We start from the raw sequence: 287599 nt of genomic DNA, 5'->3' as shown, positions 1-287599 counted from the left end.
TGTTACAGAACTTGTGCTTGAAATATCTTTTTCTGAAACCTCTTGTGTTTTAGCTGAGCTCTCATTCCCTCCCCAATACGTGCTCCTGTGAATTCCCAAAAGCCACAATGACAAGAACTTCTAATGCTTGAACCTTGATGTTTGGTGTTTCTCAGATTTTGTGACTGTGCCTCATAAACAGCTTTGATGTGGGTTGGCATCTTCCCTGCTTTCCCAGATTGTCATCTTCTTCCTCAAAGTTTCTGCCTCTTTGCTGTGTTTTACTTTGCTTTGTAGTGCCATGAAGTTGGATGGGGATTCACAGGATCAGCAAACCCCCAGCTCCCATCCCTGCAAAGAAGGATGCTCAGTTCTGGCATCTGAAGGGGGCAGAGTTTACAGCCTGAGTAGTGTTTGTGAGCATCTAGAATAGAGAAAATCCATTTCCTAGAGGTTAGTGTGGTTAGTAGGAACCACATCATTAGGTCTTTTAAGGAGCTGTGTATTGTTGGATGTTATCATGAGGCTGTAACTCTGCTCTGCTCTGAGATCCCTGTCACTGCCTGGCCCCTGTACAAAATGTAGTATTAGACCTTTAATAAACATGATGTTATATAAAATATATGTGATTTGAATAGCATGCAGTCCTCACTACTGAAATTAATCAGACTCTAAATAAAATTAAACCTATTTTTTGGCTATCAAGGTTAGCCCACTTTAATGGAATAATGATAAATTACTTGCTGTAAATATGCTGTAGTACTGAGCATAGCTGAACAATTTTGATTTCCCTTAAAATCCTTTACAAAGCAGTACTGTCAGATATTTAATTTATTTTTATTACAAAATTTAACTAGTACATTTCCAGTGTCTCTTTCCATATAATAAAAAACCCAAAAAACCCCCAAATTTAAGACACTGATAGTTTTTCACAGATAGATAGTATTTTTTTTTTAAAAATCAAATCACAAGTCAAAAAATGACACTTCTCAGTGGATGTGAAGTAGAAAATTATTTCAAAGTTAAAACAAAATTATTCTTAGTGCAGAGTGTATTGCCAACAGTTAATGAACTATTTTTAAACAAGATTGTTAAAATAAAGGTTCTGACAGAGAATTTAGCAAAATCAATAACCCAGCTAGAAATGGTGTTAAGTTTCCTAAGTTATATTTTGATGCTAATGACATGGTAAAACCCCCCTTATCTCACCTAATTTAATCATCCCTTGTGTCAGATTGAGAGCTACATTGAGATTGAATACAGAGCAGTTTAACCTGGAGGATTAAAGCCTGTAAAATTACTCCAGGTTTGCACCAAAGTAAATCAGAGCAGAATCTTGCTCTTTTTTTTATTCTTCCAGAACCAAAACACAAACGTGAGTGCTCTGAAAACCTTCATGATACAGATTTGTTTTTCTGAGCAACTGTGAAATGAACTGACTTAGAGCTTGTGCCAAATTTGGCTAAACTTCTGCCAAGTCTAGTGTGCTGATTTGTGTGGCAACATTGGCAAGCAAAGTGAAGGTTTACGTTGCCTGGGAGGTTACACATGGATACAGGACTGGGAAGTGGTTCCAAATCCCTTACACATGGATATGGGACTGGGAAGTGGTTCCAAATCCCTTACACATGGATATGGGACTGGGAAGTGGTTCCAAATCCCTTACACAGGGATACAGGACTGGGAGGTGGTTCCAATTCCCTTACACAGGGATACAGGACTGGGAAGTGGTGCCAATTCCCTTACACAGGGATACAGGACTGGGAAGTTATTTTGTTCCAAATCCCTTACACAGGGATACAGCACTGGGAAGTTGTTTTGTTCCAATTCCCTTACACAGGGATACAGCACTGGGAAGTTGTTTTGTTCCAAATCCCTCCTGTTCTGCTCGGTGACCACAGCCAGGCTGAGGGAATGGCTGTTCTTTAATGAACTGGTAGTGAAAGGCTTGGGCTGAGATTTAAAAGCCATTTTCAGGGCATACAGGGTGGTGTGGCCTTTTATCAGCCCTGCTGTGCCGTGTCAGGACCCGGGGTGGTGTGGGAATGGGGCTGTTTGTTTTGGGGTAAGTACAGGCACGGCTATTTCCTGCGCATTCCAGGGATGAGGAGTCGCTTTGCCAATTCGCTCTTGACATATTTACAGGCAGAGAAGCCACCTTTGGACCAGTTTTTGCAAACATTGTGTTCCATTATGAAAATGTTCCCAAGGCTGAGGGTGAGGAGTCTGGCTCAGAATATCTCCTGGCCCAGACAGTGTGGGCCAGTGTCTGATCTCAGCTGTGCTGGGGAACGTCTGAAGGAATTCCATTAACTTTTCTGCATGTGCTTTGGATAGGCAGTGGAGCTGAGGTTAGAGCCTGATCTTCAGTCTTCAAGAGGTCCAGAGTGGACTAAATTGCTGAATTTTTATTTTCTCTGTTTTCTAAGCAGGAAATAGTCCCAAAACGCCCTTTTATGGGCCTTGCTTTCTCAACTGTGAGAGTCTGGAAACTGTAAGGACATCCACTGGTATCCAAATTCCACAATTAATAATGCATTCCCAGAGTGGAGGGGAATTGCTGTGGTTGCCAACAAGGGCTGGTGATTCTGCATGTCAAAAGCAGTATTGAAGAGCTCTCTGAAGGCAGCTCCAGCACCATCAGGGCCATGAATAATGAATAAAATGGATGTTCAGTTCTGATATCAGCCAAGCTTTTAAGTCCATTCTTAAATCCTGGCACCTAAAGCTTATGTACATATTGCTTTACTAAACAGAGCTGGCTATCTGAGCTTAGGCTTGACTTAGGTGAAATCATGCTGTACAAAAAAGCAAACAAATGCAAATGGAGCAGTGAGTGATGTTTTCATGATGCTCTGAAGGTGATGGGAAAATTCCCACTGCCCTTCAGTGACCCTTAAACAAAGCAGCATTGCTGCATGGGTCTAGAAGAGGAGATGAGAAGACAAAAACCTATTTGGGAAATGGTGACACTGGTGTCATGGTCTGGCCACCTCAGTGCTGAAATGGAGGTTTTTCACTTTGCTACCAAAACCTATTTGCACTTGAGCTGAGGGGTGTCTCTGCAAAATTCCACTCTGGAGTAAATTTTTATGACCAAATTCTAATCTCTTGGGAAAGGACAGTGTAAGAGGGTTGCTAAACTTCTCACATGGGCCTGAATACAGGCTCCATTGCTGTGCTGGAAAAGGCCAGCCTGTATTAAACATAGCTGGGAGTAGGCAGTGCAGATGCGACAATGATGGGATGTTTAGGTTGCATTTTGCAACAGGTAGATTTCCTGGCACTGGAGCTTGGCAGCCTAGTTTGCAAAATTACTGAGGTGGATTCTGCTTGCTCTTACACGTCCTTGGCCACTGTTGGAAAATGAGAGGTGTCACCACAGGGCAGCTGGCCTGTTCTCTTCTGTTTCATCAGGTGTAAATGCCTGTTCTCCAGTGACAAACCTTGTTAATAACAAGTAAGATACAGTAAAATGGTGAAACTATGGTGATTTAATAATAGAAAATATATCTGAAAGAGAGCCTGGTGGGTCAGCTAGTCCATGTGTGTGCCTGGTGTGCTGGGCAGGGAAGAGCTGCTGCTGAGCCCCTCAGAGCCTGCTGCCTCCCAACTGCAGCAGAACCACCAGCCAGGTGATTTTTGTGCTGGACAGGTAGGGATGTCTCGAGTCTTCCAGTTATCCCTGTTTGTGATAAATTTTTCCAAAACATACCTACTACTGAAATAATTGGATGTTTGCCACTGTCTTTGTGATGAACCAAAATGGGTCCAGAGAGGGGTTGTCCTGGAAAAGGAAGGGTTTTAAAGCAGACCTCAGCCAAAGCCTGTGGAAATGGTGGAGTTTGTTGTGGTTTGGCTGAAGCCTTCTCACAGGACAGCACTGGCAGGTCTGTCCTTGCTGTGCAAGGGTTAGGTGCCTTCTGTGGGCTTTGCTGTCAGTTGTGGTCAAGGCTGGGATTCAGGAGCGTCTTTCATCCCCGTTGGAAATGCACAAACAATGCAGGCCCTGCTGGGGGCAGAGGAGCTGCTGCTGAGACAGAGCCTGCCTGGCTCTCGGGGGAGGCACGGGCAGCCCAACCTGCCCTGTCACAGCATCCTGTCCTGTTACAGCATCCTGTCCTGTCACAGCAACCTGTCCTGTCACAACAGCCTGCCCTGTCACAGCAGCCTGTCCTGTCACAGCATCCTGCCCTGTCACAGCATCCTGCCCTGTCACACGGCATCCTACCCTGTCACAGCATCCTGCCCTGTCCCAACAACCTGCCCTGTCACAACAGCCTGCCCTGTCACAGCAACCTGTCCTGTCACAACAGCCTGCCCTGTCACAACAACCTGCCCTGTCACACGGCATCCTACCCTGTCACAGCATCCTGCCCTGTCCCAACAACCTGCCCTGTCACAACAGCCTGCCCTGTCACAGCAACCTGTCCTGTCACAGCATCCTGCCCTGTCACAGCATCCTGCCCTGTCACAGCAGCCTGTCCTGTCACACAGCATCCTGTCCTGTCACAGCAACCTGCCCTGTCACAACAACCTGCCCTGTCACAACAGCCTGTCCTGTCACAACAGCCTGCCCTGTCACAACAGCCTGCCCTGTCACAACAGCCTGCCCTGTCACAACAGCCTGCCCTGTCACAGCATCCTGCCCACAGCCACTCCTTTGAAGCCAGGAAGAAATGGGACATGGCAGCCATGGGAATGGTTTGTGCTGCCAGAATTGGCTTTCTTCTAACACCGAGTGTCAGGAGGGATCCTGTGGGTCAGGGGAGAGGAACAAATCTGGAACAAATGGAGTCTTCAAGGGGTGAATGCACCAGCCTGCCCTGAGGAGAGTTTTAGTTACAGACATCAGGAGCCCAACGGGTCTGTCCTGTCACCTGATGGAGCAAAATATGTCCTCACTGGGTAGGGAATATGGGAGTGGATTCATGGCATCTTGTGAATTCAATAAGTGGCAATCTGCCTGTCATTATCACATGGGTGTATTGCACAGGGATTCCTCAGATTTCCTGAGCCTCTTGTTCCTACAGCTTATGGATGACTTCCTCAGACCCTGGAGTATCATCCTGCTGACTTCTTGGAGTTTACAAGTGTTCATTTTATTTCAGTGCTGAAGATATAATGTATTTCAGTGTAAAATGTATAATATAAAATGTGTATAAAGTATAATATAAAGATACGGTATTTCAGTGTTAAAGGTATAAAAAGTGGCAAGGCTGAAGATGTGACTCAGGTAATGAGTCAAAGAAACAGTGGGATTTTTAATTAAGTTTGCTCATTTTCTTTAAGGCTGACAATACATCTGAGAATTTGACATTTATTTATGAATGCATTCCAGGTTCGCACGCTGCATATCAGAACCAAGGACAAGCCAGCAGGAGGGTGGGGCAGTGTGCTGAGATACTGTATCTGACTTGCCCTCCGGCCTGCAAGAGAAATTCTTTCCATCTGAGTCCTCCTGAGGTGGTGCTTTGGCAGAAGATTGTCTTGTCCCTGCTCCTGCCCTGAGTCAGCTGAGGTTTGCTTTGTTTTCATCCACTTCTGCCTCTCCTCTGGCATCCTGTCTGTCTGAGAGGATGGTGAGTCCCCTCTGCTGTGCTCACCAGGGTGGGAAACCTGTCACCTTTCCTGCCTGCTTCTTATTTCTGCTCTCTGTTGGAATGGGCCCTTGGGATAAAACAGGATCCCTGGCCTTTCCCAGGTGTCTTTCTCTGCTGCCTTGACCCACAGTGTGTCCTGACACCGCTGCTTTACTTCCAGAAGTGTCCATGTGGCATTCTTGGGGAGCAGGAGGGTGGGGAGCTGGTCTCTGCTCTCAGCCCTCCCTGGCTCCTGTACATGGTGCAGGTACAGCAGCTGCATCTCAGGGCAGAGCTCCAGAGGTGCTGCTGATGCACAAGCAGAGAGCACAAAGCAGGGATGGCTCTTCTCCTCAAGGCTGTGCTGAGTCTGCCAGCTGCCAGCAGTGCTGAGCAGCAAACACAGTGATTGAGTCCTCAGTGGCTCCTGAAGGCAGGCTGCAGCGTGAGCCCAGGTGGTGCTCAGCTCTGCTGGCTGAGTAGGCAGTGTTTGGGGCTGACAGTGCTTTGATGGCCTTATCTGCTCTTTGAAGCCAAGCAGCCTCTCCCTGCCCATACACAACTGATAAGCTCCATCAAATCCTGCATATCTTCCTGCAAAAGTAGGGGCTGAGTTGACTCAGCCAGGACAGGAGCCTGTGACTCTGAGTGTGGGTGTGCTGTGGTTTTCCCACATCCATCCTGAGTGCCTGGCGTGGGCACAGGGTGGCAGGGCTGGCATCTGCCTGAGGGGCTGCCCAGCACCAACAGGCTGGGCCTTGCTGATTTAAATGCCAGAAGAGGTGTCATTCCCACCTCCCAGGCCCTCCCTGGCACTGCACAAAGCAATGCCAGGTCCTCCGTATCTCCATTCAAACCCAAAGGTGGTCACTAACTCAAGAGGATGTTTCTTTAGGATGGTTCAGGTATCATTTGAGGCTTTCAGGAGCCCACACTGTGGTAGGGCTTTGCCCTCTAAATGTGGGGGTCACCAGAACTGGCTTGGGGTAACTCAGAATTGAGCCATTGCTCATGGGGCTCCTGTGGGTGGAACGTGGGGAAGTGATACAGAGCTGGAATGCAGCCAGAGAGCTAAAAATACCAGGAGCAGGGCAAAATTACTTACAAAGCAACTGAATATTTTTCCTCTCTTTCCCTCTCATTTTTTTAACAAGCTCCTTTTACCACTAAGAATTTAATCATAAAGAAAACTGGCAAATGTCTGAGAGGCAGAGGTACACCTCCACCACATTGTTTAATAACAATGAACTGAAATCCTAATGGCAGTAAATAGTGCTTTCTGACCCAAAGAATGCACATTCCACCTTGAGAGAAAAAAAAAGGAGATAGAAAGAAGATAATGAGAAAAAAATGGTTTGTTTTCATAAATGCTTGTTTGAAGCCAAAGGATTTAATGTCAAAAGTCTCTTAGATCCCTACAGTCACTGCAAGCACCACATAGAAGATTTGAGCTCAAATAACTGCAAGTGTTGAAATTCAGGCTATTTTGGGTCAAGAAGCCAGTGGGGAAATGCTGTCTTTGTGAAAATTCGGTTGAAGCTAGTTTAGAGCAGACACAGAAAATTACTTGAAGCTACAAAGTCAAGTTGTCAGAAGCGAGTTTCCCTTACCAGGCTAAAATGTGGCCTAATTCAGCTCTTACAAAAAGTTCTGGAGGTGCTTCCATTGATTTCTGTGAGTGCCGAGTCACCAGTGGCTGCTGAGTCACCAGCCCTGAGCACCCATCAGGACTGTCAGAGCCCTGGTGAGAAGGCAGCTCTGATTCAGCTGACAATATATCCTTATTTTTATGTACAATGTAATACCAGTTTGTGTTATTGCCTTGCCTGCAGCAGCACTGTGCAGAACAGAATTGCCTGACAACTGAAGAAGTGAACGTTTCTTTAAAATACCTTCCGAAATGACAACTGCTTTTTGTCCCTAAAATATGTAGGAATTTTGCATTCCCTCCTTGGCTTCCTCTCCCACCTTCTCTGACAACAACGGGAAAAGAAAGCAAAGGAAAAAAATCAGCTTCTTAAAAGAACTAGAATTGAACTTACTGCCAGTTGCTTTTTAACAGCCTATAATCAGGAAATTTCAGAAACTGGTTATCTTTTTGTGAATGTCTCCTCAGTGCTGTCACAGTTCAAAACAAAGGTGGATGTGCTCAGTGCCTATTTTGGAGTCACTGGGTGCTCTGGAAGGGCTGTTTGTGGGTCCATCAGCAGCACTTGCTGCCTCTGGAGAGGCTGATGCAAGGGGCATGCAAAGGACCGGGGGGTGCAGGTGGCAGCTGGCAGGCTGGGGACAGGGGACAGGCTCAGAGCCACCTGCAGGCTCTGGTGGGGAGCTCAGAACCACAGGGCTGCTCTGGAGGAGCCGTGCTCAGTGGGAAGTGCCAAGCAAAACAAACAGTACTTGAGGTTAAAGAGCTCTAAGGGTGTTGGTATCACAACCCCCAATCTCTGCATCTGCTTCTGCTGTTCCCAAAGCATGACAGAGAGCAGCCAGCGCTGGGAGGTCACCGAGATAACAGGACCCTGCTGATGCAATGCTGTGTCTGGTGAAGGAGCACTCACCCAGCTCCAAGGGATCTGCTTTCCTTTACTTCTCCTTGTGAGACAAAGTTGCTTGTCAGTCTAATGACAAAGAGTTCTAGTAACAAAAGCAATGGGCCAGGACCTGGAGTAGCCTCTGACACCCTATTATTGGATGTTGGTGCTAGATGGATGGGTGGAAGCACGTGCTGTGACTCACCATGGGGCAGACATGGGGAGAACCTCTGCTCAGAGACCTCTCTGTCTACAGTGGAAGACATTGTGAGGTACACAGGCAGGAGGAATGTAAAGCTGCCAATCACAAGATCAAGCAATTACTTGGGCTGATTGTAATCTCAGTTTGAATTGGAAAAATGTGTCTGATCCTCCCTTCAAGAGCATGAACTGCACGTGGCAGGGCTGGCCGGCAAGGGGCTGGGCCGAGCGGTAAATTGGGTCTCATTTGAAGAGATAAGAGGGGCAGAAAAACATGTTTACAGTCTCTGCTCTGGTACTTATGGGTAATTGATGGTATTTTTAGATGCTTTGGTACTTGTAGGTGCAAATAATGGGTTTTACATGAAATGCATGAAATTTGGGGCCTTTTCCAAATGATGTCATCAGTCCAGGTGCAAATTGTCAGTGCACAGCTGGGAGCAGGGAGCAGCTGGAAATAGCAGATTTTGATCTGTAAGTCCTCAATTCTGCTGCTTCCACCTGTAGCACTTCTGCAGCTCATCCCTGGCATGCCCTTGTGCTGGTATACACTGATCTCACCTGGAAATCTCACCTCAGTGTCTGATGTGTTTTATCTCCATTCAGCTGATGCCTATCTTATAATAAAATTTCCCATGGCTTATCAACGCTTGACAATTAGATGCTTAACATCCCACTTAATGCAAAACAGATTACATCCTGGGAATTAACAAAACAATCAAATACCTTAAGGGATAATGGAAGATTTTTTATAGACATGTATGTGTTTTTATATATATATATATATATATATATATATATGTTTACATGTACACACACACACACATCCATAGTTGTGCAATCTAGAGATGCTGATCAGCTTTAGCTGCTTGATTGGTTTGATGGCTCATTCCTGTCCTGTTTTTCCTTTCTGGCAGGAATTGTGTTCTGTGATGGCAATGCCATGTGCTGCCCTTCAGCGGTGTCAGGAGAGGCAGGGGCTGAGCACAGCCCGAGGGTCCCCGGGTGGTTCCGAGCGCTCCCTCCGTGCCCAGCCGGCAGCTTCAGAGCTTTGCTCCCTCTGGTGGCATCCGAGCCTGCTCTGCTGCCCAGCAGGGGTGGCCTCTCCCAGCGGCAGAGCAATGGACACGGCAGGGCTGGCAGCAGGGCTGTGCACGCCAGGGCCAGCCCCACTCGCTTTGGGAATCCCTCCCTGCCTCAGGGATGTGGGTCCAGTCCTGGTGCTGACCCCAGGACAGCCACAGCAGGGCCTCTACCTGCTGGATTTAAACATATCTGGTCATGTCCAGCTTTATCACAGAGCTGATCAGTTTAACCCCAGCTCTTGCACTTGCTGGGGCTGAAGCTGTCAGGAAAAGTTGCATTGCTGGAAAAAAACAGAATGGTTTCCTTTCTGCAGCCAGCATCCCCACAGAGCACAGCATTCTGCCTGTCTGTCCTGCTGTCAGCAGCACTCTGGGCACTCTGATTTGCAGAGGAGGTGGATGGTTCAGCTTCATGGACCTGGCCCCTGGGACTAGAGGAGGGGGTGAAGGGACTGAAGTGTCACAGTAGCTAGTGAAGATTTATAAAAACTACTCAGAAAGAAGTTTTTAATACTATCAAGAGAGGAAAAATTTATTCAGTTCACTGCTACAGTACCTGCACACGATGGGCTGAGATGTCCAACAGTGAGAGCTGGGGACCTGCTTGGTGCCTTCACCCACTTGTGGATGCCCTGGACACCCTCATGGGCAGTGGGGCCATATCCTGGGCTCAGCCCCTCAGGTCTGGCCTCTGTGATTCTGTGTGACCTGTCCCCCCTGCCCAGTGCTGTGCCCACCCCAGCACACACAGGCTGGAGCACAGCCCTGGGCTTCCTGTGAGGAGGGCTTGGGATGCCCAGGGTCTGTGTGTTATTGGGTAAATGGTGCTCCTTGGACTGCTGCCCTCAAAGAAGAAGAAATTCCTGTTGCTGTCTGATCATCCTTCCAATAGCTGACCAAATGCAGAAGTTCAGATCCTGACACACACAGTGTTGATTCATTGAACTGGTGATTTCTGGAGGCAGCAGCACCATGATGCAGTGCACCACACACACACACACACACAGAGAAAAAAACAGTTGTGCTTTAAAGCATGTATCTAAATACACAGATATCTCTATCTGATGGGCCTTTACAAAGGCCAATATGCTTAATCCCAATTTACAGAGTGGGAAATTGAGTTTTCATCCATAATCATCCAGCAGGCCAGAAATAAAAAACCTGGTCCTGTGCGTCCTGCCCTTGCTTATCCTATCCCAGTGACAAATCTCAGCTCAGTAACTTGTGCTGTCCTCCAGCACAGATGAAACTGTGGAGTCACTGAGCCTTCATGGATGTTCCCAAGGCTGCTGCAGGCTGGGCAGTGGCTTGGGGGGAGGTGAGGAGCCCAGACCCTTGCCTGGCCTCACCTCTGCCAGCCACAGGCACTGCTGGCACCAGCCACCATCCCACATCTCTGTGCTGCTGGACAAAGCTCAAGTGCTGGTGTGCTCCAGCTTCGTGCTGCATTTCATTTGCAGTTTTAAAGCAGCAAGTGACTCTTGGAGCCAAACAAATGCCTGGCATTTGGCTGTGCCTGTGTTTTCCTGTGGCCAGGCTGACCTTTATGAACACTGGAGTCACAGCTATGACAGGCAGCTCACTTGAACCCTCCCATCTGGGAGCTGGGGAAGTTTTGTAATTGCTGGAAAAGCCAAAAAGTCTGTCTTCAGACCCCGATTTTTCCTTAGCAACCAACTTTCCTCCTTGATTTCTCTTCACCTTTCCCTTCCATGTAACTCACAGCTGATCCTTGTTCTCATAACCACCCTTTATTGATGCAGATGCAATCAGCAAGAAAGATGAGCAGTTGCAGAGTTCAGCCCAACTCCATGAAATCACTCATAAATGTACTTCACTTCAGTAAAATTGTTCTTGTGCTCAGTTTTAAACATGTGCTTTAGTCTTTTGCAAGTCCTTGGCCCTCTCACAGCCCCAGCTGGGTCATTGATTACCCAAGGAATGGCATGATGAGGAAAAGGCTCTTGTTGGGATCTGTGTCAAAGTGTTTTTCTGAGCCCACAGTCAATGTCTGTTCTGATGGCAGATGAGTGCAATTTTGTTGTCCGGTGAAGGAATAGTGCATGAAATCCCCATTGAAGTCCTCTTAGATATGCCTGGAAAATGCTGAGGATGAGGGAAGTGCCTGTGGCATGGCTGCTGCATGTTGTGCTGTCCTCATCACTCCCAGCTGCTCACCAGTCTCTTGTTGCCTGCTTCTCTACTTGTTCTGGCCATTACCAAGTGTCCCTCTCACTCAAATGCTAAAAAATAAAAAGAAATAAAAATAAAAGCCAACTCCCCCAACCCAAAAATTGCATCATAAACTTATGGAACAGGTTTTAAAATTTAAATCTTCAGTTGGGTTTTCCTGTATTTGCTTCAGGGTGTCCTTGACATGTTCATACTTTGCCTTGAAACCATGAGCATTAGGCATCATGTTCTTTTCCAATGGATACAGGATGCTCCCCTAAGAGCTGGCTTGAGGAATGAAAAGAAATTATGTGCTCCATTACTGCTGTGTAGTGGTGTGGTTTAAGGTCTGACTTGCTAAGTGACTGTGAGGCACATCATTTAAGATGTTTTGAAGCTGAATTGACATTGCTCTCATTAGTTGTGTATCCTTTGTATCCTGCCTGTTCCTTGCTGTGCTCTATCACCACCCAGCACTCTGGGTGAAGTTCTCAGCACTCTGCAGTGAAGTTCTCAGCACCTGCTGAAGGCAAATAATTATAATAAGTTCTAATAGCTGTCCTGTTTCACACCTCTCCTAGCTTGCCAAGGTAGATCACTAGGAGATGTCACCAAAGCAAATAATCAGCCCTGTGCCAAATGGCTTAGCATGATTTCAGTGCATAGCACGAGGGTTTGCTTGCATGATCCATGACAGATGTGCTGAGGTTCTGCAGATTTGCCTGCCCAGTATTTCTGTTCCCAACTTATGATTTGCACTGGTTCTGAGTCTTGCTCGTGCTCAGGGCTCTGACATACAGGTGAGTTACCACAGTGTAACAGGTTCCTGCACGTCAGGTTCTTCACCACAATTGCCTTGTTCATGCTCTTGCCCAGCAGTGCAGTTATCCCCTTTTTTGGTGGCAGGGGAAAACTACTTTGGCTTACTTTGTATTTGCCAAGGAGGTAGAGAAAGCAAAGACAATTATTACAAAATAGCTGATACCTGTTCCCTTGTGATATTTTTCTTCTTCCCAAAGTTGCTTTGTGTGTTGGGGTCATGCTCATGATTTAGGGTATGAACTTGGTACCAAGCAGGCAAACGCTTTCATGGATCTCCTCCTTACCTTCAAACCATAAGGAACTGTCTCCATTGGATGTGTGTAATAGCTGTGCCTGGGGCTCTTCAAGCTGGGGCAAGATATCACAGGCAGAAAAGAATCAACACAGGAATATTAACAGTGTGTTCTTTTGCTGGTGCAGTTTTCCCATATGATTACAAGTGATGAGTGCTCTGTGGGAGTGAGGGAAAGGAAGATCAGCACTGTACCAATGGCTGTGCTCAGCTCTTCACAGCCACACACTCTCTTTACTGTTAGTTCATTTGTTTGCTCTGATGCCTCTCCATTCTGTCCTGAAGGCTAACCACATATCATATATATTTAAAAGAACAGTAGCATACAACTGGTATAGATCTTAGGGTTCCCTTCCCAAAACATGATATTCCTGCTGAGAATATGAAGATAAAGGCTTTAATCCTTGGGAACAAAAGGGCGTGAGTAATTCCATTTCACTGCATGACCTGGAGTCTCCACCCATATAAATACATCAAAGAGAAGGTATGATTTCACTCTCTGACACCCATGCATTGAGGTTCTCACCCTGGGAAGCAAGGAGCTGCTGTGGCTGGGCTGAACAGTGCCCATGAGGCTGGGTAACAGGGATATTTGCAGCATTCTTTGATCTTCCTACTGGACCAAAATTATTCACATCTCCCTAGTGTTGCTGAAAACTTATCCAAGCACTCAAGGCAATTATTTTTAAATGTATGTGTGTTTTGGGCCAAGTCCATGAATCCTGACTCATGACTGACTCAGCCCTTACTTAAGCAAAACTCCACTTGATTTCATTACAACTGGGGGCAGGACTCTGTGATTCCTGCCCCTGCCAACAGGAGCTGCAAGAGCCCAGCCCCAGCTCTCGGAGCCTTCTGCAGCTCCCAGCACATGGCAGTGCTCTGGAGCCTCCTGCATCTCTCTGGGTCTTGCAGACAGCAGTGCTGTCTACCTAAAAATACCCATCCTGCTTGGCTGCCCTGCTCAAGGCACCACATGGGTGATGGAGAACCACGCTGGTGCTGTGTTCACTAATAATGCTTGGAGCTAAACCTGCCAAGGGGCCACGGGAAATTCTGTGACCCATGTTAATGAGGAGCTCAGACTGGATGGTTGTGATAGCCTGACCATCTGGCTGAAAACTGTTGCACTGCAGATTGGCCTTAACTCACTGGAGTATTTTAATTTTGTTATAAATTAATTTCTAACACGCTCAGCTCTCCATTGCATGCTAGAGGCCAGCATGGTTTGGGTAAAGAGAGAAATTAGGTGATATGAGCACTGGGCAGAGTAACCTGAAATACCCAGGCAGGTCTGCATGGCAGAAGCTGGTGCTAATGACCTGGGCAGGATCTGAGCTCCTCTTTGTGCCTGTTTCCCAGCACTGCTGGCTGCAGGAGGGTACAGCACTGCTCTGACCTGGCTCCCTGCACTCATGACTGCAGGAGTCAGCTCAGGTCTCGCCAGCCTTATTAGCTCTGGCTCGGTGCCGGCAATTCCTATTCAAGCTGGCTCTGTGCAACGTGCCTGGCTGTCTGTGCCCTGCACATCCCGGCATGGGAGTGGTGTCCCAGTGTCAGGAATGTGGGACAGAGACGCTCTGGCTGCCTGCTGAGAGCAGCACGGTCACATTCACACAAAGGAAGAGGCTCTGCTGAAGCGAGCTGTCCTGCCTGGAGGCAGCCCAAGTGTCTCTGTCCTGGCATGGATAAGCCAGAAGTCACCCAAGGGAGACTGAGAGTGAGAAAATAGTAATAAACTGTCTTGAAGTGTCCCTGCTGTCCAGCAGTCCCAGGAGAGCTTATTAAAACCCAACCATTTTCTGCTTAGCAAGGATGACTGCCAGTTTGTGGCTAAAGCAAGCAAAACACTTCAATGGAAATGTTACTTATGTGTGTCATTTAAGATAAAGCCCCTGTGTTTTGCATGGCTGCACCTTGACAAATGGCCTGATTGGTTTTATTCCTAACTACAGCTAGAAATAACAGAGCTGCTGTGCATATTCCCATCATTTGTGTTATTTAGATTTTTGGCCTCAGAAGAGGAAGCATTTATGGGATTGGACTCAGTGTTTGGCCTGTCAGCTGTTGCTGCACCCTTTGGTGCCTTAGACTATTTCTTTCATCAAAGTAAACAGGTTTGATCTCCAGTTTGAGTAACCTACTGCTGTCTTTTGTAATGCTGCATTAGCAGGCTTGGAAGATGCATTTTCTGCCAACATAAACAGAAATGAGTCTTTGCTTGCATTAGTTTGCTGCAAACATTACAAAGGCTAGGAAATAATTGTAAGTAGATGTCCTTGTCTGAATCTCTTTTAGACTGCAAGGCTCCCACAATAATGACTAAATGAGGGTCTCCTCTCAGCAGGCAAAGGTTTGAAAGGTTTGTTCCTTTTCTCCCCCTCCTTTTTTTTTTTTCTTATTTTGTCTCTGTCTTCTTTTCAAAAGAGAAGAACTGGAAGTTACCTGGCCCAATGATATCCTTTATTGCTCTGTCTCCCCTTTGCACCCCAGACTTCCTGGGAGGACATATAAAAAGTGACTTGCCCTGTTCTGCACAGCACTTCACCTGTGTGATGTTTGCAAAGGAATTTTGTCTCAGGTATTCTTGAGAGGTCAGTGAGTTGCGCAACAGGATTTAGTCATTTGTCCCTGGCCATTTCTGACTGAAGTGTAAGACTCACTTTTACTGCCACAGTTCTTGCTTTGCTGTACAGATTTGAGATCAAAACCCCACCACAGTCAGAAATTATTCAAGGCTATGTAAGGCCCAAACAGCAGTTGTATCAAATAGAGACAACTCTTTGAAGAAATGTAAATTTCAGCACATTCACATCGAATATGGTTTTGACTCTGTAGTTGTGAAAAAATACAGAAATTACCAGTAGAGTCACCAAGATCTAAGTCAAGACTAGGGAAAACTAGTGAGTAAGGAAATTCTTCAACATTTGTTCTTTTGTGTTCACATTCTTATGACTTGAATTCAAATATCTGCCCCACAATGAAGAACCTGGAAACAAGATCTTCAGGTCTTTCCTAGTTGTAATGAGAACACACCCAGACAGAGTACAAGAAGAGAATTAAAGGAAGGAGATTTACAAAACCTCTTAAAACAGCAAGCTTCTTAATTTTCCTTTAGAATTCAAAGGAGCCATCAGACAAAATATTTAAGGACTAAAGCAGCTAAGCCCCAGCAGAGTGCGTGGCTGGCTTGGTTTCCTCAGGCTTATCTAAATTCAGTCCTGGAAAAGTGTGAATTATTGACTCTCCTCTTTTCTCTGCTTTACAGTCCTCAGGTACCTGGAGGGCATCCCAGAAAAACAGGAGGGTGAGCCAGCCTGCTCAGACATTGATGCTTTCTGAATCTCACTGGTAAGCCCAAGTTTCAATATTTAACAGTCTTCAAAACCCCCATGTAGCACCCCCTGGCCCAAGAGGAAAAGCAGCTAAGCACAGCTTCCCTGGAGAGCCAGACCATGGCCAGGGAGCTGCAAAGACACACCTTGGTCCAGAGCTGGGCTTTGGTTTTGTGGGTGAAATTCACAGTGTGTGTGGAGAGAACCAGCGAGGCTGCCAGTGCAGGGGGAGTGAATAATGCAGAGGCCTTTGCTCCTCCTGTTGCACAGGAATGATTCCCACGTCCTCCAGGCACCGTGGAGTGAATCAGTTTGGAAAAGCCTCTGCAGCGCTACTGCGGCAAAGCTGGAAAAATGTTGCAGAGTAGAAAAGACTTTTTGTCAAATGCTTTTTCTCTGGTTGGTCATCTGGCTACTTCATGCCTGAAACTGTGTTTTGTTCGTGCAGCTGTTGGAGTTAACATGCAGCACCTATGTATGGGTTCCCTGGGCAGCCACCTCCTTCCCTCAGCCACAGCAGCTCCAGTGATCCCAGCAGGATCCAGCCAGGCTGTGCTGTGCCTGCCAATCCTCCCTCCTGCCCATCCACAGGATGGGCACAAAGCTGAGCTTGGCCTCACATTGGACTTGCTGTGCTTTTCACAGGGTCCTCACACTGTTTGCTTCTTTGTGCAGGACAGGGCTTAACACCCTCCTTTGTCAAACCTTGAATTAAAAAGCAGTGTCTTAGCGGGTTTAGACAGGATTAAGCAGCACAAACCTCTTACACACAGAGCTTACACTAAGTAAGCTTTTCTGAGTTACCAATGTGTGGTGTATCTGTAGCTCTGCTATCACTTTCCCTCTCAGCTGGGTTGTTTCAGAGGGGATAATGGGAGCTGAGTTCATTGACTTCCCTTAGGACTTGGGTGTTTGGTGCCTTTCTGGTCTTCTGGTGCTCCAGCCAGAATTTCTAAAAGCAGTTGCCAAAGCCAGACCTGGTGTGGGCAGATGCAGTTTCAGTTGCCTCAGCAGATCTGTGCCAAAGTACAGCAACTGCAAATCTGAAGGCAGGCTGGGAAAAACAGGAGACTGTGGCTAATCCTAGCCATTCACTGACCTGCTGTGGGACTTTATAGCAGCTCAGCTATCTCCTCAGACCTGTATTTACATATTTAGAAGACATGACCTCTGGATAAGAGTTCCTTTCTTATTCTTTTATACAGAAGTTAATGTAAGGGGTTACAGTCATGCAACACTTAAATAATTGACCCAGAATATCCCTTCTATTGCACAATTCAGTGTGTGAAAAGTTTTCCTGTCCCAGGAAGAGGCAACCTGGAGAAGGGGGGAAAACACTTCTGTCTCTTTTTTTCTTGCCCTTCCTCACAGACTCCCATTTGGAAGATATTTATTAGGTGGGGAAAAGTACAGTAAGATGCTGCATGGCTCAGCAAAGCACCTTCTTTTCCAGACATAGGGCTCTCGTTACATCTTTAAAGAATCACAACAAAGAAAAGGAGCTGACACAATGAATTTTGATCTGGAAAATGAAATCTGACATAACCAGTAGTTACATTTTTCTTATTCCCTGGTAGTTTGCCTAAAGGCAGCTTTTAAATAATTCCTGCTTTTCACCTCCTGAGAAATAATCTATTTGCCTCTGAATTAATTAGGCAGCATCATAAAAACCCTTCAGAGACTTTGCAAGCTGCTGATCTAACTCTTAACATATATAATGGGCCTGATCCTTAGGCCAGACAATGGGAATTCTGCTTTTAATTTTGATGGGAACAGGAGCAGGCATTTTATGTGTGATGCTACTGAAAAAACAGGGTTCCCAGTAAATAGTACAGGGTGTTGTTTTTTATGACAGCTTTACTGGTATCTGTCTCTGTGTCTGAGATCTGTCTCTATAACATCTTGAGTCTCATAGTGATGAGGCAGAGTAGGTCCTTTCTTGTTTCATCTTCCCTTGGACAATCAGTGCCAGAATTTCTGTTGTGTGCTACCCTGATGAGCAGACATGTGCAGGGTAGGTAAGTGCTGTCTCTCCACTTGGAATGTCCAGAGTGTGATTGATCTGCCCAGGCTGGGCCATTGTGCAAGGCCAGGGAAATCAGTGGAGCTCTCACATGCAGAACTGATCATCTCAAGCTTGGCTTTGAGATGTCAGCTACCTCAATACTCACCTCAATACTCACCAGTTTAAATCAGCATCAACCCAGCAATAGCACAGTTTCCTGTTAATCTGGAAGATGAAAATAAGCAAAATAATTTTGATCTCATTGATACAATTTAAATTTTTTTTTACATAAAATACCACCCAAATGGAGTTTCACTGACCAAATTGAAATATCTGTACCAGTTTGTTTACAGGGTGATGTAAAAGCTTTTATTTGACAAAGTAAGAGATTCAGGTAAGTTTCAGGCTCATGAGTTTTTCATGACGTTGGGCTTTATGGCCTGGATGGTCTTTCTCTGTTCTGCCTTCCTTTGTTCTCACATTCCTGACTTTGCTTGTTGCCAGTGGCAATATCACCAACACAAGTCAGGACAAGGATTAGATCAAAAGATGCAGAGGAACCAAAGATGGCTCTGAGTGAGATTTGGAGCTCAGATTAGGAGATCTAAACACCTGTATGTCTTTCAGGTGTAGGTTTGTTCCTGCTGGCATTCTGCTGAGGGCTTTTCTCACACAGCTCCAGGAACATTCATGGTCAGCAGGACATCTGGTGACTTGTCCCATGGCACTGCACTGCTCTGCTGAGTGCCACAGGCTAGAGAAGCATGGATTTGCAATATAAACCAGAGAAAAACTGGTTTCAGGAATCATCATTTCAAACCTCATTATTCTGCAGGGGTTTTTGCTAGCTTTTAGAAGCGCCAAAATGGTGGCCAACTAACATTGTTTTTTAAAACTCAAAAGTAAATTCTTTCCTAAACTCAGGACCTGTTCCTCTCCTCCTTCTGTTGCCTGCCTTTTGAGTGCAGCTGTGACTTTTCCTGTCCCTTCTCAGGTAAGCACCCAGGGCTGCCCTGACAGTTCTGCTTTGGGGAATAGGACAAGAGAAGGATTTGACACAAGAAAAACCCAGATTGTCAGTGAGAGCAGGAGAGCAGACCTAGCTTTATGCCAGTCCTATTATCCTCAGTTCTCCCTTGCAAAGTAGGCAATTTGGTGCTTTCCCTGTAAAAGTTTTGGGTGTTTAAAAGGTTGATGCAGAACCCAGTAATCTGGGAAGTGTGGGCTCAGGAACCAACTCCTAAACCAAACCAACTTATCTCCAGCAAGATCTATATGGAGAGCAACTGAAAGCCCTAGGCCCAGAGGGCTGTCATCTGGCATGTTCTTTTTTCAGCTGATGTCAGACTTTGCTTGGGGTTTTTTGCTGGTTTTTATTTTTTCTTTTTTTTTTATTTTTTTTTTCCAGATCTGCTCATATACATTTTATGTGTTGGAGCTTTGCAGAGAAAGAATGATTTTTCTAAAATAGAGAGGTCAGTTACTTCTGTCCCTGGAATCAACTTGGTCTTCCATGTCAGTCTGCCCTGGGAGGTTTTCGAGTCAGTGTGTTCTCCCTGCTCTGTATGAAGCCTGAATTTCTAGTTAGGAAAAAACATTGTTGTGGGCTAAGTCCAAAGAGTTACAGCTTTATTTACAGTTTAGTTGCCACCTACAGCAATGTAGCTCATCCCTAGGATGCCTTGGGCATGTTTCCACTTTATAACTTAGTGAGGCTGTTTATAATATTATCAACAGAAGAAATAAAGGACCAGGGTAGAACTATGGCCCCAGTTACATCAGTGACAAAACTCCCATGGGCTTCAGTGGGCCAGCACTTCACTTAGTGAGGAGTGCATGTGAGGAGCACATATTTTATTGAGACCTCGATGTCTCCTTGTTCAGCTGCTTTTCTCAAAGCATTTTCAGTCCATGGGCAGCCTTGTGGGCCCTGGCAGTACCTGGGTACCTGTTCTGTACTGGGAAATTGCTGGGTGGATTTTAATGTCACATCCATCCTTTTCTGTCTTCAGAGCCCTACTCTTTCTCTCTGGATCTTGGAAATTCTTTTGCTTCCTTTTCTATAGAAGCTCTAGATCTGCATCCAGATAACATAGGGAGGAGAAAGAGGAAAGGATGGCTTTGGACTTTCCATGGCTCCCACAGGGATCAGGAGCTGAATTCATGGGTTGGGCAGGTACATCAGTGAGACTTCCCCAGACTAACAATTCATCCAGTTCACAGAAGAAATGGATGCATCCTTCTGTTCCCTGCCCACAGCTTTCTTTGCCCTCCCCCCAGTTAACTTAAATTGTGAAATCCTGGGCAGATTTTATGTACACACACCTACTCAGCCTACTCTGTAAAGATACACACTGGTGTACATAAACACCCTGCACAACCATGCACTGCACATGGTGTACAGGTTTGGTAATATTATTCCTAGCAATTAATCTGCCTGTTTCTGAGTTTCTATGGATTCCTGTTTAATCTGCAGGAAGATAATTTCTTTCTATATCCTGAGTGGCAGTGATATGTAGAGGCCAAACTGCACTGCACAGTGCCCTTTGGGAAGAGACTCCTGCTTAAAGCCTTCCAGATCTTGCCTGCCACAGAAGATTATATTTGGAAGGATGGGAAAGCAACACGAGAGGCACATGGAGCAAAAGCTGTGAGCATCAGCAGTTTACTACAAGGAAACAGTTTCACTTCTCAAGCTGTTGTGTTTGTCAGTCTAGTAAACAGGATCTGACTGCAGTGAGATAACAAAGCTGTAGGCCTAAACCTGTCCTCCTCCTCTGCACTTTGAATTATATACTGCCCACACTCCTGTCAGCCGCCCTGTTTCTTCCCTCTGTGATCCACCATTGCAATATTTAAGTCCACCATTGCAGGATTGAATTCCATTATTGCAATGCCCCTGCAGAGTCCTTGGTTTCGCTGGAAGCAAAAAATCACCAACCTGGCTTCCTACTCTTACAGGGATTTACAAAAGAAGGACTTAGTTAACTGTCTGGGATCAGCCAACATTCCAAATCACTCCCAAACTGCCCTCTTCTTGGAAGATAGGATATTGCTGTCCATCTTTTGTCCAGGTCACCAAGAGGCAATGCTGGGAGCTGTCTCTGCTGCCCTGCCCAGAGGAGCCAGTGGTACAGCCTTGTCTGATAGCATCTGCTTTCCCTGAATAATTGCAGACATTCCCCTCTCCACTCATCCCTCCAAGCACCTTGGAGTCATAAATTGCCATGCTAGAGCAAGTGGAGTCATGCTCAGGGAATGATCTTCCCATTCAAGGTGAATCTTGATACCTGATGTATGAGAAGGCCAGGCACATGTTAAAAATTCCTTGCTAATTTGGGTTGCCAGTTCATCAAAAACATCCTCCCAAACACGCACAGGATGTATTAAGTTATGGTATAGTAAGCGATCAGCTTGTCACACTGACATTTCTGCTCCTTGCCAGAAAGTCCTGGGCTTCATTATCTCTCTCAAGAAATCAGATCTCTGGGTGTCACCCTGCAATAAATGTGTGTAACTGGAAACCTCTCCCCAGGCATACAAAGATCTGAGGACAAGTGGGCATTGCTGTTCTCTGAAGACTGGTGTATAAATATACTGCACTGACATCCCTCCTGGGACAGCTCCAGTGCAGCCTCAGCATCCTCTGAGTCCTCATCCAGGGCACTTTGGCATGGGCAGGTGACATGTTGTGAGCTGGGGCATGGCTTTTGGGGCTACCAAATGAGGGGGTTCAATTGTGTCTAAGTTCCTCCATGGTGTTACATTCCCACTCTGTTCTACTTAGAAAAGCCTGGAAGTGCTGCCTGTCCTGCTGCAGGGGAGGTTGGCAGGACATGCTGTCACCTTGGTGACTTAAAGACCAGTAGGAACAGCACTTGTAAGTGAAATTTCCTCTGTGTGGTGATCCTGTTGGTGAGGTTGTAGATGGCCAAAAAATGTGGAATCTCCAAGCTCCTGTCCCTGTACATGATCTCTGACCTCTTTTGTGATCTCTGCCTCGGTTTCCTTTTTTGAGAGCTGGGGGTGGCTGCTGAGTGTGTCAGCGGAGCTCAGGGCAGCACAGCAGCTCAGTCCTCACCAGTGGCCACTCAGTGTGGGGAGTGAAGAGTTTCCCCACATGGTCTGGGAGCCACTTCAGCAGGGCTGCAGAGGAGCATCCAGGCTGATCTCTGCTGATATTATCGTGAGGCAATGATTTCTGGCTGATGATGAAACTCAAAGTAAGGACTCCTGTGGTGCAATAATTTTCCAGATTAGCTTGCAAATGCAATGCAGCACATAAGAGTTTGCCAGGCACTCCTTGACTTCCTTCTGAAGCTGATTTTTGGGATACTTTCTCAATTTCAACATTACTTATAGGTGTTCTTAAGGAATATCATATAAATATTCTGCTGTGTTTTGCAGAGTTCATGCCAATCCATATTCTGTTTTACCTCGTTCCATACCAAGCCATTAGCCCCACACAATTGTCTATTATTTGCAATCTTGGCTCATTTAGGTGATCATTTGATAAAGCAGGTTGTTGTCTTTACCTTGGGGGCTCTCTGCTGGGTTGATGCATTGCTATGTGGACAGCCCTGTCAGTGTGCTCCCCTGTGCTCCCTGTGCTCAGCGGGTGCCACGGCACGTCCCGCGCTGTGGTTTGTGATTTACGGTCCCACCGTGTGCAGGGCCAGCCCAGCGCACGTCCTGCTCCTGGCACAGCCACCCAGGGAGTGTCTTGGGAAAAACCTGCAGAGGGAGCGTGGGGGAAGGACTGGGGGAGGTTTCTGAGGAGACCTTCCATGGCTGTGTCTCTCCCTCAGTCCTCTTAGGGCAGACAGGACCTCATGGAGGAGTTTGTTCATCTCCTCAGAGGAAGAGCCTGGTTCTTCAGTAACTCAGATACTGCAATGGGCTGAGGAGGTGATAGAGATCTGTGAGAATGTCCTGAGTAACTTTGCCTTCAGAGAGTAGTCAATACAACATACGGAGAGTGGAGAGAGCTTGTTTCACCCCAGCAGCAGGGCAGGGGCTTGGCTGCTACCATCCTGCTGCTTTGAGGCTCAGTTTGTCACCCAGGGGCCTTGGAGAGACCCAAGGGGTGAAAACAACTTCATCTAGCAGGGTTTGTATCAGAGACATCCCAAAGGTAAAGCTGAGCCCTGGGCATGTGATGGTGACACAAAGTGGGGCTCGTTCAGGAGCACTGTGGGGCAGGGATCTGCAGGGCAGCTCCTGTCCCTCATGTTCTGCCTGTTTGAGAAACCTGCACATAGAAACCTGCTCAGCACCAAGAACAAATCATTCACATGCAGGGACAGTTTGGAGATTTATTAGTGGCAATCAGTGGATGTTATATATTGCTGGGAAAATGATTTTTGGAGACAGAGTGCTGATAAAAAAGTGTTTCTGGGAAGAGGAGCAGGCACTGGGCATTATTGCAGTGGACTGGAGCAGGTATGGAGCCTGGCCACCTGTGGGAGAAGGTAGAAATACCAAAGCAACCCTTTTCCTTTTACTGTCCAGAAACTTGGTGCCAAAATGTTGCCTGTTCCTCCCCAATGATAAAAGGACAAGTTAAATAATTAATAATAATCTGAGTCTCAATGTGACTGTTTAATAATTTTCTGTTAGACATTATGTAAATTTGAAGTATTTTTTTTACTGTTCATGCATAATAAAATAACTATGGTGATTAATTTTTCACCCTCAGAGTTTAATTAAGATTGTTCAGGAGGTTTGGACTCATACACCGGGCTGTAAATCACAGTCCAAGCCACTGAAATATCTGCCTAGCTTTCAGATTAGATAACAATGTTTTGAGGAGGAAATCTTGCTGACAGATAGTCACCTGAGTTGTCCAAATCAGGAGGCCATTTGGTCCTCTGAGCACCGAAATGATACATACTGGTTATTAATATATGCAATTCAATGTGTGCTTTTTCAGGTTTAATTTTAGGGATGGACTCATTCCATCATCTGTATTCCTGCACAACTCATTGTGGAATAAATAGAGCGTTGTTCTGTCTTACCCTAATCCTCTTTTAAAGCCAGTGCAACTGAACCCTCCAAGGGACTGAAGTGGGTAGTATCAAGTCACATTTTATTCCAGGATAAATGTGTCCAGGTGTGGTGTTTGTGGGAACAGCCGTGTGCTCTGTGTGCAGAACCTCAGCTGCAATCACTCCTCAGGCTTAGACAAGCCTGAGTTTCCCAGTTTCAGCAGAAGCTGAGAGATGCACAGGGGTGTTTATTGTGACTGCAGCCTCTCAGAGCTCTTCCGAACACCCTGAGCCCATCACCAAAGAGCTGCTTTCTGGCACCTCCACAGTTTTCACAGTGCAGAGCAAAGTGAGCAGCCAGCACACTGATATCTTGGGAGAAAATTCCTGGGGAACTGGGTCTCCTATGGCAGCTCCTGCATCCAGAACTTTCTCTCTGTTTTCTCTGGGTGTCTCCCTGTGCTGTGCACACCCATGGCTTTGCCCCACGAGTCAGAGCAAGTCTGCAGGATGTGTCAGTGCACAGGATGGACCCTGACTCATGGGGAAAGCATGTATGGAAAACGTTGCCATACTCCTACAAATGCTTGGTTTTCTTTGCTGTGTGATTTTTTTTTCCACTTTAAATAAAAGCAATAAAAGCTAATGCTGAAAGGAAGTGGTGCAGGTGAGCCCTGTAGAATTTCCCACTGCATTTATAAACAGAAAGGGAGAGGGAGTCAATGGGGTTTGAAAAAAATAAAGTGGAAGGGAATTTCTCTGATGACCAGAAGATGAAGCATAAAATTACCGTCTTGCTAAATCTTCACTGCTAAACTTGTTACTCCAGAGCTGCAAAATAGCACAATACTACTCTGGAACACTTATTCCTAAATTCTACTCTTTTATTTCAGAACGAAGAGTAACTTTGAAGAGCAATTCAGTCATAACTACAGTGCTTTAAATTCACACCTTGTATTCTTCCCAATTAATTATCAAAGATAGACAAAGTCTAACTTTTCATCTCATTGCTGTAAATCTAGAATTCCTTATTTCCTATTTAGCCATTAGTTTTCAGTCATGACTATGAAATGTGTCATGTCAAAGGAATTACTCTGGATTTTACCCCACAAATGTGGCCCACAGTGTGTGAAAACAGACAGTCTGGATTAATCACACCAACCCTGCCTTGGCTGAAGCATCTCAAGCAATGCTGCAGCAATGGAACAGAACAGGCAACAGTGGGACAGGCAGCAAGGGAACAGGCAGCAGTTCTAACTTTGAAAGTCAGAGAGAACAGAATATCAACACAATAATTAACATCTAATTTAGCAGTTAGACCAGGATTTAGGTGGATTCCTGCATTAAGTAATTGCTTCCAGAGGCAAGCAGTTCTGGGGCTGCTCACTCCACTCCCAGGCACCCACCTCCCTCCAGCTCCTTCACAGCCATGGAAAGCAGCTCCAGTAATGAGCTCTGGAGAGCTTTGCCTGAGTGCTGTGAGGAAACCTCTCTCTTGTGGCACTAAAGGAAATGCAGGGATAGAAGCACATCTTTACACTCAGAAGTAGGAAATATAAATGAATTTAGGCACATCCTAATTTTCTAGAAGATGAGAATCTCAGTATAATCATCCTTAAATATCTGCCAAAGGCTTGTGGTTTGTGTTGGAGAGAATGGCCACTTACAGATGGGTCTCTTCTGGAAAAATGTATTTTGCTGTGCCACATTCTTGATGACTAATTCCTTCTCTGCAGCTTTGGGTATCAAAGCACGATGGAGCACTGGGAATTTCCTGGTGAGTGTCCATCCTCAGTGCTCCCGTGACCGGCCTTTGCCTCAAGGTGACAACAAAGTCTCACCAGGGATTCAGGATTTCACATTCCCACCGTAGGTCTGCAGCCTTACGGCTGATTCAGACAGTTGAACCATAGGAAGAATAAAAGGTCTGATGTTTGGAAAAGCTCTGTGATGAAGCTGTGCAATCTTTCCAGCTTCCCAAGGCAGGGACAGGGCTCCGTGCTCCCTGCTGGGCTCACCGGGCCCTCCCTCCGGCTCCGACCCCGGCTCCTCCGTCTTTCCGCGGCGTTTGGCTCCTCCCCAAGGAGACTGCCCGGCTTCGGCGCTTCTCCTTTTTTCTCAATGCTACGTGCAGATTCTGGCTTTGATATTTAGTGCTGTGTGAAACATCTTTTAGATTCCTGGAGCCTGGTGCTGCCCCGGCAGGGCAGCCAGACCCCTCTGCCCGCTTGCAGGCAGCTGCTACTGAGATTTTAACGTCTGTCACTGACTTTGCAGCCCCTTTGTTCAGCCTTTTAAATTTTCCTTTATTGTTTTAGCCTGTCTGCAAATACATTAGTTTTCCTTCCAGAAAATCTTTGGCTTGCTCAATTAGCGAGACAGCTCTTTGTGGAGTGTGCTGTAGCTCACTTTCTGCTGTGGGCAAGTGCTCCTGGAGCATTTGGCTCCTCCACAGGGAGGGTTTGCTCCTGCCATCCTCACACCTGGTGCCACTGGACAACCTGCTGCCCAGACTGCTGGGTGCTGCCTGGAGAAAAGGAGATTTTGTGACACAGAGGTCTAAATATGTTGCTATGGTTCAGACCATGCTGTCCTAAGCTATGATTTTTAGCTGCAGATTTTGCTCCCTGCCCTATTGGGTCAATACCGTGTTTTCCACACACATAGGCTCTTTCACCATCCGGATTTTTTATTTGCTTTTGTCTTACTTAATGGCTTTGCCCCTTTGTTTAGAGCAGAGTTTACAAGGGTACAAGTCGAACATCTTGTCTCACTCACCCATTCAGATCTGAGCCCTAGCCTGAAGACACCCACCCTCAGTGGGGACCTGGGCTTGGCTCATGCAGCACGGGAGGAGTTTGTAGAAGCAAGTGTTGATCGGGAGGCACCCCCTGCCTGTCTCTGGGCAGATCTGGAGGATGTCCCCAGCCTGTCTGTGCCTGGCTCCCATGGAGAGCTGCCCTCCTATCTGGCACACCCAGGGGGAAACCTTGCAGAAGAGGCTGCAGAAACCTCTGCCATTACATCTGCACTGAGTGTTTGCCTGGACAGTGGATGAAGAATTTCTCCTCTCAGGGGATTTGTGGCACTCTGTGCTGCTATTTTCCCTGGTTTTGCAGCCTGTTTTAATTGTGGGTTTGCCCTTACAAGCTGAGGGCCAAAACCTAATAGAAAGCTGTTTACAGTGCTCCTTGCAAAGTCTTCACAGAGTTCAGGGGCTATTTCAGCAAGACATTCCTGAACAGTTCTTCACTTCATATTGACCCCAGTCTGTTTCCTTATCCACTCTCCATCCTGTGTGACAGCTCAGGCTGTGCCAGCAGACCCACAACCATCTCACGCTATTTTGCGACCGTGTACAAATTAATGTCGTGACTTTGTGAGTGCCTGTGAGCACAGGTAGATGTTAGGGCAACTCCTGGAGCCTCACAGCTCACCATGGACATGGGAGATGATTTGGCCTAAAAGCTGGGCAGAATTTGATTCATTTTTCAGGGCAGAAATCATTCTTGCACAGTTCCCTCAGTGCTGGGGGACGTGGCATTAGGATCACGTTCACGAGGCCCTGTTCTCACCAGTCCTGTGAGGACCCTGCCCTGTGTGGGTGTGAAGGTTTGTGGGCTTGCCACTGGCACAGGAGTGACATTTGCCCTTGCTGGATGTGGGCAGTTGTTGGAGAGGGTTATTTGCTCTGTGTGATTGATCACATCTGGGCACACACAACGCTGCCTTGCGAAACAGCCCTTGCATGTGTCACACTGACTCAGCGTGGCCTGAGGTAGATGGAAGGGGACATTTAAGGAACAATGGAATTTCACAGAGAACCATGCTAATTTTTTATTTCTTTTTTTCTCTTAGAGCAAAAGGTCTTTGTTGGCTGATGGGAACAGGGTACCATGTCCCATGGGACCAGGGGGTCACTTGTGATGCTGTGGACATGGGAGCTTGGCCACAAATGCTGCTACACTCCAACCCAGGGTCTCTCTCAGCAAGGTGAACAGGTCTGGCTCACACCTGTGCTCTTTGATGGAGAGGGTGACAGAGCAGGCCTGATTTTCCCTGCTTTGGTGCATCCTCTGTGTGATCTTGGGGAGGTCAGTGTGAGCCACTCCACAGCAGCACTGAGGCCCTGGGTTTGCAGTTCAATGTTCAAAGTATCCTCCAAACTCCAGGGGATTTGTCAGAAGGAACTGGGCATCTGAAATAGGTCTGACCCTGTATCTTTCCCCAACTGCTTTTTGTTTTTTAGCTTTCCCATAAGTTTGCCTTTTACCATAAGTATGCCAAGCACAGAGTGAGGTTTTTGCAATCCCACAGGCACTTGCTCAGTGTTAATGCTGGGGCTGTGGAGCAAATCAGTGCCTGGCTGGCTCAGGGCCTGCTGTGATTCCAGAGCTGAAGTTACTGGGAGGGTGGGCTTTATCCCTTCAACACCTCCCTATCACTGCTGAAGCGATGCTACCCTTGCATGTCAACACTGAGAACAGATCTGCAGCTCCAATCCTTCTGCTGGCAGCCAGCTCTGCAGTGAAAGATGCCCTCTAATTAATGTACTTCAGAACAAATCATCTGTAAATGGATCCATGGTGGAGCCAGGCACTCCTGCCTGAGCTGTGGGGCTGCTCATGTAAGGAAGGGCTCCTTGGGCACATCATTCCAGGACTGGCCCTTGAGCTTTTGGCCCTGGATGGTAAAATCAGTTCCCAGCTCCCCAGTCTGGGTTTTGGATGCTTTGGTTCACCAAGGGCACTCCTGAGCAGATCCATGGGTGTCTCAGGAATCAGGACAGCCTGGGCAGTGAGCAGTGGGCCCTGCTCTGCCCAGGACGTGGTGCTGGCCCCAGGCACAGGGCAGAGCCAAGGAGAGGTGCTTGGCACCTGAGTTGTTTCTGCAAGGCCCTCTGAGCCCTGCCTGAGGCTGGGCTGCAGAAGACAGATGACCTGTTATTTAATGCTTGTTTGTCTGGCCCTGCTGACTACAATGAAGTGCTTTTGTTCTACCAGGGAAGTCTGAGCAGGCCCATCCTGTGAACTCAAGGATCTGGGTGCAGGAGGAGGATGGGAGTGCAGCCCAAGCCATGGTTCTGCAGTGCCCTTGCACAGGGTATGGTGCTTCTTTTGCCCTTTAACAAACACAGTAACTAACAGGTGCCTGTAGAGGTGTGGGAGCTCTGGGTGATTATTTGTATAAAACCACAACAGCAACAGGAGCCCTTGTGCACCCCTGGGTGAGCCCCAGCCACAGGTGGGTTTGGCCAAGCTCTCAGTGATGCCAGACTTGCCTGTCCTGAAGGAAGGGCATGGATGTCTCTCCATGGAAGCTGAAGCAGCACAGAGCAGTGACAACAGCACCTTCTGACTCAGAATTATGCAGAACAACTGGGGGGAAGCAGTGCCTGATGTGGATTGATCAATAATGATGTCATTGCAGTGTTTCCTGGGGGAAAAATGTATTCAAAACTCTGCTAAAGGAAATTATATTTTAGGTTGAACTAAACTTTTCAAGTTATTTTGAAATACCCTTTCCAGCCTGGAATCCTGTTTGGTTTGGTAGCAGAAAACCTGTCCAATAGTAAGCTGAAAATTTTGAATTTTCAAAAGGAAGTAGAGACAAGCAACTGCTGCATGTTTAGGGCAGTCTCAGCTCCTGCTAAGCTCTCTGAGCATCCCAGAGAGGGTTAAAAGGGATGAGGGTGTGTCAGTTCTATGCCAGGTAGTGGATTTCAGCCTGCAGTGGCACCAACTTCTGCAGTTTCACGATAGATTTTGTTACAGTTGTTTTTCAGAGTTCTGGTCCTTCATATCCTGTAATTATGTGATAATTTCAGTATTTTTTAAAGCTGAAGGTAAATTGACAACTTTTGTGATTGTAGAGAATAGCTTAAAAACAACCAGAAAGTTTTAAAAGGAAGAAAAGGAAAATAGAGGAAACCCAAAATTATGTTTCGTTGAAATCTCAAGATTTGAAAGGCAAACTTGTGATTTTGTGGCCTAGGACAGGACTGCTAAGTGCTTGGTGTTGGCAATGCTCTGTTTATTTTCCGTGCTTGGATTTCTGCATGGCTTTATACATATTATGAAAAATGCAGTATTTTATGTTATTTTTTAAAAGGAAGCAGATTGCTTGGTTGGATGATCTCCAAACCAGACTGTAACATACTATAAAAATTCTAGAGTGCACTGTAACAAGCTACAATAGGCTTAGATGTTACTTTAGCAGCATAAAAACAGGCACATTAGGGAGGAAGAGAATTATAAGGTATATTGCTCGTGTTCATGGCCAAAAAGAGGAAGAAAAAATATACACTGTGTGTGTAAACAGCACATTGGAATTACAGAACAAAATTTAATTAGATCTTTATAAATAAAGTCCACATACACTGATTTATGATATATTTCTTTCTCAGCCTTTGAAATTATGGCTGCCTTTGCTTTGAAAACCAGTGATTTGCAGACAGCAGGTCTGTAATTCACAAACTGGCACGACCAAAAGTTTGTGGATTTGAGTTGGCAACTGGTAGTCCCAGCATATCTCCTTCAGAGGCACAGGCTGGGATTCCCAGTGCAGGAGGCAGGGAAACACACTGCAAAAGGCATCTGTAACACTTCTTTTTTTCAAATGTGTAATTACAAAGATTAAGTCACTTGTTTTGTTCATTAAAAACCAACATTAATGTAATACATAATTATAACCAAAGAGAAAAATTATGGTCTTTGTAGGCTCCATCTAAATGTCCTTTTCCCTAGAGGAAATGCTTAATGCTATATTTGCAAAAAAACATGTGATTACTACTCAAATCAAGAGTGAGAACTAAAAGCAGCTGGAGCTCAGGCCTTTCTCAGGGCTCAGGCCTGATCAAGCCCTAATTAAACAGGCACATGAAAGGCTGGATGGAGCTGCCTTTGCTCACACTAATGAAGCATCAGTTTTCCTCTATTGCACTGCTGTACCATGGACTTCCCTTCTTTGCCCTGCACTGACAGCAAGTCTGAGGTCTGAGCTCCAGTGCTAAAGACAGGTGGGTTTAAAACTCTTCTGGAATTTTATTTGTGTCTTACTGTGGAGTCTTCAAGTCACAGGGCCCAGCTTTCCTCTCTGGGTAAATGGGTAGAGGCTGAACCAGCCAGCTCTCCCAGAGTGGGACTGTCACTGGATGGTGGCTCTGTCTCTGTGATATTGAAAACAGAAATCAAGGCACTTTTCACTAACACATTCCATCAGTGCTAGAGACTTGTCACACAGGGAGCAAACACCCAGGGAAGCAAAGGAAGCATTTACAATTTGCTGCCATGAAAGGAGACAAGATAAATCAATAGGAACTAAATTAGCACAGCCAGTGGCCCTCACACCTACTTTGGAAACTCTATTAAAATCCATGGCCTAGAATTTGCAGGAGGGATTATGTGCATGAAGGGTGAGTCAAGATTTTAGAGTGAGCTAATGTAAGTGACACCCACTTCTCAAACTGCCTGAAAACACTTACTGCCAGCATGTGCTGCCAAAGACAAGAGTTCTAGTGAGTATTTGCTGGCTGTCATTGGCCTCAGATAAATCCGTTGGGAGGGGAATAGTGGAGGAGTCAATCAAAAGATAACACTGAGTAAAACTCAGTTGCATAACACAACAAGAAGTCAAATTTAACCAAAGCTGAACATATGTCTGAGTACTGGGGGCACAGGCAGAAGTGTGATGGCTCAGTCAGAATCTAAAGAGAGTCAGATTTGAGAAGAACACGCAGGAACAAGATCTGACAAATACCCCATGTGATTGAGTTGGTTGTGTTATTGTGCTGCTCTTGGGTGACCTTTTTGATTCAGCTGAAATTATATCTGTCCTGGGCGTTTGCAGGATTTGTGGATTGATGACAGCATCCCACTGACAGGCTGAGGTACAGGAAGACTTGCTAAAAGCCAAGTGGAGGTAAATATTTCCTTGCAGAAATCTGTCTGTTGGCACAATGAATGCAGCATTTGCAGGAAGCATCCTGTGTGTGTGTTCTGTGCAGTTGATCTGCACACAGAGGGTAATCTCAGACACTGGGGTTGTTGTGGATGCCCAGAGCAGGCTCAGATCTTCAGGCCACGTGTTTGTTGTGTACCTGATCCTTGTATGTGTGACAAAACCAGAAATGCCAAAAGTTCAGCAAGTGCTGCTCTCAAACTGGCAGCTGGATAGCCAGGGATCCTGGACAATAGAGTTGTTTATCTCTATTTCCCTTTGAAAATTCCACCTTTACAGCAGATATATAAAGTCTTCTAATTCTATTATGCATGATTTGTATGAGGAAAGAAAGAACTATCCAGGAGAACCTGAACACATGGCAGCTCTGTGCAAAGAAAAGAATTGTCAGCACACTTAGTCCTGGCTCCCAAACACCTTCAGGAGAATTTCCTTTTTTCCTGGTACTGACAGTAGCATGCTAGGAAAGCCCTCGGGACCTGCAGGGGAGGAAGAGCTGGATCAGGGCTGGCTGCACAGCAGTGCATTTTTCAGCTTTGCCCTTTTGCAGAGCTTCCCAAGGAAATGGGTACGTGCAGGCACTGGCTCTGCACTGTGGAAAGGGCAGAGAGCTCAGAGTCACTTACCCAGGGGAACTGCAGGGATAAACCAGTCTGGTCCTGCACCAGCTTGGCAGCAGTGTGCAGAGCTCAGGCTTCTTGCAGGAGCTGAAAGGCACCACTCAGCACTTTACCAGACAACTTGAAATTGTCAGAATAGTCACAGAGTGGGGAGTTCTGCCAGACTTTGCTGTGTTCTTCAGCTGCATTTACCTTTCTACACTGTTGAGTCCTTCACCTGGGAGATGCTATAGAAACACAAGGCATTAATGGCATGGAGCACACAATAAAAGCTGAACAATACAAACCACATGCAATATAAGCTGAAGATAATTCTGTGCGTGCTCTCTGCAATTGCTTGGGCCTTAACATGCAGTAAATTGCAGCAAGTAAAGGCTGTGGAGTACAGATCATAAACTTGAATTCCACTGCTACACTGTCAGGGCAGAGATGTGAGCAACATTATAAAATATGAGAAGTGATTTTAGGAGCCTCTGTTTTGATGAGAGGGATTTCAGAAGTGCTTCCCAAAGGTCGGCTGCACAGCGTTTGCAGAATCTCAGGCGCCAGGGCTGCTCTTCTCTTTTGTAAACCCCTGATGTTTCTTGTGCATTGGCACTGCACCTCGCTGGGGGAGACTTTGTTTCACAATGGGATATTTGGGCACTGCAGTAATGGCAACTAGGAAAACTCAGAAGGACTTTCCTGCTGAATCACAGCTTATCTACTGCACAGCAGAAGGGAGGATTCCCGATCTTTTCTTCTGCTTTTTACCTTTGGGAGATTTGTGACAAACACCTAAAATTATCTTGGGGAAAGAAATGTCCATCCCTCCTTTATTTTCTGTCTTGACTACAACAAACAGCTGGGAGGTGATTCACCTGTGGATGATCAGTCAGGCTGGCTGTGCTGACTCCACGTGCTGGAGGGGAGCTGGGGCTGGCAGTGCCCACTGGATCCTTGGATGCCATCCCAGTGTGCTGTGTGTTGCCCATATAGACCTGGATTTTGCAGAGCAAGAGCTAAAACCTAAAAGATGGGCTTGCAAAGTTTCTGTAGTGGGTTTTTGGTGGGAAAGCTTGTCCAGTGCTTATACACAGGGCAGCAGTTGCAACCAGACTGTTCTGATGTGCAAAGTGTCTCTGGTTCATTTTGGGGGACCTTGGGACTGCATGGGAGGTAAATATGAGAAGGGCTGCTCATGCAAAGCCTTTGTGGTTGTGCTTAAAAATGATTGTTAGATATCTTTAATGTGGAACAGATTTTCTCTTCTCCCTGTGTGGTTTGGTGGGGTTGGGAGAGCCTGTGGTGCTGGAATTCTGCCTTGGATGAGTGGAAAGGACCTTGCAGGGCTTCACTTGAGGCTTGGGGTCCTGTGGGCCTGGACCTTCCTCCTGCTCCAGCCCATTTCCACCTCACATCTGTTCCATGATAGTGCCTGCAAGTCAGCCATGGATCACTGTGGGGGCCTGAGTTAACTTATGTATTGTAAATATATGTATGGCAGTGAAAGATCTTTGTATTGTATTAGTGACCCTGCCCTGATTCTAGTTATTGTAAATGGGCTGCAGCTGTGATGTCCTTGATTGGGCAGCAGCTGTAGCCCATGGAGGTAACTGAGATAAAAGGGGGCGGGGTGGTCAGGGAGAGCCTGGGAGAGGAGCCCTGACCGAGAAGCAACAACACCACTGCTGTGAAGATCTGCCATGAGAAAACCACCAAGAAGGTATGAGGCTCAGGAAATATAATTATACAACAACATGAATACAACAGATCACACTCTAACCTGAGAGGGGCTGATTGCCCACCCCAGCAGGAAGGTGCTGTTGGAGGGGAGAGCTGGAGGGTGTAGGGGGCTGTACCTGTACTGTGGAGCACCACAGGGGAGTCCCTGGAGAGAGGGAGGGCAGAAGGGACAGGGGTGGCCAGGTGAGGGACAGGGGTGGCCAAATGAGGTACAGGGTTGGCCAGGTGAGGGACAGGGATGGTCAGGTGAAATGCTGGCAGCTACCATGAGAAGTGCCCAGGTGCCTGTCCCTGAGCCTGGCCTTGGTGCCAGGTGCCTGTGGGCTCCAGAGAGGAGGGTGGCAGGAGCTCCACTGGCTGTGCCAACAAAGGCTGTGCTCAGCCTCTGCCTGTGCCTCTGGGGTGTTGGGCTTTCCCAGAGATGGACAAGGACCCTAACATGTATTTAAACACATGCCTATGGTGCCCTTGCCAAGGGAAAGGTGAGGAACATCAGCCTTGTGCCTTGTTTCGTCCAAAACACGAACCAACAAAAGGGGAGGGGACTTCATTAGGGCAGAAACCACTGATTGAGGCAATTTTGGATTCCCAGGAATAGTTGCTGACTTTTCAAGTGGGTCCACCAGAGGCTTAGAGGCCTTCAGGCAGAGCTGGTGTGAGAGGGAGGTCTCAGAGCTCCAGTCCCCAGGGACTGCTCTGGAGCTGCTGTGCCTGTGCTCTGAGCATGGCACAGCTCCAGCCCTGGAGCTCCTCCTTGGCACTGCAGCTCCCCTGCATCCCAGCTGTTATTGATGGCACACCTGGTGCCAAGTAGGACCTTTTCCATTCTTAATCTGTGATTAACAAGGTTGTTAAAGTCATTCTCGGCTCTGCTGAAACCAGAGTTTTATGTGACATACTGGATAAAGGCTCTGTTTGAAGTAGTCTTTAATCTTAGTTCTAGGATTAAATCATATGTAAACAGTCACATTTTATCAGCTCGGCTGCAAAGTAATTTATTTGTTAGTCTAATTTTAGTAACTTGTAGGTAATTCAATACTGTTTGAAAGAGGTTATATAGGAGTGAACAGATCTAATTTTCCACCAGTAGAACAAGTAAAGCAGTGCCCTGGTCCTGCAAAAGGCCTTGCCTGTTATGGATAGCTGCATGGATTTCACAAAAGCTTTTCCAAATGTGTGAAAAAGCAGCGTGACTGCATGTGGGGCTTTGCAGGACCAAGGCCTGCCATTGTGTTTTTTTGGCAGAGCTGTTTGACATTGCAGTACATTTTTGTAAGTGCTCGTGTTGCATCTATTTTTACTGTGTTGTGCAATTAGACTTTTAGGACAGAGCTATAACTATTGAACACTGTGCTGGAAGTTACTGTATCTCAGTGGATGAGATAAGATTTCCTTAGAACTATAGGAGGGTATAGCTCTGGTGTCTCTGTGACAATTTCATGGACATTCAGAGATGTGAATATATTCCTTGAATATATATATATGTGAATATATTCCTTGTGAAATAATTATTAGATCAGCCTTTACTATAGGACTTGATTTTTCCTGTTGGAAAAATTATTCTAGGCTGGAAGTCTGAATGTTGTTCCCATGTGAAATCTGATGTGTAGGATGTGAAACTTCTCCCTTTGCATGAAGACATTTCAATGTGGTTTCTGAGTGAACATGGATTTGGTTTTATTGCTGCTTGGTGCTAACAGCTGAAGTGGGTTACAGGAGAGAAGGGGCTGAAAGTTGATTGGCAATGAGTGATGACAGTGAAACTTGAACTCTGGCCAGGAATGTTTTACAAATGGAGACTCTCCTCTCCTCTCCTTACAGCACCTGGGATTTCCAGGTGATTTTGATGGGAGTAGGGACCCTCAAAGGCTCTATTTCCTGTTCCTGCTTCTAGCTAGACTTTGTAGAGTCTAATTCCAAATGGCCAGACTGTGCCTGCCTTAGCTCCTCTTTGAAAGACAAACCTTACTCTGTCTGGGGGAATTTCACCCATAAGTGCCGAGCTTTTGTTTTTCTGTTGGGAAATTCAGGTTGAATAAATGCCAAGGAAAGCTTAAATTTTCCCCCTGCTTTTCTGCCCAGCCTCTTGCATGCTAGAGTATTGGTTGTATCCAGATCTGTATGAACTCACACTGGTAACTGGAATTCCTCCCTAAAGGATCAAAGCTGTGCAATGTAGAGTAGGAATGCCTTTATTTGGATAAAATTGATCTAGAAATTATAGCAGCTGGCTTGAGTTCTTGGCCATGCACATCCCAGTGCTTTAGAGGCAGTGTTTACAGGAAACATTCCCTCTTTTTTTCTGCAGCTCAGCTGGTTGAAGACATCTCATTATCTGCCTGGCTTGCATGTCTGCATTTGGTAAGGATTTGAGTTTAAAACACTTTAAAGAATGTTCTGAATTCATAACCTGCCTAGGCTCTCTCTTGGTTTGTGTGATTGGGAAATCTGGATACCAGGGCAGGAAAGGCCAATGTGAAAAGAATAATGTGACTCAATTGACTGTGAAATTCTTCTAGGAACAGGTGTAATAGTGATCATAAACATTTGTGAGATATTTTACTACCAGCTTTAATCCCTGCAGAGGGGAATATTTAGGAGCAGAGAATGAATGTGAAAGTAACTTCAAAGGCTGAGTTAAAAGATGAGGAGCTCGAACCTTGGGTCCAGCCAAGGAGCAGCTGAGCACTGAGGGGGCTGAGGCTCCCTTTGATCCATCATTCCCATCCAGATCAGTTCACCTGAGACCCCAAGAGGCCCTAATGGGGATCCTCAGGGTGGTGGTCACCCCAGCCACTGTCCTTTCCAGGACAACCCTGCATTTTCCCATTAGTCATGGTTTTTTAATGGGGTAACACAAACCGTGTAATGCATAGATCACAAAACCCAGGAGGGGGGAAAAAAATGAAGAGCAAAATTGTGCAGCTGTGGAACTGTCTGTGCTAGAGAAAGTGATGCTGGGCTGGAGTGGCTCTTGGAGAGGGGCACTGAGAAAGCAGGTGAAAAAGGTCAAATTTCCTCATGCCTCGTGGAGGGCACAGAGCTTTTCTGCAGAGAATGCACAGGAAATGTAAAAGCAGGCAAGGGTCTGAGAAATGCCCAAGGAAGTTTGATATAGGTTGAAAGTTCTTCCTGTGCTTAGGGCCAGCGTGAGGAGCAGAATGCCATTTGCATTCCTCAGGAGCTCAGGTTTGCATGGCTCCTTGCAAAGCCCTCTCTGACAGATGAATTTTTCCCACTGCCATTAAGGAAACCAACTCGGGGGTGATTTCAAAGAGGGAAAACAAGGAGCTATAAAGACAAACATGTAGGAAGTGCTACAGAGTGATAAGGAAGCCACAATGGTAAATCAAAGCCTGAGGAGGAAGGATATGAAGGGGCACACAAGTATAAATCTCTCTAAACTGATCAAGGAGCTGGTGGGGCCTTTGGAGGGATGTGAATGGAGAGTCAGTGGCTGGAGCTGCTGAGGACCTGAATGAATTCCTTGACTTGATAAGCAAGGAGAGCAGCTAGAGTTCACATACTCTGTGGAGGACAGGGAAACACAGTGGGTTTCTATGTGGGGAGAGAGAGAAGGCACATTATTTAAAAATGTTATGTGTGTCTAAAGCAAGCAGACAGTGGGAAATTAAAACTACTAAAACTGACAAGTCACCAATTTTAGATTAACTTCAACCTACAATAACTGAACTTGGTTTTTGAGAAGTCCCTGGGAAATCAGTGGTGTCTGAGGAAGGAGACACAGAAAGCATTGTCTCCTTATTAAAAAAGAAAGCATATAACAGCAATTAATAAAAAAGGAATCAGGCAAGTTGTAAAAAAACTTGCCTAAAGCAGCTATTACTGAAGGGCAAGCAGCAAGCAATGTTTGAGAGCCATTTGGTAGACAGTGAAGTAGCCCTCAGTACCCAGTCCTACATTTCTGCAATCTGTGCTTTAAAAGGGCTAAATGTTCATTAAAAGCAGCAGCAGCTGCCAAAAAGGTCTGGTTTTGGAGACAAAGATCTGGTTTTGGAGGGAGCTCTGAGGGGCTGCTGCAGTACAGACTGTCCCACAGAGCAACCTGCACTTCAGCACCTTCCTGATTCCCCAGTTCCAGTGCAAATGGAAAACACATTCCAGACTTAATATCATGGGATTTTAGACTGCCCTATGAGTCAAACCTACAGTGTTTTACATCCCCTCTGTGCTGCTTGTGGCCAGCTGGAGCAATGGCAGGTGAGCAACTTGGTCACACTTGTGCTTCCCACTGCCCTCATCTCTTGGGACTGATGGTTCAGCAGGATGCAGCACACAGGATGCAGCAGGAGGCAGGAGGTTGCAGGAGGATGCAGCAGGAGGCAGGAGGTTGTAGGTGGATGCAGCAGGATGCAGCTCTGCACTCAGATGTCTTCATTGTGGTCACAACTGTTGCACCAGGATTTAATTGAATGGCAGAGTCTGAGCTTCTGACACTTCCAGTGCAAGTGTGAGATTTCATCCTGTAGATGCTGTGCTGACAGCAGAGGACCTTTGTCAAGTTATTTCAGCTAAGCCATGGCTTTTCAACTTTACTTTTAATTTATGGAGCTCTAAACATTTGACACTGCAGATCTGAACCTTTTTACAGCAAACCTAAGCCTATTTACTGTCTCCTTGCTCATGTAAATTCTTAGGAGCTTTTCCCAGACTTACAGAAGGAGTCTCTGTGCCCAAAGGGACCATGGTTTAATGAAGTGACTGCTGCTGAGAGCCTTTTTCATTAGCTCTGTGAAGATGGAGAGAAGCAAAGGAAGAAGGATGCAATACCCCAAGCTCTTCTCACCTTCCAGAAACTAGGAATACTCTTTATTTAGAGGAGAATTTCAGCAGAGTTCCTAAGACTCATGTCCCACTAAAGAGCAGAGGCACAAGGCTCCTCTTGTGAGGTGTCAAGTTACCCAGGAGACAGACTGAGCGACTGAGAAATGTTGCAAGTTTTTGGAAAAGAGATTTATATATAAATGTGTTACGGGAAAAAATACCACTGGTCATACACATGGTAATTCTTCTGTCTGACTTTGTTTGCTATCTTTCTTTCTTTATTGTTTTCAAATATTTAAAGGAATTTAATTAAAAAGGCAGTTTAACTACCCTCTTCTTTCCAGATAACAAACACTAAAATAAAATGAAGTGAAAGAGTGGAGAGCCTGCTTTATACCCCTTTTAAAACTGAACACAAAAGCCAAATGAGATCATTGGGTTTATCAGGCAAGCTGTTTCCAGAAAAGATGAGGAACTGCTCCTGCCACTGTACAAGGAACAGCTGAACTTTCATCTGAAAAGCCATGGACAGTTCTCATCGTCCATCTTTGGGAAGAATAAATCCAGAGTGGATTTAAAAGGTGACTAGGACAGTGAGTGGTGCTTGCAAGGAGAAGCCAAAGGGGTGTGGGCTCTGCTTTCTGTAGCTGCTGCAGAAGAAAAATATTATATAAAAGGAAGGAAAGTTTTGGCTGATAGAATAAACTACCATGCAATACACTTAAGATGAAAACAGGGAGGGCTCTGAGTCTTGGAACAATGGGTTCTGCAAGACCTTGGATTGGGGCAGCAGAGCCAGGTCCCATTTTGTAACCTGTACACAAAAGAGATTGAATGTGGAGCTGTGAAAGTGGGGTCTGGCTGCAGTGATCATCTCCAAGCCCACATGCTCCCAGAATAACATTAATTTCTTCTATCAGCCTGGTACTCCATAGGAATTGTCTAGCTGTGGTCTCTCAGAGAGCCCAAAGTAGCTTTATCCTGTGGTGGAGCTCTCTCTTAGAGCTGGCTTGATGATGGAGCTGGGACACAAGTGCCACCAGTGACAGGTTACAGGCCAACAGGACATCCACTGCCTCCTCTGGAGGTGGCAGCCTGGCTTTTCCCCTCATGGCTGCTGTGACAGTGACCAGGTCTGCATCTCTCTCCAGGGTGTGCTGTCATGCCTTCTGCTGCCAGTGGCTGACTCTGGAAGCTCTCCCCTCACTGTGGGGACACTTCCAGCTCCTGGTGGCTGCACATCATCCCACTGAGTACCAACAGCTGCAGGGGGAGCCTGGAAATGGGGATGCAGGAAGAGAAGAGACGTGTAGGGCTGCTTCCATCCTGCCCCAGAGCTGAGAGCAGGCCTGGTGTCTCTGCTGGTCCCTGCCAGGGCAGGAGGCAGGAGCAGAACCTGGTGTCAGGTGTCTGTCTCAGCCTCTGACCAGCAAGAAAGTCTCCATCGAAATCAACAGGAGCTCTCCAGACTTCGAAACATGGCAGGTGGGTATTTTTAGAAGCCAATCAATCAGTGGTGACTGTTCAAGTTCAGACAAGTCAAACACAGGCTGCAAAGTTACACAGAAGTGCTGTGTGTTGTGGAAGGTTGGTGAGCCTGCTTGTTCGACAAGCTGTGCCAAATCTGTGAGTAGCAGAGCCCAGCTCTTTTTAGAGACATAGCTGTAAGAGGTGTAAGCAGATTGTGGATTGTAAAACACACACTTTTTAATTGAAGCAATAAACTGCAGACTGGGCTTCTAGGGAAGCCTTCTTTCAAGGTGCTAGAATTGTTTTCAAAACCTTAACAGACCCCTAGGTTGAGGGGTTTCTGTCTTGGTGTTACTTGCAGGTGAGGAAGTGGAGGCACAGTAGCATGAGCTGGAGTTCACCAATATTAAGCTCAAGGAAGGATCCTCCAAGGAGCTTGCAGGGTCCTCTAGATGCTCTTCTAGTGTGTGGGGATGAAATAAAATAATAATAATAATGAATCGTCTCCATGAAAAATGCTGGTGCAGCCTGGACTCAGACTGAACCTCTAAAACCAGAGACCAACAAGTCAACACCCAGATTAAAAAATAATGTTATGACTTCCAAACCCTCAGTTTATCCAGATTGAAATTTGTCCTGGTGTTTTCTGTTGTCATTGACCATAGAGAAGAGAACCTGTGGCTCTTCTGTCTGCTTCTATGCTGCTTCTTGTCCTTCCCTCCATCACTGCAAGGCATTGGCTCCAGAGCTCCACACCAGAGTCCTTGCACAGCTGCACAAAATGTAGTGCACGATCTGATTCTGAATCTGGGCTGAACTCGTGTGTTCATTGCCAGCTAGATTTATGCTGATGCATTGGAAATACATTTTTAGGAAGGATCCTCTATAATTATTACATTATAGCTACTGTTGGGTTGCTCAGAGTACAGTAAACAATTGCTATGCTTGTCAGAGGCCATGGATACAGAAGAACATTCCTCCCTGTGAGGTCTGCTGTTAAATAATAACTTGTCATTTCATGGCACAGGGGAGTGAATGCCCTCGAAGGGACATTGCTCAAGCAGTGATCCAGTTCTGTAACTTCCACCATGTTCTCAGAGCTGCCCCTGGCAGGAGCAATGGATGTGCTGAGGGGCAGCACTGCAGTTCCAGCATTTTGCACCTGGATCCTGTCCCTGCTGCCTCTGCTTTTGCAGGAGCACTCAGGGACCCCCTTCCCCTGGAATCTGGGCTGCAGGATGAAGGGCAGGTGAGTGGGGAAAGCTGTGAATGTAACAACTGTGCAGGGTCCAGCTCCCATAGGAGTGGCAAGAGAAGGTGTTCAGGCACACTGAGGATATTAAGGAGTAATTTCCTGATCAGCAGCTTTCAGCCATGTGCTGTCTCCTGTCTGCTGTGAAGGGAGCACTCACCACTGCCTTTTCCTCAGGGAATACTAATGGTGTCTGTATCCTCCAGCTGTCCTCTCCAGTCACCTCCGGGAGCTTCAGAGCTTTGAGAGATCCTTTCCTCTGTTGTGTTGAAATTGTTTCATGCTGTTCTAGAACTACTCAGACACACAGACACACACAGAGTCAATACCTGTAATGCTTTGTTTCCTTTGATTCCTTAGGCATCCCAGGCTTAACAACAATCACCTCACCATTGTCCCAGATGTAGCATGCAGTTGTGGTTTTCGTGGTGCAGCAGAAATGTGGGGACACAGCTGTGGCTCAGATCAGTTAGTAAAATGCAATTAAAAATCTCAAGGCTGAAGCAGAACCCAAGAAATCTGATGGAGCTGCAAAAGCAGTGAGCACCAGCCAGGACAGGGGCTGTGTCCCTCTGACATCTCCAGTCCCTCTCTGTGGTGGGGGGACCTGCCCCTTGTTATATGGTCACAAGAAAACAGTGGAAAAACGTGGCAAGTGTAAGAACTGAATCTGGAAGCAGCTCAGCAGCGATGTGTGGAGAGGAGGAACACTTTAGGTGCACTTTAATGATGGTTTATGTGTACTGGAGAGAGATTTGGCTGAGGATGGACACCAGTTGCCTCTGGGGAGATTGCACTGAAGCAAAACTCTGGCAGAAGGTACAGTTTTGGGAGCTCAGTGCTTTTGAATTCTTATCCTGCATCAGAGTGAAATATCTGCCCCCACTGGTGACCTCAGTAGCCACCATGGCACTGGGGGAAGGAGCCAGACTTGGATCTGACCATTTCCCAGATGAATGGTGACCCCTGGGCCCTCCACCCCTCCACCATAACACTCTCCATATTTAGGGAGAAGAAGAGGATGATTGAAGGAGGGAATGGCTGTCTCCATACTCAGCCCTCCTGCTTTTTTTGGTTTGCATTGCAAACTCCATGTTGTTTTAATGTAGCTCCTTGTATTTAATGTGTTTTTATTGCTTTCTCTAATAACACTGACCGAGCACTAACAGCCAAACGAAACAAGCTGTGCCAATAAGCCAAACATTTCACTTCAAGCAGCAAAGGGGATGCCTCTTACCCCTACTCAAGCTTAGACATGTAAATGAAGGACTTCACTGCTCCTGGGGACAAATGGCAGCTGTGGTGCAGGGCAGGGCTGGGCAGTGGCCCTGCCCTGGGCTCCCTCCCTGCCTGTGCTGGTCCTCATCACCCTGGGTCTGCAGGTGGGAGCTGGACAAGGTAAAGGCTGGTTGTTCTCAGGGTTGTCATGTAGCTTCCCATCTCCTGGGCTTTATCAGGCTGGGTCTGGTGTTCTTGTGGCTGTAAGCAGCTCTGAACCACTCTGACTTCAGTGGGAGCTGAAGTTCATGTTCTGCATCACTGAAAGCCTTTCCATGAAATTAAAAATCAGCCCCAAACCTCCTCCCCTGGTGCTGATCTGTGGTGTGATGTTGACGTAAGTGTACAGGAGTTTCAGCAGCTGGGTTGCTGGCATTTTCATAGGACTTTTTTCTAATTCTCTCTGTCTTTTGCATAATATTCCTGAAGTTTTTTTCACTCTTTGCTTTTCCCCAACATGTCCCAGCCTTCTTCTCTGTCGTCTTAGTGCTGTTTCCTGTTGTTCTCTGTGATCTCCCTTGTTCCATCTTTTTTCTCTTCTCTGGTTTCCTCCCTTTCATATTAGCCCTGGTTTGTTCCCACTGGCTCAGCCCACCATCCCAAAGGGGAAGCATTTCTGTTTCATTCCCTGTCTCCATTTCCCTCCCAGCCCCACAGCTGTTCCTTCTCTTTCCCATTCCTTCAGGCCTCTCTTCTGTTCCCAGAGCCATCCACTGCCTTCTCCTTTTCATCTCCCTGTCCAACCCCTTTCTTCCATCACTGGAGGTCAACAACAGAGAAAACAGAACATGAACCAGGAGGGGGATGCTACAGCCAAGAATGATGTGCCTGGGAGATGCCAAGTATTGTCTCACCAGCGTTAGTCCAGACTGCTTTCATCTGGCTGGGCGAGCTGAACCCACCAGCTCAAGCACTGACAGTTTCTGATGGTTTGTGCCACACAATCTGTCGTTACACCTGAGAAATCCCAGCCTTTTGCTCTGCACAAGTTGAAGGCCAAAAGCTCTGCAGTGGGGATGAGGTGGAATGTACACATCATTTCCAACTTTTCTCCACCATGTGCTGCACTTTCCCAGCTAAGCACCAGCATCTGTAGCTGCCCATGCCTGTGCCTTGGCCTGTGTAATTATGTGTTTTTTAGTTCTGTTCAATCACAAGCAATCACAGAGCTGCAATTTCAGCTGGGACAGAAAATGATCTAACAAGTTGGCTCGTGTACGATTGCAGAAGATGCATTCTGCCACAAATTTGTTCTGTCACTGCTTTGTGCTCCTGAGTGGAGGCCCCAGGGGGACAGGTGAGCACGAGGGTGGCTGGTGTGTGACTCAGGTCTGTCTGTCTGTCTGTTGGCTGGGGGGAATTCAACCTACAGCTTAGACGTGCAAAGAGCTTTTCACTCTGGAGGGAAGTGGGCTGCACTGTGGGTATCTGCCTCAGAAACAATCTGACCTGCCTCAGGCATCTCTTCATGGATTTAGGGAATGATCAAATCTGGAAGGAGAACCTGATCTATCAGCAGGTCAGCCAAAACCCCCCACAGCACCCCCTGTGCAGCCCAGAAAGTGCATGGGGACCCCAGAGCTGCTGTTTCACTCCCTCTACAGCTGTGGTTGCATCTCCTGCCCCTTCCCCCTCACCTTTCCTGTAATCCCTGACTCAGGCTTTGCCTTCTGCAGCAACAAAGCAAATGTCATCACGCAGCTCCTTGGCCGCAGTCACGGCTGGGACAGCCGAGCTCTCTGTGCCATTATTGTTCTGTGCTCCAAGCTGGAAGCAGCGAGAGAAGGACTCAGTCTGTCCCTCTGGAATCATCCCCCAGGACCTGAGGGAACCTTCTGTGTTGTGGGGTGTGCACCAAAGCCAGGAATGGCAATATTTTGCAGGAAAATAAGGACAGAATCCTCCACCTGAATTAGAGTAAATATCCAGTTCTTTCACAGTGATTGACATTTCAACTGTGTTCAAAAGGACAAGTAAAGAAATACAGGGGGGGAGTAGGAGAATTTCCAGGGCCGGTGCAGGATGTGCTGAAGGAGAAAACAATGCAGTGACTGCCCCCCTGGTCAGACCCTCATGGGGACAATTAAACTTCTTAGAGGGCTCTTGTCAGGGCTTGGGACAGTCAGAGGATGTTTCCTCTGGGAGCAGTGATCTGCTCTCACAGGTTCCTCTCCAAACCTGATTCAGAGCAGTCTGGTACCTCAGTGTGTAGCAAATGCCACAGGTGATGACTTTGAAATGCCCATCAGCAATTTTAGTGGTGAGTACATATGGAAGTGAGATGAAGGAAAAGTCAGAAAACGCTCTTAGCTTGCCTATCCACTTCCTAATGAAGATTATAGAATTTAAAAGTTACGCTATGCAAACTGTCCATTTCTGATCATACCATAATGTCTCCCTGCCAAGCTCCATGGCCCATGAAAATGCCCACTCTGCTCATAGTATTTAATTGTTTTAGCTTTTGGCAAATCATCTGTTATAGCTTGTTGAGCATTTTAAAGCATTTCTTGCTAATGGGTTTTCACAATGTGGTTTAAGGGATGTTGTTATTAATAAATGTAACTGCATTGAATAGTAATTTGATAAAGATGAAAGAGGCATTTATAGATTCCACTTCTCTTTCAGCTGTTGCTAGGAATTTTCACTCCTTCAGAATATATTGAATTTAATCTTGATTTTCTTTTTTTTTGTTAAAACCAGGCTATTATGCTGTTATTCTATAAAGAGAATATGAGTAGGGTTGAGCCAGTTGTGAAGTCCCCAGTTCTTCTCAGCATATCAGAGAGGTTTCCTTGATGTGAGAGAAAACAAAACTGGCACAGGTATCCCATCCAGCATTGGTGGAAAAGTGTAAAGGCAGTTTGGTATTGGGGGAGGGGTTTTTTGCAAGATGATGAATCAATCTTAATATTGATGGAAACATGAAAAGGAAATAATTTCTCCATGCTTGATAGCCAATTTTTGCTAATGGTCTGCTCTCCGTTACGCTTTCATTGCAATGACTGAAGTGCTTTGTTGTGTATAAATTAATTAGGGACTTGCATCTCAGTAGTGAACAGTGAGTGATTGGCTCCAGCGAAACAGGAAATGTGGAATGTCTAAAGGCTGGTGTCTGCCACAAAAATGGCTCTGTAAACACTTGTGGCACACAATAAGGAGAAGTACTGTGAGTTATGTTGGGAGTGCATCATAAAATTATCATAGGGCTAAATAAGAGAAATTGTGAGGACGAATACTTGCAGAAGAAAAATGAGAAATGTTCTTTTCTGAGAAGAGAGTTTTGCTTCATTAAGATTTGATCCATGCAGAGACTGATGTCTTCAGCACAGGAGACAGGTATTAATCATGGGAAAGAATTTGTTTGCACAACCAGAACTGCAGAAAGGCAGTTTTCTTAGCAAATAAGAAAAAAATTACTTTCTTTTTCTGAATTAAACTTCCAGTTAAAAATGCATCATATCCAAATGCAGAATCAAAAATGAGCAAAGGCAGCATGAAGCTGGAGGGGGCTGAGACAGGGACTTTGCTCCTGCTTTTCTCAGTTGCTGGCAATGTGACATTGTTCAGCTCCTTCTCTTTTCTATGGCTCTTCCATACCTCCCACCCTCTGTGTATTTTCTTTGTTAGCTCTTTTTGAGAGCAGAGGATTTCTCATAGCCCATGTTAGTGCTGTGTGTAACTGCTCCAGATGCTATGGTGATATGGAGAGTAATAGCTCATCTGCCACCCAGCTCATTCCCTCAGCTCATTCTTTTGCCAGGCTGCACATTCTTGTGAATAGGCAGCTAAGAGATTGCTCTATAAAGCAGTAATATGGATCTGCCTCTTATAACAGGAATAAGTTCAATGAAATTCAGCAGGAATAAAATGAGTACTTGTTATAGAGGAACTGAGACATTCTCTGCAAAATACACAAACAGTACTTACAATAAAGTTTAAAATTCAAGACAAGAAAATGGTGTGAGATGTCGGCTGCAACTTGCACCAGACTTCTCCCTGGGGATGAGTGCATTACATTATAATCATTCTGTTTTTCTGGATTGCTTTCCTTGCAGAGCAGGCTATAAATAATCATTATTGGTACTGCAAGGAGGCAGTGGGTTTCTGAACAACCATGACTGAATTCTTAATTTGTCAGTTACTGATACAATGCATCTGTTTTCCTAATTATTTTAATGATGTTTTATAGGCAAAGGAAAGGATACAAAATTACTGAGGGGTTTGGTAGGGCTTGTTTTCTTTTTTTTTTTAGATTGCCAGACTAATTGGAGGACAGCCTACCTGACTGTCTGTGTGTTTGTAAATCTTGGGTCTGGACTGATGACATTCAGAGGTGGTTTGTGTGTACGGTTTAGCAATGTCAGCCCCGAGCCCCCAGCTACTCTGCAGACAATACCAATGTGCTGCCAGCATCCCATGGGGGACATCTTATTACTGGAGGAGGATTCTCAGGAATGAAAATGCAGTTTTATCCTTCTCAAAGTGCCCCTTGCCAAGGTCAGGCAGGAGCACTTGCTCCGAGTGATGTGTTGTTAATATTCCCCTAACTCGCTAAGTGTGAGGCAGACACGGATTGCAGCTTCTGTTCTCCATCTCTTTGGGCCCAGCCATGCCCTCATGGACATCCATGGCCTGACAGCTCCAATCACGGAAGTCTGTGGATGTAAAAGATAAGGTATTGATGTAGGAGGGAGAGGAATCAGGACTGTGGCCAGAGTCCCCTTGATTTCAGGGAGCAGGGCTGTGGTCACTGTCCTGTGGAGCTTGAGAGCAGAGTGCTTTAGGGACTGTCCTGGGGCCCAGCTCAGTCACTGTGCTATGGGCAGGGATCACAGCTCCCTGACCTGGGATGCTGAATGATGATGGGTGGCCCAAAACATAGTTTGTGGCCAAAATGAGCTTATTTCCTCTTGCAGATCCCATCAGGAGAGCTCCTGAGGCAGTCCTGCTCTCCTCTGCCTCTCCCCCAAGGAATGCAGGTCCTGACCACACACACTCTCCATACAGAACCTCTGCCTTGAACTTTGTGCCTCAGGCTTCAGCTTTGTGAGCCCTTAGCCCTTCTGCAGCTGCCTCAGGCCACACACAGTCATGAGACTCTGCTGGAGGTGACAAGGCTGGCACTGGGTCTGGGAATCCCTCTCCTGTATGGAGTTAAACAGGTGAGCATAATCCACTGGAAAGCCCGAGCACTTTGCCTTAGCACTTACCTGGAACAGGGTGGACATGTGGCTCAGGAGACAGTGGTGATCTGCAGCCCCTCCTCAGCTCCTCACACATGGGCAGCCTTGTCCTGAGGGGCTGGAAGGGCTCTGGGCACTGAGGGGCAGCATGAAAGGGTGTGTTTCTGCTTTGGTATCATTTATAGGTGGTGTGCTGAAGTCTGGCACTGCCAGACTTAGACCCACCACAAACTCAAGACAACAACGTGGAACGTTGGTGTCTCCCTGCTCTGAGCTATCTCATCTGGAAAGGCTTTTGGAAATGAAAACAAGTGGAAATGTAGCCTCTGGACTTGTTATTACTGTTACTAAAAAGCCTCAGGCATCCAGGCTCTGGCCTGTTTGGCCAGTTGCTCTGTGCTGCTGAGGGTGCTCTGCTCCTTTTCACTAGAAAGCAAAAGCAGTTTTGTGCCCAACAGCCGATAGACTTTCCTCTTGTTTCTTGTTGGTCTCCTCCACTGCCTTCCCCTGCAAGGGGGGAGCAAAGGGTGGTGCAGCCTGTGGGTTTAACTGGACACCATCCCTTTAATGTGGAGTTGTGTTTTTCTCTCAAGGCCAAAAATAAATGCTACTGAAGGACTAAACAGACATGAAAAGAAGGCTTGGACACTTGGAAGACAAGACTGCTTTGTGTTTCCCAAAGCAAAGAGCCTGTTCACAAGGAGGTTACTTTTTTAGACAAACCCTAGTCCTGTGACACTGGCCAAGGTCAGTAGGTGCCCAGCAGAGCACTGTGAATTCGAGGCAGACATGCTCTGGGAGAGGGGCACAGCTTTTCTCCCCCTCAAGAGTATTTACAGTATATTAATGGAGAGGAGAGAAATTTGCTTTGCTCTGCCATTCCATCTCTTCTATGGGGATGGAACATGCATCAGTTTGCCAATGGATCTTCCATCTTTTTGGGACAGCAGCATGGCCTCAGTGCTGTGGTAGGTCTCTCATGCTGTTTTGGGAAGCGAGGGCTGTGCTGCTGCCAGGGAAAGCAAGGACAAGTCACAGGCAGGATCCTGGAGTGATTCTCATGGCAGTGGGGAAGTCAGTGAGTGGTTGGGTGACCCTCTGCTGAGATTCAAGTCCCACTTTGAGTACACAAGCCCTACATGACAGTGATTTTTAAAGGGGTTTGGATGACCAGTACATTTTTATGATATGTTTTGAGTGTTGGTTTCCTCTTTTCTGGAATAGGCCCTGTACAGCCAGTTTAAGGTGAGCCTCTGCTGCTTGTCCTGGCTGCATGTCTGGAACAGGTCAATCCAGGGTCTGGGTGAGCTTTGCTTTCTTCAAGAACCAGACAGAATTCAAAGTGAATAGCTTGGCACAGGCACCTCATTTTCAGGTGAGCAAGGTCTGGCTGCTGCAGCAATCTCAGGGGGGTTAGGAGGCTTTGAACTTCACCTCAGGCACTTAACTAATTCCTCAGAGATTGCAGTATGTTCTGAAGTGTGATCTTTATGTCTCAGTTGTCTATGAAATGAAAATGCTGGTTCATCCTGAGAAAGGTTACAGTGTCTCACACACACACAAGAAAGGCAAGTGAAGCTCTTTGACTGTCTCTAAAGCACTGAGCTCTTGAGTCATCCAGAGCTTGTGAAGACTCTGGTTGAGAGTTTTTAAGGGTACCTCATTAGGGCTGAATCCAGCACTGTCTGTAGTCACACACAGTCACTCAGTATTCATCTCTCAAAGGACAAACGTTGAGAAATTAAGGGAACAAAGGAGTGGAATGAACTGCACTGAAGACCTGAGGAGTTGAATGTGATGGGAACTGGATTCCAAAACTAGCTAGAACATGCAAGAGGACAAACCCTGAAGGGAAACACTCCAAAACCAGCCCCAAACACATGCAGGAGTTTGGTGAGAGCAGACAAGGGATGGGCAGAAGGTCTGGGCAGCAACGGGGTGCTCGGTTCAGGTGCAGCCAGGGACTGAAATCAGAGTCTGTAGGGAATGAGCACCTGCCTCTGCAGCCCATCACCAAGGGCATGTTCAGCCCAGCAGTTCTGGACCTGCTTTATGAGCTACTCTGTCACCTTTGCCAGGAGTGTGGCATCAGAGAAGAGTGTTGGGGCAAGACTGGAGGAACTATTTGCTTCAGTCTTCCTGTTTTAATTTGCTGAGTTCAGAAGATATAAGGGTAGAATGAGAAATGTCAAAAGTAAAGTTGTGAATCAGATTTTGAAAAGGAAATGAAGCAGATGGTAGAAGGTTTCAGTTAGATAAATACAGAAGGGGAGAAAAGGAAAAACATGGTCATTATATAGTGAGAGTGGGATTGAGATTAGACTAGTCTACATATCGTCCAAAATCCATTAAGACCACTTTACCTACATTTTCAGTAGATATTATCATATTGGACAATGGGGCAAAGATGGGATTTCTGGTAGGAACATACTTAAGGGAATGAAAATTATCACATGTAAGACGGAAGGAAAAGCTTAAAGAATTCCATGTGCTCAGATCAAGGTGCCCTGGCAGATTTCCACCTCAGGATTTGGAAAGAATGGCACATTAAAGGAGCTCAGCGTAACCTCATATTTCTCTTTGATGACTGATTTTTTTTTCCAAGACTAATGAAATACAGGTGATATACTCTATCCAGACATGAGTCAAGAATCTGATATTACACCACATGGGAAATTAGTAGTTGAAGTTGAGAAGATGGGGATTAGTGTGGATGGCAAATGCAGAGCTGCTAAAGCCAAGGACAGGGAGCTATGTGGGGAGCAGAAATGCTGGACAGAGAGTGGAACTCCTCAAGGGTCACTCTTGAGCCAGTCCTACTTATTTTGTTGGCACAGCTGTAAGAATGTCATAAAGAAATGTGCTGAGGACACGGGCTTTGCTAATCCAGAGAAGGATCAGAACATCAATCAGCAATAACTTAATGACAGAATTTGAGATAGAATAGACAAAGTATAAAGACAGGCAGTTAAAAATTAATCACTAGAATATCACATTACTCACTTGAAAAGGACAAAAGCAGGGTGGTTTAAAAAAACACATAGAGAGAATTACTTGCTCTGAAGGATAACTGTGAGCCACCAATCTGATATGGAAAGGCAAACCCAGTCCTAGAAGATACAGGTTCACTCATGTTCAAGGAAGATTAGCAGGTACAGAGAAGGGCATTAAGGATGATCAGAGGGTTTAGAACAAGAGGAGACTAGAAGAGCTTCATTTGTTTAGTTTCTCAAAACAAAGACTAGAGCAGATAGGATTGTTTTTGGTAAATACATCTGATAGGTAAAGATCAGAGAAAAAAAGAGAATTGTTTAAACTAAATTATGATGCTGGCACAAGAACAAATGATATGAGGGTTGGAAATTTAAGATGAAGTGTTGGAATAGGCTGCCAAAAAGCATGATATGATGTAATTGATTGTGATAGTGGGAGACTGGCTCAGTAATGCTGAGCCCTGTGTTCCTAGAAACGTGCAGCAGATGGGATTTTGGCAAAGTGGGCACTGGCCTCTTACAGGGAGGAGGAGTCCTGTGCTGCCTGTGTGAGCAGGAGAAAGCATAACTGGCCAGTCACCAGCTTTGGAAATGGGGGAAAAAACGAAGCTCTGATTTCAACAGCTAAAGTGAGGTCCTTCCCTCCTCCTCCCCTATGGGAACTGGCAAACTCAGCTCTTTAATGGTTCAAGCTCATCTCAGCCTTGCCTATAAATAGATAAATGAGATTCCTCCTGTCCCAGTGAGTAATTCTGACATCCTCCCGCTGCCTCAGAGAGCTGAGTCACAGGCACTCTGCACTCCAGTCCCTGCATTACTTACATGGTCTCAAAGGAAATTTTAACACATCCAGTGAATCATCAGGGATTGGATCATGTTTAAAGTTATTCCATTGGCATTTCCCTTCCATTGTAGCAAGTCTGCCAATACCTAAAACTCTGGCTAATCTGGACTCGAAACGCATTGAGGAAATAGCATGTTGACATATACAGCTACTAATAAAAATAATAATAAAAAGTCTTTTTAAATTTGCACCAAAAAAAACAAGTCATCCTTAGTGGATTCCTCTAGTGCTTTTGGACCTGCTAATTTTGTCAGACTTCTCCTTTTTCTGTAGCTGCTTATTTAAAGGAACTCAAAACTTGAAATATTTAATATTCAGTCATTAGGCCCCTAATTTAATCTCCTGTAGATTTCCTGCTAAAATATTATTTGCTCTGAGATGAAGCTTGTAGCCCCATGCTCATTCTCTCTCAGAGACACACATTCCTGGTCTTACCCATGATAAAGATAAAATGCCTGCAAAGCAAAGACAAAGGCAGAGCAGTGTTAAGTACAGAACACAGGGCAGTGATACATCACTGCATGAGCCTCATGGGGCACTGCCACTTGTCACCTTGCCTTCTCCCAGGTGGTACAGAGTGGTCTCATTGGCTTAGAAGCAACACAGCATTTGAAATCAGAACATCTCTCTCTCTCTCCCTCCCTTAGAAAACATCTGGAAGAGTGGAAAATTCTCCAGCAGAATTTGGGGGCTGTGAAACAAATACAGAAATATTTCTCCCTGTTGGTTTTCTGGCTTGCCTTTCGTATCTTAGAACTGGTTGGGACATTTCACTCATTATTACCAGACTTGGTTTCAGTGAGAAATGCAAACATTTGCTGGTTTGCTGCTGTGGTTTGGTATTCTTAGACCTAAAACCTGGTTTGTTCTTTTGATAACCCTAGGAAATCTGTGTTGTATTTAAATAACATTTTTCTAGTACCTTTTCATCAGGCAGTTCTCTGCCTGTGCACAGATTGTTAACAAGCGTTTACTCCACACATTCCAGCCAGAGCTGCAATCTCTCCATGAGCCACTTCTGTTGTGAGGCTGGTTGGGTTATTTATCAGCCCAACACAGCCCTCACTGCCAGTTTGCTGCCAGCTGTTAACTCTACAATAGCATTGGGAACAAAATCAGGTCTGGCTCTGCCAGCGGACTTGGACATAATTCAGCTACCTGTTGACAAATGATGATTTGTTTAACAGCATAAACTATAATATTTGTGTAACCAAAAGTTTTCACCCTCCTCTGCAGCTGGTAAAAAAACCCGAGGAATTCCCAGAAGTTCCTCACTTGTGTCTTTTTCAAGTTTTCTTACAGCACCGCCTTGTATTGTTGTCTCTATGCAGGAAAAGACGTCCTTAATGGGCAAAGCAGTGGTGTGTGCATGCTGCTGGAGCAGGGCAGCTGCATTCCTTGGTGCCACTGGGCTGCTTGGTACTGGACAGTTGGGCTGTGGGATGCTCCAGGACAAGCCAGAGGCCTGAAAACAAGCCAGGCTTTCTGTGAGGCATTAATCACCCCGTGCAGGCCCGGGCACTGGGAACGGGGTGAGAGTGCTCTCGCTGCACACACATGGTTTCTATCTAAGCTTTGTTTCAGCTGGATCTTTCCCACTAACTCATCCTTCTTTAACACCTTGTACTCATTTACTGCAGGGCTGTTTAGCAGCACAAATCAATTAAGGGCTGCAGAAACCCACTGAGACAGGGAGAGTTCCCTGTGTCTGGCCCAGCCGGGTGGGAGGCACGCAGAGGTTAAGCCTGTGCTTTTTGCCACACAGGGAGTGAGGGGGGAGCGTGGAGCAGCCCCCAGCTCATCTCCTGTGTGTGCTTCAGCCCTCCCCAGCACCCTCAGAGAGACTCACAGCTGCTCCAGGAGACCTGAGGGCCTTGGGGAGCTTCTTATCTGGCATCAAATAATGAGAGAACTGGAGAGTGCCAGCCCTGCTGCCAGGGAGCCTCACTGAGCAGGGCTGAGCAATCCTGAGGTACCCAGCTGTGTCCTGTGACAGGGACAGGGCCTCCAAGCTCACCTTCATGTGTCTCACAGGTTTGTCCCTCATGAAATTGTCTATAACCACTGGGGAAGTCACTGCTCAGTGGTTTGGCTACAACTGGCCAGAGGGACATGCAGGGGTTCAGGCAGTAGCAAAGTCACAAAATGTGAAGGAAAACGGAGTCAGGAAAAATAAGTGGCTTTAAAATAATCATTTGCTTGGTCATGTTCCAAGTGTAGCACCAGCTCAGCTGTGCCAGGCAGAGCTCAGGAAGTGCCTTCCATGCTGGCCCCATGGGAATGGGATGCAGGGATGTGCCTCTGCTTCAGGCTGGGGTTGGAGCTGCTCACACACAGCACAGGCTCCAGAAACAGGAGAGAGTAATTCAAGCCACATGATAAAGCTGATCCACACAATGAAGGGAGATAAGGCCTAACCAAGCAGTTCCTGCTCCTCATGGGTGTCTCTCAGCAGGGCCTGAGGCTGTGGGACATGCCCTCAGCTCACAGGGACCATTAATCATGAGTGTGCCTTGGTCCCTGGCTATTTTAATCACTGTTGAAATACACACTCCTAAAAATGGTATTTGATTCCAATGCACATGATTTCCTTTGGCTTCCTTTCCCCCAATTAAGTGCAAGCTGTAACTGCTTGGAACTCCACACACTGGGATCCATAGATTTGCTTCTCACCTGTCACGGAGCAAAACCCACTTGATACTACACACAGCATAAGATCCATGGCACCAGACATAAATATCAGAATATACTGTAATGGGGCTGTGGTCTGAGTGTGGTACCAACCTGTCCTGTGCAATGGCACACTGGAAATGTCCCTGGCTCCTACTGGATCATCAGTCCTTCCCTGTTCCACTTCCTTCTGTAATGATTGAAAATGCCTCTTGTACATGCAGGCACTACTCAGGATGTCAGTCTGTTGGTGGAGAATGAATGAATCATCAGAAGTGGATGAACTGGGGGTATATTTGTACAGGGTGGGCTGTAGAAACCAGTAAGTCTTTAATTTTTCCTTTAAAAATGAGCAAATTGTTGAGCAAACAAATTGTTTTTCCACAGGTTCAGAGGAGCAGCAGAGAGTCCTTGTGCTGCTCAGCTTCTCTCATGAGGCAGATGAGCAGCCTGAGGGGTCTGGGGGTGCCTTCCTTGGAGTGCAGGCTAAATGCATCCTGCCCAGCTCCATGGGCTTACTGGCACCCTCATTTACTAACTGGGTTGCTACAACTCTGAGTTTCTCTGCATTTTTTATCTATGAGGGTGTTGCTAACGAGCTTAAAGAACCACTCTGAGTTTACAGACAGAAAGAAAAAGTGAAGTTTACAGGAATATCAACTTAAAAATATAAGGAACATTTTGCAGGTACACTAATCACCAGGGACCCCTTCAGTGTTTGTCACACTGAGCCAGGTGATGGGCCCATGACACCAGAACAAATCGCCAAGAGGACTCCTCACAATTATAATGTGGGATTTAAGTCATTAGACCTGACAGTTCTCACCTGGGACACTACAACTCTTTTTCTGGTATCCTTAGTATTAAGGAAACAGCACATACTTTTTGTTTTTCTTTCATTTTTTATCTAAAAGCTGCATATAAAGCAGCATCAAGCTCAGTAACAAGAGGACTTTCTGTCTGTTGGGCTTCCAGGTTAAGAAGACAAATCCTGCTCCAATGCCATAACAAATTTTTCAAACTTGACGCGGCAGAGAAAGGCACAGTCACACTGTTCTAGATCAGGTGAAAAGTTTGTGCTCTGAAATTGGGACCCAGGCATGTCAGCTCACTTTGCTGGGGTATTGTTTTGGCTTTTCTCTTAAAAAAGTACCAAGTACCAGCCTTTGAAGCCCAGGCAATACAAACTGGGCACAGGGTCCTGTTTGTGTGAAGGTTGGCCCAGCCATCCCACTGGAGAAGTTGTAGTTTCTTTCCCACCAACACCAACAAATGTTCTCTTGGTGAAACGTGGCCAATTCTGGTACAATTGAAAAGACAAAGCCCAATAACCACCTGCTAAAGCTAAAGGTTCCTTGAAAGCTTGGATTTATTCAGTCTTGCTGAAAATCAAATGTTTAAACTATGACAAAAGTTTGCCTAAATAACTGTATTTCCTCTGTGAAGCAGCTATTTATTCATCAGAAACTACAGCAAAGTACCACAGGGCTTCAATAAAAGAAAGCAATAAATTTGCCTGCAAAATGTATTTCCTGCTCTGCTTTTACTCCATGTATGTGTCTGACATACAATTTCTGTTTGATTGAAGGTACCACATTAAACTGTTCTGGACAGGAGCTGTGCACTGAGAGCAGCTGATAACAGTGCAAGGCATTTCAGCAACATCCCCTGCAGTGAGAGACTCCTTGCAGGCATTAACAGAATTACCTGTACCTGAAGAGAAATTTCTTTTTTCTTCTCCCTTTTCCCTGTTGGGATCTCACCCTGCACCCTTTGCTCTGTGCTGCCTCGGGTCAGTTCTTTGTGGGCAGTCACCAGTCCAGATGCTCTGCACCTTCCAAGGATGGGCAAAGCAGCATCAGTGGTGGCTCAGGGTCAGTTCATCTCCTATTACCTGATTTTCAGAGAAAAAATTGTGTGCCTGTGAGGACCAGGGTGTTTTATTTCAACAGGATCTATTTTCATGTTCATGATGCTTGGCACAGACTGGGGCAGTGCTTAACAGCAGTAGAAGCTGAGGGTATCACCCAAGACTGAGTCTGAAAAAAACCCATAATTGCCTGCATGTACTGTTCAAAACACATTTATTTTAGGTATTTCTGCTTTTTCAAAGCTAAGTTGGAGGTGTTAAGTGGCACTGAACTTTAAAAAGAAAGAAAATTCAATCTAGTCAGATTTGTTCTTGAAGTCTCAGTGACTTGGTGTGGGCACTAAGAAATGCACTTTGGTCTGCTGACAATGTCCTCAAGTGCTGAAGAGGACACAAGGGATGCAGGATGTGCACAAGGGATCCTGCATGTGAGCCTCTGACAGGCACCTGGGGGAGCTGCTTTGGAACAGATCTGACAAACCAGCACCAAACCACAGTGCTCTCCTATTTCCCTCTGCAGTCACACACGTGGAGGGTTTTGTCCACAGAGGCCAGGATAAGCAGGCAACTTGCAGCTTGCCACAAGGAACAAGATACAAGGTTATAAAGCCCTGGAACAGCTCCTCAGACATTTCTATAGGCAGAATTCCCACAGCACATAAGAAAAAGATCCATTCATTAGGGTCTGGGCTGCAGGATGAACTACAGGATTTGTTCTGTGCACATCCTCTCTTAGAAGTTCTGACTTGTCCTTCTGACCTTAAAATCCATGGGTGGCTTCTCTTCAGTGGCAGAACTGAGGTCGGAAGAGGCTGGGGAGGTGTATTCCAGTATTTCAGGGCAAAAAATGTGTTTATTTTAACATATAAATATCCTTATTTAAAGTGTTGATACTAAAGATAAAAATTGTAACAGAAACTCATCCAAAAAAGTTACAAACCCCCATTCCTGATCCTCCTGCTTTCATCACAAAGAATATTCCACAGTAGTGTTGCTTTGCAACAGAAGAGGTGATTGGGTCAGTGGACTTGTAGGTGTCAGAATCAGAACAGATTAAACCAATTCCATCCACCCATCTTGCCAAGGAAACATTCAAGCCCTTTCATCTCGTTTCAGTATCCAAAGAAGACACGAGAGTTGCTGGATACAGAAGTCCTTGTGGAGAGGAGCAGCAGATCTGGGGTTTCCTATGATGAGGCAGTCTCAGAAATCACAGGTGTCTAAGCAGGAAGTCCTGACACAAACAGTTCCAAAAGTGTCACATTCCTGGAATCAGCTGGCACAAAGGACACTCCTGGACAGGTCTGTGGGGCCTTGAGCAGCCCAGGTTTCTTTGTTCCCTGTGGGTTGAACAGAATCCATCCTTCATCCTTGTGCCCATTGTCTGTCTTCTCTGTCACACTGTCACTGGGACAGGGCTTGTCCTTTAGGACTTGCTTACACAGCAGCTGCAGTAGCTCCAGAGGATGACTCCATGTGAACACTCATTCCACAGGCACGGGATCAGCTCCTGGTTCATACCATACCTTAAGTGGAGCAGCCTCAGTGTGTCAGTGTGCCTTACAAAGTTAAGCCAGACCTCAGCTCAGGGTTTCTAGTCACTTCTCCTTTATAAAGAATTCAGCTTTAAGAAAAGCAGTTGAAATGCTCCTGAGAATGACAAATAACAAATGAGTAAATCTTGCTCCAGAGCCATAAAACCCAGTTAAAAAAAAAAAAAAAAAAAAAAAAAAAAAAAAAAAAAAAAAGCATGCACTCCTAATCTATTGGCATGGGCATATTAAGCATAATTAATTGATAATCATATCAATTAATTGATAAAAATGCTAAATGCTAAAAGCCATAAACAAGAAAGGTAATGAATAAGTAATCCACAGAGACAGTGTGAAAGGACTGCTGCTGCTGTGGAGCCAGGGAGCCATTAATTTGTGTATCCATACCCCTAGAGTTATTAAAGGATAAAAGCTTTGAACATTGCTGCAGAGTTCAATGAAAATAAAAACTTTTACTCAGCATACAGAAACTCTCAGAAGTGCAAATAAAGTATTAGATGCATAAAGATGGCAAATAATTGAATATTATGGTTCTGTTTAACAGATTGCTTCTTTCCACACAATTACTTCATCATGGTCTGATCTGAGATATGACAGCAGGAATAAAGCTCAGAGAAGATGCTGTGGATGACCAGAGACCTGCAATGAGTTTGCTGAAAGAAGAGTAAAACAGATTTGGGAGGGGAGGAGTGGTTTGGGTAAGGGCTGGATCTTGGGTAAGGGCTCTTTGGGTAAGGGCTCTTTCTGTGGGCTTGGGGTGCATCTCTCTATTTATTTCTGGTTGGGGGGGGAAATGTCAGACAGACACAATAGGGAGGGAAAGCACTCAGCTTATTTAATTTCTCCATCTTTGTGCTCCAGTTCTCATGCCCTGAGCATCATAAGAAGCAGATGCTCCACACCACAGGTCACAACTCCACGTCCTTGTAGTTCTGCTCCAACAGAAACCCTGTCCCCAGCCTGACACCCTGCTCCAGCCTGCCCGCCCTCCTTCCTGCCTCGAGCTCTCCTTCCAGGCCTCCCCGTGCCACAGTTGACTATTGCAAGAACAATAAGGATTTTTAGGGGCATTATGACTGGGTTAGTAAAACACAGCTGCCCCTGAAAGTCCCTCATTTTTCTTGCTGCCGCTCAGTCGGTCCCCAGGAGGGCAGGGTGTGACAGGGTCCGTTCTCTCCAGCGTGGCACACACAGCTCTGCTGATGTGCCCACAAGTGCCCCAGCCCCAGCCCCTGGCAGGGGAAGGAGTGCAACTGCTTTGCCATCCCTGTGGGCTCCTCCTAAGAACGCCAGGCTGAGTTCCAGCAGAATGCCAGATGGTTCGTCTGTCACTCGCAGGGATGCCACCGAACAGAGCCTGGCACAGCTCGCTGCAGGCAGCCCTGGCACACCCCAGGCAGAGGGCAAAAGGCAGGATTACCTCATCCTGTGGGTGCCCTTGTTCTGGCACCCATGTGAGTGGTGCTCTTTGGCCAGGGGAAGTGGAGACCCCAGGGCTGACTGGCCCCACACATCCCACACTGGGGCATACCCTGCAACCCAGGGGCACTCGGAGCTCCCCTGGGGATTTGCAGCACTCAGATCCCAACAGGAAAGTTCACATCCATCTGCAGTAGCAGTTGCCTTTAATTTATTTAAAAAGCTGAGAATTTTAGAGAATTATTTCTGATTTCTTAACAACTTTCAGCTAGAGTAATATCTGAAGATCTATACATTTCCAACTAAAAAGGAGCTAAGTATTTGCCTGGGAATTTTCAACCCTCATTCAAAAGTCCTTCTGGAAATCCCAGCCCAGCCCTGCATGTTCTTAGGGCAAGGAGTAACACTTTCATTTCAATTGATCAGTATTTTGATGGCAATGGACTCAACAGCAACTACAGGCAGATTCCCACAGTTCTGCTCTGTTCTTTGCCCATGAATTCTGCCTGTAGAGAGCTGGGGTGGGCCCCATCCCATAATGGGCTTGCAAGCATTCCTGCAAGCTGCTGCCCTTGAGAAGGACTGTGACATGCTCAAGGACTTCCAGGAGAGTTTGTGTCAAAGCAGGGAACCCCTCAGCACTCTCAGGGCTTTTCTTCTTTCCCTGGTAGCAAAAGCATCACATTGGTGCCTCGGTGAGGGAGCCTTTGCCAGTATCATGTTTGCAGGTGCTGCCAGTCTCACAAGCCATCTCACAGCTGGTGTGACCAGGGATGCTTGGGGAGTCACAAAGGTCCCAGCCCTGTGCAACACAAGAAAAATATCCTCAGCCATCCCACATGGGATGACATCCATGGTAACAGACAACCTGGCATCCAAAAACCCTGGAGACCCTCTCAGAACTACACAGAGCCACACCTTATTTTCATTTACAATTTCTTCTGTAAGTCAGCTGAAAGCAAACTCTATGCCCTGATTTGGTAATAAAACATGAGCCATGATTGGATCCAAATATTATTTGCATCTTTGAGAAACTTACAACAGCAGTGTGACAATAATAATAAAAAAAAGGCAGCAGCCCTCTAAATGCTAATGATGGTGGTGTCCTAAATGAAGCATAAAAGAGCCCACGAGAAGCAGAGCATGAGTCAGAGCATCAGCAGTCCCACACTGAAAGCAGCACTCCTGGCTGCTGCTTCATTCATTTTTGGAATGAGCATCAAGTAGTTTTTAGGACTAAAATGAAAATGAGATGCATGTTGTTATTTTCAAAAGTTTTTTGGTTTTATTTTCTTCTCATTGGATTGACAATAAACAATTCTCTCTAGCTGAGGGGAGCCCCAGGCAGGACCAAGTCCCTGCAGCACTGGCTGCTGTACCACTATGGAGGAAAATCTGATGAGCCCCTGGCCCAGGGAGAGCACAAGCTCCCCAGGACCCCACCACGAGCAGGCAGAGCAGACCAGGGCACAGAAATGCAGTAACTGGAGTTGCTGCAGCCTGGGCAGGCTGTCTCACCCCAGTTTTATTTCACTGGCATTGGGTCATTGGCAGAATTGAGTGAGGATGGATATGTGCTCAAGGGGAACACCCTCCACAGAGGTTTTGCATGTTCCTTCTTGGATTGCAAAGCCAGCACCAGGCTGTGCACTACAAGAAGAGTGAATATTGCCTAAGCTGCTCTTGGCTCCCTGCTGCTCCCGTCCCACTTCCAGATAAAGCACAATCAGATTCTGGTGATCAAAGCACACATCTCTAGGTTACACTGATGTTAACTCAAATTATTTTTGTTGTGCTGTATCTGAAACTTAGAAAATGCAAGAGCAGAATAAAACCAAAGTGAAGGTAGAAAATTACTGCAGTTTCTAGAATTCTTCCAGCTTTAGTCATGGAAGGGGATTGTTAGAAATGGACAAAAGGCTGTTTCCCTTAATTTTTTTAAGTGTGAATTTTGTCTTGACAGTTTCCTTTCAGAAACAAAAATTGAAAACAAATTGTCCCATACACAAAACAAAGGGACAGATCCTCAGCTGGAATGGACTGGTATTACCAAGTGAGTAACACCCACTCACAGGAGAGAGCTGAGCCTTTTAACCAGCAGCTGCTGATCCTGCTGTGCCCGGACAAGAGCTTCAGCCTCCGGGTTTAGATGGCAGCAGTGCTGGATCTGTGGAGCTTGGGAAAGACGAAGGGCTGCCTTCAGAGCAGCTGCAAGGACACCAAGGCTCTGAGGACTCTGGGACTGTGCCCTTCCCAAACCTGGAGCTGACTCGAGGTGCATGAGCCAGTGGACACCACACCAAGAGAGCAGCCCATATCAGCACGGCCCTGGAATTAATGAGCTGCTTTGGAGAAACGCTGGCAAAACTTCCAGAAACCATTACATGTGGGGTTTGCTTTCTGCAGCAAGGGGTGGCTCTGATTTTTCTCTCAAAACCAAGATCAGGCTGATCACCATCTTGAAAATTACAGGAGCAGTCCCCAAGAAATTTTTAACTGTACAGCACAAAAGAAATGCACAGTGAGAGCTGTGATCCATCCTGGCCAGTTCTGCCCCTGTCCCTCACCCACAAAAAATTAAAAATACACACATTAGGAGAATTGAGGAAGTGTCTCACTTTGCCAAGGAACAGACCATGTCCCCATTGTCACTGTCTCCAGCAGAGCTGCCCAGCTGAGCTCCTGGCGGGGAGAGTGCCCAGGGAAGCTGCCTGGGACCTGAAAGGACAGGAACATGAGCACAACTGGAAGAGCAGCCATCCTCCAGGGTGCTCCCCCAGGGCTGACAAGAGGTGGGTTTGACCACGTGCATTTGACATCTCCTCTCTTTACAATCCCCATTTTGGAGCATCACTTTTTTTTCTCCCACTCCCAACACCAGCAGAGGAGCTGGAAAACCAGAGTTATTTTTAGGAGATGGTACATCCAGGCTCTGTTCATCTTGACTGGGTCCCTTTGAAAATGGCAAGGTTGGATAATCAAACACATTACACAGACTTTCCATAGAGACTGCTTTGCAAACGAGCCTCCCACCATTCAGATACCCAGGCACCAATATTTCAAAGAGGAGCTTTTGATGCTGCCCTGGTTTGCCTCAGCATGGTGACCTCACTAGCATTTGTACACAGAGCCTTGGAGAACAAGCAGATTAAAGCAGCTGACTTTAAGTATAAAAAATAAAACAATTAGTCATCAACAAGCTACTAGAGGCTGCCACATTACACTCAGGGGGCAAGAGACCATGACCTGGCTCAGGCTGGCAAAGAAGATGGCAGAGCTGCCTGCTCACATCACCCACCCAGAGCAGCCCAGGTGGGAGCTGTGATGGGTGACACATCAAACTGGCTGGCACCAGGACAGGGACAGGAAGGGACAACAGTAGAGCAGTAGGAGACAAATGCCAGGGGAGGAGCTGTGGCTGGAAGAGGCTCCAGCAAATTAACCAGGGCATGGCCAGCCAGCCCAGTCTGGCCACTGCTGTCTTGTTAAAGTCTCCAAAAGAAGGGGGAAAAGGGGACACATTGGAACAGCCTCCTGATAATGTCCATGGCTCATGCTGAGTCTCAGATAATGCCCAGGACGGGCTGGAGCAGTCCCAGGTCACAGCTGTGCCCAGGACCACGCTCAGCACCATCGCTGGTGGGTTCAGCAGTGCTGCTGTAACCCAGGGCTCTGGAGCTGCTGGAGAGGGCTGTGGGGCCATGGACAATGAGCAGCAGTGCCTGCTGGCTCCAGAGCAGTGTGTTCCCACAGAGCCCTGCCCAGACTGGCCAATGACAGGAAAAGCAGCCACACTCTGGCCCCCAGTGCTCAACCCACCTAAACCCTGAGCAGTGAGCTAACAGAGAAGCTGCCAGCAAGAGGCTGCCCCACCTGGGCTCTGCCCAGCACTGAGGGAAGCAAAGAGTTATAGGAGAGCAGCAGGGAATTACCAAGCAAAAGGGTTTTTAAAATCATTTCACTTTAAGCAAAACTGAGGCATTACCATAAAGTAAATGGCCACACCTTGCTGCTTTACTGGGCTTTGCTGACAAGACCAGCTTTTCCATAGCTATTCAAATCTAACAAGTTCTGGGTGCCTAACTCACTCTTTTAAGTTCATTTTCAAACTCCAGCCAAAAATCACTTTCTGATTCACCACTTTCTCAGGCACAGTATTATTCAGAGAACGCCTGCAGGCAGGTACTGTGCTGTACAAAGTACATAAGCACAACTTTAATTACTCTGTGGACAAGGGATGTGATTAATTGTATGCTTTAAGTTAAGCATGTGCTTAAGCATGCTACTGACCTGGAGCTTTAAGTACATCTATCAGGTGTTCTGGTGCTCTCTATTTACCAGTTCTTTGAGGTCAAATAAGTGGAAAGAATGTAAGGATATTCCTGTGCTCATACACTCCAAAGAATTCACACAAAGTCCAGTCTCTGACTTTTTAAAAAATTACAAATTTGGACTTATTCTCCCCATTTTTGAACCAATTATGAGCATTACAATACTACATATATGATCAGAATGTATTAGCATTAAAACATGAGCTAATTATTGTCATTTTCAAGCTTCTAAAAAACATTTGGTTTAGTTTTTTACTTTGGATACATTTCAGCATTACTTCTTATGGGTAACTCTGAAATGTTTTTTTTCAAAGGGAGGACGTTGCCAGGCACAGGTTCATAACCACTGGTTACTGTGGAGAATGCCCACTGGTTTTGGGGTCCAACTCTATATATACAGAAGCTCCTCACAGCAGCAAGTCACAGGAAAACCCCCCTCATTTGAAATACTGGATACTGCTTCAGGTAAGAACTTAGATTAATTTCATTTGCACACTTTGTGGATTAGTTCCCTTATGTCTGGGCAGTGTACAAAGCCCTAAAAAAAAATATGGAGCATATAATTGAAACTATTGCCCCTGCTAGCAGTGGACTCATCGCATGGAAGAAGTCAAGCAGAAAATGTGCATCAGCTATGGGTGGTCACGTAAATCCACATTTCATTAGCCACAGCTTACATGATCCTGGGAATTTTTTTCACTGCGCTTTTCCACCTTTCCAGCAAAGGTTTATTCCTAGTTCAAAATAATACAGGAGGTCAAATTGTGTCCATTCCCTGGGGAGGAGCAAGTAGAGAAGACTGGGACCTGAAAGCTGCACACTTTTTTTATTTTTAAAGACACAAGTGCCCTTTTAGTGGCGCTGGATGGGCTGGACAGAGCCACCCCTCGAGGCAGGCGTGTGACCCGCGGGCAGTGCCAGCGTCCCCAGGGCAGGAACACCCACGCCCAGCTACCCCCACCACAGTGACATCTCACAGGCACAAGCCAAGGGACTTCCACCAGGGCAAAGCATGTGCAAATCAATTTTCAACAAGCGAGGGAGAGCACAGAGGGTTTGGTTACAAGCGAGGGGGCACGTGCCTCTGAAGGGAGCCTTCTTTGAGGAAGTAAACAGATACAATAATTGATAAGTGTTTTGGCTTCGCCTCATCACTAATCCCATCACATGCTGTTCCTTGCCAGCACATTCATGAAAAGTGTCTATTTTGGATACTGGGCCACAACACAGAAGAGAAAAAAAACCCCAGCTCCCAGAGAGACAGCTGGTCAAGCCCAGGTGCACTCACTCTTCTTGAAGCACTGATACATTGACCTCGAGCTTTTAAACTATACTGCTCTCTGCTTAAGATGTTGCTTTTTGTTGTTAGCTTAAGCTCTTTTTTTTTTTTCTTTTTTTTTTTTGGCACTATACACAGTAAAATCTTGCACAGAAAATGAAGTTTACATTCCTAGGGATCACAGACTTAGTGCAGCATGTGTGGGGAAATTTACATGACTTTTCCCTCTCATTTCAGCATTACTTCTTATGGGTAACTCTGAAATGTTTTTTTTCAAAGGGAGGACGTTGCCAGGCACAGGTTCATAACCACTGGTTACTGTGGAGAATGCCCACTGGTTTTGGGGTCCAACTCTATATATACAGAAGCTCCTCACAGCAGCAAGTCACAGGAAAACCCCCCTCATTTGCTGAATGACATTAATTAAACTCGACAGGATTTGGCAACACGAAGCTGAGCTAGGTGTCCTTAAAACTGCTATTAGTTCAGAGCCATGAGAATAGGTTAAAGAAACCAAATTCACTGAAAGAAAGTCACAGCAACATTGAGAACAGCTGGGTGCTGCAGGCACACCCTGGTGCTGGAGCCTGCGGGTGTTCAGTGCCCAACCACCAGTCCCTGTGAGCCTCTCATCTCCAAGTTTTAGATCTCTCATACCAAAGCCATCAAGCAAATCTAAGAGTTAACTGAAATATGTGGTTAAAAACCTTTCCATTTGCATCAGGGGCTGGGGAGCCTTCACATCTGTGACTCAAAACTGATTGTACAAACTTCCTGATTAGTGAGGTAAGAGCTGTCTCCCAGCCCCAAATATTAACTCACTGAGTGAGACACCCTGACCCTGGAGCCATCTCCCCCTTTCCTCTGCCTTGAGGGGAAGTCCAGACCAAGGACCCACTGTTTAGACTGGTGAAGCCAACTGAACTCCATATTGGGTGAATGAGGACTCATTTTGCCAGATACTTCCAATGAGATACTTCAGTGAGAATGAGATGTTACCAGTTAATGCTCTGTGAGTGTCCAGGCTCATGACTGCCCTTCAGTACTGCAGGGGGCACAAGAAATGCTTGGCAAAAGGGGAAATTCTATCCCTTTAAAAATACTTTTAATGAACAAGAGGCTTCTGGCTGTCAGGTAATAGCTCAGCAGCGCTGCTTACATTCAAAGCTGTGCCTGGAATAGTGAAGTAATAGCAAATTCCATTAAAAGTAAAATCTTTGGTTGCTGTGGAAATCATTCAGGTGGGAGACTATTTCTGGAGGCTGTATTGGGATGTTCTACATTTCTTGCACTGAAGTGTTTCCTTCCGGGTGTGAATTCACTCAGGGGGACAGGAGGCAGGGGAGGAAGAGCTCAGCCTGAGGCTGATTCCTTTCACCTCCTGGGCACTGCACAGGCCACAGGCAGGAGAGGCACAGGTAACACAAGGTCCTGACCACAGCGTTTAAAGAAACCCTCGTGTTTGCAGCCCACCAGGTCAGAGCTTCAGGGATTATAATCCCATCCACACCACCCTACAGCACAGCTCATACTGTGCTTTGCAACAGCCTCTTTAGATGTATTTTTAAGCACTGAAACCCTGATTGCTGCCTGCAAACAACTGACTGTAATTTGGCATTGATGTAATACTGATAGCTGACCAGTTATAAAATAGTTCTGTTTGGAAAACATACTTCAAAGTTGTAGAAGGTTTGAAAGTATCAGAATTTCCCAACAGCTCTGAGCATAGTGCTATAAAATGATAGTGTGCTCGTGACTGTTTGTCTGAAAACATCCCCCGTCACCAAAATTAGAGCACGGGATAAATCCTGGGCTGGTGCAGATCAGGAGATCTCTGCTGGCTTACAGGAGATGTTTTATTTAGTACTGGGCACACCTGCTGTTTCTTTGGAGAGCTGTAAATTCATTCTGTGATGTAGCCACATCTACAAGCCAAATTTATGTATTTTAAGACAAAACTACTATCAAATGGTTAGAAATTAAATTGCAGTTTGTGTTCTTTTTGAAGGCAATAATACCATAAAAGTAAAAAGACATCCAAAACTTTATGTAACTAGTATTACATAACACCTTAAACTGGCTCATAAGCATTTTTCTTACTCTGGATTTACTGCATTTTTATTTGGGGCATGTGAAACAACTCGCTACACGAGTGCAGTTAAGTGGGGCTGGGCTGTTGGGGGGAGAAAGAGCTCCCTCTGATAGAAATTCTTAAGTGAGAAACTTATTGCTGTGTTTGCAAAGAAACACTGTCAGAAGAAAAAATGTTTCATTGTTTCTCACTGCCCTTGATGGCCATTGATACAAAAATTAAATGGAAGGGGGCTAGAGGCAGCATTAGTTTTAAAGGCTGCCTGCACACAGCCCCTCCGACTGCACAGAGCATTAATGCCATAAATACGTGTGAATGTTCTCATTCAGGCTGTAATTTATTCCCCAAGGAGATGCAAAACTAGCTCAAATATGCTGCAAGAAAACCAAACTCTTCCAATGAAGCGAGTGCACTATGTGAATCCTGGAGCTAAATTTAGGCTGGGACTTGGAGTAAAGTAATTCTAATCTCAAAGTAGCACTTTGAGTTGCAGTAACAAACACTGTGCAAAGATTCGGGGAAGTTCTGCTCCTTTGTTACCATCTATTGTGCATGACATTTTGGGAGCTCTTTACTGACTCAGATTTAAGAAATTCGGCTTAAGTTACTCAGTTGAATTTTATTGTTCAGTGAAATTGTTTAAAACCTCCCTTCACTTAGGTTGTTTCCAAAATGTGGATTCAGGCTGGTTTTGGGGTGTGTACAGCAGCACACATTCTTAATGTACTGAAAGCTTGATGTAAACCATTAACTGCAGTGCTGAATAATCCACAAGATGGAAAAAATGGATACTGTAAATACCTGATTAGGGGTTTTTTTTCCAAATGACTTTTTTTTTTGGTGCTATGGTCCAAGGTAAATTAAAATGGGTGAGCTCACTTGTGATTAAGCACCTTTCTGTTTCTTGTTCTCTACAACTGCTATTTGCATGGAAATGTTTTTCTTCTCCAGAAATATTTCCTTCCAAACTAACAGATGAAGTCACAATCATACAAAATATCTCTGTAGTCAAAGCAGATTTTTTAATATAAAGTACTTTAATATGCAACTGAGACTTCAAGTCTTTTATAGTATCCTTCAAGAGTAAACTACACCCCATAAGGCAGGAATTGAGGAAACTTTATCTTTCTTTAAAAAATCAAAATATAATTTACAGTTTTAAATCCAGCATATTTTAACTGAACTAGATTCAAATTCTTTACGAAACAATCTCTCATTTCATACAAGATTTTTCATGTATATTCTGGCTCCAAAGCTCCAAATCAGTTTGCCACAACTTGTTTCACTGGAATTCATCAAAAGACTAAAAAGCCCAGTGCCAAGTTGCCGAGTTCTGGCTGTGGCAGAAACTGCCCAACCAATCCCCACAGCTTGGAAAGCCCCAGTTCTCAGAATTAGCTGATGCTTTCAACAAGAGATCCTAATCAAAATCATGATTCCTGACAAAGTCTCAATATTTCACTCTATAAATTCTTAATTCATTTTCCAGCCATTTGTAGGTTACTTCTGGCTCCACCCTCTCATATATCAGCAATTGCTGCTGCTCTTAAAGAAAATTCCACTTTGGGGAAATGTGATATTATTCCAGATGTTTCAGTCCGTGGCAGTTCTGCCTAACCCAACCTGATCATTGCTCTGTAATGCAGCTGAGCCTTGAACAGCTTCTGGAATTTATTCCTCAAACTACTGCACTTGCATATTTGAATTTAACCCTACCAACAGTCATATACTCAAAAGTCCTGTTCTTTGTAACAACAGAGCCACCCCTAAAGAGTTTTTTTTTCCAAAAACATAAAACCGTGACTAATTTTAGCAGGCCTTTGGGCCACTGTAAATTAGTTCCTACAGGCTGCTGATTGAATTAAAGTGTTTTAAATTGAGTTCCTCACCATACTTCAAAAGTTATCATGCAGAGAGATTTTGTTGAATCAAATCTGCTTTCAAATTTTATGGTTTGAGGAAATTCCATACTTGGAATGGGAAAAGAAAAAAAAAAAGTGAAGTTCACTTATAGAGATTCAAACCAGTTGCAAGAACTGGAATGCCACTGTTTTCTTTCATGGGATTTCACCAGCAAAAGGATGGGAAAAGATCTTGCCCTGCCTCCAGCCAGCCAGGACTGGCCCTTTGAGCAGACTGGACAGTTCAGGTGATGTTTGCTCTCAGAGTCCCACCTGGAGCAGTGGGCATTACTCCATGGGCTGACATCTGAGTCCTGCACAGAAACTGCCTGAGCAGGACTCCAAAGCCTTGGTCAGGTGGGATGCTTTGTATTTAAAATAATAACAACAACAAATGACAGCTCTATCAGGCATGATCTAGGAGTCACAACTCCTGCCCTGGACCTATAAATGGTGTCACTAACAAATCTGTTGGGAAAAAATTGGGAAAATACTGAAATCCTCCAAACGTGGGCACAACATCCACCCATGTGGACATCAGGGACATCATGGAGGACTTTCCCCCAAAAGACACAAAGAACAAAGGCCTATTGCCTGCTGCCATAGAAGGGAAAACCCAACAGCCCAAGCCTCATAAACTGACAGGCCACCGAGATCCAAATAAAATTCAGCAAGTTTATCCAAAATCAAATCTACTGAGCAATGTCTTGGAAATATTTTCATTCTTCAGTGCTAAAGAAATATGCCGTGAATCCAAAGCCCATGAGTTGGGAAGGGGAAGCTGTCCCCAGACCAGCATCACCCTGGCTCATTTTCTTCAGTCTGCAGCCTCATGATTTCTTTTCCACACTGCTGCTGGCTCACACCAAGGTTCACACAAACGCCCAGGCTGGCAGTGGGACCTGACAGAGGCATTCTGGCTTCAGCAAGGAAGGGTTTCCCTACCCCAGCCATCAGACACTCCCCTCTTTGGGATCTGAGCAGTTGTAACCCTCCTGGCAGTACCATCACACAGACCCTCCTTCTTCTCACTTGCTCCCCCAGAGCAATCAAGGCCAAGAGAAACCCCTCTACCAAGCAAGGATCACACTGGCCAAAGGAAACAGCAAAGTGCTTTGGGAAAGTCATGGAGGTGCCACCAATTCACCTTTGACAGGGCTGTCACTCGGACTGTGGCAGGGAGCCAAAGCCTCAGAGGTGTTTCCCCACCTGTGGGCCAGCACCAGCCATCCTGCAGCCTCCTCAGGCTCTCCTCCCCTCTTCCCCTCCCCTCTGGGACCTGGCACTTTTGGGTCCTCAGGAAGGGAAGTGATGAAATCAGCAGGAGCTGGAAGGATTTTCTCAAGTAGGCCAGCAGTGGGAAGGAGCAGAACATTCCCCTCCCTGTCAGTTTGCCTCTGAGTGCTGAAGAGCTGGCCTGGAGCAGGAGCTGGCCTGGAGCACAGCCCAAGCTTGGCATTTGCCATCTGCAGATGGAGCCAAGAGCAGAGGGAGAAGTGCCTGCAAGCTGGGCACACACTCACTGCTCACTTCTGGGGGCTCAGCCCTCTGCAGGGGTGCAAGGCTCCAACACAGAGTGTCCAGCATTCTGGGAAAGGTCTGTACTGGACAGCAGAGCAGATCCCAGGCACGATCTGACTCCAGCCTGTCCCTGATTACACGTACCTGTAACCCAGACATCACAGGCTTGCTCTGCTCTGTGCCCTCCTGCAGCAATTTAAAATACAGCCCTGGCTCGAAGGTCTCTATTTGCAAACATAGAGGAACAGTGGTTCTTAAATTGCAGGCAAACATTTGACTTCACTCAGGGCAATTCAAAGAATATCCTGCACGAACCCCACCCTTCTGCCTGACAACTCAAACCTTAATGCCTAGATAGTTTTCTTTCAGCCCTTATCACAGATAAAATATGGCCCCTTTTTTTTTGCTGAAGGAGTAAAACCTGCCAAATATTTACCAACTCTTTCAGAAGGCTGGAAATGTCACCCCTACAGTGTAATAAACTTCCCCGGAAAGGCCCTGATAAATAGAAAGCCTTGCTGTACTGCCCAGAACTAGTTTAGTGTGGCCCAAGTATTGCCAAGTCCGACTGACAAAGGAAGCATATTTGTACACACAGAAAGATTAGCAAGAGAGGCATAAAGTTTATAAGTGAAAATAAAACAAAGCCCCATTATTAACCGGGGAGGGGGGAATAATTGAATCTGCATCCCAGAGAGCACAGAACATTATGAAAGCCTCAGAGCTAAAACAATAATTTAAGAGCTTGTCCACAACTTGCAGCAGAAGCTTGAACCATCTTCTTTAGCATTTGGAAAGTGCTAAACCATGGTCTACCCCCAACCCAGCCTTCAGAGCAATATTATTTAAAAATAAAATATTTTTACTTGGTAATTTGACCCACAAAAAGTCACTTGGGGCATGAGGGAATGTTCCCTTCCAGCCTGAACATTAATTCAGAGAGAATGTTTAAACTCCACAGTGTAAACCAGATGCTGAGAAGTACATCTGCATTGTACTGTATGTTCTTTGGGGCACAGACAGAAGTTGGAAAGTGCCTGTCAATGCAGCGTGTGTGGCTACGATCTAAATAACCCTAATAATGCAGATGAATGGAGAAAAACCCACATTCCCAGTACCAGCCAGTCTGTCAACAGAGTTCTCACAGCTATAGACAACTATATCCACACTAGTGCAAACAGATGAATATTGTTTAAAAAATGTGTCCTTTCACCTTGGCAAATGCCATTAAGAAAAAAACACTCTACAAGTGACTAGGGAGTTGGAAGCTCAAAGGTACACATTTGGCAAGCCTTGGTGACCGTAAAATGCTGAGCACTCACTTTCTACAGAAGCCAGGCTTCCAGTGAATCTTGACTGGTGCGCTCAAATGAAAAGGTAGTAATTCAAATTATGCTGTGTAGTGCTCCAAAATAGGTTTCAGGCATACAAAACTTCCTAGAGCTACTTAAAGGCAGGAAGAAACTAATTGTTGCTGGGAAAAAAAAGAATCCAGATTATGATAAACCTGACAAAAGCTAAACTCAGCTGTTTACCCTTCTTAACAAAGAACAGCACAGTTAAAAAACTCTGGGACGAAAGGGAAAACTTCACTTTAGCCCACCAGCAAGTCCAGGAGCCCAACTAGCAACACAACCAACCTCCACAAAAATCCCTGCTTGCCAGAGATGCCTAACAAGTTGCACAAGCTGGAAGGAGTGGGCTGAGGAGGCTCAGGAATCTGCACCCGTCCCCCTTTCACACCATCAGGTTTTAATGTTAATGATCCGGCCCCGCGTGCCTCGAGTATTTTTACACTATGCTCGTCCTCTTGTAGCGCCGGCTTGTTCCAGGCGGATGATTAGAATCAGATTTCTGTGATTTCACTGCAGATTCATTTCGTTAAGGGCCACAGATCTGCAGGGGGAACAGGGCTGCAAACGGGCCGGCAGAGCGGGCTCCAAGGGGTTCTCTCCTAAATGGGTAACAGAATCTTTGCTTTTACTACTCCTTACTTTCAGGTATTTTTCCTTTTTGTGGCCACTAGACTGGATTCTTTGGAAAAACAGGCATATGGGGGAAAGAAACGTGCAAAAAGTTTTCCTTGAAATTTTGGTTTCAAAGAAAGCTCCCAACCAGAATAGGTTCATGAAGGGAACAGGCCCAAGTAAGACCTGACTGCATCCAGTGTCCCCCAAGTCAAAAGAAGCACCTGAGGGACCACACAGAGGAGATAATTCTGATCTGTCAAGGTCTGTATGTCCTGACTGTGTCAGGAGCTGTGTCAGAGCAATAGCTATTAATACACATTAGTGTGCTGCACACAAGTGTTTGGATATAAAGGGCTGAAGGAGAAAACATATGCAGAGGTCTAGAACAGCATTTGTAAGTTTCTCCCAAATGCAAAAGAAACAACGCTTATTTTTCATGGGCAATGGCTACAAAAAATTGTGCTGAAAACCGAGTTTGTTCGTAAAAATTTCATGGAAAAAGAGCATAAAGGTTGTGTGAGTCTGTGTACACACATACAGAATGTAGACTCCTACAATGCGGCATCAGAGAGAAAATGAAATTCTAAGTGGCTCAAAAAAACACAGGAAGATTTTAATTTTCCATTTGGTTTTATAGACCTTAGCCATGAGAATTCTGTTGCCACTTGGCCTTTTTCTTTAACGGAGGTCAATATCATTGACTTTTTACAAGAGAGAAGTAAAAAACATCTCTACATAAATCAAAAATTATGAGGACCCTGAAAATAGTTCTAAGAACTTAAAATGTAATGTAACATAACACAGAAGGGCATAGAAGTTATAAATACGACGCTATACAAGCCAAGAGTAATATACACACCCGGAGTTGTATATACACCGTGCCCAAAGAAGGAGCACAAACCAGTGTCTGCAGACGTGCAGTGTGTCGAATCGAAATCCGACAAATAATAAGGAACTCTGGAATGCTGGGTGGTAAAAACGCTTAGGTGAGTAAGAGAAATTCCGGTAGCCCGGCTGCTCCGTATGGATGTGACTAGATTTACTAAAAAAAAAAAAAAAACTAAAAAAAACGAAAAAAAAAAAAAAAGAAAACAGATGTGTTTTTAGAAAGCGAAAGCGGAGGGAAGGATGCACATGGTCCTGCGGGAGCGAAACCGAGCGCTCGCTCCGCCAAGGCAGGGCCGGGCACAGCCGGTCCGGACCGCCGCGAAGCCGCGGGGATGGCCGCCAGCACCGGTAGGACGCGCACGTTTGAGGCCCTTTCCGAGGCAGAAGAATACGAAATGCACTTACGGTTCGCGGAGAACCAGCTCCGTCCTCTCCCCGCGGCGAGCCGGGCACCCGCCGGCACCAGCGCCGGGCGAGCCGCGGTCCCCGAGGGCCGCCCGAGCAGCGCCCGCCGAGCCCCGGAGCGACGCGCCCGGGCCGGGCCCCGCTCCCGCCCGAGCGGCCCCGGGCAGCGCCAGCGGCGCCGCCGCGCTCCGTCTTCGCCCGCTGCGCGCCCGGCAGGTCCCGGGAGCCGAGAACTGGGACTTTGTAGGCCAGTTGAAGACACGAACCTCTCATCTCGCCCGCAAAGACCCAGCCCTCAGCTCGCCCATCAGGCGCAGGCGACCACTACTCACCGCTATCTTTAACTGAACCCCTTTTTCTGGCCGGTGCTCGCCGCCAGCGCAGAGCCCCCGCCCCGAGGCCACCGGGGACCGCGCCGGAGCGGGATCATCCCCCGGCCGAGGAAGGCAGCGATCCGCGCCGCCCCTCCCCGAACTCGAGAGCAGTCCCGGTCCCGGCTGCCGGAGCCGGTCCCGCACCTCGGGCCGGGCCCCGACGCCCATCGTGACTCGGCACCGCTGATCCCGCTCCCGCTCCTGCGGGAACTTCGTGCGCGGAGAGGTGGGAGCGAAAACACCAAACGGACAGAAAATCCCGAGCGCCCTCCGTTACCTGCTCTGAGTAGGGGGGGCACGGGAAAGGGGCTCGTGGGCCCCCGCCGCCGCCTCCCCGCCCAGAGCCGCAGGTCCTCGGGAATCCGCACGGGAAGGGCTCGGGCTGAGCTACAGCCGAGCGGGGAGCGGCGGCGGCCGCGCTCCCCGCTCCTGCCTCCCGCAGCCCAGGGGCTCGCAGATGGGTATTTAAGCCACTACTGATCACGGTGGGTTTTCTCCTACCCTTCCTCTTTGCCCTTGCAAAAGGCGAAAAATAAAATAAAAATGCCACAAGGGACGTTGCAACATTTCTCTTGGCTTTTCAAACGCGGCGTTTGCCCCAGCGAGATTGAAGTGTCCCGACACAAGAGCACCAGAGAAGTAGGGGAAAGAGGGGAAAAACACCAAAACCACCCAAAAGCAGAAGAAAAAAAAAAAAAAAAAGCCAAAATCCAACACCCAAAGCCATCAAACCGGAGAGAGACGAGCTGCTCCGTGCAGCGTTGCGGTCCCGGTCGGCGGGGCTCCCGTCCGGCGCAGACACGCGTCCCTCAAAAGTTCGCTCCACGTGTTGCGGCCGCGTCCCGGGAGGGTCGGCGCGGCCCGGCGCACCGGGGCGGTGCGGGCTCGCCCCGCCGGTCCCGCGCCGTTTAAGGAAGCGGCCAGTCCCCACCCCTGCGCCGGGCAGCTCCCGCCGCAGCCCGGCCCGGCGGCTTCGGCAGCTCTCCCGGGCTGCCCTCCCCACCCGCTGCCCTCCGCGACACCGCGCCGGCACGGCCGGCCCCGCACGGGACAGGCGGCGGCTCCGCGGTCCGGAGCGGCCGCCGCGCCCCGCGCAGCCCCGGCCGCGCCCGCCCTTCCCCGCGCTCCTCCCGCCGGGGCAGCCCCGCGGCCCCGCGCACCGAGGGGGCGGCGCGCCCCCTGCCGGCCGCTCCCGGCGCTGCGCCGAGCGGGGCCAGGGTCGAGCCGGGCCCGGGGGGACAAACCCTGCGGACAGACCCTGCGGACAGACCCCGCTGACAGATCCCACGGACAAACCCCGCGGACAGATCCCTGCGGACAAACCCTGCGGACAGACCCTGCGGACAGACCCCGCTGACAGACCCTGCGGACAGACCCTGCGGACAGATCCCACGGACAAACCCTGCGGACAGACCTGCGGACAGATCCCACGGACAGATCCCACGGACAAACCCTGCGGACAGACGCGAGGACAGACCTTGCGGACAAACCTTGTAAATGGACCCTGCGGACAGACCCCACAAACAGAGCTTGTAGACAAACCCTGCGGCCACCCCGGCATCGCCCGGCGGCGTCACCCGCTCCGCACCCCTCACGCACCGAGGCCGCTCGCAGCCAGCATCTCCCTACACTGCTCCCTGCATATCTCCCCGTACATCTCCCTGCAGTGCTCTATGGGTATCTCCCCACACGTCTCCCTGCACTGTTGCCCATATGTCCAGCCTTCCCCTGCACATCTTGAGGTGGGCATGGACACCTTGTGTGTATCACAGGTATGTCAGAGGACATCCTCTGCCCTTCCATGTGTGCCAAGTCTTTTCATTTACATCTCCAGTAAAACTGGGTGAGTACACCTCTACGACTGAGAAAATCTGGCCACAAAGCATAGCTGTAGCCTGATAAATTGTGTAGTTTCTTTACACTACACTCAGTTGTAAATATGTTTTAAGAAAATGCCACATGGACCTGAAAAGGTTTTGGCTTCTTTTGGGTGACTTGTGTGCTCATGAATTATGTAATTGTGTGCTCATGTGTGACGTAATTGTGCGTTACATGTGACGTAATTGTGTGCTCATGCATGAGCTAATTGTGTGTTCATGCACTAAATAATTGTGTGCTCATGCATTAAATACTTGTGTGCCCATGCATGACATTATTCTGCTTTCATGCATGTGGTGATTTTGTGTTCATGCATTAAATAATTGTGTGTTCATGCGTGAAAAAATCAAAGCTAACAGCCAGAGGCCTCATCTTTTAAATCTTTGGGTTCAGCACCCAATGCACCTCTCTGTCATCTACACCACATTTTTTCCTGTATCTATACTGGAGACAAGGCAGCCCTGTGTATGCATCGTTATGGATGTGACAAGTGACTCTACCTGGCCTGTGTGGATAGAATGGCAGAGAGAGAACTTGAACTGATCTGCCACAGAACTGCTCTCGGTCAACACTGTGAAACCATCTTCTACACAGAAGAACTTGTTCCTTGGCTAGAGGCCTGATGAATATGTAGAGCCAAGGAACATGTTGTTTAAAACTGATAGTAGAATGCAAAGTGAATCATGGGCCATGGGTGAAAAGGTTGGAAGAGGGACAGAGCTCTATGAGCCTTTTGAAAATGAGACATTCTGGCAGAAGGTAGAAAAAGAAAGAATTTCTTGACCATCTGGAAGGGTTCTGCAGAGATGATGCCTAGAGAGTACAGTAGAAATTAAGACTTCCCAAAAAGGTGTAAAAGACACTAACCTTTTCTCTGGTGAAGGGAATAGATGCTGTAGAAATCCCTTGGGTGGAACAAGAAAAGGCCTCATCAGCTTTTAGGAAATAAGAGATTGCTGCTCTTACAGGATGCAAGTTACATCTGCCCACTTCACTCTCGTTTTTAATTTTTTTTAAATTTTTTTTCTTGGTCTCAATCATGTAGCTGCTTGAAACGCCACAGAATAATTCTGAAAACAACAAATTCACTGCAAAAAAAATGTACCTATGCATATGGAAGGAAGAGCATGAGCCAGGGAATGGAGTTCCTCCCTAATAGACCTGATGGCACATTGTTTCTCTGATGTCCTGACCAACTCCTTAATTTGCTATTTTCAGCAGCCTCAAAACGTGCTGCCTCTTGTCTTGACCTGGCCCCACTAGTACTGATGTGAAGCACCACTTAATCTTCATGAGAGCAGAGCGAGACTTTCACACAACACTTTTGCCCAGCAGGAGCTGCTTTGCAGGGAGCCTGATCCCATGGGACGTGCTCAGCTGCTGGCAGCCCATTCCCACTTCCCCCGGTGCCCCTGGCAGCCCTGTGGCAGCCACAGGAAAAGGCACATTTCAGGCAAGTCTCCACTTGGCAGGAGGTACTTCCATATCTGAGAAGGTTGGGTCTTAGGACTTCATCCCCTCTCACAAGTTCCTGCTGGCTGCCCTTCATGGTGTGCAGAATCCATGCACAGGGAATGCATGAGCACACCCCTGCCTGGATGGGAGCTGGGAAGAGGATTAGGTCTGCATAGAGTTCAGATGTAATCAGAAGCATATCGAGTTATAAAGCAACACAACTTACACAATTCTAAAAATAAAAATAACCAGTTTCTTTCAAGCTGTTTGGCAGGCAAAAGGTTAATATATTCATAAGGTTTGACCAGCAATAGCCCAGAACAATAACTATAGAACAATATATTCTGTCACTTCTGAAAATAGCCCTCTTTGGAAAAAAAGAAAAAACATTTTCACAAGAGCCACAAACCAGATGGAGTAGCTTCTTTAAAGGTGTTCACAAAGTGGAAGCCAGGTGTGAAACTTCCAAAGTCAGGAGGGATCTTCTGTGGATGGGAGAGTGCCCTGCCTGCTGCTGAATGGGACATGGACCCTGTGCATGGTGCTTGGTCCAGTTGAATGAATACATGATGCATTAATCTGAGTCTGTCTTTCTCAATCCTGCCTGTGCCTATGCAGTACCTTTCTCTGCCAGGAGATCCACTGATTTAACTTCTGAGTGTGGTACTAAGCAGCATGTGAGCAAGAACGGCTTGTAGCCAACAGCTTGGTATTTTGGCATCTGACCTTGTTGAGAAAGAGAGTGGATTGTCAAACATGTTAAACTTGAGCACAGTGTAACAATAGGAACAGTTGAAATCCACTGATGGCACAGGATGAAATTCTGGTCTTCACCCACGGATACGAATCCATGCCAGAGGCAAGGGTCAGATCTCTCTCTCTCTTCCCCCATCTTGTTTGTTTGTTTGTTTGTTTTAGCCAGAACAGTAGGAATAGCAAGTTTGTGATTAAAAGTTCAGAAAAGTGCAAATATGATGTACTGCAAGGAGCTGGCCCGATCCCATGTACCTGTGCAGGAACACCGAGCAGCCAGGCCCATTCAGGATGCACAGGAAACTGCAGTCCCTCCTCTGTGATCCTTCCTAGAACCTGGTGGTTCCCTCAGAGCACCCCTGTAACACCAGTGAGCTGCAGCCCCCAGTCAGTGCCTAGACATGCTCTGGTTCTCTACTCACTGGCCAAGGCTCTGCCTGTCCAAAGAGCCTCTGGCAAATCATCCATACAAGAGGAATGTCCTACCAAAAACTGGGCCTTCATATTTAAAGCATGTGTGCGTATATTGGAGAACGGAGAAAATCACAGAACTAATGAGCTCTGATTAAGCTCAGAAATAATGGTTTCCTGTTCAAACACAGAGCTCTGTCTCTTCTTAGGACAACTACCTCATCCCCAATTGTGTCTATTAAAGACAATTACTGGGGGAGACAGATATGTGTAACCAGATGTGGAAATAACGGTCAGCACCATATGCAGTTTAAATTCTTTGGGCCTGAACAAGTTACATAAAAAAAAAAAATTGGGTATGTGTGTGTTTGTGCACTGTGGAGCAGCTGTCAATGGGGAAATCCCCTTAGCCCACTTTAATCCTACGTTCCACAATCCCCAGGGATTAAACAAATGCACTAACATTATTTACTGTAATGCTCCCTCCCTGGGGGGCTTCAGTCCATGAAATCCACTCCAGCATTTGCAAGTTCCAGTTGTGAAATAGGCTGTGCACTTTCTATATTTGGTAGCTCACAAGTACTCTTTCAGTTGGGCCCAGAGTGATGAAAGGACAGGAGTCAGGAATTCAGCCCAAGCAAGTCTCAAAGGGACCAGGCTCAGGCTTGGAGCTCATTTGTCACTGTGCAGGTCTTGCACAGGCACTGAGGCACTGCAGTGACTGCTGAGAGGGGACAGTGATCACGGGACTCTACAAGATGCTTCCCTAAAATTAAAGATGCTGCCACAGTATGAGTCCTCCTGTCTATACTCTGGACATATGAAATGAGGCTTCAAACCCAGATTCACCAGTAAAGCATCACACACCTCCCACTTTTCCTGTGATGAAATCTGTGCTCAAACTTTCACAGGGTACAATCCCTGTGAAATTAGTAACAGGGATTCCTCCAATCCAGATGCATCATCCTCACAGTGCCAGTAAGGCTGTGACAGTGCAAACTGCACACCACTGAACTCTTGTCACCATCTGGGTTCAGTTGATGGCCACAATGCCCAGCAATGACACAGACAAGATTCAGGCTCCCAAGGACCCTCTGACATACTTGCAAGGCCAGCTGATTGCTCCATCTCTTGCTTAAGCTTCCCATCCAAGTTTATTACAGCTTCTTCAAAGACAGTAAACATTACATTCTAAATTAGGCTGTCCTTGCCTTGAATTCATATACAGTTTAAATTCGTTAACTTGGGTGATTGTACCTACTCAGCACGAGTTTGGAGCACCACTGCCACAAATGAGCTGGCAAGGCAGAGCCCCAGGGAGCACCTCTGAGGCAGCCACTGCTGCCAGTGCAGGGGATGGTTTGGGCCCATGTCCTCCAGACACAGCCAACAGTAAAACTTTAGAGGCAAAGGAGTTTTATAGAATAGCTGAGGCTGAACCTCTGAGGTCACCTGGTCCCACCTCCTATTCAAGCAGGGTCACCTGGAGAAGGCTGCCCAGGGCTGTGTCTGGATGGCTTTTGAATTTCTCCAAGGATGGAGACTGCACAACCCATTCCAACATCAATCCTGCTCACCTGGAAAAGTCTTTCCTTAATTTTGAATGGAACCTCCTGTGCTTCAGTGTGTGCCCTTTGTCTCATCCTGTTTGTTGCTGAAGCTTTTGCACTGACCTGATATCCCAGGCTGGCCTCTGAGCCTGGCTTTGTCACTGTGATCACCAGGCCTGTGCAGCTGCACTGGGCAGAGTGCAAAGGCAATTCCTCTCCATGAGATTCAGAGAATTGCTTAGGTTGGAAAAGACCTTTCAGAGTCCAACACTGACCCAGCACTGTTAAGTCCCCCACTAAGCCATGTCCCTAAGCAACACATCTTTTAAATCCCTTCAGGGAGGGTGACTCAACCATTTCCCGGGGCAGCTCTTACCAAGGCTTGGCATCCTTTGGGTGAAGAAATTTTTCCTACTATCCAACCTAAGCCCTCCCTGGTGCAACTTGAGGCCATTTCCTCTTGTCCTATTGCTATATTAATCCAACACCTGACTCTGCTCCCATGGCACTGCATTTACAAACATATCATTTCATCAGCTCAAATAGATTTTTTTTCCCAATTAACAGAAAGATCATCACAATAAAAGCTAGGCTCATGTTACTGCTCTTCATCCTGCAACAGCTTGCTCACTGCAGTGAACTTCATTCATTGGTAAAGGCAAAAGTGTACACAGATAAAGAGAACCCTGCACACAAACCTTGCAGGCCTAGGCTCTGATACTCTTTCTAATTTTTTTTTTTCATGTATTTTACAGCCAGGAACATAAGAAAGTACCTGAGAGGGAGTCAGGGAGAAGAGCAGGGCTTCTGTGAGCAGCAGGCCCTGAGCTGCTGAGGTTAAACAGGCTGCAAAGAAGGGATTAGTAATCTCCCATCCATCCATCTTGCTCCTCCTTCCCTGCATAATTGCAGGTCATTTGAGACACACTGCTCAGCTGGCATTTTCTGGGTTCCCCAGAAGCAGTAGCTGCCATTCAGCACCACTTTCTTAATCTAAAATCTGTTGCACAGGTTCTCTGGGGAAGCTGAGTGCTGCTCTGCCCTCCACCAGCACGGCAGTGAGGATTCCCACTCCCTCTCGTGGGTGCCCTCGGAGCTCATTCACCAAATCCTGCAGCTTCACTGCCACTGGCACCCCTGGCTCTCAGAGGAGCAGCAGCATTGCTGTGCTGGGCCCTCCAACCTTCCTGCTCAGGTAGGAACACCCTGACCTGGCCATTAATATCTAATTACAGATGGCAATAGCAAGGTCCTTGGGGACCTGTGTAAGAGTTGTTACTCCTGTAGTAAAGCAAAAGTACAACTGGGTTCCTCACAGGGCAGCTTCCCAACTGCTCACACTTCTGGAGAAGAGGACACCAGCAGCTCTGTCCCTTGAACACAGAATAAGGATTCTCACTCTGTCTTTCCTACAGTGACATAAACAGAGTTTTCAAGGGGAAAAAATAATTCTTATTTCCTATCTCACTGTCATTTTTAAAATTACTGAATTCTGCAGCATTCAAAGGATTACTATTCACATACACGTACCTGCTCCTCTGGCAGAACAAATCGAGTAATTTCTGTTTCTGCTGGAGCTTTCAGCATGCAGACAAAAACATTTTTTATTCATCAGTGGTAAAAGGCTACAGCCATTTGACTTTAAACACAGACATGCTTCTGGGCTCTCTTCCAGGAAGTCTGTGTCACCCAGGCTTTAGATCGATATGTTTGTCTGCAAAGTCACCCTTTTGATCTGTAATTTTTCATTTTGACACAAGAAATGCCTTTTGGTCAAACTTCAGCAGTCCATTAAATTCCAGGCATAATAGAAATGAGAATCACATTCCTTTGGCCATGTGAGGATTTCCACAGTTTGGGGTTTATTTACTCATGGGTTAATTTACTCTGCCATATATTTGGGACTCAGACAATGCTGCAAATACTGTTCTGTGCCTCATCTGAGCTCACTGCCTCCTGCCCAGTTTGGGGTGTCTCACTGGCACTGGCAGCTTTATAAAACCCTTTGTATGTTTAGTTGTCCAACCTGCAGGAAATGCTGTTGAGGTTTTGGACAGAGCACATGGAGCATCCTCCCAGCCTGGCTGTGCTGTTCTCCTTACAAAGAGGGGTCTGGGCTGCAGGGACAAACCCCACAATGGGAGAGCAAACTGTGCCAGGCCCATGGCCCAGCTGGCTCAGCCTGCTCACCCCTGGCACACCACGCTCTGTTTGCACAACCCAGCACTGCCCTTTTCTTTCCAAGGTCAAGGTTTCAGGCCTTGGGTGCCTGGGCTTTTTTCCTTCTCTCTTCTCCCTCCCCCCTGTTTTATTTTTTTAAGGTGCCAGCCATTCCATGGAAGGATAACCCAAAAAGCAGAGAGGTGGGAAATCAATCCAACACATCATTAATGGGAGAGGCAGGTCTGCCCAGCTTTTGGGCCAATCCCCCAGCCTGGCTCCATCAGCAAGGTCCGAGCAAGGCTTTCCAATGATCTCAGTGCTATTTCTGACCCAGACACAGCTCCTGCCGTGTTCCCAACACTCTGCTCTTTGCTTGCTGAAGTTTGACCCAAGGGAGGATGCAACAGACACTCAGGAGAGTTGCAAAGCGCTGAAAATGTTCATATAATCCAAACAAACCCCATTATTTTCAGTGCCCATTCACATCTTACCTTTAAAAAGCAAACATTTTCTGTCAGCCTCTTAAACACACATAACTCAGAAATACTGCTAAAATTGAAAGTTTACAAGAAATACTGTTAAAATTGATTAATTTTTATACTTATTTTAAAGCAGTCAGGAAAATGTCTGGATTCTGAATAACTGGTTTGTCAAGCAAGAGAGGACAGGGATTTCTGTTTTTAAATGTGGCCAAGATTTCCAGCAGTAACACATCTTTTAAGTACTTTAATTGTAATATGGTTTTATTAGGTAATTAAGAGGGGCCTCATTTTAATCCTCATTTAATAGCTCCTCATTTCATAGAGGTGTTATATTCAGAGAAAGGCAGCTCAGTATTTTCTGGGGAAAAAAAAATCAAAGATCTTAAAGCAACTCAAAAGGGCCACCTAAAAAATTTTATGTTTTCAGTCAGGACTTGTGTCCAAAATAAACAACTCTTTCCTCAACCCACCAAAAAACCCTAAGCCAAACTCATCCCCAGCACAGCTATGATCAGATCATAAATGCCTTGATTAAAGTTCATTGGCTGGCACTTCAGGACTTTAGCTACTAATTAAAGCCAAAATCAAATTTATTGCCTGAGTGAGCAAGAAGAGGGGGTGGGAATTTGGGAGGTGAGCAAACACTTGACCTGCCCAGCACAACCCTGCCCTGGAGACAACAAGGGCAGGATGGCCCACACAGAGCTGCCTGTCCCTGAACAGAAAGGATCCCCTCGTGGTGCTGTTCCAGAAGTGAAGATGACAACAGCAATCCTGGGCCAAGGCTTTCCCATGGGCCTCTCCCTGGGAATTCAGCAGGAGCCTGTGCAGGACGCTCCCCACAGACACCTGGAGCTAGAAAGGAATATTCCAGTTCTGCAGAGACTGAAGTTAAGCAACTGGTGAGCTGCCTGGATGTGTTATGGCCACAGAGAACAGCGATGCCAGAGCTTTATTAAAATAACTGGTTCACAGTCCTGGGTTCTTGGCACACGTTTGGGCAGGACCTGGCTGCTCGAGTTTACAGGATGGGAAACCTGCTCCAGGGAGAACCTCAGTTTCACAACTGGTTTCGACCAGAAACAAACCCACAGAATTCTGAAAATCCCTGCAAAAGCAGCAAGATGGCTTTTGAACCAGTAGAAACATTTTGGTTTGACATTCCGCTGTGAAATGATGTAGGGGAAAAAAATAAATCAAAAGAGGGTGTTTCAAAGCTGGAACTTCATCCTCAAAAGCCTCCAAAAGAGGTGATGGGATTTGACAGCGCTCTATTTTGCAAGTAAAATAGTGTCTGCATTTTTCTAAACAAGTTCTAAACTGTATTTCCTGCTTTTATATCAAAACATACTACAGCTTGTTTTGTGGCTTGCTAATAACATCCTGCACAACCATTTTGTACAGACCTCCCCAAACACCTCGTGCACACACACTTCCAGTCCCTGCTGAGAAAGGCAGACAGCCTTTCAGGTGCCTGTCAGGTCCTGGCCAAGTGTGGCACAGAAAACAGCAAAATCAGCTTTTTCTTAAGCATCAAAGGAAGATTTGAAGAGGCTCCTCTGCTCTGCCCAGATATCTGGCTATTGCTGATTTTGCAATATGATGACTCTACTCTTGACATATTTCAAGCTCTCTGAAAGCAGCAATAACCAAAGTGATGTTATACAGAGGCAGCAGAAATGCTCTTGCATGTATCATGGTTTGCACAGACTGATCAGGAACCAAGCAATTAGGGTAAATTCTGGTATAAATGGTACAATCTCATGGAAAGGGTGGTCACACATTAGAACAGGCTGAGAAGTGGTGAAATCGCCATCTCTGAAAGGGTTAAAAGATGTGGTGGATGTGGCAGTTGAGGACACGGTTTAGGGGTGAACGGGGCAGTGCTGGGTTAATGGCTGGACTCGATGATCTTACAGAGCTTGTCCAGCCTTACCACTCGCATGATTTTAACTGCACTAAGCACTTGCTTATTCCAAGATTCGGCCTGTCTATCTGTGAGAGGTACATCAAATCCAGCACGTACAGAGAAAGCACCAGCAGGAGGATTCCTCACACTGAGCGCACCTAACACCTGCCCTGCAGCATCACAGCGCAAACATCTGCTTTGTTTTAACTGTGATTCACCCAGTTCAGGACATAGATCCTGAGGAAAACGCCGAGAAGTGTGTGCAAGGATCTGGGGGTGACACCGGGGCTCCGGTACAACCCACGGACCCCTGACCTGTTTTGCGGCACAGACACGCGGGGCTCGGGGACACCCGGCCGGCCGCACGGTGGAACTTCCCCCGTGATCCGCAGCTGCCTCGCGGGGCTCCGGGGCCCGATCACCGACACTGACAGCAAAAATGAGCCGCAAACGAGGCGGCGTCCGCGGCCTCCCCGCGGCGGGGCTGCCAGCGCACCGCGCTGCCTCGGCAGGCACGGACGGGGTTCGAACCCGCGATCTTCGGTTTACGAGACCGACGCCTTACCACTTGGCCACCGCGCCCGACGGGCTGGCTGCACCCGCGCGCCGCCAGTGGAAGGCAGCGAGCGGCGCGGCCGGGCCGGGCCAGGCCGGGAGGGGACGGGACGGGCCGGGCCAGGCCGGGAGGGCGGCCCGGGGCGGCGGGACCGGGGCGGGGCGGCCGCGCCGTACGGGGGCTCCCGCGGGCACGTGAGGCCGCGGGGCGGAGCGCCGGGAGCGGGAGCGCGGGCGGGCCCTGCCCCGCCCGCAGAGCTCGGCATCCCCTGCCCCGTGTCGCTGCGGCCGCGCTCCTCGGAAAGCCCTTCCCGCTGCCGCCACCCCCGCCGTGTCCCCGAGTGCCGCTGCTCCGACACCGCGGAATCCCCGGTGATGCTTTGCTTTCCTTCCTGCCGGTGTTTCTCACGGCAGAGGAACGCGGAGCATCGCTGCGAAATCACCGAGCAGCCTCGGGAAACAAACAGCCGCTGTTCGGAACGAGGAGAGCCCTGCCAAGCTCGCACACGGCTCCGGCGCCTGCTCCCGGTTCGGGGCCGGGAGGGTCCCCCGGGGCAGGAGCCAGCGCTGCGGTGGGACACAGCTGCCCGGGCACGGCGGGGACTGTCCCGGCACGGCGCGGCTCCGTTCCGGCACTGCCGCCGCCTCCCCAGAGCCAAACAGCGGCGTTTCCACCCCTTCCCTTGGGACACTATCAGGCGGTCTATGTTTCCTGATATTCAAACTGAATTTTCACATTTTACTTCAAACCCATTATGTTCTGTTTACATAGTCAAATCATAATAGCATAAATCATAAATACAATACTGGATTATTAGTATTTCCTCCTTTGGGTTTCCAGCTACCAAATATTTAGTCTTATGGCTAACCCTTGGTTAAAACCCAAGAAATGAATCAGCTCTCATTTTTATCACCACTAGCTGTAGGGCAGGAGGGAAGAATTTGAAAGTTGTGGTTTTGAACTATTATTTAGCATTGAATTGAAATTTTTCATCCTGTTTTCTAGTTTTGAACCAATGTTGGGCAGCAGAAAGTAATCTGGTATTTTTTTGGCTTACATGCTCCTCCTGAAAACTACACGCCAAAGCAAACGAACAAAAAGCAAAAAAACCCAGGCACAGTTAGAACCAATCTGACATAGTAGAATCACTTTTTCACTTTATGAATTTGTAACCAGGCCCCACTCTCTGCTGAATCAGATCTGAGTTACACAACCTTTATTACAGGCATGCAACCTGCATTCACAATGTGCTCCTTGCTTGAATAAACCAAACCCATGAGGCTTGATCAACTCATTCCAAAGAGAAACAGTTGCTTTCCTGAGGGTCCCATTTTTAGGTCTTCAAATAAATACTGCAACAAGCCTATCCCAAAAAAGTAAGGTTTACTTTTTGAAGGTACAGTCATTTGGGAAGTCAGGATCCCAGCGATATTCAGATCCTGAAAACAGCAGGATGGCAGGAGCCGCTGGAGTTGCAGATGTTTTGCACCCTCTGGCCCTGGACTTTGCATTTCAGGGCAGTGAAACGTCCGTGAGCACAGGGCAGCCCTGGCAAGGCTCCTGCTCCCTCCCGTGCTCTGGCAGGGTGATGGGAAGAGCCCCGCTGTTTTCTGCTGCAGGGAAGCTCTGCTGTGCCCATGGCCCGGCCCTGCTGCTCCCTGGGGCCACTGAGAAGGGGCTGCACCTTTAATCCAGATTTACACAGAATTTCCTAGAATGAAAGCAAGCCCCTCTGCTGCTGCTGCTGTTCTTCAGGGCATCGCCCATTCCATGCTGTGCACAGCCAGAGCTCAGGGACAGGCCTGGGCAGGGTTATTGCTCTCTCAGGTGGGACAAGTGCTCAGGCTGACCAGAGGGTTCCTAAAGGGCTGACAGCAGCTCTGCCCTGTGACTGCTCAGGTCTCAAATAAAGGCCTGAGCACGTTAAGAGAAGCCACAGGGTGGCCAAGAGAGACTGTGCTTCACAAAACACAGCCAGCAATTTTCTCCAGGACAGCAGGGAGGGACAAGCACAGCCTTTCAGCAGCTGAGTTCCATTACCTCTGTTGGTGCCACAGCCCAACTCCTCTGTCTTTTCAGCAATGGTTTGTACTTGAGTTATAGCCCCTGTTGCACACTATCACATCAAAATACAAACTGCATCCTCGTCTGCTCAGGCACAAAGATCCCAGTGTGATGGAAATTCTGATTTAAGCACCATGCCAGAGGACATGCTGACATATGATCATTGCAAAGTCATTTAAAAATCACCAATAACCCAAATAGTTATAGTTATACATCTGGGACAGTCTTCAATTTACTGGTCATATGCAACCAAAAAACATTGGCTCTCAGGACAAATTTCACCCTGAGTTATGCAAGCCACGAGAGTCCCTCCTGCACTGCACGTGTCAAAAGGCATTTAGGGTGGAGTGACACACCCCAGATCCCAGGCTGCCATCGGAGATTCAGGACAACATTGAAACATGGGCCATCAGGAACAGTGAACAGAGCAAGGGAAAACATCAAAGTCAGGGCCTTGAGACTGCTGTGCTGAAGAAGATATGTCAGCCAAGACAACCTGAGCAGATCAGAGCCTGCTGCCAGACTACAGGAGCTGCCTGATGCACTCCCTTCTTGCTCTCATGAGATGTATTTCATCTGTCTAACAGTCCTCCTTGTCACTCCCCAATTCTCTTACAATCTCTTTCCTACTCTGCTAACCCCAGTTAGCCTCTGTCTGCCTCCAAACCCACTTTTCCCCCCCAGATGATCAGAGCAAGGCAACAATCACCTCCCAGGAGTTCTGAGCTTTAATTCCTGATTGTAAAATGACCGAAGGGTCCTGTGTCCCACCAGCCCAGTGAGAACAGCACAACTTGCTAGAAACTATTACAGACTTTGTGCTATGTGGTGGGGATGATTCCTGCCCCCAGAGTAACACGTGATTTGTTTTCCCACTGTGTCTTTCTCATGTACCAGCAAGTAACTGCTGTGCAAGTAGGTCAGTAGTACAGCACATTAGAATGAGCTGCTGAGATTTGGGAACAAAACTGCTCCCTATCTCTCTGGTGAAGTGGTTTTTCTTTGAGCCTGTTATAAATCTGAATATCCAACATCTCATTGCTGGGAGGAATCTGGGAACAGGGAAGATAACACATGGGTACATTGCTCCATGGATTATTCATACAGTGTCTTTGCTCTCATTCCCCAAATATCTGTGCCCACTGTGAGAAAAGCTACCTCACAGCCTCATGGGATGATACTCTAAAAGACACATACCACATTTAGAGACTATTGTCAGTCAAATGGAAGCTGTTTGATATAGTATAACCACTTGAAGACCATCAAAATATTTTTGAAAGGAACAAATTTGCCCTGAAAGGCTTGAACTGACTAGTGAAGTCTTTTCAAAATTCCATTTCCTCTTCTGCCTTGCTCCAAGCCCAACTGGAGGCAGAGATCTTACCACCCTAAACTCTGCTTTGTATTTTAAATAACATGCCATAGGCTTGGTTCCCTTCACTATCTTTCACACAGGTGCAAAGTGGTCACATTTTGTTAGCCCGAGGACACGAGGTGACACTGGACGTGCAGGCTGGGGGTGGGAGCAGCAGCTTCTCAGGAGTTAAACTTCAAGCCCATGAAACCCCTGTGGAAACACATCCCTACCACCTGCAGCCCGTGGCTGTGTCAGGGTGGGCTTTGCTGACATTCCCAGGCCAACCCTGGTGGTGTCACCTGAGATGCTGCTGGGCAGCTGGGACAGGGCAGGGGACTGCACTGGGCTGCTTGAGGGGACACCTCACCCTGGGATGTTCCCAACACATAACAAAAGGCTCCATTTTTCCCAAGTAAGGAGCATCCAGCATTTCTCTGGGCTGACAATGTCTGCCCCTCTGTCAGCAGCATTTTCCCAGAGCACTGAACCCCTCTGTTGGGCAATGTGCCCACTGACACCAGCTCAGGACTGGCTGCCCACAGGGACCGGCCCATGGCGCACTCCCTCCCTCCACACAGATCTTGCAAAAAGCCGCCTGGAACCTAAGCTGCTCCTCAGTTGTCATTCTTTTGACTCCAGCAGTTAAAACAAAACCCAGAGAAGAAGCCAGCAGGTCTGGTGGCTCAAACTGGAGATTAAAAGAAAAAATTACCTCAGAGTGTGGGTCCAGCAGGCCTGGGTGTGTCCTCCACCATCGCACCTCACGCAGAGCCTGTTCCGCCAGCTCGGGACGTGGGGAGTCCTGGCCTGATCCAGGCTGAGGGTCCCCCCTGGTCTGCACAGCTGGCACCTGGGACAGGTCCTGGCTCCCAGTCACGGCCAGAGGTGTCCCAGCACTGTCCTGGTCCCTCACAAAGGGACAAAGCCTGCGGTGCTGCTGCCAGGATGGCCCTCCCAGGAGCCTCGGCCTTGCCAGGGGCCGCCCATGGCAGAGTTTTCCCTCAGGACTCCCCTGACCATGGCAGAGTTTTCCCTCAGGACTCTCCGGGGAAGCTGCTGCCTTCGGCTGAGGCGTGAAAGTCCCCTCAGCACGTGCCCTGGGGTGGGCACTGCTGGCCATGTCAGGTCACACTGCCCCAGCCCTGGATCCCCCAGGACACAGCTCCAGGCTGTGCCCTCCCCACAAACAGCTCACAGCTCCTCAGGGAATGAGCCACAGCATGTGCTCATTTGCTACGTGGGCCAGTAAATAATTGTACTTAAGTTACATAAAAAAGCTGGAGCCAAAAAGCTGCAAACAGCTCCCAGCTGGAGTTCCATCAATAGAGAAGGGCGGGGCTGTTGGTGGAGACATTAATGGGCTGGTCCTGTGAAGCTTGGGCTTGGAAATTTAACACAACTGTGGATGTCAGGTAAGGCACGTACTGAGCAAACATCTTCCCTGGTGCCATCTGTGTAACTTATGCAAAGTGAATGAAGCTGGTGTTTGGGCAGGTGGGAACAGAACTGGGCAGTCCTTCTTTAAATGAAGCACAGAAATAAAGGTGGACCAGTGAGGAAGGTAAGGAGGGACATTGAATCAGTCACCCACCACAGACAATGCTTTAGTCATGCAGGGAAAGCAAATAATTTATTTACATTTCTGATTGTACATTACAGCTACCTGAAGGATCCACATCAGCAAGGACAGCTTTATTGTCCCCAAAAAGTATTTCAAGAAAATACAGAGAAAATAGTGTAATGGCACATTGCAACAGTACTGACATCACTTCACTGATGTTATAAATTATAGAATGAGATTAAAAATAGTCATTTGCCACTTTAGCTGGCTGCTTTTTTTCAGTAACAATGGAGCAAGTGAACTTTGCTCATTTTCATACCAAGCAGCCTTTAAAATAAAAAATAAAACCACCTCCTTGCTTCTAAGGCAGCTTTCTTTCTATGAAATGGGTGTCCAATTCAGAAAAAAAAATTCTGCTCTGTGAGAATGGAACATATTCTTTCATAGATAAAAACTTGGTTTTTTGAAAGATTTAGGGGATATTGATGATTTTTTCCTCGAGACTTACCACAGTTTATTGTCTCACTGTCTGGGGGCTGGTGAGTGGGGTATTGATAAACAACAAGGTGTGAGAGGGGGAACAATTTGAGGATCTCATCAGACGAGCAGGGTCAACACTCCAGAAACAAAACCACCAGCTCGAGAAGAGGTTGGAGGGAGGGAAGGGCACTTCTAGGACCAGGGCCCTTGCTGCCAGTTACAGATGTCCAGGCTCACAATGCATCTACACAGCTTCCCAAATGCTGTGCTACAAACCCCAAGGGAAGGAGTTTGTTCAGCATCTGCCAAAATGTGAAGAGCAAGACACCCAACCTCTCACATCTGCAAGAGGAATGCAGACCCAGGGTCTGTCCTTAGGAAACGCTGCCACAGAAGCCAGGTAGGGAAGACAAGGAAACGAAAAGATTTTAGGCACTCTAAGATGGAGAGTCTATCAATTGGTAATGCTATTTCTTTTTCCATTACAATGGTCAAAGTAAATCACTTGCCTGATCCCACAAAAATAATCCCAGAATGGAAGTTAACCTGAAATGGGCAATGTGTTCAAATGAGGTTTTGGTCTGGTGCCCATTTCAAGTATAAAAGGAAGCAAATTTGCTTTAATGGAAATAAAAACTATAATCACCAAGTCAGGACTGTAACATTTAATTAAGTGTTTTATTATTTTGAATTAACTTAAGCCAACGAGTGGATAGAATTGGTCTCAAAACAATACTAAAACAATAAATCTGCAGTGTGTGTGACATTGCCTTACAAGAGACCAACCATCTGACACAACATTCCTAAAAGAAGACAAAGAACTGCTAATTATGTTAAATTTCATTTGCTACGTATTTTAGACCATGACCTAGTGCTTCTAAAAAAACCTGTACAAAATGAATATTTTTTACATCTCAGAGGCACATGAATACAAATCTGATCTATTTTATATATACACATGTACATTACAAGAAACCAGATGATTAAAGAAGTGTATATAAAAAGTGTCCAAAACCAGATGATAAAATGTGAAAATAAAATGTACCCTCACAACAGAGAAGTAAAAGGCACAAGTACTAAAATATGTAACCATGCAAAAAAAGTGACTAGTCTGTGCAACAGAGAAAAACAAATGGCTCTCACAACTGATTTTACAGTAATTCTGAAAATGTCTCAGCATTTAAATATATATCAGTGCAACATTTACTGCCCTGTAGTGTACTGAAGTGTTCACAGGATACTAAATTCTTGGTTCTCCTTCTGATGTCCTTTCTCCAAAGCCAGAGTAATTTAGCTATGGATAAGGTGGTAAATAAATCAGGGCTGATGCTGGGCAGTGTGAGTTCATCACTGGGAGGAGGAGTGCCTGCAGCCCCCTGACCCCTGCACAGATGTGTCCCCCAGAACTGTCACCTGCCACCCCTCACTGGGGCACAGCAGCTCTGAGGGGTGTGCAGGGTGTCACTGTGCCCAGAGCAGTGACAGCAAAGCTGACAGCTCAGGTGTCACTCACAGCACCTCCATTCCAGGGCTAGGTGTCCAAATTACACTGCAGAAGCCCAAGTTTGTTAATGCTTTCATTAGGTTTAAAGTCAAGTAAAACCAAATCTCTGTATCAGTACTAGTTTTGCAGTTGAACAGAAGCTGCAGACTGGAGCCAGCAGGCTGAGGGCCGGGTGCAGAGAGCAGCAGAGCACTGGCAGCTGGCTCCACACTGTGGCAAACTCGGGTACTGTGGCCCTGTTGCAGATTCTGCCTGAGATCCTCAGGGGCTGCTGCTGTCACTCTGTGATGTGCTGGCCACGCTGAGCTGCAGGCCTGAGCCTCCAGAGGGTGCAGTGGGACACCTGCACAGAACCTGGCACATCCCAGGGATCCCTCACCTGCATCACCTTCAGCTTTACTCACCCCACCTGCCTGTATACCGTGAGAACCAGCTACAGTTTTGTCATGTACATGGGACACAACCAGTTTTCACAACCACAAAAAAAGGCAAGGACAGGACTGGTCTGGTATCAAAACAGGACTGAAATTCTTGCCTTGGTAGCTTAAGTCACACTAAAGCCAAGAATATTGAATTTGTCCCTCCCATCTGCTCAAAGCGCTGCCCCAAGGCACACAGACACCTGATGGTGGCTGGGGACAAGACCAAGAATGTAAATTCAACAGAACGCTGAGGAAGAGTCCCACAAAGAAACAACTCTTGCACTTCAGACCAACTCCCAGTGCATTATGCAGAATGACAGGATTCAAACCCAGCACTGACCGCAACCTTCATCAAACTCTAAAGCTACATGCAGAGTCTCATTAACTAGAAACCCATGCATGATTTAACAGCAAACTGCTCCTAGGATCGATGTTTTGAATGAATTCAAAAATACTGAGATGCAAAGGAACAAAACGTCAGAACTGTGGTGCTATGTCTTTTAAAACCAACCAGTTGTGACTTCTTGACAATGTTTCTTGAGTAACAAATGACTTGACAAGAATATAAGCATTGCTGCTTACACCAGGAGCTGCTCAGTTAAAGTCTGAGTCAAGTTTTCACTTAAATCAGTATAAGCCAAGCCACTGATCTGGCAAGTGTTTGATCAGCTGCTACTTCCTTCCTTCCTTGGAAAAAAATCCCTCAGACCACACCATACAGTATTTGTTTTAAGAGAAAACCACTGCATATTCACTGCCATTAAAGAATGTAAAAAAAGCATTCTTTTATTTGTAAATTCTAGTTCTTAGACTCGTCACATGTCATGGGCACTGTGATGCACAGACCAGTGAGCAGTGCCTCGTGTAGCAGCCCACAATGTGTGTTTATAGATCAGCTTCCAAGCCCTCATTTACAAACCAGATTAGGGAGCCTAAATACTGCCCTAGATCCTCTCTGGAGAGCAATGCAGTTCCACCACAGTAAATGGAGCATTGCTGCACTCAGACAGCAAAATATTTGTTGATACACATCTTTGAGAATTAATAATGCTGTGTTCAACTCCCTACAGAGCTGGCTGAGAAATATCTGAATTTTTCCCAAAGACCGTGAAAGGAAAGTTGGCAACAAAAGTTCTTTGGATGCTGGGTTTCTTTGAAACTTCCTACATATTTGCATATTTAAAATTCCTTAAACATAGATGGGATAGTTACAATTCATCAATGTTGCACTTCAATATAAATTCTTTACAGCTTCAGTCTTAAATAGAAGCTATTCAAAAAGCTGAAAAATCTTCTTTTGATGTCAAAGCAGTTTTGAATCAGCATCATTCTGAAATCAGAACTAGGCAGCAGCTGAAGACTGAAGTCTGGAGGGAAGCAGCCAATACCAGAAAAATCTTGAGAGACTGCATTTCTGGTACTCCTTGAGTGCAAGTTTTGAAAGAGGCAATTTTTCTGCAGTACCTTGTGTGGGATTAGCTTGACCAAGGGCAGCTTCTAGCCAAAAGCCAGACTGTCCAGAAATACCTGTAGTGGTTTGCAACAGGTTTGACCAGAATATAATTTAGCTTTTCAGAATCTAAGGTCAAGGTACAGTACCTGGGATTGTGTTTGCACCCCCAAGGGTTAAAGAGAACCATGGGTTTGACACAGGAGTGTTTACTGCATCTGTGTATTGCTAGAGACATGATACCACATTTCTGTGTCTGAAGTGATTTACCCAGGGAATGGAGGCCCTTGTTCCACCAACAGTAACACTGACAGAGGCAGGCTGTACTCGCCTGGCCAGCCTGAGAATACAAAGGATGTCCACAGCAAAGAAGTAAGAAATTTATCAGAGAACAGACCGTGAAGTTAGTGTCTCCCCATTTGCAACATCTCCTGTCTGTTCTGCCAGTGTCTGTCTGCCACTTGATCACAATATGCACTCTCTGCAACACTGCTACCAGATCACTCCCCTCCCTGCCCCAGTGAGCCACCAAGTGATCCTTTGTTACCAAATTACCTGCCTGTCATAAAACACAATGACTTCTTTTCTGGGATAAAAGGGTTCTCCAGGGCTTGAGCTGCAAGATGAGTTGCTCTAATATCTGTAGTTACTCAGTCTAAGAATGCAGTTGCTAATTAGTATTTTTAGAGGTGGATACCTTAGAGGAAAATATATCTGCCAGTGAAATGCCTCTCCCACCTCCAACTCACATTATTTGTCAAACATAGTAAGTATCTGGATATGATTTCCACAGTAACAGATGGCAGTACCACATCAAGGGCCCCACAGGAGCAGAAGGATACCTCCTTTACACAATAAAACACAGCTACAAACATCACCAACATGGTGGTAAGACATCTCTTCAAATGCAAATACTGGAGCAAGGAAGAGTTTCTAAATACTTACACAGCTGGGTACAGAGCTGAACAAGAAGTCCTGCAAGATTTAAGAAATTTCCATTGCTGAGTACCCTTGGCTAGAGCATTCCTTTTGGGATATCAGCCAGATTTGGTGACTACATGTCACTACCAGTGACTGTTCACCTCCTACATATAATAATCTGCACAAAAACTTGGCTCTCACTATAATAATGTCTTCTGTTCAAGTCCACAGGCTTTGCTTTCAGTGCAACAGTCCTCAACACTTCCACCCTAATGGGACTGGGCTTTAGACCACTGAAATTTTGAAGCCGAGTCCAGATTACCTAAAAATAATTAGGGGGAAACATTCAGTCACCAGCCTAAGCTGCAAAAGCTTCACTCTAACTGAAATGCTCTGCATGAGAGCAGCACAGCAGTGCAACACAGCTCCAGAAGCAGGGCTGCTGGTTCACCCAGCCCTGCTGGTCACAGCAGGTTTGCAACAGCCCCCTGACACTGTGCAAGAGTTCTCTGTGGCCTACAAAGAGTGAAGTCTCTGGCACTACCCACAAACAGCACCAGGCAGAGGGAAATGCCATCACCAAAGTGCAGGTGAGGAGTTCTGCAGGCAGGAAGCACCGAGCTGGCTGAACTGCTTCTCTCCCACCTTCTGGGCAGCACATCCAGAAGAAGCAGCAGGTGGGAAAGGTGGATCTGTGGGGTTTCCATGGGGTTCCACCTACTTCTAAACAAACAGAAGCTGCTGCAGTGTTACATCTTACACCATTCCCAGGTGGCAAAGGAGTGGTCTTTAAATCCTTTCCTCCAGATTACCCCAGAGCCTCAGGAACCCAGCCCTGTGACATGACAGACTGAAGCAGACTGTTCCATTTCTCCCAGAGCACTGCAGACCTGTGTGCACTGGGGTGTTGTGTCTCAGTCATTCCTCTGGCTCCTCTCTCTTTCCATTACTTTACACCTGCCTATGCAGATACATAGAAACAAACTGTTTTTATTTTCTTGCCTTCAAGAAAGCCTGATTTCAGCACGTCCTCTGCTTCCCATCACTCCAGTAACACATCACTGAAGGCAAGAGCACAGAGATTGCAGAAAAAAATTATATATATTTACATCCCTAACTGAATACAGTTTTATATATTCAAATTCAGGAAAAATGCATCACATATACACACCAAGATACATCAAGAGAATACTAGGGGCAAGACACTGCCAACAGCAAGAAATACACAGAAAAGCACAGTCATTGCTACTGTAACATTCTCCTGGAGAGTGTATTTAATAGAAGAAACATCTCTATGCACTGGGGAAAGCCAAATACTCTGGCTGATTTTTCTGTGCCAGTTGGTGTGAATCAAAAGTGTGAAACTTTTACTTTAAAAAAAAAGTGCATGGAATAAAATTTGTTTTTAGCATTCAACTACCCAAACAATTCCATAAGCTCCTTATATAAGCTACATTATTAATTAAAAATGTCCTAGCCCTACAGTATAGATCCAGCTCTAGAGAACACAGGCACATGTTGAAGTCATCCCTATTTAAGGCAGCATTTAAGCAAACACTCAACTTTAAAGCTTAATGTTCTGTCCCACTGACGTCCATGAGCAGATGCAGCACACACCTAAAGTTCAGCACCTGCACAACTGCTCATCTAAACTGGGATGTGCTCCCTACTCAGAGCTTTAGATATGCACATGTCAGCTCAGTCTGGACTGGCAGCTCCTGCAAGATGAAGCTCTTTTCCTTTTGCCTGTCCCATAGGCAGAAGCCACTCTGTCCCAGACTGTCCTCCACTGCTGTGCCAGGAACCAGCCGTTCTCTGCACAGCCTGCCCAGAAAATGCCATTCCCAGAGGAGTGCAGCTGTCTGGGGTGGGAAAGCAACTCAGCACATCATGTGCAGGGCCGGTCCTCCTCCTCCCCCTAAGGTGAGATATTTCATGCAAATATTTTGTTGTTCTGTTTCTTTTTTTTTTTTTTTTGTAAGAACTGGAATGTGTTCCTTCAGTGAAATCTTTAAAATCAGGGTGAGGGGAAGGGGCAGAATCCCAGAATTCATTTTAATGGCCCATAATATACCCCTGAAAATAGGGGAACAGATTTGAAACCTCTTTGCCTCAATGCTACAGGGACCCTGACATAAAAAACACACATGCACACACACTAGAGAGCAGGCTCAGAGCATCTGAAAGCAGGCTCCAAAGTGATCTTATATGAAAAACACTTTGTGCTGACAGTGGCAAACAAATGGATGGTGATTTTTCATAACTAGCAAAAATTCTGCAGTATCTTCCCTTCCTTCCCATTTACTTTGTGTATTTTCCCAAATTTTGTGTGGTTTTGGTGGTTTTTTTGTTTTTGTTTTTGTTTTTTTTTTTTTAATCTGATGTGTGGTTTAAGTATTAAAACTAAATCAAATAGGAAACTACAGTCAGCACCAGTCAGGAACTGAACCTGGGTATGTCAATTGGTTTGTGGTACCCAAATTCCTGGAAGAACAAAGAAAAAAATTCTTGCTCCTAAAGTTAGGGCCACATCCATGTTTCCATTGTCTATTTTTACCTTTACAACTAGAGGTAGAGTCATTTTGTCCAGTATCTAAAACAACATGATCCAGTTATATTGTTATTACATTAATATACAGTATCCATCTCATCACAGGTATTGAAAGTGCATGGAAAAAGTCTAACCAAGCCAATTCAATGACAAATAACAGTGTACCAAACATCATAGAAACACACCCGCGCACCCACACTCACACCTAGTGTGTATTATATCATTTATAGGTTCATTTACAGTATCAGAGTGCTGCTGAGATCCAGTGGCATGTGCAGAAATATCAGGCAGTTGCTGCTTTTCTTTCTCATATTCTCTTCAATTCTTTATTTCCAAGATAGATGGATTGTGGTCCAGGATTGCCAAAATTATCTTGTCCATATACTGTCGCAATCTGTAATTTATCTCCTCCTGTTCTTTGAGGGCTTCCATGAGCTAAAACACAACATTTCCAAGTTACTCCTGAAATATTCTCAGTAGGTTATGTAACAGCCTGAAATTGAGACAGGTGAGAGACCAGTGCCTGCTCAAGATCACCAATTCCTTTTGTGACAGGTTTTCTAACTCCAGCTCCTCCCTGTATCTGTACTAGAAACAAATCTGTAGGCTACAGATCTTTGCTATCAAAGGAAGTGGTGAACAGTCATCTCAGGGATCTTCTGGCAGGTCATTTGAAACAAGTTCCCCATCTAACAAGCTAATCCATCCTGCATCCATACCATGGATCAACTGCTTCATCTCAGAGCAAGAGCTTCATGATACTCAATTTTTTCATTACTACAGAAATCTAAACGTGTTTGCATGAAAGGCTGCTGAACCAAACAAATATGTCAGTGTTTTGCACCAGGAAAAACATGTCCTTCCTCGAGAATTCCTCTGGATTTTTTTGAGAGATGTGCATACTCTCTCTCAAAAAAATCCCCAAAACAACCACTACATACTCCACAAGAACAATCCACTTGCTACTCAATGTTCTGTATTACATACATGTGTTTCACCAGATTTTTGGCTGTAAAAGGCCCCTCAACCTCTCTAAAGATGAAGACTGCTTTGCTTTTCATCTCTGAATGTTTAATGCCAAACTGAAAAAGCTGCCAAGGCATGTCAGAGCCCCAGATCCTCCTAAAGCTCATGTTATTTGCCTGTCCATTTTCATAAGACTTCACAGAAGTCCCACCCTGAATCTGCAGATTGTTACCTTTGTTCTGCTCATACAGGAAAATGGCACAATGGGAACAGTTTGTGCAGGTCTGTGAGGTTTTGCTGAGTCTGGGCCACTGCTTTCAGGCCTTTCTTCCTTTAAAGGGGGAGTGCTGGATACTCCTCACATGAGCCAGAGCCACGAGATTGAAAGGGACAAAGTCAGATTTTTCTTGACAATAGCAAAAGCCAGTTTGCTTTTACCTAATTAGAGCTTTACAAGCAAACAGCCTTTCTTCACAGTGCTCTGGTTCAACAAGAAATTAAGTTCTCAAATACATAATTCAAGAGCCTTCACTTCAAGGGCCTGCCCAGGGGCTAAGGCTGACAGGTCAGTCCAGTACAGACTGGGTAAAAAGGACTTTTCTGTCTCACAACTTTTCTTGATGAAGAAATGGGAAATTCTGTCTGGAAGAGATAGAGCATCAAGGACAACAATTCCTTTAATCTCCTTCACCACTAACCTGTCTTCTTCCCTGGGAGCTCTCATGTATCCATTGGCCTGATCTCACAATCTGTCCTGGAGCTCAGAGGAAGCTACATCAGCTGGACTCAGCCCACATACAAAGGAGTTCCCCAGAATATCTTTCAAAGCATTACCAAGTTATTATTTGCACAGTGGTTACTTTCTCCAAGAATTCAGCTCTGCTACAGGGAATATATAGCTCAAATATATAAGTAAGAGCTTGTTAGTGAAGTAACATGAACTAAACTTAGAACAGAAAGTAAAAATTAAAGTAACTAGCAATGGCCATTTTTGTATGAAATTAATGTCATGCTCTCACATTACTCTGCAAGATACAAAATGTTAGAACTGCAAAACAGTTCATTGAGATCCTAATAATTCAATTTTTTTTGAGAGAAAAATGGGAGAGTTATAATATAAGGATACCAAAACAGTGTTAGATTTAAGGCAATCTTCGAACACCCTTGAACTCCTAGCAAAGCAGAATTTTCTGTCGTTCATTTGTCAGCTTCAGAGAGTTCAACCTTGACAGTTGATTACATTGAAAATTGCATATTCTTGGATGTAGTACCTGATTAGAAAAGCACATTACCTCATCTCTCGATGCAGAATCAATTTCAGCAGCCAGTGACTGGGCCTTGGTTTGCGTTGCAAAGAGGTTTTTAGCTTCATAAAGACTGAGGCTTAGAATCTGTCCATTCAGATCATCATTTTGGTCACGAAGTTTCTGATTCTCCTATTTAAGGATGAAAAGACTGTTTTTTAAGTTCTTCTTACAAGGTTTCTTAAAAAAAATATTCTAACATCACAGGTAGCTTGGATGACATACAGTGAGGCTGCAGCTGACAGCAACTCCTACCTCCAGTGATAAGGCCTCCCTGCCTGAGTTTTCCTGGGGCATAACTTACATCACCAGTGCAAGAAGTCCTGCACAGATGCAACAAGCGTCTTTGTGCTTGTGTGAGAAAGGAGGGGACAAAATCTGAAGGCAGAGTGTTTGGGCTTGCATTTTTCAAGGTATTCCTGTACGTTTGATGTGGATTGAGAGGCCCTTCCCTGCTCACCTGCTTCAGCCGTTTTATTTCATGCTCCATTTCCACCTCTCTGGTTTTGGCATTGAATTCACTCAGGCTGGAGGAAGAGCTTCTGCCACGTCCAGGACGTTCACATTCCAGCTTGTACAGCTGCAGGTGCTCCAGCTCCTTCCGCAGGTCTTCGATGAGCTGTGGGCAGCAAACAGGCCCTGTCTGTGCAGCCCTCCCTGCAAACAGCCCCCTCTGTACTCCAGCAAAAGCACTCCTGAGCCTGGCTGAGGCCAGTCCTACAATACAGCCTCTTCCTCTTCCTTTGCAAGCACAGGTCCCCTAAATGGCCCCAGAGCTGGCAATAGCTGTGATTCCTAAGCTTCATGCATAATTTCCCTTGCAAACAGAGGGAAATGTTAGGGCACACAGTTCTCCAAGAGCTGTAAGCCCTTTGGGTCAGGGATTGGCACTTCTTAAGTATTCTTGCAGCATTCATTGCTCTGTGGGCACCCTTCCCACAGAAACACAATCCAGCAATAGCTTCACTGGATATGGTGCTCTCAGTGCCCATCCTGCCCATTCCTTTTCCCCAGGGCTTCCATGCAGGTGATACGAGACTGCCTGGTCTGACATCCCTCTTCACACTTACCTCCTGTGTGGCTTCCCTCTCCTTGTTGAATTCCAGCCTGTTCTGCCTCAGCTTGTCCATCATCCTCTTGTACAAATCCATCTCATCCTTCAGCCGCAGACTCGTGTCCTCCAGCCTGTCTGACATGCGCTGCCTCTCCTGGAACCAACAGGGAACTTCAGAACAGGGGGCAAGAGCAGGACACAGCTCAGCTTCACAACAGGAACCTACAGACACAGCTGGCCATAAACTGCCTTGTGTCTCAGGACATTCCTGCCCCTAAAGGTGACCAGTGTTCCAATTCCATCAATAATCTGGTTTATGGGAGGAAAATTTAAGAAGCTGGGCCAAGCACTCTAAGAGTTTGCTCTTACATAAACTGCTGTTAAGTTGCTCAAGGACTCAGGAGTTTTGTTACCTCATCCAATCTCTCCGTTTGGGATTTCAGCCGTGTGACAGTGCTTTTCAGATCACCATTTTCTTCTTCCAGTTGCTGAACCCTGCATTAATTAAAAAAGTCTTACAGCAAATACCTCTTTTCAAGAACACAGACATGCACAATAGTGTGCTCTAAAAAGCCATCTCACTTGAACTTGATAGAAAGACCAAATAGGGAAAATCTTTCTAACCACAGCACTTTTTAACATGCATTTTTGCTTGTTCAGTTCTAAGGCCCAAAATGCTACCCCAACCCTCAGGTTCTTGTGCTCCTAACAACAGGTAGCTGAAAAAACGTAAGTTGGAAAAAAACAAACACAGGCACAAACATTTGCTAGAACTGGTCACAATTCCCTCCTTGAATGTGTGCCAAATATCCAGTTAAGCTGTCTACATGGGCCACGTGGATTAAAGCATTAATGTAAAGCATCCTCCAAGCTTTTGGGCATTAGACATGTGACTGCAGAGCTACTCTACAGAGCTGCCAACCTGCCACCATCTGTGCAGTGTTGCTGGTGAACAGCCTACATTTACAAGCAAAGTAAAAACGAAGAAAAGAGGCCCTTTCTCCCTGTTCAAGGCAGTACCAAGATGTTTGTTACCTTGTATTTAGTAGTTCAATTTCAGTGCCCTTCTCTTTTTCATACTTGCTGTAAGCTTCTCTGTGTCTCTTTATCTCTTCTTCCAGAGTCTGTTCTGCTGATGTTTCTTGATCTTTCAATAACTCCTCTAGTTCATGAACTCTAAGGAAATCAGATCTCATTTCAGTAACAGCTTCAGAAGCAAATTCATTGCCTTTCTCTTTTCTGCCTACTCCTTTGTTTCATTCTAATTCACCATCTATTTTGGCATTTAACATCTCCCAGTATCTCTATTTACTAATAAACACAGAATTAAGTAGTATCAGTTCATCTAGTATTCTTTCAGTCTCATGAAGCTGGGACTAAGACCCAGCCTTCTGCTCTTGCTACAAGCAAGGAAAAAACCCCAACCACCAGGGGTAACCTCTCTTACAGCAGAAGCATTTTCTCTGTACAAGTCAGTAACATCTCTGTCAAAAACACTTGCCTGCAGGCCTCTTCTTGCTGAAAATTCAGCAAGGCAGCCCCTATTCCAGATGAAGCCTTATTTCATCTATCAGCATTAAGGAAGAAGACTTGGTCATACTCTAGAGGTAGAAATATTCCTTCCCCACAGCTGTGGTGGTGAGGAGACCTGGTTCTGTGCTTTGTTACCTGTGAACCAGCTGGGTGTTCTCTTGTTTCAGTTTGCTCTTCAGGTCACCATTTGTCAGGCTATCGTTCTCCAGTTCTGTCACCTTCTTCTCTAGGTAGGTGACCTGGAAGGACAAGCAAAACAGACTCAGTTTGAGTCCCTCTTCAAACACTCCCTCACTATTCTAACTGGCATTTAGCTACTCTACCATTTTAAAAGGGGGCACATTTCTCTGCAAAGCCAGCAGCAAAATTAAGCCCCACAATTCTGAGTTCTCCAGACCCTGCATGTTCCTTGAGGGTGATCACTGCAAATACACCATAAAGAAGTCCTAACACAATGCCTAGAGCTGTGCTTGCTCAGTTCTTGCATTAAGCCTGAAAAGTTGTAATAGTAATGGAACATCAAGGACATTTTGAAATAAGCTACTTCAGATCATGGGTAATTCTGAGCAAGATCTTGATCCCCTGACGCTGGGCTCCAGCAGGATTTGGCTGGGTACATTACTCACAGGGCACAGATTCTCACCTTTTCAGTGATATCATTATCACAGGAGTCTATACTGTCTCTGAACAAGTCTTCTGTGCTGCCATTACTGCTGCTGAAGTTACTGTTGTGGAAGAGTTGTCTGAAAGATCAGAAGGATCATTACTTTGCTTGATGAGGAGGGAGGACAAAGAGTCTGGCTTCAGACTTTGAACATCCATGGTAAAATCTGTGCAATCATTTCAGTTACAATTACAACTGTTTAAGCCCAAGCCTTACAAGAGACTGGGAGCTAAATGAAGTCATACTGAGCACAGTCAATGACATTAGTTCTATGGAGTGAGCTCTTTGTTGCTTTTGATAGGATCTGCCACTAGCATTAACATAGTTTTAAAAATACTTAAGTCTTATTCATACTATGCACTGAATTGTATTTGCCTTATTACAAATTTAAAATAAGGTCACCACTGCACATTGGTTGGTACAGTTAAGCTAGAAAATTTCATACTGTAAGAACTTAAAAAAAAAAACAAAAAAAAAAAAAACAGAAAAAAAGAAATATCAAGCAGTTCCCACTGCAGAATAGTGTCAGAACATGTAACACTGGAGATTATCTAAAATGTCCTTGAACCTTACAGCCTTCTCCAGACCAGGGCTGGTTCACTCAGTCAAAGGAAGATGACAATTCTGTATGTCCTTTTTAAAGGGGTGCTCTTGCTTTCCTTCACATTTTGGCAACAGCAGCAAGGCTCACATTATGAGGGTTAAATAAGCAGTAGCTGGACTGATAAAATAGCAGTACAAAGGAATATATTTGGCAGACAAGGAAGCAAAAATTATCTATATTTTTAACAGAGCTGTTTCCAGTTCAGGGGCCTGCTCCAAGAGGAACAGGGGCAACATTCATACCCAAACACAGGCCCCTTCCCTCAAAAACCTATTTTGGTACATTTTTATTTTTCTAAAATTATTCCTACTTCTGTCTTCCACTCCCACTTATGGAATTGTTATGGCTGATTCCATAAATATTCATACAAAACTTGAAGACTCTTACCTTCCAAAAGCTGTGCTTGATATTTTCCTGTTAGGGCTACATGGATACAGAAGGAATGATATAGAAATTAAACAGTTATTTGCTTCAATTTCAATTGCACAATGAAATATAATGGACATTTTTAGCCTACTCAAAAGATGATTCTGTGAACAATATTCTTTAACAACTGAATCAAAAGCTGCAATTACTAAGAACACAAAGATGAGTGAAGCCACAAATTACTGTGATCATTAATAAGTCAATTTGCAGATACTGTTACATGTAGCAGAGATTTGTCAGTGTAAATCTGAGCGAAACTAACATTAGAAACACCACAAAGGGACGCCAAGTTAGTGATGGACATTTATTCTGGATTTCCAGTTTTTAGATGATTTTATGAACAGTTAGTTTATCCTTCCCCATAATGCTTCCCAGTTCAGCACAGGAACTGAGGTCTTTCCATTGTTACAGTTCCCTTGTGCAGCCAGAGACTGGTGCTATCTAAATGAAGACCCTTTGCTGCAGACAGCACTGGAACCAGATCAAAAATATCCTGCTGCATCTCCTGGTAAGAGGATGTCACATCTCTGTGTGCACAGACACAGCTCTTGGTCAGGCATATCCAGCCTCCCTCAGAAAATTCCCAAAGCCCTGGCTGCTCGTGGTCTGGATGTTGGCAGAGCCTTGCTAGGGCAGAACATTGTTCATGGCAGGTTCCACACTGCTGTGCACAGGGAGGAGCAGCAGGGCAGCGCTGCGTCCCAGGGATTACGCTCAGAGGCAGGATTCACATCCAGTTTCTAGGGGGAGCTAAAATCCCACCAAATAATTCCCTTCAAAAACTCTAGGTGATTGTTAGAAGCACTTTCTAAGTGCTCAGCACAGCTTAGGAGTGATCGAGTGGCGAGTGGCAGAGAGAGAAACATAAGGAAAAGGCTGAAATGGCAAAGAACTCCAAAAGTAACTTCTGCCACAGGATTTATCATTTTTTCAAGTATTGTTGACATCATTAAAAAAATCCCAGAGAAGCCAAGTACCTCTGCTGACCAGTAGCTTTAGGAGAGGTGTATGTAAGGTTATGTGCATTAGCCAAGTATCTGGAGATCCCTCCTTCCCACCTGGAGAAAGCAGGAGCTAACTGTAGATCTGCACTAAGCAGCACAGCAGATCCCACTTCCTGGGAAAAATTCCTTGAAATATCACTCTCACTCTGCAATCAAAGAGCTCATTGGTTAAAATATTTGAGTTTAGCAATGATATCTGCACCTTAAATCAGAAAAAATATTTAAGAGCTGATGAAGAACAGCATTTTGGTTTGGGCTATATATCCAAGTCTAAATTTCTTACTGTTTTGTAAGAACAACATGTGTAAGAAGGAATGGGATACAGAAGGGAGAGGCTTGCTCTCCCTCTCCTCCTGCTATTAGCCAGTCCCATGTCAAGGGGGCATTGCAAAAAGCAGTGCAATAGGCTGCTTACCTGTTTGCTTTCAAGTTTTTCAGCCTGGCTTCCAAATCGTTGAGGAGATTTATCTTTTTGCAGCACTGTGAGCAGTAAACATCCAGTAACTCGCTGTTATAAACATGCCTCATTTTTCGGGGGGTTTGGCCAGCACTGTTTGCAGGAAAGGAGAGATGTTACTGGCTGTAGTAACCAACCCACAACAGGTTTTCCTCGTGACTGTGTGTCAGAATCACAGATGAGGGACTTGAAGAACCATCTCTAACCACAGCTCATCTATGTCAGAGCTGATGATGGCCTGTGCTACTCTTAGGGCAAGTCCACCTGTCTGAGCTGAGGCCTTCCAGAGGATGTGGATATTTCTGAGTGGCAGTGGAAAGAATCAGTTTGGGTGACCAAAAGAACAGCAAAAGGTACATGTGGTCCACTGTGATGCACATAGCAAAGGCAGCTACATGAGTATATTCAACCTCAGCAATGTCCCCCTATCATCTTGCCCATCTTCCCACTAGAGCCTGGCATGCAACCTGAAGAGACTTCTCTCCAAGAGAAAGGCAGGAATATGAAGAAAAGAGTGGTCTGGTAGGAAGTCACATGAACCCCCTCAGATGGTAGGATGATAGGAACCCTGGAATGAGGAGGAGGGGAGAAGTGGACCCAGGTCTATAGAGGAGATAACAGTACCTCTTGGCATGATAAAGAGAAAATAAACTCAAATAAAAGACAGCAATCATGGCATGATGTGCACTGAGCCCCAGGAATGAGAATGGAAAGTGCTGCATAAACCTGAGGAAAGAGGGGATGGAAGACACAAGCCATCACCATGAAGGGGCAGTGGGGAGGGGTCTGGCTCTGCATGCATGAGAGACGTGGCCAGGCAGGATTGCAGAAATGCTGCAAACACAGGGAGCACGGGGGGAGCTGCATGCAGAACGGAAGCATGCAGTGAGCTTGTCCTGTGTCAGCAATGAAGACAAGACCTCTGTGTGCTATTGATCCAAGCAGACAAATCCTAGAGAATCTTCCTGCTCAACTCTTCCCAACCCTGCTCACCCATTCCTTGCCTGGGGGAAGGACTGTACAGTCTGGACCTGCCTTGGCCACAAGAGGTAAGAGCTGCAGAGACTGAGGATACATGCAGGAGGCAAGGGCACTGCTGTGGATTTGTAGCTCCTAACAGACAGCAGCTCCTTGCTTATGTTTCCCAAGACATTCCAAGTCAGTAGGATGCTTGTTTCAAATAACCCCCTGAACATATTGCAGCAGTTCCCCTCACAGATTAGTGCTAAGGATTTGTAGTATCAGAATGCTAAACAGAAACAGCTCTCTTGTAAGTCTTCACTATACCAGGGTGGGTACCTAATGTGAAGTTGGTTTCCTTTGCAGCAAATCCCTTTCAGTACTAGCCCTGAACTGTGGAATTATTGTCTGCAATAGAAAGAAATCTCTACAAGTGAAATAGCCCAGTTATTTCAACAGAACCCAACAGAGGTTATCAGAAACAACATATTTGCTATAGCTCTTATTATTACATGCAGTCTGTCAATTAAAAGGCAGGAAATGAACTCATAATATTCTGCTTTTAAGGTGAGTCTACCTAACCAGTGTAAACTCTGCTATGGTCAGAGAAGAATAAAAATGAAAAATTGTTTGTTAATGAATAAGGAGCAACCTGGAAGAGACAGATGAGCCAAGGTCAGAGTAGGCGTTGGTTCTGGTCTCATCATCAGGACATGGGCTACTGGGAGTAAAATCCACATCATCTCCTTCCCCATAGTCTTCAAACTGCTCTTCATTACTGATCAGGGAGGCGGTGGAATAAGTGGAGAGGTCAGATGCTGCAGAAGGGTTGTGAGGACTTGACCTGAAACAAGAGGTCAAAACATCTCGAAGGCCGACTTTGATAGCGCCTCACCTCATATGGAACCTCCACCTTCACAGGCTGTCCCCTCTTTGAGGCTGCAACCCACCTTCGTGCTAAAGCCCTGAAGTGCTCAATGTACCTGATGTGCAGCTGACACAGTGCCTTGAGAGACAAGAGCATGAGAATCTATGAACAAGGTACCTGTGTGACAAGTTTGGATCAGCACAAACCATTTTGCTTTAAAGAGCACACTTTGATGATCCTCAGCCACCATTTCCATGTGAAGACCACATGGGGATTTCTGCTCTGAATGCAGGAACCATGCAGACAGCTCTGAAATGCATGGGATAGTGAGAGGAACATGTATAAGGCAGAGGCTGTCACTCTATTCCACAGAGAGTTTCCCAGTAATCCAGACACACCCTCTCCCACACCCCAGGAATTCCAGCCACTCTCCTCTGTGTCAGAAAGAAACCTCTGCTCACCCCTTACCAGAGTCACTAAAGCTCCTGATGTGACTCATGGAGGCTGGGTTCCTCCCCTCCTTCCATCAGGACAAATTCTGTCCTGCAGAGGATATATGGACCACAAGAAAAGGCTGTCTAACTACCAGAAAAGTACCTGAAATGATGTTAAATGGGCAGGGAGTGGCAGGACCCTGTGACTTCAGAGAAAGAGGGCACATAGGTAAACAGATCAGCAGAGTCAGGCACCACAGGAAAGCAGCTGGCAGAGCAGTTTTGAGCACATCAAATCTAATAAAACAGAGCAAGGTGGCTGCAGAGGGTGCACAGGGTTCACCTGCCCAGACTCCAGACTGCCCTGTGCAGTGCACCTGCAGAGTGCAGGTGTTTTACACAGGTTTACTCAGCTCCCACCTTGGTGAGGCAATCAAACAGACAAGCCAGTAAATTCACAAAAAAGTTCTTAAAAACAAACTTCTCCCTACAGAAAATACACCTGGAAGACCTGAAATAGATGCTTCAATTGTGAGGCCCTGGAACAGCCCAACTGTTCCCTCTCTGCAGTACAGACCAAGCACCAATGGAATTTGTTGGCACTTTATGCAGATCAGGTTAAGATTTTCTCTCCCTCTGCTTCAGTGCACAGTGCTTGTATCTCCAGCTCCATCAGCTGAGCCCTGGGACAGAAACTCCCAGCTGACATTATTCTCCAGCAGCTCAACAATATTTCCTCCAAAATTTCTTCTGAGTCTACCTTGAGCCTCTCAACCTCTCTACAGGGAGAGTCCTCTTCCTGTAAAACTCCACTTGTGAGCTGTAAACAAGAGATGCACCAGTGTTCCTTTGGTGGATGCTGTAAGCATCATTTGCATATCCCTTCCCTCCAAAAGCAATTAGTAGAAGAGGAAGCCTGCCAACATTTCAGATGTATGCTCTTTTGTTTCCCCTGTTTTGATGAGATCCATTTATAACCTGCAACTCATTTATCTAACTCACATTAACAGAAATTAGGGCAAGTCAAGCCAGGCACACTACTGAAGGATAAAGATAGGAATACTCATACAAGAAATAGATGGAACTTATCTAACAAGGCTCCTTGGCTGAGGGATTAGTAAGAAGCTCAACATATCACACTAACATTTATTCATAAAGTGTGCCACAGACATACTGTGTGTTGGTAAGTTTTTGGGAGATCCTACAATCCTACTGCTGCCTGCATCTCAACTGCAGTTACACCCAGTGAGTTTGGGAAGAAGCTCCTTGTAACACTTCCACCAAGATCAGAGGCCTAGGAATTACACAGTCATTTGCAAAGGAACTGGCTAATAGTGACAGATTTTCCTCATTCTAACACTTTCTGAAGGGAACTTTCAAGTGTTTTGTGCTTTTTTGGTTTGTTTTCAAAGGTAATCTCCTGTTCTTAAGAGCAAGATTTCAGAGGCCTGATACACCTGATAACAACCCACCTGCTCCTTCAGCAAGCAACAAAGTAAATCTCTCTATTGCCCAAAGTAAATAGCTCTATTGCCTCTTTTAACACAAAAGCATGAAGCTTCTCATGCTTTTTTCTCCCCAACAGATTTGCCAAAGCTGAGGAGGTCTCAGAGGATAAATCAAGGTCTATCAGAGCACAGCAGCTCTTGGTAGCTCCTGCCTGGCCTAGAAGGAGGGTACAGGAGGCACAATGCCTGGCCCACCCCCTTCACAAGAGCCTGACTGGCACAGCTGGGAAGAAAAACATTTCAAATACAGCATGGGAAAAAGCCAGTCACCACAAGGATGGGGCTTTGGAGAACTGGGAATGGCAAGCAGAGGAGACAAGCTTGATAAAGAGCTGATGGAAACTGTAATTATCTTGATAAAGTCTCTGAGGTTGCTTGGGCAGATGGGAGAAGCCAAAACTCAGCTAGCTGAGAAATTCAGAAGGAGGGCAGGAATGAGGCAGCACAGGGAGCACCCGAGGAGGCCCAGGAGAGAGAAGAAAGGCTGCCTTAGCAACAAACAAAGCTCAAGAGGCACAAATCAAGATGACAGGCCAAAAATAGGGAAGACAAGGCAGAGGCTTACAAAGCAAGCCCAGCTGAGCTCTGTCTGGTAGTGACTGCATTAATTCAGTTCAAAGCAGCATTAAGCCAAATTAGGGTCTTTTCCCCCACAACCATCTTCAACCAGCACTCCCAGGTGCACACCTGGGAAGAGTCAAGTTAGGGTTACAGAGACACTGGTGTTAACAGCAAACTATGGCAACACACACACATGCCAGGACACCCCGTGTTAAACACAATTTACTGTTACACAAGAAAGGTTATGGAAAATTAGAAACACAAAGAATTAACTCGCTACACGAAATTGCAAAGCAAATCAGCAGAGGCCACAACACCAGGCACACAACTAGATGTACAAAAGACTGCAGCAGTATTCCCCATACTGAACTGCTTTGCAGGAAGAAGTATTGTTTTAATTCCAGCATATAAAGCTTATGGCAGCAGAGAATAATCTGTGTTTTGGGGGATGTTATTGCAGTGATCTGTTCTGGAGAGACCCAATGCTTTCACTTCAACACACAACATGCAAGTCCTGTGAGTGCTCACAGAACGTGCCAGAAGGAGCCAGGACTGAGACTAAGCCACTTAGAGGACCTGGACCTCCATCCCCCTTTTGTCGTAAAGGGATGTTAAGTTTGTAAATCCATCAGCCATCCTCAGCCTCCCCCAGGAGGGATTAGCCACACGGAGGCGCCTTGCTCCCTGGCACCACTCACTTGTCCCCGGGCAGGAAGAGGCCACCGAGCACGCTGTCCTTGTCCTCGCTGCGACACACGTCCGAGGCCTCGGAGCTCTGGGCGCTCTCGATGGCGCTGTCCATGTCAGACTCATGGTGCACCTCCTGCTGCGCCAGAGTCATCCCCTCCTCATCAGCAAACAGCTCCGGCTCGCTGGACGTGCTCTCGCTGTCCAGGTAGGCACAGTCCTGGATTTCAGTGCCCTGGCACAAGGAAAATGGGCAGTCAGTGCAGATCAACCCTGAAGGCAGTGCAGCACACACAGGAGAAGCAACAAGGCACTCTCTGGTACCCTGGTAGGCAAGAGCGACACTGAATAAAAGCCATGACACAAAAAGCTGACCTGCTTTACAAAGCCATCTCCTGAAAGCCAATAAAGTAGCCTGTACCTTCCAGAGGGGCTCATGTACTGCCTCTGACTTCACAGGAGAGAAGGACACAACACCCAGTCAATTTTACCCTAATTCACTACATTAAATAACATGTAATAAAATGTTCTTGAAGTAATAAATATCCTCAAAGTTTTATAACAAAGTTAGGCATCTTTTGAGAGATGGTAATATATTAGTCCCCAAGAGTTAGTCCTCTGATTAATATTACAGATTAAACAAAAGCAAAGCAGATAAGCCCAACAGTTTACCCTGTCTTTCAGGATGGACAAAAATTTGTAAGATGAAAAAAGAATTGGCAGGCATTAAATTGTTTAGGGTAAGTCTGGGGATAATCAAAGATATATGAGAGCAGGAAAAAAAGGGCAAAATCATCTCATCCTGCTTCCTGGAGTCACACGTCTTGATTAAGCATCAACTAAAATAAGACATCATTCTCATTACTGCAGCTCCTTGCTCTTGCTGTTTGCCCTCTCCCTCCCCTTCCTGCCCCACGAATACTAAGAATAGCCAAGACAAGCTGGGTTCTATTTGCTTGTCCCTGAGGCAGAAATAAAAATTCTTAATTGAAAAAATAAAGGCTAAGGTTTTACTCTATCCTTTGATAAGCAGCCACACAATTCAGCTTTGACAATTCCCATCCAGCATGACACAAATAACTCAGAGCTGCAGAGCAAGTCCTGACTCAGAGCTCTACTCCAAAGCTCATCTGGAAGCTCCACAGGCAGCCTGACCATTGAGCTACTGCTAGCAAGGGAAGCTTTCAGAGCTGAGTTCGTTGGCACAAGGAATGGAGCATTTCACTCATGGATGTACCTCGTGTTTAGGCACAACTGTCCTCCCACGCAGGAACCCCAAGGCACTGGCACTACCACCAGCACTCCCTGCCCTGCTGGTGAGCACGTCTGACACCGGCCCAGTGGCACCACCCAGCTCCAAGCCCACCCCCTCAGCCTCTGGACACTCTTCTGCTGGAGCCAAGGAGGCTCAAATCCACTTTTGCAGAACAGTGATGCTCTGTGCTGATGACACCAATTGTCTTTTCTACTTCAATAGGAAAAGAGTCAGGCAGCAGCTGCAGCTTTTCAAGATTTGCAGAAACTCCTGTTAGAAATGTAGGTCTTACCATCCACCTTTTTCCTGAAATACCAATTTATATAACTCTGAAATCTCCTAGCATATGGAGGCTGAAGAAATTCCAAACAACCCCACCTGCTCAAATCTCATTAACTAATGAATACCCCAGCAGGGAAAAGGACAGCACTGCCTGCTGTGTTTGAAACTCCAGGTACACACTCAGAGCAGACACCTGGATGCTTTTCTAGCTGAGCTTTCAACAAGCCTTCCAGACTAAAAAGCAATGTCAGTGAAACAGCTGGCACTATTCAAAAAGCCTTCTCCCACTTTTCTGTGTCAGCTTTATTGTGCCTGAAACTTTCCTGAGGTATTGCTTCAAGAGGTGTCCCAAAGATTTATCCTGGTCTATACCACGCAGTACTCACTGAAGCCACACTCCTCGTGCAATCAGATTTACAGCTCTGAGCCCCAGCCCCTCATCCCCAGCCAGTCTGGGTCTGCCAGGTCAGACACCAGCCCTGGAACCTGCCCTGCCTTAGCCCCGGCTTCTCCAGCACACCTGACCTGCACCCTCCCAAAGCCAGCAGGGACAACGCCACTGCTGCTCTTTGCAAATTACCTTGGGAGCTCCAAACAGCACAAGCAGTAAGTCCTTTTAGTAGGTGTTGAAAAAGCAAAGATTGCAAAGAGCAAGTACAATGTTTCAGAAGTACTCAGAAGGGTTTATTTATCTTACATTTTCCCAAAGTTTCCTCCCCCACGCTGAGCCCCACAGGCACAGACATTATTTTCTTAGCAAGTTTAATGCAATAAAGCCTGACTGCAATTATGGAATTGCACCAGCTGTTAAAAGTCTGATCCAGGAGGGAAAGAGAGGGGCAAACAGTACACAGTGGATCCCCGAAGCTCCGAATAAGCATGTCATTTTCAGAGATCTTGGAGAAGTCTCTGCTTAAGCAAGTTTTTACAGCAGGAAAATCTCCCCGGTATTAAACAAATTAACACAAGAAAGTAAAGGTCAAGAGGATCACAAAGACTCCCTTTTTGCTCCCTGTAGGTAACACCACACATTTGCTTGTTCTAATAATAGCAGCTGAGGTGCTCTCTGAAGAGTCCATTAGCAATTAAACGTGCAGTCATCTCTATGGGCTGAGGGCTCACTTCTCCTCTCTGTCCCATTCTGGCAACCTTCACAGCTTTACCTGTACGGGAGAGCTGATCTACACCTACAGCACACACTCACTGTCCCCAGCCTGCTCAGTGCCACGGATTCTTTTCCAAAGTGTAATTCCTCTATTCCTGCACTTTAAAGCCTCCTGGGAAAGGAAAACAGAATTATATATATGTATGTATATGTATATATATATAAGAGAAAAAAAAAGGAAGAATAAAAGAAATGAGTTTTTGGAGGCGATGGTCCATCATAAGCCTCGACACCTGCTTTACAGCCTCTGAAATGCCTCACTGCCAGACATGGAACCCCTTCTGAGGCAGGTCCTCCCTTCTGCTGACCCCACCCTCGAGCAGTGGGAGCTCAGGGACTGACGGGGACTGGATAAATGGAGAACAGGCCCAGCCCAGCTCCTTCGAGGAGCTTCCCCTCAGAGGGAGAGTGGATGTCACATCCCAGGTTACCACAGCCTCTCTTCACAAACCTGGCCCGACCCCAGTGCCCGATGCAAACAAAGTGGATGTTCAGGAAGCACATCTCAGCTGCTCCCTGAGCACCTGGCAGCAAAATCACTCACTGAAGACCTCAGCCCTTCCAAAGCCAGCAGCACCACGAATGACCCTGCCAGGAGCAGGGCTCAGCTCCAGTAGCTGCCAGTTCTCTCTTTTAGGTGCTCAAGGTCCACCTCCAATAGGTGCTATCACAATTCCAGGCGATGCACAGCAGCCAGGATCAGCCCACCGTGCCTCAGTCTGCTCCCTGTGGGCAGAACCACAGGCTGTACCACTGAGCTTTGAGAACTCAGGGGTGTGGAATCCCTGCCCCCTGGAAATACAACACTCCTGGCACATGGGGACCCCTCGTGCAGATCCTGTAAAGCACAGAAACAGGTAACACCACTCTGTGTCCCCTCAGCTCCCTGGGTGAAACCAGCCTGCAGTGCAACTGTCACAGTCACACACTGAATTAAAACTTTTCCTTCTGCGGCATAATCAGTAGGAGAACACAGACAAAGCATCTTTGAAAGTACTTACACAGGTTTAAGTAAGCTATTACAAGACAACAGAATCAGGCCGTGTTGCTGGTAAACAAATACAGGCATCCACACCTTACTGAGTAAAGCTGTGAGTTATTTGAAGCTGTAATTGTTCAGTGATCATGGTTTCTCACAGAACTATACTTCCAATGATGACATCTAGCACAAGCTGCTAACAAACCACACCTAAGGAAATTAAAGTGAAAAAAAGGGCTGATTGCACACATTAGCCTCTCAGATTATTCCTTCATAGTTTAGATATCTACAGTATTTCATGTGCCAAATTAGAGGATGGCAAGAACAAGTGTTATTCAGGTAGCCTCAAGAGAGCTAACTTGAGATTAAGGAGAGTTTAAGAAGTTTAAAGATGAATAGACACTTCTAGCCTGAGTCATTTGTTTCCAGCGCACATGTCATTAGCAGAAACCAGCCAAGAGAATGAGGTTCTGACGACTTGAATATGAATCACCGGCTGTCATTCTCCTAGGCAGCTCCCTTCTTTGTTGGCTGAGTCAAAAGAGATAAAGCTGCTGCTTATGATCTTGGAAGATTCTCATAAAAAGAAAACCCAACCCCGAAAGTTAAAACACCACCAAGACAACATAGCTGCGGGTATCTTTAAAGCCCTAAGTGGTTTGCACTTTATCCAATCGGATGCTCAGGATAACTCCAAGTGCTTCACAGGCAGCCGGCCAGACGCTTGTACGGCAACTGTTGAATATTCAGCAACAGTTTGCTCTATAGGAGCACCTGCTGCCCACAGATCCCAGGCCACTTCACAGAAACTAATGAATTCCCTTCCTCGAAAGAGGCTTTGTGTGGCTGCATTGAAGGCAGATGAGTAAGCCCAGCCTGCCTTTGCAAGAGCCACCCCAAACAGAAGCAGGAGCCAGAAGACAGCGATTCCCATGGATTCCTTCTGATCCTCGTGGGGCAGGAAAGCAGTGTCAGCATTAGGTGGGTATGGGAATACAGCTCTGCCTTGCCCTGCAGTGACCTGACTGGGCTTTCCCAGGTTGGAAGCAATCTCCAAAATAGGCATACAAAGCAGCTGAAAGCTAGAAACTTGGCTGACAGACAGGCTACATGACATGCCTACATCAAGACATTCATGCTGAAGAGCAAGCCTCGTTAAAATTCACTCCCATCACAGCCAAATCACCAGCACCCCTGACATTTAGACAGCCTCACAGTATGCCAGAGGAGACAGAGAAGAAGAGAGGATCCAAGTATCCCACCACTCTGCAATCTGATTAGGAAGAGCTGGACCCATCACACACGACCAGAAACAAGAAATACCACATGCAGATGGGCCATGGCCCTCCTTCACCAGGATCAGGCCTCTGACAGGCTGAATCTGCTGTGGGATACAAGCCTGAGCCCCTGCACCTTCCCCAGCCACTTTCTTCCCAACAAAAGCACAGGAAAAGTCACCTCACCACAACTGGAAGAGGTGCCATGTGGAGGTGTGCCAGGCTTGGTTTCAGATGAAAGTTACTTACTGTTGCACTCCATCATAAGAGAAAATCCATGCTCTCTCATCTTTATTTAAGCAGCCACTGCATTGGAAGGCAAGTATTCTCTTAATTACTGACTGACAAAGAAGGGTGTGAAGCATTTCTCCCTAATGTGTTGTAGAAACAGCCACTCCTCTACAAACATTTGCATATTTACACCAAGAGGGCTACACTTTTTAAAGCACAGGTTTTCCCCAGCGTATTTTCTTTCCTTTTCAGTTGTCAGGCAGAGGTGGGGAGGTGCTGATCTCCCCTTTGATCTGATGGGAACAGGAGAGACAGAAGAGGAAAATGTAGGAGCACTAAGGGAGGCCACCCGTGTGTCTCCGTGTCCGTGACGTGAGTGAGCTCTCACCCACGGCTGGCTCCCTCCTGCCCACATCTGGCTCTCACCCACATCTGGCTCTCTCTCACCCAGACTGCCTGTGCACAGGGGAGGGCAGGCTGCTCACAGGTAGGCTGATGGGGAGGGAGGAAGTCACACAAACCACTTCCATCTCCTGCTGCAGAACACGGAAGAACAGCCAGTCTCCCCATATAACTGGGAATATAAAATCTCTCCGAGTTCAAGATCAGCGTGCAGAGCACCAATATCCTACTAAGCTGTTCAAATATGAAGTTATTCAGGGCCAAAAGTTAGTTTGGTCAACACAACAGCTTCCTGTGATTGTTTACTTACTCAAATCTAATATTTGAAGCTCTGTTTAAGGCAAAGCTTCACACATTGTGGTGAGTATTGGAAGGAACTTCTAGGGGCAAGATTATTGCTAAAATCCAGATCTTGGACTGAGTGCTGGACAGCATCCTGGAAAGGCAGTGAAGAGTCCCCAGAGAGAAGGCAAGCCCGTGCTGCAGTGCACTGCCAGCCTCCCTCCCCTGCAGGATAACCTCTGTGTCTCCTACAATTGTGCAATTCAAAGACAGCAGGTTCTGCCTGGAAGACCAAGCTTCAGCTTCTGGGCTGCTCCTGCTGAACCACCCGAGGAAAGGGCACAGAGGTTCTGAAAGGCTGCTCTGTGCCCTGGCTGGGAAGTTCAAAGTGACATCGTGCCTCTTCCAAGCAGAAGAGAAAGGCCATGTGCAGCCAGGAGAAGGAGTCAGGAGTGTTTACACTCTGCTGTCACTTTAATTGGCCATAATGGAGATGCCAGACTTCATCATATGCAGGGTCCAGAACCAAGCACTCCTTTTCACAGGTCATTGTTTATGCTCTGGAAGTTTTAGCATTAAAAGGCTTTAGCAGACTGCTAATTTGATCCTCTGAACAAAGTAAAAAAAAAAAATAAAAAGCTCTTCCTTTTACTTTGAAGTTGTGTCCCATCACTCCCTGGGCTGCTCCCCACTACTGGACTATCATACACTCATCAGCCATCACTGGAGGGTCATCAAAGCAAGGAGAATCCCTTTGCAGATGAAAAAACATCCTCATTTGCAGCGTTAAGAACAAGAGTGCATTACCTTCAGCATGGACGGGGCCAGCACATCAACCGGAATTCAGATCTAAACCCACCACATCGTTTGGCACTTTGTTCCATCACTGCCTAAGGCACTTTTACCTCTGAACTGCAACAGTTTCCTTTTCTTTCACATATCTAGAAAAGGTGTGAAGTGGCAACAAGCTGACACACCACAAACACGACACAGGAAACTTCCAAGTTTCCACTGCCCACTCCAGTAAGAGCAGAAACGAGATCTAACTATCTGAAAAGTCTCTGGTAACATTTCTAGAATTAAATGCTCGTGAGTGTGCAAGCTGCCAGAGCTCCTCAGAGAGGTAACACGGCCCTTCCCACCGAGTGAACTGCTGGGACAGCCCACAGCGGGTACTCCCTGCCACCCCTCCTCCTGGACAGGGCACCCTGCTCAGCTGTATGTAAAATGAGCTGTGGGCAGCGCAGCATCACCTTCCTGCTGCGTGTGGGAGTGCTGCAGACATTGGTTTATAAAAGCTGGTGTACAACTTATAAAAAAACCAACTCATATTTGCCTAAAAAGATCTGCAGAGCAGATAATACATGTGACATAATGAACCCTCTTGAGAAGCCTTTGCCTTGAGATGAGACAATCTCATTCTATTTTTAAAGTCAGAGCGGCAGTATCAGGGAGGGAGGACAGAAAATGTCAAACTCTCAGCAGGGTTTGCTGCCTGGCTCTGTGGCTCAGCCCCTGCTGAACCTGCCAGCAGGGCACGAGGGCAGCTCTGGCACACCGGGGGCAGCAATTCACCATTCCTTTGGCAGCAACGCTTGGTGGCAAAACCGTGCCCTGGCCAGATGTCACAGCATTGCTCGCACAGCAAACACAGAGCTGCAGCTCATGGTCAAAGGCACCCCAAAGACCCCCCAGTACAGACCAGTCTTAGGAATGGTCAGGTTATGTTACTTTGAAGCAATGGTACCAGAGAACACCTATGCTGACAAAGAGCTGGAGGCTGCTTTCAAAAACATGTCCACGCGCCTGAGGCACAGCTCAGCACTCACGGCTCAGCTCACACCCCCAGTTAACCAGCTCCGAGTTACAAGATGCTCTGGGCCAGTGGTGGCGGCTGCTCGGGGACAGCTCAGCTCACACCCAACGCGTTTTCCTTAAGCAGCCTCAAGGTCACCCTGCGGGGCCTCGATAAATGACAAACCCCTTGCATCACACCTGCCCGCGGGCGCTGCAGGCACACGGGCTAGAGCTCCCTGAGCTGCCTTCGTGCTGCCCCGGCCCCTGGGTGAGGAGGAGGAGGAGGAAGCACCTCCTGGCACCTCCACAGCACCATTAGGCACAAACAGCGTGAAGAACAGGGAGAAGCTGTCCCAGGCAGGAACAGTTCTGCTTGTGTCTAAGCTAATTATTCACAGGAACACTGGTCAATCTCCCTTCCCCCGAGGAATTTGGAAACTATAATTTTTGCATTTATTTTCTATACTACTGCAAGTCTGGTCTGCAGCAAACACAAGGAAATGAAGCCATTTAAACAAAAACAATGAAAAAAAAAATTTTTGTCCCACAACTCATACTTGTGTGTTGCCACCCAGCCGGGTTAGATTACACTGCAGCCTCCAGCAGGGAGGGATGCTCGGGGAATGGGAGCAATTTCAGACCCCAAGAGGTAGAGAAACATCTCGAGTTTCTCCACCACAGTAAGAAGTCCAGCCATGCCTGATGAGGAGCAGTTTATGTTGGCAAGCAGAGGGAAAGCATTAAGGATGTGGCTTTGCTGTAGTTTATACAGAAACACTTCCCAGAGCTCATTGGTCACTCTGAATGTAGACAAGCCTAAAAGGTAATTTACTTCATGTTTAAGAAATACTGAAGTAGCTCTGAAGAGCTCCTCATTAGGAGAAGAAAGGAGCTGCCGGACTTTGGCGGCTCTTCAGCTGGTGGCTGGGCAAACCACAGGTTAAGGCATTTCTGCTGCAGGAATAACTGGAATTGCAGCCTTTACCCAGCAAAGATTGCAAGTGCTGAATTAAAAAAAAAAATTAGTCTCCCTATGTATTTATAAAAGACATTTTATTTCTTTTTAAACAAAGTCTCTCACATACCTGCCCTTTTTTCAGTGAAAAAGTGCTTGTTTTCCAGGGTATTTCCCCTTTTTTTTTCAGTTTCTACAGTGAAGTTAAAGCACTTCATTGCAGAAGGGCTGCCACACACATCATCGAGCTGCACACGTGGAAAGCACAAACTAAGAACCCACTGATCATAGACCCTGGCTTGGTCAATAAGCTGTTTTGTTTTTTTTTTTTTGATTTACACAGTAAATACACATAGGCAGGAGATACCTTTGAACCTGCACAGACACAGCAGATGGGAACCAAGAAGAAATCCTTTATAAGATTAGGCTGCACACTGAAAACACAATTCAAAGCAGAGTCATATGCAGAGAACCCCCTACTACTAACCAGCAGTATTGAGTATTGGCTGCCACACAGTGCCCAAAGCACTGCTCTGTGCTGTCAGGAAGCACTTACAGAGCCTGTCCTGTGTTTGGTGCAGCAATCAACCTAAATGACTGAAGAAAGTACAAAAGGAGTGACATTATTATACTGCATTTCAGAATTTTAAGGGTCAGCTACATAAACATGGTGAGCATTTGAAGATATTAATATTTGGATAATGGTTCATTCAGAAACAACCTATGATTAGTTTAATAACCTAGTTATTAAATATTTAATAAATTCATAAACTATTAACATTAATAAACTATTTATAGTTTGTTAATAGTTATTATCGTTTTATAAATTATTAAAATTAATAAACTATTAAATAGTTTAACTTAAAGTGTTTCACTAGGACACTATTTTAAATAAAAAGTTAAGATCAAGCTATGCTTGACAAATGTAGCAGTACTGGTTAATCAATAACTGGAGCAAAGCATTTCCATTACCCCTGCTATTCTGGCATGGGAAGTGTTTTGTTTTGCACATGGCAAAGATTCCCCAACTACCCTGGTGGTAAGAGCCCTGTCAGGACAATCACAGCTGAGAAACATCTGCACATCAGGTGGCTTCTGGGAGACTTGCTGCTGTGTGCAGTAATTCTTCAAATAACAAACTTAAAAGAAACCCATTACAAATGGTTTTGAAACTGCTTGGAGGCTGCCACATCTTGTGTAGGGTACAGCTCACACTCCCCTCAGTTTGGGCAAACAAACAGCCAATAGAAATTCCACCCTCCTTCTGTGCCCACTTGTAAGAATATTCCACACTACTGCACATATTTGGTGGTGACACCAAGTCATTCCCCACCTCCCCCAAAAATTGGAGGGATCACAGGCAGGAAAATAACTTATGTTGGGAAAGGGCAATCCAGTCCCATCACTGGAGCAATCCCCCCATTCACATGCAATTTGAATGGAATAAAACTATTTTCAACAGAAGTAGTTATGATAACATAGCAAAAGGGATCAAAATAATCACAAATTATACTGGTATATAGGTAATAATATAATATACTGGATACAGGTACCACTGAGTTCACATTTAGGGAGTCTATTCTGAACGCATTTCAGAAGTTTTCTCCCATCTGTGCCTCCTCCTTACCCACAGTAGATAAATCAGCTGAATACCATGAGAATAAATAATTCACTCTGGCCCCAAAGCCACCAACCTTAAAAATCTGCCACAAGCAATGAAAATATTGCTACTACCAAAGCTGCAACAATAAAATTCCACCTCAAAATCAGTACAGCACCCAGCAATGAGGGCGCCTGCCTGCCCTGGGATCTCTAACCACACGTCACTTCTGCCTAACAGAAAAGCACAATTGCCCTTCTCCATTTCAGGGACACGACGAACTCCAGGCCAGGAACTGCTCACATCTACAAGATCTCTGCTCTGAGCTGCTTTCAAACGCTGCCAAACACATCTCACACGGCCATGGGGGGCAGAACCGCCTCACCCACCGCACCAGGGCACGGCCGGTCCCACACCGGGGCCACAACAGGCAGCATCTGTAGCTCCAGCACAGGCTGTCGTGACAGCCACACACCAACCACAAATCATATTTTTGTGCCTATGTCACCAGCATCCCGGAGCCAGCAAATGCATTCAGAACCACATTTGGGTATTAAAAACATTCAACAATAAGTAATGGCAATCCAAGCACATTGCCAGCGCCACAGAAAATAATTACAGAGCAAGCCCCCTGCTTGCATTCATCCTTAAAAAGTACTCGGTTTTCCTCCTCTTCCCCTTTTAAAGGTTTAAATCCCAGGTATTGGGCACCTCCAGGTTACAGAGCTGGGAGCTGTAAGAGGCTCAGCTATGAGGGAGATATCTGCCTCTTCCCCTACACCCCCATTTCACCCCACACAGCTGCTGACAGACACAGACGCTTTTAGATTTTCCCGTGTAGCAACATCCCCAGGACCCGCTCACTTCCATAGCGAGCCCATCCTTCCAGCACACACAACTCCGGAGCGAAAATCCCCTCCTTCGGCAAACAGGAAAAAACCCCAGCAGGTTTCGCTCCACCTGCAATTTCATGCATTTCACGAAAACGCCGATACCGCACCAAAAACCCCAGCGATGCTTTCCCCCCTCGCTTGTGGATCCCCACAGGAGCAGAGCGGCCTCACGGATCCCCCTGGCCTCACGGATCCCCCTTCCCTCACGGATCCCCCTTCCCTCACGCCGCAGCCCCGGCGCCGGTTCCCCGCAGGGACAGAGCGAGAGCCCGCGCCGGAGCTGCGGCTGGAAAACCCCCAGAACCCCGGCGCAAACTTCCTCCTCACCCCGCAGGAGCCACGGCCGCTTCCCGCCTTCTCCTCCTCCTCCTCCTGCCGGGCTGCCCGTACCTGGCTCGGCGCCGGGAGGTCGCCGCCGTCCCCACGCCCCGTCCCCGCCCGCAGAGAGGGCGGGCGGCACTCGGTGCCTCCCCGCCCCGCCGTTGCCGGGCGACGCGGAGGGGCCGGGCCGGGCCTCGGGGACCCGGGAGCGCCGCCGCCACCGCGGGTCCGGCCGTGGGCGGGCGGGCAGCGGCGGGAAGGGCTCCGCCACACGGACGGTGCTGCGCTCCGGTGGGTGTGAGTGACGCGCGCCCGGCCCCGCTCCTGGGTTCAGTCGTAGTCACTCGGTTTTGCTCAAAAATAATGCGGTATTGCTCAAAATGATCTGTAATTAAAATTATGCGCAATTGCTGGTGAGAGGGGAAGATGCGGAGGGTTCCTGAGGAATGAAATGTGGCTTAAAACCCGATTAGAACCCGATTAATTCTCTCTATATTATATAATGATATATTATATAACTTTGTATAACATATATAATAAAATTGATGTAATTACATGTTTATTATTTCTATATTTACATATTTATATGTAATTTATATGTTTTTATATAATTATATGTGTGTGCAAATGGCACAGCTTGCCCAGAGAAGCTGTGGATGCCCCATCCACAAGTGTTCAAGGCCAGAGTGGACAGAGCCTCCCCAGCCCAGCGTTATTGACAATCTTCCTGCAGGTGGTGAGTGTGCAGGAACACATCTGAGGTGGAACAGAAGAATTTTTACAGACTGATTTTGGGTTTCTGACACTTCATACGTGAAGGGGTTGCAGTAGCAGACGCTGAGGGCTGTCAGCTCCCCAGGCAGGGACCATCTTTGGGGACATCAGGGTTCACAGGGGACAGCCTCACCTGCCCCATGTACCCCCATTCCTACAACAGTCACAGCTGAGCACATGTACGGCCTCCCTGCGATGGGCACAGCTAAAGCACCCTCAGTGTGCTCAAAGCAAAGCAGATCCTGTTAGGAAGTGATGTCTGTTTTGTCCTTGATTTTAATCCCTTTAGTTACAAGATAATGAGAAGCAAAACAAAAAGGCTGAGAACAGTCACACTGACTTTGTTATTTTATATTCACTTTACTTCTTGGAAGTTGTGTAACTTCCTTTCCTTTTTCGCAACACCTCATAAGAGCTGTTTACTGTGCTGTCCGCGCTAATAAAGGAAGAAAAAAGAAAAAAGAAAAGAAAAGAAAAGAAAAGAAAAGAAAAGAAAAGAAAAGAAAAGAAAAGAAAAGAAAAGAAAAGAAAAGAAAAGAAAAGAAAAGAAAAGAAAAGAAAAGAAAAGAAAAGAAAAGAAGAGAAAAAAGAAAAAAAAAGAAAAAAAGAAAAAAGAATAAAGAAAATCTGTTTCCATGGCTTTGCAGCATTAGACTACAAGGCAGAAAGGGGAATACAAAAAAAAAACATTTTTCCATAAAATTTCTATCTGGGAGCCAAACCCTGCCCTTATTGACTGTCACAGTTGTCACTGCTGTGTCACACAGACGGAAACACCATCCTGCAGATTCAGCCAGCAAACACCTCCCTCCCAACTGTAATGGCACTGAAAGTCTCAGAAAAGGAAAATAAAAGAATCCCCAGCCACTACTCTGCCATTTGACCTGGCCATATTCCAAAGCCTGTCTTTAATGTCACCTCCAGGTATTTCAGAAGGGGCAAAGCTCTTTGGGGTGTACTTCTGAAACAGTGCTTGTACATGGAGTTACAAAGATGCTGTAAGTGTAAATCACTGAAAGATCACTTAAGTACTTTATACTTCTAAAATATTTTGGACTTTATTGTGTCCAAAGACATTTTCCAGAGAGGTCCAAACGTTACTTGAAGCAAGGGATAAGGAAATTGTCAGAAAACAGAGCAAAGCAGGCAGACACAAACCCATCTACCAGTGTAACATCTCATGGCCCATGTATTCCCTGAACCTGCCCTCATTTTCATCACAGCCAGTGACTCCAAGTGTAAAACACTGCTGTTCAAAAAGGAAAAGAGAAAGAAATTAATCAGCCCTAATTCTTATATATATATGCAATGCTTAAAGCAATTCACTGAACCTGACCCTTTTTGCAGTTCATTGAAAGAAAATGAAAAGAATTCCATCTCTGCTGAGCACAGAAGTTTTGGAAGGGCAGGGGATGCCTGAGGTTTAGTGAGACAAAGTGTTACAGCAACAGATGAAAGCCAAGTGCAGCTTCAGCCGGCACAGAATGCCATCCCCACGTGTGCCAGGAGGGCACGGGGACTCGCAGGGCACGGGGACTCGGGCAGGTCCCTGCACATGGGGACCCTGCAGACCTTGGGGTCCCTGAGGGGGCAGAGGGACCCCAGACCCTTCCTGTTCGAGGGCTCTCCTGGGGAGCTGAGAAGCTGATCATGAACGGTGCAACAGGAATCAAAACCTCTCCCCAGCATCCTCCTATTCATTGATCTGAATGAATGGGCAAAGCAATTTCTGCAAGACAGATTTAGGGACAGACAACTTCACTGCTTTTTAAATAGGACACTTCTAAAATCTGCTTTTGCTTTCAGTATTCAGTTTGAGAGAGAGAGTTGTACGTCAAGGGCTCACTGCAGAATAAACAACAATCACACATGAAATTATTACCTGCATGGTACATTTTGTAATTGTTTCCTGAAAGATGCAAGTCAGAAGTGTTTGTATTATTACACAGATCAGGCACTACTATGGACATTATGAAACCTGACAATTACAGAACCATTACCCAACACAGATCTACTTTCAACAGCTTGTGATGAGAAAAACATAAAATAAGCATTAAACAGATAAAGCAGCAATACTTAAAATGAATATTGTAACAGAAATGTTAAGAACATATGCACAGCTGTGTGGTACACCTGCTGAACACCCTACTCAGTTTGCTACCCAGGGCTTTGATATTTATTGCACAGTAATAATTGAGAAGGCACAAATCTCTCATTGATAGATGCATTTCTCATAATGTATGGACTTTAGACAATCAATCCTCATTAAGGAGCGACTGTATAAAATCTTTATTAAGTAATAACCCTAGCTATAATGCAGGTTCATTTCTCACTTCATTAAAGCTAAGCCTGATTAAGTAGAGATTGTTATAAGCTCCTTTGATCTCCATTGAGACAAAAACCTTATTTTTACACATTTCATGGTAAAGTGATAATTTTCTGTTTAATATGATTTAAGATTTGTTTCCTACAAAGGGAAAAGCAGAGCACGCTGTCATGGCTGAGGTTGGGCAGGTGACCATCACTGGCTTCTCGTGAAGGAATGAGGATTAATTTTGGCAGTGACACAGGCCTTTAGGTGCTCCATGCCTAAGAGCAGCAGGGGTGCAGGGAAGGGTGTCTGGGACAGCAGCTTCCGCTCGGTGCAGCTGCAGCTCAACTGAGTCAGCGCCGCGGAAGGAGAGCTCGCGTGATGCATTTCTCCCATCTGAGACTGGAGCCTATTCTCCTGTCATGATTTCAGGCAGCTGAGGAATTTGTGCAGGTTAGTGACTGCTCAGATGACCACAGACACTGAAATATGCTCCAAGCTCTGTGTGTGGTGTCACGAGCAGGCTCTGCACACTGAGACCCTCCTGAGCACAGGATTTGTGCCCTCATCAGCAGCAGATCTGCTGCCTTTTGAGGAAAGCCCTTCAATGCCTACACTCTGCCATAACTGCTGCACCCAGGGCGTCCCTTCACATTCAGGTTCCACCTTAATTCATCTTTTTTCCTAAGTCCCACCCTCCATATGCCACTTGTATTAAGGGTACCTGCAAAGTACTTGTGCTGAGTCCTGGCCAGGGTTTGAGCACAGTGGCAAGTAGCTCTCAATGGAGAGTAAATTTTATCCTCATTACCACAGGAAAGGAAAGAGATTGGCAAAAGGATGCTTGGCACAGCCAGATCCCACAGATCTCCCAAACCAACACTATGCATCCTGAAAATGGGGCTTGCAGAAGCAGGCCAGAGAAAATCTGAGGAAAGTATTAATTATTTTGGTGATTAGAAGAAGATTGCTGAATATATCACTGAGAGCCTAAATCAAAACTACTGCTGTCCCCTTCCCTTTGCAGGTGGTGAGGCATGGCAGGGAGCTGGAATGAGATGATATTTAAGGTCCCTTCCACCCCAAACCATTCTATGATTCCCTGATTCTATGATTTCCCAGAGTGCCTGGTGAAACCAGGGGCTCCTGGCCAGGAAACACCGAGCAGGGCACATCACTGAAAGGGCTGATGGCAGGGAAACCTGCTGATCTGGTACAAAGCACTGCAGTTCCTCTGGAGCAGTTCTGAACAAAGGCTGGCACCTCCTCTGCTGTTCCAGAGGCAGAATCCTTCCTCTGCATCTCACTAAGGCATCGCTCACAGGCGAGTCACCCTAATGACAAGAAACTGGAGCTGAAATGTGAAGAACAGAGACTAATTAATAATGAAGGTAATGAGATCACCAGAATATATATACACCAAACCTGCATCTTAATTATCTCATGAAAACTGGCAACTCCAATCATGTTTCAAAAGCCTTTAATCATGCTCTCTCTGATGAATATTGGTGGCTATTTTACAGAGACTTATGTAAAAATACCTTTTGTGTAGGTTTTTCCCCTACAATAAGAGCTGGCCAAGTTACTACTGTGTGTAACTGCTCTGCTCCAAAATGAGATATCTCAGACTTGTAATTACAGCTGGTCTGATCTTCATCTCATCCACTCTCATCTTATTTTGGAGTGCTTCCTTTGAAGGAAATGCAGTAAGACTGGCATGAGTTACTGCAGTATTATTACAAGTCCCTTTTATTATGACAGAACAAACCAAGAACAGTCCCTAATTAAGGCAGTTTCTGCCAAAACAGAGGGAGCATACAGTCCCTGCCCCAAAGACCTTGCAATCACAACAGGCAAAGGCATTTGAGGTAGGGAAAAGAGGACAGAATGAACTTGCTCCCAACTACAACTTGTTCCCATGATTTAGGGGGAAGTCAGGAGGAGGTTGAGGTAGGATGAACACAGGACAAGTGCAGAGTAGGGGAGCTGAAGACTGCAGAGGAGGCAGAAACAGGCTGCATTTACAGCTGGCAGAGCCTTTCCAGAACTTTCTGCAGTTTCTTTCCTGCCCTCCCCATCCCTTCATCCCTGAACAGGATAAGGAGGTCAGCTCCAAACTACAGCTGCAGGGGAACACTGCTCTGGGTGCAGCAGGCATAGCTCAACCCCTGCTCCCACTCCCAAAAAACCAAAACCCAAGTGCCTGCAGAGAGGCTTATTTTAGTAATTAAGGAAGCAGCAACTGAGACCCTACACCACAGGGGTCTGCTCTCCCCTGACCCTCGGAGCAGAGATCTTGCTCATGTCCTGCCCCCAGGAAGAGGCAGGGACATCAAACAGCTCTGCCTGAGCATGGGGCTCCTCTCTGTGCAGGGGGAGAGCACCAAAGGCAGGACAGGCTGAGGGCCACGAGCATCCATTCCTTGGGCCTGGAATGAACTTGGGCCCGACTCTGGGACATGCAATTACAGCATGAGGACATTTCAGGAGACTCACCCTCTGCTCTCTCCAGAGATGAGCTACTTGTAACCTCTCTGCCCTCAGTAGGTTACACTTTGGCTGCTTAATGAGGCGTTCAGAGGGATTTCCTGTGTTCCTCTCCAAAACCCCTCATGAGGGACAAATAGTCAAGAGCTGTGAGTGCAAAGGCCAGATGATAGCTCAGGATACACATCCCCCTCATCACTGCAACTGTACCATTAGGTTTTTCATGTCAAGCTCTGAAGGCATCTCAGAATTGTAGCTGTGAATCCATGATTAAAGCACCTTTGTCAAAAGCATTACAAAAATATGCCAGACACAAAATCTATTCTATTTAACCTTTGTCAAAATGATCAGTAATAAAAAAACCAAAACAAAACAGGCTACATGAGCAAATTCAAGTGAAAAATACGTAGCCTGTCCTTTAGAAATGGGCTGGGAGGACTCTGTGAGGCATGGACACATTCACTGTGCTGCCAAGAGCATAGAAAGGAAAGGGAAGTGTGAGCATCCCTCAACCACCTCAGAGCTTAAACCAAGGTGGAGGCAAGCAGCTCCATATTGCACCAGAAAGATGGAATCACATTAACTCTCCTGTCTCCACTGTGGCTGAAGGGAGAGGAGGCTACAGTGCTTTTTTCCTAGCCAAGGAAGCAACTGGCCAGGGCTCAGGTGAGCCTGGGGCTGCAGATGGAGCAGGGGGCTCTGACAGCCCTTCACACACATGAATCTGCTGGATTATGCTTTGCATGGTCTGTAGAAGACAGGCTGCTGCCAGAAGAACTTTCTGAGCGTTTCAGCTCTGAGCATGTTTTTCACAACATGTTTTTAAGCTTTTAGCCCCTTCTCTGTGTAACACAACTGGTTAGCAGAGGAAAGGAAAAGAAAAAGAATCATCTGGCCAGGATAAGAATAATTCATGCTCACCAGGGGCTAGTATTTCTCTCATGACACACAGCAAGGCTGCAGAACAGAACATCCAAAAGCAAGAACAAACCTGCACTGAGCTCATGGGTGCAACTTCACTTTGGTCCTATTGCTCCTTTGCATTACCACATCTCTTTAATCACACAATTACACACCACTTCCCACTGGTCTGGACGTGTTCAGGACCCTGACTGGCTGGTGCTTGGCTTATCAGCAACTATTCAATATCTGCTTTAGTCTCTTGATCAAAGTGCAGCTTCATGTCTTATTTATGGCTACTACTAACAGCCTGCTCTGCAGACAGAACTATTTATTTCCCCCTAAGCTTTTCTGTGGTGTTCATCACTCTGACATCTGAGTGCTCTGCAACGATTAATTCATCTTCATAAAGTCTCTTCAAAATGAGAGAAGATGGTATTCCCATTTTACAGATCAGGAGCTGCTGCACAGACAGATTGAGGTCAAACATTTCCACTCATGATAGGTCCTAGTATGAAATGTCTCAGATCTAAATTTTTTTAGATACCTTCAAATATAATGCCAAAAAAATGAAAACAAACAAGGTTTGTGTGTTCAAATAAAACTCTGACTGGCTTCTTAGAAAGTCAGGTACAAGAACAGGAGAGGATTAGGGACTCTAAATGTTGGTTACTAGGAAGGATGAAAACTTTCTGACCACTCTCAGGAATATTGAAAACCAGTACAGATAACCCATGTGAGTGTAAAATGCATTATGAGCCTTTGATGAAGCAGCAGAGTATATTTAAGAACTAAACACATAGGGATGTCCTCAGCAGCTTAGAACACAGGACCAGATCCTTTGAGCACAGTTTAAGATAGGAGGAATTGCAGGTTCTCTCCACTTCTTGGCCCATTGAGCATGGAAAAACCAGAAAGCTTTGTAGGGTAGAAGACCACCCTGGGAAGGAAAGGTTTTGTTTTATCACTGCGTTAAAAGCATCTGTGGATCAAATGTGCCAGTATCACTTTACAGCATGAAAATGCCACCCAGGGGACTCTCAAGACTCATCTTTTTAAATGCTGATACCTCTTTGTCAGTTTTAATAAAAGACAGCTACAAAAACAAAGTGGGCCATGTGGTCTCAATGAAGCAGAGACCGTGGCAATCAATAACAGAAACAATCTGCACTTACTCTCTGGGAGAATTTGCTTTTAGCAGCAACATTTCTATAATAAGACATCATTCAAGAGCTCCCTTCAATTTTTCTTGGGACAATGAGCCCACTGTGCCCAAAGCACATCTGTGCTTATGGAGATTTGCAAACCAAGACAGTGTTTAGACTGATAACTTGACCATGCACCATATGATGATACACCACAGCTTGCAGGATGTTTGATCCTTCCTTTTCTGCCCTCAAATGGACAGTTTTCTATATCAAAAGAAAACTTCTCTGTCAAAATGTTGACTTTTAATGCAATATAGACATTAGTTTCTGCTTCACCTCATGATCTCTTTCACAGAAGGCCTCACAAGTGCTCACAGGTCAGCCCAATACAAGCTCCTGTCTCCAGCCCTGTTTTTTAGCAGATGAATAAGGTTAGGAAAGACAACAAAACCTGGGGAGAAGAGGGACATGGAAGTTACAAGAAAACATTTTTCATTTGCTATGCCTGAAAGACACCAAACTGTGCCAAAGGAAATGCTTTTTAGTTGAGAATCCTGATACATCTCAGGCCCCAGACTTTGTTGGATTTAGATAATCTAAATTACATTGCAGATCAAAGTTTATTTGTTTGGAAAATTTAATCTGAGACCATTCATCTTTTCTGTCTTATCAATCCAGTGCCATCTTCATGTAGCACACACCTAGCAATGGGACTCCTGAAGCAGCTGGTCATCTATCCCAGTGCCACCAGGACACCATTGTCAACAGGGAAAAAACACTCATGGGCACGAGGTGGCCTTGGCTCAGCCCCTGGCACTGAGAGCTGTGGCCTCTCCATCCAGGCAGAGTGGAGAGCTGTTTGTCAGAGGGATGAGAAGGTTGCAGAGTGCAGGAGCTGAGCTGTTTGCAGTGTTTGACCATTCCCACCAGGTCATGGTGTGGCTCTGCCTGGGCTCTGCTGTCTCACTGTGACCTGTGACTCCTGCAGGGCCCTCCCTGCCAGCTGAGCTTCATCCTCCTGTCACCTGTGGCCACGTGGTGACAGCAGTGTCACAGCCCCAGCCCCTACAGGCCCGGGGTCTCCATAAGAGACACGAACTGCTCTGCTCCTGTGGCTCTGCACTTCAGTGACACTTGGCTGCTGCACCCCTGTTCTTTCACTTTTGGCTCTTTGCTTCACCAAATGAGGAACCAGATGTTTCCAGTTCCCTCTGAAGGAGAGACACTGCCCCAGTGTGAGCAGGGAGCTGGACTGTCAGGCTAAACCTGTTTCAGTAAGTAATGTTCATAAAGTCATTGCAGTCCGAGTTGCAGCTGCAGCAAATTCATACACGCCTGGTTCAGGATTACTGTTGTGTTTAGGATCTTGGATCATGCAAAATGTCCGGAATGGGCTCAATCACTAATTCCATCCACAAACAGAATTCTCATTCTTGGATATGGCTAAAAAATAGCAACAACTGAAATATTAAGGTACAGATGGAAAACCCCCACTACTTCCTATAAATATTGCCTACAAAGCATTTCAGAGGCATGGTTGGATATTACCAAGGACAGTCCAATCTCAGTAAGAAATGTACAGATTCTAATTTAAAAGTTACACAGGGATAGTCTTATCATCTGGAACATGAATTCTAGCCTTCACTCAGTACAGACATCAAAATAATCCAATTTCCAACCTGGGCCATCCCTAGCACATTCCTTTACCCTTGTGATTTGTGGCTCCTATTCACCACCCATCTCCATTCACACTGAAATCCAGGTACTTCCATGGGCTCTGCACTGCAGCACGACACAGGAAGTCAATTTTCTGTGGCACCAGAGAATGGCAACTCAATGCTTTCCATGACATCTCATTTTGGTGGATTTTAATCTTGTCCCTGAGAGACAGGAGCTGTTGTGGCCATTGCTGGTTTGAGGCTCTTTTTTGCAACTCACAGATATATAACAGGCAGAAGTTCAGTGGGGAGAGAGAAAGGAAACAAGATTTTTGCATGGTGGAAGTGGTGCTTTGGAAAAAGCTTCCACAACTCCAGTGAGACAAAAACACAGAATAAAAGAGAAAAGGTAAATTTTTATCAAACCCTGCAACCAGAATAACACCCTCTTCCTCCACACCACCCTTGCCCAGCCAGATCCAGTCAGATCCCTCAGCATTTTGTTCTGGTCTAAGCCAAGACCCAGATCTGAGGCTCCCAGGGGCACAGCACTGTACAGAGATAAGCCAGCTGTGTAAAAACCTGGAGTTAAGTCAACAGAGTTCAGTGAGCATTGAGAGAGTGAGCAGCAGAGGGGATTTACCTAGAAATGGAGCATCTGTGAACCACCAGTTGTTTATAGGGACTAATGGACTTCCCTTGCTCCCCAGGTATTTTTACTTCAAAGGTACATAACAATGCTTAGAAAACTCTGTCTTGATACTACAGCAAACAGCTCTACAATGACTTTGACAAACTAACCCCTAATGCAGATGAGAAAGCAACAGGGACTTTTCTTGTACAGTCATTCCATGTTCTGCCCTTTGCTCTGGCCCAGCCAGCTGGAGCCTCTCAGGGCACAAAACCCCCAAGATCCCAGACCATAAGACATAAAAACATTTCTGTGCACTGATTGCCTCCTCACAATAACCTCATTATCACAGCTGTCAGTCATCAGGACAAACCAGTCACTAGCATGGGAGCCCTGATAAGGGATGCTCACCCTGAAATGCACTTGCTGCCTGGAACAACACGAGGGATGGCAGCTTTAGCACCACACGAGGCTCCTCCAGGCCAAAGCTGCAGGAGGTGTCCTGTCCCTCCACTGCAAGGGACTGCAGGGGTCACATGAAGGGATTCCCTCTGGCTCTGTCACACCATGGGGCTGGCTCAGTGTGGAATTGTTCAGCCCCTTCATTTCCACACTGAGCCAGCACCCACACAGAGATAATTGTTTATATCTTCTAGATTTATATCCCACAATGGTGATGTCCTGTATCAGGCTGGAAAATGTAAGGGCCTTTTTCCTTACAGATTTCCCAGCACATAAATCTTGGATCCATGTGCTATCCTGTCTTAAGTGGCTACCCAAAACCAGCATCATTAATCACTCACCTGGTGCATGATTTCTCTATTTTATCCAAGTCCTTGATGTACTGATAAGGGGTGGCTACAGTCCTAACCATGCCAATGTAAGGCTGGATCACTCATATCCAGTTCTGATCTCAATACTCCTCAATACAGTGGTGCTACAGTGAGAATTTGATCATGATTTATAAACCTGAGTAAGTAAAACGTTTTTATCAAATTTCAGAAAAATGCTGTTAACATTTCAAAGTCAGCAAAAAAATCTTTTCCAAGGCAGGAATTTTCAAAAACTTACCCTAAACATACATTGCCTGAGCCAGACACTTTAACAGATGGACTCAGAAAGCATTTTTAATATTGGCTATTAATAAGTGCAAATGTTCACAATGACAAATGCAATGTATTTTTAGTCTGTACTGGGACAGCAGCCTGGTCTTCATCAGCACTTTTCGTCAAACTTTCCTCTTTCACACAAACCCCACCTGTAAGCCTGAATACACAGGCTCACAATCATGAGCTCTTCCCAGCCTCACCTCCCTGTTTCACAGTAAGGTCTGTAAACACTCACACTGCTCTGACTGACTGCCAGGTGTGCCTGAGCTTCCATCTTGTCTAATTTCTCTCCAGCACTCAAGAATGTTCTTGTAACTGGGATTGCTCAGTGACTGTAGCTTAGTTAACCTGGAATTATCCAGTGTAAACCAACTCAGCATCAGGCTTTGCAGCTGAAATGAATGGATTAACTCATGATACAGTTAAGTAGGAGGAACAGGCTCTGTACTATAAACATCACAAATGCAAATGTCTTTCATAAAGTCCTTTTGTTGTTATTTGTCAGAATACAAACTGAGCGGTGTTGAGGAGGGAAGGAAGGGATGCCTGTGAGCCATCTGTCCTCAGCAGCACATGCAGAGAGTTCCAGTCACCTTCTGCCCTTGCTGTGTCTTTAATTCCCAGCTCAATACCTGGGGCACAGCTACACCAACAGCTCCAAAATCCAGCACTGTGAACCACCCTTGCCATGCTGTGAAGCCTGGCTGCAAGCAATGCAAATATTTTGAGTTGGATTCCTGTGGCCTTTCCCTGGGTGACACACAAAGTTCTAATGGTTCCCCAAAGAACACTGTGGTAAACATAAACTGTGATAAGTTTGACAAATGCCAGCTAACGTAAAATGGACCCATTGTGTGTTTAACTGGAAGCAGCCAGAAACTCACATCTCGAGTTTGTGGTTTCTTCTGGGATCATTGCAATAGTTTCTACATGTCACAAGTTTATTCCAACAGAGGGTCATTTTTAGATAGAGAACACCAGAAAGGACATGAGGAAACCTGGGGTTATTGCAGGGGGAGCCTGCAGAGGTTGCTCAATGCTGCTCACCTGCAATGCTGCTGTTTTGTGAACAAACAGCTGCACTCATTTCCCCAGGTGGCCCAGGGAAGCTTTTCTCACTCACTGGCCTTTGGGAGGTGCTGTCGTGTGCTGCAGGGCAGACATGGAACCAGGAAGAAAGTTCCAGGCAACACAGCTGGGATACCACCAGTGTAATTTCCTAACGCCTGCACAAAAACAAAGAGTGGCTGCTGCCATTTCGCTGCAAAGAAATCTGACAGAGAGAGGCTGTGCCTTGAAAGGTGGTCAGACACTTCCCACCCTTTAATTGCTTCTCTTCTCTTCTTGTTTAAGGCTTCTTGCAAGTCTTGGGGTAAAAGTGCCCTTCACCCCAGGGATAAACCTGCCCTCCTTCTCTTCCACCCCCTTGGCAGAGCTGGCTCTGACCAGACTTCCAGACCCATCTCCCAGGTCTTTTCACTTCTCCCATGTTTTAATTGCTTCTGTTTTACATCTGGCTGACCAAAGCTCAAGAGAAACAAGTTCAAAGCCTTTCTCAAATCACAGTATAACAGTAGGTGGTCCCCCCTATGGCAATCACACATCTTAAAACTAGGAAAAAGGAAAATGAATGAAATAATTGCAGTGTCTGCACAGGCCCCATGCTGTCAGCTATCCCTGATGGGGAGTGTCTGATCCCTGTTTCCTTCCTGCTGGCCCAGCCCCAGGCAGGCAGAGGCAGCACTGACAGCCCAGGGATGGATCAGCACCATCAGTCACTCCAACCTGGTGTCCAGAGTGACTGAAGATTGCCTTCAGCTCCCTGAATACAGACATTTAATGCCACTCCAAAACCTCAGGGTATTCAAGGCATCCACATGGATGTGACAGAGCCTCTCCAGGAGCCCACACCACACAAGGTAGGCACAGGCACCCAGGAGAGAGTGAGAAGAGCCACAGCCTCCATGGGGCTCCTCATCTCATGTGTTGAGCTGTGAACACCAATTCACTGCAGTTTGCAGGGCTTCTTAGGCTGCCTGTGTGGCTGGAGCTAAAGATACCCCAGGCAGAGCCATCAGCCTTTCTATCACCTGAGCAGCCCTGAGCTGTGTGACCAATCCTCCCCCCAGCCCCTTCTGCAAAGTGCAAATGCCTTTCTCCACCCCAAACTCAGAGGAATGCACAAGACCCAGGGGATTGTCCTGTGAGGCTGCAGACACTGCAGGGACTCACCTGGGAACACCCCAAAGGCTGCACAGGCTCCTCCCGAGACAGTTATTGGATTACTGCTTCAATGCTCTGTGCTTCAGGCTCTGCCAGACGCCTTTAATCAGCTGGTAATGTGACACTTCCTTCTACAAAGACCTGAGCCCCACTGCCCTGGCAGCGTGCCTTTTCCTCCAGGTCAGCCTGCATCCCTGATTTCTCACGTGTTGCAACACAGAGATGTTAAAAAATAAAATTATCAAGGCAGTTGTAATTTCGATGTAAACCTGACAGGACATCCTGCTCACAAAGGATCTCTCAAGGAGCTCTTGAGGCTGGCTCATTTCAGCTTCAGACAGCAGGAGAGGCTCAGCTCAAAACTCTTGACTTACTCCAAATTCCCACTGGGTTGAAGTGCTTGACGTGATTAAGGAATGAGAAGTGAATCTCAAAAGAAATCAGAGGTGACACAACAAGCCATGGATACAAATTTGAGCAGAAATGCACTGCAAAACAGATGTTATCTACTAGCCCAGAAAGTTTACTAAATAACTTACCTTATGAGATTTCTGGAGACAGGAGTGGTGCTCACACCTGCTGCTCAGATCCTACCTGACTGGAAAGCTGCCCTCTAGTTCTTACCTCCTTTACTTTATATGTAGTTTTCTTGTCCAACTCCCATCTTTCATCACTCTCCACTCTTTTGCTAAGCCACACTCAGCAAGCAATGTCAAAAAATGACACAGGAAAAAAGCCAGCCAAGGTGGTCCCTCCACAGCCATATGTGATCTTCACTTTGAAAAGTGTTACAAAACACCCTGAGTGAAACACTTACTCAGGCTAAAAACTTGGACGCCCCATCTCACCTGGATGCACTGGTACCTTGCTTGGAGAAGGAGCTGGAAGCACCTCCTGCCCCTCTTTTCACCCACCAGACAAGAGGATGAAAACTTCTGGACAGTCTCTTATGCCACATGAGACCAGGCAAAGCCAGTCTTGTTATTGCTTGCATGCAAACTTTGTTGTCACTGCTTGTTATAAAAAAGCTTTAGTTTGGCATGAATGAAAGGCAATGACTAAAACATTGTATGAAATTGATTTAATAAGGTTCAATGATTGAAACGGGAAAGATTTTCCTTGACAAATTGTTACAGGCCAGATTCAGCCTTCTGTGACCAGCTCTGCTGTCAGCCTAATTGAAATTTGTGTAGTAAAGGGGCAACAGCCTTTGCTCTCAATTAACTCAGAAGAAAAGTAGAAATCTTTTCAATCCTTCTGGACTATCAGCCCTTCTTTCATCTGTTTGGGTTGGGTTTGGTTTTTTTTTTTTTTTTTTCTGTGTATTAATACAGCTATTAAGAATATTTGGGGATACCATAATTTAGGACCATAAAAAAAAGCTTTAAAAGCTAGGATTAGAGAACAGGAGAAAAATGGTATTTTGTTTTGAGGAAGGAGGTAGCAATCTGCTACAAATACCACTTATAAGGGCTGCATCTAGTCCCAGCTCATTCTGTCACAGACTTCTGACTGCAGATTGATTTGGATGTATCAAGTGTTTCCTAGATTTTGGTTACAGATATAAAAAATCCAATTCTGCCCCTCTGACCAGCACATCCAGCACATCCTTTGGAATTACTCCTTCAAGCTTAATTGAACTTTGTTTTTGAGGTAAAAATGAGTAATGACTCATGGTAAATGAGTCCTTGAATCTGGATACAAGAAAATTTGGGGCCAGCCCCACCTTGGATCAGGTGTGTTTCACACGAGCTAAAGGCCACACTCCCAGGGATGTTCGACATGCTGCTGACCCCTGCTTGCCCTGAAAGCAGCAGCCTGTGTGTTGTTCCCCTGATGGGGATCCTGACATCCTGAGCAAGCAGGAGGCATTATCTGGGCTCCAGGGAGGAGCAGCCACTGAAGCTGCAGGCGGCTTCATGTGAGAATCTCCTTCTCAGGAAAATATCCTTATTAATAAAACAGTAGGGAATGCGGAAAAGCAGACTGATCTCAGAGTAAAATGTTTCTTGGGGAGTTCCCTGAGGAGTCAGTGGCAGCTTGTTATGGAACTAACAAGGCTTTTACTGCTGCAGCCATGTGAATGAGAAATATTTCAGTGTTAGGAACAGCTAACAGAGGCACAAAGCAGGAAAGCTGGGCAAGCAGAACCAGTGCCTTGAATAACAAAACTCACAGCTACTGGAAAACCTCCTAAAAGGTTCTGAGTATGAAACAATCCGTGACCTAATTAGGTGGCACTGTTGCTGAAAAATAGAGGAAGGAACAGAAAGAAAGCAGGGGGAAGATTAAAGTGAGAGAGACAGAGAGTCCTTAATACTCAGGAGATGAGTCCAAGCTGGAGCTGACCAAGCCTGACGCTTTATTTAACACACACAAACACTCCATGAGGGAGGAGGGAGGCACAGATGAAAGAGACTTGCTCCTCGCTCATGGAAGGTCTCCTCATGGAGCACATTTTATACACCGAGATGGATGAGGGAAACAGACAGGAAACACCACAAGGTGTTGGGATCTGGAATTAGCTAATATCCATACTGGTTTCTGCTATGAAAATACCACATTTTTCTCCAAGGGGAAAAATGGGTTAGGAATCCCTAAGCAGCCTTGTAGGGAACAAGTATTACAGTGAACTGGGCCACAACATGATAAGGATGTGATCTATTCTGCATCTTTCCCACAATAATTCCCCATCAGCCATGGCAGAAGCAAACTTGCACCCCTGAGCCAGACAGAGCACAGTTCATGTGCCCAGGTTATTTGGGTGACACAGAGGAGTTCTCTGCAGGAACAGGCTCAGCCAAAGCTGCACTAAACCCTTGAGGCCATCACACGAGGCTGCAGGGGAGTAATCAGAACTATCCATATGGACACTGCTGTGGAGTGCATGGCCTTTTCCAAGGCAAGAGGAAATCCCAAACCATCTAATCAACAGCAGACTACACCCAAGGAGCTCCCCACACACCACCCCAACCACCAAGGGAGCACAGGACACACCTCTCACTCAGCAGGGCTGTCAGATTCCTTCTGAAGAAATGACAGGCCAGATTGTTAATTAGGGTGCACAGTCCCAGTGCTGACTTCAGTGAGCATTGCTGATTTAAATGGCAAGGTTCTGTATCTCCCATGTGCTACTGGAAGTGGAGTAGAGCGGGGCCAGCCAAATCCTTGTCACCTCTCAGCCCAAGAGGTCCCTGGCTCTGTCACAGCTGGCTTCCCACAGACACTGCTGTGAGCAGTCTGGGCCAAGGAGAGCTGATGAGGTGCAGCAGCCTCATCTGGCTGCCAGTCAAGTATGACAGCCTGCACTTGAACTGCACACTCATTCCAGCAGGGAACCAAAGCTACAGGGATTTGGCCTGAGCATCAGATGTGTGAAGTCTTTGAACTAACTTCCTTTAAACTCAGTCCCCCCCACAGAAAACATTTGTACAACTGCCTGATCAAAAAGCATCAATAAATCGAGTCGTGACTCCTCTTCCTCTCAGTGCTCACTGTTCCCAAAGGTCTGAGTCCTTCACTCACTGCACTGTTCTGCTTCATCCCCACACCAGGGGCTGCTGCAAAGTGCTGCTGTTTGGGGTGGGGGGCACAGAGGGTCCCTGTCCCTGGCTGGAGGACAAACAGACACACTCAGCTCCTGGCAGCAGCCTGAGTTAGCACCCAGCACTGATGGGAGCTGTGCTCCTCAGGATCCAGCTTCAGGCAGCTGAGCTATGAGAGAACTGCACATGAGGAGCTGTGCCAGTGCCCTGGCCTTTTCTCAGAGCAACACAGGTACCACTGCAGGGAGCTGGGCCAGCCCAGCCCTGCGCTGTGAGTGCCACAGCTCTACACTACATGTACCTCACAGGAACGTGCAACTTCACAGGATGCGCCACTGTCTGTGCACAGCTGTGCCCAAAATGCTCCCACAGGAGTGCAGACATCCCTGCAGCCACTGCTGTTTGCATCACAGGCACAGGGAGAGGTTGCCATGAGCACCAGCAGCAGTCATGCCCACCCACGCCAGTGCAGCCCACGCAGGGACATCACATGCCAGGAGAAAGGCTCTGTGTGGGCTCCCTCTGCTCAGGGAGAGCAGCTCCTTCCCTGAGGCCACACTGTGACACAGGCTACAGATGGATGCAGACACCTCTATCCTAAACCAGCCGTACAACCACAATCATATCCTCTCCTCTGATTTGGGATAAATCTCCAGGTTTTCCACAATCACTTTGTACTCCACCAAAAGCAAACACAGACATTTCAGAAAGCAGAAAAGCTTGGTGAGAACGAAACCTCACAACACATTCCAGTTCTCCATTTCTCAGTCCTTCTGAGAAAACAGACACCTTAGAAACCAGGGAACAGCTCAGCTCAGTTTTTCTGTTCAAGCCTCTTCACCACAGTCCCTGCCTCCAGTGCCCAAGGGTGGGAATGGCTCCTGTTGCATCAGCCGTGCAGGGGGAGATGAGCAGAGCCCGGGGCTGTCCCTGCTCTGCTGTCGGTGCCACTGCACACACAATGCCGCGGGCTCACCCTGAAAACAACAGCCTGACAAAGGGGAAGGGTCAGGCTCTGCTTTACAGCCTCTAAGGTTTTCTAAGACTCGACTCCTTCAGTCCCACAGCACTCCGTGAATGGCTGGTTAAAGCAGCCTCACACTAATTGAAAGGAGGCTGCTGTATATTTTAACTGTGCGTTTTAGCCTGATTTTTATCCCTGAACTACAGCACGCTTAACAAAGACAACTTCAGAGGGAAAAAACCATTCCTTAATTTAAAATCGTACTTACTGAGAGTGACTGTGAAAGTCTCTACGGGAACTGCAGTGTGTCTGAAGCCTCTCTCGGCAGCAGCAAAGTTTCCCTCCTGCCTCGCATACGCGGGATTGAAGGCAGAGCTGGGACACGCTCTGTGCTGAGCTGTGCTCCTGTGTATCGTTGCCAAGGCTCCCGGGGCAGACTCCAAAGCTCCCAGACCGGCCCTGGCCAAGGCATTCCCAATCAAATGCTCCTTTCAGCCCGGCATCACACAGGGCTGGGAACGGCAGCGTTTGCTTTAACTCAGGTAAAGATAAACTTCCATTAAGTGCTCTCATCAGTCTGAAATATTGTTTATTAGCGAAACATTTTCTATCCGGATTTGTAACCGATGTTAAAAACTATATTAATTTTTCTTTAAATAAATAAACTTTCTGCCTCACCCCCCTGCTTTGAGCTGCTCCGAGATGTCGGAAACAATGGCAGGATTGAAGTCTGCCCCCAGGTTTGATGCTAAAATCTGCAGTTGAATCAGCTATTTCTGAACAACTGTAAAAATCTGCCATGCCAAAATGTCATGATCTGCAGGTAAATGACTCTTGATGGAAACACAGAATTCATAAAATCAACTGCTGCAGCAACACACAATAAACTTCTGCATTATGGCAACAGGTCCTGGACACTCAGCTCTCCTGGTGCCAAGGTTTTTCTCAAAGATATCACAGTCCGAAATGCAAGATGTGTGAAGTTTCAGAGAGCAAGAAATACTCAGATAAGAGGAAGACAGAAATCTCAAGCGCAGCAGAAGCCAAACTTGTCTATCTGAAAAAAATATGACCTCTCTGCTACCTTCAAATCAGTATTACAGGTGGTCTGTAATACCCAGAGTGTTACAGGAGTATTTTGGGCTCTCATCCTTTTGAATTTGTTGTCCCTTCATAATGTGTTAATTGTGTTAATGGCTATTCTGTATCTTAGTTGTGGCTCAGATGGAAAAGGTTCACAGAGCTCACGGAAGCCTGTGCAAAACCAGAAGAGGTGAATAGACATTTAAAATCCCATTTTCCAGTGTTACAGCTGATCCTAAATGCACTCCAGCTTCCTTGTTCTGCATTAATATGATATGTTTCTACAGGTGAGTCAACTACAATAACAATGTTTACATTATGGAAGTCAGATCAAAGCATTTAAAAATTATCAGTATGACTGATCTGACATGTTTTTTTCCTTTTTTCCCTATTGCTCACAAACAGGTCTGAAAATTACTTCTTGAGTTAGGGTAGGCAACATTTTTCAGTATCTTTCAAATTTTAATGGTATGGAAAACACACTTCTTGCCCTTTTCTATAATTTAATCATAAACTAGACCAACGTCTATAATTCAGATTTCTGCAACAATGGAAATTTTTGAATGGTGAATTTTGCTGATAGGGGTTGCTCAAAGTGGAAAGGATCAAACATTCCCAATATTTAAATTTTCAGGGAGGATATACTTTAATCCTCTGCTTTCCTCCTACAGTTACCATTATAGGGGTGTAAATAACTTAAAATGAACTCCTTGTACAAGACCACGTGTAGTATGGTTGGAGTAAATCAGTTAAATGACCCCTCCCAGAAGGGCCTCAGTTCCTGACTTCAAATAATAGGGCTGAAAAGGAGAGTGCGAAGCAAAAGGAGACAATGAGGTCAAGAAAGTACCACGGGAAGGTAACTCTGGTTTTGCATCTGAGTTTTTACACTTCACTGTACTCCCAGACACATTCTGGAAGAAGAATGAACTGCTCTTCTGCCAGCTCCTGGCACTGCATTTACACTGAGCCCTGGAGTGCTCTGCCTCCAACCAGCTTCATCACTCAGCCAAAGAGATTGAGCGTGAACAGTTCTGCCAAAAGGATGATCATCTGTTAATGGAGCCACTCCCGGACACCCCGGGGAGCGGGGCACCTGGGACAGCTCCCGCTCTTTGCACACAGATGCTGAAGGCACATCACTCTAGGCGGGCAAGGCTCTGTTTCTAGGTCACACCACTGCACAGCTGGGCCTGACGTCTGTAAAATTCAAAAATACAGAGCCAAGGGTTCAGGGCAGAGGGTGAAGACAATTTTCCATCAGTTAGGATATCCTGGGATAAGAACTGAGAGGGGAGGGCTCCACACATCACAGCAAAGACTGGCAAATATTGCACTTAAATAAACCAAGCATGTTTAAAAATGTATCTCTCCCATTCACAATTTCCATGAATTTTTCAGAAGGTCTAAGAAGGTCTAATTCTGAAAAGGTAAATTAACTCCTTATCTGTTCACACTTAAAGCTTTTTAAAAAGCAGGCCTGAAATCTGTAATAAATTCAGCAGGCAGCAATGTCTTGACCTTACATAGAAATATTTGCTTAATAAACCCATGGCTTTATCCGGCTGTTTCCTTCTGTTTCCTTTCTGGTGGGTAATGGAAGGTACACCCACCACTTCACTTTGACGTGTGTAACCCAGAAAAGCCTCAGCTCGCTGTAAAAACGCCAAGTGAGACGTTTCTTTGTTAGAAGATGCCTCGGGGCTCTTGTCGCATTCTTCTAAACACGTCAGGAAAAACGAAATGCATTGTTAACAGCTAGTAGAAAAGCACTACACATTAGTCATTCTTCTCCTGAATGGAAAAGAACAATTTCTCATGAAATATCGTTCCCATTATATTCCTAGATTGCTTTGCTTGGTAGCTGCCCTGTCTTTCACAAGCCTCAGGCTGAAAATAGGGATTCTGAAAGAGAAATTTTGATACTCCTGAAAAGAATTAAAGGAAAATGTGAAAGTTCTCACTAGAAGAATTTTGTAAAGATTAGTGCAAATCAGTTTCTTGAAGTGTTCTTAAGGATTAAACAAATAAAAATCAAGTTAAAATGAAAACCTCAAGCTTCTACTCTTGAAACACATCAAAATGAGAAACTCTGATATTCACAAATAATTTCCTTTTTTCCTGAGCCAAAATGTTGTCAAAATCAGCGTTTTATGGACATTTCAACTCTGAGAGGAAACAGCTTTACCACTGAATTTGGCACATCCAGCATCTCAGCCAGAAATGCCAATGCAAAACCAGAAGTTGCAAGACACACAGAGAAGAAACACACCCAGCTGGTGGAGCAGAGGTGCGGGTGTGTTAAAAATGGGATAGAAACTGTTGTAAAATAGTTGATAGACCGTTAAGCATGTACTGTTAGTTTGGTTATTATATTGTAAAAGGTACTCAAGGTACCATAACGCACCTCAGTAAAGTGAACCAAGCAAAAGGAGCCAGCCCGGACAGAACAGTAATGGGCCAATCAAGCGCCTTAAACCTTCATGCAAATGAAGGATCCAAAAAGAAAGCGATCCAGAGGGACAAAAAACAGGATATTAAGGGGCTTCTGACCCCCTGAATTTGTGTTGCTCCATCGGGGCCATCGCTGCTGAAGCAGCCCCAGCGCCGGCGCTGCAGCATCCTGGACAGGAGCGCTCCTGCTCAGTCCAGGCCCCCTTGCTTTGGGCCTTTCTTTTTCTTATAAAAAATACAAAAATCACTTTAGTACCAGGAGCCTGCTCTGGTTTTTAACAGGTGCAGTGTCTGTTTGTCCAGGGGTCCTCCACTGCCCTGTGCCAGCTCAGTGCCCGCTCCTGGCACAGCAGTGTGCCCATGGCAGCTCTGTCCCAGGGGCTCTGCTGGGGATCACTCTGCAACCAGCTGCTCCTGCCTGGCTGGGGCTGCAGGGCCCAATGCTGCTGGTTCCAATTCTGCTGGCCATAATGCTGCTGGCCCTACTGCTGCTGGCCCCAATGATGTTGGCCCTAACGCTGCTGGCCCCAATGCTGCTGGCCCTAACACTGCTGGCCCTACTGCTGCTGGCCCCAATGCTGCTGGCTCTAATGCTGCTGGCCCCAATGCTGCTGGCCATAATGCTGCTGGCCCTACTGCTGCTGGCCCCAATGCTGCTGGCCCTACTGCTGCTGGCCCCAATGCTGCTGGCCCTACTGCTGCTGGCCCCAATGCTGCTGGCCCCAATGCTGCTGGCCCTAACACTGCTGGCCCCAATGCTGCAGGCCCCAATGCTGCAGGCCCCAATGCTGCTGGCCCTAACACTGCAGGCCCCAATGATGCTGGCCCCAGTGCTGCTGACCCTAATGCTGCTTTTGTGGCCCAGCATTGTCCTGCAGAAAGGCTTCGGCCGCTCCTCAATGCCTGTCAGAGCACTCCAGGGCTGCTCTATGGCTGAGCTTTCCCCTGGTGCCACAGTGAACCACGGCTATTTATGGCTATTTATCCTCTGCCTTATTTCCAGTTCCGAGCAGGGCACACAAAGACACGGATAAATGGCAATTAAATCAGCCACAATGGGTTGTGTTAACTACTGGTAACTAAGAAGCCACCTTGCTCCCTCTCTGCATCTAAGATATTCACCACACGACACCGAGGCCCCAGTGCACAAAGACTTTTCAATTTGGGATTAAAGGCGTTGCATTGGAAATAGCTCTGGTAAAGCCCAGCAGATTACAACTGGCAAAGAGAGACAAATGAATGGCTGAGGGAAGCCAGTGGGGATAAGCATTTGCACTGGAAGAAGGGGTGCAACCAAACCCACTATTTTTTAAAAAGTTTTGCCGTCTTCCCATGGTTCTGGCACCCGCAAACTGCCTGGAGGAGAGAGAAATTCTGTGGACTGGCTGTTGTAACAAAGCCTGATTCCACTTGCTGGAGTCCCAGTTCTTTAGGATCAAAATCTGGGAAAATAAAAATCCCAGTGCTTGGGAGACTTAACCAAAACCTGCACCAGTAAGAATGAGACTGAGCCCCAGCACAACTGGAGAAGGCAGACCCAGGGCAGGGTGTGAGCTCTCTCCAAGACACATGTTGGAAGCTGCAGTTTTTCATAGGAAGACTTTATTTTTCATAGGAAGCCTTTATTTGTTTCCAGCTTGCATGATTGCTTCTGAAAGCATGGCTTCCTCCTTTCAGGATTTTCCTGCAGAAAATTTTGTGAGTTGCTCTCCAGATGATTCACATTTAGTCCCAGAGACTATTTTTAGCTGCTTTTATTTCAGCACACGTTCTTGGAGAGCCCCTGCTATTTATGTGGTCGACATTTCCCTCCTCTTGGCTCCTCTGGGGAGAAGCTCCACGAGGCAGTTTTTGGGAGCACAGCCTGCACATCATTCCTCCTTTTGTGTGTTCCACACAGCAGAGCTGGAGCACTCCTGACGTTGGCAGCAGCAGTTTTTATCACCATGAAGACACATAATGGAAAGCAAATAAGCCAAGGAAAATCAAACACACTCCAGCTCCTCAGAATGTTTGTAAGGCCATTCTCAGGCCGGCTTGGGCAAAGGTCTGATGATCTGGACACTGAAGGCGTAATCATGCAGCAAATACAGAGACAGTTGAGTACAACTGAGCAATAAAAACATGAGAAAATTGCTGCAATATGTCTGGGGTAAACCTGACACCAGGACATGAAGTCACCTCTTTGTTAGGGTCACAGAGCTTTGAAAAAATGGGAGATATTAAATTATCAGTGGGTCCACAGCCAACATAAGGTAGGTGTACATATGCTGTTCAAGCTGGACACTGATGTCTTAGGGATTAATTTTATAGTGTTGACACAGATATTATAGGATATAGCTAGCAACAACCCAAATCACACACACCTAAATAATGTTTCCAGCCCAAGAGGCAGCTCTGCAATTGGGAAACTGCCTTGTATCAGCTTTCACTGATTTCTTTCACATATGGGAATAGTGCTGAAGTATGAAATCATTTTTGCACTGGTAAAGTCCCACGGATGAAGGTCTGTCTTACTTTAATGAAACCCATAAAAAAGCTCTTTTATGACACACAAAAGATTAATATTGTAAACTTTCTGCTGCTCTTCCAAGTGTGGTTAAAATTTTTGAATGAGTCTAAATTTTTGGCTGGATAGAATTTGGATTCATGCATGCACACACAGAGTCAGGACACATCACAAACACTGGGAAACCCAACTAAACCACAAGGGAATGACCTGGAGGCAAAGACAGAAAGCAATTTCAAGCCATACATGTTAATTGTAATTTTTATCTTTGCTGTCTTCCCTGGTTTACAAGTAAATCTCTACCATGGTGACATTCAGCACACTCTAATGTACAAGTCCATCTTTTAAGAGCATCCTGTATATTGATCCCCAAAGTATGGCTCAAGCTCATTATTTTATAATCTGCTAGGTTAGGAAGAGCTCCTGGGGAGCCAACATATGGATGTACTGTGAGCACATTATCAGCAGCTCAGCCCATTGCACTGAGCAGAGGAGCTGGGCACACTCTTTCCTTGTGGCCAATATGGTAACAATTAGGGCTGCTCTGTGGTTCAGTAGGCTAAAAGATTTGACACAACAAATTTATCCCAAGAGTAATTCAAAGAAGATGGAGCAGTTACACCAGGAGTCATGGCCCACTGTGCTCCTCCTTGAAACCCCTGCTTGAAAATATGAGTTATTTGCACAATGAATTCTGGGGTACTAAACAGTAATTAGACAGCTACATGGGAAAGAATTACCTGATTGTGAGATGATTAATTAGTATGCTGTCAGATATGATTATCCTGGATCTAGGGAATGCAGCACATTTGTTCCTTGCCCCTTACAAGATGATGATGGCGACATGAAGCACGCCTGCCCTAAATCCCTGAATGAACAGCACAAGAGCACAGGCAGTAGCACTCAGCACCCAGGGCTTTAATAAAGGTAGGAATAATCAGGACAGACTGACACAGCTCTGTCCTGTCATGGTAGATCAAAACCAGACAAAGAAACAGCTTCACAAAGACACCTGCACCATACCTCAAATGCACTCAATGCACCACTCCTGACATCAAGTGCAGCCTTCCAGCAGGAGAGAAGCAATTTCTGACCACCTCTGTTTGACAGTGTGGGCACCAAGCTTCAAGACCATCAGCTCCAAATTTTAGCACTGCAAATTTTTTTCAGCCTTGTAAATTTTACAAATGCCTGTAGGGACTGGAGGATACTCACACTCACCTGTGGCTCCTGAGACACCAGGGAAAGGCTGATGTGATAGGGAGAAGCAAGATTTCCAAAAGTGGCTGCTTCTAGCAAAACACAGCCTGACCTAATCAACTGAACATGCCTTTTGTACAAGGGTGCAGCAAACTTATAATACCACCCTTGTGCAGTGTTGTAAAGCAGATTTGACACCTACCCATCTCCCTGGACCAGCAGCTTCATAACCCAGTGCAGGTAAGCAGACAGGCTTGTGCCTTCAGCACCATCCTGGGCTTTGATCCTTTCCCTGGCTGAGGCAAAGGAGCCCTGCTTTGCTCTGCCTTTCATTTGGGCAGGCTCTGCAGACAGAGGGACAAGGAAAAGCACTCTGGAAAATTATTAGCCTTTGAAATTTGGTATTAAATTCCACCTACATGCACAGAAGCACTGCTGTTATAGATGCTCAGATAGAAAAGCAGACAGGGCAGCAGCTGAGCCCCATGTACCTGTTCTCACTCGATGATGGACATCTCCTGTGACCTCAGTGCTATGCAGGCTCCTGGCTTATCTGGAAACCAATCTGACTCTGCCACCAACCGGGGCCTTATCCCTGAACAGCTCAATTTATCTTCAGACTTGGATGAATAACAATTTTCTAGTTCCCAGAGAAGCTGCAACAGGAATTTATTAGAGTCTGTGAAGCACTTTGATAGTATAATAATGGAATAAGTATTGTAAATAGTTTTTATGCTAATTCCTTCATCTACATAACTCTGGCCTCAGCCTCCAGGAGTTTAACTGATATATGGGATATGGAATAAATCTCTCTGAAGTTACAAGCCTCTGTACCAAGCTTGCAGATCATTTCCACATCTCTCCACCTGTGTAGGGCCACCCCACAGTTGTCTCTACAGGATAAGGGAAAGCAGCTGCTGTGAGATGGTAATGAGTGACAGCCCCAGTGCATTGGGAATTGTGCTGCTTCCCTCAGCTTTGGCACCAGCCTTCAGGGAAAACAAGGATGGCAACCCCTTTAAAATCCCCCAATGACTAAGGCCATGCCCACCCAGCTCTCTGGGATGGAGGTGTGTGGGCAGCTTTTCCTGGCTGCTCCATTGTTCCTGTAAGTGAATGTCATTAGCACTTCTCACATTCCAACTCTCCTGCTGGGGCAGCTCCTGGCAAATCCTTAATTCCAGATAAACCAAAGCACCAAGGTGCTTCAGAAGCATCAGGAATAAAGTTCCTGTGCACACTGGTGGCACAAGGCCTCCCAGACACCACCTCCCTCCCTGGGAGCCCTCAGCATCACACCAGGGTGCTGAGCACACTGTGCTGAACTTGGCCTCTGTGTCACCCCTCAGCTAGACAGCCCCAATTAACAACCTTGTGTGGGCCCAACCAGCTCTAGACAATATTTTCAAATGTGACCACTGTGAAAGGAAAAAAAAAAATAGGTCAAGGGGATTATGCAGGGTGACTAATGATTGCTGCATGCTGGGCTGAGATGTGAAGTCTGGCTGTGTTTTCAAAGGTGCATAATAATATGTCCTTGTCTGACCTATGGTGCTGTTGACACTTTTTCTGAGTTGATGCCTCGTCACAAATCCCCATTAGACTGGAAGCTTAAACACCCACCATGAATGATGGCAGTGGAGGGACTGCCAAAGTGGAAGGACTATCAAACTTTGCAGAACTCCCATTTAAGTTCCACTTAATTTCTTAAAAGCCAGGCAGCAGAGGCAATTATTTAACTGTCAAGCCCTTTTGGAGTTGTTTGCTGAGGGATGTGGCTGCTGTTCCCAGACTTGGGGCAGCACATGTTAATTCCATGGCAGTTTTCTGGAGCTGGACAAGAAATGAGAGGAGGGGGCTACTCTGCTTAGTACAGCTGGCAACTACAGTGTGAATGTGCCCTGCCAGCCAGCTTGCCATGCAGACAGTCAGAACCTATAGTTTTATCCTTATTTTACTGAGAGGGAGGACAGCATGGTATATGGAGGGCATGGTTCAGCTGCCCTTCCCAAAAATCACAGAAGGTTTGTAGTAATAAGAAAATTAATTCAGCTGTTTTCTCTCCTGGTCCTGTGTTTAGCACTAGAGTCCCCCCAAATACACCCTTCATTAACAGTGAAGGTAGAATTAATTTTTCTTGGCTGACAAATGTTCATTAGCCAAGTATCTGTATCAACTTCTCTGCCCTGGTCACAGAAATACTCCCCTTTCTAGCTACAGAAATTGGAAGAAAAAACAACTCAGCTATAGCTCAGCCAAACCTACAGTTCCCCACAGGAACTCTGGGGCAACAAGCGCTGCAGCAGCCTGAGAGAATGACAGACAGCCTTTTGTTTCTGTTCTGGTCCCTTCACAGGCACCAAGACTATAAATATCAGCAGAGCAAAGTTTCCTCGACAAACAGAGACATCCCAGGAAAAACAGAACCCCTGTTCAGCCCCACTGTGAGCAGGAGCTGGGAGACATTTGGTGTCAGACAGCAAAGGCCCTCACATGGCAGCCTGGCAAGGGCAGGGTGTGATGATGCCAGACTGGGTGTGCTGGGCTGAGCCTGGAGCAGGAACAGCAGGTGCAGATCTGCTGTAGGAGGCAAGACACCTTCGATTCATACAGCATTTATTTCAGGACGCCTCAGGGAGAACTCCCAGCTTCAGCAGAAATGTACAGCTGCCCAACAAAGCTCACGAGTGTGGGCAAGGCTGTGACAATATTAACACTATCCAGACCTTTCAGACTGATTTGCACCTTTTGGGTGATAGTTGCATTTATACAAGGCATGAGAAAGGGCAGCACCTAGGTACATCCCCCAGCTGCCTTTAGATTAGATCAGTTTTAATTCCCAGGTGATTCCACATGGGCCAAAGGACAGAAATTCCTTGCTATAGCAAGAGCAGAGCTCTGTGACTGAACAGGTATGGCCCAGGCAAGGCTTTTCAACGGGTCCAACTGAGGCATTGCTAAGTCCAGTCTTGAGCTCCTCATTCCTGAGAAACAGCACAGAACGCAGCAGAGGATCCACTTCTGCCCCATTGTTGGGTCTCTGCAATCAACAGGCTGAGAAGAATAATTTTGTACAAATTCCCTGATTTAAATCAACCCCAGTGACTTTTTAACAAGTCTGGTGGAGCTAACAGTCTGATTGTTCCATAAATCAATTTCTTTCCCTAGTGTAAAATCTCCGCTTGCTCATTCCGTGTCTTTCATCCTAATTAAACAGTGATGTGAAGTAATCAGCAGTATTGTCAATGCCTGGTGCTGCACAGATACTTTGAATATACAATATTAGAGGGAAATGAAGCTAATGAAGATTCCCACCCAGCACCTGCACCATGACCTACAGTGCAGACTGGAATCATCCACTGAAAACTAAGACGCCCCATGGCTGTGGGCTGAGTCCAGCCAAGGGCCTGCAGGGCCCCATGTGCTGTAAAGAACAGGTCATGGAAAGGGCCCCCCTGTGCTAAATATGACCTTTCTTTACCATTTCAGCAGGGAGCAAAATACCTCTAGTTACCTTTCACATTCTACTTCCATAATCTGCTCAAATTAAAACACTGAACTACCCTTAAACACTGATCCCTGCCCTTGACACTCACCTCTCCCTTCTAATTAACCAAGCTCAGAATGGAAGTGTTGGGATGCCATGAGAACAGAGGCAGTGAGCTGTCAGCACAGGGGAAACTCTGAGAGCCCCTGAGTCACCCAAGAAGCAGTTACAGATGTGAAGTGCCTCGGGAAGCAGGAGGGTGTGGGGTCCACGTGGTTCTGTTCCCCAGGGCTCTCATGGAAGTGTCAGGGGTGCCACGGCAGCCCCAGCCTCCAGGGCAGCTCCAAACCCCTGGACAGCCCCAGCCTACTCAAACAGACCTGCCCAGGGAGCCACGCTCACAGAGGTGAGAGGGGATGTCCTAACCCAGTCTGAACTCCTGGGAGCTTCTCCAGGAGAGTCCTTCCTCTCTTGGGTATCAGTTCCCCCACAGGAAGGAAGACCTTGCATAGGAAGGTGAGTCCATGCACAATGCAAGTATCTAAGTCACACTAAATATGACCACTTCACTCAGTAAAACTTGAAATACTCCTACTAGTGCTGCTTTCTTCCCTTTCTAATGACTTCCTTCTAAAATGAAGTGATCCTGTTCTCCCAGGAGAGAGGCAAAGGAACACAAGACAGGCACTATAAAAATACAATCAAGAGAGACTCTCTCCCTGTGAAGGTTTTTGATCTAGTAAGATTACACACAAGCTGAAGGAAAAGCATGTCCCTCAACAGTATACAAGTAATGCCCTGGCTCTAAGTCAGGAACAATCTGATGATTTTGTTTATAAAGGAAAATTAGTGACCTTCAATAAATGCAGAGAAAGTGCTCCAGGACACTCCCCAGCCCCAGGACCTTGCCTCACAAAGCACATGGGGCAGTGTTACTCAGTACATTTCACTGCTAAAACTGTTCTTTGTAAACCAGCAGGGTATCAGTCACTCTTGGCAGGGCACCTTCTGCAGTATCTGAGCACAAACTCCTTCCCTTTGATATGAGAACCACACCATGACACAGGATGACTCCTGATGGCAGTGTTTTGTCAGGGTGCAGTAATCTGAGAAGGCTTCCTCAGAGTTCCTTTACAGGCAAGGAATTGTACTAGAGAACAGTTTAACTCTGAATTTACTGCACAAAACTCCCTTTTATAATTCCCCATAATATCTCACCATTGCTTGGCAGTGAGACAAACAGAAACATTTAAGTGCAGTTTCAAAGCACAGTGGAAGGAGGAAGCTGATGGTTTACTCTGCCACTTGACTAACAGCTTCCCAGGTGACAAACCTGTGGCAGCTCCCACAGGCAGATAACCCTGCAAAGTGTGATTCATTGTGGGATGGTTGTTGATCCTCGTGCTGAACAGTTCAGAGGAAAACAAATATCTGTGAAAGGCAATATTTATCTATTAGTCTCATAAAATACTCTGCATTACTGATTTCCATGAAAAGCAGATCTCAGAGGTGCAGTGAAATACTGACTTCATTCATTATTCAGGTCTCCTCACTTTTTCACAATAACAACTAGTCTGTGAAATATTCTGAGGAGGGACAAGCCATTTTAAATTCTGAAACTCTGAAAACACAAAGAGAACCCTGCCAAAGGTGAAGCTGTAAGAGTTGGAAGAAGAGATATATATGGGTAAAGCTCCTACTGTAACAGTCTCCAAAGCTTACAAGGTGAGAAAAAAACTCCCAACCAGCTCAGCAGGAACACAAACTTGTTTCTCTTATGTTCTTAAATTGATTTTTAGCATCTAAGACTCTGACAAACAGTTCTTCATGGCTCTTCAATACCCCTCTCCATTCTGGACAGGTTCCCACCTTGCATGCACTAGACCTTCCCATGATTGTGCCTTGGGGCATTGTGACCATATGTCCATCTCCTGATGAAAGACACATGCCCCAGTTACCCACAGAAATGTTCCCCAATGGCATCAGCCTTCAAGGACACAATGATTAAGAACTCACTGAAGCAACAAACACCAATAATTTTTTCAACATGCATATGGCAGTAATAAATACAGAACAATTACAGATAAAGGAAACTTCTTGTGGAGAACACACAAAAATACCTAAGGTTCTGTCTGTTATTCTGTCACCAAAACAAGACAAACATCCTCTCTGTCAGTTGAAGAAGGTGGCAGCACAGTCAAGTCAGTTGAGAAGCTCTCCCCATTTTAAATGAGGTCAGGCTTTGTTAGGGTGCTATGAATAAATTTCTACCATGGGCAAGACAGTTTACCTAAGTATTGCACTATTCCATACAAATGGGTAGCCAAAACTCTGTGATGGATTTATACCATATTTATGTATTTGCTGTACCTATCAAAGGGTGCAGAGCCTGCAAACTTTCTCTCCTCCAGTCATTATCCTGCTTGGCTCTGGTGGCATTGCACAAACACACACTGAGAAAGCCTCTTCCCCAAACAATCTATGGGGTGACCAGAGACTGATGCCCAGAGGTAACAAAGGAGCAGGATTCACACCAGGGCTGTCTCCTCCCCGACTCTCAGGCTCCACAGCTCAGGACAAACCAAAACCTCTTGCAAAGTCAAACACTTTGTTATCACAGGCTTATTTACACAGGCTGGCACAAGCTCCAAGGAATCATCCTTTTTGATATGCCTTTTCTGCTTTGTGCATTCCCTTTCCAAACCCTTCCTAGCCCTGGTGGTTCAGACTGAGCCACCAGATTCACATTGTCAGCCCAAAATGCTCATCAGCACTTGCGTCAGCTCTGTGTCAACACTGCCATGGTTAGATTATTGTTATTATTCCAACTTACACTTCCCAGCAGCTTATCATAACTGAGTTCCAAAACAATCCTGGGATCAGGGTACACATCCACCCCAGCAGGCTGCTCTGCCTCATGGTCTGCTCCCAGCTGATGCTGGAGTCAGCTGGGCATTCACACCAACAGTCTGGGTAAAAAGGTGAGCCAAAGAGCAAGTTTGGCAAATTAAATCCTAATTAACACGGCCTCTCAGGGGCCTAATTAATCCTGCCTGGATTTCTGTAAACTCAGAAAATGTAACAATTGACAGTTCCTTTCCTATTTCTCATCTGTAGCTGTTGGAGCAAGGACAGTTTCTCTCCACTTTAACCAGTGCTGAAACTGGTTTAGGTTCTGCAAAGAAAGAAATTATCTCCCTGTTCCATGGAGCTTAGGATGAACCTCAGCAGCCTTTGCTGGCACATAATTGCTCAACAGAAGCTGCATTTCTGTGCATCCCCATCCTAGCAGGGCCTCTGTGTCCCTGACTGAAAGAAGTTCAAATAGCCCATATCTCTTCTTAATTTTTAATCGCAATTTCATGCTGTTATTTCAGCTGCTGGAGGCAGTGTAGCACAAATCCCTCAGGAGTAATTCCTAGATACTCTCTTGCAGGCTGGCCTACTTTTTCTTCCTGTTCAGTTACAAATTGCTTCTCTGAGCCCAGATGTGTGACAGTGCTGGCAAAGCCTGCCTCCACCCAGACAAAGACATTCTACACCGCAGCATGTAAAAAAAAAAAAAATTAAAAAATTACTTTTTGATTCTTCTCCAGTTTCTAAAAACAGACAGGCTAATCAAGATCTCATTTTAGCTCTATCAGCCCAGCTGAATACTGGTTTAATTTTAAACAGTTCTGCTGTCTCTGATGCAGGACATTGCCATGGTGGCACTTGTGTGACACTTGGCTGTGGCAGAGTCCCACAGCAGGACCCGGTCACAGCCAGGCCAGGAGAGCCTGGGGACACCTGAGAGAGCAGGACAAACACCACGAGCTCTTGTGGGGACTTTGGATGTGGCAAGAGCTGGGACAGACCTGAGAGACAAAGGACGTGGGAAAGGTGTCCTGGAGCTTTCCTACCTGGGAAAGGAATTGGGCAATTCATGAACTGTCTGGGTCACTTTGGTGGCAATTCTTGAGGCTACTGGAATAATGTATTTGAACCCTGCAATACTGCCTCAGCACAGCAATAGCTGTGTGACAGAAACAACTCTTGTAAGATTTCACCTACAGAAGAATGTTTTTATTTTAGTGGGAAAGTTTCTAGCAGTACGTGCAGCTATTGTTTTGAAAAATGAAAGAAGCTACCTTCAAAAAACAACACTGCTCTCAGGTTTGTCAGAGAAGTTCAAAGGGAGAAAAGAAACAGTCAAATCCTTTTTGTTTGCTTGTGCAATGAGGGATTTTGCTGGTTTTATCAGCTAGAACATCCCTCTGTGGTTGACTTTCTCTTTACAGTTTCATAGTAACCTGGAATCTTGGTTTTATTAATCAGCTTGGTTTTATCAACCAGTTTTTACACATTTACATAGAAATTTCTTGTTCTGAAAAAAACCAACAATCAAACCCACAAACAAATAAAAAAATAGACCAACCAATTTAAATCAATGTTATTTACTAAAAATAACCCCTATACTTCAATTTCACAGCCTTATCACCGTAAATATTCGAAGAAGAAAGACAACTGTGCATTGTCCCACAATCTTCCATAAATGAAGCAGAAATTTCCCCAAGCAGCAAGGAGAAATGATACAAAGTAGAATAAGAAATAAAAAAAAAAAAAAAACAACCAAAACAAGTAAACAAGTAAGAAAGAACCAGTGTCAATTTATGGAGTGGAGCACAAAGGTTTCCTTGTCAAGCAAGTGTCAAGAAAGCCAGTGAATGCTGTGTGCCTTGCCCTCATAGAGCTACTTTTATTACAGATATTTTGTATTTGTGTATCAGTCAGGAGTTGCTCACCATCCTCTGACCAAGCAGTTGCATTTCTTTCACAGGAACACAAAGCAAGGCAAGTGCTGCCATAATATTTCTTTGCTTTTGTTGCTAAGAATGCTGTACTCAGGACACACCACATATTGAAGTGGACAGATTTTCAGTACATCAAACAAAAGGCAAAAGGCAGTAAACCACAAAGCCATACTTACCTGAAGGACTAAATCAATAGGGATGAGACCTCCTCAATAAAAGACACCAACTTTTAGCTTTCAGTCATTTCACAGCTTCTACCTAAAGACTATGACATAGCCTAAATTGGTTTATCCAAGGATGGGAGGAATATTTTGCCATGGCAACTGACAAATTCAGAAAAAACACCCCCAAAACTGTGCTCTGTCAGAAAATCAGCAGATTAAAAGGTTGAAGATAATGACTCAGAAAGAAAATTCAGGTTGAGACAGAAAATGTCTATTAAGTGGTTCTGCCATAGAGAGGGGTGACAAGCTTCCGAATGGTAAAGCTGTGAATGCTACACAAAACTCCACCTGGGCCACAGAGAATAAATACTCAAAAAAATCTATAGATAACAATAAGTGTACAGAATGACTTTGCTCTGGATGCCTGGAAGAAAGCTCAGTTGGAGCCGAGTCACAGCTGTGACGTCTGCACCAGGCACTCACACTTCCCCCTGTCTCAAACCACCCAGCCAAATTTAGCCCTAAGAAACAGTAAATTTTAACTCAGACACAACCCTGTGGGGAAGCAAACAATCTTTGGCCCCTCACTGATTTATGCTTCTATCACAGTGATTCACCTGCAAGAGCAGGTGCTTAAAATTTAAACCAGCTAACTGGCAGAATTTGTACAAAAGCACTGTCACAAATTCAGCCCAGATGCTGGATTCTCACAGGGCCCTCCCTGAACCACCACTTTGCACTGAGACTCTCCATTCTGAGGGCTGTGGCTGCTCTGCCAGGTCACCCCCAGCCCTGCTGGCCTCACACACTGGGGCTGCATTTGGGGTGTTGTGCCAAGAACTGCATGGGAAAAGATTTCTCCAGCCTACAGGCCCTAAGATCCCAGAGTATTTTGTTGACCCAGCCTAGGATGAGAAAGTCAAAAACTCAGTTTTCTCCCTAAAGAAAACCCAAAACATATTTTGAGAAAGAGAAGAATTATTTTTGACCAGACCAGAGCGTGTTATTTCTTTTGAGATATTTTATACCACAACTGAGCAAAAATGAGTCAGGGGTGAAGTAATTTCCCCTTTAAAAATGTCAGTGTGTGATGTTCCCCCAAATCAAAAATTCAAGCTGGTTTTGAAAAAAGAAAATAATCTTCAATCTCTTTTATGGCTGTGTTTGGAGGAGTTGGCATTTATTTTGTTGAAAGGTGCCTGCCTTGCCCCAAGTGCAGAACTGCTCATTCTCAGTACAGCAGCTCTTCAGGGCAACATTTCAGAATCAGCTTGAGCAGCCACAGAGGCAGGTTATTTTTATGCAGGTGTTTTGACCAAGGACAGTTATTTTTGCATGTATGCACAAACCTAAAAAATAAAATTCAGAATATCACCAGGTGAAAGCAGGCAATTTCCATGTAAATGAATTCCAAATGGTGGCACACCATGCTCTTCATTGCTGTGGGTAATTGCTCACTGGGGTTTCTCAGCAGTTGTAGTTAATGTTGCTTTTAGATGCTTGAAAAAAAATAGGAAAAATGAATTGCTGAGAGTACTGCCTGTAGAGGTTACAATAAACTTCTCACTGGTGCAGACAGTGCACACTGCCACTGTCAAATCCTGCCTAGGAACAGGCACTTCTTTCTCTCTATAACTGCATGGCTGTACTTTAGCAAGCTTTTCTCCCACCTCACCCCTCCAGCAAGGATTCAGACAACGACCTTGGGAACAACCCCAGAGGTTGATCCAACACCTGCCAGGGGCTAAGAATTGTTTCTACCAATTTCAGCAGGGGCTGGGATCAGCCCTGAGGCTGGGCATCCCAAAAGGCCATCTCTGGAGATGCTGAGCAGATTTATTTCTCAGGGGATGCAGCAGGGGCTGAGGGGAAGGAGAACCTGGCAGATTTAGGGCACTGGATCCAACAGAGACCTCTGGATGTGCCAGGTGCCACGGGGGCAGCAGGACACAGGAGCCCCCAGCAGCTTGGCAAGGGGAGCAATTGCAGACATGCAGTGTGTGATACCAGGGGGGCAGAAACAGCCCAGGTCCTGAGCACAGGGAGGGGAATCCTCACACACAGACACCGAGCATCTGCGGGGCTCAAAACACAATGGGAGCCAAGAGGGACTGAGAGCAGAGCATGTGGGTGCTGCAGAAAACTGGAGGATGATAAGAAACAAGGGAAAAAGCTTCAGTTTGATGTGTTTAATACTGCTTGTCCTTACCACACTGACTGGCTTCTCCTCTTGGCCATTGGTTGAAAAGGCATTTCCACCTTAACCCTTGGGTGCTTTTTTGTTAAGATAGGAGTGTCTCCACTACTGCTGCCACAGAAGGTGCAAGGAAAGATGGATTTCACATTAAGATTGGAAACACCAGTGTTTGATGTCAGGAAAAACACTATCAAGAAAAATCTTCTAACAAATGAGGTCAGTTATTCATTCCAAAAACACTGGCAATGCAATGATCGTGGTGGAGTCATTATTTCTAAACACAGAATATATGAGATTAAAATTCAAAATATTCTGGTTTCAGGCTCTCTTGCTACCTTCTTCCACAGCCTAGTGAAAAACCCATTCGCATCACAATGTCTTCATAGTGCAGAAGGTCCCCACTGCTCTGACACAGGTGTCTGGAGATATCCTCAAGCAGCTAGTAGGGAAAAAAACTTTTTTCACAAGCTGGTGAGGGACTCCTAATTGCTACTGAAAATATTTTCAAAGCAGCAGATCAGCCAGCAGTCCCAGCTCCATCCCAGAGGCAAACAAAATTTATTTGTCATGTTTCAACAATTTTTCTGCTGTTCATACAGTGTAATTAATCACTTGGCAGGCAGGGGAACACACAGAGGACTGAAAAGACAGCTCATTCTTTGATGTGCAGCGATCATCCTGTACTTTGGGAAGAGACAAACTCACTCTTATTTACAGATGGGAACAGAAAAAAAAAGGTATGTGGCAATTCAATACAGCACCAGTTAATAAGAAACAGCTTTGATTGAAACAAGGACCCTGCCATTATTGTTCTTTACAACACGCTCTTCCACTGGGTTTGCACATGTGGCTTCTGGCCATCGATTCCAGATGAAAAGGCAGCAACTGACATGGGAAAACAGCCTGTCCCTTCACAAGGAGCACTCAGAAGTGCCCTGCTAGCTGATGTGAGAGGCTCCAAAATCTGTCACTCAACCCCCTCTTCTGTCCCCTGTTGGGGTGGTCTCAATTCAGGCTCCCTTCAAATCTGAACAGCCCAAATCCACCAGGTGAAGAGCTGCCAAAGGAGCTCCTGTTCTGATTCCCATTTCCCCAAACTTGGTGCTCAGACAGAAGAGCCCTAGACCCACACCAGTGCTTCCCAGGGCCTGCAGTGCAAACCTTGGCCCGAGAGCTGCAGATGCAGCCAGCCCAGCTCCCTGTGAGTCCTGTGGCCAGTGCTCCAGCTGGCTGTGTGCCCGGGAAGGCTCCGAGCCAGCCAGTTGGAAATTGGAGACACAGGCACTCTGCTTTGTTTGAGCTGCCTCAATCTGGGCCTGCCTTTTCACACACAAGCTTGAGCTGTGGACTCTGTGTTGGTTACCATCTCCAAAAGGCTATCCAAGGCCTCTGAAGTGCCACTAGATGCTTGCCACAAAGAAAACTGGACTAGGGAGACTTTTGTCTCCCTTCAATCTGAAGCCAAAACAAGAGTTGAGGCCATAGCAGCAAACACTGAGAAAGGAATTTAGGATTGACAAATTGGCTTCTGGCAAATTCTGAGTATTTCTATTACCTCTCTAAAGGCTGTGAGAGACAGAAATTATACTAATGAACAGCACTTGACTGAAGCAGTGCCTCAAACAGAGCACAATTCAGACTTTAACCAAATCAACAGACTCAACTCACAGACAGACAGAAAAGGTTTATTTCTATGTTCCAAAGCTGAAGGGCTCTAGAACTGCTATCTCCTAACTGCAATCCCATCCTCCTAAGCTTCTTTGGACCAGCTGCCTCCGGTCCAAAGACAAAACAGTCTGCAGCCTGAATCAATGCTGATGGAAGTCAGTGGGACATCCTGTAGTAACCCATAGAAGTTACACTCTTTATGTTCTGCATATCACACCTTAACAGCCTTGAGCTCAAAGGCAGAGCTCTCCATTTGCCTGTGATATCACTCACACAGCCTCTCAATACAGGCCATGAACAACCTTCCATAGAACGGTCCTTATATTTTGAATTGCATACACAATGGGATTTTTTTCCCTGCCTTTTTTTTTTTTTTGACAAAGTTTTCAGACATTAAAAGCTTGTTGGCTTTTGTTCTTTGTTTACACTGAAGAAAAACAAAAAGTAAAATCAGACCATTTAAAAAATGTCAAATGAAATGCCCCGAGCTCCTGGTATCAAGGGGTTTTATGTATCCCTTTAAATTAATTGCACTCAGTTGATTTTAATTAAAGGCTGGAGACTTGGCAGTTTCTTCTTCCCCATTTGACTCAACATATGCAAACAGCTGGACCAGTTCAGCACTTCACAGTGGCCCCTGCCACTTCATCTCACCTCTTGGAATTACCTTTACCTCCTCAGTTTGCTGCCATTGGGCTTCAGAAAGCGACAATACAGGGAGGGGGCTCTGGGGAGGGGAAGCAAAAGTGAAAGCAGAGGACAGGGGAAACTTCCTCTCAAGTCATCAATGCAGAGACAGCATAACAATGAACCAGCTCAGCACCTGCCTTTGTGTAAGCACAGCCCCTTGGGTGGAATAAAAAAGATGCATTTCTTTTTAAAGTATCTATTTGTACCATCAGAGCAGTTGTGTCCTTCTCCTGCCTGGGAATTTGAGTGCACCTGAGAATTGGAGAGACATGCAAAGGGCATACTGGGCTGAAAATCAGATTAGACAGGCAACTACCATTTGTGCCAATGGGAGCTGCCCACAAACTTGATTACACCACCAGGAATTCACACTTATTAAGGTCTGGGAGATGCAAGGACAGTGTATGTGTTTGTCATATGTTCTTCTTTGGGAACGGAGAACAAACGCCATGAACGGTGACAACCTCAAATCCACCGACCCTCAGCTCTCCTCTGCTTCATCAGCCAGAAAATTCCAAGTTCCTGCCACAGCAGAGGATCCTCGGGGCAGAGGCTGCTCACGCCCTTTCCCAGTCCTTAGCTGACATCTAGCGAACACTTTCCAAACTGCACCTGGAGATGGGAGGCGGAACCAGCCCCTCCGGAGAGCAGCGGTGCAGAAGGGCTGTGGGACAAGTGTGGGATGTACAGCAGTGCACACCATTCCCTGTTCTCTCCCACCACGACAGCTCACCTGGCCTGGCAGGTGTGGAAGGAGCTGGTTCTGCTCCCAGGCTGCACAAATCCCACACTGGCTCTATTAAAGTGGACAAACACCACTGCAGGACCCCACTGCAGTGGTGCCATCCCCTGCAGGGACCATCCAGGGGGCTGGTGGACATCAGGAGTGACCAGCAGGGCTTCCAGCACAGCAGGGTCAGACCAGCTCTTCCTGAACAGGGAGGGTCACCCTCTGCCCCCTCCCTCTCCAGAGGCACAAATCCAGCACTCAAATGGGAAGCTCAGCAGCTGTTACCAGGATTAGCAACTGCAATTCCAACCCTCAGGCTCTCCTGGAGGATGAATGGCAGAGGAGGTGCAGTTTGCAGAGTTCTGCAGTTTGTCTTCAAGAGCTCTCCCCAGCACATCTTGGCATGACAGCAGATGTGAAATCTCTAAGGAATACAGACCCAACTGTCACCTGCATTGTACGAGTGTCAGAACCAGCCTGACATATCTGCATAGCAACAGGGGAACATCGACTGTGCAGAGCCTGTTTGCATTTTATAGCCTCTATCAGCTACTGCAAACCAAGGAGTTTGGTTTATGGCATCTATTAAGGTAACCAAGCAACAGCATGGTGGGTATCTGTGTCATCAGGTACAAAACCAGGGGTTTGGAAACAAGTAGAGTGGTGATGGGCACTGAGGTGCAGGAAATGTCTCTGTAATTTTTGTATGGACAGTGAAACCAACTGCAGCTCACCAGCACACTTATCACATCCTTCCTCAACACATGAGAATTGTCCCCACACTTCACTACCTGTGAAGGTAAAATGCTTGTCCTGTTGATTTCTGTATCATTTGCAGTCTGTAGCACCACTAACACAATCCTTCTCTGAATGCACGATGCCAACTGCGCCTTTAATCTTTACATGAGTGGAGGTGATTAAAACCAAAGTAAAGTGAAGAAGGGACAAAGAGATGCTAAAAGAAAAACTTAGCAGTGCTCTACTTCTTAGACTGCACAGACACTGACAAATTCAGAATACAAATGAGGTTTAAAAATATGCTACACCCACCAGCCAAAATACTAGCAAAGATTTCCAATGGTGTATTGTTTCTGCTGTCCAACAGCTGCTGAGGCCCTGTTTATTATCTGCAGAAGGTCCCTAAGGACTTGTTCACCTACAAAGTTTGACTGATTAAATTAGATACAAACCAGTGTTTTCCACTCGTGAGGTGGCAGCGAGCTTGTACAGGGATCTCCCTTCACAGCCAGGTGAATACTGAGGCTTGTAAGAGGAGCATTAGCTAAATGCTAAATACTTTCCCACCAGTTAACCCGTGTTAAATGCAGTTAAACAGGATGGATGGCTTGCTGACAGCCATGCACCTCGGGAGGAAGAGTCAATAGGCCAAGTAAAACAACAACATTTGCAATGATCCAACTACATATCACTCCAGAGGCTTCCTCAGCCCACTAACATCAGACAGGAAGAGTGCTTCTCTTACCTGGTAATAGTAATCAACATATTGTGGCTGGTAGTGCTGGGGCTCTGAGTTTTCAGGAGACAGGACATCTTTTAGTAACTCTTCACAGCCTGGCAAAGAGAAACAAGAGGAAATGGTCAGGCCAAGAGCTTATCGTCCATTACATGGACAATGGAGGAAGAAACACCGGTTTCTAGCCCGTTTCTGTGTGCACAAAACTTTGGAAGGCAGCTTTGGGATTTATTTAGATAGATGTAACACAACTCTGCCTTCAGAGTTCTGCCCAGCACACATTCAACATGTGGAACTTGAAAAGTGCAATTATCTCAGCATGGATACACTAGTCTGCAATGAAACTGAAAGCTGAGCATGTCTTGGCTTGGCAAACCACCCTGTGGGGCACCAACCCACCTCTAACCAAACCCAGGCTCTGGAGTCAAACACTGCATTTGCAGCTTGGCATGAGCTACCAACTACTGCGCATCAGTGTCAGGTGGAGCTGCTTCTGATTTTCTCTGGTCAAAATGACAAAGAGACAATGCCCAAGTGTCATAAATCCCCCTTCAAAAAAACCTCTGTCACAGAGTGTTTCACAAGCAAATATCTATGCACTGTAACCAGAGACCTGAAGCTTGTGTGTTTGCTTTTGTTAAACAACCACATTAAGAGCTGGAAAAATCAATATCTGTGTTTCCCTCGGTCCTTCTCTCATCTGAAAACCTGAGACAAATACAAAAACACTGAAATCACCAGATGCCTCGCTCCTCATTAATTACCAGTGACTGCACTTGGCAGGGTGAGCTGCAGAAGGCAGTAATGTCAGGCCAGGTTATTTCAGAGCACCCAGCTCACAGCCTTGGTCCCAGACTGTGTGAAACCCTCTCAGCATTGTTGTGCACTATCCTACCTGGAAGCTGCCATTGCCCAACAGTTATTCCTCCCTTCCACCCCAGCACAAATGCAATATATTAGACATTACACATGGATCCCAAAGCAGGTGAGCCAGAGGAAACGGGGATGGAAGGAAGTGTGAACTGAACAGGTTTATACCATTAGCTGACCTTCTCTCCTGGTTTTACATGAAGGAATAACATCTGTAGGGATGAAGACATGTTGTGGTTATGGAAAGGAGTCCTTTACTAAGGAAAGGAGTACTTTAGAAACCTGAAAAAATGACCAGATGGAGAAGCCTAACAGGGGGATCACTGTGCTGTCCCTGTCTGCCACACACAGGCACATCTTGAGGCAGCACCTGCTGGATGGAGACATCACTGGGACTTCAGAAATGTCACATGGACAAAGGCAGCAAGACCTTTTTTTCCTTTTTCAGCTTCTGCAGCAAAGTGAGAGTCTCAGGTGGTACTGAGCAGATAAATGAGGATAAATGAAGCTGTTAAATACCCACTTTGCTGGAGAAGTGAGTGGCCAAGAATGTGTGGTAGGGTCACTTCCCAAAGAGGAGTTTATCTGGGATTAACAATCAAAAACATAATCTACTGTTTGACAGAGGAAAGATGTTAAACTTGTTTGCCTGGAGAGAGCATCTTTCTATATAACTTGCCCTACCTGTAACTGTCACATTTCCCACACAGCCATAATCCTTTTCTTCCTCTTGGTTTTAGCTTAAAGTGTTGCCTAAGGTTATTTGCTAGTCCTCTCACAGAGGAAAATTCAATTTATTTTTTCTACCTTTTGACATTAACAACTAAAGCTTATTGCTCATCAAACTGCCTTGTGCCAGCACCCACTGTGAGACTCATCACATGTATGAACTGCTTTGCTAAAAGGTCTCTGCATGAGATGGAGCAACCACTCCTTAAAGTGAATTACCTCCAGCAAGAAAGGAAAATAAATACCAAGTGCTACACAGTAATGGATGCAGGTTAGTGTAATGAACAGATAATGTTTACAATGTTCTAAAATTTCTCAACAACAATAGTTTACACCATAATTCCAGGCCTTACTTAATACAGTTGTGCTAACAACAGTGCTCTCCCATTTTTCTTTTTTTTTAGTGGGGAAAAGTCACAAAAGTTGTGGGTCTTCAAATAAGGATTTAACTGCCCAAAACAAGGGTGTGACAAATGTTTCTGCCTTGCCTCCTTTCAAAAGGTCAGACAGACTGGTCTGCTAGAGCTAGAGTCACAAACAGCTCCCAGATCTCCAGGGTCTGAAATGTAGAGTCTTCTGTGCCTCCTCTTTGCCATTCATTTCTTATCTAAGATTACTCCTGATCACATTCTTTCATTTCCCTTGTCCATTAGGGGGGACCACTTCATGATAGCTCTTGGCCTATCATTTCTTCAATAAAAACACTGGGGAGAAAAGCAATGCCTCCTTTGAATCCAACTGACTCAGTGCAGCCTCACCACTTCTTCACCAGAGCACCTGATCCAGGCTTCTACAGAGCCTGGCCAAGCACCAGATCCATTTCTAGAACATCAGCAGCCATTTGATCCAATTTGATTACCAAACTCCATAGCTTAAAATGGCAAACAAAGCCAAATCTTGCTTTTACTGCAGTGACAGGCCAAGTTTCCATTGGTGCTGCAGATTCAGGGTGTAAGTTCAGCTGAGCCAGTCTCCTTGTGCCAGGGTGAGTTTCAGTGGGGAGGTGTCTGGGTGTGCAGCAGGCAGGATCCCCTGTGCCCTGCTCTGCATGCAGGCTGGCCTCACAGCCTGGCTCTCCTCATCCTCCTGGGAGATCTGCATGTGATTATATGCCATTAAAAAGGGAGGAAGAGAATGAAATCCTGAGAGACCGTTTTCCTCTGAGATTACTAAACCACACCACCACTGCCTTGCAGACAGCTGAACCTGTTCCAACATCCAGCAAATCAATGAAAAAATATCCCGTGGTTTCAAGAGTCTCAAGACTGTGCCACTTTTTTATCCCTGTTAAAAACTGAGTTTTAAGAATAAGTTCTCTGTTCTCCTCTTCCTTGTGAGGAGACAAATTGTAACCTCTTCACTCTGGAGGACGGATGCTGAAGGTCTTTTCCTTGGTCCTCCTTTCACCCCTTCTCACCAGGAAGGTGATGCACAGTCAGGTGATGAATCAGCTTTCTTATTCAGTGTTTTTCTGCAACAATGCCAATACAATCTCACCTTTTGCTCCCCTCATCTAAATATAATTTGAATTTTTCAGGTACTCCAGGAGGGTTACACAATGGTGTAACATAAAGAGAGAACATTGGAGTGTCTCCAATGCTGTGCCATGTGTGCTCTTATTACCCAGGATATGTTTTTATTAGAACACATCCTGGCTTGCAGCCTGGGAAGTGGAGGGAGCTAAATTAGTGTGTCACAGGCCAGACAGAAAACAACAACAAATCAAGGTTTGCTCTGGCAAATCTCAATATGGAAATAGGAAGGTACTGGACAAAGATTTGTTCTTTGCTAGCAGAACCACTCCTGAGCAGCACCCCATGCACTGAGGTCTGCAGAACTGCCATGGTGGATATTTCAAGCTGTGCAGCAGTGTGCACCCAAGGCTAGAATCTGTCAAAAAATATCCCATTGCAATGAAGCAAAGGAATAATTCCTGGCTACTTTAAGGGCCTCTTGCACTAGAGACGTCCTATTATTGTTATAAATTCATTTTCCTGGAAAAGGTAGAACTGAAAGCCACTTACATGGCTGATTAGAGATATTTCATTTGGACGTCTACCTGTATCACAAGATATAAATGTGCTCAATGTTCTCTCTCCTTTGCTGCAGTTGGGAAAATTTCATCTACATTTCTGGGCAGCACTTGGCAAGAAGATCTATCTGCACTGCAATAACAGTGAGGAAGCAGAGAGAGGAAAGAGCGAGGCAGGAACAGCTCCAGGTCCTTGTGCTGCCCCTGCTGCAGCCCCGCTGAGGGCTGCCCTTCATGGAGACACAGAGTGAAGGCTGTGCTCAGAGTAAATCACTGTGACACAGATGGCAGCAAGCTTGTGGCTGGAGAAAGGACTAAAAAACAATCAGATCACAAAATGAGAGTGGCCAGAAGCTGCTGAAATTTCTTTCCTGGCTAGAAACACCTGATGAGCCAGCACAGAAGCAGCTTCTCTGTCCACTCAAGAGACTTGGAAATGTGGATGTGTACGAGTTCTAGTTTAACAAAGCACTGAGTCACTCTCTAGCTTGGTCTGACAAAATTATCTGAGTTAAAAATATTTATCCTAATACTACAAATGCAAAAGCAAACACAATTCATTTGGCCAGAACAGGGTCATCTCCAGTGCTAAGTAAAGAGGATGAAAATCATTTACAAATCACTGAAGGGGAAGACATCAACTTCTAACTTTTTCAGTTCACTCAGGTGCTAGACATGATATCCCTTATGAGATAATTTTAAGAATTTACAATCAGTTTTATTTTAAAATGGTTTTCCCACCTTAACAAAAATTTAATTTGCAAAGAGACATTCTGGCCACAAATAAATTCAATTTTAGCAAAGCTGTTTCCTGCAAATGCTCCAAGAAGGAGATTTAACCCACAACACATCAGACAATTTTCACAGGCAATTAAGCAATTTTAATGCTATAGGAAATCAAATCTAGTTACCTAATTGAATGTAGTTGGTTTCTGGCATTTTTCCTAACTGCAAGAGCTTTTCACTTTATCTGCCCTTGGATCTTCAGTGGTGTATTAGACTCATTTATGGTTTCAGAGTGTATTTAGTGAAATTTAGTGGAGTCTTAGAAAACTCTCAAGTACTTTCAGGAGCAGCCAATTTCAGTCCATTGAGCAGCTCTAAGTAATTAATTCCAGGAGAGCTCAGCTCTTCACACTCACTGACAGTCCCTGTCCCTGGAGCATCCCAAGCACCACCCCTGTCAGTAGTTATTCTTACCAGAACAGAGAGATCCATCAGATCAGCTCCAGCTACAGCCTCATTGAAGTTTGAGATCCACAGCTACAAACCTAAATGGGTTCATGTAGACTTTGGGGTTTTCTGATGTGCTTTACTGAAATTCCCATGCTGGTGCAGCTGTCCTGGTCCTAGATATTATAGGTAAATAATCTCCCTTTTACATGACTGCAACACACCCATCTCTTAGTCCATGCTGGATCTCCAGGGCACAGCTGGCACAACACTCTTCTCAGCTATGGGACTGGAAATTAGATTTTATAATTAGTTGAAGGAGATGGCCAAAACTTGGCACTGGTTTTGTGAGAAATATGTTGGCTTGGAGCATCTGAATGTAACTATAAAAGCTATTAAGAAAAAAAAAAAATAATCTCCAGTGAAGCAGAAGGCCACAAATATTCTGCTTTAGAAAACTTTGTTTTGAAAAAACACCATCAAATTTCATACTCTATTATTTTCGTATTATTTCACAGTCCAAATAACCTGTCACAGTCTGAGCTAGCAGAACAGCCAACATCCCTTTTGGAACATTTCTTTGAAACGTTGGGTAAATTTGTATTCTTGGAATTTTCATTAAAAAGTGCTAGGAACTCACAGAGAAACATATCTACTTTTTAACTTTTAGGTGCTTATATATAAGCTTGCTTCTAGAAGCTTTCCAACCAACTGCAGTAAGGAGATGCCTCAGGATCTAGGGAAGCACAGAGATGGATTTTTGAAGGCACAAAATGGTCTGTGTTACTATTTTGAAGATTCAAAGGTTGCTATTGCTGCAGGTAGGGAAGTGTATAAATTCACAGCTGTGCCTCTTCCATACTGTTAATGAATATAAAGGAGATCCTACAATTCTCCATTTTCAAATTCCATAACCAAGCATAACTACAATGTCCTTAAAACTTCTACAACATGAAGGAAAGACTCCCTTGCTCCAGGAGACAACAGGCTGTATGATTTCATCTGAAAAAACAGTGATTCTGCTAAAGCACAGAGATTCAGAAATGCAGAAATGCTCTGTGCTGACGTGGCTCAGTCTCTCCTGTTATAAAAAGCCACGACCCTCCAAACACTGCACAGCAGTCAGCACTGTTTTCATGGCTAAAATAAGCTATAAAGTCAGAACACATCTGCCTTTGTATTTTAATTCTGTATTTATCTGTGTTCATACAGTAGCCTCTTATCCCTGTGAGCTGTAACACCGAGGGCAGTAGGGGGAGCTCCCCTTTTATTTGTCAGGGTTTGGGTACTTTTAAGCAGAATATCAAAGTAAAGAGATAGGAAAGACAATAGAAATCTTAGACTACAAAGAGGAGTCAGACTCAATTAGAGCCTGGTCCTGCAAACATATCTGACTGTGGAACCCACCAGCCTGCAGAGACAGGGAATTAACAGCTCCACTCAAGCCTTTAAGTATTACAAGTGGCAGAAAATATTTACTGGATCAGTACAATATAAATTCAGAGCAGCAAAAACACTCATTGGCTCTGCTGAGCAAACAGTAATGGTTCTCATGCTGACCCTGCTGAAATTAATGGGAATTCAGCCTTTGAGAGATATTCTGGCTGCTCTCAGTGTCTCTGAGCAGTGCCACAAAGCACTTAGGCAAGAGGCTACAGGTGTTATTTCATGGCAATTGCTCTACAGGCAGACAGTTATTAAAGCCCTGCAGGCAGCAGATAGAGAGGGCAGCTTGAGCACAAGTAAAACCTTCATACTCTGGCATTCCAATGAAATTGCTGCAAAGCTTTAAATTTGATGGCAAACCTATCCCTGGCTCTGGCAAAGCCTAATTGCATGGGGAAAGCAGCCTGGACAGCAGGGACTCAGCACAGATACTGAGGCAAAGTCCTTTAATCCACAAAAGACCAGCAGACAAAGCAAAGCTCTCCATAAATAGCAAGCACCACACCTGCCCAGTGTTCCACCCCAGAGACACAGTGGGAAGGAGCTCCTGCAGCACCTCCTGCCCTCCAGCATGCTCACCTCACTTACACAAATCTTCTCCACCACTTCCCAAGGTCCCACTGTCAGTGAGGATGCTCATCCTTACCCACAGCTCCTGCTACTCAGCAGCTGCAGGAAATGAACTGTTTTCCACAGGTACATGACCCATATGGCATGAGGTTTATGCAGCTCCAGGAGGAAACAAGGCTTGATGTCCATTTGTAGAGGAACACAACACTTCTCATGTGTACCATGCAAGAGTAAACAATGCCCTGGTTTATGGAGGAGAGAGGCCGAGCTGCAGATTTTAGATCCAGGGGCAGGAGTTTCTCTATCAACCAGTTACAGAGCATTAAACACTTAGATGTTTGGGATTTTTTCAAATTCCAGTATTTAGCTTTTCATAGAAATCCAACCCTGGATATGAAATGCTCAAACCAACATCATCAGAGGTCAGCTCTGATTTGATGTTGGTTCTGATTTGAACCTGTTGCTCTTAGATGTCTGAAACCTCATGATTTAAACAAATTCAAGGCACTGAACCACCAAAAAACCTTGACACTATATCACCTCTGTGCAGCAAACAATTTCATCACCATACTGTAAAGGCAAGCATCTTTAGGACAAATTAATTTGAAATCCCATAAATATGAAATATAGTAAGACATTAGGATAGTAAAGCTTGAATTTAAACATTTGGCTTGCATGGCTAAGAATAGCATAACTTCATACTCTATTACTGAAAACCCCAGTGGATTTATAGTAGCATCTCATTTTGCTCTATTAATCTGACTGCCCCAAGCAATTGTAATAGGCTGAGATGTCAAAGAATCATATTTATAATCTGTTGCTGCCAAGACAAATTGCTTTTGTTTGATAATAAGCCTGCTACTCCCCTTGGGATGTGGCTGCACTAAAACAACATGGTGGAGGCTTTCCATTCTGAAAGGCAGGCATGCCCTTTCTGAACTTCAACATAACCAATTTAATTTTTAAGGAAAATATGGCAGGTAGCCAAAGATGAATAAAATTTCCATGCTGCGAGGTGAGCAATAGAAGCAGTGTTTCTAAAGAGATGCTGTGAAAACATGCAGCACAGTGTCTTATCAGAAATAGATACAGCTGCTGCTGCTTGGATGATAAACACTTAGCAGTGAGTCTGTGCAAGTGTGGAAATGCTAATGATGTGCTAAGGGAGCTCTAGGTGATGCTGCAGCACTGGGTGATTTCTCTGCATCTGTTCGCAGCTACATCCTAACAACCATCACACAATGATCTGAACCCTGGGCTTTAAGCTGCTCATAAACTTGGAGTGCAAGGTTTGTCCTGGTCACATCTTTGCAGGATTAAACCTTAGGATATGAACACAAGAATTAGGTCCCACAAGGTGAGCAAGGATGAAAACCCCAAGGCCTCCTGACTGATAACTCAATATTCTCACACTGTCCCCACAGTAAAGGAGATGGAGCTGCCCAGTCCACCCCTGAGAGTACGTGGACAAGGGCACAGTTACCACAGAAGAGATGTTCTGGGTCATTTACATCCCTTCCTGATCATATTTTGTGCGTTTGTGGAATCTTTACACTATGAATTACAGAAGACACCAGATGATTTGCAGAGCTTGTGTCTTAAACTACAACTCAGTTTGCTACAGCATTTTCTGCTCAAGGAAAACCCCAAGCAGAGACTTTAGGGTCTGGGCACAAATGGAATAACTTTCCTCCTGGGCTTTCTCTTGCCTTCTCTTCAAACACATCAGTGTCACCTTGGATGGTGTCTCCAAAAATATTGATGAGAGCAGCTTCTCACTGTAATTTAACCTAATTATACACTGTCTTTGGCTGCCATAAACTTTAATTAAAAGTACTGTGGTTTTATGTTTTTGCATCGTTATAGCTTCATAATAATCTCATCATAGCAGACTCTCCAGAGGCTCCTGCTGGAACCACACCACCATCACTGGGACATTCACCCTGTCCCCAAGTGAAGCCTCTGGGCTGTGACATCACTCCAACACTTTAGAAAGGACACAGCACATGTCCAGAAAAGATGGATTATTTCACTATGTGAAGTCAGAAAAGCAATCAGCAGCAAATCAGCTGAAGTCCCTCCTCACTGGTTTTTTGTTGCCTTTAGGCTAAGCTCTAAAGCATAACAATGTCAAGGACTGTTTCCTTGGAAGGGAGGTGGTTGGATCCACCTGATCTTAATCTTCAGGGTTTGCATTGCCAACCTGTAATTAACTTATTTCCTTCCAATACATGACCCCAAGTACCCTAACAACATGAACTAATTATACCTTTCAGATGCCTCAAGAGGAATTTAACAGTCTTAAATTTCCTAGCAGAGAACTGAAAGCCCAAGGGCTCCCTAACTCCCTGAGGTAAATCAGTGGCAGAACCAGATCAGAATCTGGAAGTATCAAACCTGGGCCCTGTCTGTTAACAACAAAGCTACTCTTTATTCTGCTGTATTTGTCTTTAAACCACAACACATTTATTTTGATAAAAATTAGCAGTAAACCAATGTCCAAGCACCTATGAATGCAGGAACTCTAGCACTGCTCACCATTAATGCATGATGAGATGCAAAAAAAGGAAAAATATCCTGGCTCTGTTCCCAGAGCTGCTCTACTGTCACTACAAATAACCAGAGTTAAAAGAGAGGATGTCTTTGATCATTACATTTTCTGCAACCAGAGAAACATTAGGGGAACTGAACAAGATTATTTTAAAGAAATATGCACATACCTTTGATTGCAAAAACTCCATGACAGAAGTCCTTAAAATTGATTCTTCCCAAATCATTTGGGTCCAAGTACTTTGCCAGTTTTTCCACCTAAAATAAAAGATGATAAAATATGTGTTGAGCCTGGTGTATAGTCTGTTGCTCTGATATAGTCTCTATCTTCTACAGATGACTACAAGTTGAAGAACACTCACACTGTTCACTTGAACCAGCCAATAAATGGTTCTGCAAGGAGAAATCATGCCTTGTATGACCTTGGTGCTGACCAAGGCATGTGATCTGACAAAAACTTCTTCAGCTGGGACACATCAATCCTGTCCTATGGGGATCTCAAGAGCTTAATAAGGGGAGAATCTGTGACTTGTCCTCTTACCATAGAGCAGGGTGCTGACAGAATCTTCTCTGGCAGCTCTTGCCATGCATTCAGCTCAGAGCAACTTAAAACCTTGGTGGTTCTCCACCCCTCTATTACAAGTTCTCAGGGAAGGGGAAAGGACAGACCAAGATGTGCACAGTCCATAGCAGTCTCATTTCCTAAATAATCTGGATTATAGGAGAGAAAACCCATTGGGCACTTGGAATGAAACCAAACTTCCTTGACACAGCAGAGAATATCGTTTTTGTACAGGAAAATTAACAGTATGAAAATATACTCATGTGATGAGAGAATGGTTGTGTCTAGTACACTGTCACAGACACATTTTGTGAAAAATCCTTTCCTTAGGATTTTTTTTCTCCTGAGAAGCTGAGAGGCCTCAGGAATAAAATGCAAACAATGATTATCTGCTGCTGTGGAATGCAACAGGTGCATCTGTGATTGGTCTCATGTGGTTGTTTCTAATTAATGCCCAATCATAGTGCAGATGGCTCAGACTCTGTCCGAGACACAAACCTTTGTTATCATTCCTTCTTATTCTATTCTTAGCCAGCCTTCTGATGAAATGCTTTCTTCTATTCTTTTAGTATTGTTTTAATATAATATATATCATAAAATAATAAATCAAGCCTTCTGAAACATGGAGTCAGATCCTTGTCTCTTCCCTCATCCTAAGGCCCCTGTGAACACAGTCACAGTACCCTGTGCAAAAAAGCAATTACTCCTCATAATCTCAGCTTCACAGTTTAGTCTCTCTGATCATTATTCACCAATAGAATGAGAGTATACTGAATTTAAACACAGTCACCAAATTAGCACTTGCCCCAAAAACGGTCTGGCAAATTTTTCAGGAAGGTTTTGGGACAGAGGAAGAAAAGCAGCCTAGACTGGAGAGGCTCTTGTGCTATCTATGAAAAAAAAGGAAGGGAGGAACAAGTAGCCAAAGAAGAATAAAGCGAGAAGCAGACCAGTCCAGGGAGGTGAGTGCACACCTGGACCCACAGCTGGCTGCTCTTTCTGCCAGCCACTCTGCTGGAGCTTGTGTGCATCCCCTCGTGTGCCAGCGCCTTGCAGGGACCCTCAGTGAGGCAGAGGCAGCCCCTCACTGCTCCTGAGAGCTCACAGGCAGCTCCACACAGCCCTGCCCTGGGCTGGGCCCCCAGACACCGAGGGGTTTGAGCAAGCTGAGTGCAGGGACAGCAGGGACAGAATCCTGCTGCAGCCCCGTGTGAGCTCAGAAATGTCAGCCTGAGCAGCAACAAAAGCCCAGCTGCAAAGACGCAGCAAATGAATCCACATGACCTAGTTTCTCAATTTTCTGGTGTGGTTTTTTTCCCACGTGCTAGCAAAACCCCAGCAGCTTCCCAAAGCCCTGCAGATAATTCACTCGTGTGTGCGCACGACACTTCTTCTTACAGGCACTTCTCAGGGCCTATAAATTCCCTCTGTACCAATAACTGCCATGATAAGCCAAAGGGCTCATTTAGAACATGCAAATCTGGATGAAAAAAATGAAAAAAATTTTACTCATTTGCAAAATTCTATATCGAATGAGAAAGGCACAATTTGATCCTTAAATTAAATCCTTTCCCCTCTCATTTTCCTAGGGAAAATAAAAAATCAGCTTGTATAGGCAGGGCAAGTAAGGAGCTACATGATGAGTTCAGAGCCCATGACAAGTTACATGTTTTCTGAAAACTTTCATATTGCAGAGCTCCAGTCCTGCCAGCTGGGCAACAGAGCCCAGATGTCAGCTATGGTGTGACTCATGATCAAATTCCCACCCTGGCATCACAAGGAATTACTGTAACCCCACTAATTTAGAGCACCAGAACACACATCTGTGTTTCCAAAAAAAAAGAAGCTGCTGCACCAGAAACCAGTGTGTGGTTAATGCACACCAGACTAGCTGAAAATCCTGACTGAAACCAATTAAGTAGAGACATGCTTGATATGGAAAATCCGGGTTGGTGTTATCACTGTCACCTTCACAAACGACAACTGTGTTTTAAATTTTAATGCACAGATTCCTGCAGCCAGTTGGGAAGCCTCAAGTCTATTTAATATTGTGCTATAAGAAGTGGTGTCACTGGGTGCTCCTGGTGAATCTGGCAATTTAAGTTTATTTCTCAAAGTTGATCCAATAATTTTTGTCCACCAGCTTCTCAGATATTTAAAATTACACTTTTAAAATCAAATTAAATGAGATGTTATATGCCTGGGAGTGTGTATTATGGAGGAACAGAGGATATGTTCACATTTAGGTCTAAGCAATGCCTTAAGAGTAAATGAAATTATCACCTGAGCAAAGTGCTTCAGTGTCCAGTTTCCCCTAAATCTAATTTGCAGGTTTTCAGTTGGATGTTACAATGCAAATAACTGACATCAGTGCAGGAGATGATGAAGAATTTACAGAACAGCCTGATGGAATTGATGCCAGCAGCGCTCACATCTTCAGCCAGGAATAAACACAGCTCCCATTGCAGGTCAGGGGATAAAAGGATTTTGATCACCAGGGACTGTGCTTGGGTGTATACTTGCACAGGGTTTGTGCATTAATATACACACACATTTGGTACATAAATCCCTGCATATCTGCACACAGTTTTCAAGAGCCTGCAGTGCATTTGATCACGCTTTTTTACCAACAGCTTTCTGGAATATGGCAAGAAGCTCTTCCTTATTAATTCCAGACTGAAGGCATTGCTTTAAGTTAAATTTCAATCTGTGGCCAATAAACTACAGCTACCCCTAAATCTTCTCTGGTGTCCACACTGCCTAAACCATCCTTCTGCTTCACTTTGTAAAGAAATAAAGTCCTTTCCTCCTTCTCAGAAAGGGTTGGCTCCCCACAATGAATCAAAAGTTGTTTTATTTATTCATTGCCTTGGGAACCTCATGGATTTGTCAGCCCACCTGGCAGGCAGGGTGACACTGAAGCTTTTTTTGCAAACAGCAATCCCCTGGGACTGGGGGAGTGCCCAGCCCCTGCCCGGGAATGAGGGACAGCAGCTCTGTCCTTGTGATGGGACAGGGGGCACAGCCCAGGTGTGCACAGGTGGGACACACAGGATGGGCCAGCCCTGGGCACACTCAGGCTCCTGGGCCCCACATCCCTGGGCTCTGCCATGGACACAGGACCACAAAACCAACTGCTGCCAAAATTCAGTGTGAAATGAGTGTGTGATTGTTGTGGGACCTACAGGCAGCACAGGGAGCAGGTGTGCTCCAGAGTTTAACATCAGAAGTCATCACAATGAGATGGGGCAGTGTCCTGGGCTGGCGACAGACACTCTCTGCACAGAGCAGCTCCCCACCATGTGGGACAGACAGCACAAACAAGGATTGCAAACTCGTTCTTCACTGTAGGAAGGGAACAAAGGCAGGAAAAATGAGCTGCAGGCTCAATAATCCAGCTGGTTCTTTCAGCAGCTGCAAGGGTGTCTCTAATGAACTCTTCAGCAGACATCCAATAGTCAGAGAGAAGACATAAGAGAGAAGAAATAAATCATTTTTCTTTGGGAAACAACTGGAGAAAAGCAAACCTCTGTCCCTATTGTTTAACTGGCCTGGATGAATGGGTGATTACCCTTTCAATGCAAACACATTTCTCCACTGTAACAACTGCTCACTTCACACAAGGGGCTGCCTCCTGTCCCTGGGGTGTCCCAGCCATCCTGGCTGCCCTGCAAGGGGGTGTTTGCCCTGTGCTGCTTTCTGACACACAAAAAGAGGCTGGGAACACTTGAAGAAGCAGAATGGAAAGGAGGTTTATAGCAGAGGGAGTTGAGGAAGGGGAGAAAAGAGGACAAATCACTGACAGACCTCAGAAGAGATTTATTGAAACTGATCTTTTCTTGCAAGTGAGTTCAATACAGAGGCACCTGCACTGAACAGCCAAGGAACCCTCTCAGAGCCCTGGCCAGCTCTTGTGCTGAAGCTGCCAAGACACCATCAGTACTTTTTCCAGCAAAGATTTTCTGTCTGGAACTGAATCCTGCTTCCATTTGCAGGCAAGAAGAAACTCAGACCTCTATTGACCTCACTTAATTTTCTTCAAAAAGGAAGAGATTTTGTTAACACAAAAAACACTTGTAAGATTTAGAAGTAATCGAGTTCAGAGGGACCCCACACCAGCTCTGTCCACAGAAATCTTGCAGCACAGGATCCAAATCACAGCCAGAGGATGCCATTTGAAATAAACAACTTGTCTCAGTAATTTGCCTTCATACTGCAGGAGTCTGTGAGCACGTCTCACCCTGAAGTGCGAGCAGGGAGCACCTGGGAGCTGTGACAAAGGCAACACAAGCACCTGCAGGAAAAGGTCAGGCTGTGCTGTGGCAGTGACATTTGGGCAGCATCTCCTGAGGCAGAAGCATTTGTGAGAAACCTCAAAAAAACCAGCAAAAGGAGATTAAACATGTAAATGCCGCAGGGTGGAATTAGCGAGCTTCCCACATGATTTATAAAAGGAGCAGCAGAACTGCACTTGCCCTGGTTTCAACAGATTGGCCTTTCCCATATTGGAAAGGGAGTGAATTTACACCTGGACAGCTGGAATTGTGCTCTGGCTGCAGGGCTGGGCAATGAGACCACCCCGTGTGTGAGAGCCACCCCTGTCCTTTCACCAGCCCCTGGTTCAGGTGTTCTTGGCACTGATGTGGCCCCAGATGTTGGAGCTCTTCAGTCAGAAGGGCTGTCTTGGATGAGATGGGATTTATAGATGGAGGGGAAGGCAATGAGATTTCTCTCTGATATTGTGGCATTTCAGGGAAGCAACACAAGAAGAGGGAAATTATTTTACATTGCATTGGAGAAACTAGCACACAATTGTGGTACCCACTGTCATATGGGATGCTGAATACACAGACGTGTTGCAGAGAACTGACATACAATTAAAACATCTTATACAACCAAAACCAGAGAGTTTTCTTCTGTTTAATTTGGCAAAAGGGAGATAAGTGATGATTGCTAGGTACAAAGACTTCTGCAAGCAGGGAACTACAAGCAGGTTCAAAAAGACTGTAGCAGAGGGAAGACATAAAGAACCATCATCTGCAAAATAAAACTGACCAGACTTCAATTAAAAGCAAAGCACACTTGTTTTATCAGCACCATTGTTCACCCACCAGAACTATAAATTAGGAAGGGTCTGGAACCATAAAAAGCAACTGGAGTCCCTCATCTGAGGCCTTTTGAGAAGGTGAGACGCACCTAGAAAATTTACCTAGGCCAGAATAATGGGTTACAATCTGAGCTGTCACCATTTCAGGATGTCACAGGAGATGAGCTGATGCTGTCCCTGAGCCTGACCCTACAGCACACAGGACCATGCTCCCAGTCACACATGGAAGGAGTGGAGGCACAGCGTTGCAGAGTCATGAGTCCAACAAAGTGCCAGCCCACTCAGTCCTGGCAGACTGTGCATTGTAAATAATTCATACCACTGCAAACAGCATCATGAATTTCCATCAGCTGCTGTCTGATCCCAAAGCATGCAGGGACATACATCACTGCTGGAAACAATGGCTTTGAATTTGCTTTGAATTTTGATTTCAAGCATCACTCATTGCCCCTTTATCTGCGGGCTTCAAGCCTGAAAGTTGGCTTCTCTGTGAGCTGTCTGTAAATAGAAAGAATTGTTTCAGTTTCTGCTTTAACTGTGCACACCCAATTTACCAGCTAGAAGGCAGATCTTGGGACTGTGTCCTAAATGACATAAGCAAATCTGTTGAGTAATCTTGGACTCAACTTTGAGCAAATTCCTAAATCTGTCAAATCCATCATTTACTAATGGCTGCAATGCAAAAAGTCTAATCAAATCCAAGGGAGTCCATTCACTTGTCTTGCCTGGGTTTAGCATAACACATGGAATTGCATCTTCTTTCAAATATGACCTGAGTCCAAGGGGAGAAAAATATCCAGCAGTTATCCAGATGGAGAAAACATCCACCATGAGGAGGATGTGAAATGTGAGTCACAAAGGCACAGAAAGAAAGAGGCGGCTCCAGAAGCACTGCAGGTGGCTGAGTGCATTCAGAGGCAAAGGAAGCTTCCAGTGCTGATGTGTTAGGAATGCTCTGTGCAAGAAGCACCCTGGCTCAGGTGGGTGACAGATGGTGAGCACAGCAGAGCTGCTGAGGTGGAGTGGCTGCAGCACACTGGGCAGGGCAGCTGCTGCCCTTCCCCAGGGCAGGGACACAGCTCCAGCCTGCCCAGCACCACACACGGGCACAGGGAGCAGAGCAGGGCAGGAACAGCCTCCTACACCTTCTGGAGGAGCTGTAGGACCCACACCACAGCCCCCAGGGCAGGAGGGTTTATCCTGACTGGGAGATCCCTGTTGCGGGGAAGGACACTGCACCCAGTGCCCATGGGGTAATGGATGGCACCCAGAGGCCGTGGGGCTGGCACTCAGTGCCCATGGGGCTGTGGCACAGGGGGCATGAGCTATGAAGAGAACACAATATTCCATGAACCTCAATAAATGTTTGTGTATAACAGAAATACAGGCAGTGTTAGGAAAATTGATGCTCTGATTTCTGCTCCAGAATGAGAAATCACTTGCAGTCTTTAACACATGATGACACAAACCTAATTTGGGATAACAACAAATACAATTCTTGCCATACATACCCCAATTTTCTAGGTATCATCCTTACAGTTAACATGTCTAACCACAGCTGAGATCCAAAAGTCATTAGTATTAAGGAACCCCTTCTCTCACACCATATACCTTCCTGGTTAACCTCTCTACTTACACAACAAAACGTTTTACAACCACAAAGAATCACCAATGAAGTTTGAAACAGAGTGCATGTGAATAACTCTGAATCTGACCTCACTTGAGAAAGGATCATTGCCTCGAATTAAGAAGTTTCAGAATTTCCTCAGAGTACACATCCCAAAGAGACAGTTCACAGCTATAAAAATTACCCTCCCCCATTTTATCTTCAAACCAGAAACCAGCAAAATTCTGGTGAGCTTGTCCTCTGCCAATCTACACCTCTGGATATATCAATTGTTTATACACACAACAGCTCTAGAAGAGTAATTCACGTTTATTTCGTCCCTCTTAATGCAATGCAGCAGCTGACAATGAGCAAGTGCCAGAATCATAAGACCAACCTCTCTCTCCAGTCTCTCCCACGATCTATGGATATGTGAGAACTGAGAACCTTTCATTTAGTTATTTAAACAGCTGATTTAAACAGGATTCCATTTCCCTCCTTCCCTCTGATGCTGTGTTGCAAAACAAGACATTTGGCTGGGCCGACCAATCTTACAACAGTCTATGGGGAATCCCACACAGTCTGGAATACCATGGGAACAGAGAGCAAGGCTAAAAATATGCCTAGCCATCTGCTCATTCTACATTGATTTTTTTTGTGTTGTTCTGGAAACAAAGGGTTAATGTGTTGAACTGTTTTCCCAAAACCACTGATTCACTCACTTGCTAAAATAAGCAGAGCTGCATTAACACCTTCTCCTCCACAGCTATCAGAATTGAAGCCAAGGAAAACAAGGCTGCTAGCAAAAGCTGTGACAAGCTGAAAGAGGCACAGCCCATTATAGTCCCCATTAGCATAAGTCAAATACAGCAGAAAATAGTCAGATCACAAGAGATACATGAGGCAATTGGTCATGTGGGTGCAGCGTATTTTCCTTTAAACAAGGAGCAGGGAAATGTTTCCATATCATCAGGGCTTATCTACAAGTGCTGCAGCATGGATTGATTTTCAGTGAAAATATTCCTCCTCTCTGCAGCTTGTCGTGTGTGTGATCGTTCTCATCAGTACATAAAGGGAATTTACACAGAATAATGTTTTTCATGGCTTTCAGTTGTGAGACATCAGCCAAGCAGGATCTACTCTCAGAATAATTTTCGTGTTTTGTAGTAAAACTGGGGAGAGAGGTGGGGCCCGTAGTGCCAGAAAACACTTTCTTGGTGCCTTCCTTGCTGACACATCTGCATTTTAATTGAGGTGTTATGGTTTGCAAAGAACAAATGAAATACCAAAGGCCAGCAGGAAGGAGCTGGAGAGGGTGGGAGAGCAGAGCAAGTCAGGTAGGTGGGTTACAGGGAGCAGTTCAGACATCAGGGATACACAGCACTCAGAGCCAAACAGGAGCTTCAGAAAATTCACCAAAGCAGAGCCAAAAGCCAGAGGTGAAATCCAGGCAGTGGCTCCAGACTGCAGGGCTGACACAAATCAGAACAAGGCACTTTTGTGCCAGCCCTGCGATGGCACTTCACTCGTTCATCTCTCATTCCCAGGTCAAGAACGCGGCTAAGTGCAACAGCACTCACAAGACATTGTATCAGCCAGTTTTGTCAGCAAATCCTCACAAGGCTGATTTCTAACCTCAAAGTTACAAAGCAAATGTTACACTTCAGACAGACACTTCTCTTGACTGTGTGCTGTATTGTTATATTCTCCCCTTAACATACAAAGCTAACCCAACAATATACAACCAGCACACAGAGCTATGCTTCACACACATCTACTTTCTAAAAGAATTTATATTTTGATCTGAGAGCCAGCCAGAGGCCTGCCCAGAGCAGCAAAATTTGGGCATCCTCAGGTGTCTCAGCCTGGTCTCCTGAAATGAGTTTTGATCTGTTTAAAGGGAATGTGGCTGGCTTTTGGCATGCTCACACATATAGAGCACGAAATGCAGGCCTTGAGATCTGATCTCAAATGAAAAAGCCTGAGCAGCAGTCCTGAGATTAAACTGAATGAAAGAAACTTCATGGCAAATTAATGCTTTGACACAAAAACCAGTATGGGAGGAATGAGGATGGGATGAATCCAGCTCAGGGAGAGACACATTAGTTGACAAACATCAGGCAGAAAGGTATGATTAAAGGAACAATATTCCACTTAGCTGAAGGGAAAGATCTTAACCTTTAGAAAAGTGTGGCTGGGAGATAACGTCCTTCCCTCCTTCCCCGAGGACCAGAGAAGGAAATGAGCAGTAAGTGCCACTCATTAGGGTGGGATAATTACCAAGTGTGGAATGAGGGTGCCAGGTTTGAGCAGCAGCTGACTCCTGTGACGCTAAGAGCAGGGAAGCAGGATAAGCAGGGATGAGCACAGTGCGGGCTGTCAGTGCTTACAGGGGGAAACAAGGAACCCCCCGACCAACAGCAAAACTACTGAGGGGCTGAGGGGAGCAGGGAGCCCCTCCTGCCCGCTCGCACAAGCAGCCAGAGCCCTGGGCAGGGCACTGTCACCCTGTTAATCTTCTCTAATTCCCCCCGTGCCTCGCTGCAGCTGCCGGCTCCGGCAATGCCACAGCCCGGGAGCCAGCGCAGCCCTCGGTTCCCCTGCCATGAGCGATCCCCCCGTACAGAAATGTGTCACTGCAACTGCAGCGGAGCAAACTTTGTATAAAATCACACAAAGAAATCCACGCTGCTCTTTGATCTACACCGGGGAAAGCCATTAGAGGGAATGATAATCAGCCAGCATTTTTGTGTGGGAAGGGTCAGAAATACAAAGCCTGAATGCATAGAAAAGGAACATTCCTTACAGCCTTAGAAGCTGAACAAGGGTGCCTCATGTTACAGGAGTGCCTGCACTGAGCATCCTCATTAGCCATCACAGCCTGGCCAACATTAGTACCTCTAAATGGTTACAAGGCTGAATGGAAGAAAGATGCAAAATGCAATAGAAAAATCCCAAAAAGAGATGAAGGTGAACAGCTACAATGGGACTGTACTTTTGTGTTTCAGCAGTGTGCCCAATGAATCTGCTAGCAATTAGTCTTGGTATTGTAAGAAGCTCCACGAGGGACTGGACCCAGCATTCCTGGCTCACTGCACACACTATTGGAAAGATAGTATCTGGCACAAAGGTAATTTTCTCAACTGACATGTGATTTCACCTTCTCTTCTTATCCAGAAACAGATGGACTGCAAAGTGTGCTGGGCCTGGGGACTAAGTAGGAAAAGGCAGATTTTGAAAAAGAGATTTAGGTAATGATGTGGTGACTTCCATCAGCTGGAAAATCACATCTCAGGCTCAGGTAAGCAGGTCACTGTTCCCATCCAGCTGTCACTCAGGATAAGAGCCACTGGAGAGGCATTTCTGTCCAGGTGTGTGGGACTGGACTGTTCATGCCTGTATGTACAGCACAGAGGACCACAGGGCTGTTCCTGTTCTGTGAAATTGCTTCCTTCTAAAGCCTTTTAAGAAGTTACTGTTTTGATCTTGCTCATTTCTACAGCTGCCTTTTCCAACTGCCTTTTAGTAGGGATGTAGCTTGCCTTCTCTGTCAACATGTGTATATTTATCATCTCCCAGTGGTATATGCTAATTTATTTTAGATATCTGTTGATATTTGTGTATCAGTATGTGAATTCATTTTTTCCCACATTAAAATCAAACCAAACAGCCTGACCAAAAAATTGTCATTTTGATTTTTGCAGTGAATGTAAGTTCCCTGTAGTTATTATGACAACATGTCACCACAGGGTCACAGAGAGTGAAAATGAATTGCTTGGAAAGCAAAACCAACCAACCTTTAGTGTAAAAACATACAGGCACTGTTTAGGGAGAGCAGAGGTGTTCCTTCCCCACTGCAAACCACACCCTGAAGAGCCAGCAGCTCCCATACCTCTTAATCCTCCTGGTTTGGACAGGATCCATGCACTTCCTGTACAATTAGGAATAACAACCTCGTGGGCAAGGTTACAGCTATTGTGAGATGGGCACCCTGCCAGCAGCAACTCTGGCATGGACCAGAGACAAACACAATGTCCTAGCTGGGTGGCACCATGTCCCCCTGAGCTGGACAGCTCTCTGCAGGTCCCTGAGTGCCTGCACAGCCTGCCAAGGATGGAGAAGGTGGAAGAGGTCCTGAAGATGCTTTGTCACGCTCTGGGAGCCACCTGGATGAATGTGACCTGGAACAGGGCAATTGCCATTCCAATGCACACACCTAAGCTGAGTTACAGTGAAATGTTACACCTGATGGCAGCTTGTCCTTGCTGCTCCTTCCAGGTGTGCATTCACATTTCTCACAAATAAAGGTCGATGCATTTTTATTAAATGACCAAGCCCTGCCCAGATAGAGAGGCAGTGAGGGGGGTATTGAGGTAGTGAGGCAGCCAAAGAACCATCACATCATAAAAAGCTCACAGGACAGGGTTCACAAGGGGGGGGAATAGACAGGAGGGGGAAACAATTCCCTTGGCACCTTGACCTTGAGCAAAGCCAGAAGCAAGAACCTGACACAGGAACCACTTGTACTGTATTATACAGTGTAAGTCATGCTAGAAGAACTTAATGGCCATAAAATCTGTAAATCACCAAAACCACTGGGAGATTTTTAACTCTAAAAAGTGTTTTTGCAATAGATTTCTAAACCTTGGCAAACAACACTTACCCCTTATTTGAAAGGTCCTGGAAGGCATCATTATGATGTGGACTTAAATCAGATGCATCTCAGACCAAGACTTTGCCTTTATCCATGTGGATGTCACTTCCCAGCAGGCACCACAACTCAGAAATGGTCCAGCAGTCAGGACTCCCTAGAGCACAGCACATCCTCCACCTTCACTGGTCCAGAACAAATCTCTTCATAGCCAGTCTGTAAAGCCTCATCAGGCCAGATCAGTGCAAATGTGAAGTGTTGAAGATTACAAACAAGAAGAGCTTTGAACCTACACACCTGCCTCTCTCAGCAGCTGTGGGTTTTTGGCCAGTGCACTCTTGGATTTGGGCTGTCTATCATGATATAGCTCAGAAATGCTGGTGCAGACTCTTGTTCCAAACCTGCATACAAAGGGTAACTTTCCACATGTCTCATGTGGGGAATTCATCACAGGAATTCATCACTTCCATTGCTTTGCAGACCTTGATGTGGTGAAGAGCCACAGAACAGAATACGTTACTTCTTGCCCAGAGTTTATAAAACGTTTTTTCTCTTCACTGTAATAGGAAATAGGAATAGGTGGCCCCTTTCAAGACCACCAGGGACCACCAGCCTTGCAAATGCCCCTCAAGACCAAACCAGAGCCTGCCCAACAGAGCTCTGTGAAGATACCCTTGGTCTCTTATTGAATGGAGCCTGCAGGGAGGCTCCATGTCTCTGAACAGCACAGAACAGCTCTTTCATGTCGTCTGCATCCAGCAGTGAGATCATGGAAAGCACCATGGCTCCACAAAAAGGAATATTTTTTAGTGAAAAAAAAAGGGCATCATGTATTTGGCCAACAGTCAGGCCATGAGCTGGCAAAGGAGGCAATTTCCCTGCTCCAGGGTGCTTTGCCTCTTGATGATAAACTCTTGTGGCTAAATTGCTTCTGGCTCTCACCATGTGTCTCTCTGCTCACTGTGTATTTATGCTGCTGCACTGGTGAGAATTAGGGAAAGGTACAATAACTGAATTACCACTGCACTTGCAGATAACAATGGCAAGGCCTTATAAAGGCTGTGCATGCTTTGTCTGGGATGAAAATGAATAAATAATAATAATTAAACAAAAGAATCTAAGAGCATAGTGCCCACTGAATGGTGCACCAGGGAATGGCAGCATCAGCTCCAGCCAGAGGTCAGTCTGCCAAGGAAACAGAAGGCAACGCTCATACAAAGGGATGAAATATCAGGAGGTGATGTTTCTGTCCTTGTTGCTGTCAATTTTATGGAATGTGGGTGTACAAAGGACTGGGGAAGATGAACAGCAAGTGCTGAGCTCAGGGGAAGCTGCAGAGCTTTACTGTGACACCTTCCAGCCACAGAGCTCAGCCTAAAGCTGCACAGGAGCTCACTGGGGAGGTTGGCACTGGCTGAAACAAGGCAGGTGCTGCCACCTCACCGGGGTTTGGGTGTTTGGGTGTCAGGTGGCCAAACCTCCTGTGGGCTGAGATCCCCAGCGAGCCTTGCCCACCTGGCTGAGGGGTTCCACAGCAGACAGGACATGTTCCAGGGACAGCCCTGGGACATGATGAGAGGCCAACAGCCAGGACAGATCCCTGTACCACAGGGGCAACCCTGAGCCAGCTGTGGTGTGGGGCCAAAGCTCAGAGAGGTGCACAGGATCCTTTCCACTGACCCCAACACCTCCTGGTCAGGGTGCAGAACTGGCACTAAGGAGAAGACAATTACTGCAAGTCCTTCTCAGCCCTGGCCAAACTTCTCACAAGCAGCAGCACTCAGAGGAGAAGTGAGACTTACCTTGGGATTTGACAGAGATCAGCAGCTTTTTGGAGCTCTGTCAGATGTGTATCAGGGAAAAGCTGCAAACTGCAAGTGTCACAGACGCCTGGAAAATCTTTTCTCTGTTCACCATCTCCTGTTGTTTCTCTTGGCAGTGGAAAGAACTTTCCATATAACACGGGATACTCTTTCTCTAGGACATTTCCTTTCTGCACTACATCTCTAAGTAAGTTTTTCGTTCTTGATCTTTCAGAGTTGTCTCTAGCCTTTCTCATCTGGTTCTGAAGCATTTTCCTGTACTTGTACTCCAGAATAAACTTCTTGGCTGATTCAAACAGGAAAATTCGAACCCTCCACTTGCACTAAAAGACACTTGCTATGCAGGCTATTAATATCCTGCTGAACATTTAATAAAGATATAAACTCAGTGCTAATACTCAGTGCTGAAATAAAGCCTTGCAGACCAAAGCCTTTAAGAGGACTGTGAATCAGGTGCAGCCAACAGCTTTTCAAGGTTTCTCACCCTGGCCATTCAAACTTTAGGCAGAACCTGAGCTGTGGTCTGATGGCTCATTTTATGCTTGGATACACTGCATATTGACAGCAAAGGGAATCTGTGGAAACCACAGCTAAATCTGGGTTGCAGGCTAGTGCCTCAGACAGACAAGACAATCTGTCACCCTGTGAATAAATTATCTGCTCAAAGAAGAATGTAATACAATGCTATTCTGAAAAAAATCACTGTTTTTCTGTTGTACTTCCTTGGTACTTTAAGCTGCATCCACTGACTGCTCACCTGTGGAAGTTTGCAAGCACAGCTGAGGCATTTCCTGCCCCAGGGTCCTCCTTCTTTATCATCCAAACACCAGAATCTTCTCACACCAGAGGCAAGCATGACTCAAGCCCTAATGCCACAAAGCTGCCTCTGGAGGGAAGGTGAGACTCTGAAGCTTTAAGAGCAAATGGATGGAAAATAAAAGTGGGAAGAGGAGAGGGATTTCCTGTTCTAAAAGCCACAGTGACACAAAGTGCAGTCAGATCTCATCTGCACTCTGCACCAAGCAAGTGTCCATGCAGCTGAGTGCTCCAAGATTATTCAGTCTGGAATAATATCTCCAGATATTCACTGGAAAATTATCTCCAGAAAATAAGTGTTTTCTACACAGCTTTTACGTGGTTTTCTCTAGTCCCTGCTGAACTTACAACAAACCTCCATCTATGCCACAGAAACAGATTTTTTATCTTTTTCCTGGATTCTGCTCTTGTCCTCACTGAAAGCAAACTTCCAAATGCTTTTAAAGCACCTAGTGGCAAGTATGAAAAAACCTGTGCCTTGTGTGAAAGACCATGGTTTAGCCTGGGAAGGAGCTGCTGGCCCTGCTCCAAAGTGAGCATAACTGGTATAAAAATAATTCTGCCTGAATAAAGAGCCGAAGACTGAATTCCTTGGGAAAGCCATTTCAGACTGTTTGAGTATGTTAAAAGAGGTCAGATATTAAGTAAATACTCAATTAAGGAAGGAGGGCAAGTAATTAATGAGCCTAATTCTCTGCTGAAATTGTCTGGATGGTATGCAAAACTCACCCCAGCACCACCTTCCATACAAAATAAGTCTCAGCTCTTGAAAGAGTAGCTCAGGTTTGAGCAGACCTGGGTTACATCACCAACTCAGCCACAGATTCAGTGTTTTGGACATGGACAGGTCATCAGTTCCTTTTTGTGTCCACTCTCAAAGCCCAGAACAGTGACAGTAAGTACACACTGAGACACACAGCAGTGACCCCAAACCTGTGTGCATACACAGCTTTGTATACATTAAAGCAAGTACTTGTGGCAATTACAGCACTCCAAGAACTCTAAGAGGCCAAGTGAATGCTTCTGTATCCATAGATTTCTTCTTGCAATAAGTCCCATGTGAAGGAATCTCATTACTGAAAAACAGAATGTTATTCCACTTTAGGCACTGGAACAATGCTCCAGTGGGGAGCTGGCATAGAGCATGGATATAAGAAAAGAAGCAAACATCTATATAAACACCATGTATACACCCAGTGTTGTATAAAAACCATTAGAAACACCAAGCCTGGCTGGTTTGAACCTACTTGGCCTCTGCTGTCATCTACTGCAACAGAGCTCCACAACTGACATGCAGAGGTGGAGAGACTCTAAAAACAACCAGTGCAGGGAGAGGGACAGGAGCACGAGGGGGAAAATGTTTATTTGGCCTGGCTGACAGATTGGGCAGCAGCCCCCAGTGCCCAAGGAACACCTGGTTCCAGTCCTGCTCTGTGAGCAGCCCTGCACTCCCTAATATCCCAGTGGCACACCATTTCTGGAGTCTAAACATGGCCCAAATACATACATAAGACATGCAAGAAGGGATTTTTTAAGTCTGAGGATAAGCCAGAAATTGTCAAATTCTCAAATCAGCCAAAAGAGAGCTCTGATGCAAGACAAAATTTAGTTGTCAGTGAACTGATGTAGGACATCACCCTAATGCTAAATCAAACACACAGAGCTCTAATCCAGTAACAGGAATTTAATCCCCAGCCTGGCTGGTTTGAGCTCTCTTATATGAGCTGTAAAATTGGAACAATTAAACCCAAAAAATCCTCTGGTTCCCCAGAACAGACCAAGCCAATCCAAAATCCTGTTCTTGTATGTAAGGCTTCCTCCTCTGCAGGACTATTCCAGAGTTCAGATTTGAGTCACAGCATCCCATCACAAGTTTACGGCAAGCTGCAAGAAATACTGTTCTTCCCCACTTCCCAATCCCATTTTCATTTGACCACAGCATGTTCCAGTTCCTGCACAACTGGTGCTGGGAAAAGCAGTGAAAGTGCTGTAATTGTTTGTGCAGGTTAATGTCCCAGCACACACAGCCCATTTCATTCAGCCACAGAGCTAAGCTTATGCAGTACCTGGGAACAACTGCAAGGAGACATAACACCCAGATTTCATCTAACACTTTCAACAACTTTTATTTTATCACTGACATTGACTTTGGGTTACTGCTGAGAGATGGGCAGATATGGTGAGAGCAGGAGATCAGGCATGAGATCCCACTAAAGATGGCACATTTGGGATGTGCTGCATCCCAAATTCTGCTCTTGCAAACTGGAAGCATGTCCTGAGAGCTAAAACCAGAAAGAGAAGTCTGCCTAGATGTGCAGATCTTTCCCAGCCACCCACTGGAGTCAGATCTGAAACACAACAGCAACACGCCCAACACTGTGCAACTATCCCAGCTGTGAGATTCAAGACTGGCTGGAGATGATAACAGCAAACAACAACAAGAACAAATCCTACTTCCTTCCCTATAATCAAAGGTTTTCTTGCATTCCTTGTGCTGCTTTCCCCCAGTGAAAGGAAGAGAGGACAGACAGCCTGTAGCTCTCATATAATTATCAGTTGTCAACTCATCTGAAAGACACCCAGTAAGCTCCTGCTGTGTCAGATGTACAATTAACTTGTTCTGCTCCAGCAAGGGCACTGCATGAGTGAGAGGGCTTGGAGGCTCCTCTTTCTCCCAGCAAACACAGGACAAAACTCTGCTCTCAGTTCAAGCCTGGAAATGGCCCCAGCCATTTTTACTATCAGTCCTTCACTGAACTGTCATTGATTTGGATGGAAAATCAGTTGTTTTCCCACAGCCTCAGACTGTGGTTGGTGCTGCAGCTCTGTGTCCTGTTCTGTGGATGCCATTTGCACACACTGCAGCCCAAGCCTGGCAGGTGAACTGCTTCTCCCATATCCAACCTGTGCATGGTCCAGTCAGACTCACAGCACTGCAGCACCCCATTCACAACAAGACACACTTTCAAGCACACAGAAAAGCTTGGAATCCTGCAGTCAGACATGCTGGCATGACAGAATTTCAATTAACCTCACCTCACTACAATGTACAATGAGCATAATTTGGCTTATTTGATAGAACAAACACAATCTCTGCTGCTGCAGCTGATCAGATCTATGCTGTCATTTCACGGGCTCCTAAAAAGTCCCCTTGGGCTTAGATGTCACTTAGTGCTCTCCAGAGTATCACACTGCATGGCAGATTAATGCTCCATATTTATCCAAAACATTAGACCAACATCCATAGGCAGTGTCTGAGCTGCCCAGTGCAAGCCCTGAATTTGGGCTCAGCACTGAGCTCATATGTGTGGATTTTGTCCTTTACAGCTTTTGGAATTAAGAGAGGGAAGCAGAGGCACAGGATATTGCAAACTCATGGCCTGTTTAGAGCAAGTAATGAGGGGTGCAGTGCAAGAAACTGGGGAGAATGGAGGATTCAGAGCGCTGGATGTGTGTGAATATGCACATGCTGTCATGTGGCAGCAATAAAACATCACATTCTCCATTACTATTGAACAGAACACTTTATCAGATACTCTCAGTAAACTGCAGCAGTGGTTCCACCTGCCCACCGCAGAAATGAGCTTGTGCCACACACCAATTGCTGAGCAGAGAGGTGTCTGCAGCCAGGGCCAAAACCACCACACATCAACTGCTCCTGGTCTTCAAAAGGGCAAGATTTACACACTAGACAATGTCAAGATAAAGCACTAATTAAATAAAAGTGGAAGGCACTGGAAATTCTGCTTGGCGTTGTTCACTTCATAAAGATAATGGAATAAACTTAGGACCTGCCAAAAGAAGAAAAGAAATATGCCAAAGCAATCACCATCCAGCACACAGCCAGTGAGCTCAAATTCCAACAGCAGAAAAAAGGCAGCAGCAAACCCTGTGCAAATAACTCACCAATAAAGATTTGGAATGAGGGGAAAACACTTTAAGGATGAGCTGCTGAAGTCAATCACAAGCAGGGATCAGTGACACTAAAATCATGGAACTAATCTAAAGTATTTACTCTCAGAAGTGGAAAAATCTTACAAATAGAGCTTTGAAAGTGCTGTGTATTTCTAAAGCACTGGATTGCTGATGCAGGCAGAATACTGAGCAAGCACTGAACACCTGCCTGCCAGTGTCCCTTATTGAGATGTTTCTGCTCCTGCTCATCCACCACAAGAGCTGATCCCACCAGCACCCCACTCCCTACTGCAGGGCTGAGAACATACCATAATACTCAAGCCTAGAAGCCCCTGAGCAGCCAGGGAGCTGCGATGTGCATGGGAAAGGTCTGTCAGGAGTGATGGGAGTCCATCAGCCTCCCAGCCCTGGGTAGCAGCACGGGGTGGAGATCACAAACAATGGCAGGAGCCACTCTGCCCATAGCTTGGAGGAAATTCCCAGGAGCTGCTGTTTTCATGTGCAGCCAGAAAAGCCAGAGTGTGAGTGAAGTAAAGCTCCCAGTTAGTGAGGAGGCAGGCCAGGATGTGACCAAAAAGGGATCACTGCAGGTCTCCAAAGGATGACTGACACAGACACAGCTTTCCCCTGTGCAGGGCTGTGGGGCTGGGGCTGGATGGGTAAGGACTCCTGCACAGCACTGCAGTCAGGCATCTACTCCTGTGACTGCATCCTGTGCACAAAAATAGGGAAAATCCTGGTCAAGCGGAGAGATTGGGCAGTTTTTACACAACAGCTGTTCATACCACATCTCTAAGAAGCAAGACAAAGAGACCTGTGAATATTTAAAATAGCATTTATTAATCACTTCCTTGTTTCTTCTGTATAAATGCTGCTCAACTGCTTTGGGAATTGGGCTCCTGAGTTTAAAGCATAGACTGGAACAGCTGCTGTTTCTGTAGGAGAACCATTACAGGTCTGTTCCATCAATCAGCATTTGATTGATGCTCAGTTATACCAATGCTGAAGTCATGGAGAACAGAGTTAGACCCTTGAAATGTCCTTCAATCAAAGGAATACAATTCCTAAAGAGATTTCACTCATCTATTAACAGGAAAGAAGAAATTTTTTTTCCTAGGTGGTTTTCCACGAGGTCACTAAAGACTCTATTTTCTTTTGTTCATGTTCCAGTGTTTTTAAGAGTGACAGAGGACACACAGGTTCTCCCTCCTGTTATCTCTTTCATGCCAGTAAAAACAGAGTATGAGACTTGTGGGGTTTCCAGCAGCAAAGACCAAAGATAGTCAGTCTAGGATGAAACACCTTTGTTTTTGTTTGAAGAGATCAATCCTACCACAAGGACAAAGACATGGAAAACACTTAAACAACTGCTCTGCTTGCATTGAAAACTTTTAATTCAAAGGTCCAGGTTGGCTAAGCCCAGTTCAGGCAAAATTATGAATCTTGCATACAATCAGAACTGTACCTTCCTTCCCTGTCTGTAAAGATGCAGACTTGAGCTGGGTGTAAGATTTTGTTCTTCCTGAGCAAGAAATTAAGTCAGGAACAAGATCTGTCTTTAAGCAGTCAAAAGATGTTCCAGATCACAGCTGTCACTGGGAAGAAAAAGTAAACACTGCAGAAGGATGTACAGTGAGTGCAGTGGTCACAGTGTTCAGCCACTGCTCTTCAGCCTTTTGCATTTAGCAATGCAGAGAAATCTGCTGATACCCTTTGAGACTATTCCCATCCTTCTCCCTTCTGCATTCACTACAGCTCATCCATTAACATTTCTGCTGAGTGCCCTTTAGCTGATTTGAAAGTGCCAGGACTGATTGTTTGCTGAGTCTGTCCCGTAATTTTAAAATCCAAGAACAATTTAGACACACTGAACAGGCACCAGGAGCTGTACCTTATTCTCTTCCACTCTGTCTCAATGATTCTGACACTTTTTAATTTTCCTTGAATCTATTTTTAGCTCTGTCCTAATCACCATGGTCCTTGGTAAAGGATGCTCTTCTAAATGCACAGCTGATCCTCTTCCCATTCTCTTCAAGGTATTTGTGACAAACAGATTCATCTCTGCTCTGGCCATCCTCTGTGGACACAGGGAACCCTCCTAAAGTCAGAGGAGCTCCACCAGACTGGGGCAGATGACCACAGCATCTTTAACTTTACAGATTGGTTTCCAGGCAGTTGGTCAAGCTCTGGTCATGAACACTCATGGCAGAGAATGAAATGGAAAAGCAACTTATGTCAACTTCATCAATGCACATTCAGCCTTTTTACACCAGGAGAAAGTGAGATGCCACATTTCAGGTGGTAGCTTCTGACAACACCCCACCTTTGATTTAGGAAGAAGATGGGATGGGGAAAATTCACATAAGGAAAAAGCCATTTAGAGACAACAAGAGTCCTGAGAATTATGAGTAATTTGGCCAATTTCCTGACAGATGTGACACTTTCACATGATGTCTGCTGTGCTGACTAATGCACCAAACTGTCACAATATGTTGACAGACCATCCCTAGTGAAGAGGAACCTGTTTATTTATTGTTAATCCTCCTACTGTAAATCAGTTTCATGGACTGGCACAAATCCTTCTGTTCCCAATGCACAGCTTACCCAGGATGCAGACTCTGCTACACAGGTAGTGCACACAATCTGCACACCTGGAGATTTTCCTGCATATCATTTCCTGTTTCTCAGTTATTCTGACTAACCTGATTGCTCTTCACTGCAAACAGCAGGGCTCTCTGGAAGCCAGGAAGTGTATTTGAAGATCACCTTAGGTGTGATGTATTCCAGCATGTTTTCTGCACCTGGGTTATTTTAAAAGGTCAGATACAAATGCTAAATATAGATGGAGGGCACTTATATCAAAAACCTTCTCTTGAGCATTTTATTTTGTGTCATGTGTATGTGAGCTTTCTCACTGCTGTCTGTGCCTCAGATAGAGCTCAGAGAGCTTTAATAAAGTGTTAAAGCAGTTTAATTTTCCAAATAAAAAGATGATTCTTATCATTCACATGATTTTATTTAAACATTGGAATAATTCATGCCAAACAGGAGTCAATGCTTGAGTCCTAGTGGCTAGCACAGGGCTGTTGGCAACCAGAGTCTCCAGTTTAATCAGAAATCACTGCAAAGGAACAGTGTTTGCTTCCAGACCAAGTAGGCTGTCAGAATATTTTGTGTTATCATCTAGTCTGACAGCATTGTCTCAAAGTGTTTACTCAGACCTGTCCTGAAGATGCACTTTGGAACATCTTGATCAGCAAGCTCCTTTCCTTCCCAGCCCTGCTCTGCTGTTCAGACTCCACCTTGCAAGAACACTGAGCTCTTCAGCCCCAGTTCAGAATTCTGCAGGTTCAAACCCTCTGTCTGTCAAAAAACCTTCCTGGTTCTCCATTTTCTGTTTGCTAGCCTTATGCCCTTAGAGCTGTCTCTCAAAGATGTGGCCCTTGTCTCACCAGGAATATTATGCTATAGCTTGGGAGGACTGATTCAGTAATACCCAGGCATTCCACTCAAATATCTTAAACATTTTATAGCTTCTTCCACTGCTTAGCTCTTACAGGTAACAGAATCAAACAATAAATTAACCACCTTAAAACCTGTGGTAGGGAATGGAAATGGCAGATTTTTACTCTGCTTTTAGAAGTTAAGAATGAAATGTATTTTTGCTGTAAAATTCTGTATATGGTTAAACCCCAGAAAACTGTCAATTTTTACATCCCTCATGCTTTCAGATTGATTTCCAGTCAATCCTGTTAAAACAGATGCCCCAAATCATACAGGACTTTTTGAGGAGAAAGAAATATGGTTTAAGTTCAACAAATCATCAAATGCATTCAATTTGAGCCTTTTACTCAACCCCGTTCCTATTCAACAGAAACCACCAATGCTTTTATCTTAACACACCCAAATCCTACTAACATCCCCAGGAGCACCCATCTCAGTGCTTGGCACAGCTGAGCCCTGGTTTCTCCTCTCCTTTATTGTCTTTTTACCAATGGTACAAACACTGCCACGTGTTTCAGACCATCCATCAGTGCCTGGCTACACTCAGGCAGAGCAGAAGCTGTGCAGGTTATACCAGGCTTCCCTGCAACAATGCTGTTTTTAAGCTCTTCCCCTGCCTTTCAGACACCTTTTATTTTGTTTTGTTTGGTTGTCTTTGAGTTGATCAATTTTCAGCAGAAGTAAGGAAGTTTATCAAGCTTGTCAGCACCACAAACTCTGGAACTGCATGCCGTAATTTCAGAAGGTCCTGGTTGCACATGGATCACAAGCTCAGCTTTGGTAAGAAACGTGTTCCTCCTTTTTCCCCACTTCAGGAGGTGTTGACCATCCCCAGGGCTGTCCACACACCAAGTTCCTGTGCAGGTTGACACACACCACACCTACACCAGACACGTTCCAGATCAGCCCTGTCACCTCTCCTGCTTCGTCATCAGCTGTGATTCAGTCTTGGCACGTGCAAAGCACTGAAAGGCTGTGCCCAGGAGAACTTTGCTGAGGTGCTGGATAGACCCTTTTTGATTAAAGATTTGCACAGAACTGCCAAATCCTTTTTTCTTATCCAGCTACCTCGAACTCAGATTTTCAAACTAATTCCACAGAGAGCTCTGGCAAGAAATCTCTACTGCAAGCAAAAATATTGAACATAAAACATTTGATAGTCATGTTGTGACCTGTTCTTAACTTGGGTAACTTTGCACCAGCAGCTTTATTTCCCTTCCCCACCACTCTTGTGAATAGTATTTAAAAAACTAAGAAAATAGGAATTATTACAGGATGCTGAGTTTCTCAAGAGGGCTCAGGAAAGTCATGCATTTCTTGTCTGTTCCTACATGAGCACGGGCTCTGCAGTGCAAATTAAAGCCATGACTCTCACTGAAACAGGATTTTACCACCTCAAACCTCGTGTTGGTTCCTAAGAACCCAGGGGAGCCACCTTCTTCAGCATGAACTTAGTTGGTAAATGCTCTATCAAACATTTCCTGTAACTGCTCAGATTTGAGCCTTTTACCCTAAACTAAAACAGGGCCTGGTGCTGCCTCCCTGCCTGCAGGGCTGGGGTGAGCACCTGCTCCCCGAGGGCTCTGCAGCTCCCGGGAGATCTCAGATCCCCATCAACACCCGTTCAACTCCATCTGATGTCCACAAACGGTGATAACAGAACAACAAGCTCTGAGCATCAACACAGCATGGTCAAACCTGTCTTGTGAAGCCACCAGTTGCACATTTGGTGCATCACACTGTTGCATTCCTATCAGCAACAGCAAAGAGGAAAAAAAGCAGGGATGAGAGCAGCACTGCTCTCTCTCTGCCACCCCAAGACACTCTTTTTGTAACACTTGCTCACTGAGAGCCAGGCCTGCTGGAACCTAAGCCTTTTTTTCAGATCTCCTACCATGTGGTAGACCCTGAATATTCATTACCTATTAAAAGCTTTGCATGTGTAAATTCATCCCACAATCAAGTGAACTGATTTATTCACACAGCTGAGTCACGCTCATTTACAGTCTGTGACCTAAATCTATTAATCTGGCACCAAAAACCCCCAATTTATTTTATTTTGGTCCTATTAGTTGAGCAAAGATGAATATTTTAAAATTGTGGGGGGGTTTTTCTTTCAAGCAGTGGTGACACACAGCCTGTACTGAGCCTGCTTTCCTTGCTGGTCCCAAGAAGTGGTGCAGACACTGCTCATGTTATCTGGCATGGAGTGACCCATTTAACAGAGAGAGCACAAAATCTTCATGGGAATCACATCAGCTCTTTAGTAAGAGTCTCTGAAGTGCCAAGCAGCAGATAACATGGAAACCTCTCCTAAAGAGAACTGTAACTCCCTCATTAATAACAGAAAGCACAGCAGCCAGTTCTGACAGAGGGGAAAATTGCTCTGTGGAGAGCAATGCGTTATTGTGTCTAGCACCTCCTGAGTCTTTTCCTAGGGCCAAAGCAAAATTTCACTAAGTCTGTGTTGTACTTGGGGAAATAAAATCACATTTTCAAAAATGACTGGAGTATTTTAGAGCCACTGATTTTTAGCAGAACTAGAGAATCATTAAATACAGTGTAAGGGGTAACATTTAAAATGCTGTCAAAATTTAATCTTTTGACAGCCTCTCCTTTCCTCCCCATTTGATAGCTGTGATATTCCTTGAGTCCATTGCTGATATCATAGATAACCCCATAAGCTTCTGAAGAAAGATGGAGTTTTTAAAAGGTTGAAGTTCAGTGCTGTGCTGAAATTGCAATCACAATCTAATTACAGTGTGCACTGAGCACACGCTTTGGGTCTTAAAATCCATTTCCATTGCAGGCTGGCAGTTTACTCCTAGAAATCAATTCCTGCTGGTGGGGATTAAGATACACACAGGTACTCCCTCAAACAGTGACTCCCTGTTTCACAGGGTGCACTTCACCAGTTATTTCCTTTGCATTCATTCACCGCTGACCATAAGTTTGCAATCCTTTAGAAGGGAACATCCTCCTTCCCCCTTCCCAAGGAGATCCTTCTGTCCAGCTGATTTAGGGAAACCTCAGGGTGGAGCTGATGGCGGCACAGGGCTACTGACAGCAGGTTCACCAAAGCCAAGCAGGAGTGATGACTAAAAGACTGATTGTAAAATGGGAATGTTTCTAACAGCAAGAGTGGGAGAGAGAACAGAGGGGGAAAAGAAGATAAATTAAAGTTGAAATAGTATTTGGTTAATTAAAGAAGTACCTGCTGTGACTGGCACATGTGTTATTCAATGAATGAACCTTCTAAGGCACTGGGAGCTGTAAGGCAGTCACACAGTGTGAAAAGGGAAGGGAGGTACCAGCTCAGCGAGGTTCCACTTCGCTGGCACTTCAAAGGACTGAGGGCACGCCTCCTTATCCAAAATCCCCGCTCCCAAAGGCCAATTCTGCAGCTTGGCTCTGCAGAGGGAGCTCAGCCTGGTGTCCCCGTGGGCTTAGCAAACACCTCTGGAAGCCAACAGGAATAACTGTCTGTGTCTCTTCAGCCATCCCCTGCCATCCAGAGGTCTGGAGGACAAATCTGATGCTCATGGTCCTTCCAGAACAAAGTCAAACAGGGCAGGGGGTGGCAGCTGTGGTGTGATGTTAATGTTTCACAGCTCTTATCCATGGCAACCCTTCCCCCTGTAAAAAGGTATTTGAAATGTGCCTCTTTACACTTCTTCCCTAAAATAGAGTCATCAGCAATTTCCTCCCATGGCAGGAGTCTATTCTCCTACTCTCTTCACCCTGTGCCACAAACCCAGGGAAGCAGCTCTACAGAATAGTGCAATATCTACAAAATGCAAGCAGTGTCAGGCACTGAACTGGGAGCAGTGCCACCAAACAGAATGTATTGCTGAAGGCCTGCTGCAGCAGCCAACTGCAATAAACCCAAAGGTAATTTATGGCCACATTATGCCACCAACTCAATCAAGCAAACTTTTCACCTGAAGTGTTGCGTAAATCATCTGTGTTTATGACCACTTAGACCAATCCCTCCAAAGCTCCCTTCCCTTCCAAACAGGTGCCATTTTGCTGTAACACAACCAGAGCTTAACAATGACCCTCACTCAAACAGGAGCACCCACCAAAAAGCCACGGTGAGTCCAGAACTGAGGCTGTCCCTGAAGATGGAAGGAATAAATCCAGAGAATAACACAGTGAGGCCAGAACATCACACATTGCTTTAGAGAGTGTCCAGCAGAAGCAGTGCCCAGGCAGGGCTGTGATGCTGCAGAGTGACAGCAGGGATTGCAGTCTGTTCATGGTGCCTCCCTTGAGGCACCATCCATCCTCCTGCATTGAACTTCCCTGCTGCCTGGTGCCCTCCTCCTCCTCCTCCTCCTCCTCCTCAAACCATTCTGTGGCCCCAGGCAGCAGACTGAGAGCAGCAGTTTGGCCCTGCTTGCTGTGCCAATGCACGGAATATTCAGCGCCCACCCCAAAGAAACCCCTGATACAGAGCATCACCAGCCCCCACCACCCACCCAGGGAGAACAAGGCAGGAGAACCATGAGGATGCTGCCACACACCAGGGTTGTCAGGCTTCTGAAAACATATTTAGAATGCCACAGGGGAAAAAATTATTTCTCAGAAAAGAAGTGCAGTTGGCAGTGGTGAGGCCAAGAGTACAAGAAAAATACAGTAAGAGAAATCACCTGGGCTTGCACACACAGAAAAAATCAATCTGTGCCACAACCACTGGCAAAATGCAAGAAATTTGGGAATATTTGACCTTTCCCAGAGGTTACCTGGGTGACTATCTAAATCAAGAAACAAATTATCTGCATCTGCCAGCATTTACACAACAACAGTAACTTGACCTGTGCCAAATTCCCTGTACATAGCAAATTGTCTTTTCACCCATTGGAAAGACATTGTGAACTTGGTTAGGGCCCAAGCTTCCAATCCTGCTGAAAGATGTCCAGAAATCCTCTCCAGCACCAGCAGAGTCACCAGTCAAGGTGACTACAGGACACAGGAGAGGTGGTAGATTATTGATGAAGATCATAATCTGCCACCCCCAAAGCCACACTGGCATTACAGATGCACTGAGCTTCAAATTCAGACCTTCCCAAACGACAGCTGTCCACAGCAGACTGCTCAAACCTACTTCACTCTCTCTCTAAAGAAGCCACATTTGACTGTCTGATTGGAAGCAAATATCACAGCACATCCCAGGGAAATGCAGCCGAGCGTGCAGAGCAGTTTGTGTTTGGCAAAGAGCATCAGCTCCCAGGTGAGGAGGCAAGATGCAGCTTTCCTCAGTGGAAACTTCCAGGCCTTGTAATTGCTCAGCAGGAAAAGCAAAACTGACATTATCAAAGCTCCTTTGAAGATGTGTCCCAAAGCACTCCTCAATTCTTTATTTTCAAGCAATCCCAGAGAGAACTGAGGAATGAAAGACACAATTCACTCTTCAGGCTGGAGGCTAAAATTCACAAGTTTCCCCCGTATCTGGCTGCAATAAATGAATCATAGCCAAGCAAACATTAACAGACCATAATCCTACATTCTCTTGTACCAGACTTTAAAGCTGTTCCTAGTTCCTGCACGAACTCACTGATTTTCTTTTCATGCAGATTACATTGTCTTGTCTCTTACATGGCTTGGCATTATTCATGGTTTTGCTTTACCTGTTGCTTTATTTTCCCCACAGCTCTGGATTTCTGCAACCTGAACACAACTCCATTAGGCAGAGAACTGAACAACATATTTTTCCTTCCTCCAACATCCACAAAGTCTCTGCACTTGCTCAATACATAACTTGGTAAAAAATTGATTTTTCAGCTTTCTTACCAAGCAAAGGAAATCAAACCCATTTATTCTTTTTCATGTTTCTCAGAAGAAAAGAGAAAAATGCTTTGTGTTGAGCAAAATGTTATGTTTTGGAGCATTTTCACTTGTTGTTTGCCAAATATTCCAATTTAAATTGTGTCAATAAAAAGCTAGCTTCAAATTAAATCCATCAAGATATCATACTTATAAGAAACCCCAAAAGGTGAAGTTAATTACATTCCTACCTCTTTAAGGCAAAAATAATGTGCCAGACTGATAAAGCAATTGTTAAAGAATCTGTGTAAAGTGTGCAGCAAAATTCTCCTACAAAATTCTCCTGTAGGTTACAACACTGAGAAAGTGGCCTTAGAACACATCCCAACATACACATCCCATATTAGGCTTAAAACTGCCCATATAGTCACTTACTACTAAACTAGAAAAGTCACCAATATTTTAAGATAGTTTCTCAAATCTGTTAATACCATGCAAACACATGGACAAAGCTGTTTGCATGTTTGCTTGGATATTTTATCATAACAACAGAAGTGCCACTGGAAAATAATATCCCATGTTCCAGAAGCCATCTGGATCCCATCAGGGAGAGTCAGCTCATCTGGAGGTGATGGAGCCACCAGAATGTCCCCCAAAGGGGAAAAAACCAAGTTTGACAATGCAGATGTATATGTGATGTTATGAAATACTTGAAAAAACACATATATAAGTTCTGAAATGTAATCATTCTAAACCACCCCTCATTTCACCAGCCCAATATCCTCTGTATTCCAGAGCACACCATCCCAGTACCCTTCCCTCTAATTTCAGGAATCCTAACAGAGAAAAGTCTCACCTGTTTCTGAGCTTTTCACTTGACCCCCTAAAACCATAAACCTTCACCCAAACTAAACTGTCAAAGCAGCTTTAAAATCCAAGGAGTCACTGCAATTTTTCCAGTGCCTGCATTTTGTGCCCTGTGCATTGACCCTGCTTCCCTTGCTGTATTTTGACCCCACAGTTCAGTCCTGTCTCTCATTCTGGGGCTGAACATCCTTCAGAACTGAAATGGATTCAAGGCTTAGGAAGGAGCCCTGCTATTATTTATAATTTAACTGCACACAAAACCTGAAACCAGCACACACAACGACAGAAACACCTGCAATCTCTCCAAGTGAGGCCCTTCAGTTGTATCTTGAGTAAAAGGGTATCATACAGTGCTTGGTTCACACTCACTCTGCTGTTGTAAAACCATATGTTGGAGTAGTAGTGATGGTGTCTGACACTCTCTTTTATCATTCATGTGCTTCATCACAGCCTGCACTGAGTTAACCACGCTCAGGGATGGGTTTACTCAGCAGCCTGTGCCAGGATCTAGGTCTGAGATCACGTGTGCTCCCAAATCCTGCATATTTTAAGAACTGCTAGAACTCATGAGCAGACAGTCTGATGCAAAAATCAGATCAAGGATATTAAAATGTTTGTGACGATCAGCATTGAAATACGATAAAATTAATAGGAAACTATAATGTCAACTGCACAGAGAATAAAAACATTAAACATTATAAGGCCTTTTACTTGTTTCCACTTCATTGCTACAAAAGCACTGCTGCTGAGCATGAGTCAATTGTGCTAAATTGCAGGTAACAATGCCATTTAGAAGCCAAAAAAATTTCTGTGTTGGGGATCACCCCCACCAATACTGGATGGCAGTGGCTTTTTCTCCCTCCAAGATTTACCCTCCCTTCCAGCAATTTTGTTTAATTTGCTTTTCAGAGCTTAATCATATTAGAGGAATAAAATCAATACATCTGAGAAATCCGAAATCCTTCATAGGATCTGCAAGAGCAAATTTCTGGAGAACATGCAGGCATACCACAGACAAAGAACACCAATTTTACAACTTAACAGCATGGACTGAATCAGGATGGAGGAAGAAAAATTTGCATAGAAAATACATGGCCCTGCCTGGCAGCTAAATGTTTTAACACACCACTTACATATGCTACTTTCTATACTGTACTGTCTTCTATGCTTCATTCGTGCATTTTTTACTTTTGCATTTAATGATGTGTCAACACAATATCACTGTACCTGTGCTAAATGCAAACATTGTGGTAGTTCAATAGTTTAATTCCTTTAAATATCAAGAATTGCTATCAAAATTGATTTCCTTTCCTTCAGGCATTAAGAATTTACTGTTTCAGATCACTGACTTGTGTTGCAAAGCATAGCAATAATCAATTCTTAGCTGTACATGCATCAATTCTCAGCTGTACCCCTCAGAGCTCTCACCTTTGAAATGCAAACATTACATAACGAATTAAACTCATGAGTGCACAGCAAACCCACAGCTCCTCTCTCCACCACAGTGCTTTGGCAAACCTTTCATTAACACTAAATACCAAGCTTGCTTTATGTCAGCTCTTTAGAAATACATGCTTGGTTTCAGCATTTTTCAAAAGGCTATTTTAAACATATTCACTGCTAGTTCGTATGGAATTAGGGAGGCTATAGTGGCTGTACCTTTACTAATCCTTAAACTGAGCACCCACTGTTCCACTTCAGAACTCTCTTTTTTCCAGTCATTGTAAATCACATTAAACATCTGGGTCATTAGCAAATAGAGTTTTAAGGAATCTGAATGCATAGCAGCCTTGCTGCTGCCTAGAAAACACTGTCACGTGGGACTGCTCTTTGTATCCTTGATACTATCTAGGCAAATATTTTATTTTTTCCTTCAATAATTATTTCCAGGAAAAGCAAAGAAAAAGTATGCCCTTATAAGAATGGCAGTATCACTTAATAACACCCTTTTGTTTCAATGTTTCAGTGCCAAAGTCTCTTTTTTCTCTTTTTCTCATGGCTGCAGACTCATTCCCAAGAAGATATGAGCTATTCTGTCATTGTGCACATGGACAGGAATTTTGGTTCCTTCAATTTCTGGGTGCAGCTCTGAGCTGCAGCCAGGTGTAGTGAATTCACTACTGAATTTCACCCAGACTCCTCAGAAAGACTCTGGATTGCCAGGCAGTGAAATCACAGTCCTGAATTACAGGAGAAGCAGCTTCTGGAGTGGTTACAGCACAAGGGCTGTTTGGAGTACCCCAGCCTCAGCTCCTGGGACACATCTGACAGCAAGGGAAGCACCAGGAGTGCCATTAAACTCAGCCACAGCCACAATCCACTGCTGGGGCTGCACTTGGGGTTGGTGCCTTTAACTTCAGCCCTGACTGGGGCTGATGACTGAAATTAGCAACAAACATTTTCCTACTGCAGTTTTTTTTTGGCCAGAAATTTTCATCTCTTCATGAGAAATACGTTAACTCATTTTTAGCTATTTCTGTTCTATACCACTAGTAAACCATTGGCTTTAAGTGAATTACTGTCCACTCATGTGAGTAATTGATATTGGCCTATACATTTTATTAGCTGCTGAAGGTCCCTTTCAATTGTGACACTGCTCAAGTGGATGAGCAGATCTCACCCTGACAAAGATGATTCTGTGAGCACCTGCATGGTTTGCACCTCCAAAAGGCGTTTACCTGCCTCAGAAAGAAGCTGTCAACACGCTCAGCTGACTTCACTTGTTGCTGAAAACTGAGTGTGGAGTTTACGTAGGATCTGGCATAATGAAACATCAACTGGCACTACCCTGAAATCCACATTCACACAATCCCCTGCCAGAACTGGGGCTTGCTGAACGCGTCACTCACAATGCGCCCAGACACTTGGCTGTACTGCAACTATTTCCCAGTGAAAGGGAACCAGATGGTGAGCGACTCTTGGCATTTCTCAGTGTTATGTGAAGTGTTTCTTTAGCTAGTGAGCACATGCCATCCAGTCAAGTCGCTGTGGAAACAGCCCTTGGTGCCTTTCTTCAGATTTCTACACAAGCGGCAAACGCCCCATTCACAAGGAAAGTCAGACCCAAGCACAGAACCAAAAGTCTCAGCTAGGAGCTTGTGTTGTCCTGGAGACAAAGAAGCATCTCTGAGGGATTTATTTCATCCTTTGGTCCTGCTACAGCCTCTGAGCGTTCAACTGCTCATCAATGTCCACAGAGAAAGATTGATGGAGACTCAGTTAAATGCCCTCAGTCAGAGGGGATGAGCAGAGGCCAGAATGCCCAACTAAGTACAAGTTCCACAAACGTGTGTATATGCAAGCAGTGCTTGACAGCCAGTCAGGTCTGCTGTAAATTCAGGAATTGGGAGACCTGGTTCTGTTCCTGGCTCTGCCAAATCAATACAATCAAATCCTTTTTTCCTCTAGTTGAACCACATGCTTCGCAGGGCAAAGTAAAAGCTTGCAAGCAAACTTGCTAGAACCTATTAGAAGCAGAGATTTCAAAAGCCCATTAAAATAAAATAGGAAAAGTTAACCAGAAACATTACAGTTTATTATTTTGACTGTGCAGGTAAGGAGTGCTTTGCTTGAAGGGAAAGCTGCTGCCTTGCTGCAACGATTTTGCCTTGGGGCAGTTTTCAGAGAGTTGTTATCTTTCAGGAATAATAAAATTCAGCATGTTGACTACACACCACACACAAGAAAGAAAAAGAAAACAGAAAGAAGAAGAAAAAAAACCACAAAAGGCTAAATGCCCTACAAACCCTACTAAAGTTAGTATTAAGAATTTGTAGACTCTAAACTTTGGATGGTGGTGGCTCTGAGGAAGTAGAGAAGAGATGTAAATCTGTGTGCCCCTCATAGATACTCTCTCATTTCATAGACATGACCCCAGGCTACTGTTGGTAAGTACCAGAATTACTCAGTACACAGTGCTACAAAATAGGACCCTATTTTGAATAGAATAATATTCTGTTTGTATTTCATAGCACATGAGGGCAAATCAATCTTCCACTGATGCTCATGGAAAGATTTCTTTGGATGTAAAGCAAGCCCAGATGGATGAAGCCCAAGAAGTTTAGCATAATCAAAAATATAATTAATTTTCATTGACAGTAAAAATGTTCTAATGTGTTAAAGAGAACTGCTGCCTAACAGTGTCTCCTCAGTTTAATTTCATGAGATGCATTTCCACACAGAACATGGGATGTTCCTGCAAGGTAGAAAGCACTGTGTTCCTTGGGAGAGCAGATTCTCACCATCTCCAAACATCAACTGTGATTCATCACACGAAAAGTTCACTTTTAACAAGCCTTTAAACTAGAGTTGCTCACCTACAGTGGTTGCTCTGGAGTAAATCTGCACTTGGAAAATTGATTCTGTATTTCAGTAGCAAACCTCTTTGGGTGATTTACAAATCCCATTTACTCAGCTGCTCCTTTGAAGTCAAGGGACTTCCAACACCAACTACACCCGGCACAGGGAAGTAAACCAGAACAAGTTATAATATAACACTGATAGATAAAGAAATAGGATATACAGATAAGACTTCTCTGTCCCAGTTTCACAAATATCTTATCAAACACTGCCAGTTACAACTGAAAGAAATACAAAGCAAGCATTTCTCAGCACTGGCACTCTCTTCTGTGCCTGGCCAGCCAGGCAGCCCATCCTGAAACATCACTGACAACTGGTACTTCTAGCCCTGTCTTTACTGGGATTTCCAGTTTTCTCTTTCTCTCCATTTAAATATTTTTCTACTAATATACTCCAATTCACTCTAAGCTTATGAGATCATCACCTGAACCCTCTGTTGCATCTTACAGAACCCACTCCACTCTCGCAACCTGAAAGATTCCTAAAACCAAAAAGAATTGTTGTGACCTCAGTGTCATCCTGCTGCAGAACAGCCAGTGGAATTTTGTCAGCCTTCCTCAGTGCTGCACAAGAAAGCCCCTGATCTGCCTCCAAATAAACACAGCAGTGCAAAAAGCAATCTGGATGCAGTTTATCTGGCAATAAGGATTTTAAAATACTTCTATTAGTTTATATAAAATTATACAAGAGACAAATAAACCCCAAATCAATAAAACTTGTTACAATTACTCATTTCTCCTTATTTTGCTTGTTAAAACCACAAACTGCAGCTTCTCATTAAGAAAATGTTTAAGACCTGTGACTATCTGTAAGTAATAAGCCTTCTGTCTCCTGATTTCCTGATTTAATTCACAAGCTGTGTTCCATTACGAGTGGCAAGCTAGAAATACACACTATGCTGCAACAATTACTTGAATTCACTTTGGCTTTGCTTCCTCTTTGGCATGCCTCTATAAATCACTGTTTTATTAGCTCCTCACATTAATTTGTTTTATTGTACTCTAAAAGGTTGTTTGACACTGGTTTCCCAAACCTCGTCATAGTCCCAACTTCACTCCTCCTCCCGGGCACCCAAAGTTGCTGGGGTGCATCGTGAAATTGAACAGTAAAGTGCAACATCCCAAAAGGATGAAATTGAACAGTAAAGTGTAACATCCCAAAAGGATGAAATTGAACAGTAAAATATAACATCCCAAAAGGATGAAATTGAACAGTAAAGTGTAACATCCCAAAAGGATGAAATTGAACAGTAAAGTGTAACATCCCAAGAGCTCTGCTAGGAAAGCGTTTCCTGCTGGTTCATTTCGCTGGAGCTGCAGCCCTTGATTGAATCACTGAAGGGAACTGTCTCCATCCAGCGCACGGCGTTGCCCTCGCCGCCTCTGGCCCGAATCCCACTCCCATCTCCACTGATGTCACGATTTACACCGGCCCCACTGACGCAACGCTCCGCCGAGACCGGTGGCGCGACTCCAGATTTACGCTGTGTCACCGAAGGGCTGGGGGGAGCGGGGATGAGGGGCTGGGGGGAGCGGGGATGAGGGGCTGGGGGGACGGCGATGAATGGAGCCCTTATGCCCGGGCGGTTTGGGGTTCCTGCACAGGTGCTTCCCTGACTACCCAGACACCGCACCGGCTCCGCTCCCAATGCCCCACCGAGCTCAGCTCAGCCAGGACGGACAAAACCCGGAATAAAAACAGCCCTCGAAAGGAGCCGCGACCGGCCCCTGCACCGGAGGGGTCCAAGGCTGCCCCGAGGGACGGGAGATGCTCCTGGGGAAAGAGGGGGCCGGGCTGGTTTCGGGAAGGGCTCCACGGGAAAGGGGGAAGGCGGCTGATGGCCCTGAGGGCTCCAACCCGCCAAGGGGAGGCTCTGGCACCCCGAAAGCAGCGGGACCGGGACCGGGCTGCCCCGAGGCACGAACCTGGGGCTCCCGAAGGGACGGGGAGCGCGGTGAGGGCAGGCGGGTGACGGGCGGCCCGGGCGGGGTCTGGCCACACACAGCAGGTGAAAGTTGCCCGGGGCCGGGAGTCGCCGCACTCACCTCATCCCCCTGGCCGAACTGCAGCCCCAGGGCCACGAAGTGCTCCACACGAATGAAGCCGTCCGCATCCTCATCGCACACATCGAAAACCTCCTTGAGCTTCCGCAGGAACCGCAGCAGGCTGGCCGGCTCCATCGCGGGCATTAGCTGGAGGCCGGCGGCACGGCCGCGGCCGCAGCAGCCATGATCGCCCGCGCCTTCAGCGGGTGCGTGACATCAGCTCCGGGGAGCGGGGCGGGAGCGACGGCGAGAAGGAGGAGGAAGGGATGGAGGGAGGGATGGTGGAGAGCGCAGGGAGGACGCGAGCCCCGGCGGAGGGAGGGAGCGAGCGACGGGCGGGAGAACAATAGGGCAGAGCGGGAGGATGGCGCTGAGGGAGGCGCGGCCGCCGCCAGGGGGCGCCGCGGGCAGCAGGGAGGCCCCGGCGGGACCGGGAGGGACGGGGACACAGAAACGGGGGACAGCGGAACCGGGGGGATAGCGGGCCCGGGAGCAGGGGGACCGGGGGGACACGGAGAGCGCGGGGACAGCGGGACGGGACGTGGGAACAGCGGCGATGGCAGGGAAGCCGCCCGAGGAGCGGAGAAGGGGCAGGGAGCGGGGCAGGTGCACAGCAGGGACAGCAGCAGCAGCAGCCCGGGACGCAGCTGGCCTGGCATCCCCCGGGCCCTGCGGCAGCGCACGGACCCTTCCCTGCTCCATGCCTCAGTCCGACACCCCAAATAAAACACCTGTCACACTGCAATATTTTTTCTCAGAAAAAGCCTGGTCTGAACAGTTCCAGGGTAGAGAAGCCGAGTGTAGAGAGTTAAGGGGCAATTAAGGCAGGGCAGGACAAGCGCAGCTCGCCGCGCTCAAGCGAGCAGGCAGAGCCGGGGAGGGATCCCCGCTTGGCCGGGCACTGCCACTGCCCACCCCCGCTTTAATCAGGCAGAGCGGAACGAAGGGAGGTCCCTGCCTTTGCAGGATTCCTCGTTAAAGCCGCCTGCAACTGCTCTGCTCCATGGCTGAGTTTTAATTTGATCTCTGTGCTCTGCCCCTTTTCTTTCTCTCAGGAGTGTTTTGGGCTGCCTTTGAAGCCCACAGCTGTGAGCTGCCAGAGGGGAGATGGGATGGCTCTGGCTCCTGCACTCAGACCAGGCACGATGAGTGCAGCTCTAGGGGAGGAAGGAGCTCAGGAGATCAGGCTCAGGTACTCGGTGCCTCTGTCAGCACTCCTTTCCTGCTGTAGATGCTGAGTGCAGGTGACCATCAATCACCGAGTGACGTCCTGTAGGTGATTGATAAAGCTGTCCAACTGAAATGACCATGTAAGTGCAGCAGGTTTTGAATCGAGACAGGATCCATTCATTTGCTTCTTGCAATAGGAGAGGTCCATATGGCCCTTAACAACCCTGAAAATTCCACGATTAGAGCAATCTGCTCAAATTTATCTCTTTTGCAGAAACCAGTGTGTTCTCAGGAAGTTTTATTTCTTTGAGCATGAGTCTCTCAACTCTTTTATGTGCAAATTCAAGGTTTGGAAAGAAGCTGGCTTGACAGCCCTGTAGCCTGCAAGTCAGTTGTCAATCAACAACACAGTGACAGCAATACAATTCCCCACATAATCACCCTCGGAGAGATAAGGAGCTGGTTCCAGAGCCTCTGCCACTTTGATCTTCCTTTATTTTTTACAAAAAAAAAAAATCACAGAAGAGTTCTCCTTTCCCTCACTGATGTACTAAATGGTCTTTCCAGTCTGGGAAAAAAAATAAATCAAAGTGCAGAGATCAGATGTGAACCTTGGAGAGCAAAGAATTTCTGAAGAGGTATGAGGAGATGTGAAAGGAAAAAGGGGAGCAGAATATTTGATCAGCAATCTTCTCTGGAGCTGTCTAGTTAGAGCAGGATTCCTGAGATGTGGGGATGTTTAACTTTTATCTTGAGACCCTTGAACTCTTCAGGTTATATGGGGATTGAGCTCAGCACACCCTTGGGGACACCTATTCAAAATGTGTGAGCTGGTAGCCCTTGGAGTTGTGGGAAGATGCCAGGAATCAGTTCCTATTAGTCTAACTGCTCTGAAGTCAGTCCAACCTGCTCAAAGGCTCAGAGCACATCAGTGTCACTGTCCCACCTCGTTTGCTGAGCTTGTCTCAGTGACTCCTTTTCTGACTCCCCTCTCTGTGTGCAGGTGAGCAGCTGTGCCCACACTGGGAAGTGGAGTCACAATAAATATTGTGGTAGGAAAAAATTTTTAAAAAAGGAATATTTCTATCTGTCATTACCAGAGGAAGAGATACACACCACAGAGGGGTTGTGCTCAATTTCATGAAATCCAGTTAATTTCCACTGACTCTCCTTTACCTTTTGCTGGAAGATGAAAGATCTTGGTCTAGATACCCAAGTAAGGGGCAATAGGGATTTAGATCAAAACTGTCATCATTAAAATCTGTGTCAATCTTGCACTAACTTGGAATGGGTGGATTCAGGGGACAAAGATTTGGGTTTAGACACTGTGGTTTGGGGAATTAATGCTGAAGTCCAAAGACTGCCACAGACAGCCTGAGTGACAGCAAGCACTGGAATGAAGCTGACAAGAGAGCTGGAAAGGTTGTAGAAGCTGTCATTGCAGACAGCTGAACATGTGGAGCAAATATCTGACAGCTGGGAGATGATTTGATAGCAGTGAACACGGGAGAATTGGGATGAGAGGTGCTGTCAGTAAGGGTCTGTGATCCTAAAGCTGGGGGTGTCCCATGGGGGCTGAAATCAGGACAGTGAAGCAAACACTTGCCACCCACTTGCTGGGCAGCTGCTCTGCCAAGGTGAAGTTTTTAGGGCTGAATCCAGGAGGTTGTTTTTTATTTCCAGTGGTGGAGCTGGCATTGCTCCTTGCTCACCCCTGCTTTTCCACTTCTAGGTAGGACATGCACTATTTTCCCTTATTGGTATATCTAACTACCTGTTTAATCAGAGATAATTGGCAACTTCTCCATTTGACTCATGAACTATGTGAAATAAATATTTGACACACTGCCACTCTAGTTTCCTTCTAGAACTTGAAATATGACAAGTGGTGGTGCTACCATATTTGCACGCTAAGAATAAATAGTTAAAGAGGAAATATTTCATTGCATACCACAGGCCATGGCTGTCATTTGCAGGATTTCTTTACAATCAGCTGCTTTTCCATCAATGTCAGTTCCACTCACATAGCAAATTGTAATCTGGTGTCAGAAACACTGTCTGAGGAGGGCACTCCCCAGGGCTGATGGCCCAAGCTACAATTCTGGTTGTGTTCCAGCCACACCCAGAGACCAGCCCCTAAGAACAGCTTCACAGTACAATTTCTCTTCATAATACACAAAATATATCCCTCCTTGAATATTTGGCTTCTCATAGTCGTACTGTATTTTGAATCAAATCCTGTTTCCCATTGACTGCTCTGGCTAACCACAGATAACAGATGTACTTTATCAACTGGACATTCCCTTTAAATATCACAAACAACAGGTAACAGGCAGAAATAATCAGCTTATTAACAGCCTTGCCCCTGAGAACTTAAAAATACTTAAGAGGTAATGGAGTTTTCTCAGACTAGCTTAATTAAGTTTGCAACAGAAGCAAGATACTTGATTTTTTTACTGCCTTTCCTCTAATCTATTTTTCTATTATAAAAAATTAAATAACAAGAACAAAACTTAAAATTTTTTGGAGAAATGTTTCTATAGGCAAGGATCTTCCTTTGAAATTTTCTTAATGCTATAGGACCTCACCTTGTAAAAGTTTTACTGGTTTAATTTTACACAGTATGATGCTCTTGCTTGATTTCAACAGCATTCTTGCCAGGTTATGAATTAGGCGTGAGCAAAACTCTGTCAGATGAGCCCAGCTAGAGAGCAACTGCACTAAATTCAAACACATTAATGCCTTATTTGCTTCTTCTTGCAGCACACATACTGCACAAAGACCAAACTACCTGTTCTCCCGAAGTTACAGCTAAAATAAACAATCTCTGTCGAGGTTCCCATAAAGCCGATTCCACTGGGAGTTCCCAGGATCTCAGGAATATTCCCGGTGTTCCCAGGGCTGCAGGTGCCAAGGCCAGCGTGTCCCCCTGGCATCCCGAGGTCTCCTGACTCCACCGAGTGGCCGCTCACTCCACTGCAGCTCTGTCCCCAGCCAAGGCTGGCAAGAATCAACCTAAAGCCGAGCGGAATGGACGAGATTCCTCCCTCTCCACAGCCCACAGTCCTCCAGATGCCCTGGGGCCAAGCCTCTCCTCTCGGTGCAGCCCAGAAACCTCCCCGTGCCTCAGGGAAAGGACAGCGCCTGCCCGCTTGTCTCTGAGCAGCCCCGAGTCATTGGGCAGGGGACATTCCCTCAGGTCATAACGTACAATTGCATCTGGCAACCTCTTGAGAGCAATAAAATGTTTCAAGCTCCAGGAAGACTCTGTGAAAAGCAGACCCAATGTAGTAGCAGCAGTCATGCTCTTTTCAACTTCTACCCCAAATTGTGCTGTTAGGTGACACACAGACATTCCTCTCTGGCTCTAACGAGGAAATTACATTAATAGACCTAAGCCCCAGATTCCCAAAGACTTTTTTCCTCTTTTCCTTCCCTCAATTTATTAACAAATAAATGAATCATCTAGAAAATCATCTAACAGCTGTAACAAACTGAGGATGCACCATCCAGTGTATTCTTTTTTAGCCTAACTCACCCATAACACAACAAATATACAGTTGAAAGTCATCTTTTACTGCTTCAAATTAAGTTTTAACACCTTGTTTATTTTGTCCTATCCAAGATGGACTATACACATCTGAATACATAAATTCCATCTGCAGTTTTAGTAGAGCTGACTACAGGAATTTTATTCCCAGATATTGCTGTATTCAGCAAGGAGAAACGGGAGAGAATAATAAAATTAGAACATACTGATACTGATACTAATGTCAGTCATCACTTGTGTTGTCTCCAAACAGATGGAGGGAGATGAGTCCAAGCTGGCTGATAATGGGAGATAAAGGACAGAACAAATTTATACAGGAGAATGTAGGTGCAGCATCTTTATTGCTGTGACCATCCACAGGCCAAGTGGGGCTGAGTCTGGTTCAAAGACACTCTGCAAACAGCTTGTAGAGAAATAGCCCTAAAAAGGACACTTCAGGACCAGGGAAGCAATAGAAAAGCAGCTTAACCAGGCTGGTTCTAGCACCTTTATAGATGAACTTTATACCTTTGTGGCTGCCTTCAGAAACGACTGGTAGGCATTGTCAAGTCTAGGCACCACAGTTTGCAGATGGAATTATTCCAGCTGCCTCTGAGAGGATTCACAGCATTTAAAAACTGATACAGCCCTATTCAGAACAGAATCTGCCTATAAATGTTGGTGTTGAAACTGGAGGATAAAAACTAGGGGAGAAATGAGCTCTTGGTTTTGAACCAGCTTCAGTAAAAGTGTGATGTTTGCCTCTCTGGCCTTGTTTTTTCAAGTCCCCTGTGAATCTGTCCTTGTGTTTGCCTACAAGACATCCAAGTGAAATTTGGGCAAGTCCTACATCCTAAAGCTTGCCTTACCACAAGTGTACTTTGCATCCAGAATTGTGCAATAATGAGATGGAAATACTGAACAGCAGAGCCAGTGACACATTAGCTGGAATCTGTGTTTTTGGTCTTCTGAGACACAGTGCTGTGCCCTTATAGTGCCTTATTTTCCAGCCTCAAGTAGGTTAGGAGGAGGGAATAAAAAAAGGCATGTCCAGAAGATTGCCACTTTAGGAGCATTTCAGACCAATGCTGGAAGTTTTGAGGTCCCCTATGGGTGGGACATGGCTTAGGAGTATTCCCAGCTGGTTTAGATCATTGCTATAGCTAATTCAATAATCAATTTTGCTAATGCTTGCCACTGAATTACTTAAACACAGTATAGAGTAATGGTCAATATATGAAATCTGTCAGGATGCTTTGCTTTCCTTGGCAATGCTTTAGATGCCTGGTTGAAAACTGCTGCATTAGGTGTTCATGCTAACACACCCCTTCTCCTCCAACATGGTTCTCTGCTACCTCACTCACCCACCACAAAGGAAAAAATCCTCTCCAAGCAATGACCAAATGGTTCATTTGTTCCTCCACAAGACCTGTAACTACTCCTTAACTATCAAGTCTATCATACAGCAAATGCTAAAGCCAGGTTCAGAGAAACTTTGTGAGAGTTAGAATAGAACTCTGCTCTGTTGAAGTTCTTACTGTGTCTGCATCAGTTTGTGGGCCAGATAAATTACTACTCCATTCCTGAATCCCCTCTGGAAAATCATGAATATGTCTCAGAGTTCAGAAGTGACACATCAAAATTGTGCTGCCATACATAAGAATACTTACAGGGTAACAGACACAACATGACAACGAAGAAGTGCTCCAAGATTTCCATCTTGCTTCAGTACACAGACATTCTTCTTTTGTTGTGGCTTTGAAAGAAACTTCTAAGTTTCTTTCTCTGGCTTGGAGAAGGTAGATTGTTATAGAAAGTTATACTGTTCATGCTGAAGCAGCATGCTGAATTACTGATTTTTAACAGAGATCTGTTCCTGTGAACATTAACTTAAACTGATGGTGAGCAAAGTAAGTCAGTGGCTGTCAGGCTACCTATGCAATCAGAGCCTGCAGCTGTAGAGGATGAAATACAAACACTGGGCTCTTTTCTTCAGAGTGATCCAGCATCTGTAAAATATCCTACTAATATTTAGAATGAATCACTCTAATGGATTTGCAAAGTGACTGCCCTTATCTGGAAAAGGCACAGTGCATGAAATCAAAGTGGACAAATTATGTCACTGCCCATCAGATACACAGCAGGACCTGAACTCCTTTCAAAGCAACTGATTTCTTACAGCATCTGCTGGGCAGGTGACCTACCTTTGTGAGGATCTAGAGCTGTGACACACTCGTGACAAAGCCTTTACTGGAGTAAAACAAATTTTCCTTGATGGTAATAGATTGCTGCTTTGTTGTTTGCATTTAAATGAACCCTAGTTAAAAGCCTGTCTCCATAGGTTTTTATTCTAGCACATTTAGATTTGGCATAGCCCCTAAAACCAACAAATCGTTACCACCAGCCTTCTTGACACCATCTTTTTTCATCACAAGCTGTCTCTGCCAACAGAAAAACCTGCTGAAGCTAAAACAAAGCAGGAGAAGGAACAGATGCCTCAAGCCTGTGACTGAGCACCAGCCCATGGCAAATGAATCAATGTCCCATTTGATAAAGAGAGGTGAGAACAGCACTAAATGCTGCTTTCTGAAGAGATCACCTCAGTTATTTTCCTCTCTCAGCCTCTACAGTATTAATTTAGGATTGATGCAGAATGTTGTATATAACAGGACTGAGGACCAACTCAAACTGCTGTCATGGTCTAACCCCAGGCAGCAAACAAACTCCACAGAGCTGCACACTTACTTTCCTCCTGAGACAGATGGGGGAGAAACTGAAGGGTAAAAGTGAGAAAACTCATATGCTGAAATAAGGACAGTTTAATAGGCATCAAGCAAATCAAAAGGAGGAGTTCATTCACCACTGAATTCACCATTCCATGGGCAGGCAGGTGTGCAGCTCTCTCCAGGGAAGCAGGGCTCCATCACACACAGCAGTTATTTGGGAAGACAAACAGCATCACCCCAGTGTCCCCCCTTCCTTCTTCTGCCCCAGCTGAGGCTGACACCCCTGGCCTGGGACATCCCTTGGGCTCAGCTGTCCTGGCTGTGTCCCCTCCAATCCTTGTGCTCCCAAAAGGCCCCTCACTGGTGGGGTCTGGTGAGGGCAGAAAAGGCCTGGTCAGAACTGCTCAGCCACAACTAGAACACAGCTGTGTTATCAGCAATCTCCAGCACAAATCCAAAACAGAGCCCATACTATCTACTAGGAAGAAAATTAACTCTATCCCAGCCCAAACCAGCACATTACCCAGGCAAAAACATACTGATTTGCTAAGGAAATTATTTTAAAATATTCAAAGAATGCAGATATGCAAATTTACACACTGGTAGCAACCTCCTCTTGTTCACCTAAAAGCCAAAGCAGAAAATAATGTCCTTTTCAAGCAGTGAAATCAATGTGATGCTGAAGAGAAATGAAATAGACCTATTTATTGAAAAAAGTATTTCAAAAAACAAATCTGGATCTGCATTGCTAAAGGTCTCAATAATACAGTAAGGGAACATGAAAAAGGAAAGCAATTATCAGGTACCAATAGTGCAGCTGCTGGGTGACTGCTCATACAGACTTGGGCCTGTTCTAGGGTTACTTTATGATGCTGAATTGTATCCCCATTTGTCTATTCAGCCCAGAAATAAGTTCTGCACCTTTAAAACTAGATCTGAGAGTGAAGTGAGGTGAGAAGGAGAAGCAGTGAAATGTCTGAGGTGGTTGTTTTCAAAACACAGAGACAGAGAGCTTCAGCATTTTTCTTTCCTGAACTGTGTTGTCTGCAGCACGGACAGACAGCAGGAGAGAGCTCTCCTTTCCTTTTTAGCTGTTTTGTTTTCTAGCTAGCTGAGGCAGTGAAGTTCCCTGGACTGTGTGTTTTGTGTTTTGTTTTTTCTTGGAACTGTTCAAACCTGCTCTGGAGTGAAAACCCAGGAAACCCTGGGAGCTCACACCTGTGGCCCACCTGGGCCTGGTCACCCCCTTTTCCAGCACCACAGGGACTGATAAGAGACAGAGCAAGCCAAGCTACACCCCACAGCAAGGCCTTCCTGAATTTGCCATCCCTTCAGAACAGAGAGAGGTTTTATTGTTTAATATTACTCATTTTTTTTTTATGCTTGTGAATACTTTGCTTGTTAAATAAACAGTTTTTTCCCCACTTTTCTCCAAGTAGATCTTTTCCCAAACCAGCAGAGGGGAGGGCTTGAATCTGCTTTCTAGAGGGACCCCTTTTGGAGTTTCCTCACAAATTTGCCCTAAACCAGGACAGTGCCTCAGTTCTTGCTAAGACAATGCTATCAGGTATTTCATGACAGTTTCAGTAGCTGGAGTAAGTGAGTTGCTGACAGCTGGAAGGAGCTGTTGTGCCTCCAATCAGACACCAATAAAAAACAACTACTTCATGCTCCATAGCAAAAGTCAAATGTCTGACCAGTCTCTTCTTGATTATGTATTATATTAAAAAAAAAAAAAAGTTTTGAAATAATAGGTCTCTGCAAGACTTAAAAAAAAAATACCCAAAAGACATGAATCAAGATTTTGTATATCCTTCTTTAAACACTCCTATAATATTTCAGAACTATGCTGTTATTGCTCAAATAATGCTCCTTTCCTTCTGGCTAAACCCAGAAGGTTTTAAGAAGCTTCTGTCTGTTGGGACTCTTTGGTACAAGAGGGTATTAAAGGCCTTCTGCTTCAGGATACAGAAAAGCAGGAATTCCTGCTGGATGTGCTTCAGGCGTTGAGGATAAAGGCAAAGTTTGAGCAGTGGGCATTAAGAAGAATGGAAACAAGAAACACATGGTCAGATGAAAAGGGACAAATCCTCCTCTGTGGGATGTTTTTCTCTCTCCAGAGCACAGAAAAACTGAAGAATCCTGGATCCTAATTCAGGCACCTCAGCAAGTTGAGATGGACTGTGATTCCTCTAGGGCAGGTCCTCTGTCCTGGCATTTCCATGGCTTCATCTTGAATCCAGAGAGGTGAAGCCTGAGGACATAGGAAGGAACATTCCACAGCCTCAGGTCAGCTCTCCCAGAGGAACACAAAGCAAATCAAGTCAAATCAGTTTTACTCTTGGTGTGCAAACAGACAAGGGAGCATTCAGGGAAGGGCAAGAGCACAAAATCCTTCCCAGGCAAAGGTTCAGGGCTTGTTCTTTATGGCAGGGGACTTCCCTCTGGAAGAGTCATTTATGGACAAGGTTAAGGCAGCAAATCACAGCTTAAAAATTCAAAAGCAATAACTCATTCACGGAAAAAAACAGCTTTCCACAAGCACTTGTGCACAGTATCAGCAAGATGAGGGAGGCTGTGTGCCCAAACAGCCACTGTGCCTCCTTTGGCTTAGGATCCAGATTCACACTCCTGCAGAACCCTGCTGCTGGACAGGAAGCCAGACCAGATGAGCTCCCCTCCCTAGTGCTGCTGCTGAGTCACCATCCTGAGCATTTTGAGTGCCATCTCTCCTTGGTCAGCTGGTACCTAGCACAGAGAACAGCACAGGATAAGCAGCTGCTGTGAGGAAGCAGACAGCAGCTACACACACATCTTCAGCCTTCTTGCTAATTCCACCCCAAGGACTTTATTATTTACCATGTGCCCAGCCTTGAGAATCCAGAAGAAAGCAAAGTTCTTATAGGCCTTGTGGAAAGCAGCAGTCTCAGTGGATTCTGGAGACACATACAGTGCCTTCCACCTTTTCTGGCTGAACTGCTCCAAGTCAGGCCACTTCAGTTTCCGGATCCATGCCTCCTGGCCTGTTGGGAATAAGAGACAGCACTGATTACCAATACTGGGAAATTACCAATACTTGGTTCCACAGCAGCTTGGGAGGCCAGTTCAGCTGGACACCCCCTGAACTGGATACCAGTACAGCAGAGTTAGGACAGAGTCTGTGTGTTCAGATCCTAAAACCAATTTTCTTATGCCTAGGAAAATTCAGGCCAAACTGAAACAAACCAATGCAGAGGAGAAGGGAATAAGTAACCAGTGAAGGTGTGTATGAAATGGATTTAGGATTGTGCAAGTTGAACATGTGCTTCTTGGAGGCTCTGTAACCCTAGAAATTCCAACATATTTCACTTTGCACCTCAAACACCTTGAATGTCCTGCCATGGACAAGCTCCCCTCCCGGAAATCAGAAGAGGCTCTGTTTCTCTGTTTCTGGACACACATTGAGAGGAGACTGAAAAGGCTTTCTGTTTCAGGTGCTGCAAGAGAAGGTGGAGGCCAAGAGAGCAACAAGATCAATTCTAGGACTCCAAGGGGGACAAAGCTTTAGCCTACCTGTGAATTGCTGGAAGAATTTACATGTTAACTGCAGCTCAATTTTAAATTAAAATGTGATAAACTGGAGCATCACTAACTGCTCATCTGTTTTGACAGCCTAAATACCATGCTTCCTGGATTTATTGATTGCTGTGCTGTTCATGAAGGGCATCTGAATATCTAAGTGGACAGAGACATACAAGGAATACAGCCTTCCACAGCATAGGAAGGTGTTTGTGGAGTCTGTGACTGCAGATTCTTTAACTCAGTGAGAACAGACCAGCAGAAGGGAGCACAGCAGCCTTGTGAGGCATTTCAGCAGCACTTGGCCTGGCTCCCAAACTGCCCCTGGAGCAAACCAGCACCTTGCAAGCAGCAAACAAAGCCCAAAGTGTGCAGGAGCCTGCACTGAGAGCAGGTGTGATCACCCTTCCACTGCACCCTCCCTCATTAATTACCAGCATTCTTTGCCTGTGAATGAGCATACACACACACACATCTATGTGCTTATCCAGGAGGATTAAGTGAATTATTGGCTTCACTGAAACAAGCAATTACTGATGTGGCAGATCCATTTCTCAACACTATAATGGAGGTAAAGGATTTGCCTCTCTCAGAGGGATATAAGCAAAACATCCTAAGTGCTGCTCATTTATGACTGTAGTATTTAAACACTGCTAGTCATATAAGAGGTTTGCACAGGAGATTGGAGAAATCTGGGTATCAATATACTGACAGCTCCACATTCTACTCATCCCATGTTCTGTTTCCACCCCCAGGGAAAAGGTTCCTCACCCATGGTGTCAACAATGAGGTCCAGCTGCCCATTATAGACTGTAACATTGACATTGGCTGCCAAAAGCTGATCAACAATATCGATGACAGGTCTCATGAAGTCCTCAGCCATGTTGTCAAAGACCTGTTTGGACTGACCTGGTTGGAACCAGAAAAACAAATTTTAGTGATCAAGGATGTATCCCCAAGCTGGGACAGAAGCATGGGCTAAAGGCTTTAAAATGGAGTTCACAGCTGCACAAAAAACAATCCTAGCCAAAAGTGGCAGTGATTTGTCAGTCTGAGGAACAGGAGGAGCAGCTGTGCTCCCACTGGAGCTCACAGACAGTGCTGTAGCTTCTGGCTCCTATTTACACACACAGAGTGCTGACATCAGCCCTTTAAGGCTGTTTTACACCCCCTCCTCCATAAGATCCATCATTATAAGATACCAGACTTCTGGCACAGAAAAACTGACAGGAGTTTCAGCAAGACTGCATGAGAGACAGAAACCAGTTCCTGAAATGCAGAGGATCTTCCTCCTTCCCCCTGTATTTTTAGTTACTTGGCTAAAGATAGATACGAGCAGCAGAATCAGAACATCTGCTCCCACAGGCCTGTCCCACGACATCTTCATTTCTGAGAACAAATCCCCTCCTTAGCCCCATGGACAATGACAACTGAACGTGACCAGTGCCAGAGTATTCCCCTACAGGATACAATATTGTGTAACAGTGGTGATGAACTCATCAGGTGAGCAGACAGGAAAGTACCTCCCCACTTCACACAGTCAGGAATGATCATCAGCTTCTTTCTGATGGGCCCATTCATCAGCTCATCCAGGCTGCTCTGGTGCATTTTCCTGACATGGCGCTGGTAAAGCCGCACTGCACAAAGGGAACAGGCTTTGATCAGTGGCACACTTAGCACACCATCCTGCACAGACAACAATCTGCAGTGTCAATCATGGCCAACAAACCCTTTCCTAATGAAATTGCAACACCACGGAGAAAGATTTGCTTACTTCTACTAGAAACCACTGAAGTCAACCCTTACTTAGGACAGGAAGAGCCCATCCATTCCTGCTTTTAGCTAACACTGCACTTTTTCTGGGCATCAGTTTCTGCTTTAACCACTTGGCTCTTCTCAACAGACCAGTTATTTTTGAGCTGCAATGTTTTACTTTCAGGATTTCAATTCACCTTCCCTTATGAAGCCAACAGAAAGAGTTTGAAAGAAGTTCTACACGTGTTTTTCACATCAGTTTTTCACACTGATGCACAAAAATCACAGAGCAAGAATTCAATCAGCCTGTTTCTACTGATGAGACACTCTGGTTTCCTGTCTTAAAGACAGAAATGAAAGACAGTAAGAGGAAGTAACTTAAAAGGTCATGAAATAATGTTGCAATTATATTGCCTGCTTCCTTGCTGTAATTTGTGCAGGATGTAGAGGTGGAGGTGTCATCCATAGGGCTGTTCCACATTCCTATCTGTCCCTACTTATGCAACGGCAAACAAGTTCTGCTCAAGAGAATATCAACATCCATTTTAAGGATGTGCTAACTGAGACTTTCCACTGTCCAAGCTGAAGGTATGTGGATGGAAACACAGGGCCTCAGAAGTTCAAGTATTTAAATACAACTTACTGAGATGGAGATTTTCTTGTTCATCTGATTTCACTTCTGGAACCTCCTTTGTCAAGATGTTATAAAAGTTCACATTGTCTGTGTTCTGAAAACACAAGATAATTTCAGTAACACTAATAAAAACATCTCTCAGAGACGTAGAACAGCCTTTCCTGAAAAGAAAAAAAAAAAAAGAAGTAAATCCTAAATAAAGGACCCTGTGACCTGTCACTTTACCTGCACACCAGGAAGATACTTGTGGAAAAACTTCAGTTCTACATTTGCTTTGAGAAGTGGGAAGAAGATTCCTCAAGCCTGTGTTGTTCACACATGGGTTGTGCCAGAGATGCTATTTACCCTCTGAAGCAGATGTGAAGCTACAGGAAGTCTTGCCCTGCATTACTCATGGCACAGAGCTGCAGTGCCAGGTGATGCTCTTAGACAGCCCCTTCTGCCAGGTCTGGTCTGGTGCTGCTCTTGCTCAACATCCTTCCAACCTACAATCCTCCAAAATCCAAAATGCTTCCTGGAACACGTGGTGCTGGGCATGAGCCCCCCCTGTTCTGGAGCTGTGACAGCTGCATGTGCCCAGGCACTGCAGACTGGCAGCTCTGATGCAGCTGACAGAGGCTGCCTGCACCCAAGGACAAACGTGAGCAGTGCTGCCATTACAGAAGTTACTCCAGGTTCTTGAAGCCCTGCTTCACCTGATTTTTGAGTTTTTAAAGTTCTGGTGCTTAGGTCAGAAATCAGCTCACAACAACAACTGCACAAGAACTGCAGTGCTTTCACCTGCCAGCACCATCACCACTGAGAGGGGAAGACAAGTGGATTTGAAAAGTAAAACAGGAACCAAAAGTTCATTCTGAACAGCAAGAAGTGAAACCAACTATGTGCAAGGCACTGTCTGTTATGAATCACAGAAAAGAAAAAAACAAACCAAAAAAACAGAAAGTGGCCCCAGATTAACCTTTCTGTCCAAGGAAGCCAGAGCCTTACATGTACTAAAGAATGAGATGTGACAAAGAATGAGATTTTGGAGCAACCTTTTAAGGAGAAACCAAAGCAAAACTTTACCAGTCTATGCTGAATTTTTTTTAAGCAATGAGATGCAGTGACCCACAGTAACAGACCTTGAGGTTCCTTTCCATCCTGTCCACCTATTGTAGTTCTTCAAATAGAGACACGTGCTTAACTTCATGTCTTGGTGGATGCAGTTTTCAATATTCAAAGCTTTCCAGGAGATCTAGTTTATTTAAATTGAAACTGTGGAATCAGGAAGACTAGAGTTGTCTGCTGAAACCTCAGTGCAATTCTGGAAGACCACAAGGGCTGTCCTGCCCTCTTTCTCTGTCACTCTCCCAGCAGGGCACAGCAAACACTCCTTTGTATCAGCACTGGGATACAACAAATCCTGGCAAAAATGACTGGGCAGAGAGTGGAAGAATTCCATGCCAGCTCAGCACTCATAGAAAGGATAAGTTGAAATCCTGTGCCTCCCCAGGCAGCAGTTAGTTCTTAATGTTAGTCAGAGATCTCACCTCTTCAATGACACCTTCAGCCTTGCCCCAGAGCTCAGTAGCCAGCCCATACTGATTTTTATTTATTGCATCCATTATTTCTTTGGCAACAGCAGTCACCTCTGCCAGACCATTATCATCCAGGAGAGACTGGAAGACAAACACAAAGAAGGAGAGCTTCAATTACAACTCCACATCCATCTATTGCTAACAACCTCCATGCTTTCAAGCTTTTATTCAGGCCAAGAGGTAATCTTAAAATTCAACACCCATTTGTATTGTATGGCAGCACAAGGGATCAGGTGAGGACCAGGAGTTTAAGGTACTTACAGTGCTGTAAAGGTAGGGCCCCCAGGACAGCACAGAGTCTAAACAAACAGAACAGATTTCAAACATCAAACTGACAATCAATCATTGATGTAAGATGTAACTTACTTCTCCTTTAGTGGGGCAACAATAAAATAAATGGAGATTAATTAATCAGTAAAAATTAATCAGTAAGCTCTGTTTAACCCTAAGGTTATGTACCACAGAGCAAGTTCTTTACAAATCCTGCAACATCATTTAAACCCTATGAGTTAATCAGTGAAATTTATTTCAAGCAACCAACATGTTTCTACCAAAATGTTCCCCCCCAGCACTGCAGCACATTGCCAGAGGTCTAACAAGAGGATGGGAGTTATCTAAACTGATCTGTTTGAGAAGTCACAAGAGAAAAACTGAGTTATAAACCAGATCTATTTTATGACAACTTTGCTTGTAAATTCTGAAGGATCAGCTGATGGCAGACAGATAAGAGTTTGCTTGGTTGTTCTGTGCTGCAGAGAATCTGTGAAGCCTGCCCCTGCCAATAGCACTGAAGCACCAAGAGCCCTTTCATTTGGTTTTTATCCTCCACCAGACACAAATCTCACTTGCAGCCTTGTGAATCACTTGGTGGTCACATTTCAGCACAGGACTCTCACAAAACACCTCAGAGGCTGAGGAGATGTGTAGGGACATTTTACCATCCCTCCACTTCAGATGCAAGTGTCCTCCTCGCTAATCCTGCTCTCTGGCTTTTCCTAATCTAGACACATTCTAAAGAGAGACTCTTCAATCACAAGAAGACTTGCAAGGCTGCAGCATTTATTTCTGATTTACCAGACTCACTGGAGAGTCAATTCACTTAGGGCAGGGATGGCCTTTTTGACTTCAGGCACTCATGCAATGATTCCAACACCCAACAAAAACAAAATAACAATAAATCATCCACAGAGTGAGGAATTTAAACATACCCAAAGGAGAAATCCATGAGTCTCCAAGAGCAGTACCCATAAAATTGCACTTTATGGTCCCTTTTTGAACAGCCTTCATGAGTAAGAGGAAAAACAAAACAAAACACCAAGAATTAAATTTTAGCTATTCATAACTCTAGAATCAGTTTTCATGAAGTGAAAAAAGTAAGTAGCTCTGAGAATTAGGCAATAGGGACAGCGTAATCCAGAAAATAAAAGTACTTGTAGAACCTGTTTTAAAGTGAAAAGTGAACTGTATCCTCCAAGTACTTACCTTGTGCAGCTCTAAAGCAACCCCAGCAGCCATTTTACCTCCATAAGATTCAGAAAATATGTAGAATGGGATGGTCTGGGGAGAGAAAAACCACACAAGGAACTCATTGCATGGAGGGCAGAAGATGCCTCCAACTATCTCCCACACCCCACAGGACCCAGGCACTGGTTGTTCACCTCTCACCATCAGACATTTAATGTTTTTCTTATTTTAAGCTGTACATTAGGTTTCCATAACATCCTGGTGATTTGCTGGGGTTGGTTCTGAAGCATTTTAGAACTGTAAGCAGCTGTGATCTGTATATGCTGCTCAGACCACTCAACAGACAATGATCCACCCCAATGCTTTTCTAACTAACCCCAAAATCAAGATACAACTCTGAAATGTGGAAAGTAAGAGACAGTGGTTATACCTGCACCACACACTACCTAGCAGCAAAACACTGCTCATCTGGAAGTCTGTTCTCTAATTCTTTTTGAATTCTATTGAAAAGCAGAGAAAAATACAAAAGTAAGCAAGAATTCAATTCACTTACCTGGAATTCAGGTCTACACTTGAAGAATTCTCCAAGAAAAACCATCATATCAGAAACTACTGTGGTAAGGTTTTGGGCAAACAAGCTACAATCATCCACATAACTGAATCCAGTGCCCACAGGATTATCCACAAACAAGACACTGGCTGCCTGCAACTGTAGAAGCAGAAAGAAGGTTTGTATAAAACCTCAGTTCAGCACCAGCAAAATAACTTAGTTTTGATGGCACAAATGATTAACTGAGCCAAAAAATTCCCTGGACCTGAAAAAGCCTGCAGAAAAATTAGGTGCAACAGAAAGTCCTTCAATTTGCCACATCTGTAACGAGAAATACACCCAAAAACTCCCAGTGATCCAGGTCACCCAGGGGAACTCCAGAGTACTTCAGACTATTGCTAACTCAGACCACAAATACATTGTTCTAATTAAACTTCCACCTTCACAGGCAGCTATAATTTGTTTTCCCTTGAAGGCCATACTGGACCTGTAATTATGAGCCATAGGTTTTACACTGCCAGCCACCCAGAAAAAGCTCTGGGACTGCACACAATGAAGCTGTGAATTGAAAGAACACTTTCTACAACTTCCCTCCTCTCTGGTTCCCAGGCATCTGCATTTCACAGTTCCACGGAAGAGACATACTTCATTAAATTAAATTAAATTAAATTAAATTAAATTAAATTAAATTAAATTAAATTAATGTCCACCCCTCAGTTCTAAACAAGGCTACTCCTATAAGGTAATTTATTAACCACAATATTTTAACTTGAAATATTATAGTTCTACTGAACTTTAAATGAAAAATTGTTCTGTTTTTTTTTTTTTTTGGTGTAGTGATCATCTGCTTACACAAGCAAACAAACATTTGTAATTAGTAGTTAGAAGCTGAACTCTACTGTACCCAGGTTGTATTTCTTGGTTTCATTTCTTTGTCTAATGGACCAATCTCTTCAAAGTTCCCATACCCACAGCCTGAAGATCCTGGACCTCCCTGCAGGGAAACATCAAATGACACAGATGTTAAAAGGCAGCATGGCATAGATATGACAGATGGAAGAAAAATACAAGGCAGCCAGTAAGTAGAATGACAGATTGTAAATTTTAGAAATGGCTTTTGCACTACATGTTAATTTACAGAGCAGGCTCTGTTCCTCGTGGTCTTGGGCTATGCACACACACACCATTTCTGAAAGCAAGAATTCAACAGAGAAGCAGTCACCCACTTGTGAGAGCTTCTGGTGAGCTGCCTGCTATGTGAGCACAGTTTGAAGGCCTTACTCCCCAAATATGGAGTGCAAAAGTTAACTATCTCTAACTGGAGAGCAGAGCAAGTCATTAATTTAACCAGCGTGTACAGCTTGTGGGTTTCACACTGATTAAATAGCCCAGAAAGAATAAGAACAAGTCCTCAAGAGATTATATTCAGCATTAACTTCTGAAATGTACTGTGGAGAACACGCCATCACTTTTATCAAACTGGGATTGTTTCCATTTAGAAATCATCCTCAATCTCTGATTATTTTATTTACTCTCTCTCTCTGAGCATTGTTTAGACTTCAAACTCTCCAGAAAAGGAGCTGTGAAATTACAATGCACAAAAATCACTACTGTTGTATGAAAGATAAGAACAACCTCTGTTATTGCAATCCAACTTGATGGAAGGTGGGCACTTGAGGACACCCCATAACTGCAGAATAAAATCACCCTTATTTTTCCCAACCCCAACTCTTCATTCACAAGGCGAAGCATTTAGAACCAGGAAGTTTTGAATTCTGTTTCTGTAGAACTGCACAATATCAGACATCAGATTGAACGAGGCAAAGATGGAAAGAATTATTGCTTAGGTGTCTCTCACCAAACCTTACCTGAAGCCACAAGACAAGAGGTAACTCTGTGAAGTCTTTGGTTGGGTTGTTTGCATAGTAGAGCCACCAGAACATGTGGGCCTTACTCCGGACCTCCACATATCCCCACACCTCTTTGGGCTCTTGGGGCTGCCTCAGAACTACACCTTGAGGGGAATAACAATAACAATCAGCTAGGTAACAAGGCTCAGCTTCGGACTTTCCACCAGAATTGCTCCAAAACATTACATTTCAATCTTGGGTGTGATAATTAGAAGTGCTACTACTATGAAAAGAAATTACTATAAGAAACCTGCCTATACCCACACCCCCACCCACGGCTGAGTTATTGTCAATGAATAAAGTGTGTAATTAAGCGCTGCCTTATCCGAGCCTGGCCTTAGAGCTGCCGCCGGAATAACAGCCCAATCGCTGGAATAATTTTTTCTTGAAGCGTTTTCAAGGCCTGGACTGAAAGCACAGCCCCAGTGAACTAATTCCCATAACCAGCTGCAATGTCGACAAGGATCACAGAATATTCTGAGTTGAAATGGAGCTAAAAAGACCGAGTCCAACCATTTAGTGGCCGGCCCGGGCGGGGATCGAACCCCCAGCCATTGAGTTATTGGCGCCATGACCCGAGCGCCCGCACTCATCCCAGCCCTGCGAGCCGCGGGTCTGCGGGGACCGCTCCGCTCCACAGCCCCCAGGGAGAGCAGATACAGACAGGGTCACTTCTAAAGGAATCTAAAATATAATTCAACTCAGTAAAGTCTGGTCACTTAACGCAGTCAGTCTCGGATACGGAACAGACCTTTGACACTCCGTCCCTTCATCTCACGGATCAGGGCAGAAGGCAGCAGCGCACCGGAGCGGGAGCAATAAGGCTTTTCCAAGCCATGGTGGCCAGGCTTCGCTGCTCCCCCGGGACTGCTGCTGCCCTCTCCGTCCTTCCCGACCGCCACCCCAGCAAGCGGAATTTCGCGCGGCTCAGCCCGGGCCCTGCCCTTCCCGGCTGCGGGACACAGGAGCGCTTTGCCCGAGGCCCCGTGCCCGGAAGCCCAGCTCCCGGTCCCGGTCCCGTTCCGTCCCGTCCCGTCCCGTCCCGTCCCGCCCGGCCCGTACCTGCCGCCAGCAGCAGCACGGAGAGCGCGGTCACAGCCCGGAGCGGCCCCATCCCTCCCTCAGCTCCCGCGGTCACGGGACCGGCCAGCCCGGCCCGCCCTGAGGCACCGCCCCCCGTGTGCCCGCCTCCTCCGCCCCTTCCTCCTCCTCCTCCATGATGGCGGCCAGCGGCGGCGGCGGCGGCCCGGTGCGGCTGCGGCTGGTGTTCGACCACCCTCCGCCGGCCAGCCCGGGCTGCGCGCTGTGCTGGCTGCTGCTGGAGCCGGGCCAGGCGCGGCTCGTCACCGACCTGCTCAGCCTCATCCGCCACCGCTTCGGCTTCAGCCGCCGCGCCCGCCTCAGCCTCTTCCTCGAGGGGGCGCTGCTGCCGCCCGCCGAGAGCGCGCGCCTCGTGCGGGACAACGACTCGCTGCGGTACGGACCGGGACAGCGGGACAGCGGGACAGCGGGACACCGGGACAGCGGGACAGGGACAGCGGGACACCGGGACAGGGACAGCGGGATGGGGACTGGGACAGCGGGACCGGGACGGCGGGGTGGGGAGCGGGACAGTGGGGTGGGGACAGCGGGATGGGGACTGGGACAGCGGGATGGGGACAGCGGGATGGGGACCGGGACAGCGGGGTGGGGACCGGGACAGCGGGACAGGGGGACACCGGGACCGGGACAGCGGGATGGGGATGAGGACAGCAGGACCGGGACAGCGGGCTCGGGGGTCAGTCCCGCACACGCACACTGTCAGTGTCCATCAGTAGCTAAAGGCGGTGCCGAGCCGTGGAGCAAAGGGCAGCGGGCAGGAACCGATGCCCAGAAGTTCCACCTGACCATGAGGTGCAGGGCCCGCACACTGGGACAGAGAGGATGTGGAGTTTCCCTCCCTGGGGATATTCCAGCGCCCTCCGGACACAACTCTGGGATGACCCTGCTTAGGCAGCGAGATGGGACCGGATGACCCCACTGTGGTCCCTTCCTGACCCGTTCTGGGATTCTGTGAATCTCCATGTGGTTTTGGTGGGACGGGGATGGGGCTTCCCCGGGGTCTGAGCTCTTCCTTCCCTGGAGGAGCCGGGTGCCCACGGGCACTGGCTGCCAGCGCCTGAGACACCCAGCATGCCCAACAGGATGGAGGGAGCCGAGCAGTTGGAAATGTTCCCGAAGATGGAAGGGGAGCCTGTGCCTGCAGGGGAGGGTTCTGGGCTGTCCAGGGAAGAGCTGGAGCATCTTCACTCTAGGGGAACTTGCCTGAGCTGCCTAAGCAGCTTCATTCCTTCATTCTTCATTGCGCTGAACGGTGGTTTTTGTTTGTTTTTTTTTTTTTTTAACAGAGTAAAATTGGAAGAGATAGTTGCAGATGATTATGAAGAGATAGATGATGGCTTTATTTACACAACAAAAGAAGACAAAAAAAGGCACAGACACAAGGAGGATGAGGAAGAATTGTCTAGGAATGAAGGCAAGCATAAAAGGAAAAAGAAAAAGGAGAAGCACAACCTTGAGTATTCCTCTTGTAGGGAAGAGACCTCTGTAGATACTTGGGACTCTCAGAAAAGGTACACGAAAAGAAAAAGAAAGGAAGAAGTTAGGGGAAGAAATAAACTCGCAGAAGGTAAGGAAGAGAGCTCTACTTCCCATTCTAAAAAGATGAAAAAAACAGAGAGGGAGAAGGAGTTGGCAACAAAAAAGAAGGATGAAAAGCAGACAAAGGTTGCTGCAACAAAGATGGCTTTAGAACAGGCACATGAGAACTTTTCTCTAAATTCTGGTAAAAATAGCACCAAAAAGATCACAACACAGTCCAGGAAAAAGAGGGTGGGACCTTCAGATACCTCCAGCACATCGTCTGACAGTGACAGCAGTGAATTAAATGTGAAGGAAAATAAATCTTCCCATAAACCTGTAGTGGTGACACTTCCCAAAGACAAATCCCAAGCTGCTTCAGATTCTGATGTGAAAACTAATAAAGTGACTGTAAAGTCTAACACTGAAAAGACTAAGACTGCAATTAGTAAAAATGCTAAAAAACCTCAGTCTTCTAGTTCAGATTCTGACTCGAGTACAGAGGATGAGAAGGTGACACCAGCACAAGACAGCACTGCAAACGAAAAATCAGTGCCAAACCATGTGGTGGCTGTAAAAGCCAGCACCAAGGCTCCCAAAGCACAGAGCTCCTCTTCAGACTCTGATAGTTCAGATTCAGAGACACTGGTCATTAAAAAGTCTGCAGCAGGTGCTGGACTGGGTAATTCCATAGTAAGGAACTGCACTAGACAGTTGCCAGCCAGTGTGCAAGGATCCTTTGGCAGCCCGAGCCGTGGAAGGGGGCGTGGAACGGGAGAGGATCCCTTCTGGAGAGGCCCCAGGGGCCGTGGGTTTCGTGGGATGATGAGGGGCCATGGGAGAGGAGCAAACCCTGGCTGCTTCTATAACTACAGCAGTGAAGGCCACAAACAGAGGCAGTTAAATGAAGCTGCGACAAACACTTCTGTCCTTGTCCAGGTGAGTGCTGACACAGGCAGGGGTCACCTTCCTCTGGCAGCTTGAACTGTACAAAGAACCTGCAGGATGAGAGTAATTCATAACAGCAGAAATAGATTGGTGGGATAAAGGCTGATTTTTTACTTACTGTAATTCTGTTTGTCAGCCTGAGGATGTGTTCGTGAAACAACAATAAAGTGATTGTATTCTATATCTAAAAACAAAGCATGTACCTTGCTCTTCTCAGTGATCCTTGCAATCCATACAGCATGAACATTGTCCTCTGTTTTCATTGATGAAACAATTTAATCAGTGGGTTGCTCTTTGTTTCACAGAATCCCGTGGAGTTTCCCAAGAGAGACTATAGTGTTTTACCTCTTCTAGCTGCTCCACCCCAAGTGGGAGAAAGAATTGCCTTTAAGGTAAACTCTGGAAATGCTGAATGTTAGTAGGTTAAAATTGCTTCATTTGGTCCACTCTTAAGTTTCTGACATAACAGTTTCTCTAAAAAAATCACTTGTTGTAAAGTCTGGCTTTGATTTTTTACAAAGTTTGGAGCAAATACAGAAGTTAAGTGCATTTCTTTAGACTTTCTGTATTTGTAGAACACAAGAAAGGCTGTCTCTGCTGTCATTGCAGTGTAATTTTCCATGTAAATGTTACTGCAAATCTTACAAATAATTACACTGCATTGCAAAATAAAAAAGTAAATGAAAATTAAATCCCTGCAGCTGAGGAGAGTGGGATCCATCTCCCTGATCTCCTCACACAGCCTGCCCTGAACCTAAATCCTTTGGAGCAGCAACTCCTGGATGTGTACCTGGGACCATGACTGGCTGTGGGTTCCAGGAGTAGGAGACCGGGCTCTTGCACTTTTCTGTTGCTGAGGAAACTGTGTCTGGATGTAGGTGGAACCATCAAAGATTGGGAAAAGTTACAATTTGTTACTTGTATTTCTTTCAACAGCGCCTGGAACTAACTGAAAATTACAGTCCTGAAATTTCAGACTATAAGGTACTGGTTTTCTTTCCTCCCTTCCTTCACAGAACTATGATAGGTGAGGTATGGCTTAAATATTTTGATGCTGTGCAGTGTTTTTCTTTTTCAGTTCACTCCACAGGCTATTCCTGGTGCAGCAGTAAAAATCAAAACTCTAGAAGCCAAAACGAATTGAAAATTTTAAAAGTGATTAAAAAAACCAAACAAACAACCACCAACTAGAAGGATTATTAATATTTTAGAGATGACAAAAAATGCAGACCCTCAAGTAGAAAAATGTAGCTGTATTTGAGTCTAGTGCTATTTGAAATTAGGGCAAGTTCTTAAAACTGTTGCAAGTAAAATATTGTTGCTACTTCAAATAACTTGGTTTCTGGGTAACTACTGATTTAAACTGCAAAGTCAGTGACAATGAGCAACTTTGTTTTGTTGATGCCAGTAGTTAGAGATTGCTGAGCATTAATTCTTTGCAGATTTTATACATGGAGACTAGAAAATTTGATAGCCAAATATACTTATTTCCTCTGGCAGCAATCAAGGAGTGCACTGGTTGTAAATATGGAATAGTTATCCAGTGCTGAAGTGTGTCTTACCTGATTCTTTTCTTGTTGCTTTGTGAAGGAGGCAAAAATAATCAGTTGGAATGATGAAAAAAAGCAGATTGAACTGGAGATCCTTTCAACATCAGCAGGACAATGTAGGTACCTGGGGACACCAAGGGCTTGATGTCATGTGCTGTCACCTGGAAAACCAGAAGTCCAAGGAACACTTTGTCTTTCAGGAGTATTCCAAATTTCCTTGGGATCATTCTCAACACACCCCTCCCCTCCTCATTCCTTCCCCAAAATGTCTATTTACATTGAGAAGTTCTAACCCTTGCTAGTTGAGCTGAAAGATGCTCATGGGTATTTACAAAATAATTTTTTTCAGTCAGTTTGAGTGGTCAGTAACTCACTTCTAGTATGGTTTCATTTTCGGAAAGAAATTATTTCAGAAAGGAAGAAAATATAATTTTAGAGAAAGTGTGAGATCATAATGTGTGTCTTCAGTGGGTGTGGAAGTGAGCCCCTGCAGGTGCAGTTCCTGAGACCTGCAATGATTAATGTTTCTCAAACTCTGCATCCTGCAGTTGCCATGTAAGCCAGAATTAATGAATTGTCATCTGAGCATTTTTGTCAAATTTCAGCAACATATTGTTGACTTTCTCATGTGAATAGTCAGATAATTACCTTAATTTTGGTGTGTAGTACTCAATTTCCCCTCGAGATTTTTGGTTACAATTATGAACCCAGACACTGAGCACAAAAAAACCCCAAAACCAAACTGATTTTCATCAGCTTTTGTGGTAAACATTTAAAGTTTCTTTGGTTTGTAGGTGGTTGAGCTGTTTGTTTGGTTTTCAGTTGCTAAGGAGCCAGGGAAGTTTGACCTGGTGTACCAGTCTGCGGACGGAGAGGAGCTGATCGAGTACGCCGTGCCCCAGGACACCAAGGTACGTGGGGCCTGCTCTGGGTGCTGCCCCCAGCTCTGCAGGGCTGCCAGCTGCCCTGCTTCCTGCCTCTCCTCACCTCAGGGACATTCCCTTTGTAACCATGCATCTGATTTGAGCCAATGGAAGCAAAACCAATTGTTTTTTTCTAGCAAGAACGTGCATGTTTACATCATAATAATCAGTTGTTGTGTGGTACTCAGTTACCTGGAGTCACAGCCGCTCATCAGAGTTCTTGTTTTGGCTAATAAAAAACATCATGTCTCACAGAGATCCTTTCTTACCAGCTTTTCCTTTCATCACTCTTGTTCTGAGCAGCACCTTTCCTCACCCAGGGCATCAGGCAGGTTGAGGTTCACCAGTGGGATCAGTGACTCACAGGAGGAGCTGTGATCTCAGTTCAGTGGTGCTGCTGTTCAGGGCTAGGCAGAAGCATAACAGCACAGAAACTGCACCTGCTGGTGCTGCTGGCACCTGCCAAGTGCTGCCTGTGGTTTGTTTTCAGATAACTGAAAGCTGGGATGCACTGATAGAGCCAAGACTGATTGTGGAGCCTCCAGTTAATGGATCCAGCCTTGAAAATGGAACATCTAGGATGTGAAAAGATGTGAACAATTGTACAGATCTGTTCTGTGAAATGCTGCCTTCAGGTTCTGAGGGTGGCAGGTGCACTGGTGGGTGCTACTGTCTTAAGAAGAAGTAGGCCAAAAGAAAAACAGTTTTTTCCCTTAGGCTATGTTTTTATGTAATACATGAAAACTTTGTTTATTATAGGAAGTCTAATATAGTTCTGTTGGGTTTGAATATTTATATCCTACTGTAGCAAGCTGCAGAACTGGAATGGTTTGATTAAAAGATAAAACACAACCCTGTACTGTGAGTAACTGTTCAAATGTCTGGGTTTGGCTAGAGCTGTATAACTGCCAGAGGTCACTTTCATTTAGAAAATTATTATAAATATTGTTGCTGCTGCCACAGGATACAAATGCTGTGACTTTGCAGTTACTTAAAGAGTGCACCTAAACACATCCAGAAAAGCCTGTGGATTTCAAGCTTCTGTAATTTTGAGGCAGATAAATAGTACTGGTAAGTGTCAACTTTGCTTAGGACCAGTGGAATCTGACATGAACCCCTGGCACAATTGTGTCCCACTGTGTTAATCCATGTAGGCTCTGAAAGCCTTTGTTGTTGGTTTCAGAGCAAACCCTCTTGTCCTTAAAGTGCTGAAGTTTCTGTGCTGCCTTTCTTCTTCCCTTTCCAGCAGCAGAGTGGGTCAGCAGGTGCTGGCAAGGCACTGCACTGACAGCTCTAATAATTATTAGCATTGAGGGGGCACCTTGTACCTCTGGAGCCTTGGCAAGTCTTACACTTCCAGATAATCCCTGTGCTAGGTACTTGACTCCTACAGAGAAGACATGGGAGAAAACAAACCCTAGATACAAACACCTGAAAATTTGTACATTAAGGTTTAGCTGTCATGTACTCTGACCTAGTGCATGAATCCATTAAAGTACTGTGCATTTTTGCATCAGCCCTACTAAAATGTCTTGTTTGTGAAGGAATTGTTTTATACAAGTAAAAGGAATTTGTGTTTTGTGGTTTACTTCAGATACCGTTATTGTTCACTTCAGATACCATTATTTCATGCTAGGATTTGTTTTTTATGAAAAAAGTTCAGTTAGATTTGTGTGGCTGTTCTTGCAGTCTGGATGAAAAGAAGATGCCAGACAGGAACACAGTCATGCTCAGACAGTGGGGATTAATGGAAGGATTGTTTTGCTAGGGAAATTGTTACTTGTTAATTCTTAGGAAGTTGCAAAAGCTAAATGCAAGTGTTTCACAGTACCTCTTGTTCCATTGCCTACTGTGTATTTTTGGCATTAATTAAATGGATGCAGAGTCACTCTGGCTGTGCAAACAGATGCTTGAAAACAAATACACCCCTGAGAGAGGGTGTTTTGAAGGTAAAATCTTGAGTTTTATTTACCCATTGTTACCAAGTTTGCATGAAGTAACTTCATTGTCCTATAGACAACAGCAGTGGTTGGGTTTCCTCCAAGCCAGAATTTCAAGCCCTCTTTGACAACGTGGAACTTAAATTGCTCATCTGAGCTCTAAACATCCTGTGCTATGCTCCAGAAGCAGAAGCTGCAATTGTGAGGGTTTATATTTACCCTTTTTATTTGCCTACCTTTGTCTATATCAGTTGATACCGCTCGAGTGCCACAGAAAATGCAGTGAAGGTGCTGAGTCTTTGAAAGATGGCTTAGTCTGGATAAGCCCAGGGTGTTCGTTCACCTATGGAAAAATAAAAAATGCAGACATTAAGAGCTGCTCTTGTGTCTCATCTCGTGCACAGCACAGCTCTGTAAGTGCATTCCCTTGCAGTCAGTGTCAGCCACCCCCTGCCAGGTGTTTGCCTTTCCTCTGACAGAGTTACAAAGTCCTGGTCGCCACATCCCAACCCGCTGTAAGCCTGTGGCACCGTGCCCATCTCCTAGAAACTCCTCCACCCTCCAGCACATGACAGAGCTGATCCCTGAACTTTTGCTCCTGTCACAGCCCTGCAGCCCCAAATGCCTCCATGGTCCTTCCTGCACCTGTATCTGTTACTGAGCAGTGACTCAGAGCCCTGTGGCACACAACCCTCTGCAGCTTATCCTGAGGGAGTGTTAAAAGGCTGCAGGGAAAACTGATGGAGGTACAAGTTCATGTTGTCTGTGCAACATTGCTTACAGTGATTCTCCAGATTGAATTTAATAGTCCAAAAGAACTGGCTAGGAGCAGATTTCCCTTGTAACAAACCGCCCAACATCGCTTCCTTTGAGTGCTTTATACAGTGAGCATGAACATGAGCCAGCAGTGTGCCCAGATGGCCAAAAAGGCCAACAGCCCCTGGCCTGGATCAGGAACAGTGGCCAGCAGGAAAAGGGAAGTAATTTTTCCCTTTCCCTGGTGAGGGCACACCTTGAGTGCTGTGTCCAGTCCTGGCCCCTCAGTTTGGGGAGGATGTTGAGATGCTCAAACACATCCAGAGGAGGGCAATGAGGCTGGAGAGGGGCTGGGAACACAAAAACCCTGTGAGGAAGCACTGAGGGAGCTGGGGGTGTTCAGCCTGGAGAAAAGGAGACTCAGGGGAGATCTTGTCACTCTCCACAACCCCCTGAAAGGTGCCTGTGGCCAGGTGGGGTTGGGCTCCCAGGCAGCACTGACAGAATGAGAGGACACAATCCTAAACTGTGCTAAGGCAAGTTTTGGTGCGATGTTAGAAAGAAAATCTTCACTGAAAGTTCAACCAAGTTCATTCTGTGATTCTGTGTAACTCCTGAACCTTCTTGGAAGTCCCCAAGGACTAACACCAACAAGATTGCCTGCCAATACTTTTAAATTACTTTAAAGGGAACCTCAGCAGTTCTCCATACAAAGTGTTCTTTGCCCACTGGATGAGTTGAGAGCACACAGCTCCTTCTGCTGCAGTCCATCAGGTTCTGTTTAAATTAATGCGGGGTGACAGACTTGGTGCCAGGCTGCTCCTTTTATCCCTGCTGCCAGCATGGGTGGAGGAATACAGAGGGCGCCAAGGAAGTCCCTGGGACCCCAGCAGACAGGGCAGAAGAGGAAGAGATCAGTGGAACGATTTGCAGTGAAGCTAGTTAAGACAGGAGGACTTGCCATGTTGCTATTCAGCATCAATGTTCCTGTTAGAAACAGGATTATTGAACTGTTAGACTGAGAAAAAGAAATTTGAGAAAGCATCTTCTGTTAAAATGGTTTCCACAATCACAAAGCTCGCCCGCAGCCCCGCGGGTCCCGTCCCTGTCCCGGGGGTCCCGTTCCGCAGGGCAGAGACCCCCGCATCCCGGGGCTGCCCGGTCCGCCCGTCCCTGCCCCGGGGTCCCGTTCCCACACCGAGGGTCCCGTTCCTCAGGGCAGAGCCCCCCATCCCGGGGCTGCCCGGCTCCCTCATGGGCGGGCGCCTCAGGGTTCGTCCCCCAGCTGCCGCCCCTCCCGTCGGGGCGGGGATCGGACACGTAATTTTCCGGAAAGCCCCAGCCATAGTTTCGTTTCTCCGAGCCCAGCTTAGTTTCGAGTTCTTGGGGCAGCTGCGGACGGGGCGATGGCGGCGCTGGAGTCGGAGCCGGGCCTGTCGGGGCTGGAGGAGGAGCTCACCTGCTCCATCTGCCTCTGCATCTTCAGCAGCCCCGTGACGGTGCCCTGCGGGCACAACTTCTGCGCCTCCTGCCTGGAGCTCACCTGGGCCGGGCTCTCGGGGGGCTTCAGCTGCCCGCAGTGCCGGGCCACCTTCGCGGGCCGCCCGCAGCTGCAGAAGAACACGGTGCTGTGCCGGGTGGTGGAGCAGCTCCAGGGCCGCTCCGGGGCCAAGGGCGAGGAAGAGGAGGAGAATGAGGATGGGGATGGGGACGGGGAGGCGGGGGGATGCTGGGCCGCGGAGCCCCCCGTGCTCTGCGACAGCTGCCGGGAGGCGGCGGCCGTGCAGACCTGCCTGACGTGCACCGCGTCCTTCTGCGCCGAGCACCTGCGGCCGCACCGCGACAGCCCCGCCTTCCGCGACCACCAGCTCTGCCCCACCGTGCGCGACCTGCAGCAGCGCAAGTGCCCCCAGCACAACCGGCTCTTCGAGTTCTTCTGCGGCAAGCACGGCGTCTGCATCTGCTCCCTCTGCCTGCTCGGGCACAAGCTGTGCCCCACCAGCCCCTTGGAGCAGGCAAAAGCCTCTGCCCAGGTGAGCGGCCGGGCTGGGCGGGGGTGGCCGGTGGAACCCCCTCCCAAGGGCTCCCTGGGTGCCGGCGGAGCCGCTCCGGAGCGCGGGGAGGAGGCCGGAACAAGCCGTCGATTGTAAATCTCGTGTCTGGCATTGGTGAGCTGTTATCTGCCCTCCAACAGCGCTCAGGCACGTCCGCAGAGCCATTCCTCGTGTTTTCCTCGTCTCTCCAAGATGTTGCTCAAGAGCGGGGGTCTGGGAAGGCGCTGTCAGGGGATTGACGGGGCTGGGCTGTCCTGGGCTGGGCTCAGCAGTGAGGCCTCCCAAATTCCGTGGCGTCACCCAGAGCTCTGAGCCTCCCAAATTCCGTGGCGTCACCCAGAGCTCTGAGCCTCCTCGGCTGCTCTGCTCCCTGCCAGGGCTTGGCACTGCCTGAGGGGCCGACAGCCCGCTGCAGATGTTCTTAAGAAGAATTATAAAGGTATCCTGGATCTCAAGTGTGTAGAAGAAAGACAGAAGGAGGCTCACGGAGTAGAAGGGAAGGAAACCTGGCCTTTATATTTTCCAGCACAGTTGAAAATCAGTGTGGATGAGTAAAGTGTGCTGAACAGGTTTAGGTGGTCAAACTCCCATCTGTTCGGTGGGTGTGTACGCAGCTTAGCTGCAGAACTTGGCCCTGATTGAGCTTAGCAGAATCTTGAACTAAAGGAGCAGGTAAATCTCATCTGAGGGAGAACTTTCTCAAAAGGAGTGGGGTGAACAGCAGCATCAGCTTAGCGCTGGAAGTGCAACCTGAGAGCTAATGTAACATTTATTCTTAGCATGGGAACTGCTGTGCTGATGAAAGCAGTGGGTCCTTTGTGAAGGGAGTGTCAGCAATGGCATCCTGCTCTTGGGAGAGGTGGGGAGGGTGTGGGTGCCACAATGTACAGGATGGTACTTTTACACCCCCTGAGGCTCAAGGGAAGGCAGGTTTTAAGCTGGGAGTAATAAATGCTTACAAGAGTATTTAAAACTGAGAGCAGGCATGACAGCTGCCTCTCTGAAATGCTTTCTGGTCTCTCCTGTTGCAGTCGCTGCTGAAGAAAAAACTTGCGGAGCTGCATAACCAGAGTGAAAGAACTGCCCGGGCAATGAGCACGGTGAAAACAAAACAGAACCAATCTGCTGTAAGTGGGGAGCTGTTCAGAGTGCTCCCAGCTTGCCTGGCACCCGCTGCCACTGCATGGGGCTGGTGATTGTACCCTTGTGGCAAGGGCTGCGGTGCCGAGGCTGCATTGGCAGGAGAAGGTGTCACTGGGAGGGAACAGAAAAGAGGAGTTTTGGCTCTGTGGGAGATGGGAGTGAGCCCAGCACTGTGCAAGGCTTTACACCCTCACGTGAGGCTGACACTGAGAATGGGCTCCATTCCTTGTGGGTGAAGGAATTTTCTTTCCAAACCACATAGAAATCGACAGCTCTTCTCTTGCTTGTTTCAAGGAAGAGAAGCCCACGTTTCTCAGAGGCTTTCATTCAGTAGCACTTTAGAGTATTTTGTTTATAAACTGTTCTTTTGAAATCAGTGCCTATCTGCTCTTGTCTGCCCCAGGAGACAGCTTCAAGAAAGAAGGAATTGATCAGAAAGGAGTTTTCAGAAGTTAAAGCTGTAATTGAAGAAAGAGAAAATGAGATCATGAAAGCAATTACAGAAGAAGAAAAGAGAGTTTGGAATAAGTTTGATTATATTTACGGTGTTCTGGGAAATAAGAAGAACGAAATTCAGTCTCTCAAAGATCAGATTGAGATGGCACTGACTGAAAGTGATGATATTCTCTTTTTGAAGGTAATGTGTCATTTAAGTGTGAATCCAGTTCTTCATTCTAGAATGCAGAATGACAAAAAGCTGCTATGGTCCTGCTTTCCAGAGACTTCCAGTCAAATGGAAATGCAGTGGTGTGCAAGAACCTGCTATCAAAGGATGTCCTGAAAAGCACACAGATATCAGTGAAGGAATGCTGAAGGGTGTCTGGTGACTGTCCCAGTTCAGCCACAGCCTCTGCCACAGGCACAGGGGTCACTGGGCAGGAGTCACCTGTGCTCTGTGCTGGGACCTGGCTGGTCACTGGCTGCCTGTGGGAATTGAGGTGTCTGAGCTGCTGCTGGAATTTTGCCATGAGCTGTGTCTGACTGTGGCCTTTGTTCCCTTGAATTTGAGACGAATGCACAAACTGCATCCCATCTAAAGTGAGTTGGTTGTATTTTTCTCTGTGTGCTACACAAGGTGGTCTCTCATTTGTCATTTCAGAGAGCAACAGCACTGCAACGAACATCAACAAAAGAGGCTTTTGTTCCTGTAGTTGAAATGGACCAAAATGTTGTGCATTCCACTTACCAGTCTGCCATTACCCTCAAAGACATAGTGAAGCTTTCAGTAATTCAGAGTCGGGAGAAAAAAGAAGAAGGTACTGTGTCACTGGGGAAACTGGCATTTTCTGCTTTTGCTTTGAGCTGAAATGAGGGATCTTTCCTCTCCAATCCAAATACAATTTTTTAAAAAGTGTAACAAATACAGTTGGTTAATGTAAATTGTGTCTTCCAGTCTCTGCAGTGCTCCATTTCCACACAAAAACATTACAGTCTGGGCTAAATTGGGAGACAAAATGTGCCAGTGTTTCTTCACTGTTATCTATACTTGGATAAGCTGATGAGTATCATGATATTACACCCTTCTGGCACAGCTCAGCCTTTCTTCCTTGGAGTAATTTATGGTGTAACTATGTAGCAGGGCTGGATGTGGTTAGGATGTGGATTTGAGGAGATTGGAAAGGCTTTAGAGTGGCAGGACTCCACCTGCCAAAAGGCAGGAAAGATGGATAAGATGGAAAAATGTCCTCACTAATGCATGTCTGTTCCTGACCATGCAAACCATAATGTAAATTATCACCATTGCAGCCAAACCTGTGAAAATTCAGGTCCTTCCAGCAGCTCATCCAAACAAAGCCACTGTTGGAAAGAAGCCTCCCGGACCACGTAAGTACAACAGAACACCATCCTGTCCCAGCTATCCTGTCCCAACTCTTATTTACTGTTAAATAAGAGCTGAGGCAGTTCCCCTGCAGTGACCTGACAAAAAAAGGGCTGTTTGCTGTGGTGGTGATGCAGTGATGAGCTGCACCTTGGCACAGGGAAGGGAGGGTGCTTTGGGTGTTTGGGGATGCATGCCTTGTGAGCTGCGCAGGGACAAGGCTGCATCAGCCTCTAGTGGTGTCAGAGTGGGCTGTAAAGCAAAGCAGAGCCTCCCCACCCTCTTGTTGGTGCAGGGTTTTTAAGTTTGTGCCAAACGCCTTTTGGTTTTGACAGATTTGTATGTATTGAGTTCTGCTTAGGATCTGTTCATGTTCTGGTTTTCTTCTTCCTCCCTCACAGACCAGACCCGCAAAGAGAAAACTGTTCCCCAGGCTCAAGTCCCTTCACAGGGGGAGACAGATACCACCAGTAAGTGGGGATTAAAGGAGCCTTACTCAAACATTTTGCTGCCTCCAGTCTAGGGCTGGGGTGATGGTCTTTGTGCCAGGTTATACTGGGGCTTTTCAGTTCTGTTTTGTCCAGATATCAGAATTAATGGGCACTGTAGCCTGTTTGGCTGATCTTCCATGTTTTCTTTTTGAAGTGAATGTGTTAAGAAGCAGCTTCTGTTACTTCCAGGGAGCTCTTGACACAAGGTCCAGGTGCTGGCTGTGGGGCAGGCAGGGGTGTGCTGGGGAAGCAGGACTGCAATGGAGCTGCAGCTCCTGTGGCTGCACTGAGAGCTCTGCTGTAAAGAGGAAGGGAATAGTCAGTGTTCCTCACAGGAACAGGAGCACTCCACGTGCCTGGACACACTGCTCCTGAGGGGAGACCAAGCTCCTTCCAGGCTTATGACCCTGTGCAATAGGAAGCAAATGGAAGGTTGTGCTTGATGTGCAGCTTTCCAGTGTGAGGGTATTTGTACATGGCTTCAGCCTGATGGGATTACAGCTGACACAGTCTTACCAGTGGCTTTTGCCTCCCAGTAGAACTCACAGTTTATTTTTTTCTTTTTATTTTTTTTTCTTTCCCCCCCTTCAGAAGAGAAAAAGAAAGCTGCTAAAGTTGGTGAGTCCAAACTTTCATCATGTGTATTCTAATTTTCATTGACTGCTCTTAAAATGATAAGATGGTCTTTGGTGTTGGTGTACTGAACAAAAGTTCAGCTCTTGCTGGCCACTGTGGGAGCAATCAAACACTGAGAGAAGCTGTGCAGAGAGTGGGAGTTCCAAAACTTGACAGTGAACAGCCTGAGCTAATATTGAACATAACCCTGCATGGAGCAGGAGGCTAAAGCAGATCAGCTCCAGCCTGAGCGTGTCTGATGGGGTGTTAAACATGTGAGGTCTCTTCCCAGCTGGCCAAACTCTCTGTTCTTCTGTTGACACAGCACTACCTGCCACACCAAGTGCCCCAGCTGCTGCTGCCAAAGAGCTGATGGACAGCTTCCTGAAGAAACCCAGAGAGGAGCTCCTGCAGTGTAAGACACCCAGCATTGCACTCCTTAAAGGTGGACCTTGCTCTTGTTGCACTGGAGCTATGTGTCCTCTGTAGTGACATCTGAGGGGGTTTTGTTAGCTTAATAGGTTGTTACAAATGAAGGAAAATTCTGGAGAAAAGTGGGGCAGGAGGTTTCTAAGTGGTTCTTTTGCTGGATGCATGAAATTAATCTTCAGTATCCATGAATCTTTATGAGAATAAATGAAGTTTTTTAAGTAAGGATTTTGGTTTCCCCAAAAAAGACAGCATTAGGGTAGCCTAGAAACACACTGTAAGGCACTGGATTGTTTTAAAATGAAATGCAGGCTTTAATGCGAGCCTGTGATGGCTTGTTAAGATGCTATACAACATGGCATACCTTTTGCTGCCAGATCAGCCATTGCCTTCTGTTGGGGTGTTTGGGTGATGAAGGGATCCTGTGAGGCTGCAGGAAGGAGGAAAACTCTCCCTCCTTTTGGCTGTTGTGTGACATAGAGCTGCAGCTCAACCCAGCAGCTTGTACTGTGGCCTAAGAGCTGGCTGCTCTGGGGAGGAGAGCAGAGCTGGCAGATAAACAGGCAGCAAGTGCAGAGGTGGGACAGGACAAACAGAAGTGCTTTGTTCTTCAGCCCCTCCGAGTGAGTCTTGTCATTGCAGACGCTGCCAACATCACCCTGGATTACAACACGGCCCACAACACGGTGGTTCTGGCTGACAACTACACCAGGATGTCCATCTCAGACACCTTCCCAGGGCACAGGCAGCACCCTCAGCGCTTCACCGACTACCGCCAGGTGCTGGGCTTCCAGTGCTTCAAGCGGGGAATCCACTACTGGGAGGTGGAGCTGCAGCCCAGCAGCTTCTGCGGGCTGGGCGTGTGCTACGGCAGCATGGAGCGCCAGGGCCCCCAGAGCCGCCTGGGCAGGAACTGCCGCTCCTGGTGCATCGAGTGGCTCAACTCCAGGCTCTCCTCCTGGCACAACGACGTGGAGAAGTGCCTGCCCAACACAAAGGCCACCAAGATCGGGGTGCTGCTCCACTGCGATGGCGGCTTCCTCATTTTCATGGCCGTGGGGGAGAAGAATAGCCTGATCTATAAATTCAAAGCCCAGTTCACTGAAGCCCTGTACCCAGCCTTCTGGCTGTTCTCCAGTGATGCTGTTCTCTCTCTCTGTCACATGAAAGAGTAAGGCCTGGTATCTCAGTTTAGTTCATTTACAGCACAGATAATCTGTTTCAAAGATTGATTGTTTGATGCAGAAATTATCATCTCCTTTAAGCAGTTTAGAAAATCTGCCAGTTCTTTGGTCTGAATTGCTAAAGCCTTTAGATAGTGATTTAGCAAAATGTTGGTGATGGTACAAACTACAAGGGTTTGCAAAGGTCTTGATTGCCCTGAAATCAAAGTTATGATGCAAATCCTTGTTAAATGTCTTCAGTGGCGCCGGTGGCTTCTGTGGTTTCCTGTAAAGGAGCAACAGCATTAATGTGTTCATGGGTAACAATGGCCCCTTTGAGAAAGAAACAGGAAGAATTCTTTCAAGCTTTGAGGGAGGTCTCTGTTGCCTTTTGGCCTGTGCACAGACTGTTGTCCATACAGGTGTTCTCAGTGTAGCACCTCACCAGATGCTACAGAAAGAGCTGTTGAAATCCCTAAGTTCAGGCTGTAAGTTAAAAAAGCCACTATGACAAATCTCATCAGAGTGGAACTGCAGAGACTTCTAGAATTGATGGGAAATAAATGGTATTAGAATCACCAGGCAACAAATGACATCAGCCCAGACACTGGGAATACAGCAGAGAGTTGTCAGGAAGACATTCTGCAGAGCAGTGCTGTGCATCCTGTGGTGAAGTTGTGGGATGAAGCATTCTGTGTCATCTTCTGACCCAGAACATGCTTCACATCTTCACTGAAGGCTCTTCAGTGCTGGGTTTGTGTGTGTGCTGAGGAGTTCAGGGGATGCATTCCTGCTCTCAGGCTCTCCTGCTCTAATGGTTTTCCTCTTTATGAGCTGGGATATTCTCTGCTGGTTATCTTTAGCTCAAAGCAGGGTCTCCTGTCATAAAGCTTTTCCTCTTTATGAGCTGGGATATTCTCTGCTGGTGTATCTTTTGTTGCTCAGGTGGTAGAAACTGAATTTCCTGCATATTTCTGGGACTCCAGTTTGAAGAGTCTCAAGACAGAGTGCAATACTTGGAAAATGCTGGTTCCTCTCTGCTGGTTCCTCTCTGCATGAAGCTGTGGGCAGACAGGGTGAGTCTGACATAAAGGTAATTAGAACAAAGGAGAATATACATCCATTCTTCCTGGGATGGATTTTTAATTCTCCTGGTGTTCTTTGGGTTGTGGTATGTCTTCAGAAGTTCTCACCAGGTACAGAGAAATCTGTACTTCTTCCTCACAACTTTAAAACAGTCTGTAGGCAAACAAGGTGTTTGGATCTCATAGGGCCTGTACTTGTTGGTGCCTCTGGACTTTTGTGCCAGCTTTTATTTCTTGTAGCCATGGGAAGCTCACACGAGAGCCTTCCTGGACTTGGATTTCTAAAGCTGCCCTTACAGGACTTGGTGAAATAGAACACAAAGCCACTGCTGGCAGTTTGGCAGGGAATTGTTAGAAGGCTTAAAAGAGTCTCTGTGACTACACTCCACATTAGCCAAAGTGCTTTGGAGAGAGGCTTTCAGGAATTCAGGCTTGGTGTCTATTTTTACTTGGTTTGTAAGCTCTTAGTACTTTGTCAAGGATAGCACAAGTCTCATTTCTTCCAGTTTTTTGGTCAGGATAGGATATGGAATGGATGGTGGATCTGAAAGTGCCATGGCTGTCTTTGGAGCAGTTCTACCCTCTGAAGGGTCTCCCCTTTCCAAAGCACAGTCAGCACTGAGACTCCCGGCCTGAGCAGAATGCTGCAAAAGGTGCAGAGGGAGGCTGTGTCCTGCTGGGAGCCAGGAATGGGTGACAGGCTGGGTTTTCTGCCCTTCCAGTTTTTCAGCAGTGAAAGATGAGAGCAGCTCCCTCTGAGAAATCCTTTTGCTCCTGGGCTGTGCACAGAGCTGCAGATGCACCCAGCGGGTGCTGAGGGAGTTCTGCCCCCTTGGCTGTGGGCACACACGGCTCCAGCAGTCTGTGCAGTGGAGAAAGTCCCCATCCTCTGTTCCCTGCTGCTTGGCTTTACAGAGGTGTCAGTGCTGGCCTGAGCCTGTGGCCATGTCTGGAGGGACACCCAGACAAAGCAAAGAGCAGCAGCTTCTGTTCTGCCTCGTTGGACAGAGTGGGATCCTTGGCATGGGGCGCTGGTGTAGGACCGAGCGTGTGGAACACATGAGGGTCCTGCACGACCAGGAGTGAAACAAACCTTCACTGGGCCCCTGATCCTCTGTTCTCTTTCTTTTGTGCTATCAATGAGTAGAAGTCATAGAGTGAAGTTCTGTTAATTTGGAATTCACAGAATCGCAGAATGTTCTGAGTTGGAAGGGATTCACAAGGATCCCTGAGTCCAGCTCTTGAGTGAATGATCCATGTGGGGATGGAATTGGGGACCTTGGCATTACTGGGACCAATCTCTGGGCATCTGAGAAATCCTTTGGTTAGCTTCAGGTCTCTTGCATATTTTGGAACATTAGTGTGATATAACTTTAATAACTAGTAATAAATATTAGTGTGTTTAGGAGAAAAATTAGTTACTGCATGATAAATGACCATTTTAAAGCCTTTCCAACACAACTGAAGTGATTTTACTTGGGCACTACCTGTAAGAGCTGCACTGGTTTTAAACAAGGCATATATAGGAGCATATATTTAAATTTTAATTCTCTTTTTAGTATTAAAATGAAAGCAACTTAGTCTAGAAAAAGAACTAATTCTGGTGTTAACACCATGAGAATGTGCATTGATTTGCATTTTAATATACAAATTAGAGTAAATAAAAAAAAACCAGTTGCTGAATGAAAATAAATGAATATTTAATCTTTTCTTCAATTAAAGACACCAGTAAAACAATGTATTTAGAAAAAGATACGCAGTTATAAACCTGTTGATTGTACTGATATATCAGCCCTGTACTTCAGTCTGTATAAGGTGAGTTATTGTTTGTAGCTGTGCCAGCCACACACAGGCAGGGCCACCAGCATGGATTTTGTGCCACCTGGTCCCTGTGCCCACTCCAGGGCTGGCTGGTGGCTTGAATTCAATAAAAACTCACAGTGAACCCTAACTCTGAATGTTTTGTTCTCTGCTCAGGGTGGAAGCAGGGAGGGAGGCAGCAAAGGCTCTTGAGGGCATCACTCACGGGGCTGTGGGAGCTGGGGAAGGGCAGGCAGAGCTCTGCACTGGTCCCGAGCTGCCTCCTTCCCACACCCATGATCAGTGGTGCCGCCTCCTCACTGGGGATGAGGAGATCATCCTGCCCAGGAAACACAACTGGAGACTCTGGAGGTGTTCACAGGGGTACCAGGATGAGGGAAGAGATGAGAATCTTGGCTCCATATTTCAGAAGGCTGATTTATTATTTTATGATATATATTATATTAAAAGAAAATTATATATTAAAACTATACTAAGGAATAGAAGAAAGGATTTCATCAGAAGGCAGGAAAGGAAAGGAAAGGAATGGAATGATAATAAAATCTTGTGGTTGCTCCCAGCCTCGACACAGGCAGCTGTCATTGGTCACCAAGTAAAAACAATTTCACATGTTGGGTAAACAATTCTCCAAATCACATTCCAAAGCAGCAAAACACAGAGAAGCTGAAGCTTCCCAGCTTCTCAGGAGAAAAGATCCTGGCAAAAGGATTTTTCATAAAATATGTCAGTGACAGGAGACAACCATGCACAACCATGGTCATCAGCTGGAGGAAGCTGGACAATTAAGGACACGGTGTGGGATTGCTCTAAAAAGCCTTGGGTGAGATCCAGCATCTGCCAGCCTAGGTTACACCTGGAAGCTGCCATAGGTGATGATTCCTGATGATTTCATCCAGTACAATTGGGAGCTGCTGCTTCCTCATGTGGCCAGTGGAAAACAATTCAGCAGGGAGCTGCTCTGGTGCCTCAACAGATTCAAAAGTCAGCCCAAACAAAGCATTCATGGAGCAAATTGAACATTTCCACCTCAAGTTCTCCATGTGAGTTGGGCTGAGGAAGGTTTTGGGGAAAGAAATCTCTGGAGTTTGCAGACTTAAAGTCTAAAGTTTGCAGACTCAAATTTAGACTTTCATTGGCAGCTATTTTGTCCCATAAAAAAGTTCAAGACAGCAATTTGTGAATCTTGCTCAGCCAAGTAGAACTGTGGAAAAGAGAAGTCATTCCAAAAGTCAATTAATTGTGGCCTCTCAGAGTTCTCCTCATTCCATGGGCTCACATCCCTGTGTTGCCCAGGCTGCAATCAGCTGCCATTACATGGGAAAAATGGGTTTATTCACACATTTATTAGCTTCTGTGTGGTAGACATATTTGTATATCATTTTACGGTGTAGCAATTCCATTTACATAAATACAGGCAATCGTGTGAGTCTGGCCAAAGCACTAAGGGAGGGTGGGAGGAGCCACCAATCAAATAATAAAAGCTAATTGAAAAGAGGAGGTAATTCAGGTGAAAATACCATCATGAGCCATTCTTGATCCTAAAGTAGTTCAACAGAACTTTAAGGCGGCAACTTAGTTGCATTTTGTTTGTGCTGGTATTAAACTCCCTAATTCTGTGAAACTATTGTCTTATCCATCTAAGAAAAACCTGCTGAATATCTACCCCATCCTGAATGGGAAACAACACACAAATAGTCTTTAAAAGATTTGATTGTGGCATAATGCAGGAGCTGAGAGGCCAGAGCCCTTCTCTCTTCTGTGCAAATGACAGCAGGGAACAGAGGAGAGGACTTGGGAGGGAGCTGACACTATGACAAAGTGGCCCCACAGGATTTATTCACTTCCAAGGGCCCCAAAGGAACCCATCTGCTGCCGCCAGGGGAAAGCCTTGAGCCACTTGATCCCTGAATGTCCCCCTGAATGTTTCCCCTCGCTGGGGAAAGCCCCGGGGGAGTTTTGCTGATTTGCTCTCAGCAGCATCTCCTGCCCCATCTCCAGTTTCTACTGGCACCAAAACATCTCCTGTTAAACCTCTTACTTGAAACTGCTCATCACAGCCAAGCCATTTGCAGGGCTCCTTCCCCTCTTCCAGTAAGTAATGTGCAGCATCAGAAGCTGTTTTAAGATCCCCAAATCAATGTCAACAGAGGTGAGAAATAAGAACACGGACATTTCACATTAACTGTTGAAGCCTGGGAATTCAAACCATTTAAACCACACCTATTGGAAATCCACAAAACCTCAGCTCCTCCCCAAGGAGAAGAATGAACCAGGAGCAGGCAAACAGCTGCTGAGAGATCTTTGCATGTTACCAGTGTTAGTTTTACCTCCAGATGACATTACCATGCTGTCTAGAATTTGTTGAGGTTTGAGATGCTCAAATTTTGCAGCAGGAATTTCAGGCAGTAGCACGGCCACAGAGTTCAACAAAATACAACTTTGTTCTCAAAATGCCTAAGCTCATCCAGCTGCAGCCCTCCCAGAGCAGGCAGTGATCCTCATCCCGGGGCTGTTGCAGAGCTGAAGACTCACATTTGTTTTTATGCACAGCAAGGAAAAGGAAAAGGTGAGTTTAAATACTTTAATCCACGCCCTTAAATCTACAGAGAAATACAGAACAAATAACGAGACAAACAGATGCATTAGGAAATTCAGTAACAGAGCCAGTGCTGGGAAAAAATCTGTATTTACAAATTTCTATGAAGAATACAGAGCAGATGTTTCTGCACAGAGAATTTTAGGGAGTGCAAGTCACAGAGAGAGGCCATGGTACAACAACTGAGTTTTCAGTTTCCCTGTGTTAATGTGCAGTAACCAGAGGGGGCAGCTCTGGGGCTCCACTGAAGCTGCAGCTCCTCAGGCAGAACCTGGCCCAAATCACACACTGTGCCCATGTAACCCCTGCACCAACCATCACAATTTGTATGAGACAGAAGCACACTCTCTGTGCCTCTGCAGCAGATAAAACCAGCATTTCTGCTTTTCTAACAATGACTTCTACAGGATTACCTCCTTACCCTTCCATTTCAGCCTGCCCTCTCTTCAAAACCAAAGGAAAACCAGTTTGAGGTTTGAAAACATGGCTTGATGGCAAGGAAAAATTTGCAAATTTTGATTTAAACTTTTATTCTGGAGGTCCAAGCTCATGCTAACTGTTTTTTTCATGGCAAGCAAGACCTCACAACCTGCACAGCTGTGGGGCTGCTCTGGGGTTCTGCTCTCTGAGGGGCAGGAATGGTGCAGTGTCTGCTCACGTTTGGGCACTAAATACACATCTCAAACTACACCACAAGGAAACAACTGATCTGCTAAGAGTCCACTGATCACTCCTTACTGCTCTGTGGGAAATAAAAAATACTGAATTCCAAATGTCACCTTTCTCAATTGAAAACTGCCTATTTTGTGAGCTATTTCTTGCACTTGAGGCTCATATTTTCCTTGTTTAGTGCCACTTTAGAACATATAGACAAACATTCAATATAAATCCCACGTGGCAGCATCACAGCATGTGTAGCTAAATAATATATTCTTTTTAAACTGTTAACATGCTGACATTTTCCTGTAAGGAGTAATTACTAATTAAAAGTTACAGCTCTTAAAAACAACATTTTACAGTATTCTGATCACTACTTACTAAACAGCTACTATACATACTGAAGTTACAAGCTACAAAAATAAAAATCCATTCTGTTTAACTACAAAAATCCTAGAAATAGAAGATGGCTGGAGGTATTCAAAGGATTACAGCAGTTTGTAGCAGACAAAATGGCTTTTGAGGGATGTAAACCTTGAAGGTACAGAATGCAATAAACTCACATACAATTTTTATGCTGAAATCTACAAACAAGTTGCAAATTAAACAATGCAAAGAATTAATTACATACAGCAGTAGGGGGACACAGCACAGGACACAGGGCAGCATTAAAAAGTACAATTTTGAGCACATTCATACTTTTGAACAGTTGAGGGCCAGATCCTCAGCCAAGGTCAGTCTGCACAACACAACCAGGTTTAGTCAAGGCATGTGGCTTTTTTCCAGCCTGAAGTATCTCCCTGAGATGCCCAAAGCCTGAATTGGGTATTCAGCACTCTTAGATGACAAAATCGTGCTTTACAACTGTGGCCTCAGCATTGCTGAAATAAAGAATGTGTAAATTCTCTCCATTTACTCAATTACCACAGGAAGAAGTGGTCACTGCTGCCTCACCCTGTGTTCAAGAAGCACCTCTCATTTCTCAGAAGAAAACAGCATTTTAAATTAAGTGGTTGACATTCAGAAGAATCAGTTACATCCTAGTATTTTTGAAGACAGTCTAATTTAATTCCAACTGAAGACTTAATTTTTTTTTTATTTTCCAAAAGGAAGAAAACTGCTAGTAGTCAGTACAGTTAGGAGACATGCAGATTTTTAAGTGTCCTGCTCTCCCCTAGAGACTAACTGGGTTACAGTGCTGCTCTACCAAAAGCATTTGTTGCCAAGTAAAAACCAGTAACTATTCTAACACTGATGCTATTGTGCTGATCACAGCTAAAGGTGCAGAGCTTTTTATTTAACCAGTGAGATACAGCAGCACACACGGTAAAAGCTTCAGTGCAATGTAGCACAGAACCAGAAGGAATTGGCCAATTGAAACCAAACCCTTCAAGGATCAATTCTCAGAACCTGTGGAGAAAAGGGACGTGCCTCCCAGCAGCAATGAGAACAAAGATTATATTCAATACAGGCCAGGGGTATTGGGGAACCTTTGGAGTCCTGGTGGTGATGGTGACTGGAAAAGCCAACCAGGTGGGTCACTGGGCCAAGAAGTGACACACAAGAACAGCTGTGTGAAGCCATTCCAATTTTCTTGTCTGACAAAGCCTTTGACAGGAGGTTCTGTGCACATAAAAATACCCAGCACACCCTCTACGTGAGTGAACAGTGTACTGTGAGCCAGGAGAGGACCCACAGAAAGGCTCTCCAAGCAGATTTATGCTTTTTCTATTGCCTGTCACAGGACTGAGAACCTACATTAAAGAAAGTTATCAGAATCTGACCAAACTTGCTACTAGATGCAACAATATAACTTAAAAATAAACTTCATGAACTCACTTTGAAGTGCTTGACAATCAGTGTTACTGTTTACCCTGTACATTTTACACAAATCTATAATATACAGACTGGCAGAAGAAACAGTTTGTTATCTGGCTTTTTGAAATATTGTTTTCTCAATTTTTCCAATGTTTATAATTAATAGGATAAGGGAAAACTCTTCAGTGCAGGACAGGAGCTCCAGCTGCAGAGTCCCCTCTCCCAGACAGAGAATTTAGTGTGGGGATTTCCAGGGCTCCAGCCTACAAGGAGCAACTCCTTGGATGGAGGAGCTGTTTGAAATGGTGCTCTATGCACCTACAACACTGAAAAAGCATGGAGCAGTTTATATTCACAATGCACACTGGGCAGCTCCAGCTCTGGTACAAATCAGCCAAGTCCATTCCTGCTGCCAGACAGTCTGGGAGCTCATTGCTGAGGGCAAACTGGGCTAAAACAGGAAACAGCTCCCTCAAAGCCATTCCAAACAGGCTTTAACCCAATTTGCAACACACCAGAAAGGAGGAAACATTGAAAGCAAAGAACAGCTGGAAACAGCAAGGCTTCCCACAGACGCCAGGGCTGACTCTGTTTTACAAGACCTTTTTTTGCCACACAAATGATGACAGCTATAGAGTCCCAATGGACACTTCAGCCTTACAGAATGTTCTCTAAACCATAGGTACAATTCCTCAAGAGGCTTCCCCAGGGCCACATTTGCTGCCATCACTCACAGTCCATTGGTGAGACACAGACTTCACCTCCAAAACCAAGACCACAGAGCAGGGGTTGTCCCAAACAAGCACCCAGTTAAATGCTACTTTCACTTTGTTCCTCCAGCAGGAATGATGGATTTACCCTTCCCAGGGGATGTCACACATGTTGGACTGGACCCATGAAAAGCTGCAGTGGGAGGGAGCACAAACAGCCCCACCCACCTGTGGGAACACAGGGACACTTCCAACCTTGGCATCAATTATTTTTTTCTAGATGTCAGAAGTGAAAAGAGTGACGTTTTTCAACAGTTCAAGGTTCTTGGGCTATAAACCAATATTATTCAAATTGATTATTCAAGCCAATTTGAATAATCATCTGATCAACTTCAGGGAAGTCTGAACTGCATTATGTACAGTTTAAAGTAGCCAGTGGTGTCATTTCAAACACTGCTTTTCAGAGCACATACCCTGCTTTTCCACAGATTCCTCATTTGTTTGTAAACCACAGTTACATAAAAACTACAGCATAGAACTTAAATACTTTTAGGGTGCTGATGGCGACAAGTCATTAAAAAAATAATAACTGGTATGATTTTTGAAGCTAATACAAATTGAAGCTCATAACTAAAATAAAAAAGGTAATGGATTAATCTAGCATAGCATACTTAAAGTATTTTAAACACTTTTTACATATATTTTACTATTATTTTTCATCTCTATTTACATACAATAAAATAATTAAAGTTATGCATATAAGGCTAATGAATATGGAATTTACAAATGGCTTCTGCTTTACAGTTCATTACACTCTAATCACATTTTCAGACTGCTATAAATTCACTGAGAATCAGTAGTATTGAAGTTCTAGTACATACACTTTCTACAAGGAATACCATCAAGTTAAAAATGCTTTCCAAAGAGGATTACAGTTGAAGGTTTTAAAAATACTGACTTTGCCAAGTTTCAATAAATTATTTTAAAATATAAATAGATCATTCAGTGCTAATGCAAACATCATTTTACAGGTTTTTGAAAAATGGTTTCATTTTAAAAAACCTAGAAACATAGCCTACTTTACCCAATGGTCTCATTTTCAGTCAGCATAAAGAAAATTTAAAAACTGGGGGATCATGACAAAAGCAGCAACATTCAAACTTCAGACCAAAGCCTTCACCTTCTTATAATCTTGGCTTACACAGCATAAATTCTCTTCCTACTTGGAAGAGCACCTTCAGTAACTAAACTGAATTTACTCAGTGAGATATTTTAAACCTCAACTCAATTCTCACCTGCTGCAGGCTCAAAATTCTTACAACAGAAAGAGCAGGAATAAGATCTTCTACTTTTGTTAACCATGAAGATGTTTTCACCTGAGAAGCTTTTAACCTGAGAAGCTTCAGACATGCCTGACAGTCCCTGTGTGCTCTTGTGGGTTTTCTGAACCTCCACGACCAGGATCAACCTCTCATCTTTTTCTCCCTTTCTATCCATAAGGGAAATGAGGGTAACCAACAAGGCATCTCTTACCACCTAAGAGCCAGTCAGAAAACAAATGCTTCCATGCTTTTTTCCACAATCAAATCCTACACACGAATGGCACCTCAGCTCTCAACCTCCACACTTACAATTAAAAGTTAACAGACTGACTTAGTACTGATCATTCTCAGGTAATTATGAGCCACGTTCTTCAACAAGTTTTTAAAAAATACCCCACATTTGCCAATCATCATAATTTCTTTAAAACCCTTCTCTCTAAACAGCTAAAGAAGATGCTCCTTTGTCCAAGTTTTCCTCCAAAAAGCCTGCCCAAAAACTATGATGTTGCTACTTACAAAAACTGGAATTAGTCTCTCACTGAGCTGAAGCAAAGTCAAGTCACAGGATCATTCAGTGCAATTCATGGTACAAGTATTTTGAATTGTATGTTGGGGACTCAAGACCTCAGGGTACTCTTTGGCTTACAAAGCCACTGAAAAAGGACATTTCCTAAATAACATTTCCAGAAACCTTTGGTCCAAAAGCAATTTTCTTGTTGAGTACCTTCCCCAGAGCTCCCAGATCCTCTACTCTCCCAGTGAAGCTTATCAGAAATGCATTGCATGAGCAGGTGCACAGAGTTACTGCTCTTGCTCCCAGGCAGAGATGGCAGCCAGGAGCAGACTGCTGTCACAACATCAACCCATATTCTGCTTGGGCTCATTTTCTGCTCTGGAACTGCTCTGGGGCAGGTGGAAGCAGGTCAAACCCCAGCTGTTCCCCTTTCCAAGGGTATGAAACATCTCTCTGAAACACTGTGCTGTGTATGTGCAGAGACCTGATTGCACAGCAAGGAAGGGCTGCAGCATCTGTCCCTTTCCAGCCATGAGAGGAACATGTTCCAGCTGGAAAGGCTGGAGGGCATCCCCACCAAGCTAAAGCAAACCAGTGGTGGTAATTCAGCTGTGAAAGTTTCCATGAGTGCAGAAGCATGGCTTTTTCCTCAGCTCTAGTTCATTCACAAGTATGAACCTTAGTTGATAAACCTCAGTCCAGATCAGACATGGGTGTTTTAATGAGCTGAAGTTCCTCACTGCCGCACATCAAATCCCAATTCCACAAAATCTCCAGGTCTTGATCCAACTGCTCCCTGCCCTGGTGTCACTCTGACAGGCTGGAGGCATCATCATCATCTGTCTGCTCCCCAGAGTGGTACAACATCAGAGCATGGGTCTTGTGAGTGATGGTGACAGTGCAGGGCCCCTGTGCCCAGGGCTCCCCATCCACCTGCATCGGCATCTTGGAGCTCTTCAGGATCAGCTGGTACCAAACACAACACAACCCAGCAATCACAACAGCTGTACCAAACACAGCAATCAAACAGCTGTACCAAACACAACACAACCACAGCAATCACAACAGCTGTACCAAACACAGCAATCAAACAGCTGTACCAAACACAACACAACCACAGCAATCACAACAGCTGTACCAAACACAGCAATCAAACAGCTGTACCAAACAACAACATAACCACAGCAATCACAACAGCTGTACCAAACACAGCAATCACAACAGCTGTACCAAACACAACACAACCCAGCAATCAAACAGCTGTACCAAACACAGCAATCAAACAGCTGTACCAAACAACAACACAACCCAGCAATCACAACAGCTGTACCAAACATAACACAACCACAGCAATCAAACAGCTGTACCAAACACAGCAATCAAACCAGCTGTACCAAACACAGCAATCAAACAGCTGTACCAAACAACAACACAACCCAGCAATCAAAACAGCTGTACCAAACATAACACAACCACAGCAATCAAACAGCTGTACCAAACACAGCAACACAACCACAGCAGTTCAAAGGGGCTGAAATCACCTTTTACAGCTGCAATACACATTCACAGCCTGGCCAGGGAGAAACTGTGAGTGGCACTCACAGGCCACCAACCACAGCAACAGAGGTCTGTGTATTATGATATAATACATTTTTACTAAACAAGAGAAATATCCATTTCAACTGCAAACTGCAACTTCAGATCTGATTCAAGCAGTTGAGTGCTTGAGATTCTGTATTGTGTATTAAAAAATATTTAGGAGAACAGGTGCCTAAGCAGCACTTACCCTCACTGTGTGTGCCTGCCCTAGGCGAACAGGATTTGCCAGTTTCACCTGGATCTGGGCACAGTGGAAAGAACCATGAACACCAACAACCTCCAGAAGTCCATCATCATGTCTATGAAATGAAAAAATGAGACTTCTTTCAGTGAGCTGATGAGCTCCAGCACATATCCCCAAATATTATGTCCTCTTACTGCTATTCCCAGAGAGAAGACAAATGTTGTGCCACCAATACATTTATGTTTTTGTGCTGGAGCACAAACCCCACTGAGCAGCAAAGAAAGCCATCAAACAGCTATGGAGCAATTCACCAGTCAGCACACCTGAGCTGGCCTCTGAAATCAGGGATGTATGACTTTCCAAGGCTTATTGTGCACATTTAAGGCTCACAGTGGATTTCTCTTCCATAAACTTGTACAATTTTCTGTCTTTTTACTCAGATATTCATCAAAAATAAAATCTTTTAATGGCTTAATATTTTAGATCTGGGTAAGGACCATGCCCAAGTATTTTTTAGAAATTCAGGATTGTAAGCCTTGTAACAAAACTATGTGTATATTTATACAGATGCCTTCTGAAGAAGGAAGTCACAACAGGGAATAATTAATGTTTGAAGTTATTTTTCTCTTTGGTATTGCTCCCAACATGGGAGTCAAAATTTTGGACATGTTTTGTTTTCTACTTTCCATTTTAACCTCTAATGAGATGTGGTATTTTAGATTCTTAAATGGATCTATCTTCTACTTTTTGAAGGCTCACTTTATTGTTAATAGCCTCTCTCTCCAATGCTTCTGCTGTCTGTCATGCCAGACATTTTGAGATAGTCTTAAAACCCCCTTGATGTATAGGATGGCTTTACTCCAAGGAAAATAAACAAATGTGAGATAGCCTGTCCCAAGGAATCCTTCCAGCCTGCAGACAAGCCTGGCTACTAAAGCACAATCTGCTGAGGGAATTCCTTACACTGCAAGAACTGTTAAAGGAAAAAACAAAGCAAAAAATGCCCTCTGTACCTTGCCAAAGGATAAGGTTCATCCCCCATTCCTTCCCAGAGCCTGCAGCCACCTCCCCAGTATCCAATATTCAGCACAATGATGCCTTCCAAATTGGGCAACTCAATCCTCTCACCATCCAACTCTAGCTTTAAAAGACAAGCAGAAGTTAATTACTCTGGATCAAATTCAGTACTTCAATAGAACTTATCTACTTTATGCATTCAATAGGCTTCCACTTAAAGAAAAATTGGCCCTGCACCAACAAAATGTGTTTTCTTTCCATATTTAAAAAAATCTTTAAGAAATCAGACAGTAAATTTCTATTAGTAGAGAAAAGAAAAAAGGAACTCTCACTTATGTAAGCCTCTAGGGCTATGGCAAACTATAGCTGAATATCAGTGCTTGCACTCATAGAACTGAGTCAAGGCCAGGAAAAAAGTCAGGAATTTGCTGTAAGCCCAAAGACATGAATTCCATGAAGTAAGCTGCAGATAGCAAACGGAACACAAAAATACCCCAAGGCCACAGCCACCCTCACACAAATATCATTAAGTGTAAATATGGTAAAGAGCAAAGCTTCTCTCCTTTTCTTTCACAAGGTAAGTTTTTACACTTCACTGACTGTCCAGAGAATAAGCAAGTTAAAAAACTTACCTCAACCTTTTTGTTAAGATCTTTACATTCTTGTACTAAGCAGTCTTTGGTTCCATAAAAAAAATAAACAGCCTACAAAAAAAAAACCCCAAACAAAATGGGGAGAAAAGAAAATATTGTTAGAAAAAGATAATACATAGGAACACTATTTGAAATATTTATGTATAGTTATGGCTGTGCAAACCTTATCTAAAACATACACATAATATATTTGCACATCCTTGAACTAGACCTTCCTCATGAAATGAGCTGCAACTTGCATAAGAAACTAGATTTCCACTTGAAAAGGGAATAAGCACTTAACTCATGAGGTTTCAAAGCAAATGAGAAATTCTGAGCAAAAACTGAGCAAACAGCAAATTTTCTAAGCAAGCAGAGGCAAGGCAGAACACTCATGAGTGGGCGTGCCAACATGTTTTACCCATAGAATCCCTTTCCCTAAAAATAGTTAATTCAAACTCTTAAAGTGACAAGAAGGATGTAGTGTAAAGGAATGTGAACCTAAAATAGCCTGAAGTCAAATCAACAACTCCAAGGAGGAAATGCCCCTTTAGCAAACACACCTTATTGATGATTCTGCTGGAAAACAGAGAGGGAGTTTTCTCACGATGGGCATGGAAATTCAGAGCCATAAGAGCATCAGGTCCTACAGAGAAGTAGTTGTTCATTGTGAATACCTGTAAGACAGAACTTCCAATTATGCCTTGTTAAAAAACATTATTAAGAATCATTATTATATGCCTTGTTAAAAATCATTATTAGGGTTTAAAATTCAGTGTTTAATGGGAAGTTGATAACAACAACAAAAAAAGACAAACATAGAGTATTTAACAGAATTCATATTATACTTGCAAACAATACCTTTGGTTTCCTTAAGTTGTAGTATCCTTTGTTTGTTACTTGAACCTTCCATCTGAAAAACAACAGTTGGTACTTAGATTGAGACAGACAGTCCTCAGTATCAAAGCTGTAGTTAGGAATCTCTTATGTATACTGGGATTAAGGCAAAACACTCAAATTTAGTTAAATAATGAAAGAGTTAAGCCCTGTAGAACAACTAAAAGACTAAATTCAGACCTCAGTTAGGTTGTAGCTCCTGGCAATACTTGTGTTTATGTAAAGAAACTGCTGCAGTGGACTATCAGTAGAGCTACAGCAGTGTTTGTTTCTGTACATTTTATCTTTTCACTGTTCCTTACCTGTCTAGTTTGATTCCATCTGCCTCCATGACATTTCGTAAGATCTGCTCTACAGGGACTTCTCCAGCATAACCTGCACCCCAGCCCAGAGTATTAGACAGGTCATTCCCTGTTCCCAGAGGTAAAACTGCCACTTGTGGGATATATCGTTCTTGCCCCTAGGACACAAAACCACTGCAGATTAGCTCCTGCTCCAGCACTCATTGCCTCCCTTCCATCCCCAGTGCTCAGGTTAGATCAATTCACCTTCCCAGCAGCCTGTAACAGAGCAGAGCTCTGGGCTGGCAGAGCAGGTGGCACACTGAGCTACTTACCCAGACATAAGGTAAAGGAAGGAAATGTTAAATCATTGTGAGAAGGAAAGAGATACAAACACAATATGGGAACAACACATTTATGAACACTGAGCAGAGTATTCCTTCCCAGGAATGATGCTTTGGATCTGGGAAGTGACAGGAACACTGAGAGATGTAACACACGTGGCTGTGAACTGCAACAAGACACCAAAATGCTCCTACAAGACTGAGTGAGGTTAGGTCTAAACAACAGATGCACAGAGTACCAGTGCTCAACCACACACAGAAACACAGACACTTCAAGGAGCACAGTCAGGGTCTCAGTTTCAGGCTGTCACCCACACATGGAGCAGGTGAAGAGCAGCTCTGCAGAGCACAGTGACAGGAGCTGCTCAGAACAGCCCCCTTAGCAAAGGCCTTGGCTCTCCTGACCACAGGAGGGTGAACAATTACTTCAGCTGCACTGTGGCCTTTGCAACTCAGCTGTGAAAAGCACTTGCAGTAAACTGGCACTTTGGTTACTGTTTTATCCAGAAAGGTTATCAGCCAGGTATCAACCTGTATTTGAGAGTCAAGATAAATGAAGGGAGCAAATAACCTACTGCTGATAAGAAAAAGGTTTTGCTGATAAATCTCTACAGTTTACCTAATACCAATGACTCAATTTGAACAGGACAAAGAAAAACCCAGATTTCATCAACTATATCAGCACTGAGGGACAATGTATCAAGTGCCCAGGACCACACAACCATATACTCATATTCATTAACCTTAATAGTTACTTTATTTCTACTTCATCAGCACACAATAATTCTCAAAGAGGTTGTTGGACTATGCGTGAAGTTGTAATAACAACATTTTATGTATTAACAAGAAAGCTGCAGTAAAAAACTTTGATATAAAAACTTTTTTTCTTTCAGCACAAGAGAAAAAGTTTATTAGGTTAAGCAATAAAGTTTATTAAAATTATTTTCCATTCTTAATTTTCTCAGGAGGTCTTAGGAGCATCCCATAAATGAGAACATCTTCCATTTCAAATCCACAGTAAACAGAGTTTGTTTTTTTCTCCTCTACTTGCAGCTAATAGGCAAGGCTGCAGACAGACAGACTCTTCAGAACATATGACAAGGAGCAGAAGCAAATGACTGCACTCATTTATGCACTGGCAACATAACCAGAATAGCTGGCAAAACGATGAGGTTATTATAAAACACTGAGTGTCCTGGGAGAAGGGAGCAGTCAGAGCACACCAGCCAATATCAGCAATACCATCCATGACAATATAAATCTGTTCAGACAAAGAGGAAAAAACAATGCAGAAAATATCCAGCAGTTTGTTCTCTCCTTGTTTTGCAGAAAAGAACTACTATTAATATAAATTAAAATCTAAAGTGTTCATATTTTCCTTTAACTACAAGGAATAATAAGATGCATTTCCCACACCCCTTTCCAATATGAATAAGCAATTATGCAAATATTCCTCTGTAAGCCTATTCAGGAAGATGAAGGCAATAAATGCAGGTAAGAGATGAGAGGTAGAACTTTGGCAACATCAAAACTCATGTCACCTTTTAATTTAAAACACAATACCTTTATCTTCATTTCATCAATTGCATCCAGGACCCAGCCCACTGTGCCATCCCCACCACAGACCAGAACCCTGACAGCATTGCAGGGCAGCCAAGTGCAGAGCTGGAGAGCTTTAGCAGGTGCAATTTTGCTGAGATCAAAAACCTAGAAAAAAGGAAAATAAGGAATTCTGTAAGTTCACAGAACGGGACTCAGGATTTGCCTCACAGACAAACAACTTCAAGAAGTTAACTCTAATGCAAAACAAATATTCTCCATTTGCAATATTACACTAGCAAAGGAGTTGTCTTGACTTTCATGAGCAGGATTTGTTTCCCAAATTCACAACAGAGCACCAGCTGCCTCCCTAGGATTAAATGGCATTGATAAACTGAGCTGACAGAACCCTTGGAACAGTCTGTATCTAGAAGCATGAAGATGAATTCTGTAAAGATGAAAGACTTCAGATAAAAGTAATTTTAAAATACTCAGCACACAAAGAGGTTTATTCTTTAAAGCCTTTTTGGGATGCATTTGAAACAGAAACACAGTGATTTCTCTTGGGCTGTATTTTACAGCTGGGTTTTGAGCTTCAAAGGAAGAGTATTAAGGTGCAGCCAGGAAATCCAAGAACAACTGCCTGCCTTACACAACATCCTGAGCCATCCCAGGGGATTTTAAGGGGAAAGCAACTACACAAAGCAAAACTGTCAGGGCTGACATTTCCACACATAAAGTGAGGATTCAAATACAGGTTGCCTATAAAGAAGATTAAAATGGGTTATTGTCTAAAAAGTGTACACTGTTTCAAAAGTGGTATACTTTTGGTACCACTGAATTGGTAATATGGTAATACATGCAGTAAATTGGTAATACTGGTAATACAAGCAGTAATTCTGACTGAATTACTGCATGTATTACCATAAGCAAAAAAAATGGACTGGTATTAGAATCCTAACAAACTTGGGGCTGGGAGAAGCCTCTGCATATTTTGTTGCTCTCTGTGAAGCTGTTCCTTGCTAAAAGAACAAACTGCATGAATTTGTTTCCTTTACTGATCTTCCACAGACCCTACAGCCATTGTGAAAACAAGATGATATCTATTCTGATCTAAACCTTGGTTTTGTTATGGTGGCTTTGCACTGTGAATACCTGAACAGGGTTCAGCAGCATTTTAAATTCTCCTAGAAATATTTCACCCATGTTGGTTCCACTGCGAGTATTGGCCAGCACCATTATTGGCATCCAGTGCTTACTGCAGTAAGGGACCACCTGCAAAAGGTAAAAACCAGTCAGTCACACAAATACTGCACATCTGAAAATGTTTACAACCTTGCTCTGAGCCCCATCCCCTGCAAGGGCTGAAATGAGAAAGTCACCAGCTAGTCTGAAGTAGACAAAACACAAATACTTCTGACACATCAAGGCCGAAGATTCTGCAGTGCTCAGGACAATGAATACTACAATGCTATGAACAAAGCAGTAAAAAACTCACAAAAATTCAAGGAAGTAAGGTAGACAAATCCACATCTGCTTATATTTCAACAACCACGTTAGTAAAATGACAAACACCTCTAAATTAACACAGCAAGTTCTTAACAGATCTTGAAACATTTACCTGACAATTGCTACTGTCACAATGTATTGAGTTCAAATTTCAAGGTCTGTCTGTGGGTTTATTTGGTTGTTGTTTTGGTATATTCTAAACCCAAGAAGCAGCAGGCCATTACCTTTTCATAGCTGGTTCTTTTCTCTTTACGCATCTGGTTGATTGCAGACAAATAGTAGGGTGGAATAATTAAGTCTTTGAATTCTCCAAATGTACAATCCTCAGTCCTCAAACTATCCACCATGCATTCATCATGCACAGTGTACTGACACCACACACACCTGAAAAAAGACCAGAACACCTGAAAACAATCTTCAAACAGGCACAGTGATTTTGCTCATTTATTTTAGACTTTTGTCAAAATATTTATGTTCACATGCACCATTATAAGTAATATTTTCACTCCCTGAAAGATTATGTATTGGCTATAGAAAATTACATAAATTTGGTCATGTGCTTGCAGGTCTAGGAAAGATTTGAATTCTGCTGGGAAAAAAATCCAACAGTTTTAGACGAATTCAGTTCTTTTTAATTAAAAAATAGGTGCTATAAATATGCTCCTGCTTGTAATATTAACAATGACACTGAAAACCTGTAAAAGAACCTCAACCCCTGTTCATCTTAGAGAGCACAGATAAAATACTGGAGCTCAATTCAATACAGTGAGGCAAGTCACGAATGAATACATTACTTAAGATTGATAATACCCCTTCACACATGAAACCTAAAAGATTACACAGAAGTGTACAAGGCTGATGGGATTTAGTTATGCAAAACTGCTTTGCTTCATGACCTATTCTAAAAGCTGTCCTGGAAAACAAGACTAGAACAAGAGGAAATACTGCAATATCCACTTCCAGCCTCTGCAGAATGTTAATCCTCATTTACTACATCCAAAGCCTTGATTTAAGCAGCTGGGAAAGCTATTTTTGGAGTGCTCCTGACTAATCCAACGCACATCTAGAGTATCAATGACACTTGGCCTATGCTCTGACTCTCTTTTCCTCTTCTTCCTTCCTTTCCCATTTGCCTCCAAATTCCTGCCCTTCCCTCTCCCACACACACTCTCAAGGTTTTGTTTCTGATGATCTGCTCTTCTTCTCCGTAATTCTGCTTACTTCCCAAGGAGTTTGACAGTATCACGTAGAAGCAAAGAAAAAGCTGGCAGAATCTAGGCTGAAAAGATCCTCTGAGTAGGCTGAAGTAACACACTGGGCACCTGTCATTGCATTTTGGCACTGAAAACTTTGCAAGCAACCTTACTAATGACAGTGCAAGTCCATGTAATGGTCCACTATATTTTTAAAACACTCTTAACACAATCTTTATCAATATATTGCGGTAGCTTACTGCTCTTTACAGAACATTGTTTGCTCTATTTACACAGAGCAGATACCAATTTTGAGATGCCCACTTTGGTTTTCTGAACTGTGAGCTGTGCCAGTCAAACTGCTCAGGCTATCCACTGTACAACCAAAAAATTTATTAGAAACTTCCTAATACCATCCCCTAAAATACAAACTCCCTTGGACACTGAGAGTCTCTAGTATGTAATTATACAGCAGCCTGCACATCATGCTGGAGTAATGCAATTAAGAGAGCGAGTGGACGTGAGATGCAATGCCACACTCTTAATCTATGACTCACAAGCACCCATTTTAATTTTAGGTTCTTTGAAGCTGTTTTTTTTTTTAATAGTATCTTATCTGACTACTGCAGGATCTCTTTTGGGGTGTGGTCTCCCAACAACCCTGTAGAAAACACAACACTGACATGGCACTGCAGTGCTCCCACGCTGTCAGACCGCCTTGCAGTACCTGTAGTCGCAGAGCTTGGGCTGCGTGCCGCACTGTTGTTTGCAGACCATGCAGCAGCTGCAGAGAGGGACATTGCCCCTGATCCAGTGGTGCGGCATGGAGCTGGGGGCCCCGGCGGTGCCCCTCATCGTGATCTCCTTGCAGAGGAAGCGCCGGTCCGCCTCCTTCAGGCAGGGCTCGCAGACGCGCAGCCCGCAGCAGCTGCAGAAGGCGCCGCGCAGGATGTGCTGGGCGCACACGCAGCAGTACGAGGGCGACCCGAACAGGTCCGTGTAGTGCCAGTCGTGCTTGCTCTTGCGGAAGATGTCCCGGATCAGCAGCTGCCGCCGCGACCGCTGGAAGCTGCACCAGGCCGTGATGAGCACGGGCAGCAGCACGGAGCACAGGGTCCACAGCAGCAGGCGCCAGTCGGCCCCGGCGGGGGAGGCATCGCCCGAGCCCTCCATCCCTGCGCTCCCCGGCCTAACCCCTCGCACCTCCCGGGCAGGCGGCGGGGCGAGCCCCGCAACGGCCCCTTCGCTCAGGGAGCCAAGGCGCAGCTTCACGCACCATCTTCCAATCCCTCCTCACGGCTCGGCACCGACCTGCGCCGCATCGGGCCGACGGCAGCGTTCCGCTGGGGCTCCTGCGCCGCCCGCCCGGGCCTCGCGCGGCGCCGGCCGTGCCCGGGCTCCTCCTGCCGCTGTCCCCGGGCCGGGAGGGCGCGAACGCACGGCCCCGGCTGCGCCTCGTCGCGGGGAACACGGGGCGGAGCGGACAGCGAGCTCCGGCCCTCGGCCCGCCCGGAGCTGCCGGCGGAGCCGGGGCCGGGGCGCTCGGCGGGCTCGGAGCGGCGCCGCGGGATGCGCGGGGCGGCGGAAGCGGAAGCGGCCCGGGGCCGTTGCCAGGACACGGGCGCCGCCCGCCCCCCGCCTGTCGCGACAGCGGGGATGTCGCCAGAGGCGCCCAGCGGCCGCGACAGTGCCTGGCGGAGCGGCTCCGGCTCTAGCTCCGGCTCCGCTCTAGCCCCGGCTCCGCTCTAGCCCCGGCTCCGGCTCCGGCTCCGGCTCCGCTCTAGCCCCGGCTCCGCTCTAGCCCCGGCTCCGGCTCCGCTCTAGCCCCGGCTCCGCTCTAGCCCCGGCTCCGGCTCCGGCTCCGGCTCCGGCTCCGGCTCCGCTCCGGCTCCGGCTCCGCTGGGCCCAGACCCGAGGCGAAGGCCGTGCTGTCTTGGGGCCGAGTGACCGCCGTGTTTGTGCCTTTATTGCCCAACCATAAATGTTTTCCCCCATAATTTCGTTCTGCCCCAGAATGATGGAGTCATCAGATTTGCAAGAGGCCTTTGCGGTCACCCGGTCCGACCGGCACTGCCACTGTAACACCAAACCACAGCACCCACGCCAGGTCCAGCTCCTCCTGAGCAGCTCCAGCCATGGGGACTCCACCACCTCCCTGGGCAGCCCTTCCCAAAGCCTGACACACCAAACCATGATAATCTTCAATCTGAATCTCCCCCGTCTCAGCTTGAGGCTGTTTCCCCATGTCCTCTGTTGGCCCAGCAGAAAAGCCCAATCCCCACCTCACTACAAAATTTCACGTTCAGCAGTGAGGTCCCCAAAGTTTTGCCTTTGTGCTGTATTTGTCCTCCCTATGGTTGTGCTTTATTGCCCAACCATAAATGCCTTCCCGTCATAATTTCGTTCTGTCGTTACATGTTTGATTGTTTCTCTGGAGCAGTCCTAAAAATAGTGGCCGCCATTAGAACCCACAGGTTTTTGCACATTCAAAACAGTATAGTGAGCAATGATGTGAATTCATACAGCATATACAAAATTGATTGGATTCTAGGTCTTGGTATCTTTAAAAAAACACTGAAAATGCACATACTGCACAGTTTGGCAACACTCAGATTTCCAGAAATTCCTCACTTCCCTCATGTAAGAGCCAATGATGAACTCCAAGTACCTATTTTCATGTCAACCATATCTTATAGTTGAAGGAATGCATTTCATGCCCTACAAATTGGTGATGCTGGTACCACGTGTTGAGCATGGCACTGCCCAGAAGAGCTCTAGACATTTCTCAAAGCCAAAACCACCTGTTTGCAGTGACATTTGCTAACCTACATCCTTACTCAACGCTATGCTTAAATGCTTTATGATCCTGTTTTCTGCTAACTTGTCCTGAAAGGAGAAGAATTATGTGGCTTTGGTTCTGTTAATTTGATAGAAAACACTGCTGTCTTTCTCAGCAGTCATAATTTGGCTTTGCTAGAGTTAAACCCCATTAGTAAATACTTCTCTGCTGGAGCAAAGTTAGAGACAATCTTTGAAAAAGGGGCCCCTTTGCAGCTGCCTCTGAGATTAACAGTGCTGGGCAGTTGTTTCTTTTAAAAAACAATAGTTTACCTTGGGCACCAAAAACCTTTGCTTGCCATGCTAAATATAAAGGGATAGACTTTATTTTCACAAGTTTATTTAAAATACCCAGTGCAACTCTGAAGCCTGAGGTGGAAAAAAAGGCCTTCTATTTTCTTTCCCTCAGGAAAAGAGTTATGCAGAGAATGTGTGAGCAGATAATAGACTAATTCAAACCTTCAGACCAGATGTCTTCAGAATCATACTATCACTGAAATTAAAGCACAAACAAACATTTGGGACTGACGTAGCTCCTTCAAATAGGAGAATGCCTCGGTCAGGGTTGCTCATTTTGGAACAGACTGAGAGAAAGCAGAATCAAAATGAAGAAGTTTCTTGTGTTGGTCTCCTTTTTGGTCCTGCTGACCACTGTTACAGGTAGGAGTTTATATCAACAAACCTGCATATGTGTAGAGCTGCAAAGCATATAAGTAGTATTAGTTTGTCAACCTTCTATTCTAGTATTAATTTTTCATATATTTTAATATATTTAATTTTTAACACTCAACCATTTTTATATTGCAGGCTTTCCAGGATTTGATTTTTAACAATCATGATTTTGTATTTGATATTTAACTCTCTGCATTACCATACTGTTACCACAAAATTTTAGTTTTACTTGCTTACTATTTTAATATTATTTTACCAAGGTCCTGCAAGTGGAATGTTCAATGCAATCTCTTCTTTGCAATGTATCTAACTCATTACTTTGAAAAGAATCCTATAAAGCAACACAGAAAAGAACAAAGAGTTGGAAGAGCAACTAATGCCAGTGGTGTGATGGTGCTGTTGTATTTGCTCATTTTATAGTACCATGAATATGTGGGCTTTGCTTCATACTAGTAGGACAAGAGAAAACACAAGTATAAAAATGGTTTAAAATTTCACTTCTATCTTTTGGAATGCAATATCCCCTAGGAAGGGGTTGTAATGAAAGAACACTTTGTTTATAGGAAAAAAATCAGGTTTGGGGACATTTCATTTCACAACTGATAGATAAAATACTAGCTTTTTGATAATTTCAGAATTAATTTCTGCTGTTCTGTCTTTAGACACCTCACCAATTTTGTCTGAAAAAGATGCCAAACAGCTGCTGAGGACTCGTCGTGAAGAGAGACCAAGAAAAGCTGGTTTCCCTGATGAACCAATGAGGGTGATTTATGTTATTTACTCTTAAATTGCATTAACTGAAAAACCCAACACCAAATCCCCCAAACCATTTGAGCTTAGTATTAAATTTCTATTGCTTCCAGGCATTATGTTATGAATATCACCCTTTAGAGCAGCTGAGTTCTTCCATGAAATATTAAAAAAACCTTTAAATTCTTTCAATTACAGTTAAAAACATTCTGCAAGTGCTGAGTATGGCTCAGGAAATGTTCACTTGCAGAATGAAGAGATCATTTATCATGGTTCAAAAATACCAATCAAATTTTTGAGAAGAAAATGGCTTTTAATTTATAGAGATGTGGATTTCATGAGCTCCTATCTGCTGTATAACCACAATTAAGGTTATGTGGTAAATATAACAAATATTGAATACAGAATTAATGAAGCAGCAGAACAGCTGGATTGAGGTAATTCCTGTATGGCAAGAAGCTCTACATGCATGCATGCAACATTTAATCTATGGTTTAGTTTTAGCTGGTCCTGTGAGGGGCAGGGAGTTGTGGTGATCCTTATGAATTCTATGACTCTGTGTGGGGAGAGGAGGGATTCAGGGCTAAAGAAATGTTTTTCATGACCATTAAAGAAATGGATTTCTGACTCTGCTTCTCTGTCCTTGACACTTTCTGTCCTACCACTTTTTGAGAAATTTCAGCCTCCTTTTATTTATTTTCTTTTGTTTTTCATTTAGAAAGCAAAGCTGACCCTCTGTAAGAAGAGTCAAAGCATGAGTATTTGTTTTGCTCCCTAAATGTCAAGGTTTTCAGTAGAAAAGGAAAAATCTTCAGATAAAAAACCAACCCTCATTGCCCTGTGGAACGTGGAGATTTTCCATGAGAATGAAGGTGCATGGCTGCTGCATCCCTGGGCACAGCTTGTGCACATGGACTCAAGGAGAAAAACTGATTTTGTACGGATGCTTTGTAGCAGAGTGAAATGAATGCTGGGATGAACCCACCTCTGTTCATCTGTTTTAAGCAAAAGCTGTTTGTACTGGGCCAGATCATGCTGAGCTGGGGAACGTGATTTGCAATTCTTTGTGACACTCTTTGACTTCCACAGTGCTGCTTGAGTCAGAAACCTGTTCAGTTACAGACAGAAAGATCAGCCCCATTGGATTATTAAAAGAAAATGTAATTTATGTTATCAGCGTGGTTTAAACTTAATTTGACTGAGATCCTGCTTTGACAATGTGGCATCCTCTCAGCCCCACAGTTGTGTTCCCTGCCAGTTCCTGAGGCATCTCTCCCCAGAGATCTGAGCCAAGGCTCTGGGGCTGAGCGCAGAGGGAGCCCAGGGAAAGGCAGGATCCTGATGCTGGAACACTCGGCCAGTGCAGAGGGGTTGGGCTGCAGCTTCCATCCCAGCAGTGCCCACTCTGCAAAGCAATGGGGGATTATTTTGAATGAATGTATCTGGTGTTCACAAAGCTTATGAGCCCACTGGGACTGGGACTTTTTAAAAGTAAATTTTGTCCCTGATGAGGTCAAGGTTTTGGTACACAGCCTGTTTTATTTCAATAAATTCACTGCTGAGACCAAAGCCTCTCTCTATAAATTCACATTATTTTATTTATCACCAGTCAGCACCAGTGATAAATAAAAGAAATATAAATGTTTTAACTTATTTTGATATTATGAGCACAAAAGGTATTGAAAATTCGAACAACTTATGCTTAAAATAAAACTAGTGTTGAAGGAATTACAAATGGGGTTTGATAAAGCCATTGTAATTTTATAAGATATAGATTTGGCATAGATAAGAGCTTAAATTTTGTTGCTGCAGGTATTTTTAGATTTATAAATGTTTAGAGTAATGGAAATAAACTGGCTGCAGCACTAGAACAGCTTGTGGCTTGGCAAATGTGTAGATAGTGTGTGCTACCTACTAGAACCCTTCAGTCCTGCCACATGATCCTGCAAGGGTTAATGTTCTTTAAGCAGCAGGAACCAGTTTTCAAAAGGGGCTATAACAAATCTGTTTGTGAGAATCCTTTGTACCCTCAGGCCCAACAAAGGCTTCTGTGTTGATATGCAAATAAGAAATGTGTATACAGAATTCCTAATTTATGAATATTGTTGTATAATTCTTGCTCAACACCTTTGCTGCGCTGGAGAGGAAATAATTCAGTAACTATTGCTAGGCTGGGGCAAGCTGACCAGCAACACATTTCACTATATTTGATTATTTTAATGAATAAATGACTGGCTCTTCCATCAGCTGTGAAATTATCCTGGATCCCTGGCCTGACATTAGAATTGAGTGATGACACAATTAAAGTTCTTTTGCTTTGCTTTAAACAGGAGTACATGCTTCACCTCCAGCGCTTGGAGCAGAGATCAGAAGAGCAATTCCTTGAACACTGGCTGAATCCTCATTGCCTCCCACACTGCAACAGGGACCTGGTGCACCCAATCTAATGGCATTGCCCACCCTCCAACTGGTATATACACATATATATTTATATATATATATCTTCTACAGTGCATCTTCTTTTCTCCACAATGAAAGGCAGAGCCACACCCTGGGAGAGAGAGGAATAACCAAAGGCTGGGGATGCACCTTGTGCTGGAAGGTGTTGGGCAGCTGAGCAGGGGCAGGGAACAGAAGAGTCCCAGCACCAGCTCTGTCACTCTGCTCTGTTAATAAAACTCTGGTTATGCATTTCTCTGCTATGTGGGTGTAAGGTGACTGCAGAACATTCTTATTAATGTGGATTCAGATTGCTCCTGTTTCCCTGTGTTCTTTTTCCAACTTTTCTGTTCAAGTCTTTTACTTGTTCACTTAGCTCTCAGTGGGACTGGGGCAGGATTAAACTCAGTGGTCATCCTAGAGATATTCAGGATGCAGTCTGACCTGCAAGGAGGTTTTTCAAACAGACATGAAATTTGTCAACTGAGATAAGTTTGAATAATAACCATAAAAGTGAAGCTATATCATTCCCAGTTAACTTCTTAATATAAAAGTTGCAGATTTAGCTTCATATTTCAAAAGTTTTAAGCAGTAGAATACAGAGATGGTATCTGTCACAGCTGATCTGTTTCAAAAGATGGAAAGTTCATCTGCTTAAAATTCTTATATCTATTTGTACTTCTTTAAATACCTTTAAAAACTGAGGTTGTGGCAGACTTCAGTGGGGCTCTATTAATCCACAATAAAACAAAGGTCTGAAACTCATTTAAAAACAAAAACATAACATTCCCAAACTTCAGCCTTAAGGGGGTAAGTTGGCAATTTTCAAAAAAATCTTCCAGCTGAGACACAGCTGAAAGCTGGCTCACTTTAGCTACAGGAATTCTTCCCAACAGCTGCTCCCAGGCCACTGTGCAGAAGTAATGTTAGAAAAGTGTTTAAATTTTTTGAAGCCCTTAAGATGTCACTGGTATGGCCAATGTCAGCATGGATTTTGATATTCTGGGTTCTTTTTTCTGCAGATCTCCACATGATTACAGAGGACAAGTTTATTCCTGCATTGGCTACGTGCTCACTGTAGAGCAGAACCTCTCTGCAATCCTCGTGGTACAGCAGAAATTCCAGCTCTGAGTGGCCTGATGAGCTCTAGATCACCATGCATTTGCTACCAGCAATGATTGCATGCATGAATAACTGAATTGAGGGTTTCCACAGTTTCTGAGGTATGGGCAGCTGATTAGTCCTAGAGTGTCCTTTCAAGGGCACAGGTTTAGACTGTCTGAAGCAAGAGGAATTTGGAGGGAGAGGTTAATAGGAAATTGCAGAATAGCAACATGAAGAGAAGGCCAGCTTTCTGGGCTTTGGAGGAATCCTTAATTACAGTTTTCTAGGTTAAATAACAATATTTCATGAAGACACAACATTTATGTAACACTATTTCCTACTGCTTGATGAGTATTTCATGTATTGTTTCATAATAAAAGCTTGACTCAATTTCATTTGCAGATGATTTTGTTCTCTTAGTTTCCCATAGTATATTCTGACAAAACTCACTGGAAGTGAGGCTCAGTTTTGTGAAGTACCAAGGCAACATCAGAAGACTTTGTAGGACCAGCAGCTGGGAAGCCCAATGGTGCTGACTAATAAATGTGTAGTTTCTCTGCACAATTGTCCTTTTCCCTTGTAATTCTGCCAGGAGGGGCAAATGAATCCAGCCAACCCTTTCCTGCCTGTGTGCCTTTACAACTTATAAGTTATATATAAGTTATATAAGTCTTTTTCTTGGAAAAGAATATCTTGTACAGTCAGATGGGAAACATATGATACCTGCAAAACAACACAAAAAATTGCTTGATGGCTCTTAAATGACTGCTGTGATCTGTAATGGCAACAGAATTAGTTATGAATGGAGCAAAGTAACTTTCAGAGCTCCTCACTGCAGTCACACTTGAAGCCTGAGGACTGGGAGCAAAATAAAACACAATTTAATTAATATCTGCAAGGTAATTAGTGCTACAGAGCTCTTGACAGGCTGAACTAGATCAACAGTTTTTCAGATGTACTTTTCTTCCAGTAAAACAGCTCTCGTAGATTACTCCAAGGAAATAATTTAAATCTCAAAGCATCAAAGGCTTGCTTTCCCCTACTGCCAAGATAAATCATAGATTAAATCTGGGGGTGTGAAAAAGTATAATCAGGCTGCTATTGTGTGCTTCATTCATAAGTCTCTCGATACAGAGATCTAAATTTGCATATCTCTTTGAGTTAAAGTCACTAGGTGAAATCCTGGCTCAGTTTTTATTTGCACAGTGAAAAATTCATTTGATGACAATTATGTCAACTGTCACCCTGTGAAAGTCGTTTTTCAAGTACTTCTTTGAAATGAAAGAACTCCCACCTAGTTATACTCAGTCATTTTGAAGGTAACCAGGAAGGTTAAGCAGAAGGTTCTGCTCAGTTCTTCTCAGTAACACTGAGCTAATCCTAGGGCAAATGTGGAATATTGTTCATTGCTTTGCAGTTTGCTTTTCCACATGAGGGCCAAAGGATCTCATGTAGGGATCTCCAACCAAAAGTGAAGTATTATTAAGTCTAATTAACATGGAGAAAACTAGAAACAGAAAAGTGAAGTATTTAATGATCACTGATCCCCATTCTCTCCCACTTCACAAGGGAAGGAATTGTGGTGTAGTGCTGAGAGCCTTCAGCCCACATTGGTGTCAGGCTGATGGGCAAAGGATCCAACTCATATTTGCACTCATGGTCAAACCAAACCCATCTCTCTTATAAATATCTGCACCTCTGTTCTGGGCTAGAACTGACCACTGAAGAACATCCTGGTCCCTCAAGGCAAGAAAAGCAGCAGACACCACAGAGGAAAGTTTGAAATATAGGGAATAAAGGGAGAAAAAAAAAAGTCTGAAGGAAAGGAGAATGAACTAAAAATGTTGAAGTTAATAAAAGAAACCTAGACTAAAGCCTATGAGTGCCTCAGCAATCCTGTGATCATGAAGAACATAGCCAAGTTACTGCTTTGTAAGACATTCAGCTCTTCTGTCAGATTTAAGAAGCCAAGTCATCCCTTCATAGGAATTAATTTTGGAGGTGAACACAGAAACAGCCTCCAGCCTATGGGAGAGGCAGCCAGAGAAGGGGAGGCCAGCAGAGCACAGCAGACTTTCATAAGTTTGCTCATCACTGGCAAACTCTGAAAGCTGAAGAGAGAGTGAAGGCATGTGACTGCTTTAGACTGCTTTAGATTATTGCCATGGATGCAGAGCCCCTCAGCCTGCTCATTGTGTATTTCTGCATGCCCATAACATATACCCAGTGTTTTACACAGAATCCAGTGAACTAACAAGACAACAGGATCTCAGATCAAGTATAAATAAATTAGCTCAAGCATTTATTGTGACTCAGCAGTGAAAAAACTGATAGATAATAAGCATAAGAAGTAAACACTGCATTAATTTTTACTTAGTTATAGCTACAGAATTATGTAATTAAGCTTTTTTTCTGAGTCCTTCAGGGTTTTTTTTATTCTCCTCCTCTACACAGATCTTTCCTTCAATGCTCTGCTGTGCTTGAATTCCTCTCTATAGTTAAACTAGACCGAGTGTGTTCAAGGATTAGTTGCAGGTTTGTTTTTCTCCATGTCTAAAATCTTGGGGGAAAATGCTGGACTTTCCTATGTGCCTGCAAACCAGAAGAACAAGCATTCTGAAAGGTGAATACTCAAGGTGGGAAAGCTGGAAAAATAATTGTTTTCCAAAAACTTTTAAAGAGAAGGATTAAAACAGACCTGGGAAAACCTTCCATCCATATAAACATGATCACAAGCTCCAATCACTGGGCTGTTTTACAGCCAGTGTTTTTCCCGAGCGGAGCAGCTGCCCACTAGATGCCACTGTTTCTGCGCTCAACCAGGACCCAGCCCACGGGACTGAGAGCACCACATCCCTCCTCCTGCTGCTTGTTTTTCACTCCTTTTCTGAAAACGTTCAGCTCAATGGATCAAAATCAAAAGTCACCTCTATCCCATAAAATAAAGGCCTTCAGGACAGGGCTGATTTTCCCCCTCGGGGCTGCAGACTGCTCTGAGTGTGGTTCTGCTTCATTATGCCAGAAAGAAATGGCTGAAAGTTCCTACAAGCACATTGTAGTGGTTTGTGGCTTTTTACTGCCTGCCATCCACACACAGAAGATTTTTGCTAACAGAAGATTTTGTGGGTTTGCAGAAGCTGTTCCCTCTCAGAGTAGATCATTTCATCCGTGTTCACTTTCCCCAAATTAAGCTGCAGACTGATCAACTGGTAAAAGCATCATTCTTCAAGGCATGACATTATCTTCCTACATTTATTATCTTCAGCAGCATAGGGAGATATGTGTTAGGTGCTGTACAAAGTGTACTGAAAAGGCAGACTGTGCCCAGGGCCAGAAATGTAGTGTCTCTCTATAAAGATCACATACATAATATCTGCTCTAATTTTAAATACACAAGAATTCCTTGAAAAAAGGCAAAGGCTGGGATTTTTGAAAGCATCAACTTTTTCAGCAAGGCCAAAAGATTTTATGACAGACAGATAAATAGGATATGAATTAGTTACACTAATGCCACTAAGCATTTGGCAGTTCAGCTGATTGGCTCTTTCTACCAGACTTACCTTGCAGGAAAACATGCACCAGAAGTTCTTATTTACCAAGACAGGAATTTCCAGAAAGCTCCCTGAAAGCAAGTCAGTCACTTGCTTTATTTGAAATTCACTTTCACAGTGGTGAAGGTAATGAAAAAATGCAAAACTAAACTTACCAATTGGATGATTCAGTCTTTGTCTGCTTCTCAGGGAGGCTGAGCAGGTGAGCACATTCTCCCACTCACAAAGACAGGACAGCTGCTCTGGAACATTACTGAAACATGAATATGAAAAAGAGTTATAAAGAAAATGCCTATAACCATCTGTAATGATGATATAATGTGTATGGAAATGTTTCCCTGCAGCACTCCAGGGCTTTTTTTTCTTTTTTTTTTTTTTTCTGTTTCAATTGTCAGAATATTGTTTTGAATGAAGATTTCTGTTGCTCCCAGTGAATGAATGCATAAATAATTTCTGAAGCAGTGGAGTGAAATTGGATTGATTGAATGTGATCACTGCAGTAGGAGCCTACTTTAGATTCTCAGTGAGAACTTATTTTTTAATGACTAAAGAGATCAGAGTGGATTTTAGAAGGTTATCTGAGCCTTTTATGGTCTACAAAGAGTAGAAAATCTTGTGAGAACTATGTATCTTGAGATTTCTGATGTGTGATTAGAAATGCTGAGTGATCTGTCTCCTATCTGGCATTTTAATCCTTTTTCAGGTCTGGGGGTAGAGATGTGCACTAAAATGACAAACAGTAAAAAGCAGAAAATGTTCAATGAACTCTGAGTTAATAAAATCCTCCTTATTCTATCAAAGCAGCAGGGCCAGTGTCAGCTCAACATGAACCCAAAAGTTTGGAGCACTAATGTTATTCCAAATCTCAAGCTCATCTTCATAATTTGTTTTTTTCAGTAAGAGATGATCAGTTGAAGTGCATTTGTTTTTTCCACATTTGGGGAAATTTGGATCAAAAGATCCATCTGGACATCTTTCTATATAACACAAGCATCATGCACATACATTTGTTAAATTGAGTGAGCAAACCTTAAACACAGGAGATCTTAGACAAAAGTGAGGCAGAACATTGCTTCATTCTGTATTTTGTATTTGTCAGAATAAGCATTTCAAGAAATTAATTCAGCAAAGTGCTTCAGATGTTCAGAATGTACCCGGCTTAGAGATTTGCTAAGAACCTTTGGTGTGACTCTGAAAATGTTCTTGTAGTGTCCGTAAAACTGAGACCAATCCTCAAAATGGACTGGAATATCTGATTCACAGCACTTCTCCTGTCCAGATATCAACAGAGCTCAATGTTCCATCAGTGCAGGATAGACTTCTATCTTCTATCTACTTCCCATGCCCTGTAATGGATTAGTTCCAGCATCAGTAATAAACTCCTGTGCTTCTATTACCAAAATATGGTTTATAAGCACTCAAGTAATTAGCAGAGCAGAGCACTTTTCTTTTTTTTTCTTCCCTGGCAAATACTTTGATTAATGTTCTGGGAAAAAAATGCCCCAAAAACAGTGAAAAAAGAAAGAGCATCACTGGGTGGCAGCCCCAGGAAATGCCACAAAAAGGGGTTTGTGCTCAATTTATTGGTGCCATGGTCCACACAGGAGCAGCACTGGGCTCTCCCTGTAGGGAACACTCCAGCAAAACAGGGCCAGGCTGTTTCTGCAATCATAGAATAATGCTGGGACAATAAATTTAAAGGTCCAGTGGAAGACTCTCTAATTTACTGGGAAATGACAATGCATCTGAGGCCAACCTATGTAAAATTTACTCCTTCATTTCTTGGTTCCCTGCTGCTGAACATTACTCTGAGGCTGCAGATGGAGTCACCATCCATGGACCATCCCAACTTGTCAGAGCCCTACTCAGAGCAGGGTGTGTTGATTCCTCACCTTGCTAAAAATGCAACTACAATGACTTAGAAGAGATAAAATACATATTTTCCAAATGTTATGTTCACAGAACAAATTCTTGCTGGAAGCAGGGATGGATCAAGGCTGAACTGCTACTGGTCACCTCCTGGAGTCCCATGAAGGAACCAGAATTTCATTTATCACTTGGAAAATGTGGTTCTACTCTGCTGGGTATGAAGAAAAACTTGAAATACAAATTGTGCACAGCAGATTCTGTGCCTTTAGGGAGGGAGCAGTTCCAAGGCATGTGACATCTTGTTCTTCCCAATTCTGACATTTGCTGGCCATTCTCAGGTGGGCCAGGTTGAAGTCTGAGCAGGAGCCTCATGGTAGAGCTATAGCTGTGCCTTCACTCAGCCCTGCCCACTATGCAAATACATTAATTCATTTCCCACTTGTGAAAATCATGATTTCAGGCTCATTTATATGCAAAAGCAAAACAAATAAATGAAGTGGATCTGTGTCTATATTTATTTTTACATGCATATATATATTTATGAATATTTTAATGTGCTCTAAATTATAGAAATGTAGTTTAGGTTTCAACAGTGGATGGATCTGAACTGCATTTCAGCATTCCAACTGCAGAAATTAAGGTTTCCAGGAACATTTTCTGCCCAGAGTGATTTATTTTTAAGTCCTCACTATTTGAGTGCATTTCAGTGATACACAAAGTTTTGCCAAGATCAAATCTATAGCACCAGAGGAGGGTTGGGAGTGAGTTGTTAGTATTTGGTATTTTGTATAAGAGTCATAGCAGAAAAAAAAAATATCCCCTTCTTCATTTACCATTTGATACTTTAGAGCTGCTCAGGGAAAGACAGAAAAATGTCTTTATTTCACATCACACAGCTGTTGCACTGCTGGAGAACAACAGTTTAAATATTAATATGACTTTGGGGCTAAAAGCTTTTCTTAAGAGACACTTTGATGCAATGAGTTTCAGCCAAGTGAACAATCACAAAAATAGAGTCAAAGACCAAAATCCCTCCAGCTGATAAGAAGCCAGTTTATTTATTTATTGGTGTGTGCTTACAGAACTGATCTGTGTGATTGCCCCAGCTACAGCTTTCCAGCCCAGACTCAGGGAAGAATTGCTCATGGATGAGACCATGACCTCTGGAGTGACAAGTTTTCCTTTTCTCACCCCAGGCTTTCAGTGGGAATTGGACCTGCTCAGGTCTCCTCACCAGCTTTGGTGAAATGAGAATAATTCTGTGCAGTTCAGGCTGCTTTTATCAGCTGCACAGCCTCCTCAGCAGCTGTGCCCAAACTGCCCAGGGAGGTTAAAGCTTTCCTACCCACTGTGTCTGAGGGTGAATGTTTGCTTGTCTCATTTAGCTCTGCCCCTGACCAGCCTCTGAATTCATCATTCCAGCAGCACCCAGGGCTGGCTCACCCCAGAGGAGCTCAGGGCAGCTCATCCACCCAGGAACTTCCCTCAAACCAACTGCCCTGGCAGTGGATTTCAGAGTGCCCTGAACAGAGGGCATTGCTGTAACCCTGGCTGGGATCCATCCCCAGGAGCATGGATGATGAACTCACTGGGCTAACTGAGGTCTGCAGCATTATTTACACCCTGAAACATCTTCAGCCCTGCTTGGGAAAGGAATCATCCTGCACAGTCTGAAATTCATGGCTGCCAAGGGCTAGCAGGATGCTACTTCCATCAATTCACTTGCCCATCTATTTCCTGATTACCAGGGATGACAAATTTATTGCCAAACTTTAAATTCTGCTCCATGTGCATCAACATCTTTGCTGCTGAATCACAAGCCACACTCCCACACAAGCAGCTCTGATGGACACATGTGTGCCCAGAAGGATTTGCCTGAGCAGAGGGAAAAGTGGATTCCAGCTCGGGCTGCACACAGTAAATCAGCAGCACACAGACAGAAGCTTAGGGACAACAGAAACACCAAAACGTGCTTGTTTAGAACATAACTCCTTAAATTAAACAAGACAAGAAAATATATGAAAAGACAGCAAGGTCACCTTTCCCTTAACTGTTGCCCCAGTTTATTCCCACACACGAGTCTCATCTGTTTTCAGCTGTGCTCATCTGCTATCTCTATCCTGCAGGAGATGGACACAGGCATTATCAGTCAAGAAGAACTACAAAAGATGCCAAGTTTTTATTGGCCTATGCACTTTTTAGTAGCTTCCTTTTATTTCTAGAATCCAGTTACAGAAGCACCAAATGTTCTCTGTCAAAACTCAGCTCCCATGGCACACGGAGTGCAAACACCTCCCCATGCAGTGCTGTGGATATTGTGTAGACAAACTCACTAAGGTTGGACTGCAATGTTTGTGTCCACCCTGTGGTGACAGAGCTGATTGATGTTGAAAGGAGCTGTGGTGGTTGCAGAAAATCAGAGATCAGCGTTTAGCATAATGTTATCACTCAGACATTGTTCCCTTCATTTGCCTCATGAGCAGAGTTTACTGCCTGCAAACCTCCCCTCCTGGTCTCCATCACATGGACAATGCAGCCATTGCCCAAATTGATTGGTATTAGGGTGGGGCTCTTAAGAACAATAAATTCATCACCTTGACTGTCCCACAATTTTTAGGGTGGTATAATGGACTGCATGCTCTGAGGAAATCTTTAGGTAAAGTAGCTTAATTCTGCTTAAGTTTGCATTTAACTCTGTAACTGTGTATTATTATTTACTAAGAGCCACACTTTCAATAGAAGCTCACTCTAAAATTGAAGATTTAATGGTTGCAAAAATACAAGATTACCTTAAGAAACCGTGCATTGCTTGGCTAATGGAGAGCCAGCCTCCCCAAAGCCAGGAACAAGAAAGGCTGCATGGATGTGGGCATGGAAAACTGCTCCAAATTTTATATAAGGAAAATAGAATCCACTGTTTCAGAGGCAGTATCATAAAGTTTGATGTGCCTATTTTAAAAGCATTTGGAACAGATATTCTCTCTCTCTGACCAGACAGAAATGACTTTCCTTGCAGCTTTAATGCCAACTCCAGAGGGGGAAAAAAAGAAAGAAATTGACTTTCCTGGCATTTTGTAGCATTTTGTGCAAAGTTGGAAGGAGTCTGAGTGGGAATAAAGCTGATGGGGGCTGTGATGGGAGGGCTCTGGGGCTGGGACAGCAGACCTTGGGCTGTGCTTTGATTGAATCAGGTGAGGCCATAAGGGACAAACACAGGACTGGTCTCCCACAGCAGGGAGCCCCAGTGTAGGCTCTGTGTGGAAACTGTCCCAGCTTTGCTCTTTGATCCTGCAGCTTAATTCAATCCAGGGCAGATCAGAGCAGAGCTGGGTGTGTGGAGGTGCAGGTGTGCACGTAGCTTTGGGGGATGGAGGCATGGAAGGATGGAGACAATGGGCAGTTGGTGCTGCCCTTCCCAGCCTGTACCATCCCTGCAGTACCTGGATGAGCTCCCATTCCTGTCATCCCTTTCCAGAGCCCAGCTCTGACACTCAGAGGGCCTTTTATTTATTTATTTTTTTCCCATAAACCCAAGAGTTTGTAGAAGCAGAGATTTCAGTTATGAGAGCTGATCTTTGGGATTGCCTTGTGAGGCTGCAGACTCACAAGGGGCTGCACACTCCAGTCCCTCAGGAAGCTGCTGGCTCTGGAGCTGCCCAGCAGCCCTGTCTGCAGGCTGTCAGCCAGGCAGCCCATCCCTCAGGCTGTCAGTCAGTCTGTCAGTCAGTCTGTCAGTCCCCCAGCATTGCCTGCCCCAGATTTGTGGCATCTCCTCTCACCCAGCCATGGCTGCAGCCCTGCCTGGCTTGTGCTGCTGCAGAAGTCTGGAACACCAAGCAGGTCTGAGCAGGTCTGTTCAAACTTGCAGATGAGCCCCTAGAGAGCTGCAGCTGCTGCCAGCCAAACCAAACCTGCCCATGGGACCAACACCTTCTGCAGTGAGACTCTGCCAGAGGCAGAGCAGCCCAAGGCAGCACAGAGTGCTTCTTTCTGCCTTGCTCTGAGCATCTCCTGGCCTGCAGTGGTGGTGCCTCAGGGATGGTTGTTGGCTCAGTCCTTTCTCTCTGACCCACAGCTCTTGTCCTGTGCTGACCAAGAGAGATTCTCCCACCTCCCAAGAGATGAGCTGCCAGAGAAGGGGCAGTGGATGCTGCTCTGAAGGCACCTCCACTGCCTCTGTCACCTACAGGACATTGCCCCTCTGCTGAAGTCCCAGGCTCAAGGGTCCCTGAGAAATGACCTACAAATAACAGGTATTGTAACAACCCCTGCTTTAGTCCATATCATGAAAAATGAGAGTCAATGCAAGTTCTGTCTAAATAGAGACTTCTTTTTTCTGTCCCTGAAATGAGTCTCTCAGGATTACATACAAATGCCAGGAGGCTGTTGCAAAGGAAACCTAGAACACTGAGTTTGTTGGCCAGTTTTGCCTTGTGGAAAACTACATTGTGTTGAAGTTCTTCAGTTTGGTACTGCTCCACTGCACAAGCTGGGAGCTGTGCTTAAAAGAAAAGTGGCTATTTTAAACTAATTGAGATTTTAGTTGTGTTTCATGTACTGTGTCCACTTAATTCCACTGTCTGTGTGTCCTTTGTGCTTTGATATATGGCAATGGTACAGAATTACTGCATTGTGGGATGGGAAGTGGCTCAGGGGAGGAGGATATAAACCAGATGTGCATTCAGTGTACATCCTGTGACCTGTCTGAAGATGATACAAATGCAATCAGTTCTTGAGACAAAGAAAGAGAAATTAGCTCCAAGAGCAGGGAGGAAAAACAGCAGACCAGAGCAATTCAAAAAATAAGAAATCATTTCAGTCAAACTACCAAAAAAGAAAAAAAAAAGGAAAAGAAAAAAAGAAGGCAAGAAAGAGAACATTTCTTCTAAAAATTTGTAAAATAAAAAAGAAGCTAAGAACATTTCCCTTGTGTTTTGACTAAAACCACAAAGACAATTCTCTGCAGAAAACTCCAGTTTGTTTCACAGAACCTCTTGTTAAATTGTGTGTAATTCATCTCAGAGGATAATTACATAAAGCTTTAAGCCTTACTGTCATGTTCAGTTTTATCCTCCCAGTGCAAGTATTTCAAACCAGTAGCAGAATGGGAGAACTCCTCATGGCAAGCTGGTTCCACCTAAAAATAAAACCTTGTTTCAGCATAGTTTTTTCCCTCCAACAAGGGGTTTTAGTGGGCAGACCCTCATTTGCTGTAAACTACAGATCACTGACTCCATGGACATCACCACATGGCACCCTGCGCTGTGGTGGAAAACTGTGACACACCAGTGTAGCAATTCACACCCAGATCCTGCTATGCTTTGGAATGGGCAGATTTTGTGGGATACAAGTCCCAGACTCTCCCCAGTACTACTGAAACAGTGGCACAGGATGAAGCTTGTGGAGTGTAGGGTGGTTTTGCACCAGACAATTTGATTCAGAAGTGCAACCAGCACTAATTACCACCAGCTTTGTGATAAAACTGAAACGAGGATGGAGAAATGCAAAACACTGACCTGGAAGATTTCTCTCTTTCCAGAATGATCCTGGATTTTTTCTTGGTCTGTTACTAGGTTTTATGCTTCCCTTTTCCAGCACATTCTGGTGTCAAGTCTTGTGCAAATGTGCCACACACAGGGGCTTTTTCCATCATGGTAAAGAAAAAGCCACAGATGCCACAAAAGCTCCCGTTGCTGTGGGTTTGAACCTGCCCAGCCCCAGCAGTGGACACAGGAATTTCTCTCTTGTGGCAGAGTTTGGCAGTGGGAATTTCCCCTTTCTTCTCCTGCCCTGGCTGCTGGTGTGGAGGTCCCAGCACAGCTGGGTGGGGCAGGGTGGGCTGGGCAGGGGAGCTCAGGAATTCTGGTTTGGCTCCCCTTGCACGGCTCAGCAGCCAGGAGGGGAACGAGCACAGTGCCAACATGGATTGCTGCCTTTGGAAAGGAGGAAACCCAGGAGCCACAACCAAAGCACTGCTTTGCTCTTGGGACAACTCAACTGCGTGCTGCCCCTGAGCCCAACAGAACTGGGAAATGGACTTTGGGATGTGTCTCAGAAATGAAATGCTCATTGTCTGGATAATTTGGAAAAATACTTTGTTTTTCTTTGGTTGACTGGTCTCTGGAAAAGTTTAGGATGGCATGCACATTGCGGTAAAAGGAAAATAAAAAAGAGAACAACAAGAAATTTGAATAAATTTGACATGCTGGGAGTAGTGCTGGTGGGGGATAGTAGACATCACAAATGGAAAGAAGAAGGCAACACAGATAACTGTGTTTACTGCTAAAGAGATTCCTGGGACAAAAAGTCCTTGCAAACCTCAGTGCCCAGTGGCTACTGAGAAATGGGAAGGTGCTTATGAGAAAAGAGAAGAGGAGTTGCCAAGAAATGTGAGAAGTTCACAGCCTTGCCTGGGTATTTCATTTTTGTGGGTTGGATGCTGCTGGTGTAATCAGGCCATCACTCAATGGCCTTTTGGGCTGCTACTGTGATGCCTTGGGAAGGCTGGCCTAGAACAGAGACTACATGGAGCTAAAGAATAAAGTAGGGATTTATTAAGAGGCCTCAATGGATCCACCTTGGGCAGCACAACCCAAAATGGATGACCAGGGATGGGATCTCACACTTTTGTAAGCTCTGTTCCGTTTGCATATTGGAGCTAATTGTCCATTTACAGCTCCAGCCCATGAAATTCCATCCTTCTTGTTTTTCTCTCTTCAGCCCATGTTGTTTGTGCTCTTGGGCCTGAGATCTGCATCATTTGGCCTTGGTGCCCAGCTGGAGCAGGAATTGTTTTGTCTCCCTACTCTGTGCACAGAGCTCACCATCCCCTAATATGAAGCCCAGACTCACACACTAAAGCAGCACAGAATCTGAAAAATATAAAAGCTAAACCTGAGGCATCAGCTGGAGATCCATTCCCTGTTCCCCCAGACACCATCTCTGCACACTCATACCACAGCACAAGCATTCATGTGCCTCTACTACCCCAAGAAACTGATTTTAAAAAAAAATATTCAAGTAATTGAGTTGAACTCAGCTGGATCCAGTGGTGCAACACATTGCACAGCCAGGCAGACACTGGTGCAGACAGGAGTGGGTGAAAGAAGTGCCTGGGTGCAGGGGAAGGGGGAGAGGGCTGAGCAGCCCCTTTCAGCAGCAGCCAGATTTATGCCAGATTAAAGTGACCATGCAACCACGACCTCTTTGAGTAGCCCCCTTAATTTCATTTTGGGCACGTGAAGAATCAGCTTTTACTCCTGCTGGGTTAAGAGCAGCACAAACAGGCTTTTATCATCCAATCCTCTCACATTTGCTGGACTTGTGATGTGCTCTGCCAGAATTTCTGGGACGATCTGTGGCAATTATAGGGAAACCCACCTAGGGACAATATCATTCCAGTGTAAGAAGGCTGGTATGTGTGCAGCTACTTTAGCAGCTCTGTCTGCTGGGAAAGCAAATGAACTCAAGAGCAGACAAGAACTGATATGTGAAGTCAGAGTATAAATCTGACTGCATAAATTAAAAGGACGGGAATGCAATGGATTTTGAATAGGTTCTTTCACATGACAGTGTTCTCCTGGAATCAGGGAGCAGACACTGTAGGAAAAAAAAGCTTTACAGTGCTCTGAAATAAATATTAGTGTTTCTCTTAGCACAGAGGAGTTAAATGAAGTGGCAAATCAAAACATGCATGTGTATGCATATACATTAGTTACAGATAGAAAATGGGGACTGCAGGGGAAAGGGGCTGAGATGGAACATTGACTGACACAGAATATGGACAAACACAGAATATGGACAAAATATTGTCTGATACAGAATATGCACAAAATATTGACTGTGTGTTGCAAGTTTTGTACTCTCCCTAAGGCATCTTCTCTCTGGGTTGCAACTGGAAGATTCAGGAAGGTCTGAGCCTCCACCATGGAATTTCATCTTCCCTTAGCAATTCCCTGCACAGAACTATGGAAAGAGTCACAAAATTGTGGGCCAGTGCTACCCTGAAGCAGCTGAAAGCCTGCAGTTCAAGGCCCAAGGGAAGAACTGAGCTCTTCAGCCAATATGGTTGCAGAAATTATAGAAGCAGAAGAAATCAGGATATGTTGAGATCTTACAGGGTGTCCAAGAGCAGCACCATGTTATTTTAGGTCACTGCAATAACAATCCCAGTGCTGGTGATAGTGATTCCATGTCTGGTCCACAAGTGATTTATGGCTATTATAAAACTCCTCTCCATATACAACCATGAAAGTAATCATGTCCCAGAATGTTTACAGTGAGCATTATTTTTTGCCATTTTCTTAAATATTTTCTTAAAATTTGTATAGTTCATCTGCAGGTTCAATGGAATTATTTAGCTTTTCTAATAATCTTTTATAATTCTTGGGTTTAATCTTGTAGGTGTTAGTTTGATATTGAGTAACAACACTTTAGGCTTCAGTTGTCTTCCATTAGTATAATTTCAGTGGTAGCTTCTTGGGTTTGTTTTTTCACATTTACTAATTCCAATGCATTCATGAAAATTCTGAGCTGTTTTTCTTTCAAAAATTGCACAGACAAAAACCACTAAAAATGAGAAAAATGTGGTTTTCTTGTTAAAACTGAATTAATGAAGCATGTTTTCACTGAAGTGGTACCTCTAATTCCCTATAAGCTCAATGTTTATTATTACACTGGGAAAAAAGGACATTTCTGGTACTACAAACAGGGTTTGATTACAGCTGTTTTTTGCCCAAGAAATTACAAGTGAAGCATTACAGTGTCCTCTGGAAAGCTGTCCTCTCCCAGCTGGCCAGTTCTTCTCTTTCTTGCCTGATCCAGAGCCTGCTGAGGTTGATTTCCAGTCCTTTGACTCAGACCCACTATCCATGTCTCCTGATCTTCTGTGATACTGGAAATCATTCACCCTCCAACTCTTGTGAAATTTCGGCTGCCCTTGGCTGCTCCAATGGTTGCTTTGTCAGGATGCTTACTTACCCTTCACCAAAACACCACAAGTTGTTTTAAACTGAAAACATTCCAGTGAGGAGTTTCATGCAAAACATTCAGACCTTTTAAGTGAAAAGAATGATTGAAAGGAAAAATACAAAACTCTGCTGCAGTTTGTGTGTCTCTGCCACCAGAAAAGGCTACAGCTCAGTCATTCAAAACCAAATATGCAGTCTCCCTAATTACCCTCCCTGATCAGACCACCAAAGCACTTAGCATGTCTCTTTTGCTCACCAAACATTTTCATAATTTTCCATAAGAAATAGCCAGGCCAGATGCTAATAACCACTCTGAGAGGATGGGAGTACATCATGTCTCCAGACACCATGAAAATAAAATAAATCACCAGAGGAACAAAATTGTATATGGGTTGGTTTTTTTTTAATTATAAAGAAATTATGAATAGAAGCATGCACCAAAGTAAGGAGAATAAAAGCTATTCCTGCCCAGACCTTGGAGTGCTGCTATTATCAGAAAAGATCACCAGTCTTTGGCAGAGCAGCCAAGAGGTTCAAGAGCACCAGCCATGGTCTTTGGAAACCCCTTCCCTTTCAGACCAGAATGTCAACATTGGGGACAGTGTCTATACCAAGAAATAACAGGCACAAATTTAACAATGAGGGCAGTTCATCTCTGTGGTATCTTATCTAGGATTGAACAAGATTCCTGTTGTTTTCAGTCTTTAAATCAAGACTTGGTGCATGTCTGGGTGTTGCACTGAGATGTAAAGCAGAGACAGGAGCCCCCTTTGGAAATCACTGAGCTCACAGGAGTCCAGCAGGAAAAGGCAGAGTAGTGCTGGTAGGGCAAATGATCCTGTGCTGAGTGTAGCTGGACTGATCTCTGTCCTCCCCAGCTGCTTCAAATTACCCTGTGTATCTTTACTCTTCCCTGTGCAGATACTCAGGTGTGTGTATTTACACCTCAGTGTAGATATAACATGGTTAACTTTCTGTAAAAAGTATTAAAGCTCATATAGAATTTATGGAGAGGTCCCTGGATGATGCTCATGTCTTGCCAGAGAGCCCCTCTTGAAAGCATGTGCAGGTAAAATAAACCCATTTTCTGAAATAAGCCCTTTAACAGATCACTCAGCATTATACATAAAAAATGTCTTCCTCTGGGATTGGCTGGCTCTGGCCCTCTCTGACCCCCTGTTCTTGTCTCTGAGGCTCAGGCTACATGGGAAGTCAAATACTGGGAGCTGCTGCTTTGCAATGCTGTCAACATTCACCCAGAAGCAGCTCAGACACCAGTGAGCTGCACTAACACCGGTGTTTGGTGCTTTACTGCACTGCCAGGCAAACCCAGAGCATCCACCAGTGCCTGAGAAGATCCTTTCTACCTGTGTTCCCACCCCACGCCTCAGAACAAACTCCTGTACCAGTATCTGTTTCTATTACTAAACTCTGGATATTCCCCCCAGCACTCTCCTAATCTTGTGCTTGGCTCCCCCCACAGACCTGCCTGGCAAACATTTCTGCTCTGCTGCGAGGGGCTGAGCCCCAAACCGTGCCTGGCTGGCACAGCAGCCGTGACTGAGTGGCAACATTTCAATCCCGCTCTGTGCCTGGCCACCAGAAATCCAGGCACACACACACACACACTTTGAAAGGCTGCCCCTGCATTACCACAGTGTCTTCTATAAGAAAACATGGATTTCTGCCACCAGACAGACACAGAAACTAGTAAGCTATTCCCTGCATTCTTCTATCCCCCTGGGCACCCTGTGTAAGGGAAGCCATTGATGCTTGCCATCAGATAGACACACAGACTAGTAATAAAATACCCATGATTCACTGCACTTTTATTCCTCAGGGTGCCTCTGAAGAGGGAGCTACTGATTTCTTACTTATGTTTAAATGATTTGTGAAGGGGAGAAAAAAAATCTATTTTATATCTTGTGCCTTTTGCCATAGGGGAAACTGTTTTCTGTGAGTTCTGGTTGGTTTGGGTTTTTTTTAGATGGCCTTTCTCTAGTTACTTATCTTTACTCTGGTTGTTTTATAGGAAGCTGAAGTTTTCCCTAATCTGTTTTCCCTAATCTTGTAATTTTAATCAGTTAAAAGTGATCTATTGGGTGAAACATCAAACTGTGCCAGTTTCTGGATTTACTCATTTCAGTGTGAGATTTTCCAGCTTGGAGAACATGACTTTTAATGCCTCAGCATTCCTAACACTGTAGCCCCTCTCTAGAAGAAGCAATTATATCCCTAAAGATTGTGTAAAAGGCAAAAAAGGTGAAGAGAAGTGGACATGCCAAGGAGTTTTCCCAAAGCCACAGAGAAAATCAGGCAGAACCCAGAGTTCTCTGTATTTGGGGTTAGAGGATGTGCTGCCTCTGAGGGAGAGCAGCCCCTGCACAAGGGGAAGAGCAGCCAGGACCCCCCAGCCCCAGGGAGGGTCCCAGTGCTCCTCTTTGCTCTTTGGGATGGCTTTGGGCACCGTGGAGCACAACAACTAAAATAGAGACACAGGCCCCCACATTCAGCAAGCAAGGGGAATCCTTATCCCCAGGACAGGCTGGAGCCACAGAATTTCCTAACACTGCAGAAAGCAGAACCTCCCTGGGAAGTCCCAGGCAGATCCTTGCCACAGGGTGGATTTTGGGCAGGGGTGTGAACAGGGCCCTTCCTCACCATTTCCTTTCCCTGCTGGTCACACTCAGCCTCACTCTGCTTTCTGCCTTGGAAGCCCAGCAGGAAGTGCTGCCTCAGGTCAGGGAGAAGGCAAGCACAGCATTTTCTGCAGGGCAGGATCCACAGCTCCAAACCACCTAATAACAGGGCTCAGTTCCTCCTGACTTGGTACTGTCTGCCTTGGAGGGGCCAAGGCTTGGAAGAGAAGGCATTGGCCAGGAGAAAAGTGCATTGGCAAAGCTCTGTGGAGGCCCTCCTGTTAATGCTGCTCACACTGCCCTGGATCCCTCCAGTGCTTTCAGGAGGACTGGGTCTGAGAATCTCCTTTCAAAAGCAAAGAATCAATAAGGGGATTTAAAAAAATTAAATAACTGCTTGGCCTGAAGCTCGTTGCTGCTCAAGGACTTCCCATACTGTGCCAGGTGAGAAGTTTCTCATCTGGAGTCCAATTCACACCCAAGCTCAGCCTCAGCCACATCTGTTTTTCCAGGGATGCTCCAATGTGTGGCTGGTGAGCTCCAGAAGTTGGTTGGGCCAGACAAGCAGAGTTTAGGGCTGAGCTGGCTGGGAGATGTGCTGATCCTGTGCATTTCTTAGGGAAAGGCTGTTAAGTGAGTCCCTCAGGACCCCAAGCTGGTAAATAAGGCTGTTGTTTGCAAAGAGAAGTCCTTCTGAACATCAGCAGCTTGCAGTCCAGCAGGGGAATGTCTCCACTTGGACCTGCACATGTGGAACTCCTGTTCCATTTCCTAACATCCACTGATGCCACTGGCTCTGCAAAGGTGAAGTGCAGCCCCAAAATC

General features: G+C 45.4%; 6 protein-coding genes, 2 long non-coding RNA genes and 1 other non-coding gene across 13 annotated transcripts; 3 read left to right on the top strand and 6 right to left on the bottom strand.

Moving 5' to 3' along the window:
• Positions 1–56840: 56840 nt before the first annotated feature.
• LOC134428710 (uncharacterized) lies at positions 56841–75247 on the bottom strand. The gene is made up of 2 exons (XR_010030442.1): positions 75109–75247; positions 56841–58293 (listed from the first exon to the last, which is right to left on the bottom strand). It is a non-coding gene; the product is annotated as an uncharacterized LOC134428710 (long non-coding RNA).
• Positions 75248–85487: 10240 nt separating this feature from the next.
• Positions 85488–85559, bottom strand: TRNAT-CGU (transfer RNA threonine (anticodon CGU)). Its single transcript has one exon. It is a non-coding gene; the product is annotated as a tRNA-Thr (tRNA).
• Positions 85560–90557: 4998 nt separating this feature from the next.
• On the bottom strand, positions 90558–207222 carry RAB11FIP4 (RAB11 family interacting protein 4). Of its 4 annotated transcripts, XM_063175953.1 has the most exons (15): positions 206903–207219; positions 172052–172139; positions 162521–162609; positions 110885–111108; positions 107468–107659; positions 105814–105948; positions 104356–104391; positions 103344–103443; positions 102836–102939; positions 102203–102343; positions 101581–101662; positions 101184–101321; positions 100574–100732; positions 100102–100245; positions 90558–98278 (listed from the first exon to the last, which is right to left on the bottom strand). In XM_063175953.1, the coding sequence occupies exons 1-15, from the start codon at positions 207044–207046 to the stop codon at positions 98162–98164; spliced, it is 1893 nt and encodes a 630-aa protein (XP_063032023.1). In that variant the 5' UTR covers positions 207047–207219; the 3' UTR covers positions 90558–98161. The 4 variants fall into 4 exon arrangements, with proteins under 4 accessions (XP_063032023.1, XP_063032024.1, XP_063032026.1 ...); XM_063175954.1 differs by lacking the exon at positions 107468–107659 and having other exon boundaries at positions 206903–207222; XM_063175956.1 differs by lacking the exons at positions 162521–162609; positions 172052–172139; positions 206903–207219 and adding an exon at positions 140331–140418.
• Positions 207223–216646: 9424 nt separating this feature from the next.
• Positions 216647–226993, bottom strand: SCPEP1 (serine carboxypeptidase 1). Its single transcript, XM_063175942.1, is given in 14 exon segments — positions 216647–217075; positions 217187–217350; positions 218657–218794; positions 219409–219522; positions 220284–220368; positions 221804–221932; positions 222113–222150; positions 223060–223132; positions 223334–223408; positions 223869–224024; positions 224770–224859; positions 225734–225879; positions 226838–226955; positions 226958–226993. Coding segments are annotated over 14 exon segments (1428 nt in total). The 3' UTR covers positions 216647–217009.
• COIL (coilin) lies at positions 226992–233703 on the top strand. Its single transcript, XM_063175939.1, has 7 exons — positions 226992–227251; positions 228163–229333; positions 229648–229734; positions 230279–230326; positions 230933–231008; positions 231715–231803; positions 232306–233703. The coding sequence occupies exons 1-7, from the start codon at positions 226992–226994 to the stop codon at positions 232399–232401; spliced, it is 1827 nt and encodes a 608-aa protein (XP_063032009.1). The 3' UTR covers positions 232402–233703.
• Positions 229267–234629, bottom strand: LOC134428915 (uncharacterized). Its single transcript, XR_010030504.1, has 3 exons — positions 233992–234629; positions 230905–231053; positions 229267–229392 (listed from the first exon to the last, which is right to left on the bottom strand). It is a non-coding gene; the product is annotated as an uncharacterized LOC134428915 (long non-coding RNA).
• Positions 234630–235864: 1235 nt separating this feature from the next.
• Positions 235865–245261, top strand: TRIM25 (tripartite motif containing 25). The gene is made up of 9 exons (XM_063175938.1): positions 235865–236544; positions 237597–237692; positions 238112–238345; positions 238808–238964; positions 239455–239532; positions 239929–239997; positions 240610–240636; positions 240959–241048; positions 241705–245261. Exons 1-9 carry the CDS (start codon positions 235918–235920, stop codon positions 242235–242237), a joined length of 1911 nt encoding a protein of 636 aa, XP_063032008.1. The 5' UTR covers positions 235865–235917; the 3' UTR covers positions 242238–245261.
• Positions 245262–247698: 2437 nt separating this feature from the next.
• DGKE (diacylglycerol kinase epsilon) lies at positions 247699–263292 on the bottom strand. Of its 2 annotated transcripts, none has more exons than XM_063175940.1 (11): positions 262671–263288; positions 260975–261134; positions 260397–260516; positions 259266–259409; positions 257380–257537; positions 257042–257093; positions 256744–256857; positions 256181–256252; positions 255545–255672; positions 254535–254646; positions 247699–253714 (listed from the first exon to the last, which is right to left on the bottom strand). In XM_063175940.1, the coding sequence occupies exons 1-11, from the start codon at positions 263114–263116 to the stop codon at positions 253556–253558; spliced, it is 1665 nt and encodes a 554-aa protein (XP_063032010.1). In that variant the 5' UTR covers positions 263117–263288; the 3' UTR covers positions 247699–253555. The 2 variants fall into 2 exon arrangements, with proteins under 2 accessions (XP_063032010.1, XP_063032011.1); XM_063175941.1 differs by lacking the exon at positions 247699–253714 and adding an exon at positions 253985–254376 and having other exon boundaries at positions 262671–263292.
• A 2072-nt stretch (positions 263293–265364) lies between these two features.
• Positions 265365–270141, top strand: C24H17orf67 (chromosome 24 C17orf67 homolog). Its single transcript, XM_063175769.1, has 4 exons — positions 265365–265441; positions 266116–266216; positions 268534–268673; positions 269665–270141. The coding sequence occupies exons 1-3, from the start codon at positions 265387–265389 to the stop codon at positions 268648–268650; spliced, it is 273 nt and encodes a 90-aa protein (XP_063031839.1). The 5' UTR covers positions 265365–265386; the 3' UTR covers positions 268651–268673; positions 269665–270141.
• Positions 270142–287599: the final 17458 nt, after the last annotated feature.

The sequence above is a fragment of the Melospiza melodia genome, chromosome 24, assembly GCF_035770615.1.
Source record: "Melospiza melodia melodia isolate bMelMel2 chromosome 24, bMelMel2.pri, whole genome shotgun sequence".
Taxonomy (NCBI): Eukaryota; Metazoa; Chordata; class Aves; order Passeriformes; family Passerellidae; genus Melospiza; species Melospiza melodia.
Note: the sequence above shows the minus strand (reverse complement) of the source record. Positions and strands in the feature narration are given on the sequence as shown.

Coding starts and splice junctions, on each gene's coding strand:
- DGKE (XM_063175940.1), bottom strand. CDS start 263,116: ATGGAGGGCTCGGGCGATGCCTCCCCCGCCGGGGCCGACTGGCGCCTG. Junction 261,135..262,670: donor CCCAAGCTCTGCGACTACAG/GTACTGCAAGGC, acceptor GTCTTTTTTCAG/GTGTGTGTGGTGTCAGTACA. Junction 254,647..255,544: donor GAACCTTATCCTTTGGCAAG/GTACAGAGGGCA, acceptor TTCATTTCATAG/ACATGATGATGGACTTCTGG.
- TRIM25 (XM_063175938.1), top strand. CDS start 235,918: ATGGCGGCGCTGGAGTCGGAGCCGGGCCTGTCGGGGCTGGAGGAGGAG. Junction 238,346..238,807: donor ATGATATTCTCTTTTTGAAG/GTAATGTGTCAT, acceptor TTGTCATTTCAG/AGAGCAACAGCACTGCAACG. Junction 239,533..239,928: donor AAAGAAGCCTCCCGGACCAC/GTAAGTACAACA, acceptor CCTCCCTCACAG/ACCAGACCCGCAAAGAGAAA.
- C24H17orf67 (XM_063175769.1), top strand. CDS start 265,387: ATGAAGAAGTTTCTTGTGTTGGTCTCCTTTTTGGTCCTGCTGACCACT. Junction 265,442..266,115: donor CCTGCTGACCACTGTTACAG/GTAGGAGTTTAT, acceptor TTCTGTCTTTAG/ACACCTCACCAATTTTGTCT. Junction 266,217..268,533: donor TCCCTGATGAACCAATGAGG/GTGATTTATGTT, acceptor TGCTTTAAACAG/GAGTACATGCTTCACCTCCA.
- RAB11FIP4 (XM_063175953.1), bottom strand. CDS start 207,046: ATGCCCGCGATGGAGCCGGCCAGCCTGCTGCGGTTCCTGCGGAAGCTC. Junction 107,660..110,884: donor CTCTTCCTGCCCGGGGACAA/GTGAGTGGTGCC, acceptor CTCTTGTTTCAG/GTCAAGTCCTCACAACCCTT. Junction 101,663..102,202: donor ATTGAACTACTAAATACAAG/GTAACAAACATC, acceptor TAATTAATGCAG/GGTTCAGCAACTGGAAGAAG.
- COIL (XM_063175939.1), top strand. CDS start 226,992: ATGATGGCGGCCAGCGGCGGCGGCGGCGGCCCGGTGCGGCTGCGGCTG. Junction 227,252..228,162: donor CGGGACAACGACTCGCTGCG/GTACGGACCGGG, acceptor TTTTTTTAACAG/AGTAAAATTGGAAGAGATAG. Junction 229,735..230,278: donor GAGAAAGAATTGCCTTTAAG/GTAAACTCTGGA, acceptor TTCTTTCAACAG/CGCCTGGAACTAACTGAAAA.